Source organism: Ambystoma mexicanum, chromosome 9, assembly GCF_040938575.1.
Source record: "Ambystoma mexicanum isolate Mex_15411 chromosome 9, UKY_AmexF1_1, whole genome shotgun sequence".
NCBI classification, from domain to species: domain Eukaryota; kingdom Metazoa; phylum Chordata; class Amphibia; order Caudata; family Ambystomatidae; genus Ambystoma; species Ambystoma mexicanum.
This window is the reverse complement of record NC_090931.1, coordinates 1,385,718,737-1,386,007,094: the sequence shown is the minus strand read 5'-3', so window position 1 is coordinate 1,386,007,094 and position 288,358 is coordinate 1,385,718,737.

The window sequence follows — 288,358 nt, the reverse complement described above, 5'->3', positions numbered from 1 at the left end:
GCAGGTAAGTCCACCCAAGCATCTTCACACCTATTATGAGCCCGGCGCTTCCAGTGCCGGGACCGATGGTTTTGATGAGCCTGGTGCCACCGGCGCCAGGACAAGGTCCAAAAGGTCCCAGTGGGGACCGGCTGGTGCCTAGGATTAGGGTTAGGGGCCTGCTTCCAAGGACGTTCGGCTGGTCCTGGCTCCTTGGAAGCAGTGATCATGACAGCACCCCCCCTCAAGGCCCCTCCTAAGCGTGTCTTCTCCGGGGGTTTTGGCTTGTCGGGGTGATTCAGATGGAATTTCTTGACCAGACGAGGTGCGTGGACATATTCTGAGGGTTCCCAAGACCTTTCCTGGGGGCCGTATCCTTTCCAATCAACCAGATAATATAACTTAGATTTGGAGATTTTGGAGTCTAGGATGTTCTTTACTTCGAATTCAAGTTCTCCATCTACTAAAACCGGTTCTGGGAGTTCAGTCAATCGGGTTTCTGGTTGTACTGGTTTTAATAAGGAGACATGGAATACTGGATGTATTTTCATATGCGTAGGTAATTCCAATTTGACAGCCACCGGATTAATTATGGCAGATATGAGATAGGGTCCAAGGTATCTCGGGATGAAGGTGCGGGGTCCTTTTAGAGGCAGGTGCTTAGTGGATAACCAGACCTGATCTCCTACAGCGTAGTGAGGGGCCACTTTACGGTGTCGATCTGCTCCTTTTTAGAATTGAGCTTTAGCTCTTTGCAGATGGGCAGTGGCTTCCTTAAAAGCACGGGTGATCTCCGAGTGCAAGTGATCCACAGCAGGTGCTTCGAGTTCTTGGGGAGTATCCAGGTTAGAGGTTCTAGGATGGTGTCCGTATAATAGGAAGAAGGGAGTCTTCCCGGTTCCAGAATGAGTCGAATTATTGTAAGCGTATTCAGCGATCCAAAGAATATCCTTCCAGGGGTTTTCAGTTTGTTGGAGCATGCAACGTAGATATTGCTCTAGAGTCTGATTTGTCCTCTCGGTTTGTCCGTCAGTTTGGGGATGGTGACTAGTTGAAAGTCTTACTTCAATTTGGGCTAGACGACAGCAACTGCGCCAGAAGTGGGAGATGAATTGACTTCCCCTATCGGAGACTAAAACCGAGGGAAAACTGTGTAACCGAACAATGTTTTCTAAGAATTCTCGGGCCAATTCTGAGGCTGAAGGTAGACCCTTCAGGGGAATGAAGTGAGCCATCTTGGAGAATAGATCCACGACTACTAAAATGGTAGTATACCCCGAGCATGGAGGTAAGTCCGTGATGAAATCCATGGACAGGGTATGCCATGGACAGGGAGGAATGTCTAGTGGCTGTAATAGGCCGGCTGGTTTCTCCTTCTGACTTTTATTCTGGGCACACATACCGCAGGAGATTACAAAGTCTCTAATATCCTTTTTCCATGATGGCCACCAGAAATGTCTTTTAATCTTTTCCATGGTTTTGGTAATGCCAGGGTGACCCTCCATTAGAGAGTCGTGATAACAGGAGATTACTTGTTTTTGTATTTTCTCACAGGGCAAGTGCAATCGTCCTCGGAAATATGGTAGGTCTTGATCCACTGAGAATTCTTTTCCCTTTAATTGCCAGTCCTGCAAATCGGCCGGAGTTAGGAGTGATTTAACCGTGGTCTTGATGTCTTCAAAACATTGAGCGCTGACCAAACCCAAAATCCTTTGTTCTGGGATTATGGGTATTGGATCTGGATTGGTCAAATGTTCATCTACTCCCATCCGGGAGAGGGCATCTGCTTTTCCGTTCTTACTGTCTGGTCGATAAGTAATTATAAAGTCAAATTCAGCCAGAAACAGAGCCCAGCGAAGCTGTCTGGAAGACTGAGCTTTGGCCGTCTTTAGATATTGTAAATTGCGGTGATCAGTCATTACGGTGACTGTGTGTCTGGCTCCTAAAAGATAATGCCGCCAGGCTTTAAAGGCCGATCTGATAGCTAAAAGTTCATTGTCTGTAATTGAATAGTTGATCTCGGGAGCCGAAAACTTGCGGGACCAAAAGGCTACAGGATGTAATTGGTGTGTGACCGGATCTCTTTGTGATAAAACTGCCCCCATAGCAAGACTAGAAGCATCCGTTTCCACGATGTAGGGGAGTTCTGGGCGAGGATGTTTTAGAACAGGTGCAGAAATGAATTTAGCTTTTAAGTCCTGAAAAGCTTGTTCTGCTTCAGAAGACCACTCAAAATGTTTGTTCTTTTTTAACAGAGCGGTGATGGGCTGGACTATCCGAGAAAATTCAGGAATGAATCTGCGGTAAAAGTGAGCGAAGCCTAACATGCTTTGAACTCCTTTTACAGAGGTTGGTGATGGCCACTTGATGATTGCATCAACTTTCTTTGAATCCATATGGACTCCGTTAGGTGACAATATGAATCCCAGGAACTCGACTTCAGTTACGTTGAAAACGCATTTTTCAAGCTTAGCAAAAAGATTATGTTGACGCAATCTCTCGAGAACCTTTTTAACGTGTCTCTGATGTTCCTCTTCAGATGATGAATAGACGAGGATGTCATCAATGTAGACAACAACACACACGTCTATGAGTTCTCTAAGGACATCGTTCATAAAATATTGGAAAGCGGCAGGAGCGTTACAAAGTCCAAAAGGCATCACTTGATATTCGAATAGCCCGTACTTGGTGCGGAAGGCCGTTTTCCATTCATCGCCCTCTTTTATCCATACCAAGTGGTAGGCTCCTCTGAGATCCAACTTTGTATATATACATGCGTCTTTGACTTGGTCCAGGAGTTCAGGGATCAGAGGTAACGGGTATCTGTTTTTAACGGTGATTTGATTCAGGGCGCGGTAATCTATGCAAATCCTAAGGTCTCCTTCCTTTTTCGGAACGAAGAACAAAGCCGATGAAGCTGGAGATTTTGAAGGACGGATAAACCCGTTAGCTAGGTATTGGTCCAGATATTGTCTGAGGTGAAGATTCTCTGGCTCGGTGAGAGCATAAATCCTGCTGCAAGGAGGAGTTGTTCCGGGTATCAGATCTATTTGACAGTCGTAAGACCTATGAGGAGGCAGGGTGTTAGCTTGATCCTTCCGGAAGACGTCTTGGAATTCCTGGTATTCGGGAGGTAATTTGGGAACCTCCTCAGAAGAGATTGCCGCCAGTGAAACATCAGGCCGAGGATAACACGTGGTAAAACATTCTGGAAACTGAACCGTCTTTGCTCGCCAATCGATCTGAGGATTGTGCTTCTCTAACCAAGGGATTCCCAGAATGATCTGGAACTGAGGGGCCTTGATCACATCGAACACGATTTTCTCCCGGTGTCCATCTTGACTCACTAGCGTCACTTCTTGGGTGGCGTGCGTTACTGGTCCGGAGGCTATCTCCGTGCCATCCACAGTAGTGATGACGTCTTTTACTGCCTTAGGGACAAGGGGTAGATTCATCCTTGATACCATCTCACGGTCCACATAATTACCGATTGCTCCGCTGTCGATGTAAGCTTCAATTGCATGCAAACGATCCGGACGTTCAGGACTAATGAGGACCATGGGTATCACGAAATGCGAGGTCACGGGACAGATCTTAACGCTCGGCAAGAGGACCTCTACTCTTGTCGGGCTAGGTTGTTTCCCTGCTCAGAATTTGTGGTACAGGTATCCGCGGCTCCTACAGCCTTCTTAGCTGGTTTCACTGGACAGTCCCGAAGAAAGTGTCCTGAGTTTCCGCAATAGAGGCATATTGCAGCTGCCTTCTTCTTTCCCGCTCTTTCTGGGTTAAAGGTCCTTTCATGCCCCCTATTTGCATGGGTTCCACAGTGTCAGCTCCCCTAGTAGAGGTCTGTGGTTTAGAAAACACTTGGGTATCAAATTTGGAATGATCTACCTTCCTGTTCTGTAGTCTGTGGTCCAATTGGACAACTAAGTCAATATAGTCTGAGCATTCTTGTGGAGGATTCACAACTTGAGCTAACACATCCTTGAGCTCTCCACGCAGGCCTCTGTAGAAAAGCGTTATTCTCTTATCCTCGGGCCATTGGGTTTCCACTATAAGTCTGTTGAATGAGGCTATATAAGTCAAGAGGTCTTGATTACCCTGTCGTAATGAAAGAAGTTCATTGTCCAAGGCCTGCCCTTGTGCATGTCTTGCGAACAGTTTCTCCATGCTGGACTGGAAGGTCTGGAAATCATGTAAAACCGGATCATCCTGGGTGACTAAAGGGATCGACCAATCTGCGGCGCTGCCACTGAGATAAGAAAGCACGAAAGCCACCTTGGTCTGGTCTGTTGGGAATGCAGCTGGTCGACATAGGAAGTGTAGGCGGCACTGGTTGATGAACACTGCGAATTTCTTTGGATCACCAGAAAAGCGTTCGGGCGGAGCCAAGGGCACATTACCGGGCAGATTGATTTGCACTGGATTTAAAGATGATGCAGAAGGATAACTTCCTCCTGGAGCGGGCAAAGGTGTCTGTCCTGCCTGCGTTTGTAACAACTGCCTAGCGAGGTCCTCTGTTCGCTCCTTGGAAATTATCAGTTCTCTTCTTAGAGAGTTCGTTTCCTGACGAGCTGCATGTACTTCTGCTCTTAATTCCCCGAGCAACTGGGCTAATTGATCAGTGTCTGAGGTTTCCATTGCTCCTGGGTAGGAGTTTTGTGGTGGGCTTCGCGTTCTGTAACGCTCACCTGATTCCCACGGAGGCGCGGGTCTTGGCAGGAAGGTGTCTGTGACTCGAAAAGTGATGTGCAGGACTCGATTGGCTTCTGGGGTCGAACCTCTTCGCACTGTGTGTCGAACTCGAAGAGTAAGGTTTCTGCAGGTGAAAGAATATGGGGGTTAATGGTCTGGGTTGTTGAATGTCCCTCTCTCTCTCTCTCTCTTCCCAGCTTTTCCATAGAGCCCCCAGGTCAACTTGCTCACCTTAGATAGGTGAATGCTGGACTCTCCATCTGCGTCTGGTGCAGGGTGCCGTTGCCAGTTCCTTCACTGGTGAAACATAGGCCTCTTGAATTCAGAGGATGGTTACCGTCGTTATCTGCACGAGCGGTGAGTTTCTGGACACCTTTTAGTCTTTATAGTCTTTTGGTGCGTGGCACGTAAATATCGAATAAGACTCTGTATAATGCTTTTCCCTTTTTGTCTTGCAGGACTCTTGAGATGGAAGATGGAGTGAAGCGCCTGGAAATTCGTAAGTAAGGCAAGCGCTCTAATTGTCTTTTTCCTTGCAGCTTAGTTCGTGCTGAAGAGACGCCGGAGTATCCGCAGGTGTTCTATTGCGACGAGCGCGATGGGCGTAAGTAAATACCTGTCTAATGTCTCTTCTTTTGTCTTTCAGATGTTGGATTGCAGCGCCGGAGTCCGCGGAATGCCAGTAAGTAATTACAATGCTTTTGTCTTCACAGGCGGCGATGCAGAATGAAGAAATCCGGAATTCACGGCGTGCCGGTAAGTATGACAATACTTTTGTCTTTGCAGGTGGAGGTGCGGCGTGAAGAAACGGCCGCAGCCGATGGATCAGGTGAGTAAGCACTGCGTGTAAAGATTGCCTTGCTAACCTGTTATTTCTTGTCTTTGCAGGTGCTGCTGTTGACTGGATACAGAAATGGTAAGTATAATTCTTGCAGGTTCAGGATCGAAAGAAGAAAGGCCGGAGCAGACTCGGTGAGTGTTCTGCTGCAGATGCAGAATAACGCAAAGCACGCTTCATCTATCGGGTGTGGTTTAAATAGCCTTAGAGTGATGAGGCATCTTCTTCCACGGCCCCGCCTAGGTAAGAAAAGAGTTCCAGTTTCCAGAAGAGTTCCAGTGCTGTATCCAGGGAGTGGAGCTGCCCCACCCAGGTAAGAAAGTAGTTCCTGTTCACAGAGGGCTTCTAAGTGGCTGGTAAGTAAGCAGCATGGTCTGCTGCAGGTAAGTCCACCCAAGCATCTTCACACCTATTATGAGCCCGGCGCTTCCAGTGCCGGGACCGATGGTTTTGATGAGCCTGGTGCCACCGGCGCCAGGACAAGGTCCAAAAGGTCCCAGTGGGGACCGGCTGGTGCCTAGGATTAGGGTTAGGGGCCTGCTTCCAAGGACGTTCGGCTGGTCCTGGCTCCTTGGAAGCAGTGATCATGACAGCTCTGACAAGCGAGAATACTCCCAAGTGTTTCTTGACTCTTGGTCCTCTGGGTATCACTGCTGTCAGGGGCGTTGCTAGGGGGGGGACTAAGGGGGATATAGCCCCTGATCTTTTGGTTGTAGCCCCGGATAGAATCTCAGGAGCTACAGCCAAAAGACTAGCTAGCCCCCAGTCCCAACAGTTCCGACATCAGCTTAGCCCCGGGTCTTTTCCAGACCTAGCAACTCCCCTGACTGCTGTGACAAGGCAGATTACTACTGAGTGGTGCTTGACTCTTGGGTCTCTGGGTATCACTACTGTGATGAGGAAGATTATGCCAGAGGGCTTCTTCAGCATCAGTATCTTTGATATTGCTACTGGAATGAGGGAGATGACACCCGAGTGCTTCTTGACTCTTGGTTCTCTGGGTATCACTGCTGTGACAAGGGAGATTACTCCTGATTGATGCTTGACTCTTGGTTCTCTGGGTATCACTGCTGTGACAAGGGGGATTACTCCTGAGTGGTGCTTGACTCTTGGTTCTCTGGGTATCACTGCTGTGACACGGGAGATTACTCCAGAGTGGTGCTTGACTCTTAGTTCTCTAGGTATCACTGCTGTAAAAAGGGAGATTACTACTTAGTTCTCTGGGTATCACTACTGTGATGACGGAGATTACTCCTGAGTGCTTCTTGACACTTAGTTGTCTGGGTATCACTGCTGTGACAATGGGGATTACTCCTGAGTGGTGCTTGACTCTTTTTTCTGTGGGCATCACTGCTGTGACAAGGGAGATTACTCCTGAGTGGTGCTTGACTCTTGGTTCTCTGGGTATCACTGCAGTGACAAGGGAGATTACTACTGAGTGATGCTTGACTCTTGGTTCCATGGGTATCACAACTGTGATGAGGAAGATTACGCCAGAGGGCTTCTTCAGCATCAGTAGCTTTGATATTGCTACTGGACTGAGGGAGATGACTCACGAGTGCTCCTTGACTCTTGGTTCTCTGGGTATCACTTCTATGAAAAGGAAGATTACTTCTTAGTTCTGTGGGTATCACTACTGTAATGAGGGATATTATTCCCAAGTGCTTCTTGACACTTAGTTCTCTGGGTGTCACTACTGTAATGAGGAAGTTTACTCCTGAGTGCTTCCTGGCTCTTGTTTCTCTGGGTATCACTGCTGTGACAAGGGAGATTACTCCTGAGTGGTGCTTGACTCTTGGTTCTCTGGGTATCACTGCTGTGACAAGGGAGATTACTCCTGATTGATGCTTGACTCTTGGTTCTCTAGGTATCACTGCTGTGACAAGGGAGATTACTCCTGAGTGGTGCTTGACTCTTGGTTCTTTGGGTATCACTGTTGTGACAAGGGAGATTACTCCATAGTTCTCTGGGTAACACTACTGTAATGAGGGAGATTACCCTGAGTGCTTCTTGACACATTTCTATGGGTATCACTACTGTGATGAGGGAGATTACTCCTGAGTGCTTCTTGACACTTAGTTCTCTGGGTATCACTGCTGTGATGAGGGAGATTACTCCTGAGTGGCGCTTGACTCTTGGTTCTCTGGGTATCACTGCTCTGACAAGCGAGAATACTCCCAAGTGTTTCTTGACTCTTGGTCCTCTGGGTATCACTGCTGTCAGGGGCATTGCTTGGGGGGGGGGGGCTAAGGGGGCTATAGCCCCTGATCTTTTGGTTGTAGCCCCGGATAGAATCTCAGGAGCTACAGCCAAAAGACTAGCTAGCCCCCAGTCCCAACAGTTCCGACATCAGCTTAGCCCCGGGTCTTTTCCAGACCTAGCAACTCCCCTGACTGCTGTGACAAGGCAGATTACTACTGAGTGGTGCTTGACTCTTGGGTCTCTGGGTATCACTACTGTGATGAGGAAGATTATGCCAGAGGGCTTCTTCAGCATCAGTATCTTTGATATTGCTACTGGAATGAGGGAGATGACACCCGAGTGCTTCTTGACTCTTGGTTCTCTGGGTATCACTGCTGTGACAAGGGAGATTACTCCTGAGTGGTGCTTGACTCTTGTTTCTCTGGGTATTACTGCTGTGAAAAGGGAGATTACTCCTTAATGGTGCTTGACTCTTGGTTCTCTGGGTATCACTGCAGTGACAAGGGAGATTACTCCCAAGTGGTTTTTGACTCTTGGTTCTCTGTGTATCGCTGCTGTGACAAGGGAGATTACTCCCGAGTGCTTCTTGACTCTTAGTCTCTGGGTATCACTTCTATGACAAAGCAGATTACTCCCAAATGGTTCTTGACTCTTGGTTCTCTGGGTATCGCTTCTATGAAAAGGAAGATTATTCCTTTGTTCTCTGGGTATCACTACTGTAATGAGGGAGATTACTCCCGAGTGCTTCTTGACACTTACTTCTCTGGATATCACTACTGTGATGGGGGAGATTACTCCTGAGTGCTTCTTGACACTTAGTTCTCTGGGCATCACTGCTGTGACACGGGAGATTACTCCTGAGTGGTGCTTGACTCTTGGTTCTCTGGGTATCACTGCAGTGACAAGGGAGATTCCTACTGAGTTGTGCTTGACTCTTGGTTCTTTGGGTATCACTACTGTGATGAGGAAGATCACGCCAGAGGGCTTCTTCAGCATCAGTAGCTTTGATATTCCTACTGGAATGAGGGAGATGACTCTCGAGTGCTTCTTGTCTCTTGGTTCTCTGGGTATCACTTCTGTGAAAAGGGAGGTTACTCCTTAGTTCTCTGGGTATCACTACTGTGATGAGGGAGATTTCTCCCGAGTGCTCCTTGACTCTTGGTTCTCTGGGTATCACTTCTATGAAAAGGAAGATTACTTCTTAGTTCTCTGGGTATCACTACTGTAATGAGGGAGATTACTCCCAAGTGCTTCTTGACTCTTGGTTCTCTGCGTATCACTGCTGTGAAGAGGGAGATTACTCCTGAATGGTTCTTGACTCTTGGTTCTCTGGGTATCAGTGCTCTGAAGAGGGAGATTACACCTGAGTGGTTCTTAACTCTTGGTTCTCTGGGTATCACTGCTGTGAAGAGGGAGATTACTCCTGAGTGGTTCTTGACTCTTGGTTCTCTAGGTATCACTACTGTGATGAGGGAGATTACTCCTGAGTGCTTCTTGACACTTAGTTCTCTGGGTATCACTGCTGTGACAAGGGAGAGTACTCCTGAGTGGCGCTTGACTCTTGGTTCTCTGGGTATCACTGCTCTGACAAACGAGATTACTCCCAAGTGTTTCTTGACTTTTGGTCCTCTGGGTATCACTGCTGTGACAAGGGAGATTACTACTGAGTGGTGCTTGACTCTTGGTTCCATGGGTATCACTACTGTGATGAGGAAGATTACGCCAGAGGGCTTCTTCAGCATCAGTAGCTTTGATATTGCTACTGGAATGAGGGAGATGACTCACGAGTGCTTCTTGACTCTTGGTTCTCTGGGAATCACTTCTGTGAAAAGGGAGATTACTCGTTAGTTCTCTGGGTATCACTACTGTGATGAGGGAGATTACTCCCGAGTGATTCTTGACTCTTGGTTCTCTGCGTATCACTACTGTGACAAGGGAGATTTCTCCCGAGTGCTCCTTGACTCTTGGTTCTCTGGGTATCACTTCTATGAAAAGGAAGATTACTTCTTAGTTCTCTGGGGATCACTAGTGTAATGAGGGATATTACCCCCCAAGTGCTTCTTGACACTTAATTCTCTGGGTATCACTACTGTGATGAGGGAGATTACTCCCGAGTGGTTCTTGACTCTTGGTTCTCTGGGTATCACTACTGTGATGAGGGAGATTACTCCCGAGTGCATCTTGACTCTTGGTTCTCTGGGTATCACTAGTGTGACAAGGGAGATTACTCCTGAGTGGTACTTGACTCTTGGTTCTCTGGGTATCACTTCTATGAAAAGGAAGATTACTTCTTAGTTCTGTGGGTATCACTACTGTAATGAGGGATATTACTCCCAAGTGCTTCTTGACACTTAATTCTCTGGGTATCACTACTGTGATGAGGGAGATTACTCCTGAGTGGTACTTGACTCTTGGTTCTGTGGGTATCACTGTTGTAATGAGGCAGATTACTCCCGAGTGGTGCTTGACTCTTGGTTCTCTGGGGATTACTGCTGTGATGAGGGAGATTACTCCTGAGTGGTTCTTGACTCTTGGTTCTCTGTGTATTACTGTTGTGACAAGGGAGATTACTCCTGAGTGGTGCTTGACTCTTGGTTCTCTGGGTATTACTGCTGTGACAAGGGAGATTACTCCTGAGTGATGCTTGACTCTTGGTTCTGTGGGCATCATTACTGTGATGAAGGAGATTACTTTGAGTGGTGCTTGACTGTTGGTTCTCTGGGTATCACTGCTGTGACAAGGGAGAATACTCCTGAGAGGTGCTTGACTCTTGGTTCTCTGGGTATTACTGCTATGACAAGGGAGATTACTCCTGAGTGGTGCTTGACTCTTGGTTCTGTGGGCATCACTACTGTGATGAGGGAGATTACTTTGAGTGGTGCTTGACTCTTGGTTCTCTGGGTATCACTGCTGTGACAAGGGAGATTAGTCCATAGTTATCTGGGTATCACTACTGTAATGAGGGAGATTACTCCCGAGTGCTTCTTGACACTTACTTCTCTGGGTATCACTACTGTGATGAGGGAGATTACTCCAGAGTGCTTCTTGACACTTAGTTCTCTGGGTATCACTGCTTTGATGAGGCAGATTACTCCAGAGTGGTTCTTGACTCTTCGTTCTCTGGGTATCACTGCTGTGTAAAGCAGGATTACTCCTTAGTTCTCTGGGTATCACTACTGTAATGAGGAAGATTACTCCTGAGTGCTTCCTTGCTCTTGGTTCTCTGGGTATCACTACTGTGATGAGGGATATTACTACAGAGTGCTTCTTGACTCTTGGTTCTCTTTGTATCACTACTGTAATGAGGAAGATTACTCTTGAGTGCTTCTTGACACTTAGTTCTCTGGGTATCACTACTGTGATGAAGGAGATTACTCCTGAGTGCTTCTTGACTCTTGGTTCTCTGGGTATCACTGCCGTGACAAGGGAGATTACTCCTGACTGAGTGGTGCTTGACCCTTGGTTCTCTGGGTATCACTGCTGTCAGGGGCGTTGCTAGGAGGGGCTAAGGGGGCTATAGCCCCTGATCTTTTGGTTGTAGCCCCGGATAGAATCTCAGGAGCTACAGCCAAAAGACTAGCTAGCCCCCAGTCCCAACAGTTCCGACATCAGCTTAGCCCCGGGTCTTTTCCAGACCCAGCAAATCCCCTGACTGCTGTGACAAGGCAGATTACTACTGAGTGGTGCTTGATTCTTGGGTCTCTGGGTATCACTACTGTGATGAGGAAGATTATGCCAGAGGGCTTCTTCAGCATCAGTATCTTTGATATTGCTACTGGAATGAGGGAGATGACACCCGAGTGTTTCTTGACTCTTGGTTCTCTGGGTATCACTGCTGTGACAAGGGAGATTACTCTTGAGTGGTGCTTGACTCTTGTTTCTCTGGGTATTACTGCTGTGAAAAGGGAGATTACTCCTTAGTGGTGCTTGACTCTTGGTTCTCTGGGTATCACTGCAGTGACAAGGGAGATTACTCCCAAGTGGTTTTTGACTCTTGGTTCTCTGTGTATCGCTGCTGTGACAAGGGAGATTACTCCCGAGTGCTTCTTGACTCTTGGTCTCTGGGTATTACTTCTATGACAAGGGAGATTACTCCCAAATGGTTCTTGACTCTTGGTTCTCTGGGTATCGCTTCTATGAAAAGGAAGATTATTACTTTGTTCTCTGGGTATCACTACTGTAATGAGGGAGATTACTCCCGAGTGCTTCTTGACACTTACTTCTCTGGATATCACTACTGTGATGGGGGAGATTACTCCTGAGTGCTTCTTGACACTTAGTTCTCTGGGCATCACTGCTGTGACATGGGAGATTACTCCTGAGTGGTGCTTGACTCTTGGTTCTCTGGGTATCACTGCAGTGACAAGGGAGATTCCTACTGAGTTGTTCTTGACTCTTGGTTCTTTGGGTATCACTACTGTGATGAGGAAGATCACGCCAGAGGGCTTCTTCAGCATCAGTAGCTTTGATATTCCTACTGGAATGAGGGAGATGACTCTCGAGTGCTTCTTGTCTCTTGGTTCTCTAGGTATCACTTCTGTGAAAAGGGAGGTTACTCCTTAGTTCTCTGGGTATCACTACTGTGATGAGGGAGATTTCTCCCGAGTGCTCCTTGACTCTTGGTTCTCTGGGTATCACTTCTATGAAAAGGAAGATTACTTCTTAGTTCTCTGGGTATCACTACTGTAATGAGGGAGATTACTCCCAAGTGCTTCTTGACTCTTGGTTCTCTGCGTATCACTGCTGTGAAGAGAGAGATTACTCCTGAATGGTTCTTGGCTCTTGGTTCTCTGAGTATCATTGCTCTGAAGAGGGAGATTACACCTGAGTGGTTCTTAACTCTTGGTTCTCTGGGTATCACTGCTGTGAAGAGGGAGATTACTCCTGAGTGGCTCTTGACTCTTGGTTCTCTAGGTATCACTACTGTGATGAGAGAGATTACTCCTGAGCAGTTCTTGACTCTTGCTTCTTTGGGTATGACTGCTGTGAAGAGGAAGATTACTCCTGAGTGGGTCTTGACTCTTAGTTCTCTACGTATCACTCCTATGATGAGCGAGATTACTCCTGAGTGGTGCTTGACTCTGGTTCTCTGGGTATCACCTCTGTGATGAGGAAGATGACTTCCGAGTGGTTCTTGACTCTTGGTTCTCTGAGTATCACTGCTATGACAAGGGAGATTACTCCTTAGTGGTGCTTGATTGTTGGTTCTCTGGGTATCAATACTGTGATGAGGAAGATTACACCAGAGGGCTTCTTCAGCATCAGTAGCTTTGATATTGCTACTGGGGTGAGGGAGATGACTCCCAAGTGCTTCTTAACTCTTGGTTCTCTCGGTATCACTGCTTTGACAATGGTGAATACTCCTGGGTGCTCCTTGACTCTTGGTTCTCTGGGTATCACTTCTGTGAAAAGGGAGATTATTCCTTAGTTCTCTGGGTATCACTACTGTGATGAGGGAGATTACTCCTGAGTGCTTCTTGACTCTTGGTTCTCTGGGTATCACTAATTTGACAAGGGAGATTTCTCCCGAGTGCTTCTTGACTCTTGCTTCTCTGGGTATCACTACTGTGATGAGGGTGATTACTCCTGAGTGGTGCTTGACTCTTGGTTCTCTGGGTATAACTGCTGTGATGAGGGAGATTACTCCTGAGTGGTTCTTGACTCTTGGTTCTCTGGGTATCACTGCTGTGACGAGGGAGATTACTTAGTTCTCTGGGTATCAGTACTGTTATGAGGAAGATTACGCCAGAGGGCTTCTTCAGCATTAGTAGCTTTGATGTTGCTACTGGGATGAGGGAGATGACTCTCAAAGCACTTATCAACCTTCTTCCAAGCCCCTACCATGTCTACCGTAGTCTCTGTTACCTTTCCCTTGGAGCAACTACCATGCTAGTTCTTCCTGCGGTCTTGAACTCAGCCGCTCTGCTTGGCCGCTGCTTTTTTGTTGTCTGCTCCCCACCGCTCCTCGCTGACTCTGAGTGGTGGCTGGCCCTTGGGTCCGGCGCAGTTGCAGGACCGAACGATCCACCTCAGCAAGATCACGCCACTGACGACCTTCTTCCAACTACTGGTTGTCTTGACTCTCCATGCTTCTTTCTGAGTGCTCTGCCGACCTGGATGCAGCGTTCTCTTTGCGTAGACCAACCTCTGCAGCTTGCCTTGATACTCCCAGGTTTGAACTTCCCAGGGTTTCCAGCGTTCCTGCCTGCTTCCTCTTTTCTCTAATCCTTTCTCTCTCTTTATATTCTGAAGCTGCTTCCTCGCCAGCATAAGGCCACAGTCCATTATTTGTCTTGATGTGTCACTCTTCATGCCTCATGGTGGCTTCCTTGTCTCCGTACTCAGATGAATAATCAATATGCTTGCTTGAGTGCCCTTTTTCTTCTCAGTATTTTCATATAGTGAGTCAGGATTAGATGAAACCTCCAGACTAAGACATCTAGATCTGCTAGGAATAAGAGAAGGAGGTCACCGTAACATACTGTGGTGTTATTAGCTTTAGGTTCCCTAGATCTGTGAGAATTAAGGGTTTCATAGCCATCAGGGTTAGGGAGCTCCATTAAGGAATGGGAGTTCTTATCCCCAAGAGGGCAGTCTCTTCCTTGAGGTCCTTCTGCATTTTACCATCTCCAGGGGGGCTATTGGGTAGTGAAGAGACCCTTTGAATCTTCACAGTGGACATTTCAGTATCGGCGTGGTAGAAGTGCAAACATGATGATAAATCCAAGAAAGGTTTTGAACGAGCTCACGGTAAAATGCTAGGTTATGATTTCATCATAGAATGTTCATATATTTCTTATCAATTTGGGTTTAATAAAGGGTATGTGATTCACTGAAACATGTTATGCACTATGCTGAACTTAATGCGATGTATATAAAAGGTTAAAGGCAGTACAACAAAGTGCTTTGTGTGTGAAACAAAGCAAACACTCCCCATGCAAACAGTATATCACCGTTGGCTGACAATTGAATAATGCTATACAATTAATCTGTACTCTTTTTAATATGTGGAGTACTACCAAAATATGCATACACCAATGAAATTGAAAGCAGTTGATCAATTAGGGTACTGTAGCTTCCCAGCTCAGGAGAATGCTACAACTCACACGAGCTCACAAAATGATTCAGGGGTCTTTATTGGAATTGTGTGGTCTCTAGGGCCATCCTTCTCTCTCTCGTCTTCTCGTGACATTTCCTCCCTAACAGGGGCGTCCATAATCCCAAGGTTGGCACTATTGACCAGTAACCTCTACTGTTTTAGGCTATGGATTACTCTCTATGACACTGGCTCTCTAACCCCCTCAGCCTCTTCCTATCTGCCCATACTCTATCACTTTGCTAGTCTTGTAAGGGAATGTAGGAAAATGCCTTGCTTTTGCTCAGTGGGATTCAGGCTTGTTCACTCATGCCCACGCGTACTTTTCTTCTACTCTTATTGTCTTCCTTTAACTCCTCTCACCAGTTCTGTCCCTCCAATGTTTCACTCATTGTAGTTATCCCCTTCCCCCTTTATGTTACCTCTCCTCCCTCTTCAACTCTATTACTCCCTCTTCCACTCTACTGCTTCACCTTCCAACCAATACTCCACCCTACAACTACTACTCCTACTCAAACACCCTCCTTCACCTTGTTGTCATACCCCTCAGATACATTCTCTACACAAGCTTTTCTATAAATCACCGCACAATCATGCACACTCACGCTGTAGTACCCAAACAAGCCTCTATGCTCACCACTTTCTCCTTCCACCTGCTGGTCCCTTGGTCTGCCTCTTTCTTTTTCTCTGAACTTGCCTTCACAACCCACAGTTCCTGTTTCCTGTCCGCTGCTTAGATCTCCATGATGTGTTGCTGTTTGTCCACAGGTCTCTATCTGATCATCTGTCTAGGCCCCCCTTCCAGGGCATGTCTGTGCACACAAAGATTTTAAAAGGGCTCCTAGAGCCCTCCATTTCTTCCGTTCAGGCATCGCCATTGGAGATCGCTGGTGGTGATCAAAATTGTATGTCCAGGTTCAGGGTTGACCTTTGGATAAGTCCAGGGAACCCTTCCCTCTTTTCCCTGGTGATCTAGGAGGTCAGTTCCTCTCCGGGGGCCATCAGCGGGCAGTGCTGAACTCATGCCACATGTGGGCGTTTGGCGTGGCTGCACGATTGTCTGGCAGCAGTTGTTTGTGGTTCCCTTCTCTCTAGAGCTGTCGGCGTTGAGGTTTCATTCCTGCTGGCAGCTGTAATGAATTTTCATCTCCTTGTCGAGAGTGTTGGGCTCCTTTCAGCCTCTGCAAGGAATGGAACAGCCTGGAAAGTCTCTGCATAGGATGGCATGGTTAGCATGAAGGTTCTGCAAGGAAAGGAACAGGCTGGAAAGTCTCTGCATAGGATGGCATGGTTAGCATGAAGGTTCTGCAAGGAAGGTAACAGTCTGGAAAGTCTCTGCATAGGAGGGCATGGTTAGTACAAAGGTTCTGCAAGGAAAGGAACAGCCTGGAAAGTCTCTGCATAGGATGGCATTGTTAGCATGAAGGTTCTGCAAGGAAAGGAACAGCCTGGAAAGTCTATGCATAGGATAGCATTGTTAGCATGAAGGTTCTGCAAGGAAAGGAACAGCCTGGAAAGTCGCTGCATAGGATGGCATGGTTAGCATGACGGTTCTGCCTGAAAGGAACAGCCCGGAAAGTCTGTGCATAGGATAGCATGGTTAGCATGAAGGTTCTGCAAGGAAAGGAACAGCCTGGAAAGTCTCTGCATAGGATGGCATGGTTAGCATAAAGGTTCTGCCTGAAAGGAACAACCTGGAAAGTCTCTGCATAGGATGGCATAGTTAGCATGAAGGTTCTGCCTGCATTTGTTCTCGCACATGGGGAAGGGATAGGGGTGGGTCCATTCCCCGCCGGGATAGGACTGGAGCTGGGTTACCCCCTTTTAGACCCAGGACCACTGGCTGAGAAGGATCTGTGATGGATCCTGTGGAGTCATCAATAATTCCCCGGCGATGATCTCCTCTCATGTGGCCAGGGTATGGCAGCCGCTACCTGACCCTGGAGGTGGAAGTAAGAGGGAGGATCACATGGGAGGAGCATGCTGTTGGGGAGACATGATAACTCCATTGGATGAGGCATAGTATTTTCCCCTTCCTACTGAAGATCTTATAATACCTGAGTTTGTGATGGATTGTTGTCACCTCACAAATCCTCTTTATTGTAGAACCCAGAAACCCCTTCCTTTAAATCACTGTAGACAAAAACCCCTTCATACTTCCAACATACACAATACCCACATAACATCTCCTGTTTACACATGCCATATCATATCTGATGTTTTTCTAAGTAAGACTTCTAAACAACCTCATTCTAGAAATCCCATAATTTCTATGGACTTCAACTCCCATAAAGCCTCAGGTACTGGAGTTGATGCAGATTGAAAGAAACCAAAAACTGAATATGCAGGCTAGTTGTTTGATTGAATCACGAGTGCGCAGGACATTTAAAAATGGCATCCTCCCTCAAAATGATGGCAGAACAGGAGAGGACCGCGTCGGAGGCAGTCGAGCCAACAGGCACATTTACGTGGAAGCTCATAAATGCAATAATCACATACTGGCATGGTGCGCAGGAAGGAGAGATGCAGCGGGCACCTTTGGAGGATTATTAGAGTACCAGGAGCAGCAGAGAAGCTCCCGGGGACACGGCTGTGCAAGGAAGCAGCATTCTCTACTTCAGGCCACAGAGAAGCCGGCAGGTGAGCACAAAGTTGAAAGGAACACTGGAAGAAGGTCTGCAGTGCGAGGGTTGCCATCCCAGAGAGGATGCTTTATCGCAGAGACACGCTATGAGTCGGGGACACTGCAGAATACCGGTGATTCTGAAGAGCAGCTTTTGAAGTGAGAAGAATTCTGGATCCATTGTTTACAGGTTGAATCAGCATCAGACAACTGGAAACAATTCCTTTAGAATAAGTCGGAGAAACTGGTAAACAATAGCGATAGTGAAGTCATGGTAATTAATTCTGCCTTTCACTTTCTGACATACAGGTATGCACTTAAAAAGAATTGCTATCACTTTGAATAGTTAGCCAGAGAGAGCACGACAGCACTGTATAATTATCTGTGTTTTTCTAAGTAGACATTTCGGTATCGGTGTGGTAGGAGGGTAAACACACTGATAAATCCGAGAAAGATTGTGAAGGTGCTCACAGGACGCCGGAAGGTTTTAATTCCAATATAGAATGTTCATATATGTCTTATCGATTTGGGTTTTAGAAAGGGTATGTCATTAGTTGAAACAGGTTATGTACTATACTCAACTTAAAATTGTCTGAATTTACACCATAAATAAGATAAATAGAATAAGGTGAAGAAAATTGAAAAAACTATTTTGTGTGTGGATCACAGCAAAAGGTCCCCGTGTAAACAGTGTCAGTTACCGAAAATTGAATATTGCCATACAGTGTAATTGTACTTTTGTTAGCTCATGGAGCACCACCTAAAAATAAAACAAATGCATTATCTGAGTGCGGACGACAATCTAATTAAGCTGCAACACAAAAGTCCAGCTTTCACTGAAGCGATAGCCGCAACAACAGCAGCACAAGGAAGACATCCAGCTTTCACTGAAGCTATAGCTGCAACAACAGCAACACAAGGAAGACGTCAAACTTTCACTGAAGCTATAGCCGCAACAACAGCAACACAAGGAAGAGGTCTAGCTTTCACTGAAGCTATAGCCGCAACAACAGTAACGCAAGAAAGAAGTCAAGCTTTCACTGAAGCTATACCCCGAGCAACAGCAACACAAGGAAGAAGTCCAGCTTTCACTGAAGCTATAGCCACAACAGCAACACAAGGAAGAAGTCTAGCTTTCACTGAAGCTATAGCCACAACAACAGCAACACAAGGAAGAAGTCCAGCTTTCACTGAAGCTATACCGCCAACAACAGCAACACAAGGAAGAAGTCCAGCTTTAACCGAAGCTATAGCCACAACAGCAACACAAGGAAGAAGTCTAGCTTTCACTGAAGCTATAGCCACAACAACAGCAGAATAAGGAAGAAGTCTAGCTTTCACTAAAGCTATAGCCGCAACAACAGTAACACAAGTAAGAAGTCCAGCATTCACTGAAGCTGTATCCGCAACAACAGCAACACAAGGAAGAAGTCCAGCTTTCACAGAAGCTAAAGCCGCAACAAAAGCAATACAAGGAAGAAGTCCAGCTTTCACTGAAGCTACAGCCGCAACAATAGAAACACAAGGAAGACGTCCAGCTTTCACTGAAGTTATAGCCGCAACAACAGCAAAACAAGGAAGAAGTCTAGCTTTCACTGAAGCTATAGCCGCAACAATAGCAGCACAAGGAAGAAGTCCAGCTTTCACTGAAGCTATTGCCGCAACAACAGCAACGCAGGGAAGATGTCCAGCTTTCACTGAAGCTATAGCCATAACCACAGCAACACAAGGAAGAAGTCCAGCTTTCCCTGAAACTATAGCCGCAACAACAGCAGCACAAGGAAGAAGTCCAGCTTTCACTGAAGCTATAGCCGCAATAACAGCAGCACAAGGAAGACATCCAGCTTTCACTGAAGCTATAGCTCCAACAACAGCAACACAAGGAAGATGTCAAACTTTCACTGAAGCTATAGCCGCAACAACAGCAACACAAGGAAGAGGTTTAGCTTTCACTGAAGCTATAGCCGCAACAACAGTAACGCAAGGAAGAAGTCAAGCTTTCATTGAAGCAATAGCCGCAACAACAGCAACACAAGGAAGAAGTCTAGCTTTCACTGAAGCAATAGCTGCAACAACAGCAAAACAAGGAAGAAGTCCAGCTTTCACTGAAGCTATAGCCCCAACAACAGCAACACAAGGAAGAGTTCCAGCTTTCACTGAAGCTATTGCTGCAACAACAGCAACACAAGGAAGAAGTCCAGCTTTCATTGAAGCAATAGCAGCAACAACAGCAACACAAGGAAGAAGTCTTGCTTTCACTGAAGCTTTAGTGGCAACAACAGCAACACAAGTAAGAAGTCCAGCTTTCACTGAAGCTATAGCCGGCAACGTAAGTATGAAGTCCAGCATTCACTGAAGCTATAGCCGTAACAACAGCAGCACAAGGAAGAAGTCCAGCTTTCACTGAAGCTATAGCCGCAACAACAGCAGCACAAGGAAGACATCCAGCTTTCACTGAAGCTATAGCTCCAACAACAGCAACACAAGGAATGCGTCAAACTTTCACTGAAGCTATAGCCGCAACAACAGCAACACAAGGAAGAGGTTTAGCTTTCACTGAAGCTATAGCCGCAACAACAGTAACGCAAGGAAGAAGTCAAGGTTTCACTGAAGCAATAGCCGCAACAACAGCAACACAAGGAAGAAGTCTAGCTTTCACTGAAGCTATAGCTGCAACAACAGCAAAACAAGGAAGAAGTCCAGCTTTCAATGAAGCTATAGCCCCAACAACAGCAACACAAGGAAGAGGTCCAGCTTTCACTGAAGCTATAGCTGCAACAACAGCAACGTAATTATGAAGTCCAGCATTCACTGAAGCTACAGCCGTAACAACAGCAACACAAGGAAGAAGTCCAGCTTTCACTGAAGCTATACCTGCAACAACAGCAACACAAGGAAGAAGTCCAGCTTTCACTGAAGCTACAGCCGCAACAACAGCAACACAAGAAAGAAGTCTACCTTTCACTGAAGCTATAGCCGCAACAACAGCAACGCAAGTAAGAAGTCCAGCTTTCACTGAACAAGAAGCTGCAACAACAGCATGACAAGTAAGAAGTCCAGCTTTCACTGAAGATATGACCGCAACAACAGCAACACAAGGAAGAATTCCAGCTTTCACTGAAGCTATAGCCGCAACAACAGCAACACAAGGAAGTAGTCCAGGGTTCACTGAAGCTATAGCCGCAACAACAGCAGAACAAGGAAGAAGTCTAGCTTTCGCTGAAGAGATAGCTGCAACAACAGTAATACAAGTAAGAAGTCCAGCTTTCACTGAAGCTATAGCCGCACCAACAGCAACACAAGGAAAAAGTCTAGCTTTCACTGACGCTATAGCCACAACAACAGCAACACAAGGAAGAAGTCCAGCATTCACTGAAGCTGTAGCCACAACAACAGCAACACAAGGAAGAAGTCCAGCTTTCACTGAAGCTATAGACGCAACAAAAGCAACACAAGAAGACATCCAGCTTTCATTGAAGCTATAGCCGCAATAACAGCAACACAAGGAAGAAATCTAGCTTCCACTGAAGCTATAGCCGCAACAACAGCAACATAAGGAAGAAGTCCAGCTTTCACTGAAGCTGTAGCCACAACCACGGCAACACAAGGAAGACGTCCAGCTTTCACTGAAACTATAGCTGCAATAAAGGCAACCCAAGGAAGAAGTCCAGGTTTCACTGCAGCTATAGCCACAACAACAGCAACGCAAGGAAGGTGGCCCGTTTTCACTGAAGCTATAGCCGTAACAACAGCAACACAAGGAAGAAGTCCAGCTTTCAGTGAATCTATAGCTGCAACAACTGCAACACAAGGATTAAGTCCAGCTTTCACTGAAGCTATAGCCACAACAACAGCAACACAAGGAAGAAGTCCAGCTGTCACTGAAGCTATAGCCGCAACAACAGCAACACAAGTAAGAAGTCAAGCTTTCACTGAAGCTATAGCCACAACAACAGCAACGCAAGGAAGGTGTCCCGCTTTCACTGAAGCTATAGCCGTAACAACAGCAACACAAGGAAGAAATCCAGCTTTCAGTGAAGCTATAGCAGCAACAACAGCAACACAAGGAAGAGGTCCAGCTGTCACTGAAGCTATAGCTGAAACAACAGCAACGCAAGGAAAATGTCTAGCTGAAGCCAAAGCCGCAGCAAAAGCAACACAAGGAAAAATCGAGCTTTCACTGAAGCTATAGCCGCAACAACAGCAACACAAGGAAGAAGTCCAGCTTTAACTGAAGCTATAACCGCAACAACAGCAAAACATGGAAGAAGTTCAGCTTTCACTGAAGCTATAGCCGCAACAACAGCAACACAAGGAAGAAGTCCAGTGTTCACTGAAGCTATAGCCCCAACAACAGCAACACAAGGAAGAAATCCAGCTTTCATTGAAGGTATAGCCGCAACAACAGCAACACAAGGAAGAAGTCCAGCTTTCACTGAAGCTATAGCCACAACAACTGCAACACAAGGATTAAGTCCAGCTTTCACTGAAGCTATAGCCACAACAACAGCAACACAAGGAAGAAGTCTAGCTTTCACTGAAGCTATAGCCGCAACAACAGCAACACAAGTAAGAAGTCAAGCTTTCACTGAAGCTATAGCCACAACAACAGCAACGCAAGGAAGGTGGCCCGTTTTCACTGAAGCTATAGCCATAACAACAGCAACACAAGGAAGAAGTACAGCTTTCAGTGAAGCTATAGCCGCAACAACTGCAACACAAGGATTAAGACCAGCTTTCACTGAAGCTATAGCCACAACAACAGCAACACACGGAAGAAGTCTAGCTTTCACTGAAGCTATAGCCGCAACAACAGCAACACAAGTAAGAAGTCAAGCTTTCACTGAAGCTATCGCCACAACAACAGCAACGCATGGAACGTGTTCCGCTTTCACTGAAGCTATAGCCGTAAGAACAGCAACACAAGGAAGAAGTCCAGCTTTCAGTGAAGCTATAGCCGCAACAACAGCAACACAAAGAAGAAGTCTAGCTTTCACTGAAGAAGCTGCAACAACAGCAACACAAGTAAGAAGTCCAGCTTTCACTGAAGAAGAAGCTGCAACAACAGCATTACAAGTAAGAAGTCCAGCTATCACTGAAGCTATAACTGCAACAGCAACACAAGCAAGAAGTCTAGCTTTCACTTTCCTCTCCTTCCCCCAGAAGCTCACTGTCTCCAGAGCCCTGATCCTCTCTAGTCTGGACTGTTGTAACAGCCTCTATCTAAATCTGCCTGCCTCTACTCTCTGCCCTCTGCAACTTATCCAGAACAGGACTGCGAGACTTGTCCTTAGCTTCAAGCCCAGGGATCGTATCTCTCCAGGACTGAAATCCCTGCACTGGCTCCCAGTGGCTGCGAGGATTAAATTCAAAACCCTCTGCATTGTACACAAGGCCTTCTGGGGCCAAAATATTTTCAACACTCTCTTCCTAAATATCTTCCTTCTCGAGCTCTTCACTCATCCGCCTCCAACTCCCTCAGTGTCAGTGGCTTCTCCAAGCAGCGAGTTGGTTGCAGATTACTCTCTTCGGCTGGTGCTTCTCTCTGGAACAGCCTTGCTGCCTCCCTGAAACTCGAGGAGAACCATCTCCGGTTCCGGAAGCACCTCAAAACCTTCCTCATTGTCTCTGCTTTCTCTCCCCCTCTCTCCTGCTGATTTCCCGACTGAAACTGCTCGGGTTACCTGGCCACCCTTTCTGATCGCTGGCCCAGGCCCCGTCAATTGCCCACTTGCACTGCCTCCCTGGCAACCCCTGCACCTGTTGACCGTTGTTCTGCATCCCTACAGTCCCTCTACCAGAAGGTTTGTCTGCACTTCCTTGCACTTGCCACCATCTGGCCGTTTATTTATTTTCTTATTTATTCCACTTTTTCCCCCATGTACTGCACTTTCCCCTCTCCGTTCCCCCGCGCACTTTTTCTTTTCCCCCCTTCCCATGCACTTGCGGGATCTGAATGACACTTGGCTTAGTAGGATCGTTGTCTGTCCTCCCTCTGTTTCCCCCCCTTGCCTCGTCGTGCCTTGAAACACTTGTGTATAGGCGCGTTATAAAGGCCATATCATATCATATCAATGAAGCTATAGCCGCAACAACAGCAACACAAGGAAGAAGTCCAGCTTTCACTGAAGCTATAGCCACAACAACAGCAACACAAGGAAGAAGTCCAGCTTTCACTGAAGCTATAGCCGCAACAACAGCAACACAAGGAAGAAGTCTAGCTTTCGCTTTCCTCTCCTTCCCCCAGAAGCTCACTGTCTCCAGAGCCCTGGTCCTCTCTAGTCTGGACTATTGTAACAGCCTCTATCTAAATCTGCCTGCCTCTACTCTCTGCCCTCTGCAACTTATCCAGAACAGGACTGCGAGACTTGTCCTTGGCTTCAAGCCCAGGGATCGTATCTCTCCAGGACTGAAATCCCTGCCCTGGCTCCCAGTGGCTGCGAGGATTAAGTTCAAAACCCTCTGCATTGTACACAAGGCCTTCTGGGGCCGAAATATTTTCAACACTCTCTTCCTAAATATCTTCCTTCTCGAGCTCTTCGCTCATCCACCTCCAACTCCCTCAGTGTCAGTTGCTTCTCCAAGCAACGAGTTGGTGGCAGATTACTCTCTTCGGCTGGGGCTTCTCTCTGGAACAGCCTTCCTGCCTCCTTGAAACTCGAGGAGAACCATCTCCGGTTCCGGAAGCACCTCAAAACCTTCCTCATTGCCTCTGCTTTCCCTCCCCTTCTCCCCTGCTGATTTCCCGACTGAAACTGCCCAGGTTACCTGGCCACCCTTTCTGATCGCTGGCCCAGGCCCTGTCAATTGCCCACTTGCACTGCCTCCCTGGCAACCCCTGCACCTGGTGACCGTTTTCTGTATCCCTACAGTCCCTCTACCAGCAGTTTTGTCTGCACTTCCTTGCACTTGCCACCATCTGGCCGTTTATTTTTTTTTTTTATTTATTCCACTTTTTCCCCCATGTACTGCACTTTCCACTCTCCCTTCCCCCGCTCACTTTCCCCTTTTCCTCTTTCCCATGCACTTGCGGGATCTGAATGACACTTGGCTTTGTAGGATCGTTGTCTGTCCTACCTTTGTTTCCCCCCATTGCCTCGTCGCGCCTTGAAACACTTGTGTATAGGCGCGTTATAAAGGCCATATCATATCATATCATATCATATCACTGAAGCTATAGCCGCAACAACAGCAACACAAGGAAGAAGTCCAGCTTTCACTGAAGCTGTATCTGCAGCAACGGCAACACAAGGAAAAAGTCCCGCTTTCACTGAAGCTGTACCCGCAACCACGGCAACACAAGGAAGAAGTCTAGCTTTCACTGAAGCTATAGCCGCAACAACAGCAACAGAAGTAAGAAGTCAAGCTTTCACTGAAGCTATAGCCACAACAACAGCAACGCAAGGAAGGTGGCCCGTTTTCACTGAAGCTATAGCCATAACAACAGCACCACAAGGAAGAAGTCCAGCTTTCAGTGAAGCTATAGCCGCAACAACTGCAACACAAGGATTAAGACCAGCTTTCACTGAAGCTATAGCCACAACAACAGCAACACACGGAAGATGTCTAGCTTTCACTGAAGCTATAGCCGCAACAACAGCAACACAAGTAAGAAGTCAAGCTTTCACTGAAGCTATCACCACAACAGCAACGCAAGGAACGTGTTCCGCTTTCACTGAAGCTATAGCCGTAACAACAGCAACACAAGGAAGAAGTCCAGCTTTCACTGAAGCTATAGCTGCAACAACAGCAACACAAGGAAGAGGTCTAGCTTTCACTGAAGAAGCTGCAACAACAGCAAAACAAGTAAGAAGTCCAGCTTTCACTGAAGAAGCTGCAGCAACAGCATTACAAGTAAGATGTCCAGCTATCACTGAAGCTATAACTGCAACAGCAACACAAGCAAGAATTCTAGCTTTCACTTTCCTCTCCTTCCCCCAGAAGCTCACTGTCTCCAGAGCCCTGATCCTCTCTAGTCTGGACTGTTGTAACAGCCTCTATCTAAATCTGCCTGCCTCTACTCTCTGCCCTCTGCAACTTATCCAGAACAGGACTGCGAGACTTGTCCTTAGCTTCAAGCCCAGGGATCGTATCTCTCCAGGACTGAAATCCCTGCACTGGCTCCCAGTGGCTGCGAGGATTAAATTCAAAACCCTCTGCATTGTACACAAGGCCTTCTGGGGCCGAAATATTTTCAACACTCTCTTCCTAAATATCTTCCTTCTCGAGCTCTTTGCTCATCCGCCTCCAACTCCCTCAGTGTCAGTGGCTTCTCCAAGCAGCGAGTTGGTGGCAGATTACTCTCTTCGGCTGGTGCTTCTCTCTGGAACAGCCTTCCTGCCTCCCAGAAACTCGAGGAGAACCATCTCCTGTTCCGGAAGCACCTCAAAACCTTCCTCATTGCCTCTGCTTTCTCTCCCCCTCTCTCCTGCTGATTTCCTGACTGAAACTGCCCGGGTTACCTGGCCACCCTTTCTGATCGCTGGCCCAGGCCCCATCAATTGCCCACTTGCACTGCCTCCCTGGCTACCCCTGCACCTGGGGACCGTTGTTCTGTATCCCTACAGTCCCTCTACCAGCAGTTTTGTCTGCACTTCCTTGCACTTGTCACCATCTGGCCATTTATTTATTTCCTTATTTATTCCACTTTTTCTCCCATGTACTGCACTTTCCCCTCTCCCTTCCCCAGCGCACTTTTTCTTTTCCCCCCTTCCCATGCACTTGCGGGATCTGAATGACACTTGGCTTAGTAGGATTGTTGTCTGTCCTCCCTTTGTTTCCCCCCTTGCCTCGTCGTGCCTTGAAACACTTGTGTATAGGCGCGTTATAAAGGCCATATCATATCATATCAATGAAGCTATAGCTGCAACAACAGCAACACAAGGAAGAAGTCCAGCTTTCACTGAAGCTATAGCCACAACAACAGCAACACAAGGAAGAAGTCCAGCTTTCACTGAAGCTATAGCCGCAACAACAGCAACACAAGGAAGAAGTCTAGCTTTCGCTTTCCTCTCCTTCCCCCAGAAGCTCACTGTCTCCAGAGTCCTTGTCCTCTCTAGTCTGGACTATTGTAACAGCCTCTATCTAAATCTGCCTGCCTCTACTCTCTGCCCTCTGCAACTTATCCAGAACAGGACTGCAAGACTTGTCCTTGGCTTCAAGCCCAGGGATCGTATCTCTCCAGGACTGAAATCCCTGCCCTGGCTCCCAGTGGCTGCGAGGATTAAGTTCAAAACCCTCTGCATTGTACACAAGGCCTTCTGGGGCCAAAATATTTTCAACACTTTCTTCCTAAATATCTTCCTTCTCGAGCTCTTCGCTCATCCACCTCCAACTCCCTCAGTGTCAGTTGCTTCTCCAAGCAGCGAGTTGGTGGCAGATTACTCTCTTCGGCTGGGGCTTCTCTCTGGAACAGCCTTCCTGCCTCCTTGAAACTCGAGGAGAACCATCTCCGGTTCCGGAAGCACCTCAAAACCTTCCTCATTGCCTCTGCTTTCCCTACCCCTCTCCCCTGCTGATTTCCCGACTGAAACTGCCCAGGTTACCTGGCCACCCTTTCTGATCACTGGCCCAGGCCCCGTCAATTGCCCACTTGCACTGCCTCCCTGGCAACCCCTGCACCTGGTGACCGTTGTTCTGTATCCCTACAGTCCCTCTACCATCAGTTTTGTCTGCACTTCCTTACACTTGCCACCATCTGGCCGTTTATTTTTTTTAAAAATGTATTCCACTTTTTCCCCCATGTACTGCACTTTCCACTCTCCCTTCCCCCGCGCACTTTTCCTTTTTCCCCTTTCCCATGCACTTGCGGGATCTGAATGACACTTGGCTTTGTAGGATCGTTGTCTGTCCTCCCTTTGTTTCCCCCCATTGCCTCGTTGCGCCTTGAAACACTTGTGTATAGGCGCGTTATAAAGGCCATATCATATCATATCATATCATATCATATCATATCACTGAAGCTATAGCCGCAACAACAGCAACACAAGGAAGAAGTCCAGCTTTCACTGAAGCTGTATCTACAGCAACGGCAACACAAGGAAAAAGTCCCGCTTTCACTGAAGTTGTACCCGCAACCACGGCAACACAAGGAAGACGTCCAGCTTTCACTGAAACTAGAGCCGCAACAACAGCAAAACAAGGAAGAAGTTCAGCTTTCACTGAAGCTATAGCTGCAAAAAGAGCAACACAAGGAAGAGGTCTAGCTTTCACTGAAGAAGCTGCAACAACAGCAACACAAGTAAGAAGTCCAGCTTTCACTGAAGAAGCTGCAACAACAGCATTACAAGTAAGAAGTCCAGCTATCACTGAAGCTATAACTGCAACTGCAACACAAGCAAGAAGTATAGCTTTCACTTTCCTCTCCTTCCCCCAGAAGCTCACTGTCTCCAGAGCCCTGATCCTCTCTGGTCTGGACTGTTGTAACAGCCTCTATCTAAATCTGCCTGCCTCTACTCTCTGCCCTCTGCAACTTATCCAGAACAGGACTGCGAGACTTGTCCTTAGCTTCAAGCCCAGGGATCGTATCTCTCCAGGACTGAAATCCCTGCACTGGCTCCCAGTGGCTGCGAGGATTAAATTCAAAACCCTCTGCATTGTACACAAGGCCTTCTGGGGCCGAAATATTTTCAACACTCTCTTCCTAAATATCTTCCTTCTCGAGCTCTTCGCTCATCCGCCTCCAACTCCCTCAGTGTCAGTGGCTTCTCCAAGCAGCGAGTTGGTGGCAGATTACTCTCTTCGGCTGGTGCTTCTCTGTGGAACAGCCTTCCTGCCTCCCAGAACCTCGAGGAGAACCATCTCCTGTTCCGGAAGCACCTCAAAACCTTCCTCATTGCCTCTGCTTTCTCTCCCCCTCTCTCCTGCTGATTTCCTGACTGAAACTGCCCGGGTTACCTGGCCACCCTTTCTGATCGCTGGCCCAGGCCCCATCAATTGCCCACTTGCACTGCCTCCCTGGCAACCCCTGCACCTGGGGACCGTTGTCCTGTATCCCTACAGTCCCTCTACCAGCAGTTTTGTCTGCACTTCCTTGCACTTGCCACCATCTGGCCATTTATTTATTTCCTTATTTATTCCACTTTTTCCCCCATGTACTGCACTTTCCCGTCTCCCTTCCCCTGCGCACTTTTTCTTTTCCCCCCTTCCCATGCACTTGCGGAATCTGAATGACACTTGGCTTAGTTGGATCGTTGTCTGTCCTCCCTTTGTTTCCCCCCTTGCCTCGTCGTGCCTTGAAACACTTGTGTATAGGCGCGTTATAAAGGCCATATCATATCATATCAATGAAGCTATAGTCGCAACAACAGCAACACAAGGAAGAAGTCCAGCTTTCACTGAAGCTATAGCCACAACAACAGCAACACAAGGAAGAAGTCCAGCTTTCACTGAAGCTATAGCCGCAACAACAGCAACACAAGGAAGAAGTCTAGCTTTCGCTTTCCTCTCCTTCCCCCAGAAGCTCACTGTCTCCAGAGCCCTGGTCCTCTCTAGTCTGGACTATTGTAACAGCCTCTATCTAAATCTGCCTGCCTCTACTCTCTGCCCTCTGCAACTTATCCAGAACAGGACTGCAAGACTTGTCCTTGGCTTCAAGCCCAGGGATCGTATCTCTCCAGAACTGAAATCCCTGCCCTGGCTCCCAGTGGCTGCGAGGATTAAGTTCAAAACCCTCTGCATTGTACAAAAGGCCTTCTGGGGCCAAAATATTTTCAACACTCTCTTCCTAAATATCTTCCTTCTCAAGCTCTTCGCTCATCCACCTCCAACTCCCTCAGTGTCAGTTGCTTCTCCAAGCAGCGAGTTGGTGGCAGATTACTCTCTTCGGCTGGGGCTTCTCTCTGGAACAGCCTTCCTGCCTCCTTGAAACTCGAGGAGAACCATCTCCGGTTCCGGAAGCACCTCAAAACCTTCCTCATTGCCTCTGCTTTCCCTCCCCCTCTCCCCTGCTGATTTCCCGACTGAAACTGCCCAGGTTACCTGGCCACCCTTTCTGATCACTGGCCCAGGCCCCGTCAATTGCCCACTTGCACTGCCTCCCTGGCAACCCCTGCACCTGGTGACCGTTGTTCTGTATCCCTACAGTCCCTCTACCATCAGTTTTGTCTGCACTTCCTTGCACTTGCCACCATCTGGCCGTTTATTTTTTAAAAAAATGTATTCTACTTTTTCCCCCATGTACTGCACTTTCCACTCTCCCTTCCCCTGCGCACTTTTCCTTTTTCCCCTTTCCCATGCACTTGCGGGATCTGAATGACACTTGGCTTTGTAGGATCGTTGTCTGTCCTCCCTTTGTTTCCCCCCATTGCCTCGTTGCGCCTTGAAACACTTGTGTATAGGCGCGTTATAAAGGCCATATCATATCATATCATATCATATCATATCACTGAAGCTATAGCCGCAACAACAGCAACACAAGGAAGAAGTCCAGCTTTCACTGAAGCTGTATCTGCAGCAACGGCAACACAAGGAAAAAGTCCCGCTTTCACTGAAGCTGTACCCGCAACCACGACAACACAAGGAAGACGTCCAGCTTTCACTGAAACTAGAGCTGCAACAACAGCAACACAAGTAAGAAGTCCAGCTTTCACTGAAGCTATAGCTGCAACAACAGCAACACAAGGAAAATGTATAGCTGAAGCCATAGCCGAAGCAAAAGCAACACAAGGAAGAATAGCCGCAACAACTGCAACACAAGGATTAAGTCCAGCATTCACTGAAGCTATAGCCGCGACAACAGCAACACAAGTAAGAAGACAAGCTTTCACTGAAGCTATAGCCACAACAACAGCAACGCAAGGAAGGTGTCCCGCTTTCACTGAAGCTATAGCCGTAACAACAGCAACACAAGGAAGAAGTCCAGCTTTCAGTGAAGCTATAGCCGCAACAACAGCAACACAAGGAAGAAGTCTAGCTTTCACTGAACAAGCTGCAAAAACAGCAACACAATTAGGAAGTCCAGTTTCACTGAAGCTATAGCTGCAACAACAGCAACACAAGGAAGAATTCTAGCTTTCACTGAAGCTATAGCTGCAACAACAGCAAAACAAGGAAGAAGTCCAGCTTTCATTGAAGCTATAGCCCCAACAACAGCAACACAAGGAAGGAATCCAGCTTTCATTGAAGGTATAGCCGCAACAACAGCAACACAAGGAAGAAGTCCAGCTTTCACTGAAGCTATCGCCCCAACAACAGCAACACAAGGAAGAAATCCAGCTTTCATTGAAGGTATAGCCGCAACAACAGCAACACAAGGAAGAAGTCCAGCTTTCACTGACGCTATAGCTGCAACAACAGCAACACAAGGAAAATGTCTAGCTGAAGCTATAGCTGCAGCAAAAGCAACACGAGGAAAAATCCAGCTTTAACTAAAGCTATAGCCGCAACAACAGCAACACAAGGAAGAAGTCCAGCTTTAACTGAAGCTATAACCGCAACAACAGCAAAACATGGAAGAAGTTCAGCTTTCACTGAAGCTATAGCCGCAACAACAGCAACACAAGGAAGAAGTCCAGTGTTCACTGAAGCTATCGCCCCAACAACAGCAACACAAGGAAGAAATCCAGCTTTCACTGAAGCTATAGCCACAACAACAGCAACACAAGTAAGGTTGCCCATTTTCACTGAAGCTATAGCCGTAACAACAGCAACACAAGGAAGAAGTCCAGCTTTCAGTGAAGCTATAGCCACAACAACTGCAACACAAGGATTAAGTCCAGCTTTCACTGAAGCTATAGCCACAACAACAGCAACACAAGTAAGGTGGCCCATTTTCACTGAAGCTATAGCCACAACAACAGCAACACAAGGAAGAAGTCCAGCTTTCACTGAAGCTATAGCCGCAACAACAGCAACACAAGTAAGATGTCAAGCTTTCACTGAAGCTATAGCCACAACAACAACATCAACGCAAGGAACGTGTCCCGCTTTCACTGAAGCTATAGCCGTAACAACAGCAATACAAGGAAGAAGTCCAGCTTTCAGTGAAGCTATAGCCGCAACAACAGCAACACAAGGAAGAAGTCTAGCTTTCACTGAAGAAGCCACAACAACAGCAACACAAGTAAGAAGTCCAGCTTTCACTGAAGAAGAGGCTGCAACAACAGTATTACAAGTAAGAAGTCCAGCTTTCACTGAAGCTATAACTGCAACAACAGCAACACAAGGAAGAAGTCTAGCTTTCGCTTTCCTCTCCTTCCCCCAGAATCTCACTGTCTCCAGAGCCCTGGTCCTCTTTAGTCTGGACTATTGTGACCGTCTGGACTATTGTAATCTGCCTGTCTCTACTCTCTGCCCTCTGCAACTTATCCAGAACAGGACTGCGAGACTTTACCTTGGCTTCAAGCCCAGGGATCGTATCTCTGCAGGACTGAAATCCCTGCACTGGCTTCCAGTGGCTGCGAGGATTAAGTTCAAAACCCTCTGCATTGTACACAAGGCCTTCTGGGGCCGAAATATTTTCAACAGTCTCTTCCTAAATATGTTCCATCTCGAGCTCTTCGGTCATCCGCCTCCAACTCCCTCAGTGTCAGTTGCTTCTCCAAGCCCCGAGTTGGTGGCAGATTACTCTCTTCGGCTGGGGCTTCTCTCTGGAACAGCCTTCCTGCCTCCCTGAAACTCGAGGAGAACCATCTCCAGTTCCCGGAAGCACCTCAAAACCTTCCTCATTGCCTCTGCTTTCTCTCCCCCTCTCCCCTGCTGATTTCCAGACTGAAACTGCACAGGTTACCTCGCCACCCTTTCTGATCGCTGGCCCAGGCCCCGTCAATTGCCCACTTGCACTGCCTCCCTGGCAACCCCTGCAAATGGTGACCGTTGTTCTGTATCCCTACAGTCCCTCTACCAGCAGTTTTGTCTGCACTTCCTTGCACTTGCCACCATCTGGCCATTTATTTATGTTCTTATTTATTCCACTTTTTCCCCCATGTACTGCACTTTCCCCTCTCCCTTCCCCCACGCACTTTTCCTTTTTCTCCCTTCCCATGCACTTGTGGGATCTGAATGACACTTGGCTTAGTAGGATCGTTGTCTGTCCTCCCTTTGTTTCCCCCCTTGCCTCGTCGCGCCTTGAAACACTTGTGTATAGGCGCGTTATAAAGGCCATATCAAATCATATCACTGAGCTATAGCCGCAACAATCGCAACACAAGGAAGAAGTCCAGCTTTCACTGAAGCTGTACCCGCAACCACAGCAACACAAGGAAGACGTCCAGCTTTCACTGAAACTAGAGCCGCAACAATAGCAACACAAGGAAGAAGTCCAGCTTTCACTGAAGCTATAGCCGCAACAACAGCAACACAAGGAAGAAGTCCAGCTTTCACTGAAGCTATAGCCACAACAACAGCAACACAAGGAAGAAGTCCAGCTTTCACTGAAGCTATAGCCGCAACAACAGCAACACAAGGAAGAAGTCTAGCTTTCACTGAAGAAGCCGCAACAACAGCAACACAAGCAAGAAGTCCAGCTTTCACTGAAGCTATAGCTGCAACAACAGCAACACAAGTAAGAAGTGCAGCTTTCACTGAAGCTATAGCTGCAAAAACAGCAACACAAGGAAAATGTCTAGCTGAAGCCATAGCCGCAGCAAAAACAACACAAGGAAAAATCGAGCTTTCACTGAAGCTATAGCCGCAACAACAGCAACACAAGGAAGAAGTCCAGCTTTAACAGAAGCTATAACCGCCACAACAACAGCAACGCAAGAAAGGTGGCCCGTTTTTACTGACGCTATAGCCGTAACAACAGCAACACAAGGAAGAAGTCCAGCTTTCAGTGAAGCTATAGCCGCAACAACTGCAACACAAGGATTAAGTCCAGCTTTCACTGAAGCTATAGCCGCCACAACAACAGCAACGCAAGAAAGGTGGCCCGTTTTTACTGACGCTATAGCCGTAACAACAGCAACACAAGGAAGAAGTCCAGCTTTCAGTGAAGCTATAGCCGCAACAACTGCAACACAAGGATTAAGTCCAGCTTTCACTGAAGCTATAGCCACAACAAAAGCAACACAAGGAAGAAGTCCAGCTTTCACTGAAACTATAGCCGCAACCACAGCAACACAAGTAAAAAGTCTAGCTTTCACTGAAGCTATAGCCACAACAACAGCAACGCAAGAAGTCCAGCTTTCAGTGAAGCTATAGCCGCAACAACAGCAACACAAGGAAGAAGTCCAGCTTTCACTGAAGAAGAAGCTGAAACAACAGCAACACAAGGAAGAAGTCTAGCTTTCGCTTTCCTCTCCTTCCCGTAGAAGCTCACTGTCTCCAGAGCCCTGGTCCTCTCTAGTCTGGACTATTGTAACAGCCTCTATCTAAATCTGCCTGCCTCTACTCTCTGCCCTCTGCAACTTATCCAGAACAGGACTGCGAGACTTGTCCATGGCTTCAAGCCCAGGGATCGTATCTCTCCAGGACTGAAATCCCTGCACTGGCTCCCAGTGGCTGCGAGGATTAAGTTCAAAACCCTCTGCATTGTACACAAGGCCTTCTGGGGCCGAAATATTTTCAACACTCTCTTCCTAAATATCTTTCTTCTCGAGCTCTTCGCTCATCCGCCTCCAACTCCCTCAGTGTCTGTTGCTTCTACAAGCAACGAGTTTGTGGCAGATTACTCTCTTCGGCTGGGGCTTCTCTCTGGAATAGCCTTCCTGCCTCCCTGAAACTAGAGGAGAACCATCTCCGGTTCCGGAAGCACCTCAAAACCTTCCTCATTGCCTCTGCTTTCTCTCCCCCTCTCATCTGCTGATTTCCCGACTGAAACTGCCCAGCTTACCTGGCCACCCTTTCTGATCGCTGGCCCAGGCCCCATCAATTGCCCACTTGCACTGCCTCCCTAGCAACCCCTGCACCTGGGGACCGTTCTGTATCCCTACAGTCCCTCTACCAGCAGTTTTGTCTGCATTTCCTTGCACTTGCCACCATCTGGCCGTTTATTTATTTTCTTATTTATTCCACTTTTTCCCCCATGTACTGCACTTTCCCCTCTCCCTTTCCCCCGCGCACTTTTCCTTTTCCCTCCTTCCCATGCACTTGCGGGATCTGAATGACACTTAGCTTAGTAGGATCATTGTCTGTCCTCCCTTTGTTTCATCCCTTGCCTCGTTACGCCTTGAAACACTTGTGTATAGGCGCGTTATAAAGGCCATATCATATCATATCACTGAAGCTATAGCCGCAACAACAGCAACACAAGGAAGAAGTCCAGCTTTCATGAAGCTGTATCTGCAGCAACGGCAACAGAAGGAAAAAGTCCAGCTTTCACTGAAGCTGTACCCGCAACCACGGCAACACAAGGAAGCCGTCCAGCTTTCACTGAAACTAGAGCCGCAACAACAGCAACACAAGGAAGAAGTCCAGCTTTCACTGAAGCTATAGCCGCAACAACAGCAACACAAGGAAGAAGTCTAGCTTTCACTGAGGCTATAGCTGCAACAACAGCAACACAAGTAAGAAGTCCAGCTTTCACTGAAGCTATAGCTGCAACAACAGTAACACAAGGAAAATGTCTAGCTGAAGCCATAGCCGCAGAAAAATCAACACAAGGAAGAAGTCCAGCTTTCACTGAAGCTATAGCCGCAACAACAGCAACACAAGGAAGAAGTCCAGCTTTCACTGAAGCTATAGCCGCAACAACTGCAACACAAGGATTAAGTCCAGCTTTCACTAAAGCTATAGCCACAACAACAGCAACACAAGGAAGAAGTCCAGCATTCACTGAAGCTATAGCCGCAACAACAGCAACACAAGTAAGAAGTCAAGCTTTCACTGAAGCTATAGCCACAACAACTGCAACGCAAGGAAGGTGTCCCGCTTTCACTGAAGCTATAGCCGTAACAACAGCAACACAAGGAAGAAGTCCAGCTTTCAGTGAAGCTATAGCCGCAACAACAGCAACACAAGGAAGTAGTCTAGCTTTCACTGAAGAAGCCGCAACAACAATAGCAACTCAAGTAAGAAGTCCAGTTTCACTGAAGCTATAGCTGCAACAACAGCAACACAAGTAAGAAGTCCAGATTTCACTGAGCTATAGCTGCAACAACAGCAACACAAGGAAAATGTCCAGCTGAAGCCATAGCCGCAGCAAAAGCAACACAAGGAAAAATCCAACTTTCACTGAAGCTATAGCCGCAACAACAGCAACACGAGGAAGAAGTCCAGTTTTAACTCAAGCTATAACCGCAACAACAGCAACACATGGAAGAAGTTCAGTTTTCAATGAAGCTATAGCCGCAACAACAGCAACACAAGGAAGATGTCCAGTGTTCACTGAAGCTATAGCCCCAACAACAGCAACACAAGGAAGAAGTCCAGCTTTCACTGAAGCTATAGCTGCAACAACAGCAACACAATTAAAATGTCTAGCTGAAGCCATAGCCGCAGCAAAAGCAACACAAGGAAGAAGTCCAGCTTTCACTGAAGCTATAGCCACAACAACAGCAACACAAGGAAGAAGTCCAGCTTTCACTGAAGCTATAGCCGCAACAACAGTGACACAAGGAACAAGTCCAGCTTTCAGTGAAGCTATAGCCGCAACAACAGCAACACAACGAAGAAGTCCAGCTTTCACGGAAGCTGCAGCCGCAACCACGGCAACACAAGGAAGACGTCCAGCTTTCACTGAAAATATAACCGCAACAACAGCAACACAAGGAAGAAGTCCAGCTTTCACTGTAGCTATAGCCACAACAACAGCAACGCAAGGAAGGTGGCCCGTTTTCACTGAAGCTATAGCCGTAACAACAGCAACACAAGGAAGAAGTCCAGCTTTCAGTGAAGCTATAGCCTCAACAACTGCAACACAAGGATTAAGTCCAGCTTTCACTGAAGCTATAGCCACAACAACAGCAACACAAGGAAGAGGTCCAGCTTTCACTGAAGCTATAGCCGCAACAACAGCAACACAAGGAAGAAGTCTAGCTTTCACTGAAGAAGCCGCAACAACAGCAACACAAGCAAGAAGTCCAGCTTTCACTGAAGCTATAGCTGCAACAACAGCAACACAAGGAAGGTGTCCCGTTTTCACTGAAGCTATAGCCGTAACAACAGCAACACAAGGAAGAAGTCCAGCTTTCAGTGAAGCTATGGCCTCAACAACTGCAACACAAGGATTAAGTCCAGCTTTCACTGACGCTATAGCCACAACAACAGCAACACAAGGAAGAAGTCCAGCTTTCACTGAAGCTATAGCCGCAACAACAGCAACACAAGGAAGAAGTCTAGCTTTCACTGAAGAAGCCGCAACAACAGCAACACAAGCAAGAAGTCCAGCTTTCACTGAAGCTATAGCTGCAACAACAGAAACACAAGTAAGAAGTGCAGCTTTCACTGAAGCTATAGCTGCAAAAACAGCAACACAAGGAAAATGTCTAGCTGAAGCCATAGCCGCAGCAAAAACAACACAAGGAAAAATCGAGCTTTCACTGAAGCTATAGCCGCAACAACAGCAACACAAGGAAGAAGTCCAGCTTTAACAGAAGCTATAACCGCAACAACAGCAACACATGGAAGAAGTTCAGCTTTCACTGAAGCTATAGCCCCAACAACAGCAACACAAGGAAGAAGTCCAGCTTTCACTGAAGCTATAGCCGCCACAACAACAGCAACGCAAGGAAGGTGGCCCGTTTTTACTGACGCTATAGCCGTAACAACAGCAACACAAGGAAGAAGTCCAGCTTTCAGTGAAGCTATAGCCGCAACAACTGCAACACAAGGATTAAGTCCAGCTTTCACTGAAGCTATAGCCACAACAAAAGCAACACAAGGAAGAAGTCCAGCTTTCACTGAAACTATAGCCGCAACAACAGCAACACAAGTAAAAAGTCTAGCTTTCACTGAAGCTATAGCCACAACAACAGCAACACAAGGATTAAGTCCAGCTTTCACTGAAGCTATAGCCACAACAAAAGCAACACAAGGAAGAAGTCCAGCTTTCACTGAAACTATAGCCGCAACAACAGCAACACAAGTAAAAAGTCTAGCTTTCACTGAAGCTATAGCCGCAACAACATCAACACAAGGAAGAAGTCCAGCTTTCACTGAAGAAGAAGCTGAAACAACAGCAACACAAGGAAGAAGTCTAGCTTTCGCTTTCCTCTGCTTCCCGTAGAAGCTCACTGTCTCCAGAGCCCTGGTCCTCTCTAGTCTGGACTATTGTAACAGCCTCTATCTAAATCTGCCTGCCTCTACTCTCTGCCCTCTGCAACTTATCCAGAACAGGACTGCGAGGCTTGTCCATGGCTTCAAGCCCAGGGATCGTATCTCTCCAGGACTGAAATCCCTGCACTGGCTCCCAGTGGCTGCGAGGATTAAGTTCAAAACCCTCTGCATTGTACACAAGGTCTTCTGGGGCCGAAATATTTTCAACACTCTCTTCCTAAATATCTTTCTTCTCGAGCTCTTCGCTCATCCGCCTCCAACTCCCTCAGTGTCTGTTGCTTCTACAAGCAACGAGTTTGTGGCAGATTACTCTCTTCGGCTTGGGCTTCTCTCTGGAATAGCCTTCCTGCCTCCCTGAAACTAGAGGAGAACCATCTCCGGTTCCGGAAGCACCTCAAAACCTTCCTCATTGCCTCTGCTTTCTCTCCCCCTCTCATCTGCTGATTTCCCGACTGAAACTGCCCAGGTTACCTGGCCACCCTTTCTGATCGCTGGCCCAGGCCCCGTCAATTGCCCACTTGCACTGCCTCCCTGGCAACCCCTGCACCTGGGGACCGTTCTGTATCCCTACAGTCGCTCTACCAGCAGTTTTGTCTGCATTTCCTTGCACTTGCCACCATCTGGCCGTTTATTTATTTTCTTATTTATTCCACTTTTTCCCCCATGTACTGCACTTTCCCCTCTCCCTTTCCCCCGCGCACTTTTCCTTTTCCCTCCTTCCCATGCACTTGCGGGATCTGAATGACACTTAGCTTAGTAGGATCATTGTCTGTCCTCCCTTTGTTTCATCCCTTGCCTCGTTACGCCTTGAAACACTTGTGTATAGGCGCGTTATAAAGGCCATATCATATCATATCACTGAAGCTATAGCCGCAACAACAGCAACACAAGGAAGAAGTCCAGCTTTCATGAAGCTGTATCTGCAGCAACGGCAACAGAAGGAAAAAGTCCAGCTTTCACTGAAGCTGTACCCGCAACCACGGCAACACAAGGAAGCCGTCCAGCTTTCACTGAAACTAGAGCCGCAACAACAGCAACACAAGGAAGAAGTCCAGCTTTCACTGAAGCTATAGCTGCAACAACAGCAACATAAGTAAGAAGTCCAGCTTTCACTGAAGCTATAGCTGCAACAACAGCAACACAAGGAAAATGTCTAGCTGAAGCCATAGCCGCAGAAAAATCAACACAAGGAAGAAGTCCAGCTTTCACTGAAGCTATAGCCGCAACAACAGCAACACAAGGAAGAAGTCCAGCTTTCACTGAAGCTATAGCCGCAACAACTGCAACACAAGGATTAAGTCCAGCTTTCACTAAAGCTACAGCCACAACAACAGCAACACAAGGAAGAAGTCCAGCATTCACTGAAGCTATAGCCGCAACAACAGCAACACAAGTAAGAAGTCAAGCTTTCACTGAAGCTATAGCCACAACAACTGCAACGCAAGGAAGGTGTCCCGCTTTCACTGAAGCTATAGCCGTAACAACAGCAACACAAGGAAGAAGTCCAGCTTTCAGTGAAGCTATAGCCGCAACAACAGCAACACAAGGAAGTAGTCTAGCTTTCACTGAAGAAGCCGCAACAACAACAGCAACACAAGTAAGAAGTCCAGTTTCACTGAAGCTATAGCTGCAACAACAGCAACACAAGTAAGAAGTCCAGATTTCACTGAGCTATAGCTGCAACAACAGCAACACAAGGAAAATGTCCAGCTGAAGCTATAGCCGCAACAACAGCAACACGAGGAAGAAGTCCAGTTTTAACTCAAGCTATAACCGCAACAACAGCAACACATGGAAGAAGTTCAGTTTTCAATGAAGCTATAGCCGCAACAACAGCAACACAAGGAAGAAGTCCAGTGTTCACTGAAGCTATAGCCCCAATAACAGCAACACAAGGAAGAAGTCCAGCTTTCACTGAAGCTATAGCTGCAACAACAGCAACACAATTAAAATGTCTAGCTGAAGCCATAGCCGCAGCAAAAGCAACACAAGGAAGAAGTCCAGCTTTCACTGAAGCTATAGCCACAACAACAGCAACACAAGGAAGAAGTCCAGCTTTCACTGAAGCTATAGCCGCAACAACAGTGACACAAGGAACAAGTCCAGCTTTCAGTGAAGCTATAGCCGCAACAACAGCAACACAACGAAGAAGTCCAGCTTTCACGGAAGCTGCAGCCGCAACCACGGCAACACAAGGAAGACGTCCAGCTTTCACTGAAAATATAACCGCAACAACAGCAACACAAGGAAGAAGTCCAGCTTTCACTGTAGCTATAGCCACAACAACAGCAACGCAAGGAAGATGGCCCGTTTTCACTGAAGCTATAGCCGTAACAACAGCAACACAAGGAAGAAGTCCAGCTTTCAGTGAAGCTATAGCCTCAACAACTGCAACACAAGGATTAAGTCCAGCTTTCACTGAAGCTATAGCCACAACAACAGCAACACAAGGAAGAGGTCCAGCTTTCACTGAAGCTATAGCCGCAACAACAGCAACACAAGGAAGAAGTCTAGCTTTCAATGAAGAAGCCGCAACAACAGCAACACAAGCAAGAAGTCCAGCTTTCACTGAAGCTATAGCTGCAACAACAGCAACACAAGGAAGGTGTCCCGTTTTCACAGAAGCTATAGCCGTAACAACAGCAACACAAGGAAGAAGTCCAGCTTTCAGTGAAGCTATGGCCTCAACAACTGCAACACAAGGATTAAGTCCAGCTTTCACTGAAGCTATAGCCACAACAACAGCAACACAAGGAAGAAGTCCAGCTTTCACTGAAGCTATAGCCGCAACAACAGCAACACAAGGAAGAAGTCTAGCTTTCACTGAAGAAGCCGCAACAACAGCAACACAAGCAAGAAGTCCAGCTTTCACTGAAGCTATAGCTGCAACAACAGCAACACAAGTAAGAAGTGCAGCTTTCACTGAAGCTATAGCTGCAAAAACAGCAACACAAGGAAAATGTCTAGCTGAAGCCATAGCCGCAGCAAAAACAACACAAGGAAAAATTGAGCTTTCACTGAAGCTATAGCTGCAACAACAGCAACACAAGGAAGAAGTCCAGCTTTAACAGAAGCTATAACCGCAACAACAGCAACACATGGAAGAAGTTCAGCTTTCACTGAAGCTATAGCCCCAACAACAGCAACACAAGGAAGAAGTCCAGCTTTCACTGAAGCTATAGCCGCCACAACAACAGCAACGCAAGGAAGGTGGCCCGTTTTTACTGACGCTATAGCCGTAACAACAGCAACACAAGGAAGAAGTCCAGCTTACAGTGAAGCTATAGCCGCAACAACTGCAACACAAGGATTAAGTCCAGCTTTCACTGAAGCTATAGCCACAATAAAAGCAACACAAGGAAGAAGTCCAGCTTTCACTGAAACTATAGCCGCAACAACAGCAACACAAGTAAAAAGTCTAGCTTTCACAGAAGCTATAGCCACAACAACAGCAACGCAAGAAGTCCAGCTTTCAGTGAAGCTATAGCCGCAACAACAGCAACACAAGGAAGAAGTCCAGCTTTCACTGAAGAAGAAGCTGAAACAACAGCAACACATGGAAGAAGTCTAGCTTTCGCTTTCCTCTCCTTCCCGTAGAAGCTCACTGTCTCCAGAGCCCTGGTCCTCTCTAGTCTGGACTATTGTAACAGCCTCTATCTAAATCTGCCTGCCTCTACTCTCTGCCCTCTGCAACTTATCCAGAACAGGACTGCAAGGCTTGTCCATGGCTTCAAGCCCAGGGATCGTATCTCTCCAGGACTGAAATCCCTGCACTGGCTCCCAGTGGCTGCGAGGATTAAGTTCAAAACCCTCTGCATTGTACACAAGGCCTTCTGGGGCCGAAATATTTTCAACACTCTCTTCCTAAATATATTTCTTCTCGAGCTCTTCGCTCATCCGCCTCCAACTCCCTCAGTGTCTGTTGCTTCTACAAGCAACGAGTTTGTGGCAGATTACTCTCTTCGGCTGGGGCTTCTCTCTGGAATAGCCTTCCTGCCTCCCTGAAACTAGAGGAGAACCATCTCCGGTTCCGGAAGCACCTCAAAACCTTCCTCATTGCCTCTGCTTTCTCTCCCCCTCTCATCTGCTGATTTCCCGACTGAAACTGCCCAGGTTACCTGGCCACCCTTTCTGATCGCTGGCCCAGGCCCCGTCAATTGCCCACTTGCACTGCCTTCCTGGCAACCCCTGCACCTGGGGACCGTGCTGTATCCCTACAGTCCCTCTACCAGCAGTTTTGTCTGCATTTCCTTGCACTTGCCACCATCTGGCCGTTTATTTATTTTCTTATTTATTCCACTTTTTCCCCCATGTACTGCACTTTCCCCTCTCCCTTTCCCCTGCGCACTTTTCCTTTTCCCTCCTTCCCATGCACTTGCGGGATCTGAATGACACTTAGCTTAGTAGGATCATTGTCTGTCCTCCCTTTGTTTCATCCCTTGCCTCGTTACGCCTTGAAACACTTGTGTATAGGCGCGTTATAAAGGCCATATCATATCACTGAAGCTATAGCCGCAACAACAGCAACACAAGGAAGAAGTCCAGCTTTCATGAAGCTGTATCTGCAGCAACGGCAACAGAAGGAAAAAGTCCAGCTTTCACTGAAGCTGTACCCGCAACCACGGCAACACAAGGAAGCCGTCCAGCTTTCACTGAAACTAGAGCCGCAACAACAGCAACACAAGGAAGGAGTCCAGCTTTCACTGAAGCTATAGCCGCAGAAAAATCAACACAAGGAAGAAGTCCAGCTTTCACTGAAGCTATAGCCGCAACAACAGCAACACAAGGAAGAAGTCCAGCTTTCACTGAAGCTATAGCCGCAACAACTGCAACACAAGGATTAAGTCCAGCTTTCACTAAAGCTACAGCCACAACAACAGCAACACAAGGAAGAAGTCCAGCATTCACTGAAGCTATAGCCGCAACAACAGCAACACAAGTAAGAAGTCAAGCTTTCACTGAAGCTATAGCCACAACAACTGCAACGCAAGGAAGGTGTCCCGTTTTTACTGACGCTATAGCCGTAACAACAGCAACACAAGGAAGAAGTCCAGCTTTCAGTGAAGCTATAGCCGCAACAACAGCAACACAAGGAAGTAGTCTAGCTTTCACTGAAGAAGCCGCAACAACAAAAGCAACACAAGTAAGAAGTCCAGTTTCACTGAAGCGATAGCTGCAACAACAGCAACACAAGTAAGAAGTCCAGATTTCACTGAGCTATAGCTGCAACAACAGCAACACAAGGAAAATGTCCAGCTGAAGCCATAGCCGCAGCAAAAGCAACACAAGGAAATATCCAGCTTTCACTGAAGCTATAGCCGCAACAACAGCAACACGAGGAAGAAGTCCAGTTTTAACTCAAGCTATAACCGCAACAACAGCAACACATGGAAGAAGTTCAGTTTTCAATGAAGCTATAGCCGCAACAACAGCAACACAAGGAAGAAGTCCAGTGTTCACTGAAGCTATAGCCCCAACAACAGCAACACAAGGAAGAAGTCCAGCTTTCACTGAAGCTATAGCTGCAACAACAGCAACACAATTAAAATGTCTAGCTGAAGCCATAGCCGCAGCAAAAGCAACACAAGGAAGAAGTCCAGCTTTCACTGAAGCTATAGCCACAACAACAGCAACACAAGGAAGAAGTCCAGCTTTCACTGAAGCTATAGCCGCAACAACAGTGACACAAGGAACAAGTCCAGCTTTCAGTGAAGCTATAGCCGCAACAACAGCAACACAACGAAGAAGTCCAGCTTTCACGGAAGCTGCAGCCGCAACCACGGCAACACAAGGAAGACGTCCAGCTTTCACTGAAAATATAACCGCAACAACAGCAACACAAGGAAGAAGTCCAGCTTTCACTGTAGCTATAGCCACAACAACAGCAACGCAAGGAAGATGGCCCGTTTTCACTGAAGCTATAGCCGTAACAACAGCAACACAAGGAAGAAGTCCAGCTTTCAGTGAAGCTATAGCCTCAACAACTGCAACACAAGGAATAAGTCCAGCTTTCACTGAAGCTATAGCCACAACAACAGCAACACAAGGAAGAGGTCCAGCTTTCACTGAAGCTATAGCCGCAACAACAGCAACACAAGGAAGGTGTCCCGTTTTCACTGAAGCTATAGCCGTAACAACAGCAACACAAGGAAGAAGTCCAGCTTTCAGTGAATCGATGGCCTCAACAACTGCAACACAAGGATTAAGTCCAGCTTTCACTGAAGCTATAGCCACAACAACAGCAACACAAGGAAGAAGTCCAGCTTTCACTGAAGCTATAGCCGCAACAACAGCAACACAAGGAAGAAGTCTAGCTTTCACTGAAGAAGCCGCAACAACAGCAACACAAGCAAGAAGTCCAGCTTTCACTGAAGCTATAGCTGCAACAACAGCAACACAAGTAAGAAGTGCAGCTTTCACTGAAGCTATAGCTGCAAAAACAGCAACACAAGGAAAATGTCTAGCTGAAGCCATAGCCGCAGCAAAAACAACACAAGGAAAAATCGAGCTTTCACTGAAGCTATAGCCGCAACAACAGCAACACAAGGAAGAAGTCCAGCTTTAACAGAAGCTATAACCGCAACAACAGCAACACATGGAAGAAGTTCAGCTTTCACTGAAGCTATAGCCCCAACAACAGCAACACAAGGAAGAAGTTCAGCTTTCACTGAAGCTATAGCCGCCACAACAACAGCAACACAAGGAAGGTGGCCCGTTTTTACTGACGCTATAGCCGTAACAACAGCAACACAAGGAAGAAGTCCAGCTTTCAGTGAAGCTATAGCCGCAACAACTGCAACACAAGGATTAAGTCCAGCTTTCACTGAAGCTATAGCCACAACAAAAGCAACACAAGGAAGAAGTCCAGCTTTCACTGAAACTATAGCCGCAACAACAGCAACACAAGTAAAAAGTCTAGCTTTCACAGAAGCTATAGCCACAACAACAGCAACGCAAGAAGTCCAGCTTTCAGTGAAGCTATAGCCGCAACAACAGCAACACAAGGAAGAAGTCCAGCTTTCACTGAAGAAGAAGCTGAAACAACAGCAACACAAGGAAGAAGTCTAGCTTTCGCTTTCCTCTCCTTCCCGTAGAAGCTCACTGTCTCCAGAGCCCTGGTCCTCTCTAGTCTGGACTATTGTAACAGCCTCTATCTAAATCTGCCTGCCTCTACTCTCTGCCCTCTGCAACTTATCCAGAACAGGACTGCAAGGCTTGTCCATGGCTTCAAGCCCAGGGATCGTATCTCTCCAGGACTGAAATCCCTGCACTGGCTCCCAGTGGCTGCGAGGATTAAGTTCAAAACCCTCTGCATTGTACACAAGGCCTTCTGGGGCCGAAATATTTTCAACACTCTCTTCCTAAATATCTTTCTTCTCGAGCTCTTCGCTCATCCGCCTCCAACTCCCTCAGTGTCTGTTGCTTCTACAAGCAACGAGTTTGTGGCAGATTACTCTCTTCGGCTGGGGCTTCTCTCTGGAATAGCCTTCCTGCCACCCTGAAACTAGAGGAGAACCATCTCCGGTTCCGGAAGCACCTCAAAACCTTCCTCATTGCCTCTGCTTTCTCTCCCCCTCTCATCTGCTGATTTCCCGACTGAAACTGCCCAGGTTACCTGGCCACCCTTTCTGATCGCTGGCCCAGGCCCCGTCAATTGCCCACTTGCACTGCCTTCCTGGCAACCCCTGCACCTGGGGACCGTTCTGTATCCCTACAGTCCCTCTACCAGCAGTTTTGTCTGCATTTCCTTGCACTTGCCACCATCTGGCCGTTTATTTATTTTCTTATTTATTCCACTTTTTCCCCCATGTACTGCACTTTCCCCTCTCCCTTTCCCCTGCGCACTTTTCCTTTTCCCTCCTTCCCATGCACTTGCGGGATCTGAATGACACTTAGCTTAGTAGGATCATTGTCTGTCCTACCTTTGTTTCATCCCTTGCCTCGTTACGCCTTGAAACACTTGTGTATAGGCGCGTTATAAAGGCCATATCATATCATATCACTGAAGCTATAGCCGCAACAACAGCAACACAAGGAAGAAGTCCAGCTTTCATGAAGCTGTATCTGCAGCAACGGCAACAGAAGGAAAAAGTCCAGCTTTCACTGAAGCTGTACCCGCAACCACGGCAACACAAGGAAGCCGTCCAGCTTTCACTGAAACTAGAGCCGCAACAACAGCAACACAAGGAAGAAGTCCAGCTTTCACTGAAGCTATAGCCGCAACAACAGCAACACAAGGAAGAAGTCTAGCTTTCACTGAGGCTATAGCTGCAACAACAGCAACACAAGTAAGAAGTCCAGCTTTCACTGAAGCTATAGCTGCAACAACAGCAACACAAGGAAAATGTCTAGCTGAAGCCATATCCGCAGAAAAATCAACACAAGGAAGAAGTCCAGCTTTCACTGAAGCTATAGCCGCAACAACAGCAACACAAGGAAGAAGTCCAGCTTTCACTGAAGCTATAGCCGCAACAACTGCAACACAAGGATTAAGTCCAGCTTTAACAGAAGCTATAACCGCAACAACAGCAACACATGGAAGAAGTTCAGCTTTCACTGAAGCTATAGCCCCAACAACAGCAACACAAGGAAGAAGTCCAGCTTTCACTGAAGCTATAGCCGCCACAACAACAGCAACGCAAGGAAGGTGGCCCGTTTTTACTGACGCTATAGCCGTAACAACAGCAACACAAGGAAGAAGTCCAGCTTTCAGTGAAGCTATAGCCACAACAACTGCAACACAAGGATTAAGTCCAGCTTTCACTGAAGCTATAGCCACAACAAAAGCAACACAAGGAAGAAGTCCAGCTTTCACTGAAACTATAGCCGCAACAACAGCAACACAAGTAAAAAGTCTAGCTTTCACTGAAGCTATAGCCACAACAACAGCAAGGCAAGAAGTCCAGCTTTCAGTGAAGCTATAGCCGCAACAACAGCAACACAAGGAAGAAGTCCAGCTTTCACTGAAGAAGAAGCTGAAACAACAGCAACACAAGGAAGAAGTCTAGCTTTCGCTTTCCTCTCCTTCCCGTAGAAGCTCACTGTCTCCAGAGCCCTGGTCCTCTCTAGTCTGGACTATTGTAACAGCCTCTATCTAAATCTGCCTACCTCTACTCTCTGCCCTCTGCAACTTATCCAGAACAGGACTGCAAGGCTTGTCCATGGCTTCAAGCCCAGGGATCGTATCTCTCCAGGACTGAAATCCCTGCACTGGCTCCCAGTGGCTGCGAGGATTAAGTTCAAAACCCTCTGCATTGTACACAAGGCCTTCTGGGGCCGAAATATTTTCAACACTCTCTTCCTAAATATCTTTCTTCTCGAGCTCTTCGCTCATCCGCCTCCAACTCCCTCAGTGTCTGTTGCTTCTACAAGCAACGAGTTTGTGGCAGATTACTCTCTTCGGCTGGGGCTTCTCTCTGGAATAGCCTTCCTGCCTCCCTGAAACTAGAGGAGAACCATCTCCGGTTCCGGAAGCACCTCAAAACCTTCCTCATTGCCTCTGCTTTCTCTCCCCCTCTCATATGCTGATTTCCCGACTGAAACTGCCCAGGTTACCTGGCCACCCTTTCTGATCGCTGGCCCAGGCCCCGTCAATTGCCCACTTGCACTGCCTCCCTGGCAACCCCTGCACCTGGGGACCGTGCTGTATCCCTACAGTCCCTCTACCAGCAGTTTTGTCTGCATTTCCTTGCACTTGCCACCATCTGGCCGTTTATTTATTTTCTTATTTATTCCACTTTTTCCCCCATGTACTGCACTTTCCCCTCTCTCTTTCCCCTGCGCACTTTTTCTTTTCCCTCCTTCCCATGCACTTGCGGGATCTGAATGACACTTAGCTTAGTAGGATCATTGTCTGTCCTCCCTTTGTTTCATCCCTTGCCTCGTTACGCCTTGAAACACTTGTGTATAGGCGCGTTATAAAGGCCATATCATATCACCATATCAAGCTATAGCCGCAACAACAGCAACACAAGGAAGAAGTCCAGCTTTCATGAAGCTGTATCTGCAGCAACGGCAACAGAAGGAAAAAGTCCAGCTTTCACTGAAGCTGTACCCGCAACCACGGCAACACAAGGAAGCCGTCCAGCTTTCACTGAAACTAGAGCCGCAACAACAGCAACACAAGGAAGAAGTCCAGCTTTCACTGAAGCTATAGCCGCAACAACAGCAACACAAGGAAGAAGTCTAGCTTTCACTGAGGCTATAGCTGCAACAACAGCAACACAAGTAAGAAGTCCAGCTTTCACTGAAGCTATAGCTGCAACAACAGCAACACAAGGAAAATGTCTAGCTGAAGCCATAGCCGCAGAAAAATCAACACAAGGAAGAAGTCCAGCTTTCACTGAAGCTATAGCCGCAACAAGAGCAACACAAGGAAGAAGTCCAGCTTTCACTGAAGCTATAGCCGCAACAACTGCAACACAAGGATTAAGTCCAGCTTTCACTAAATCTACAGCCACAACAACAGCAACACAAGGAAGAAGTCCAGCATTCACTGAAGCTATAGCCGCAACAACAGCAACACAAGTAAGAAGTCAAGCTTTCACTGAAGCTATAGCCACAACAACTGCAACGCAAGGAAGGTGTCCCGCTTTCACTGAAGCTATAGCCGTAACAACAGCAACACAAGCAAGAAGTCCAGCTTTCAGTGAAGCTATAGCCGCAACAACAGCAACACAAGGAAGTAGTCTAGCTTTCACTGAAGAAGCCGCAACAACAACAGCAACACAATTAAGAAGTCCAGTTTCACTGAAGGTATAGCTGCAACAACAGCAACACAAGTAAGAAGTCCAGATTTCACTGAGCTATAGCTGCAACAACAGCAACACAAGGAAAATGTCCAGCTGAAGCCATAGCCGCAGCAAAAGCAACACAAGGAAAAATCCAGCTTTCACTGAAGCTATAGCCGCAACAACAGCAACACGAGGAAGAAGTCCAGTTTTAACTGAAGCTATAACCACAACAACAGCAACACATGGAAGAAGTTCAGTTTTCAATGAAGCTATAGCCGCAACAACAGCAACACAAGGAAGAAGTCCAGTGTTCACTGAAGCTATAGCCCCAACAACAGCAACACAAGGAAGAAATCCAGCTTTCATTGAAGGTATAGCCCCAATAACAGCAACAGAAGGAAGAAGTCCAGCTTTCACTGAAACTATAGCCACAACAACAGTAACGCAAGGCAGGTGGCCCATTTTCACTGAAGCTATAGCCGTAACAGCAACACAAGGAAGAAGTCCAGTTTTCAGTGAAGCTATAGCCACAACAACAGCAACACAAGGAAGAAGTCCAGCTTTCACTGAAGCTATAGCTGCAACAACAGCAACACAAGTAAGAAGTGAAGCTTTCACTGAAGCTATAGCCGCAACAACAGCAACACAAGGAAGAAGTCCAGTGTTCACTGAAGCTATAGCCCCAACAACAGCAACACAAGGAAGAAATCCAGCTTTCATTGAAGGTATAGCCGCAACAACAGCAACACAAGGAAGAAGTCCAGCTTTCACTGAAACTATAGCCACAACAACAGTAACGCAAGGAACGTGTCCAGCTTTCACTGAAGCTATAGCCGTAACAACAGCAACACACGGAAGAAGTCCAGCTTTCAATGAAGCTATAGCCGCAACAACAGCAACAAAAGGAAGAAGTCTAGCTTTCACTGAAGGAGCCGCAACAACAGCAACACAAGTAAGAAGTCCAGCTTTCACTGAAGAAGAAGCTGCAACAACAGTATTACAAGTAAGAAGTCCAGCTTTCACTGAAGCTATAACTGCAACAACAGCAACACAAGGAAGAAGTCTAGCTTTCGCTTTCCTCTCCTTCCCCCAGAAGCTCACTGTCTCCAGAGCCCTGGTCCTCTCTAGTCTGGACTATTGTAAATGCCTCTATCTAAATCTGCCTGCCTCTACTCTCTGCCTTCTGCAACTTATCCAGAACAGGACTGCGAGACTTGTCCTTGGCTTCAAGCCCAGGGATCGTATCTCTCCAGGACTGAAATCCCTGCACTGGCTTCCAGTGGCAACAAGGATTAAGTTCAAAACCCTCTGCATTGTACACAAGGCCTTCTGGGGCCGAAATATTTTCAACACTCTCTTCCTAAATATCTTCCTTCTCGAGCTCTTCGCTCATCAGCCTCCAACTCCCTCAGTGTCAGTTGCTTCTCCAAGCAACGCGTTGGTGGCAGATTACTCTCTTCGGCTGGGGCTTCTCTCTGGAACAGCCTTCCTGCCTCCCTGAAACTCGAGGAGAACCATCTCTGGTTCCGGAAGCACCTCAAAACCTTCCTCATTGCCTCTGCTTTCTCTCCCTCTGCTGATTTCCTGACTGAAACTGCCCGGGTTACCTGCCAACCTTTCTGATCGCTGGTCCAGGCCCCGTCAATTGCCCACTTGCACTGCCTCCCTGGCAACCCCTGCACCTGGGGACCGTTGTTCTGTATCCCTACAGTCCTTCTACCAGCAGTTTCGTCTGCACTTCCTTGCACTTGCCACCATCTGGCCGTTTATTTATTTTCTTATTTATTCCACTTTTTCCCCCATGTACTGCACTTACCCTCTCCCTTCCCCCGCACACTTTTCCTTTTCCCTCCTTCCCATGCACTTGCGGGATCTGAATGACACTTGGCTTAGTAGGATCGTTGTCTGTCCTCCCTTTGTTTCCACCCCTTGCCTCATCGCGCCTTGAAACACTTGTGTATAGGCGCGTTATAAAGGCCATATCATATCATATCATATCATATCACTGAAGCTATAGCCGCAACAACAGCAACACAAGGAAGACTTCCAGCTTTCACTGAAACTAGAGCCGCAACAACAGCAACACAAGGATTAAGTCCAGCTTTCACTAAAGCTACAGCCACAACAACAGCAACACAAGGAAGAAGTCCAGCATTCACTGAAGCTATAGCCGCAACAACAGCAACACAAGTAAGAAGTCAAGCTTTCACTGAAGCTATAGCCACAACAACTGCAACGCAAGGAAGGTGTCCTGCTTTCACTGAAGCTATAGCCGTAACAACAGCAACACAAGGAAGAAGCCCAGCTTTCAGTGAAGCTATAGCCGCAACAACAGCAACACAAGGAAGTAGTCTAGCTTTCACTGAAGAAGCCGCAACAACAGCAACACAAGTAAGAAGTCCAGTTTCACTGAAGCTATAGCTGCAACAACAGCAACACAAGTAAGAAGTCCAGATTTCACTGAGCTATAGCTGCAACAACAGCAACACAAGGAAAATGTCCAGCTGAAGCCATAGCCGCAGCAAAAGCAACACAAGGAAAAATCCAGCTTTCACTGAAGCTATAGCCGCAACAACAGCAACACAAGGAAGAAGTCCAGTTTTAACTGAAGCTATAACAGCAACAACAGCAACACATGGAAGAAGTTCAGCTTTCAATGAAGCTATAGCCGCAACAACAGCAACACAAGGAAGAAGTCCAGTGTTCACTGAAGCTATAGCCCCAACAACAGCAACACAAGGAAGAAATCCAGCTTTCATTGAAGGTATAGCCGCAACAACAGCAACACAAGGAAGAAGTCCAGCTTTCACTGAAACTATAGCCACAACAACAGTAACGCAAGGCAGGTGGCCCATTTTCACTGAAGCTATAGCCGTAACAGCAACACAAGGAAGAAGTCCAATTTTCAGTGAAGCTATAGCCACAACAACAGCAACACAAGGAAGAAGTCCAGCTTTCACTGAAGCTATAGCTGCAACAACAGCAACACAAGTAAGAAGTGAAGCTTTCACTGAAGCTATAGCCGCAACAACAGCAACACAAGGAAGAAGTCCAGTGTTCACTGAAGCTATAGCCCCAACAACAGCAACACAAGGAAGAAATCCAGCTTTCATTGAAGGTATAGCCGCAACAACAGCAACACAAGGAAGAAGTCCAGCTTTCACTGAAACTATAGCCACAACAACAGTAACGCAAGGAACGTGTCCCGCTTTCACTGAAGCTATAGCCGTAACAACAGCAACACAAGGAAGAAGTCCAGCTTTCAGTGAAGCTATAGCCGCAACAACAGCAACACAAGGAAGAAGTCTAGCTTTCACTGAAGGAGCCGCAACAACAGCAACACAAGTAAGAAGTCCAGCTTTCACTGAAGAAGAAGCTGCATCAACAGTATTACAAGTAAGAAGTCCAGCTTTCACTGAAGCTATAACTGCAACAACAGCAACACAAGGAAGAAGTCTAGCTTTCGCTTTCCTCTCCTTCCCCCAGAAGCTCACTGTCTCCAGAGCCCTGGTCCTCTCTAGTCTGGACTATTGTAAATGCCTCTATCTAAATCTGCCTGCCTCTACTCTCTGCCTTCTGCAACTTATCCAGAACAGGACTGCGAGACTTGTCCTTGGCTTCAAGCCCAGGGATCGTATCTATCCAGGACTGAAATCCCTGCACTGGCTTCCAGTGGCAACAAGGATTAAGTTCAAAACCCTCTGCATTGTACACAAGGCCTTCTGGGGCCGAAATATTTTCAACACTCTCTTCCTAAATATCTTCCTTCTCGAGCTCTTCGCTCATCAGCCTCCAACTCCCTCAGTGTCAGTTGCTTCTCCAAGCAACGCATTGGTGGCAGATTACTCTCTTCGGCTGGGGCTTCTCTCTGGAACAGCCTTCCTGCCTCCCTGAAACTCGAGGAGAACCATCTCTGGTTCCAGAAGCACCTCAAAACCTTCCTCATTGCCTCTGCTTTCTCTCCCCCTCTCCTCTGCTGATTTCCTGACTGAAACTGCCCGGGTTACCTGCCAACCTTTCTGATCGCTGGCCCAGGCCCCGTAAATTGCCCACTTGCACTGCCTCCCTGGCAACCCCTGCACCTGGGGACCGTTGTTCTGTATCCCTACACTCCTTCTACCAGCAGTTTCGTCTGCACTTCCTTGCACTTGCCACCATCTGGCCGTTTATTTATTTTCTTATTTATTCCACTTTTTACCCCATGTACTGCACTTTCCCCTCTCCCTTCCCCCGCACACTTTTCCTTTTCCCCCCTTCCCATGCACTTGCGGGATCTGAATGACACTTGGCTTAGTAGGATCGTTGTCTGTCCTCCCTTTGTTTCCACCCCTTGCCTCGTCGCGCCTTGAAACACTTGTGTATAGGCGCGTTATAAAGCCCATATCATATCATATCATATCACTGAAGCTATAGCCGCAACAACAGCAACACAAGGAAGACGTCCAGCTTTCACTGAAACTAGAGCCGCAACAACAGCAACACAAGGAAGAAGTCCAGCTTTCACTGAAGCTATGGCCGCAACAACAGCAACACAAGGAAGAAGTCTAGCTTTCACTAAAGCTATAGCTGCAACAACAGCAACACAAGTAAGAAGTCCAGCTTTCACTGAAGCTATAGCTGCAGCAACAGCAACATAAGGAAAATGTCTAGCTGAAGCCATAGCCACAGCAAAAGCAACACAAGGAAGAAGTCCAGCTTTCACTGAAGCTATAGCCGCAACAACAGCAACACAAGGAAGAAGTCCAGCTTTCACTGAAGCCATAGCCGCAACAACAGCAACACAAGTAAGAAGTCCAGCTTTCACTGAAGCTATGGCCGCAACAACAGCAACACATGGAAGAAGTCCAGCTTTCACTGAAGCTATAACTGCAACAACAGCAACACAAGGAAAATGTCTAGCTGAAGCCATAGCCGCAGAAAAAGCAACACAAGGAAGAAGTCCAGCTTTCACTGAAGCTATAGCCGCAACAACAGCAACACAAGGAAGAAGTCCAGTTTTCACTGAAGCTATAGCCGCAACAACTGCAACACAAGGATTAAGTCCAGCTTTCACTAAAGCTATAGCCACAACAACAGCAACACAAGGAAGAAGTCCAGCATTCAATGAAGCTATAGCCGCAACAACAGCAACACAAGTAAGAAGTCCAGATTTCACTGAAGCTATAGCTGCAACAACAGCAACACAAGGAAAATGTCCAGCTGAAGCCATAGCCGCAGCAAAAGCAACACAAGGAAAAATCCAGCTTTCACTGAAGCTATAGCCGCAACAACAGCAACACAAGGAAGAAGTCCAGTTTTAACTGAAGCTATAACCGCAACAACAGCAACACATGGAAGAAGTTCAGCTTTCAATGAAGCTATAGCCGCAACAACAGCAACACAAGGAAGAAGTCCAGTGTTCACTGAAGCTATAGCCCCAACAACAGCAACACAAGGAAGAAATCCAGCTTTCATTGAAGGTATAGCCGCAACAACAGCAACACAAGGAAGAAGTCCAGCTTTCACTGAAACTATAGCCACAACAACAGTAACGCAAGGAAGGTGGCCCATTTTCACTGAAGCTATAGCCGTAACAGCAACACAAGGAAGAAGTCCAGCTTTCAGTGAAGCTATAGCCACAACAACAGCAACACAAGGAAGAGGTCCAGCTTTCACTGAAGCTATAGCCGCAACAACAGCAACACAAGGAAAAAGTCCAGCTTTCACTGAAGCCATAGCCGCAACAACAGCAACACAAGTAAGAAGTCCAGCTTTCACTGATGCTATGGCCGCAACAACAGCAACACATGGAAGAAGTCCAGCTTTCACTGAAGCTATAGCTGCAACAACAGCAACACAAGGAAAATGTCTAGCTGAAGCCATAGCCGCAGAAAAAGCAACACAAGGAAGAAGTCCAGCTTTCACTGAAGCTATAGCCGCAACAACAGCAAAACAAGGAAGAAGTCCAGTTTTCACTGAAGCTATAGCCGCAACAACTGCAACACAAGGATTAAGTCCAGCTTTCACTAAAGCTATAGCCACAACAGCAACACAAGGAAGAAGTCCAGCATTCACTGAAGCTATAGCCGCAACAACAGCAACACAAGTAAGAAGTCCAGATTTCACTGAAGCTATAGCTGCAACAACAGCAACACAAGGAAAATGTCCAGCTGAAGCCATAGCCGCAGCAAAAGCAACACAAGGAAAAATCCAGCTTTCACTGAAGCTATAGCCGCAACAACAGCAACACAAGGAAGAAGTCCAGTTTTAACTGAAGGTATAACCGCAACAACAGCAACACATGGAAGAAGTTCAGCTTTCAATGAAGCTATAGCCGCAACAACAGCAACACAAGTAAGAAGTCCAGCTTTCACTGAAGCTATGGCCGCAACAACAGCAACACATGGAAGAAGTCCAGCTTTCACTGAAGCTATAGCTGCAACAACAGCAACACAAGGAAAATGTCTAGCTGAAGCCATAGCCGCAGAAAAAGCAACACAAGGAAGAAGTCCAGCTTTCACTGAAGCTATAGCCGCAACAACAGCAACACAAGGAAGAAGTCCAGTTTTCACTGAAGCTATAGCCGCAACAACAGCAACACAAGGATTAAGTCCAGCTTTCACTAAAGCTATAGCCACAACAACAGCAACACAAGGAAGAAGTCCAGCATTCACTGAAGCTATAGCCGCAACAACAGCAACACAAGGAAGAAGTCCAGATTTCACTGAAGCTATAGCTGCAACAACAGCAACACAAGGAAAATGTCCAGCTGAAGCCATAGCCGCAGCAAAAGCAACACAAGGAAAAGTCCAGCTTTCACTGAAGCTATAGCCGCAACAACAGAAACACAAGGAAGAAGTCCAGTTTTAACTGAAGCTATAACCGCAACAACAGCAACACATGGAAGAAGTTCAGCTTTCAATGAAGCTATAGCCTCAACAACAGCAACACAAGGAAGAAGTCCAGTGTTCACTGAAGCTATAGCCCCAACAACAGCAACACAAGAAAGAAATCCAGCTTTCATTGAAGGTATAGCCGCAACAACAGCAACACAAGGAAGAAGTCCAGCATTCACTGAAACTATAGCCACAACAACAGTAACGCAAGGAAGGTGGCCCATTTTCACTGAAGCTATAACCGTAACAGCAACACAAGGAAGAAGTCCAGCTTTCAGTGAAGCTATAGCCACAACAACAGCAACACAAGGAAGAAGTCCAGCTTTCACTGAAGCTATAGCTGCAACAACAGCAACACAAGTAAGAAGTGAAGCTTTCACTGAAGCTATAGCTGCAACAACAGCAACACAAGGAAGAAGTCCAGTGTTCACTGAAGCTATAGCCCCAACAACAGCAACACAAGGAAGAAATCCAGCTTTCATTGAAGGTATAGCAGCAACAACAGCAACACAAGGAAGAAGTCCAGCTTTCACTGAAACTATAGCCACAACAACAGTAACGCAAGGAACGTGTCCCGCTTTCACTGAAGCTATAGCCGTAACAACAGCAACACAAGGAAGAAGTCCAGCTTTCAGTGAAGCTATAGCCGCAACAACAGCAACACAAGGAAGAAGTCTAGCTTTCACTGAAGGAGCCGCATACAACAACAACACAAGTAAGAAGTCCAGCTTTCACTGAAGCTATGGCCGCAACAACAGCAACACATGGAAGAAGTCCAGCTTTCACTGAAGCTATAGCTGCAATAACAGCAACACAAGGAAAATGTCTAGCTGAAGCCATAGCCGCAGAAAAAGCAACACAAGGAAGAAGTCCAGCTTTCACTGAAGCTATAGCCGCAAAAACAGAAACACAAGGAAGAAGTCCAGTTTTCACTGAAGCTATAGCCGCAACAACTGCAACACAAGGATTAAGTCCTGCTTTCACTAAAGCTATAGCCACAACAACAGCAACACAAGGAAGAAGTCCAGCATTCACTGAAGCTATAGCCGCAACAACAGCAACACAAGTAAGAAGTCCAGATTTCACTGAAGCTATAGCTGCAACAACAGCAACACAAGGAAAATGTCCAGCTGAAGCCATAGCCGCAGCAAAAGCAACACAAGGAAAAGTCCAGCTTTGACTGAAGCTATAGCCGCAACAACAGCAACACAAGGAAGAAGTCCAGTTTTAACTGAAGCTATAACCGCAACAACAGCAACACATGGAAAAAGTTCAGCTTTCAATGAAGCTATAGCCGCAACAACAGCAACACAAGGAAGAAGTCCAGTGTTCACTGAAGCTATAGCCCCAACAACAGCAACACAAGGAAGAAATCCAGCTTTTATTGAAGGTATAGCCGCAACAACAGCAACACAAGGAAGAAGTCCAGCTTTCACTGAAACTATAGCCACAACAACAGTAACGCAAGGAAGGTGGCCCATTTTCACTGAAGCTATAGCCGTAACAGCAACACAAGGAAGAAGTCCAGCTTTCAGTGAAGCTATAGCCACAACAACAGCAACACAAGGAAGAAGTCCAGCTTTCACTGAAGCTATAGCTGCAACAACAGCAACACAAGTAAGAAGTGAAGCTTTCACTGAAGCTATAGCCGCAACAACAGCAACACAAGGAAGAAGTCCAGTGTTCACTGAAGCTATAGCCCCAACAACAGCAACACAAGGAAGAAATCCAGCTTTCATTGAAGGTATAGCCGCAACAACAGCAACACAAGGAAGAAGTCCAGCTTTCACTGAAACTATAGCCACAACAACAGTAACGCAAGGAACGTGTCCCGCTTTCACTGAAGCTATAGCCGTAACAACAGCAACACAAGGAAGAAGTCCAGCTTTCAGTGAAGCTATAGCCGCAACAACAGCAACACAAGGAAGAAGTCTAGCTTTCACTGAAGGAGCCGCAACAACAGCAACACAAGTAAGAAGTCCAGCTTTCACTGAAGAAGAAGCTGCAACAACAGTATTACAAGTAAGAAGTCCAGCTTTCACTGAAGCTATAACTGCAACAACAGCAACAGAAGGAAGAAGTCTAGCTTTCGCTTTCTTCTCCTTCCCCCAGAAGCTCACTGTCTCCAGAGCCCTGGTCCTCTCTAGTCTGGACTATTGTAAATGCCTCGATCTAAATCTGCCTGCCTCTACTCTCTGCCTTCTGCAACTTATCCAGAACAGGACTGCAAGACTTGTCCTTGGCTTCAAGCCCAGGGATCGTATCTCTCCAGGACTGAAATCCCTGCACTGGCTTCCAATGGCTACAAGGATTAAGTTCAAAACCCTCTGCATTGTACACAAGGCCTTCTGGGGCCGAAATATTTTCAACACTCTCTTCCTAAATATCTTCCTTCTCGAGCTCTTCGCTCATCCGCCTCCAACTCCCTCAGTGTCTGTTGCTTCTCCAAGCAACGCGTTGGTGGCAGATTACTCTCTTCGGCTGGGGCTTCTCTCTGGAACAGGCTTCCTGCCTCCCTGAAACTCGAGGAGAACCATCTCTGGTTCTGGAAGCACCTCAAAACCTTCCTCATTGCCTCTGCTTTCTCTCCCCCTCTCCTCTGCTGATTTCCCGACTGAAACTGCCCGGGTTACCTGCCACCCTTTCTGATCACTGGCCCAGGCCCCGTCAATTGCCCACTTGCACTGCCTCCCTGGCAACCCCTGCACCTGGGGACCGTTGTTCTGTATCCCTACAGTCCCTCTACCAGCAGTTTTGTCTGCACTTCCTTGCACTTGCCACCATCTGGCCGTTTATTTATTTTCTTATTTATTCCACTTTTTCCCCCATGTACTGCACTTTCCCCTCTCCCTTCCCCCGCATACTTTTCCTTTTCCCCCCTTTCCCATGCACTTGCGGGATCTGAATGACACTTGGCTTAGTAGGATCGTTGTCTGTCCTCCCTTTGTTTCCACCCCTTGCCTCGTCGCGCCTTGAAACACTTGTGTATAGGCGCGTTATAAAGGCCATATCATATCATATCATATCACTAAAGCTATAGCCGCAACAACAGCAACACATGGAAGAAGTCCAGCTTTCACTGAAGCTTTACCCGCAACCACGGCAACACAAGGAAGACTTCCAGCTTTCACTGAAACTAGAGCCGCAACAACAGCAACACAAGGAAGAAGTCCAGCTTTCACTGAAGCTATGGCCGCAACAACAGCAACACAAGGAAGAAGTTTAGCTTTCACTAAAGCTATAGCTGCAACAACAGCAACACAAGTAAGAAGTCCAGCTTTCACTGAAGCTATAGCTGCAACAACAGCAACTTAAGGAAAATGTCTAGCTGAAGCCATAGCCACAGCAAAAGCAACACAAGGAAGAAGTCCAGCTTTCACTGAAGCTATAGCCGCAACAACAGCAACACAAGGAAGAAGTCCAGCTTTCACTGAAGCTATAGCCGCAACAACAGCAAAACAAGTAAGAAGTCCAGCTTTCACTGAAGCTATGGCCGCAACAACAGCAACACATGGAAGAAGTCTAGATTTCACTGAAGCTATAGCTGCAACAACAGCAACACAAGTAAGAAGTCCAGCTTTCACTGAAGCTATAGCTGCAACAACAGCAACATAAGGAAAATGTCTAGCTGAAGCCATAGCAACAGCAAAAGCAACACAAGGAAGAAGTCCAGCTTTCACTGAAGCTATAGCCGCAACAACAGCAACACAAGCAAGAAGTCGAGCTTTCACTGAAGCTATAGCCGCAACAACAGCAACACATGGAAGAAGTCTAGCTTTCACTGAAGCTATAGCTGCAACCACAGCAACACAAGTAAGAAGTCCAGCTTTCAGTGAAGCTATAGCTGCAACAACAGCAACATAAGGAAAATGTCTAGCTGAAGCCATAGCCGCAGCAAAAGCAACACAAGTAAGAAGTCAAGCTTTCACTGAAGCCATAGCCACAACAACAGCAACGCAAGGAACGTGTCCCGCTTTCACTGAAGCTATAGCCGTAACAACAGCAACACAAGGAAGAAGTCCAGCTTTCAGTGAAGCTATAGCCGCAACAGAAACACAAGGAAGAGGTCTAGCTTTCACTGAAGAAGCCGCAACAACAGCAACACAAGTAAGAAGTCTAGCTTTCACTGAAGCTATAGCCGCAACAACAGAAACACAAGGAAAATGTCAAGCTGAAGCCATAGCCGCAACAACAGCAACACAAGGAAGAATTCAGCTTTCACTGAAGCTATAGCCACAACAACAGCAACACAAGGAAGAAGTCCAGCTTTCACTGAAGCAATAGACGCAACAACAGCGACACAAGGAACAAATCCAGCTTTCACTGAAGCTATAGCCGCAAGAACAGCAACAAAAGGAAGAGGTCCAGCTTTCACTGAAGCTATAGCCGCTACAACAGCAACACAAGGAAGATGTCCAGCTTTAACTGACGCTATAACCGCAACAACAGCATCACATGGAAGAAGTCCAGCTTTCACTGAAGCTATAGCCACAACAACAGCAACACAAGGAAGAAGTCCAGTGTACACTGAAGCTATAGCCCCAACAACAGCAACACAAGGAAGAAATCCAGCTTTCACTGAATCTATAGCCGCAACAACAGCAACACAAGGAAGTAGTCTAGCTTTCACTGAAGAAGCCGCAACAACAGCAACACAAGTAAGAAGTCCAGTTTCCCTGAAGCTATAGCTGCAACAACAGCAACACAAGTAAGAAGTCCAGATTTCACTGAAGCTATAGCTGCAACAACAGCAACACAAGGAAAATGTCCAGCTGAAGCCATAGCCGCAGCAAAAGCAACACAAGAAAAAATCCAGCTTTCACTGAAGCTATAGCCGCACAACAGCGACACAAGGAAGAAGTCCAGTTTTAACTGAAGCTATAACCGCAACAACAGCAACACATGGAAGAAGTTTAGCTTTCAATGAAGCTATAGCCGCAACAACAGCAACACAAGGAAGAATTCCAGTGTTCACTGAAGCTATAGCCCCAACAACAGCAACACAAGGAAGAAATCCAGCTTTCATTGAAGGTATAGCTGCAACAACAGCAACACAAGGAAGAAGTCTAGCTTTCACTGAAGAAGCCACAACAACAGCAACACAAGTAAGAAGTCCAGCTTTCACTGAAGAAGAAGCTGCAACAACAGTATTACAAGTAAGAAGTCCAGCTTTCACTGAAGCTATAATTGCAACAACAGCAACACAAGGAAGAAGTCTAGCTTTCGCTTTCCTCTCCTTCCCTCAGAAGCTCACTATCTCCAGAGCCCTGGTCCTCTCTAGTCTGGACTATTGTAAATGCCTCTATCTAAATCTGCCTGCCTCTACTCTCTGCCTTCTGCAACTTCTCCAGAACAGGACTGAGAGACTTGTCCGTGGCTTCAAGCCCAGGGATCGTATCTCTCCAGGACTGAAATCCCTGCACTGGCTTCCAGTGGCTACAAGGATTAAGTTCAAAACCCTCTGCATTGTACACAAGGCCTTCTGGGGCCGAAATATTTTCAACACTCTCTTCCTAAATATCTTCCTTCTCGATCTCTTCGCTCATCCGCCTCCAACTCCCTCAGTGTCAGTTGCTTCTCCAAGCAACGCGTTGGTGGCAGATTACTCTCTTCGGCTGGGCTTCTCTCTGGAACAGCCTTCCTGCCTCCCTGAAACTCGAGGAGAACCATCTCTGGTTCCGGAAGCACCTCAAAACCTTCCTCATTGCCTCTGCTTTCTCTCCCCCTCTCCTCTGCTGATTTCCCGACTGAAACTGCCCGTGTTACCTGCCACCCTTTCTGATCGCTGGCCCAGGCCCCGTCAATTGCCCACTTGCACTGCCTCCCTGGCAACCCCTGCACCTGGGGACCGTTGTTCTGTATCCCTACAGTCCCTCTACCAGCAGTTTTGTCTGCACTTCCTTGCACTTGCCACCATCTGGCCGTTTCCCTTTCCCTTCCCCCGCGCACTTTTCCTTTTCCCCCCTTCCCATGCACTTGCGGGATCTGAATGACACTTGGCTTAGTAGGATCGTTGTCTGTCCTCCCTTTGTTTCCACCCCTTGCCTCGTAGCGCCTTGAAACACTTGTGTATAGGCGCGTTATAAAGGCCATATCATATCATATCATATCACTGAAGCTATAGCCGCAACAACAGCAACACAAGGAAGAAGACCAGCTTTCACTGAAGCTTTACCCGCACCCACGGCAACACAAGGAAGCCGTCCAGCTTTCACTGAAACTAGAGCCGCAACAACAGCAACACAAGGAAGAAGTCCAGCTTTCACTGAAGCTATGGCCACAACAACAGCAACACAAGGAAGAAGTCTAGCTTTCACTAAAGCTATAGCTGCAACAACAGCAACACAAGTAAGAAGTCCAGCTTTCACTGAAGCTATAGCTGCAACAACAGCAACATAAGGAAAATGTCTAGCTGAAGCCATAGCCACAGCAAAAGCAACACAAGGAAGAAGTCCAGCTTTCACTGAAGCTGTAGCCGCAACCACAGCAACACAAGTAAGAAGTCCAGCTTTCACTGAAGCTATAGCTGCAACAACAGCAACATAAGGAAAATGTCTAGCTGAAGCCATAGCCGCAGCAAAAGCAACACAAGTAAGAAGTCAAGCTTTCACTGAAGCTATAGCCACAACAACAGCAACGCAAGGAACGTGTCCCGCTTTCACTGAAGCTATAGCCGTAACAACAGCAACACAAGGAAGACGTCCAGCTTTCAGTGAAGCTATAGCCGCAACAACAGCAACACAAGTAAGAAGTCCAGCTTTCACTGAAGCTATGGCCGCAACAACAGCAACACATGGAAGAAGTCTAGCTTTCACTGAAGCTATAGCTGCAACCACAGCAACACAAGTAAGAAGTCCAGCTTTCAGTGAAGCTATAGCTGCAACAACAGCAACATAAGGAAAATGTCTAGCTGAAGCCATAGCCGCAGCAAAAGCAACACAAGTAAGAAGTCAAGCTTTCACTGAAGCTATAGCCACAACAACAGCAACGCAAGGAACGTGTCCCGCTTTCACTGAAGCTATAGCCGTAACAACAGCAACACAAGGAAGAAGTCCAGCTTTCACTGAAGCTTTACCCGCAACCACGGCAACACAAGGAAGACGTCCAGCTTTCACTGAAACTAGAGCCGCAACAACAGCAACACAAGGAAGAAGTCCAGCTTTCACTGAAGCTATGGCCGCAACAACAGCAACACAAGTAAGATGTCAAGCTTTCACTGAAGCTATAGCCACAACAACAACATCAACGCAAGGAACGTGTCCCGCTTTCACTGAAGCTATAGCCGTAACAACAGCAATACAAGGAAGAAGTCCAGCTTTCAGTGAAGCTATAGCCGCAACAACAGCAACACAAGGAAGAAGTCTAGCTTTCACTGAAGAAGCCACAACAACAGCAACACAAGTAAGAAGTCCAGCTTTCACTGAAGAAGAGGCTGCAACAACAGTATTACAAGTAAGAAGTCCAGCTTTCACTGAAGCTATAACTGCAACAACAGCAACACAAGGAAGAAGTCTAGCTTTCGCTTTCCTCTCCTTCCCCCAGAATCTCACTGTCTCCAGAGCCCTGGTCCTCTTTAGTCTGGACTATTGTGACCGTCTGGACTATTGTAATCTGCCTGTCTCTACTCTCTGCCCTCTGCAACTTATCCAGAATAGGACTGCGAGACTTGTCCTTGGCTTCAAGCCCAGGGATCGTATCTCTGCAGGACTGAAATCCCTGCACTGGCTTCCAGTGGCTGCGAGGATTAAGTTCAAAACCCTCTGCATTGTACACAAGGCCTTCTGGGGCCGAAATATTTTCAACAGTCTCTTCCTAAATATGTTCCATCTCGAGCTCTTCGGTCATCCGCCTCCAACTCCCTCAGTGTCAGTTGCTTCTCCAAGCCCCGAGTTGGTGGCAGATTACTCTCTTCGGCTGGGGCTTCTCTCTGGAACAGCCTTCCTGCCTCCCTGAAACTCGAGGAGAACCATCTCCAGTTCCCGGAAGCACCTCAAAACCTTCCTCATTGCCTCTGCTTTCTCTCCCCCTCTCCCCTGCTGATTTCCCGACTGAAACTGCACAGGTTACCTCGCCACCCTTTCTGATCGCTGGCCCAGGCCCCGTCAATTGCCCACTTGCACTGCCTCCCTGGCAACCCCTGCAAGTGGTGACCGTTGTTCTGTATCCCTACAGTCCCTCTACCAGCAGTTTTGTCTGCACTTCCTTGCACTTGCCACCATCTGGCCGTTTATTTATGTTCTTATTTATTCCACTTTTTCCCCCATGTACTGCACTTTCCCCTCTCCCTTCCCCCACGCACTTTTCCTTTTTCTCCCTTCCCATGCACTTGTGGGATCTGAATGACACTTGGCTTAGTAGGATCTTGTCTGTCCTCCCTTTGTTTCCCCCCTTGCCTCGTCGCGCCTTGAAACACTTGTGTATAGGCGCGTTATAAAGGCCATATCAAATCATATCACTGAGCTATAGCCGCAACAATCGCAACACAAGGAAGAAGTCCAGCTTTCACTGAAGCTGTACCCGCAACCACAGCAACACAAGGAAGACGTCCAGCTTTCACTGAAACTAGAGCCGCAACAATAGCAACACAAGGAAGAAGTCCAGCTTTCACTGAAGCTATAGCCGCAACAACAGCAACACAAGGAAGAAGTCCAGCTTTCACTGAAGCTATAGCCACAACAACAGCAACACAAGGAAGAAGACCAGCTTTCACTGAAGCTTTACCCGCACCCACGGCAACACAAGGAAGCCGTCCAGCTTTCACTGAAACTAGAGCCGCAACAACAGCAACACAAGGAAGAAGTCCAGCTTTCACTGAAGCTATGGCCACAACAACAGCAACACAAGGAAGAAGTCTAGCTTTCACTAAAGCTATAGCTGCAACAACAGCAACACAAGTAAGAAGTCCAGCTTTCACTGAAGCTATAGCTGCAACAACAGCAACATAAGGAAAATGTCTAGCTGAAGCCATAGCCACAGCAAAAGCAACACAAGGAAGAAGTCCAGCTTTCACTGAAGCTGTAGCCGCAACCACAGCAACACAAGTAAGAAGTCCAGCTTTCACTGAAGCTATAGCTGCAACAACAGCAACATAAGGAAAATGTCTAGCTGAAGCCATAGCCGCAGCAAAAGCAACACAAGTAAGAAGTCAAGCTTTCACTGAAGCTATAGCCACAACAACAGCAACGCAAGGAACGTGTCCCGCTTTCACTGAAGCTATAGCCGTAACAACAGCAACACAAGGAAGACGTCCAGCTTTCAGTGAAGCTATAGCCGCAACAACAGCAACACAAGTAAGAAGTCCAGCTTTCACTGAAGCTATGGCCGCAACAACAGCAACACATGGAAGAAGTCTAGCTTTCACTGAAGCTATAGCTGCAACCACAGCAACACAAGTAAGAAGTCCAGCTTTCAGTGAAGCTATAGCTGCAACAACAGCAACATAAGGAAAATGTCTAGCTGAAGCCATAGCCGCAGCAAAAGCAACACAAGTAAGAAGTCAAGCTTTCACTGAAGCTATAGCCACAACAACAGCAACGCAAGGAACGTGTCCCGCTTTCACTGAAGCTATGGCCACAACAACAGCAACACAAGGAAGAAGTCCAGCTTTCACTGAAGCTTTACCCGCAACCACGGCAACACAAGGAAGACGTCCAGCTTTCACTGAAACTAGAGCCGCAACAACAGCAACACAAGGAAGAAGTCCAGCTTTCACTGAAGCTATGGCCGCAACAACAGCAACACAAGTAAGATGTCAAGCTTTCACTGAAGCTATAGCCACAACAACAACATCAACGCAAGGAACGTGTCCCGCTTTCACTGAAGCTATAGCCGTAACAACAGCAATACAAGGAAGAAGTCCAGCTTTCAGTGAAGCTATAGCCGCAACAACAGCAACACAAGGAAGAAGTCTAGCTTTCACTGAAGAAGCCACAACAACAGCAACACAAGTAAGAAGTCCAGCTTTCACTGAAGAAGAGGCTGCAACAACAGTATTACAAGTAAGAAGTCCAGCTTTCACTGAAGCTATAACTGCAACAACAGCAACACAAGGAAGAAGTCTAGCTTTCGCTTTCCTCTCCTTCCCCCAGAATCTCACTGTCTCCAGAGCCCTGGTCCTCTTTAGTCTGGACTATTGTGACCGTCTGGACTATTGTAATCTGCCTGTCTCTACTCTCTGCCCTCTGCAACTTATCCAGAATAGGACTGCGAGACTTGTCCTTGGCTTCAAGCCCAGGGATCGTATCTCTGCAGGACTGAAATCCCTGCACTGGCTTCCAGTGGCTGCGAGGATTAAGTTCAAAACCCTCTGCATTGTACACAAGGCCTTCTGGGGCCGAAATATTTTCAACAGTCTCTTCCTAAATATGTTCCATCTCGAGCTCTTCGGTCATCCGCCTCCAACTCCCTCAGTGTCAGTTGCTTCTCCAAGCCCCGAGTTGGTGGCAGATTACTCTCTTCGGCTGGGGCTTCTCTCTGGAACAGCCTTCCTGCCTCCCTGAAACTCGAGGAGAACCATCTCCAGTTCCCGGAAGCACCTCAAAACCTTCCTCATTGCCTCTGCTTTCTCTCCCCCTCTCCCCTGCTGATTTCCCGACTGAAACTGCACAGGTTACCTCGCCACCCTTTCTGATCGCTGGCCCAGGCCCCGTCAATTGCCCACTTGCACTGCCTCCCTGGCAACCCCTGCAAGTGGTGACCGTTGTTCTGTATCCCTACAGTCCCTCTACCAGCAGTTTTGTCTGCACTTCCTTGCACTTGCCACCATCTGGCCGTTTATTTATGTTCTTATTTATTCCACTTTTTCCCCCATGTACTGCACTTTCCCCTCTCCCTTCCGCCACGCACTTTTCCTTTTTCTCCCTTCCCATGCACTTGTGGGATCTGAATGACACTTGGCTTAGTAGGATCTTGTCTGTCCTCCCTTTGTTTCCCCCCTTGCCTCGTCGCGCCTTGAAACACTTGTGTATAGGCGCGTTATAAAGGCCATATCAAATCATATCACTGAGCTATAGCCGCAACAATCGCAACACAAGGAAGAAGTCCAGCTTTCACTGAAGCTGTACCCGCAACCACAGCAACACAAGGAAGACGTCCAGCTTTCACTGAAACTAGAGCCGCAACAATAGCAACACAAGGAAGAAGTCCAGCTTTCACTGAAGCTATAGCCGCAACAACAGCAACACAAGGAAGAAGTCCAGCTTTCACTGAAGCTATAGCCACAACAACAGCAACACAAGGAAGAAGTCCAGCTTTCACTGAAGCTATAGCCGCAACAACAGCAACACAAGGAAGAAGTCTAGCTTTCACTGAAGAAGCCGCAACAACAGCAACACAAGCAAGAAGTCCAGCTTTCACTGAAGCTATAGCTGCAACAACAGCAACACAAGTAAGAAGTGCAGCTTTCACTGAAGCTATAGCTGCAAAAACAGCAACACAAGGAAAATGTCTAGCTGAAGCCATAGCCGCAGCAAAAACAACACAAGGAAAAATCGAGCTTTCACTGAAGCTATAGCCGCAACAACAGCAACACAAGGAAGAAGTCCAGCTTTAACAGAAGCTATAACCGCAACAACAGCAACACATGGAAGAAGTTCAGCTTTCACTGAAGCTATAGCCCCAACAACAGCAACACAAGGAAGAAGTCCAGCTTTCACTGAAGCTATAGCCGCCACAACAACAGCAACGCAAGAAAGGTGGCCCGTTTTTACTGACGCTATAGCCGTAACAACAGCAACACAAGGAAGAAGTCCAGCTTTCAGTGAAGCTATAGCCGCAACAACTGCAACACAAGGATTAAGTCCAGCTTTCACTGAAGCTATAGCCACAACAAAAGCAACACAAGGAAGAAGTCCAGCTTTCACTGAAACTATAGCCGCAACCACAGCAACACAAGTAAAAAGTCTAGCTTTCACTGAAGCTATAGCCACAACAACAGCAACGCAAGAAGTCCAGCTTTCAGTGAAGCTATAGCCGCAACAACAGCAACACAAGGAAGAAGTCCAGCTTTCACTGAAGAAGAAGCTGAAACAACAGCAACACAAGGAAGAAGTCTAGCTTTCGCTTTCCTCTCCTTCCCGTAGAAGCTCACTGTCTCCAGAGCCCTGGTCCTCTCTAGTCTGGACTATTGTAACAGCCTCTATCTAAATCTGCCTGCCTCTACTCTCTGCCCTCTGCAACCTATCCAGAACAGGACTGCGAGACTTGTCCATGGCTTCAAGCCCAGGGATCGTATCTCTCCAGGACTGAAATCCCTGCACTGGCTCCCAGTGGCTGCGAGGATTAAGTTCAAAACCCTCTGCATTGTACACAAGGCCTTCTGGGGCCGAAATATTTTCAACACTCTCTTCCTAAATATCTTTCTTCTCGAGCTCTTCGCTCATCCGCCTCCAACTCCCTCAGTGTCTGTTGCTTCTACAAGCAACGAGTTTGTGGCAGATTACTCTCTTCGGCTGGGGCTTCTCTCTGGAATAGCCTTCCTGCCTCCCTGAAACTAGAGGAGAACCATCTCCGGTTCCGGAAGCACCTCAAAACCTTCCTCATTGCCTCTGCTTTCTCTCCCCCTCTCATCTGCTGATTTCCCGACTGAAACTGCCCAGGTTACCTGGCCACCCTTTCTGATCGCTGGCCCAGGCCCCGTCAATTGCCCACTTGCACTGCCTCCCTAGCAACCCCTGCACCTGGGGACCATTCTGTATCCCTACAGTCCCTCTACCAGCAGTTTTGTCTGCATTTCCTTGCACTTGCCACCATCTGGCCGTTTATTTATTTTCTTATTTATTCCACTTTTTCCCCCATGTACTGCACTTTCCCCTCTCCCTTTCCCCCGCGCACTTTTCCTTTTCCCTCCTTCCCATGCACTTGCGGGATCTGAATGACACTTAGCTTAGTAGGATCATTGTCTGTCCTCCCTTTGTTTCATCCCTTGCCTCGTTACGCCTTGAAACACTTGTGTATAGGCGCGTTATAAAGGCCATATCATATCATATCACTGAAGCTATAGCCGCAACAACAGCAACACAAGGAAGAAGTCCAGCTTTCATGAAGCTGTATCTGCAGCAACGGCAACAGAAGGAAAAAGTCCAGCTTTCACTGAAGCTGTACCCGCAACCACGGCAACACAAGGAAGCCGTCCAGCTTTCACTGAAACTAGAGCCGCAACAACAGCAACACAAGGAAGAAGTCCAGCTTTCACTGAAGCTATAGCCGCAACAACAGCAACACAAGGAAGAAGTCTAGCTTTCACTGAGGCTATAGCTGCAACAACAGCAACACAAGTAAGAAGTCCAGCTTTCACTGAAGCTATAGCTGCAACAACAGTAACACAAGGAAAATGTCTAGCTGAAGCCATAGCCGCAGAAAAATCAACACAAGGAAGAAGTCCAGCTTTCACTGAAGCTATAGCCGCAACAACTGCAACACAAGGATTAAGTCCAGCTTTCACTAAAGCTATAGCCACAACAACAGCAACACAAGGAAGAAGTCCAGCATTCACTGAAGCTATAGCCGCAACAACAGCAACACAAGTAAGAAGTCAAGCTTTCACTGAAGCTATAGCCACAACAACTGCAACGCAAGGAAGGTGTCCCGCTTTCACTGAAGCTATAGCCGTAACAACAGCAACACAAGGAAGAAGTCCAGCTTTCAGTGAAGCTATAGCCGCAACAACAGCAACACAAGGAAGTAGTCTAGCTTTCACTGAAGAAGCCGCAACAACAACAGCAACACAAGTAAGAAGTCCAGTTTCACTGAAGCTATAGCTGCAACAACAGCAACACAAGTAAGAAGTCCAGATTTCACTGAGCTATAGCTGCAACAACAGCAACACAAGGAAAATGTCCAGCTGAAGCCATAGCCGCAGCAAAAGCAACACAAGGAAAAATCCAGCTTTCACTGAAGCTATAGCCGCAACAACAGCAACACGAGGAAGAAGTCCAGTTTTAACTCAAGCTATAACCGCAACAACAGCAACACATGGAAGAAGTTCAGTTTTCAATGAAGCTATAGCCGCAACAACAGCAACACAAGGAAGAAGTCCAGCGTTCACTGAAGCTATAGCCCCAACAACAGCAACACAAGGAAGAAGTCCAGCTTTCACTGAAGCTATAGCTGCAACAACAGCAACACAATTAAAATGTCTAGCTGAAGCCATAGCCGCAGCAAAAGCAACACAAGGAAGAAGTCCAGCTTTCACTGAAGCTATAGCCACAACAACAGCAACACAAGGAAGAAGTCCAGCTTTCACTGAAGCTATAGCCGCAACAACAGTGACACAAGGAACAAGTCCAGCTTTCAGTGAAGCTATAGCCGCAACAACAGCAACACAACGAAGAAGTCCAGCTTTCACGGAAGCTGCAGCCGCAACCATGGCAACACAAGGAAGACGTCCAGCTTTCACTGAAAATATAACCGCAACAACAGCAACACAAGGAAGAAGTCCAGCTTTCACTGTAGCTATAGCCACAACAACAGCAACGCAAGGAAGGTGGCCCGTTTTCACTGAAGCTATAGCCGTAACAACAGCAACACAAGGAAGAAGTCCAGCTTTCAGTGAAGCTATAGCCTCAACAACTGCAACACAAGGATTAAGTCCAGCTTTCACTGAAGCTATAGCCACAACAACAGCAACACAAGGAAGAGGTCCAGCTTTCACTGAAGCTATAGCCGCAACAACAGCAACACAAGGAAGAAGTCTAGCTTTCACTGAAGAAGCCGCAACAACAGCAACACAAGCAAGAAGTCCAGCTTTCACTGAAGCTATAGCTGCAACAACAGCAACACAAGGAAGGTGTCCCGTTTTCACTGAAGCTATAGCCGTAACAACAGCAACACAAGGAAGAAGTCCAGCTTTCAGTGAAGCTATGGCCTCAACAACTGCAACACAAGGATTACGTCCAGCTTTCACTGAAGCTATAACCACAACAACAGCAACACAAGGAAGAAGTCCAGCTTTCACTGAAGCTATAGCCGCAACAACAGCAACACAAGGAAGAAGTCTAGCTTTCACTGAAGAAGCCGCAACAACAGCAACACAAGCAAGAAGTCCAGCTTTCACTGAAGCTATAGCTGCAACAACAGCAACACAAGTAAGAAGTGCAGCTTTCACTGAAGCTATAGCTGCAAAAACAGCAACACAAGGAAAATGTCTAGCTGAAGCCATAGCCGCAGCAAAAACAACACAAGGAAAAATCGAGCTTTCACTGAAGCTATAGCCGCAACAACAGCAACACAAGGAAGAAGTCCAGCTTTAACAGAAGCTATAACCGCAACAACAGCAACACATGGAAGAAGTTCAGCTTTCACTGAAGCTATAGCCCCAACAACAGCAACACAAGGAAGAAGTCCAGCTTTCACTGAAGCTATAGCCGCCACAACAACAGCAACGCAAGGAAGGTGGCCCGTTTTTACTGACGCTATAGCCGTAACAACAGCAACACAAGGAAGAAGTCCAGCTTTCAGTGAAGCTATAGCCGCAACAACTGCAACACAAGGATTAAGTCCAGCTTTCACTGAAGCTATAGCCACAACAAAAGCAACACAAGGAAGAAGTCCAGCTTTCAGTGAAACTATAGCCGCAACAACAGCAACACAAGTGAAAAGTCTAGCTTTCACTGAAGCTATAGCCACAACAACAGCAACGCAAGAAGTCCAGCTTTCAGTGAAGCTATAGCCGCAACAACAGCAACACAAGGAAGAAGTCCAGCTTTCACTGAAGAAGAAGCTGAAACAACAGCAACACAAGGAAGAAGTCTAGCTTTCGCTTTCCTCTCCTTCCCGTAGAAGCTCACTGTCTCCAGAGCCCTGGTCCTCTCTAGTCTGGACTATTGTAACAGCCTCTATCTAAATCTGCCTGCCTCTACTCTCTGCCCTCTGCAACTTATCCAGAACAGGACTGCAAGGCTTGTCCATGGCTTCAAGCCCAGGGATCGTATCTCTCCAGGACTGAAATCCCTGCACTGGCTCCCAGTGGCTGCGAGGATTAAGTTCAAAACCCTCTGCATTGTACACAAGGCCTTCTGGGGCCGAAATATTTTCAACACTCTCTTCCTAAATATCTTTCTTCTCGAGCTCTTCGCTCATCCGCCTCCAACTCCCTCAGTGTCTGTTGCTTCTACAAGCAACGAGTTTGTGGCAGATTACTCTCTTCGGCTGGGGCTTCTCTCTGGAATAGCCTTCCTGCCTCCCTGAAACTAGAGGAGAACCATCTCCGGTTCCGGAAGCACCTCAAAACCTTCTTCATTGCCTCTGCTTTCTCTCCCCCTCTCATCTGCTGATTTCCCGACTGAAACTGCCCAGGTTACCTGGCCACCCTTTCTGATCGCTGGCCCAGGCCCCGTCAATTGCCCACTTGCACTGCCTCCCTGGCAACCCCTGCACCTGGGGACCGTTCTGTATCCCTACAGTCCCTCTACCAGCAGTTTTGTCTGCATTTCCTTGCACTTGCCACCATCTGGCCGTTTATTTATTTTCTTATTTATTCCACTTTTTCCCCCATGTACTGCACTTTCCCCTCTCCCTTTCCCCCGCGCACTTTTCCTTTTCCCTCCTTCCCATGCACTTGCGGGATCTGAATGACACTTAGCTTAGTAGGATCATTGTCTGTCCTCCCTTTGTTTCATCCCTTGCCTCGTTACGCCTTGAAACACTTGTGTATAGGCGCGTTATAAAGGCCATATCATATCATATCACTGAAGCTATAGCCGCAACAACAGCAACACAAGGAAGAAGTCCAGCTTTCATGAAGCTGTATCTGCAGCAACGGCAACAGAAGGAAGAAGTCCAGCTTTCATGAAGCTGTATCTGCAGCAACGGCAACAGAAGGAAGAAGTCCAGCTTTCACTGAAGCTATAACTGCAACAACAGCAACACAAGGAAAATGTCTAGCTGAAGCCATAGCCGCAGAAAAAGCAACACAAGGAAGAAGTCCAGCTTTCACTGAAGCTATAGCCGCAACAACAGCAACACAAGGAAGAAGTCCAGTTTTCACTGAAGCTATAGCCGCAACAACTGCAACACAAGGATTAAGTCCAGCTTTCACTAAAGCTATAGCCACAACAACAGCAACACAAGGAAGAAGTCCAGCATTCAATGAAGCTATAGCCGCAACAACAGCAACACAAGTAAGAAGTCCAGATTTCACTGAAGCTATAGCTGCAACAACAGCAACACAAGGAAAATGTCCAGCTGAAGCCATAGCCGCAGCAAAAGCAACACAAGGAAAAATCCAGCTTTCACTGAAGCTATAGCCGCAACAACAGCAACACAAGGAAGAAGTCCAGTTTTAACTGAAGCTATAACCGCAACAACAGCAACACATGGAAGAAGTTCAGCTTTCAATGAAGCTATAGCCGCAACAACAGCAACACAAGGAAGAAGTCCAGTGTTCACTGAAGCTATAGCCCCAACAACAGCAACACAAGGAAGAAATCCAGCTTTCATTGAAGGTATAGCCGCAACAACAGAAACACAAGGAAGAAGTCCAGCTTTCACTGAAACTATAGCCACAACAACAGTAACGCAAGGAAGGTGGCCCATTTTCACTGAAGCTATAGCCGTAACAGCAACACAAGGAAGAAGTCCAGCTTTCAGTGAAGCTATAGCCACAACAACAGCAACACAAGGAAGAGGTCCAGCTTTCACTGAAGCTATAGCCGCAACAACAGCAACACAAGGAAAAAGTCCAGCTTTCACTGAAGCCATAGCCGCAACAACAGCAACACAAGTAAGAAGTCCAGCTTTCACTGAAGCTATGGCCGCAACAACAGCAACACATGGAAGAAGTCCAGCTTTCACTGAAGCTATAGCTGCAACAACAGCAACACAAGGAAAATGTCTAGCTGAAGCCATAGCCGCAGAAAAAGCAACACAAGGAAGAAGTCCAGCTTTCACTGAAGCTATAGCCGCAACAACAGCAAAACAAGGAAGAAGTCCAGTTTTCACTGAAGCTATAGCCGCAACCACTGCAACACAAGGATTAAGTCCAGCTTTCACTAAAGCTATAGCCACAACAGCAACACAAGGAAGAAGTCCAGCATTCACTGAAGCTATAGCCGCAACAACAGCAACACAAGTAAGAAGTCCAGATTTCACTGAAGCTATAGCTGCAACAACAGCAACACAAGGAAAATGTCCAGCTGAAGCCATAGCCGCAGCAAAAGCAACACAAGGAAAAATCCAGCTTTCACTGAAGCTATAGCCGCAACAACAGCAACACAAGGAAGAAGTCCAGTTTTAACTGAAGCTATAACCGCAACAACAGCAACACATGGAAGAAGTTCAGCTTTCAATGAAGCTATAGCCGCAACAACAGCAACACAAGTAAGAAGTCCAGCTTTCACTGAAGCTATGGCCGCAACAACAGCAACACATGGAAGAAGTCCAGCTTTCACTGAAGCTATAGCTGCAACAACAGCAACACAAGGAAAATGTCTAGCTGAAGCCATAGCCGCAGAAAAAGCAACACAAGGAAGAAGTCCAGCTTTCACTGAAGCTATAGCCGCAACAACAGCAACACAAGGAAGAAGTCCAGTTTTCACTGAAGCTATAGCCGCAACAACAGCAACACAAGGATTAAGTCCAGCTTTCACTAAAGCTATAGCCACAACAACAGCAACACAAGGAAGAAGTCCAGCATTCACTGAAGCTATAGCCGCAACAACAGCAACACAAGGAAGAAGTCCAGATTTCACTGAAGCTATAGCTGCAACAACAGCAACACAAGGAAAATGTCCAGCTGAAGCCATAGCCGCAGCAAAAGCAACACAAGGAAAAGTCCAGTTTTCACTGAAGCTATAGCCGCAACAACAGCAACACAAGTAAGAAGTCCAGCTTTCACTGAAGCTATGGCCGCAACAACAGCAACACATGGAAGAAGTCCAGCTTTCACTGAAGCTATAGCTGCAACAACAGCAACACAAGGAAAATGTCTAGCTGAAGCCATAGCCGCAGAAAAAGCAACACAAGGAAGAAGTCCAGCTTTCACTGAAGCTATAGCCGCAACAACAGCAACACAAGGAAGAAGTCCAGTTTTCACTGAAGCTATAGCCGCAACAACAGCAACACAAGGATTAAGTCCAGCTTTCACTAAAGCTATAGCCACAACAACAGCAACACAAGGAAGAAGTCCAGCATTCACTGAAGCTATAGCCGCAACAACAGCAACACAAGGAAGAAGTCCAGATTTCACTGAAGCTATAGCTGCAACAACAGCAACACAAGGAAAATGTCCAGCTGAAGCCATAGCCGCAGCAAAAGCAACACAAGGAAAAGTCCAGCTTTCACTGAAGCTATAGCCGCAACAACAGAAACACAAGGAAGAAGTCCAGTTTTAACTGAAGCTATAACCGCAACAACAGCAACACATGGAAGAAGTTCAGCTTTCAATGAAGCTATAGCCTCAACAACAGCAACACAAGGAAGAAGTCCAGTGTTCACTGAAGCTATAGCCCCAACAACAGCAACACAAGAAAGAAATCCAGCTTTCATTGAAGGTATAGCCGCAACAACAGCAACACAAGGAAGAAGTCCAGCATTCACTGAAACTATAGCCACAACAACAGTAACGCAAGGAAGGTGGCCCATTTTCACTGAAGCTATAACCGTAACAGCAACACAAGGAAGAAGTCCAGCTTTCAGTGAAGCTATAGCCACAACAACAGCAACACAAGGAAGAAGTCCAGCTTTCACTGAAGCTATAGCTGCAACAACAGCAACACAAGTAAGAAGTGAAGCTTTCACTGAAGCTATAGCTGCAACAACAGCAACACAAGGAAGAAGTCCAGTGTTCACTGAAGCTATAGCCCCAACAACAGCAACACAAGGAAGAAATCCAGCTTTCATTGAAGGTATAGCAGCAACAACAGCAACACAAGGAAGAAGTCCAGCTTTCACTGAAACTATAGCCACAACAACAGTAACGCAAGGAACGTGTCCCGCTTTCACTGAAGCTATAGCCGTAACAACAGCAACACAAGGAAGAAGTCCAGCTTTCAGTGAAGCTATAGCCGCAACAACAGCAACACAAGGAAGAAGTCTAGCTTTCACTGAAGGAGCCGCAACAACAGCAACACAAGTAAGAAGTCCAGCTTTCACTGAAGCTATGGCCGCAACAACAGCAACACATGGAAGAAGTCCAGCTTTCACTGAAGCTATAGCTGCAATAACAGCAACACAAGGAAAATGTCTAGCTGAAGCCATAGCCGCAGAAAAAGCAACACAAGGAAGAAGTCCAGCTTTCACTGAAGCTATAGCCGCAAAAACAGAAACACAAGGAAGAAGTCCAGTTTTCACTGAAGCTATAGCCGCAACAACTGCAACACAAGGATTAAGTCCTGCTTTCACTAAAGCTATAGCCACAACAACAGCAACACAAGGAAGAAGTCCAGCATTCACTGAAGCTATAGCCGCAACAACAGCAACACAAGTAAGAAGTCCAGATTTCACTGAAGCTATAGCTGCAACAACAGCAACACAAGGAAAATGTCCAGCTGAAGCCATAGCCGCAGCAAAAGCAACACAAGGAAAAGTCCAGCTTTGACTGAAGCTATAGCCGCAACAACAGCAACACAAGGAAGAAGTCCAGTTTTAACTGAAGCTATAACCGCAACAACAGCAACACATGGAAAAAGTTCAGCTTTCAATGAAGCTATAGCCGCAACAACAGCAACACAAGGAAGAAGTCCAGTGTTCACTGAAGCTATAGCCCCAACAACAGCAACACAAGGAAGAAATCCAGCTTTTATTGAAGGTATAGCCGCAACAACAGCAACACAAGGAAGAAGTCCAGCTTTCACTGAAACTATAGCCACAACAACAGTAACGCAAGGAAGGTGGCCCATTTTCACTGAAGCTATAGCCGTAACAGCAACACAAGGAAGAAGTCCAGCTTTCAGTGAAGCTATAGCCACAACAACAGCAACACAAGGAAGAAGTCCAGCTTTCACTGAAGCTATAGCTGCAACAACAGCAACACAAGTAAGAAGTGAAGCTTTCACTGAAGCTATAGCCGCAACAACAGCAACACAAGGAAGAAGTCCAGTGTTCACTGAAGCTATAGCCCCAACAACAGCAACACAAGGAAGAAATCCAGCTTTCATTGAAGGTATAGCCGCAACAACAGCAACACAAGGAAGAAGTCCAGCTTTCACTGAAACTATAGCCACAACAACAGTAACGCAAGGAACGTGTCCCGCTTTCACTGAAGCTATAGCCGTAACAACAGCAACACAAGGAAGAAGTCCAGCTTTCAGTGAAGCTATAGCCGCAACAACAGCAACACAAGGAAGAAGTCTAGCTTTCACTGAAGGAGCCGCAACAACAGCAACACAAGTAAGAAGTCCAGCTTTCACTGAAGAAGAAGCTGCAACAACAGTATTACAAGTAAGAAGTCCAGCTTTCACTGAAGCTATAACTGCAACAACAGCAACAGAAGTAAGAAGTCTAGCTTTCGCTTTCTTCTCCTTCCCCCAGAAGCTCACTGTCTCCAGAGCCCTGGTCCTCTCTAGTCTGGACTATTGTAAATGCCTCGATCTAAATCTGCCTGCCTCTACTCTCTGCCTTCTGCAACTTATCCAGAACAGGACTGCGAGACTTGTCCTTGGCTTCAAGCCCAGGGATCGTATCTCTCCAGGACTGAAATCCCTGCACTGGCTTCCAATGGCTACAAGGATTAAGTTCAAAACCCTCTGCATTGTACACAAGGCCTTCTGGGGCCGAAATATTTTCAACACTCTCTTCCTAAATATCTTCCTTCTCGAGCTCTTCGCTCATCCGCCTCCAACTCCCTCAGTGTCAGTTGCTTCTCCAAGCAACGCGTTGGTGGCAGATTACTCTCTTCGGCTGGGGCTTCTCTCTGGAACAGGCTTCCTGCCTCCCTGAAACTCGAGGAGAACCATCTCTGGTTCTGGAAGCACCTCAAAACCTTCCTCATTGCCTCTGCTTTCTCTCCCCCTCTCCTCTGCTGATTTCCCGACTGAAACTGCCCGGGTTACCTGCCACCCTTTCTGATCGCTGGCCCAGGCCCCGTCAATTGCCCACTTGCACTGCCTCCCTGGCAACCCCTGCACCTGGGGACCGTTGTTCTGTATCCCTACAGTCCCTCTACCAGCAGTTTTGTCTACACTTCCTTGCACTTGCCACCATCTGGCCGTTTATTTATTTTCTTATTTATTCCACTTTTTCCCCCATGTACTGCACTTTCCCCTCTCCCTTCCCCCGCATACATTTCCTTTTCCCCCCTTTCCCATGCACTTGCGGGATCTGAATGACACTTGGCTTAGTAGGATCGTTGTCTGTCCTCCCTTTGTTTCCACCCCTTGCCTCGTCGCGCCTTGAAACACTTGTGTATAGGCGCGTTATAAAGGCCATATCATATCATATCATATCACTAAAGCTATAGCCGCAACAACAGCAACACATGGAAGAAGTCCAGCTTTCACTGAAGCTTTACCCGCAACCACGGCAACACAAGGAAGACGTCCAGCTTTCACTGAAACTAGAGCCGCAACAACAGCAACACAAGGAAGAAGTCCAGCTTTCACTGAAGCTATGGCCGCAACAACAGCAACACAAGGAAGAAGTTTAGCTTTCACTAAAGCTATAGCTGCAACAACAGCAACACAAGTAAGAAGTCCAGCTTTCACTGAAGCTATAGCTGCAACAACAGCAACTTAAGGAAAATGTCTAGCTGAAGCCATAGCCACAGCAAAAGCAACACAAGGAAGAAGTCCAGCTTTCACTGAAGCTATAGCCGCAACAACAGCAACACAAGGAAGAAGTCCAGCTTTCACTGAAGCTATAGCCGCAACAACAGCAAAACAAGTAAGAAGTCCAGCTTTCACTGAAGCTATGGCCGCAACAACAGCAACACATGGAAGAAGTCTAGATTTCACTGAAGCTATAGCTGCAACAACAGCAACACAAGTAAGAAGTCCAGCTTTCACTGAAGCTATAGCTGCAACAACAGCAACATAAGGAAAATGTCTAGCTGAAGCCATAGCAACAGCAAAAGCAACACAAGGAAGAAGTCCAGCTTTCACTGAAGCTATAGCCGCAACAACAGCAACACAAGCAAGAAGTCGAGCTTTCACTGAAGCTATAGCCGCAACAACAGCAACACATGGAAGAAGTCTAGCTTTCACTGAAGCTATAGCTGCAACCACAGCAACACAAGTAAGAAGTCCAGCTTTCAGTGAAGCTATAGCTGCAACAACAGCAACATAAGGAAAATGTCTAGCTGAAGCCATAGCCGCAGCAAAAGCAACACAAGTAAGAAGTCAAGCTTTCACTGAAGCCATAGCCACAACAACAGCAACGCAAGGAACGTGTCCCGCTTTCACTGAAGCTATAGCCGTAACAACAGCAACACAAGGAAGAAGTCCAGCTTTCAGTGAAGCTATAGCCGCAACAGAAACACAAGGAAGAGGTCTAGCTTTCACTGAAGAAGCCGCAACAACAGCAACACAAGTAAGAAGTCTAGCTTTCACTGAAGCTATAGCCGCAACAACAGAAACACAAGGAAAATGTCAAGCTGAAGCCATAGCCGCAACAACAGCAACACAAGGAAGAATTCAGCTTTCACTGAAGCTATAGCCACAACAACAGCAACACAAGGAAGAAGTCCAGCTTTCACTGAAGCAATAGACGCAACAACAGCGACACAAGGAACAAATCCAGCTTTCACTGAAGCTATAGCCGCAAGAACAGCAACAAAAGGAAGAGGTCCAGCTTTCACTGAAGCTATAGCCGCTACAACAGCAACACAAGGAAGATGTCCAGCTTTAACTGACGCTATAACCGCAACAACAGCATCACATGGAAGAAGTCCAGCTTTCACTGAAGCTATAGCCACAACAAAAGCAACACAAGGAAGAAGTCCAGTGTACACTGAAGCTATAGCCCCAACAACAGCAACACAAGGAAGAAATCCAGCTTTCACTGAATCTATAGCCGCAACAACAGCAACACAAGGAAGTAGTCTAGCTTTCACTGAAGAAGCCGCAACAACAGCAACACAAGTAAGAAGTCCAGTTTCCCTGAAGCTATAGCTGCAACAACAGCAACACAAGTAAGAAGTCCAGATTTCACTGAAGCTATAGCTGCAACAACAGCAACACAAGGAAAATGTCCAGCTGAAGCCATAGCCGCAGCAAAAGCAACACAAGAAAAAATCCAGCTTTCACTGAAGCTATAGCCGCACAACAGCGACACAAGGAAGAAGTCCAGTTTTAACTGAAGCTATAACCGCAACAACAGCAACACATGGAAGAAGTTTAGCTTTCAATGAAGCTATAGCCGCAACAACAGCAACACAAGGAAGAATTCCAGTGTTCACTGAAGCTATAGCCCCAACAACAGCAACACAAGGAAGAAATCCAGCTTTCATTGAAGGTATAGCTGCAACAACAGCAACACAAGGAAGAAGTCTAGCTTTCACTGAAGAAGCCACAACAACAGCAACACAAGTAAGAAGTCCAGCTTTCACTGAAGAAGAAGCTGCAACAACAGTATTACAAGTAAGAAGTCCAGCTTTCACTGAAGCTATAATTGCAACAACAGCAACACAAGGAAGAAGTCTAGCTTTCGCTTTCCTCTCCTTCCCTCAGAAGCTCACTATCTCCAGAGCCCTGGTCCTCTCTAGTCTGGACTATTGTAAATGCCTCTATCTAAATCTGCCTGCCTCTACTCTCTGCCTTCTGCAACTTCTCCAGAACAGGACTGAGAGACTTGTCCGTGGCTTCAAGCCCAGGGATCGTATCTCTCCAGGACTGAAATCCCTGCACTGGCTTCCAGTGGCTACAAGGATTAAGTTCAAAACCCTCTGCATTGTACACAAGGCCTTCTGGGGCCGAAATATTTTCAACACTCTCTTCCTAAATATCTTCCTTCTCGATCTCTTCGCTCATCCGCCTCCAACTCCCTCAGTGTCAGTTGCTTCTCCAAGCAACGCGTTGGTGGCAGATTACTCTCTTCGGCTGGGCTTCTCTCTGGAACAGCCTTCCTGCCTCCCTGAAACTCGAGGAGAACCATCTCTGGTTCCGGAAGCACCTCAAAACCTTCCTCATTGCCTCTGCTTTCTCTCCCCCTCTCCTCTGCTGATTTCCCGACTGAAACTGCCCGTGTTACCTGCCACCCTTTCTGATCGCTGGCCCAGGCCCCGTCAATTGCCCACTTGCACTGCCTCCCTGGCAACCCCTGCACCTGGGGACCGTTGTTCTGTATCCCTACAGTCCCTCTACCAGCAGTTTTGTCTGCACTTCCTTGCACTTGCCACCATCTGGCCGTTTCCCTTTCCCTTCCCCCGCGCACTTTTCCTTTTCCCCCCTTCCCATGCACTTGCGGGATCTGAATGACACTTGGCTTAGTAGGATCGTTGTCTGTCCTCCCTTTGTTTCCACCCCTTGCCTCGTAGCGCCTTGAAACACTTGTGTATAGGCGCGTTATAAAGGCCATATCATATCATATCATATCACTGAAGCTATAGCCGCAACAACAGCAACACAAGGAAGAAGACCAGCTTTCACTGAAGCTTTACCCGCACCCACGGCAACACAAGGAAGCCGTCCAGCTTTCACTGAAACTAGAGCCGCAACAACAGCAACACAAGGAAGAAGTCCAGCTTTCACTGAAGCTATGGCCACAACAACAGCAACACAAGGAAGAAGTCTAGCTTTCACTAAAGCTATAGCTGCAACAACAGCAACACAAGTAAGAAGTCCAGCTTTCACTGAAGCTATAGCTGCAACAACAGCAACATAAGGAAAATGTCTAGCTGAAGCCATAGCCACAGCAAAAGCAACACAAGGAAGAAGTCCAGCTTTCACTGAAGCTGTAGCCGCAACCACAGCAACACAAGTAAGAAGTCCAGCTTTCACTGAAGCTATAGCTGCAACAACAGCAACATAAGGAAAATGTCTAGCTGAAGCCATAGCCGCAGCAAAAGCAACACAAGTAAGAAGTCAAGCTTTCACTGAAGCTATAGCCACAACAACAGCAACGCAAGGAACGTGTCCCGCTTTCACTGAAGCTATAGCCGTAACAACAGCAACACAAGGAAGACGTCCAGCTTTCAGTGAAGCTATAGCCGCAACAACAGCAACACAAGTAAGAAGTCCAGCTTTCACTGAAGCTATGGCCGCAACAACAGCAACACATGGAAGAAGTCTAGCTTTCACTGAAGCTATAGCTGCAACCACAGCAACACAAGTAAGAAGTCCAGCTTTCAGTGAAGCTATAGCTGCAACAACAGCAACATAAGGAAAATGTCTAGCTGAAGCCATAGCCGCAGCAAAAGCAACACAAGTAAGAAGTCAAGCTTTCACTGAAGCTATAGCCACAACAACAGCAACGCAAGGAACGTGTCCCGCTTTCACTGAAGCTATAGCCGTAACAACAGCAACACAAGGAAGAAGTCCAGCTTTCACTGAAGCTTTACCCGCAACCATGGCAACACAAGGAAGACGTCCAGCTTTCACTGAAACTAGAGCCGCAACAACAGCAACACAAGGAAGAAGTCCAGCTTTCACTGAAGCTATGGCCGCAACAACAGCAACACAAGTAAGATGTCAAGCTTTCACTGAAGCTATAGCCACAACAACAACATCAACGCAAGGAACGTGTCCCGCTTTCACTGAAGCTATAGCCGTAACAACAGCAATACAAGGAAGAAGTCCAGCTTTCAGTGAAGCTATAGCCGCAACAACAGCAACACAAGGAAGAAGTCTAGCTTTCACTGAAGAAGCCACAACAACAGCAACACAAGTAAGAAGTCCAGCTTTCACTGAAGAAGAGGCTGCAACAACAGTATTACAAGTAAGAAGTCCAGCTTTCACTGAAGCTATAACTGCAACAACAGCAACACAAGGAAGAAGTCTAGCTTTCGCTTTCCTCTCCTTCCCCCAGAATCTCACTGTCTCCAGAGCCCTGGTCCTCTTTAGCCTGGACTATTGTGACCGTCTGGACTATTGTAATCTGCCTGTCTCTACTCTCTGCCCTCTGCAACTTATCCAGAATAGGACTGCGAGACTTGTCCTTGGCTTCAAGCCCAGGGATCGTATCTCTGCAGGACTGAAATCCCTGCACTGGCTTCCAGTGGCTGCGAGGATTAAGTTCAAAACCCTCTGCATTGTACACAAGGCCTTCTGGGGCCGAAATATTTTCAACAGTCTCTTCCTAAATATGTTCCATCTCGAGCTCTTTGGTCATCCGCCTCCAACTCCCTCAGTGTCAGTTGCTTCTCCAAGCCCCGAGTTGGTGGCAGATTACTCTCTTCGGCTGGGGCTTCTCTCTGGAACAGCCTTCCTGCCTCCCTGAAACTCGAGGAGAACCATCTCCAGTTCCCGGAAGCACCTCAAAACCTTCCTCATTGCCTCTGCTTTCTCTCCCCCTCTCCCCTGCTGATTTCCCGACTGAAACTGCACAGGTTACCTCGCCACCCTTTCTGATCGCTGGCCCAGGCCCCGTCAATTGCCCACTTGCACTGCCTCCCTGGCAACCCCTGCAAGTGGTGACCGTTGTTCTGTATCCCTACAGTCCCTCTACCAGCAGTTTTGTCTGCACTTCCTTGCACTTGCCACCATCTGGCCGTTTATTTATGTTCTTATTTATTCCACTTTTTCCCCCATGTACTGCACTTTCCCCTCTCCCTTCCCCCACGCACTTTTCCTTTTTCTCCCTTCCCATGCACTTGTGGGATCTGAATGACACTTGGCTTAGTAGGATCTTGTCTGTCCTCCCTTTGTTTCCCCCCTTGCCTCGTCGCGCCTTGAAACACTTGTGTATAGGCGCGTTATAAAGGCCATATCAAATCATATCACTGAGCTATAGCCGCAACAATCGCAACACAAGGAAGAAGTCCAGCTTTCACTGAAGCTGTACCCGCAACCACAGCAACACAAGGAAGACGTCCAGCTTTCACTGAAACTAGAGCCGCAACAATAGCAACACAAGGAAGAAGTCCAGCTTTCACTGAAGCTATAGCCGCAACAACAGCAACACAAGGAAGAAGTCCAGCTTTCACTGAAGCTATAGCCACAACAACAGCAACACAAGGAAGAAGTCCAGCTTTCACTGAAGCTATAGCCGCAACAACAGCAACACAAGGAAGAAGTCTAGCTTTCACTGAAGAAGCCGCAACAACAGCAACACAAGCAAGAAGTCCAGCTTTCACTGAAGCTATAGCTGCAACAACAGCAACACAAGTAAGAAGTGCAGCTTTCACTGAAGCTATAGCCGCAAAAACAGCAACACAAGGAAAATGTCTAGCTGAAGCCATAGCCGCAGCAAAAACAACACAAGGAAAAATCGAGCTTTCACTGAAGCTATAGCCGCAACAACAGCAACACAAGGAAGAAGTCCAGCTTTAACAGAAGCTATAACCGCAACAACAGCAACACATGGAAGAAGTTCAGCTTTCACTGAAGCTATAGCCCCAACAACAGCAACACAAGGAAGAAGTCCAGCTTTCACTGAAGCTATAGCCGCCACAACAACAGCAACGCAAGAAAGGTGGCCCGTTTTTACTGACGCTATAGCCGTAACAACAGCAACACAAGGAAGAAGTCCAGCTTTCAGTGAAGCTATAGCTGCAACAACTGCAACACAAGGATTAAGTCCAGCTTTCACTGAAGCTATAGCCACAACAAAAGCAACACAAGGAAGAAGTCCAGCTTTCACTGAAACTATAGCCGCAACCACAGCAACACAAGTAAAAAGTCTAGCTTTCACTGAAGCTATAGCCACAACAACAGCAACGCAAGAAGTCCAGCTTTCAGTGAAGCTATAGCCGCAACAACAGCAACACAAGGAAGAAGTCCAGCTTTCACTGAAGAAGAAGCTGAAACAACAGCAACACAAGGAAGAAGTCTAGCTTTCGCTTTCCTCTCCTTCCCGTAGAAGCTCACTGTCTCCAGAGCCCTGGTCCTCTCTAGTCTGGACTATTGTAACAGCCTCTATCTAAATCTGCCTGCCTCTACTCTCTGCCCTCTGCAACCTATCCAGAACAGGACTGCGAGACTTGTCCATGGCTTCAAGCCCAGGGATCGTATCTCTCCAGGACTGAAATCCCTGCACTGGCTCCCAGTGGCTGCGAGGATTAAGTTCAAAACCCTCTGCATTGTACACAAGGCCTTCTGGGGCCGAAATATTTTCAACACTCTCTTCCTAAATATCTTTCTTCTCGAGCTCTTCGCTCATCCGCCTCCAACTCCCTCAGTGTCTGTTGCTTCTACAAGCAACGAGTTTGTGGCAGATTACTCTCTTCGGCTGGGGCTTCTCTCTGGAATAGCCTTCCTGCCTCCCTGAAACTAGAGGAGAACCATCTCCGGTTCCGGAAGCACCTCAAAACCTTCCTCATTGCCTCTGCTTTCTCTCCCCCTCTCATCTGCTGATTTCCCGACTGAAACTGCCCAGGTTACCTGGCCACCCTTTCTGATCGCTGGCCCAGGCCCCGTCAATTGCCCACTTGCACTGCCTCCCTAGCAACCCCTGCACCTGGGGACCATTCTGTATCCCTACAGTCCCTCTACCAGCAGTTTTGTCTGCATTTCCTTGCACTTGCCACCATCTGGCCGTTTATTTATTTTCTTATTTATTCCACTTTTTCCCCCATGTACTGCACTTTCCCCTCTCCCTTTCCCCCGCGCACTTTTCCTTTTCCCTCCTTCCCATGCACTTGCGGGATCTGAATGACACTTAGCTTAGTAGGATCATTGTCTGTCCTCCCTTTGTTTCATCCCTTGCCTCGTTACGCCTTGAAACACTTGTGTATAGGCGCGTTATAAAGGCCATATCATATCATATCACTGAAGCTATAGCCGCAACAACAGCAACACAAGGAAGAAGTCCAGCTTTCATGAAGCTGTATCTGCAGCAACGGCAACAGAAGGAAAAAGTCCAGCTTTCACTGAAGCTGTACCCGCAACCACGGCAACACAAGGAAGCCGTCCAGCTTTCACTGAAACTAGAGCCGCAACAACAGCAACACAAGGAAGAAGTCCAGCTTTCACTGAAGCTATAGCCGCAACAACAGCAACACAAGGAAGAAGTCTAGCTTTCACTGAGGCTATAGCTGCAACAACAGCAACACAAGTAAGAAGTCCAGCTTTCACTGAAGCTATAGCTGCAACAACAGTAACACAAGGAAAATGTCTAGCTGAAGCCATAGCCGCAGAAAAATCAACACAAGGAAGAAGTCCAGCTTTCACTGAAGCTATAGCCGCAACAACTGCAACACAAGGATTAAGTCCAGCTTTCACTAAAGCTATAGCCACAACAACAGCAACACAAGGAAGAAGTCCAGCATTCACTGAAGCTATAGCCGCAACAACAGCAACACAAGTAAGAAGTCAAGCTTTCACTGAAGCTATAGCCACAACAACTGCAACGCAAGGAAGGTGTCCCGCTTTCACTGAAGCTATAGCCGTAACAACAGCAACACAAGGAAGAAGTCCAGCTTTCAGTGAAGCTATAGCCACAACAACAGCAACACAAGGAAGTAGTCTAGCTTTCACTGAAGAAGCCGCAACAACAACAGCAACACAAGTAAGAAGTCCAGTTTCACTGAAGCTATAGCTGCAACAACAGCAACACAAGTAAGAAGTCCAGATTTCACTGAGCTATAGCTGCAACAACAGCAACACAAGGAAAATGTCCAGCTGAAGCCATAGCCGCAGCAAAAGCAACACAAGGAAAAATCCAGCTTTCACTGAAGCTATAGCCGCAACAACAGCAACACGAGGAAGAAGTCCAGTTTTAACTCAAGCTATAACCGCAACAACAGCAACACATGGAAGAAGTTCAGTTTTCAATGAAGCTATAGCCGCAACAACAGCAACACAAGGAAGAAGTCCAGCGTTCACTGAAGCTATAGCCCCAACAACAGCAACACAAGGAAGAAGTCCAGCTTTCACTGAAGCTATAGCTGCAACAACAGCAACACAAGTAAGAAGTCCAGCTTTCACTGAAGCTATAGCTGCAACAACAGCAACTTAAGGAAAATGTCTAGCTGAAGCCATAGCCACAGCAAAAGCAACACAAGGAAGAAGTCCAGCTTTCACTGAAGCTATAGCCGCAACAACAGCAACACAAGGAAGCCGTCCAGCTTTCACTGAAACTAGAGCCGCAACAACAGCAACACAAGGAAGAAGTCCAGCTTTCACTGAAGCTATAGCCGCAACAACAGCAACACAAGGAAGAAGTCTAGCTTTCACTGAGGCTATAGCTGCAACAACAGCAACACAAGTAAGAAGTCCAGCTTTCACTGAAGCTATAGCTGCAACAACAGTAACACAAGGAAAATGTCTAGCTGAAGCCATAGCCGCAGAAAAATCAACACAAGGAAGAAGTCCAGCTTTCACTGAAGCTATAGCCGCAACAACTGCAACACAAGGATTAAGTCCAGCTTTCACTAAAGCTATAGCCACAACAACAGCAACACAAGGAAGAAGTCCAGCATTCACTGAAGCTATAGCCGCAACAACAGCAACACAAGTAAGAAGTCAAGCTTTCACTGAAGCTATAGCCACAACAACTGCAACGCAAGGAAGGTGTCCCGCTTTCACTGAAGCTATAGCCGTAACAACAGCAACACAAGGAAGAAGTCCAGCTTTCAGTGAAGCTATAGCCACAACAACAGCAACACAAGGAAGTAGTCTAGCTTTCACTGAAGAAGCCGCAACAACAACAGCAACACAAGTAAGAAGTCCAGTTTCACTGAAGCTATAGCTGCAACAACAGCAACACAAGTAAGAAGTCCAGATTTCACTGAGCTATAGCTGCAACAACAGCAACACAAGGAAAATGTCCAGCTGAAGCCATAGCCGCAGCAAAAGCAACACAAGGAAAAATCCAGCTTTCACTGAAGCTATAGCCGCAACAACAGCAACACGAGGAAGAAGTCCAGTTTTAACTCAAGCTATAACCGCAACAACAGCAACACATGGAAGAAGTTCAGTTTTCAATGAAGCTATAGCCGCAACAACAGCAACACAAGGAAGAAGTCCAGCGTTCACTGAAGCTATAGCCCCAACAACAGCAACACAAGGAAGAAGTCCAGCTTTCACTGAAGCTATAGCTGCAACAACAGCAACACAAGTAAGAAGTCCAGCTTTCACTGAAGCTATAGCTGCAACAACAGCAACTTAAGGAAAATGTCTAGCTGAAGCCATAGCCACAGCAAAAGCAACACAAGGAAGAAGTCCAGCTTTCACTGAAGCTATAGCCGCAACAACAGCAACACAAGGAAGCCGTCCAGCTTTCACTGAAACTAGAGCCGCAACAACAGCAACACAAGGAAGAAGTCCAGCTTTCACTGAAGCTATAGCCGCAACAACAGCAACACAAGGAAGAAGTCTAGCTTTCACTGAGGCTATAGCTGCAACAACAGCAACACAAGTAAGAAGTCCAGCTTTCACTGAAGCTATAGCTGCAACAACAGTAACACAAGGAAAATGTCTAGCTGAAGCCATAGCCGCAGAAAAATCAACACAAGGAAGAAGTCCAGCTTTCACTGAAGCTATAGCCGCAACAACTGCAACACAAGGATTAAGTCCAGCTTTCACTAAAGCTATAGCCACAACAACAGCAACACAAGGAAGAAGTCCAGCATTCACTGAAGCTATAGCCGCAACAACAGCAACACAAGTAAGAAGTCAAGCTTTCACTGAAGCTATAGCCACAACAACTGCAACGCAAGGAAGGTGTCCCGCTTTCACTGAAGCTATAGCCGTAACAACAGCAACACAAGGAAGAAGTCCAGCTTTCAGTGAAGCTATAGCCACAACAACAGCAACACAAGGAAGTAGTCTAGCTTTCACTGAAGAAGCCGCAACAACAACAGCAACACAAGTAAGAAGTCCAGTTTCACTGAAGCTATAGCTGCAACAACAGCAACACAAGTAAGAAGTCCAGATTTCACTGAGCTATAGCTGCAACAACAGCAACACAAGGAAAATGTCCAGCTGAAGCCATAGCCGCAGCAAAAGCAACACAAGGAAAAATCCAGCTTTCACTGAAGCTATAGCCGCAACAACAGCAACACGAGGAAGAAGTCCAGTTTTAACTCAAGCTATAACCGCAACAACAGCAACACATGGAAGAAGTTCAGTTTTCAATGAAGCTATAGCCGCAACAACAGCAACACAAGGAAGAAGTCCAGCGTTCACTGAAGCTATAGCCCCAACAACAGCAACACAAGGAAGAAGTCCAGCTTTCACTGAAGCTATAGCTGCAACAACAGCAACACAATTAAAATGTCTAGCTGAAGCCATAGCCGCAGCAAAAGCAACACAAGGAAGAAGTCCAGCTTTCACTGAAGCTATAGCCACAACAACAGCAACACAAGGAAGAAGTCCAGCTTTCACTGAAGCTATAGCCGCAACAACAGTGACACAAGGAACAAGTCCAGCTTTCAGTGAAGCTATAGCCGCAACAACAGCAACACAACGAAGAAGTCCAGCTTTCACGGAAGCTGCAGCCGCAACCACGGCAACACAAGGAAGACGTCCAGCTTTCACTGAAAATATAACCGCAACAACAGCAACACAAGGAAGAAGTCCAGCTTTCACTGTAGCTATAGCCACAACAACAGCAACGCAAGGAAGGTGGCCCGTTTTCACTGAAGCTATAGCCGTAACAACAGCAACACAAGGAAGAAGTCCAGCTTTCAGTGAAGCTATAGCCTCAACAACTGCAACACAAGGATTAAGTCCAGCTTTCACTGAAGCTATAGCCACAACAACAGCAACACAAGGAAGAGGTCCAGCTTTCACTGAAGCTATAGCCGCAACAACAGCAACACAAGGAAGAAGTCTAGCTTTCACTGAAGAAGCCGCAACAACAGCAACACAAGCAAGAAGTCCAGCTTTCACTGAAGCTATAGCTGCAACAACAGCAACACAAGGAAGGTGTCCCGTTTTCACTGAAGCTATAGCCGTAACAACAGCAACACAAGGAAGAAGTCCAGCTTTCAGTGAAGCTATGGCCTCAACAACTGCAACACAAGGATTAAGTCCAGCTTTCACTGACGCTATAGCCGCAACAACAGCAACACAAGGAAGAAGTCTAGCTTTCACTGAAGAAGCCGCAACAACAGCAACACAAGCAAGAAGTCCAGCTTTCACTGAAGCTATAGCTGCAACAACAGCAACACAAGTAAGAAGTGCAGCTTTCACTGAAGCTATAGCTGAAAAAACAGCAACACAAGGAAAATGTCTAGCTGAAGCCATAGCCGCAGCAAAAACAACACAAGGAAAAATCGAGCTTTCACTGAAGCTATAGCCGCAACAACAGCAACACAAGGAAGAAGTCCAGCTTTAACAGAAGCTATAACCGCAACAACAGCAACACATGGAAGAAGTTCAGCTTTCACTGAAGCTATAGCCCCAACAACAGCAACACAAGGAAGAAGTCCAGCTTTCACTGAAGCTATAGCCGCCACAACAACAGCAACGCAAGGAAGGTGGCCCGTTTTTACTGACGCTATAGCCGTAACAACAGCAACACAAGGAAGAAGTCCAGCTTTCAGTGAAGCTATAGCCGCAACAACTGCCACACAAGGATTAAGTCCAGCTTTCACTGAAGCTATAGCCACAACAAAAGCAACACAAGGAAGAAGTCCAGCTTTCACTGAAACTATAGCCGCAACAACAGCAACACAAGTAAAAAGTCTAGCTTTCACTGAAGCTATAGCCACAACAACAGCAACGCAAGAAGTCCAGCTTTCAGTGAAGCTATAGCCGCAACAACAGCAACACAAGGAAGAAGTCCAGCTTTCACTGAAGAAGAAGCTGAAACAACAGCAACACAAGGAAGAAGTCTAGCTTTCGCTTTCCTCTCCTTCCCGTAGAAGCTCACTGTCTCCAGAGCCCTGGTCCTCTCTAGTCTGGACTATTGTAACAGCCTCTATCTAAATCTGCCTGCCTCTACTCTCTGCCCTCTGCAACTTATCCAGAACAGGACTGCGAGGCTTGTCTATGGCTTCAAGCCCAGGGATCGTATCTCTCCAGGACTGAAATCCCTGCACTGGCTCCCAGTGGCTGCGAGGATTAAGTTCAAAACCCTCTGCATTGTACACAAGGTCTTCTGGGGCCGAAATATTTTCAACACTCTCTTCCTAAATATCTTTCTTCTCGAGCTCTTCGCTCATCCGCCTCCAACTCCCTCAGTGTCTGTTGCTTCTACAAGCAACGAGTTTGTGGCAGATTACTCTCTTCGGCTGGGGCTTCTCTCTGGAATAGCCTTCCTGCCTCCCTGAAACTAGAGGAGAACCATCTCCGGTTCCGGAAGCACCTCAAAACCTTCCTCATTGCCTCTGCTTTCTCTCCCCCTCTCATCTGCTGATTTCCCGACTGAAACTGCCCAGGTTACCTGGCCACCCTTTCTGATCGCTGGCCCAGGCCCCGTCAATTGCCCACTTGCACTGCCTCCCTGGCAACCCCTGCACCTGGGGACCGTTCTGTATCCCTACAGTCCCTCTACCAGCAGTTTTGTCTGCATTTCCTTGCACTTGCCACCATCTGGCCGTTTATTTATTTTCTTATTTATTCCACTTTTTCCCCCATGTACTGCACTTTCCCCTCTCCCTTTCCCCCGCGCACTTTTCCTTTTCCCTCCTTCCCATGCACTTGCGGGATCTGAATGACACTTAGCTTAGTAGGATCATTGTCTGTCCTCCCTTTGTTTCATCCCTTGCCTCGTTACGCCTTGAAACACTTGTGTATAGGCGCGTTATAAAGGCCATATCATATCATATCACTGAAGCTATAGCCGCAACAACAGCAACACAAGGAAGAAGTCCAGCTTTCATGAAGCTGTATCTGCAGCAACGGCAACAGAAGGAAAAAGTCCAGCTTTCACTGAAGCTGTACCCGCAACCACGGCAACACAAGGAAGCCGTCCAGCTTTCACTGAAACTAGAGCCGCAACAACAGCAACACAAGGAAGAAGTCCAGCTTTCACTGAAGCTATAGCTGCAACAACAGCAACACAAGTAAGAAGTCCAGCTTTCACTAAAGCTATAGCTGCAACAACAGCAACACAAGGAAAATGTCTAGCTGAAGCCATAGCCGCAGAAAAATCAACACAAGGAAGAAGTCCAGCTTTCACTGAAGCTATAGCCGCAACAACAGCAACACAAGGAAGAAGTCCAGCTTTCACTGAAGCTATTGCCGCAACAACTGCAACACAAGGATTAAGTCCAGCTTTCACTAAAGCTACAGCCACAACAACAGCAACACAAGGAAGAAGTCCAGCATTCACTGAAGCTATAGCCGCAACAACAGCAACACAAGTAAGAAGTCAAGCTTTCACTGAAGCTATAGCCACAACAACTGCAACGCAAGGAAGGTGTCCCGCTTTCACTGAAGCTATAGCCGTAACAACAGCAACACAAGGAAGAAGTCCAGCTTTCAGTGAAGCTATAGCCGCAACAACAGCAACACAAGGAAGTAGTCTAGCTTTCACTGAAGAAGCCGCAACAACAACAGCAACACAAGTAAGAAGTCCAGTTTCACTGAAGCTATAGCTGCAACAACAGCAACACAAGTAAGAAGTCCAGATTTCACTGAGCTATAGCTGCAACAACAGCAACACAAGGAAAATGTCCAGCTGAAGCCATAGCCGCAGCAAAAGCAACACAAGGAAAAATCCAGCTTTCACTGAAGCTATAGCCGCAACAACAGCAACACGAGGAAGAAGTCCAGTTTTAACTCAAGCTATAACCGCAACAACAGCAACACATGGAAGAAGTTCAGTTTTCAATGAAGCTATAGCCGCAACAACAGCAACACAAGGAAGAAGTCCAGTGTTCACTGAAGCTATAGCCCCAACAACAGCAACACAAGGAAGAAGTCCAGCTTTCACTGAAGCTATAGCTGCAACAACAGCAACACAATTAAAATGTCTAGCTGAAGCCATAGCCGCAGCAAAAGCAACACAAGGAAGAAGTCCAGCTTTCACTGAAGCTATAGCCACAACAACAGCAACACAAGGAAGAAGTCCAGCTTTCACTGAAGCTATAGCCGCAACAACAGTGACACAAGGAACAAGTCCAGCTTTCAGTGAAGCTATAGCCGCAACAACAGCAACACAACGAAGAAGTCCAGCTTTCACGGAAGCTGCAGCCGCAACCATGGCAACACAAGGAAGACGTCCAGCTTTCACTGAAAATATAACCGCAACAACAGCAACACAAGGAAGAAGTCCAGCTTTCACTGTAGCTATAGCCACAACAACAGCAACGCAAGGAAGGTGGCCCGTTTTCACTGAAGCTATAGCCGTAACAACAGCAACACAAGGAAGAAGTCCAGCTTTCAGTGAAGCTATAGCCTCAACAACTGCAACACAAGGATTAAGTCCAGCTTTCACTGAAGCTATAGCCACAACAACAGCAACACAAGGAAGAGGTCCAGCTTTCACTGAAGCTATAGCCGTAACAACAGCAACACAAGGAAGAAGTCCAGCTTTCAGTGAAGCTATAGCCGCAACAACAGCAACACAAGGAAGAAGTCTAGCTTTCACTGAAGGAGCCGCAACAACAGCAACACAAGTAAGAAGTCCAGCTTTCACTGAAGCTATGGCCGCAACAACAGCAACACATGGAAGAAGTCCAGCTTTCACTGAAGCTATAGCTGCAATAACAGCAACACAAGGAAAATGTCTAGCTGAAGCCATAGCCGCAAAAAAAGCAACACAAGGAAGAAGTCCAGCTTTCACTGAAGCTATAGCCGCAAAAACAGAAACACAAGGAAGAAGTCCAGTTTTCACTGAAGCTATAGCCGCAACAACTGCAACACAAGGATTAAGTCCTGCTTTCACTAAAGCTATAGCCACAACAACAGCAACACAAGGAAGAAGTCCAGCATTCACTGAAGCTATAGCCGCAACAACAGCAACACAAGTAAGAAGTCCAGATTTCACTGAAGCTATAGCTGCAACAACAGCAACACAAGGAAAATGTCCAGCTGAAGCCATAGCCGCAGCAAAAGCAACACAAGGAAAAGTCCAGCTTTGACTGAAGCTATAGCCGCAACAACAGCAACACAAGGAAGAAGTCCAGTTTTAACTGAAGCTATAACCGCAACAACAGCAACACATGGAAAAAGTTCAGCTTTCAATGAAGCTATAGCCGCAACAACAGCAACACAAGGAAGAAGTCCAGTGTTCACTGAAGCTATAGCCCCAACAACAGCAACACAAGGAAGAAATCCAGCTTTTATTGAAGGTATAGCCGCAACAACAGCAACACAAGGAAGAAGTCCAGCTTTCACTGAAACTATAGCCACAACAACAGTAACGCAAGGAAGGTGGCCCATTTTCACTGAAGCTATAGCCGTAACAGCAACACAAGGAAGAAGTCCAGCTTTCAGTGAAGCTATAGCCACAACAACAGCAACACAAGGAAGAAGTCCAGCTTTCACTGAAGCTATAGCTGCAACAACAGCAACACAAGTAAGAAGTGAAGCTTTCACTGAAGCTATAGCCGCAACAACAGCAACACAAGGAAGAAGTCCAGTGTTCACTGAAGCTATAGCCCCAACAACAGCAACACAAGGCAGAAATCCAGCTTTCATTGAAGGTATAGCCGCAACAACAGCAACACAAGGAAGAAGTCCAGCTTTCACTGAAACTATAGCCACAACAACAGTAACGCAAGGAACGTGCCCCGCTTTCACTGAAGCTATAGCCGTAACAACAGCAACACAAGGAAGAAGTCCAGCTTTCAGTGAAGCTATAGCCGCAACAACAGCAACACAAGGAAGAAGTCTAGCTTTCACTGAAGGAGCCGCAACAACAGCAACACAAGTAAGAAGTCCAGCTTTCACTGAAGAAGAAGCTGCAACAACAGTATTACAAGTAAGAAGTCCAGCTTTCACTGAAGCTATAACTGCAACAACAGCAACAGAAGGAAGAAGTCTAGCTTTCGCTTTCTTCTCCTTCCCCCAGAAGCTCACTGTCTCCAGAGCCCTGGTCCTCTCTAGTCTGGACTATTGTAAATGCCTCGATCTAAATCTGCCTGCCTCTACTCTCTGCCTTCTGCAACTTATCCAGAACAGGACTGCGAGACTTGTCCTTGGCTTCAAGCCCAGGGATCGTATCTCTCCAGGACTGAAATCCCTGCACTGGCTTCCAATGGCTACAAGGATTAAGTTCAAAACCCTCTGCATTGTACACAAGGCCTTCTGGGGCCGAAATATTTTCAACACTCTCTTCCTAAATATCTTCCTTCTCGAGCTCTTCGCTCATCCGCCTCCAACTCCCTCAGTGTCAGTTGCTTCTCCAAGCAACGCGTTGGTGGCAGATTACTCTCTTCGGCTGGGGCTTCTCTCTGGAACAGGCTTCCTGCCTCCCTGAAACTCGAGGAGAACCATCTCTGGTTCTGGAAGCACCTCAAAACCTTCCTCATTGCCTCTGCTTTCTCTCCCCCTCTCCTCTGCTGATTTCCCGACTGAAACTGCCCGGGTTACCTGCCACCCTTTCTGATCGCTGGCCCAGGCCCCGTCAATTGCCCACTTGCACTGCCTCCCTGGCAACCCCTGCACCTGGGGACCGTTGTTCTGTATCCCTACAGTCCCTCTACCAGCAGTTTTGTCTGCACTTCCTTGCACTTGCCACCATCTGGCCGTTTATTTATTTTCTTATTTATTCCACTTTTTCCCCCATGTACTGCACTTTCCCCTCTCCCTTCCCCCGCATACTTTTCCTTTTCCCCCCTTTCCCATGCACTTGCGGGATCTGAATGACACTTGGCTTAGTAGGATCGTTGTCTGTCCTCCCTTTGTTTCCACCCCTTGCCTCGTCGCGCCTTGAAACACTTGTGTATAGGCGCGTTATAAAGGCCATATCATATCATATCATATCACTAAAGCTATAGCCGCAACAACAGCAACACATGGAAGAAGTCCAGCTTTCACTGAAGCTTTACCCGCAACCACGGCAACACAAGGAAGACGTCCAGCTTTCACTGAAACTAGAGCCGCAACAACAGCAACACAAGGAAGAAGTCCAGCTTTCACTGAAGCTATGGCCGCAACAACAGCAACACAAGGAAGAAGTTTAGCTTTCACTAAAGCTATAGCTGCAACAACAGCAACACAAGTAAGAAGTCCAGCTTTCACTGAAGCTATAGCTGCAACAACAGCAACTTAAGGAAAATGTCTAGCTGAAGCCATAGCCACAGCAAAAGCAACACAAGGAAGAAGTCCAGCTTTCACTGAAGCTATAGCCGCAACAACAGCAACACAAGGAAGAAGTCCAGCTTTCACTGAAGCTATAGCCGCAACAACAGCAAAACAAGTAAGAAGTCCAGCTTTCACTGAAGCTATGGCCGCAACAACAGCAACACATGGAAGAAGTCTAGATTTCACTGAAGCTATAGCTGCAACAACAGCAACACAAGTAAGAAGTCCAGCTTTCACTGAAGCTATAGCTGCAACAACAGCAACATAAGGAAAATGTCTAGCTGAAGCCATAGCAACAGCAAAAGCAACACAAGGAAGAAGTCCAGCTTTCACTGAAGCTATAGCCGCAACAACAGCAACACAAGCAAGAAGTCGAGCTTTCACTGAAGCTATAGCCGCAACAACAGCAACACATGGAAGAAGTCTAGCTTTCACTGAAGCTATAGCTGCAACCACAGCAACACAAGTAAGAAGTCCAGCTTTCAGTGAAGCTATAGCTGCAACAACAGCAACATAAGGAAAATGTCTAGCTGAAGTCATAGCCGCAGCAAAAGCAACACAAGTAAGAAGTCAAGCTTTCACTGAAGCCATAGCCACAACAACAGCAACGCAAGGAACGTGTCCCGCTTTCACTGAAGCTATAGCCGTAACAACAGCAACACAAGGAAGAAGTCCAGCTTTCAGTGAAGCTATAGCCGCAACAGAAACACAAGGAAGAGGTCTAGCTTTCACTGAAGAAGCCGCAACAACAGCAACACAAGTAAGAAGTCTAGCTTTCACTGAAGCTATAGCCGCAACAACAGAAACACAAGGAAAATGTCAAGCTGAAGCCATAGCCGCAACAACAGCAACACAAGGAAGAATTCAGCTTTCACTGAAGCTATAGCCACAACAACAGCAACACAAGGAAGAAGTCCAGCTTTCACTGAAGCAATAGATGCAACAACAGCGACACAAGGAACAAATCCAGCTTTCACTGAAGCTATAGCCGCAAGAACAGCAACAAAAGGAAGAGGTCCAGCTTTCACTGAAGCTATAGCCGCTACAACCGCAACACAAGGAAGATGTCCAGCTTTAACTGACGCTATAACCGCAACAACAGCATCACATGGAAGAAGTCCAGCTTTCACTGAAGCTATAGCCACAACAACAGCAACACAAGGAAGAAGTCCAGTGTACACTGAAGCTATAGCCCCAACAACAGCAACACAAGGAAGAAATCCAGCTTTCACTGAATCTATAGCCGCAACAACAGCAACACAAGGAAGTAGTCTAGCTTTCACTGAAGAAGCCGCAACAACAGCAACACAAATAAGAAGTCCAGTTTCCCTGAAGCTATAGCTGCAACAACAGCAACACAAGTAAGAAGTCCAGATTTCACTGAAGCTATAGCTGCAACAACAGCAACACAAGGAAAATGTCCAGCTGAAGCCATAGCCGCAGCAAAAGCAACACAAGAAAAAATCCAGCTTTCACTGAAGCTATAGCCGCACAACAGCGACACAAGGAAGAAGTCCAGTTTTAACTGAAGCTATAACCGCAACAACAGCAACACATGGAAGAAGTTTAGCTTTCAATGAAGCTATAGCCGCAACAACAGCAACACAAGGAAGAATTCCAGTGTTCACTGAAGCTATAGCCCCAACAACAGCAACACAAGGAAGAAATCCAGCTTTCATTGAAGGTATAGCTGCAACAACAGCAACACAAGGAAGAAGTCTAGCTTTCACTGAAGAAGCCACAACAACAGCAACACAAGTAAGAAGTCCAGCTTTCACTGAAGAAGAAGCTGCAACAACAGTATTACAAGTAAGAAGTCCAGCTTTCACTGAAGCTATAATTGCAACAACAGCAACACAAGGAAGAAGTCTAGCTTTTGCTTTCCTCTCCTTCCCTCAGAAGCTCACTATCTCCAGAGCCCTGGTCCTCTCTAGTCTGGACTATTGTAAATGCCTCTATCTAAATCTGCCTGCCTCTACTCTCTGCCTTCTGCAACTTCTCCAGAACAGGACTGAGAGACTTGTCCGTGGCTTCAAGCCCAGGGATCGTATCTCTCCAGGACTGAAATCCCTGCACTGGCTTCCAGTGGCTACAAGGATTAAGTTCAAAACCCTCTGCATTGTACACAAGGCCTTCTGGGGCCGAAATATTTTCAACACTCTCTTCCTAAATATCTTCCTTCTCGATCTCTTCGCTCATCCGCCTCCAACTCCCTCAGTGTCAGTTGCTTCTCCAAGCAACGCGTTGGTGGCAGATTACTCTCTTCGGCTGGGCTTCTCTCTGGAACAGCCTTCCTGCCTCCCTGAAACTCGAGGAGAACCATCTCTGGTTCCGGAAGCACCTCAAAACCTTCCTCATTGCCTCTGCTTTCTCTCCCCCTCTCCTCTGCTGATTTCCCGACTGAAACTGCCCGTGTTACCTGCCACCCTTTCTGATCGCTGGCCCAGGCCCCGTCAATTGCCCACTTGCACTGCCTCCCTGGCAACCCCTGCACCTGGGGACCGTTGTTCTGTATCCCTACAGTCCCTCTACCAGCAGTTTTGTCTGCACTTCCTTGCACTTGCCACCATCTGGCCGTTTCCCTTTCCCTTCCCCCGCGCACTTTTCCTTTTCCCCCCTTCCCATGCACTTGCGGGATCTGAATGACACTTGGCTTAGTAGGATCGTTGTCTGTCCTCCCTTTGTTTCCACCCCTTGCCTCGTAGCGCCTTGAAACACTTGTGTATAGGCGCGTTATAAAGGCCATATCATATCATATCATATCACTGAAGCTATAGCCGCAACAACAGCAACACAAGGAAGAAGACCAGCTTTCACTGAAGCTTTACCCGCACCCACGGCAACACAAGGAAGCCGTCCAGCTTTCACTGAAACTAGAGCCGCAACAACAGCAACACAAGGAAGAAGTCCAGCTTTCACTGAAGCTATGGCCACAACAACAGCAACACAAGGAAGAAGTCTAGCTTTCACTAAAGCTATAGCTGCAACAACAGCAACACAAGTAAGAAGTCCAGCTTTCACTGAAGCTATAGCTGCAACAACAGCAACATAAGGAAAATGTCTAGCTGAAGCCATAGCCACAGCAAAAGCAACACAAGGAAGAAGTCCAGCTTTCACTGAAGCTGTAGCCGCAACCACAGCAACACAAGTAAGAAGTCCAGCTTTCACTGAAGCTATAGCTGCAACAACAGCAACATAAGGAAAATGTCTAGCTGAAGCCATAGCCGCAGCAAAAGCAACACAAGTAAGAAGTCAAGCTTTCACTGAAGCTATAGCCACAACAACAGCAACGCAAGGAACGTGTCCCGCTTTCACTGAAGCTATAGCCGTAACAACAGCAACACAAGGAAGACGTCCAGCTTTCAGTGAAGCTATAGCCGCAACAACAGCAACACAAGTAAGAAGTCCAGCTTTCACTGAAGCTATGGCCGCAACAACAGCAACACATGGAAGAAGTCTAGCTTTCACTGAAGCTATAGCTGCAACCACAGCAACACAAGTAAGAAGTCCAGCTTTCAGTGAAGCTATAGCTGCAACAACAGCAACATAAGGAAAATGTCTAGCTGAAGCCATAGCCGCAGCAAAAGCAACACAAGTAAGAAGTCAAGCTTTCACTGAAGCTATAGCCACAACAACAGCAACGCAAGGAACGTGTCCCGCTTTCACTGAAGCTATAGCCGTAACAACAGCAACACAAGGAAGAAGTCCAGCTTTCACTGAAGCTTTACCCGCAACCACGGCAACACAAGGAAGACGTCCAGCTTTCACTGAAACTAGAGCCGCAACAACAGCAACACAAGGAAGAAGTCCAGCTTTCACTGAAGCTATGGCCGCAACAACAGCAACACAAGTAAGATGTCAAGCTTTCACTGAAGCTATAGCCACAACAACAACATCAACGCAAGGAACGTGTCCCGCTTTCACTGAAGCTATAGCCGTAACAACAGCAATACAAGGAAGAAGTCCAGCTTTCAGTGAAGCTATAGCCGCAACAACAGCAACACAAGGAAGAAGTCTAGCTTTCACTGAAGAAGCCACAACAACAGCAACACAAGTAAGAAGTCCAGCTTTCACTGAAGAAGAGGCTGCAACAACAGTATTACAAGTAAGAAGTCCAGCTTTCACTGAAGCTATAACTGCAACAACAGCAACACAAGGAAGAAGTCTAGCTTTCGCTTTCCTCTCCTTCCCCCAGAATCTCACTGTCTCCAGAGCCCTGGTCCTCTTTAGTCTGGACTATTGTGACCGTCTGGACTATTGTAATCTGCCTGTCTCTACTCTCTGCCCTCTGCAACTTATCCAGAATAGGACTGCGAGACTTGTCCTTGGCTTCAAGCCCAGGGATCTTATCTCTGCAGGACTGAAATCCCTGCACTGGCTTCCAGTGGCTGCGAGGATTAAGTTCAAAACCCTCTGCATTGTACACAAGGCCTTCTGGGGCCGAAATATTTTCAACAGTCTCTTCCTAAATATGTTCCATCTCGAGCTCTTCGGTCATCCGCCTCCAACTCCCTCAGTGTCAGTTGCTTCTCCAAGCCCCGAGTTGGTGGCAGATTACTCTCTTCGGCTGGGGCTTCTCTCTGGAACAGCCTTCCTGCCTCCCTGAAACTCGAGGAGAACCATCTCCAGTTCCCGGAAGCACCTCAAAACCTTCCTCATTGCCTCTGCTTTCTCTCCCCCTCTCCCCTGCTGATTTCCCGACTGAAACTGCACAGGTTACCTCGCCACCCTTTCTGATCGCTGGCCCAGGCCCCGTCAATTGCCCACTTGCACTGCCTCCCTGGCAACCCCTGCAAGTGGTGACCGTTGTTCTGTATCCCTACAGTCCCTCTACCAGCAGTTTTGTCTGCACTTCCTTGCACTTGCCACCATCTGGCCGTTTATTTATGTTCTTATTTATTCCACTTTTTCCCCCATGTACTGCACTTTCCCCTCTCCCTTCCCCCACGCACTTTTCCTTTTTCTCCCTTCCCATGCACTTGTGGGATCTGAATGACACTTGGCTTAGTAGGATCTTGTCTGTCCTCCCTTTGTTTCCCCCCTTGCCTCGTCGCGCCTTGAAACACTTGTGTATAGGCGCGTTATAAAGGCCATATCAAATCATATCACTGAGCTATAGCCGCAACAATCGCAACACAAGGAAGAAGTCCAGCTTTCACTGAAGCTGTACCCGCAACCACAGCAACACAAGGAAGACGTCCAGCTTTCACTGAAACTAGAGCCGCAACAATAGCAACACAAGGAAGAAGTCCAGCTTTCACTGAAGCTATAGCCGCAACAACAGCAACACAAGGAAGAAGTCCAGCTTTCACTGAAGCTATAGCCACAACAACAGCAACACAAGGAAGAAGTCCAGCTTTCACTGAAGCTATAGCCGCAACAACAGCAACACAAGGAAGAAGTCTAGCTTTCACTGAAGAAGCCGCAACAACAGCAACACAAGCAAGAAGTCCAGCTTTCACTGAAGCTATAGCTGCAACAACAGCAACACAAGTAAGAAGTGCAGCTTTCACTGAAGCTATAGCTGCAAAAACAGCAACACAAGGAAAATGTCTAGCTGAAGCCATAGCCGCAGCAAAAACAACACAAGGAAAAATTGAGCTTTCACTGAAGCTATAGCCGCAACAACAGCAACACAAGGAAGAAGTCCAGCTTTAACAGAAGCTATAACCGCAACAACAGCAACACATGGAAGAAGTTCAGCTTTCACTGAAGCTATAGCCCCAACAACAGCAACACAAGGAAGAAGTCCAGCTTTCACTGAAGCTATAGCCGCCACAACAACAGCAACGCAAGAAAGGTGGCCCGTTTTTACTGACGCTATAGCCGTAACAACAGCAACACAAGGAAGAAGTCCAGCTTTCAGTGAAGCTATAGCCGCAACAACTGCAACACAAGGATTAAGTCCAGCTTTCACTGAAGCTATAGCCACAACAAAAGCAACACAAGGAAGAAGTCCAGCTTTCACTGAAACTATAGCCGCAACCACAGCAACACAAGTAAAAAGTCTAGCTTTCACTGAAGCTATAGCCACAACAACAGCAACGCAAGAAGTCCAGCTTTCAGTGAAGCTATAGCCGCAACAACAGCAACACAAGGAAGAAGTCCAGCTTTCACTGAAGAAGAAGCTGAAACAACAGCAACACAAGGAAGAAGTCTAGCTTTCGCTTTCCTCTCCTTCCCGTAGAAGCTCACTGTCTCCAGAGCCCTGGTCCTCTCTAGTCTGGACTATTGTAACAGCCTCTATCTAAATCTGCCTGCCTCTACTCTCTGCCCTCTGCAACCTATCCAGAACAGGACTGCGAGACTTGTCCATGGCTTCAAGCCCAGGGATCGTATCTCTCCAGGACTGAAATCCCTGCACTGGCTCCCAGTGGCTGCGAGGATTAAGTTCAAAACCCTCTGCATTGTACACAAGGCCTTCTGGGGCCGAAATATTTTCAACACTCTCTTCCTAAATATCTTTCTTCTCGAGCTCTTCGCTCATCCGCCTCCAACTCCCTCAGTGTCTGTTGCTTCTACAAGCAACGAGTTTGTGGCAGATTACTCTCTTCGGCTGGGGCTTCTCTCTGGAATAGCCTTCCTGCCTCCCTGAAACTAGAGGAGAACCATCTCCGGTTCCGGAAGCACCTCAAAACCTTCCTCATTGCCTCTGCTTTCTCTCCCCCTCTCATCTGCTGATTTCCCGACTGAAACTGCCCAGGTTACCTGGCCACCCTTTCTGATCGCTGGCCCAGGCCCCGTCAATTGCCCACTTGCACTGCCTCCCTAGCAACCCCTGCACCTGGGGACCATTCTGTATCCCTACAGTCCCTCTACCAGCAGTTTTGTCTGCATTTCCTTGCACTTGCCACCATCTGGCCGTTTATTTATTTTCTTATTTATTCCACTTTTTCCCCCATGTACTGCACTTTCCCCTCTCCCTTTCCCCCGCGCACTTTTCCTTTTCCCTCCTTCCCATGCACTTGCGGGATCTGAATGACACTTAGCTTAGTAGGATCATTGTCTGTCCTCCCTTTGTTTCATCCCTTGCCTCGTTACGCCTTGAAACACTTGTGTATAGGCGCGTTATAAAGGCCATATCATATCATATCACTGAAGCTATAGCCGCAACAACAGCAACACAAGGAAGAAGTCCAGCTTTCATGAAGCTGTATCTGCAGCAACGGCAACAGAAGGAAAAAGTCCAGCTTTCACTGAAGCTGTACCCGCAACCACGGCAACACAAGGAAGCCGTCCAGCTTTCACTGAAACTAGAGCCGCAACAACAGCAACACAAGGAAGAAGTCCAGCTTTCACTGAAGCTATAGCCGCAACAACAGCAACACAAGGAAGAAGTCTAGCTTTCACTGAGGCTATAGCTGCAACAACAGCAACACAAGTAAGAAGTCCAGCTTTCACTGAAGCTATAGCTGCAACAACAGTAACACAAGGAAAATGTCTAGCTGAAGCCATAGCCGCAGAAAAATCAACACAAGGAAGAAGTCCAGCTTTCACTGAAGCTATAGCCGCAACAACTGCAACACAAGGATTAAGTCCAGCTTTCACTAAAGCTATAGCCACAACAACAGCAACACAAGGAAGAAGTCCAGCATTCACTGAAGCTATAGCCGCAACAACAGCAACACAAGTAAGAAGTCAAGCTTTCACTGAAGCTATAGCCACAACAACTGCAACGCAAGGAAGGTGTCCCGCTTTCACTGAAGCTATAGCCGTAACAACAGCAACACAAGGAAGAAGTCCAGCTTTCAGTGAAGCTATAGCCGCAACAACAGCAACACAAGGAAGTAGTCTAGCTTTCACTGAAGAAGCCGCAACAACAACAGCAACACAAGTAAGAAGTCCAGTTTCACTGAAGCTATAGCTGCAACAACAGCAACACAAGTAAGAAGTCCAGATTTCACTGAGCTATAGCTGCAACAACAGCAACACAAGGAAAATGTCCAGCTGAAGCCATAGCCGCAGCAAAAGCAACACAAGGAAAAATCCAGCTTTCACTGAAGCTATAGCCGCAACAACAGCAACACGAGGAAGAAGTCCAGTTTTAACTCAAGCTATAACCGCAACAACAGCAACACATGGAAGAAGTTCAGTTTTCAATGAAGCTATAGCCGCAACAACAGCAACACAAGGAAGAAGTCCAGCGTTCACTGAAGCTATAGCCCCAACAACAGCAACACAAGGAAGAAGTCCAGCTTTCACTGAAGCTATAGCTGCAACAACAGCAACACAATTAAAATGTCTAGCTGAAGCCATAGCCGCAGCAAAAGCAACACAAGGAAGAAGTCCAGCTTTCACTGAAGCTATAGCCACAACAACAGCAACACAAGGAAGAAGTCCAGCTTTCACTGAAGCTATAGCCGCAACAACAGTGACACAAGGAACAAGTCCAGCTTTCAGTGAAGCTATAGCCGCAACAACAGCAACACAACGAAGAAGTCCAGCTTTCACGGAAGCTGCAGCCGCAACCATGGCAACACAAGGAAGACGTCCAGCTTTCACTGAAAATATAACCGCAACAACAGCAACACAAGGAAGAAGTCCAGCTTTCACTGTAGCTATAGCCACAACAACAGCAACGCAAGGAAGGTGGCCCGTTTTCACTGAAGCTATAGCCGTAACAACAGCAACACAAGGAAGAAGTCCAGCTTTCAGTGAAGCTATAGCCTCAACAACTGCAACACAAGGATTAAGTCCAGCTTTCACTGAAGCTATAGCCACAACAACAGCAACACAAGGAAGAGGTCCAGCTTTCACTGAAGCTATAGCCGCAACAACAGCAACACAAGGAAGAAGTCTAGCTTTCACTGAAGAAGCCGCAACAACAGCAACACAAGCAAGAAGTCCAGCTTTCACTGAAGCTATAGCTGCAACAACAGCAACACAAGGAAGGTGTCCCGTTTTCACTGAAGCTATAGCCGTAACAACAGCAACACAAGGAAGAAGTCCAGCTTTCAGTGAAGCTATGGCCTCAACAACTGCAACACAAGGATTACGTCCAGCTTTCACTGAAGCTATAACCACAACAACAGCAACACAAGGAAGAAGTCCAGCTTTCACTGAAGCTATAGCCGCAACAACAGCAACACAAGGAAGAAGTCTAGCTTTCACTGAAGAAGCCGCAACAACAGCAACACAAGCAAGAAGTCCAGCTTTCACTGAAGCTATAGCTGCAACAACAGCAACACAAGTAAGAAGTGCAGCTTTCACTGAAGCTATAGCTGCAAAAACAGCAACACAAGGAAAATGTCTAGCTGAAGCCATAGCCGCAGCAAAAACAACACAAGGAAAAATCGAGCTTTCACTGAAGCTATAGCCGCAACAACAGCAACACAAGGAAGAAGTCCAGCTTTAACAGAAGCTATAACCGCAACAACAGCAACACATGGAAGAAGTTCAGCTTTCACTGAAGCTATAGCCCCAACAACAGCAACACAAGGAAGAAGTCCAGCTTTCACTGAAGCTATAGCCGCCACAACAACAGCAACGCAAGGAAGGTGGCCCGTTTTTACTGACGCTATAGCCGTAACAACAGCAACACAAGGAAGAAGTCCAGCTTTCAGTGAAGCTATAGCCGCAACAACTGCAACACAAGGATTAAGTCCAGCTTTCACTGAAGCTATAGCCACAACAAAAGCAACACAAGGAAGAAGTCCAGCTTTCACTGAAACTATAGCCGCAACAACAGCAACACAAGTGAAAAGTCTAGCTTTCACTGAAGCTATAGCCACAACAACAGCAACGCAAGAAGTCCAGCTTTCAGTGAAGCTATAGCCGCAACAACAGCAACACAAGGAAGAAGTCCAGCTTTCACTGAAGAAGAAGCTGAAACAACAGCAACACAAGGAAGAAGTCTAGCTTTCGCTTTCCTCTCCTTCCCGTAGAAGCTCACTGTCTCCAGAGCCCTGGTCCTCTCTAGTCTGGACTATTGTAACAGCCTCTATCTAAATCTGCCTGCCTCTACTCTCTGCCCTCTGCAACTTATCCAGAACAGGACTGCAAGGCTTGTCCATGGCTTCAAGCCCAGGGATCGTATCTCTCCAGGACTGAAATCCCTGCACTGGCTCCCAGTGGCTGCGAGGATTAAGTTCAAAACCCTCTGCATTGTACACAAGGCCTTCTGGGGCCGAAATATTTTCAACACTCTCTTCCTAAATATCTTTCTTCTCGAGCTCTTCGCTCATCCGCCTCCAACTCCCTCAGTGTCTGTTGCTTCTACAAGCAACGAGTTTGTGGCAGATTACTCTCTTCGGCTGGGGCTTCTCTCTGGAATAGCCTTCCTGCCTCCCTGAAACTAGAGGAGAACCATCTCCGGTTCCGGAAGCACCTCAAAACCTTCTTCATTGCCTCTGCTTTCTCTCCCCCTCTCATCTGCTGATTTCCCGACTGAAACTGCCCAGGTTACCTGGCCACCCTTTCTGATCGCTGGCCCAGGCCCCGTCAATTGCCCACTTGCACTGCCTCCCTGGCAACCCCTGCACCTGGGGACCGTTCTGTATCCCTACAGTCCCTCTACCAGCAGTTTTGTCTGCATTTCCTTGCACTTGCCACCATCTGGCCGTTTATTTATTTTCTTATTTATTCCACTTTTTCCCCCATGTACTGCACTTTCCCCTCTCCCTTTCCCCCGCGCACTTTTCCTTTTCCCTCCTTCCCATGCACTTGCGGGATCTGAATGACACTTAGCTTAGTAGGATCATTGTCTGTCCTCCCTTTGTTTCATCCCTTGCCTCGTTACGCCTTGAAACACTTGTGTATAGGCGCGTTATAAAGGCCATATCATATCATATCACTGAAGCTATAGCCGCAACAACAGCAACACAAGGAAGAAGTCCAGCTTTCATGAAGCTGTATCTGCAGCAACGGCAACAGAAGGAAAAAGTCCAGCTTTCACTGAAGCTGTACCCGCAACCACGGCAACACAAGGAAGCCGTCCAGCTTTCACTGAAACTAGAGCCGCAACAACAGCAACACAAGGAAGAAGTCCAGCTTTCACTGAAGCTATAGCCGCAACAACAGCAACACAAGGAAGAAGTCTAGCTTTCACTGAGGCTATAGCTGCAACAACAGCAACACAAGTAAGAAGTCCAGCTTTCACTGAAGCTATAGCTGCAACAACAGCAACACAAGGAAAATGTCTAGCTGAAGCCATAGCCGCAGAAAAATCAACACAAGGAAGAAGTCCAGCTTTCACTGAAGCTATAGCCGCAACAACAGCAACACAAGGAAGAAGTCCAGCTTTCACTGAAGCTATAGCCGCAACAACTGCAACACAAGGATTAAGTCCAGCTTTAACAGAAGCTATAACCGCAACAACAGCAACACATGGAAGAAGTTCAGCTTTCACTGAAGCTATAGCCCCAACAACAGCAACACAAGGAAGAAGTCCAGCTTTCACTGAAGCTATAGCCGCCACAACAACAGCAACGCAAGGAAGGTGGCCCGTTTTTACTGACGCTATAGCCGTAACAACAGCAACACAAGGAAGAAGTCCAGCTTTCAGTGAAGCTATAGCCGCAACAACTGCAACACAAGGATTAAGTCCAGCTTTCACTGAAGCTATAGCCACAACAAAAGCAACACAAGGAAGAAGTCCAGCTTTCACTGAAACTATAGCCGCAACAACAGCAACACAAGTAAAAAGTCTAGCTTTCACTGAAGCTATAGCCACAACAACAGCAACGCAAGAAGTCCAGCTTTCAGTGAAGCTATAGCCGCAACAACAGCAACACAAGGAAGAAGTCCAGCTTTCACTGAAGAAGAAGCGGAAACAACAGCAACACAAGGAAGAAATCTAGCTTTCGCTTTCTTCTCCTTCCCGTAGAAGCTCACTGTCTCCAGAGCCCTGGTCCTCTCTAGTCTGGACTATTGTAACAGCCTCTATCTAAATCTGCCTGCCTCTACTCTCTGCCCTCTGCAACTTATCCAGAACAGGACTGCAAGGCTTGTCCATGGCTTCAAGCCCAGGGATCGTATCTCTCCAGGACTGAAATCCCTGCACTGGCTCCCAGGGGCTGCGAGGATTAAGTTCAAAACCCTCTGCATTGTACACAAGGCCTTCTGGGGCCGAAATATTTTCAACACTCTCTTCCTAAATATCTTTCTTCTCGAGCTCTTCGCTCATCCGCCTCCAACTCCCTCAGTGTCTGTTGCTTCTACATGCAACGAGTTTGTGGCAGATTACTCTCTTCGGCTGGGGCTTCTCTCTGGAATAGCCTTCCTGCCTCCCTGAAACTAGAGGAGAACCATCTCCGGTTCCGGAAGCACCTCAAAACCTTCCTCATTGCCTCTGCTTTCTCTCCCCCTCTCATCTGCTGATTTCCCGACTGAAACTGCCCAAGATACCTGGCCACCCTTTCTGATCGCTGGCCCAGGCCCCGTCAATTGCCCACTTGCACTGCCTCCCTGGCAACCCCTGCACCTGGGGACCGTGCTGTATCCCTACAGTCCCTCTACCAGCAGTTTTGTCTGCATTTCCTTGCACTTGCCACCATCTGGCCGTTTATTTATTTTCTTATTTATTCCACTTTTTCCCCCATGTACTGCACTTTCCCCTCTCCCTTTCCCCTGCGCACTTTTCCTTTTCCCTCCTTCCCATGCACTTGCGGGATCTGAATAACACTTAGCTTAGTAGGATCATTGTCTGTCCTCCCTTTGTTTCATCCCTTGCCTCGTTACGCCTTGAAACACTTGTGTATAGGCGCGTTATAAAGGCCATATCATATCACTGAAGCTATAGCCGCAACAACAGCAACACAAGGAAGAAGTCCAGCTTTCATGAAGCTGTATCTGCAGCAACGGCAACAGAAGGAAAAAGTCCAGCTTTCACTGAAGCTGTACCCGCAACCACGGCAACACAAGGAAGAAGTCTAGCTTTCACTGAGGCTATAGCTGCAACAACAGCAACACAAGTAAGAAGTCCAGCTTTCACTGAAGCTATAGCTGCAACAACAGCAACACAAGGAAAATGTCGAGCTGAAGCCATAGCCGCAGAAAAATCAACACAAGGAAGAAGTCCAGCTTTCACTGAAGCTATAGCCGCAACAACAGCAACACAAGGAAGAAGTCCAGCTTTCACTGAAGCTATAGCCGCAACAACTGCAACACAAGGATTAAGTCCAGCTTTCACTAAAGCTACAGCCACAACAACAGCAACACAAGGAAGAAGTCCAGCATTCACTGAAGCTATAGCCGCAACAACAGCAACACAAGTAAGAAGTCAAGCTTTCACTGAAGCTATAGCCACAACAACTGCAACGCAAGGAAGGTGTCCCGCTTTCACTGAAGCTATAGCCGTAACAACAGCAACACAAGCAAGAAGTCCAGCTTTCAGTGAAGCTATAGCCGCAACAACAGCAACACAAGGAAGTAGTCTAGCTTTCACTGAAGAAGCCGCAACAACAACAGCAACACAAGTAAGAAGTCCAGTTTCATTGAAGCTATAGCTGCAACAACAGCAACACAAGTAAGAAGTCCAGATTTCACTGAGCTATAGCTGCAACAACAGCAACACAAGGAAAATGTCCAGCTGAAGCCATAGCCGCAGCAAAAGCAACACAAGGAAAAATCCAGCTTTCACTGAAGCTATAGCCGCAACAACAGCAACACGAGGAAGAAGTCCAGTTTTAACTCAAGCTATAACCGCAACAACAGCAACACATGGAAGAAGTTCAGTTTTCAATGAAGCTATAGCCGCAACAACAGCAACACAAGGAAGAAGTCCAGCGTTCACTGAAGCTATAGCCCCAACAACAGCAACACAAGGAAGAAGTCCAGCTTTCACTGAAGCTATAGCTGCAACAACAGCAACACAATTAAAATGTCTAGCTGAAGCCATAGCCGCAGCAAAAGCAACACAAGGAAGAAGTCCAGCTTTCACTGAAGCTATAGCCACAACAACAGCAACACAAGGAAGAAGTCCAGCTTTCACTGAAGCTATAGCCGCAACAACTGCAACACAAGGATTAAGTCCAGCTTTCACTGAAGCTATAGCCACAACAAAAGCAACACAAGGAAGAAGTCCAGCTTTCACTGAAACTATAGCCGCAACAACAGCAACACAAGTAAAAAGTCTAGCTTTCACTGAAGCTATAGCCACAACAACAGCAACGCAAGAAGTCCAGCTTTCAGTGAAGCTATAGCCGCAACAACAGCAACACAAGGAAGAAGTCCAGCTTTCACTGAAGAAGAAGCGGAAACAACAGCAACACAAGGAAGAAATCTAGCTTTCGCTTTCCTCTCCTTCCCGTAGAAGCTCACTGTCTCCAGAGCCCTGGTCCTCTCTAGTCTGGACTATTGTAACAGCCTCTATCTAAATCTGCCTGCCTCTACTCTCTGCCCTCTGCAACTTATCCAGAACAGGACTGCAAGGCTTGTCCATGGCTTCAAGCCCAGGGATCGTATCTCTCCAGGACTGAAATCCCTGCACTGGCTCCCAGGGGCTGCGAGGATTAAGTTCAAAACCCTCTGCATTGTACACAAGGCCTTCTGGGGCCGAAATATTTTCAACACTCTCTTCCTAAATATCTTTCTTCTCGAGCTCTTCGCTCATCCGCCTCCAACTCCCTCAGTGTCTGTTGCTTCTACATGCAACGAGTTTGTGGCAGATTACTCTCTTCGGCTGGGGCTTCTCTCTGGAATAGCCTTCCTGCCTCCCTGAAACTAGAGGAGAACCATCTCCGGTTCCGGAAGCACCTCAAAACCTTCCTCATTGCCTCTGCTTTCTCTCCCCCTCTCATCTGCTGATTTCCCGACTGAAACTGCCCAAGTTACCTGGCCACCCTTTCTGATCGCTGGCCCAGGCCCCGTCAATTGCCCACTTGCACTGCCTCCCTGGCAACCCCTGCACCTGGGGACCGTGCTGTATCCCTACAGTCCCTCTACCAGCAGTTTTGTCTGCATTTCCTTGCACTTGCCACCATCTGGCCGTTTATTTATTTTCTTATTTATTCCACTTTTTCCCCCATGTACTGCACTTTCCCCTCTCCCTTTCCCCTGCGCACTTTTCCTTTTCCCTCCTTCCCATGCACTTGCGGGATCTGAATAACACTTAGCTTAGTAGGATCATTGTCTGTCCTCCCTTTGTTTCATCCCTTGCCTCGTTACGCCTTGAAACACTTGTGTATAGGCGCGTTATAAAGGCCATATCATATCACTGAAGCTATAGCCGCAACAACAGCAACACAAGGAAGAAGTCCAGCTTTCATGAAGCTGTATCTGCAGCAACGGCAACAGAAGGAAAAAGTCCAGCTTTCACTGAAGCTGTACCCGCAACCACGGCAACACAAGGAAGAAGTCTAGCTTTCACTGAGGCTATAGCTGCAACAACAGCAACACAAGTAAGAAGTCCAGCTTTCACTGAAGCTATAGCTGCAACAACAGCAACACAAGGAAAATGTCGAGCTGAAGCCATAGCCGCAGAAAAATCAACACAAGGAAGAAGTCCAGCTTTCACTGAAGCTATAGCCGCAACAACAGCAACACAAGGAAGAAGTCCAGCTTTCACTGAAGCTATAGCCGCAACAACTGCAACACAAGGATTAAGTCCAGCTTTCACTAAAGCTACAGCCACAACAACAGCAACACAAGGAAGAAGTCCAGCATTCACTGAAGCTATAGCCGCAACAACAGCAACACAAGTAAGAAGTCAAGCTTTCACTGAAGCTATAGCCACAACAACTGCAACGCAAGGAAGGTGTCCTGCTTTCACTGAAGCTATAGCCGTAACAACAGCAACACAAGCAAGAAGTCCAGCTTTCAGTGAAGCTATAGCCGCAACAACAGCAACACAAGGAAGTAGTCTAGCTTTCACTGAAGAAGCCGCAACAACAACAGCAACACAAGTAAGAAGTCCAGTTTCACTGAAGCTATAGCTGCAACAACAGCAACACAAGTAAGAAGTCCAGATTTCACTGAGCTATAGCTGCAACAACAGCAACACAAGGAAAATGTCCAGCTGAAGCCATAGCCGCAGCAAAAGCAACACAAGGAAAAATCCAGCTTTCACTGAAGCTATAGCCGCAACAACAGCAACACGAGGAAGAAGTCCAGTTTTAACTGAAGCTATAACCACAACAACAGCAACACATGGAAGAAGTTCAGTTTTCAATGAAGCTATAGCCGCAACAACAGCAACACAAGGAAGAGGTCCAGTGTTCACTGAAGCTATAGCCCCAACAACAGCAACACAAGGAAGAAATCCAGCTTTCATTGAAGGTATAGCCGCAACAACAGCAACACAAGGAAGAAGTCCAGCTTTCACTGAAACTATAGCCACAACAACAGTAACGCAAGGCAGGTGGCCCATTTTCACTGAAGCTATAGCCGTAACAGCAACACAAGGAAGAAGTCCAGTTTTCAGTGAAGCTATAGCCACAACAACAGCAACACAAGGAAGAAGTCCTGCTTTCACTGAAGCTATAGCTGCAACAACAGCAACACAAGTAAGAAGTGAAGCTTTCACTGAAGCTATAGCCGCAACAACAGCAACACAAGGAAGAAGTCCAGTGCTCACTGAAGCTATAGCCCCAACAACAGCAACACAAGGAAGAAATCCAGCTTTCATTGAAGGTATAGCCGCAACAACAGCAACACAAGGAAGAAGTCCAGCTTTCACTGAAACTATAGCCACAACAACAGTAACGCAAGGAACGTGTCCAGCTTTCACTGAAGCTATAGCCGTAACAACAGCAACACACGGAAGAAGTCCAGCTTTCAGTGAAGCTATAGCCGCAACAACAGCAACAAAAGGAAGAAGTCTAGCTTTCACTGAAGGAGCCGCAACAACAGCAACACAAGTAAGAAGTCCAGCTTTCACTGAAGAAGAAGCTGCAACAACAGTATTACAAGTAAGAAGTCCAGCTTTCACTGAAGCTATAACTGCAACAACAGCAACACAAGGAAGAAGTCTAGCTTTCGCTTTCCTCTCCTTCCCCAGAAGCTCACTGTCTCCAGAGCCCTGGTCCTCTCTAGTCTGGACTATTGTAAATGCCTCTATCTAAATCTGCCTGCCTCTACTCTCTGCCTTCTGCAACTTATCCAGAACAGGACTGCGAGACTTGTCCTTGGCTTCAAGCCCAGGGATCGTATCTCTCCAGGACTGAAATCCCTGCACTGGCTTCCAGTGGCAACAAGGATTAAGTTCAAAACCCTCTGCATTGTACACAAGGCCTTCTGGGGCCGAAATATTTTCAACACTCTCTTCCTAAATATCTTCCTTCTCGAGCTCTTCGCTCATCAGCCTCCAACTCCCTCAGTGTCAGTTGCTTCTCCAAGCAAAGCGTTGGTGGCAGATTACTCTCTTCGGCTGGGGCTTCTCTCTGGAACAGCCTTCCTGCCTCCCTGAAACTCGAGGAGAACCATCTCTGGTTCCGGAAGCACCTCAAAACCTTCCTCATTGCCTCTGCTTTCTCTCCCTCTGCTGATTTCCTGACTGAAACTGCCCGGGTTACCTGCCAACCTTTCTGATCGCTGGCCCAGGCCCCGTCAATTGCCCACTTGCACTGCCTCCCTGGCAACCCCTGCACCTGGGGACCGTTGTTCTGTATCCCTACAGTCCTTCTACCAGCAGTTTCGTCTGCACTTCCTTGGACTTGCCACCATCTGGCCGTTTATTTATTTTCTTATTTATTCCACTTTTTCCCCCATGTACTGCACTTACCCTCTCCCTTCCCCCGCACACTTTTCCTTTTCCCCCCTTCCCATGCACTTGCGGGATCTGAATGACACTTGGCTTAGTAGGATCGTTGTCTGTCCTCCCTTTGTTTCCACCCCTTGCCTCGTCGCGCCTTGAAACACTTGTGTATAGGCGCGTTATAAAGGCCATATCATATCATATCATATCATATCACTGAAGCTATAGCCGCAACAACAGCAACACAAGGAAGACGTCCAGCTTTCACTGAAACTAGAGCCGCAACAACAGCAACACAAGGATTAAGTCCAGCTTTCACTAAAGCTACAGCCACAACAACAGCAACACAAGGAAGAAGTCCAGCATTCACTGAAGCTATAGCCGCAACAACAGCAACACAAGTAAGAAGTCAAGCTTTCATTGAAGCTATAGCCACAACAACTGCAACGCAAGGAAGGTGTCCTGCTTTCACTGAAGCTATAGCCGTAACAACAGCAACACAAGGAAGAAGTCCAGCTTTCAGTGAAGCTATAGCCGCAACAACAGCAACACAAGGAAGTAGTCTAGCTTTCACTGAATTAGCCGCAACAACAACAGCAACACAAGTAAGAAGTCCAGTTTCACTGAAGCTATAGCTGCAACAACAGCAACACAAGTAAGAAGTCCAGATTTCACTGAGCTATAGCTGCAACAACAGCAACACAAGGAAAATGTCCAGCTGAAGCCATAGCCGCAGCAAAAGCAACAAAAGGAAAAATCCAGCTTTCACTGAAGCTATAGCCGCAACAACAGCAACACAAGGAAGAAGTCCAGTTTTAACTGAAGCTATAACCGCAACAACAGCAACACATGGAAGAAGTTCAGCTTTCAATGAAGCTATAGCCGCAACAACAGCAACACAAGGAAGAAGTCCAGTGTTCACTGAAGCTATAGCCCCAACAACAGCAACACAAGGAAGAAATCCAGCTTTCATTGAAGGTATAGCCGCAACAACAGCAACACAAGGAAGAAGTCCAGCTTTCACTGAAACTATAGCCACAACAACAGTAACGCAAGGCAGGTGGCCCATTTTCACTGAAGCTATAGCCGTAACAGCAACACAAGGAAGAAGTCCAGTTTTCAGTGAAGCTATAGCCACAACAACAGCAACACAAGGAAGAAGTCCAGCTTTCACTGAAGCTATAGCTGCAACAACAGCAACACAAGTAAGAAGTGAAGCTTTCACTGAAGCTATAGCCGCAACAACAGCAACACAAGGAAGAAGTCCAGTGTTCACTGAAGCTATAGCCCCAACAACAGCAACACAAGGAAGAAATCCAGCTTTCATTGAAGGTATAGCCGCAACAACAGCAACACAAGGAAGAAGTCCAGCTTTCACTGAAACTATAGCCACAACAACAGTAACGCAAGGAACGTGTCCCGCTTTCACTGAAGCTATAGCCGTAACAACAGCAACACAAGGAAGAAGTCCAGCTTTCAGTGAAGCTATAGCCGCAACAACAGCAACACAAGGAAGAAGTCTAGCTTTCACTGAAGGAGCCGCAAAAACAGCAACACAAGTAAGAAGTCCAGCTTTCACTGAAGAAGAAGCTGCAACAACAGTATTACAAGTAAGAAGTCCAGCTTTCACTGAAGCTATAACTGCAACAACAGCAACACAAGGAAGAAGTCTAGCTTTCGCTTTCCTCTCCTTCCCCCAGAAGCTCACTGTCTCCAGAGCCCTGGTCCTCTCTAGTCTGGACTATTGTAAATGCCTCTATCTAAATCTGCCTGCCTCTACTCTCTGCCTTCTGCAACTTATCCAGAACAGGACTGCGAGACTTGTCCTTGGCTTTAAGCCCAGGGATCGTATCTCTCCAGGACTGAAATCCCTGCACTGGCTTCCAGTGGCAACAAGGATTAAGTTCAAAACCCTCTGCATTGTACACAAGGCCTTCTGGGGCCGAAATATTTTCAACACTCTCTTCCTAAATATCTTCCTTCTCGAGCTCTTCGCTCATCAGCCTCCAACTCCCTCAGTGTCAGTTGCTTCTCCAAGCAACGCGTTGGTGGCAGATTACTCTCTTCGGCTGGGGCTTCTCTCTGGAACAGCCTTCCTGCCTCCCTGAAACTCGAGGAGAACCATCTCTGGTTCCAGAAGCACCTCAAAACCTTCCTCATTGCCTCTGCTTTCTCTCCCCCTCTCCTCTGCTGATTTCCTGACTGAAACTGCCCGGGTTACCTGCCAACCTTTCTGATCGCTGGCCCAGGCCCCGTAAATTGCCCACTTGCACTGCCTCCCTGGCAACCCCTGCACCTGGGGACCGTTGTTCTGTATCCCTACACTCCTTCTACCAGCAGTTTCGTCTGCACTTCCTTGCACTTGCCACCATCTGGCCGTTTATTTATTTTCTTATTTATTCCACTTTTTACCCCATGTACTGCACTTTCCCCTCTCCCTTCCCCCGCACACTTTTCCTTTTCCCCCCTTCCCATGCACTTGCGGGATCTGAATGACACTTGGCTTAGTAGGATCGTTGTCTGTCCTCCCTTTGTTTCCACCCCTTGCCTCGTCGTGCCTTGAAACACTTGTGTATAGGCGCGTTATAAAGGCCATATCATATCATATCATATCACTGAAGCTATAGCCGCAACAACAGCAACACAAGGAAGACGTCCAGCTTTCACTGAAACTAGAGCCGCAACAACAGCAACACAAGGAAGAAGTCCAGCTTTCACTGAAGCTATGGCAGCAACAACAGCAACACAAGGAAGAAGTCTAGCTTTCACTAAAGCTATAGCTGCAACAACAGCAACACAAGTAAGAAGTCCAGCTTTCACTGAAGCTATAGCTGCAGCAACAGCAACATAAGGAAAATGTCTAGCTGAAGCCATAGCCACAGCAAAAGCAACACAAGGAAGAAGTCCAGCTTTCACTGAAGCTATAGCCGCAACAACAGCAACACAAGGAAGAAGTCCAGCTTTCACTGAAGCCATAGCCGCAACAACAGCAACACAAGTAAGAAGTCCAGCTTTCACTGAAGCTATGGCCGCAACAACAGCAACACATGGAAGAAGTCCAGCTTTCACTGAAGCTATAACTGCAACAACAGCAACACAAGGAAAATGTCTAGCTGAAGCCATAGCCGCAGAAAAAGCAACACAAGGAAGAAGTCCAGCTTTCACTGAAGCTATAGCCGCAACAACAGCAACACAAGGAAGAAGTACAGTTTTCACTGAAGCTATAGCCGCAACAACTGCAACACAAGGATTAAGTCCAGCTTTCACTAAAGCTATAGCCACAACAACAGCAACACAAGGAAGAAGTCCAGCATTCACTGAAGCTATAGCCGCAACAACAGCAACACAAGTAAGAAGTCCAGATTTCACTGAAGCTATAGCTGCAACAACAGCAACACAAGGAAAATGTCCAGCTGAAGCCATAGCCGCAGCAAAAGCAATACAAGGAAAAATCCAGCTTTCACTGAAGCTATAGCCGCAACAACAGCAACACAAGGAAGAAGTCCAGTTTTAACTGAAGCTATAACTGCAACAACAGCAACACATGGAAGAAGTTCAGCTTTCGATGAAGCTATAGCCGCAACAACAGCAACACAAGGAAGAAGTCCAGTGTTCACTGAAGCTATAGCCCCAACAACAGCAACACAAGGAAGAAATCCAGCTTTCATTGAAGGTATAGCCGCAACAACAGCAACACAAGGAAGAAGTCCAGCTTTCACTGAAACTATAGCCACAACAACAGTAACGCAAGGAAGGTGGCCCATTTTCACTGAAGCTATAGCCGTAACAGCAACACAAGGAAGAAGTCCAGCTTTCAGTGAAGCTATAGCCACAACAACAGCAACACAAGGAAGAGGTCCAGCTTTCACTGAAGCTATAGCCGCAACAACAGCAACACAAGGAAGAAGTCCAGCTTTCACTGAAGTCATAGCCGCAACAACAGCAACACAAGTAAGAAGTCCAGCTTTCACTGAAGCTATGGCCGCAACAACAGCAACACATGGAAGAAGTCCAGCTTTCACTGAAGCTATAGCTGCAACAACAGCAACACAAGGAAAATGTCTAGCTGAAGCCATAGCCACAGAAAAAGCAACACATGGAAGAAGTCCAGCTTTCACTGAAGCTATAGCCGCAACAACAGCAAAACAAGGAAGAAGTCCAGTTTTCACTGAAGCTATAGCCGCAACAACTGCAACACAAGGATTAAGTCCAGCTTTCACTAAAGCTATAGCCACAACAGCAACACAAGGAAGAAGTCCAGCATTCACTGAAGCTATAGCCGCAACAACAGCAACACAAGTAAGAAGTCCAGATTTCACTGAAGCTATAGCTGCAACAACAGCAACACAAGGAAAATGTCCAGCTGAAGCCATAGCCGCAGCAAAAGCAACACAAGGAAAAATCCAGCTTTCACTGAAGCTATAGCCGCAACAACAGCAACACAAGGAAGAAGTCCAGTTTTAACTGAAGCTATAACCGCAACAACAGCAACACATGGAAGAAGTTCAGCTTTCAATGAAGCTATAGCCGCAACAACAGCAACACAAGTAAGAAGTCCAGCTTTCACTGAAGCTATGGCCGCAACAACAGCAACACATGGAAGAAGTCCAGCTTTCACTGAAGCTATAGCTGCAACAACAGCAACACAAGGAAAATGTCTAGCTGAAGCCATAGCCGTAGAAAAAGCAACACAAGGAAGAAGTCCAGCTTTCACTGAAGCTATAGCCGCAACAACAGCAACACAAGGAAGAAGTCCAGTTTTCACTGAAGCTATAGCCGCAACAACTGCAACACAAGGATTAAGTCCAGCTTTCACTAAAGCTATAGCCACAACAACAGCAACACAAGGAAGAAGTCCAGCATTCACTGAAGCTATAGCCGCAACAAAAGCAACACAAGGAAGAAGTCCAGATTTCACTGAAGCTATAGCTGCAACAACAGCAACACAAGGAAAATGTCCAGCTGAAGCCATAGCCGCAGCAAAAGCAACACAAGGAAAAGTCCAGCTTTCACTGAAGCTATAGCCGCAACAACAGAAACACAAGGAAGAAGTCCAGTTTTAACTGAAGCTATAACCGCAACAACAGCAACACATGGAAGAAGTTCAGCTTTCAATGAAGCTATAGCCGCAACAACAGCAACACAAGGAAGAAGTCCAGTGTTCACTGAAGCTATAGCCCCAACAACAGCAACACAAGGAAGAAATCCAGCTTTCATTGAAGGTATAGCCGCAACAACAGCAACACAAGGAAGAAGTCCAGCATTCACTGAAACTATAGCCACAACAACAGTAACGCAAGGAAGGTGGCCCATTTTCACTGAAGCTATAGCCGTAACAGCAACACAAGGAAGAAGTCCAGCTTTCAGTGAAGCTATAGCCACAACAACAGCAACACAAGGAAGAAGTCCAGCTTTCACTGAAGCTATAGCTGCAACAACAGCAACACAAGTAAGAAGTGAAGCTTTCACTGAAGCTATAGCCGCAACAACAGCAACACAAGGAAGAAGTCCAGTGTTCACTGAAGCTATAGCCCCAACAACAGCAACACAAGGAAGAAATCCAGCTTTCATTGAAGGTATAGCAGCAACAACAGCAACACAAGGAAGAAGTCCAGCTTTCACTGAAACTATAGCCACAACAACAGTAACGCAAGGAACGTGTCCCGCTTTCACTGAAGCTATAGCCGTAACAACAGCAACACAAGGAAGAAGTCCAGCTTTCAGTGAAGCTATAGCCGCAACAACAGCAACACAAGGAAGAAGTCTAGCTTTCACTGAAGGAGCCGCAACAACAGCAACACAAGTAAGAAGTCCAGCTTTCACTGAAGCTATGGCCGCAACAACAGCAACACATGGAAGAAGTCCAGCTTTCACTGAAGATAGAGCTGCAATAACAGAAACACAAGGAAAATGTCTAGCTGAAGCCATAGCCGCAGAAAAAGCAACACAAGGAAGAAGTCCAGCTTTCACTGAAGCTATAGCCGCAAAAACAGCAACACAAGGAAGAAGTCCAGTTTTCACTGAAGCTATAGCCGCAACAACTACAACACAAGGATTAAGTCCTGCTTTCACTAAAGCTATAGCCACAACAACAGCAACACAAGGAAGAAGTCCAGCATTCACTGAAGCTATAGCCGCAACAACAGCAACACAAGTAAGAAGTCCAGATTTCACTGAAGCTATAGCTGCAACAAAAGCAACACAAGGAAAATGTCCAGCTGAAGCCATAGCCGCAGCAAAAGCAACACAAGGAAAAGTCCAGCTTTGACTGAAGCTATAGCCGCAACAACAGCAACACAAGGAAGAAGTCCAGTTTTAACTGAAGCTATAACCGCAACAACAGCAACACATGGAAAAAGTTCAGCTTTCAATGAAGCTATAGCCGCAACAACAGCAACACAAGGAAGAAGTCCAGTGTTCACTGAAGCTATAGCCCCAACAACAGCAACACAAGGAAGAAATCCAGCTTTCATTGAAGGTATAGCCGCAACAACAGCAACACAAGGAAGAAGTCCAGCTTTCACTGAAACTATAGCCACAACAACAGTAACGCAAGGAAGGTGGCCCATTTTCACTGAAGCTATAGCCGTAACAGCAACACAAGGAAGAAGTCCAGCTTTCAGTGAAGCTATAGCCACAACAACAGCAACACAAGGAAGAAGTCCAGCTTTCACTGAAGCTATAGCTGCAACAACAGCAACACAAGTAAGAAGTGAAGCTTTCACTGAAGCTATAGCCGCAACAACAGCAACACAAGGAAGAAGTCCAGTGTTCACTGAAGCTATAGCCCCAACAACAGCAACACAAGGAAGAAATCCAGCTTTCATTGAAGGTATAGCCGCAACAACAGCAACACAAGGAAGAAGTCCAGCTTTCACTGAAACTATAGCCACAACAACAGTAACGCAAGGAACGTGTCCCGCTTTCACTGAAGCTATAGCCGTAACAACAGCAACACAAGGAAGAAGTCCAGCTTTCAGTGAAGCTATAGCCGCAACAACAGCAACACATGGAAGAAGTCTAGCTTTCACTGAAGGAGCCGCAACAACAGCAACACAAGTAAGAAGTCCAGCTTTCACTGAAGAAGAAGCTGCAACAACAGTATTACAAGTAAGAAGTCCAGCTTTCACTGAAGCTATAACTGCAACAACAGCAACACAAGGAAGAAGTCTAGCTTTCGCTTTCTTCTCCTTCCCCCAGAAGCTCACTGTCTCCAGAGCCCTGGTCCTCTCTAGTCTGGACTATTGTAAATGCCTCGATCTAAATCTGCCTGCCTCTACTCTCTGCCTTCTGCAACTTATCCAGAACAGGACTGCGAGACTTGTCCTTGGCTTCAAGCCCAGGGATCGTATCTCTCCAGGACTGAAATCCCTGCACTGGCTTCCAATGGCTACAAGGATTAAGTTCAAAACCCTCTGCATTGTACACAAGGCCTTCTGGGGCCGAAATATTTTCAACACTCTCTTCCTAAATATCTTCCTTCTCGAGCTCTTCGCTCATCCGCCTCCAACTCCCTCAGTGTCAGTTGCTTCTCCAAGCAACGCGTTGGTGGCAGATTACTCTCTTCGGCTGGGGCTTCTCTCTGGAACAGCCTTCCTGCCTCCCTGAAACTCGAGGAGAACCATCTCTGGTTCCGGAAGCACCTCAAAACCTTCCTCATTGCCTCTGCTTTCTCTCCCCCTCTCCTCTGCTGATTTCCTGACTGAAACTGCCCGGGTTACCTGCCACCCATTCTGATCGCTGGCCCAGGCCCCGTCAATTGCCCACTTGCACTGCCTCCCTGGCAACCCCTGCACCTGGGGACCGTTGTTCTGCATCCCTACAGTCCCTCTACCAGCAGTTTTGTCTGCACTTCCTTGCACTTGCCACCATCTGGCCGTTTATTTATTTTCTTATTTATTCCACTTTTTCCCCCATGTACTGCACTTTCCCCTCTCCTTTCCCCCGCATACTTTTCCTTTTCCCCCCTTTCCCATGCACTTGCGGGATCTGAATGACACTTGGCTTAGTAGGATCGTTGTCTGTCCTCCCTTTGTTTCCACCCCTTGCCTCGTCGCGCCTTGAAACACTTGTGTATAGGCGCGTTATAAAGGCCATATCATATCATATCATATCACTAAAGCTATAGCCGCAACAACAGCAACACAAGGAAGAAGTCCAGCTTTCACTGAAGCTTTACCCGCAACCACGGCAACACAAGGAAGACGTCCAGCTTTCACTGAAACTAGAGCCGCAACAACAGCAACACAAGGAAGGAGTCCAGCTTTCACTGAAGCTATGGCCGCAACAACAGCAACACAAGGAAGAAGTTTAGCTTTCACTAAAGCTATAGCTGCAACAACAGCAACACAAGTAAGAAGTCCAGCTTTCACTGAAGCTATAGCTGCAACAACAGCAACTTAAGGAAAATGTCTAGCTGAAGCCATAGCCACAGCAAAAGCAACACAAGGAAGAAGTCCAGCTTTCACTGAAGCTATAGCCGCAACAACAGCAACACAAGGAAGAAGTCCAGCTTTCACTGAAGCTATAGCCGCAACAACAGCAAAACAAGTAAGAAGTCCAGCTTTCACTGAAGCTATGGCCGCAACAACAGCAACAAATGGAAGAAGTCTAGATTTCACTGAAGCTATAGCTGCAACAACAGCAACACAAGTAAGAAGTCCAGCTTTCACTGAAGCTATAGCTGCAACAACAGCAACATAAGGAAAATGTCTAGCTGAAGCCATAGCCACAGCAAAAGCAACACAAGGAAGAAGTCCAGCTTTCACTGAAGCTATAGCCGCAACAACAGCAACACAAGCAAGAAGTCGAGCTTTCACTGAAGCTATAGCCGCAACAACAGCAACACATGGAAGAAGTCTAGCTTTCACTGAAGCTATAGCTGCAACCACAGCAACACAAGTAAGAAGTCCAGCTTTCAGTGAAGCTATAGCTGCAACAACAGCAACATAAGGAAAATGTCTAGCTGAAGCCATAGCCGCAGCAAAAGCAACACAAGTAAGAAGTCAAGCTTTCACTGAAGCTATAGCCACAACAACAGCAACGCAAGGAACGTGTCCCGCTTTCACTGAAGCTATAGCCGTAACAACAGCAATACAAGGACGAAGTCCAGCTTTCAGTGAAGCTATAGCCGCAACAGAAACACAAGGAAGAGGTCTAGCTTTCACTGAAGAAGCCGCAACAACAGCAACACAAGTAAGAAGTCTAGCTTTCACTGAAGCTATAGCCGCAACAACAGAAACACAAGGAAGACGTGCAGCTTTCACTGAAGCTATAACCGCAACAACAGCAACACAAGGAAAATGTCAAGCTGAAGCCATAGCCGCAACAACAGCAACACAAGGAAGAATTCAGCTTTCACTGAAGCTATAGCCACAACAACAGCAACACAAAGAAGAAGTCCAGCTTTCACTGAAGCAATAGCCGCAACAACAGCGACACAAGGAACAAATCCAGCTTTCACTGAAGCTATAGCCGCAAGAACAGCAACAAAAGGAAGAGGTCCAGCTTTCACTGAAGCTATAGCCGCTACAACAGCAACACAAGGAAGATGTCCAGCTTTAACTGACACTATAACCGCAACAACAGCATCACATGGAAGAAGTCCAGCTTTCACTGAAGCTATAGCCACAACAACAGCAACACAAGGAAGAAGTCCAGTGTACACTGAAGCTATAGCCCCAACAACAGCAACACAAGGAAGAAATCCAGCTTTCACTGAATCTATAGCCGCAACAACAGCAACACAAGTAAGAAGTCCAGTTTCACTGAAGCTATAGCTGCAACAACAGCAACACAAGTAAGAAGTCCAGATTTCACTGAAGCTATAGCTGCAACAACAGCAACACAAGGAAAATGTCCAGCTGAAGCCATAGCCGCAGCAAAAGCAACACAAGAAAAAATCCAGCTTTCACTGAAGCTATAGCCGCACAACAGCAACACAAGGAAGAAGTCCAGTTTTAACTGAAGCTATAACCGCAACAACAGCAACACATGGAAGAAGTTTAGCTTTCAATGAAGCTATAGCCGCAACAACAGCAACACAAGGAAGAATTCCAGTGTTCACTGAAGCTATAGCCCCAACAACAGCAACACAAGGAAGAAATCCAGCTTTCATTGAAGGTATAGCTGCAACAACAGCAACACAAGGAAGAAGTCCAGCTTTCACTGAAACTATAGCCACAACAACAGTAACGCAAGGAAGGTGGCCCATTTTCACTGAAGCTATAGCCGTAACAGCAACACAAGGAAGAAGTCCAGCTTTCAGTGAAGCTATAGCCACAACAACAGCAACACAAGGAAGAAGTCCAGCTTTCACTGAAGCTATAGCTGCAACAACAGCAACACAAGTAAGAAGTGAAGCTTTCACTGAAGCTATAGCCACAACAACAGCAACGCAAGGAACGTGTCCCGCTTTCACTGAAGCTATAGCCGTAACAACAGCAACACAAGGAAGAAGTCCAGCTTTCAGTGAAGCTATAGCCGCAACAACAGCAACACAAGGAAGAAGTCTAGCTTTCACTGAAGGAGCCGCAACAACAGCAACACAAGTAAGAAGTCCAGCTTTCACTGAAGAAGAAGCTGCAACAACAGTATTACAAGTAAGAAGTCCAGCTTTCACTGAAGCTATAACTGCAACAACAGCAACACAAGGAAGAAGTCTAGCTTTCGCTTTCCTCTCCTTCCCTCAGAAGCTCACTATCTCCAGAGCCCTGGTCCGCTCTAGTCTGGACTATTGTAAATGCCTCTATCTAAATCTGCCTGCCTCTACTCTCTGCCTTCTGCAACTTATCCAGAACAGGACTGAGAGACTTGTCCGTGGCTTCAAGCCCAGGGATCGTATCTCTCCAGGACTGAAATCCCTGCACTGGCTTCCAGTGGCTACAAGGATTAAGTTCAAAACCCTCTGCATTGTACACAAGGCCTTCTGGGGCCGAAATATTTTCAACACTCTCTTCCTAAATATCTTAATTCTCGATCTCTTCGCTCATCCGCCTCCAACTCCCTCAGTGTCAGTTGCTTCTCCAAGCAACGCGTTGGTGGCAGATTACTCTCTTCGGCTGGGCTTCTCTCTGGAACAGCCTTCCTGCCTCCCTGAAACTCGAGGAGAACCATCTCTGGTTCCGGAAGCACCTCAAAACCTTCCTCATTGCCTCTGCTTTCTCTCCCCCTCTCCTCTGCTGATTTCCCGACTGAAACTGCCCGTGTTACCTGCCACCCTTTCTGATCGCTGGCCCAGGCCCCGTCAATTCCCCACTTGCACTGCCTCCATGGCAACCCCTGCACCTGGGGACCGTTGTTCTGTATCCCTACAGTCCCTCTACCAGCAGTTTTGTCTGCACTTCCTTGCCCTTGCCACCATCTGGCCGTTTATTTATTTTCTTATTTATTCCACTTTTTCCCCCATGTACTGCACTTTCCCCTTTCCCTTCCCCCGCGCACTTTTCCTTTTCCCCCCTTCCCATGCACTTGCGGGATCTGAATGACACTTGGCTTAGTAGGATCGTTGTCTGTCCTCCCTTTGTTTCCACCCCTTGCCTCGTAGCGCCTTGAAACACTTGTGTATAGGCGCGTTATAAAGGCCATATCATATCATATCATATCACTGAAGCTATAGCCGCAACAACAGCAACACAAGGAAGAAGACCAGCTTTCACTGAAGCTTTACCCGCACCCACGGCAACACAAGGAAGCCATCCAGCTTTCAATGAAACTAGAGCCGCAACAACAACAACACAAGGAAGAAGTCCAGCTTTCACTGAAGCTATGGCCACAACAACAGCAACACAAGGAAGAAGTCTAGCTTTCACTAAAGCTATAGCTGCAACAACAGCAACACAAGTAAGAAGTCCAGCTTTCACTGAAGCTATAGCTGCAACAACAGCAACATAAGGAAAATGTCTAGCTGAAGCCATAGCCACAGCAAAAGCAACACAAGGAAGAAGTCCAGCTTTCACTGAAGCTATAGCCGCAACCACAGCAACACAAGTAAGAAGTCCAGCTTTCACTGAAGCTATAGCTGCAACAACAGCAACATAAGGAAAATGTCTAGCTGAAGCCATAGCCGCAGCAAAAGCAACACAAGTAAGAAGTCAAGCTTTCACTGAAGCTATAGCCACAACAACAGCAACGCAAGGAACGTGTCCCGCTTTCACTGAAGCTATAGCCGTAACAACAGCAACACAAGGAAGACGTCCAGCTTTCAGTGAAGCTATAGCCGCAACAACAGCAACACAAGTAAGAAGTCCAGCTTTCACTGAAGCTATGGCCGCAACAACAGCAACACATGGAAGAAGTCTAGCTTTCACTGAAGCTATAGCCACAACAACAGCAACACAAGTAAGAAGTCCAGCTTTCAGTGAAGCTATAGCTGCAACAACAGCAACATAAGGAAAATGTCTAGCTGAAGCCATAGCCGCAGCAAAAGCAACACAAGTAAGAAGTCAAGCTTTCACTGAAGCTATAGCCACAACAACAGCAACGCAAGGAACGTGTCCCGCTTTCACTGAAGCTATAGCCGTAACAACAGCAACCAAGGAAGAAGTCCAGCTTTCACTGAAGCTTTACCCGCAACCACGGCAACACAAGGAAGACGTCCAGCTTTCACTGAAACTAGAGCCGCAACAACAGCAACACAAGGAAGAAGTCCAGCTTTCACTGAAGCTATGGCCGCAACAACAGCAACACAAGGAAAAAGTCTAGCTTTCACTAAAGCTATAGCTGAAACAACAGCAACACAAGTAAGAAGTCCAGCTTTCACTGAAGCTATAGCTGCAACAACAGCAACATAAGGAAAATGTCTAGCTGAAGCCATAGCGGCAACAACAGCAACACAAGGAAGAAGTCCAGCTTTCACTGAAGCTATAACGGCAACAATAGCAACACAAGGAAGAAGTCCAGCTTTCACTGAAGCTATAGCCGCAACAACAGCAACTCAAGTAAGAAGTCCAGCTTTCACTGAAGCTATAGCTGCAACAACAGCAACATAAGGAAAATGTCTAGCTGAAGCCATAGTCGCAGCAAAAGCAACACAAGTAAGAAGTCAAGCTTTCACTGAAGGTATAGCCACAACAACAGCAACGCAAGGAACGTGTCCCGCTTTCACTGAAGCTATAGCCGTGACAACAGCAATACAAGGAAGAAGTCCAGCTTTCAGTGAAGCTATAGCCGCAACAGCAACACAAGGAAGAGGTCTAGCTTTCACTGAAGAAGCCGCAACAACAGCAACACAAGTAAGAAGTCTAGCTTTCACTGAAGCTATAGCCGCAACAACAGAAACACAAGGAAGACGTGCAGCTTTCACTGAAGCTATAACCGCAACAACAGCAACACAAGGAAAATGTCAAGCTGAAGCCATAGCCGCAACAACAGCAACACAAGGAAGAATTCAGCTTTCACTAAAACTATAGCTGCAACAACAGCAACACAAGTAAGAAGTCCAGCTTTCACTGAAGCTATAGCTGCAACAACAGCAACATAAGGAAAATGTCTAGCTGAAGCCATAGCCACAGCAAAAGCAACACAAGGAAGAAGTCCAGCTTTCACTGAAGCTATAGCCGCAACAACAGCAACACAAGGAAGAAGTCCAGCTTTCACTGAAGCTATGGCTGCAACAACAGCAACACAAGGAAGAAGTCTAGCTTTCACTAAAGCTATAGCTGCAACAACAGCAACACAAGTAAGAAGTCCAGCTTTCACTGAAGCTATGGCTGCAACAACAGCAACATAAGGAAAATGTCTAGCTGAAGCCATAGCCACAGCAAAAGCAACACAAGGAAGAAGTCCAGCTTTCACTGAAGCTATAGCGGCAACAACAGCAACACAAGGAAGAAGTCCAGATTTCACTGAAGCTATAGCTGCAACAACAGCAACACAAGGAAAATGTCCAGCTGAAGCCATAGCCGCAGCAAAAGCAACACAAGGAAAAGTCCAGCTTTCACTGAAGCTATAGCCGCAACAACAGCAACACAAGGAAGAAGTCCAGTTTTAACTGAAGCTATAACCGCAACAACAGCAACACATGGAAGAAGTTCAGCTTTCAATGAAGCTATAGCCGCAACAACAGCAACACAAGGAAGAAGTCCAGTGTTCACTGAAGCTATAGCCCCAACAACAGCAACACAAGGTAGAAATCCAGCTTTCATTGAAGGTATAGCCACAACAACAGCAACACAAGGAAGAAGTCCAGCTTTCACTGAAACTATAGCCACAACAACAGTAACGCAAGGAAGGTGGCCCATTTTCACTGAAGCTATAGCCGTAACAGCAACACAAGGAAGAAGTCCAGCTTTCAGTGAAGCTATAGCCACAACAACAGCAACACAAGGAAGAAGTCCAGCTTTCACTGAAGCTATAGCTGCAACAACAGCAACACAAGTAAGAAGTGAAGCTTTCACTGAAGCTATAGCCGCAACAACAGCAACACAAGGAAGAAGTCCAGTGTTCACTGAAGCTATAGCCCCAACAACAGCAACACAAGGAAGAAATCCAGCTTTCATTGAAGGTATAGCAGCAACAACAGCAACACAAGGAAGAAGTCCAGCTTTCACTGAAACTATAGCCACAACAACAGTAACGCAAGGAACGTGTCCCGCTTTCACTGAAGCTATAGCCGTAACAACAGCAACACAAGGAAGAAGTCCAGCTTTCAGTGAAGCTATAGCCGCAACAACAGCAACACAAGGAAGAAGTCTAGCTTTCACTGAAGGAGCCGCAACAACAGCAACACAAGTAAGAAGTCCAGATTTCACTGAAGCTATGGCCGCAACAACAGCAACACATGGAAGAAGTCCAGCTTTCACTGAAGCTATAGCTGCAATAACAGCAACACAAGGAAAATGTCTAGCTGAAGCCATAGCCGCAGAAAAAGCAACACAAGGAAGAAGTCCAGCTTTCACTGAAGCTATAGCCGCAAAAACAGCAACACAAGGAAGAAGTCCAGTTTTCACTGAAGCTATAGCCGCAACAACTGCAACACAAGGATTAAGTCCAGCTTTCACTAAAGCTATAGCCACAGCAACAGCAACACAAGGAAGAAGTCCAGCATTCACTGAAGCTATAGCTGCAACAACAGCAACACAAGTAAGAAGTCCAGATTTCACTGAAGCTATAGCTGCAACAACAGCAACACAAGGAAAATGTCCAGCTGAAGCCATAGCCGCAGCAAAAGCAACACAAGGAAAAGTCCAGCTTTCACTGAAGCTATAGCCGCAACAACAGCAACACAAGGAAGAAGTCCAGTTTTAACTGAAGCTATAACCGCAACAACAGCAACACATGGAAGAAGTTCAGCTTTCAATGAAGCTATAGCCGCAACAACAGCAACACAAGGAAGAAGTCCAGTGTTCACTGAAGCTATAGCCCCAACAACAGCAAAACAAGGAAGAAATCCAGCTTTCATTGAAGGTATAGCCGCAACAACAGCAACACAAGGAAGAAGTCCAGCTTTCACTGAAACTATAGCCACAACAACAGTAATGCAAGGAAGGTGGCCCATTTTCACTGAAGCTATAGCCGTAACAGCAACACAAGGAAGAAGTCCAGCTTTCAGTGAAGCTTTAGCCACAACAACAGCAACACAAGGAAGAAGTCCAGCTTTCACTGAAGCTATAGCTGCAACAACAGCAACACAAGTAAGAAGTGAAGCTTTCACTGAAGCTATAGCCGCAACAACAGCAACACAAGGAAGAAGTCCAGTGTTCACTGAAGCTATAGCCCCAACAACAGCAACACAAGGAAGAAATCCAGCTTTCATTGAAGGTATAGCCGCAACAACAGCAACACAAGGAAGAAGTCCAGCTTTCACTGAAACCATAGCCACAACAACAGTAACGCAAGGAACGTGTCCCGCTTTCACTGAAGCTATAGCCGTAACAACAGCAACACAAGGAAGAAGTCCAGCTTTCAGTGAAGCTATAGCCGCAACAACAGCAACACAAGGAAGAAGTCTAGCTTTCACTGAAGGAGCCGAAACAACAGCAACACAAGTAAGAAGTCCAGCTTTCACTGAAGCCATAGCGGCAACAACAGCAACACAAGGAAGAAGTCCAGCTTTCACTGAAGCTATAACGGCAACAATAGCAACACAAGGAAGAAGTCCAGCTTTCACTGAAGCTATAGCCGCAACAACAGCAACTCAAGTAAGAAGTCCAGCTTTCACTGAAGCTATAGCTGCAACAACAGCAACATAAGGAAAATGTCTAGCTGAAGCCATAGCCGCAGCAAAAGCAACACAAGTAAGAAGTCAAGCTTTCACTGAAGGTATAGCCACAACAACAGCAACGCAAGGAACGTGTCCCGCTTTCACTGAAGCTATAGCCGTGACAACAGCAATACAAGGAAGAAGTCCAGCTTTCAGTGAAGCTATAGCCGCAACAGCAACACAAGGAAGAGGTCTAGCTTTCACTGAAGAAGCCGCAACAACAGCAACACAAGTAAGAAGTCTAGCTTTCACTGAAGCTATAGCCGCAACAACAGAAACACAAGGAAGACGTGCAGCTTTCACTGAAGCTATAACCGCAACAACAGCAACACAAGGAAAATGTCAAGCTGAAGCCATAGCCGCAACAACAGCAACACAAGGAAGAATTCAGCTTTCACTAAAACTATAGCTGCAACAACAGCAACACAAGTAAGAAGTCCAGCTTTCACTGAAGCTATAGCTGCAACAACAGCAACATAAGGAAAATGTCTAGCTGAAGCCATAGCCACAGCAAAAGCAACACAAGGAAGAAGTCCAGCTTTCACTGAAGCTATAGCCGCAACAACAGCAACACAAGGAAGAAGTCCAGCTTTCACTGAAGCTATGGCTGCAACAACAGCAACACAAGGAAGAAGTCTAGCTTTCACTAAAGCTATAGCTGCAACAACAGCAACACAAGTAAGAAGTCCAGCTTTCACTGAAGCTATGGCTGCAACAACAGCAACATAAGGAAAATGTCTAGCTGAAGCCATAGCCACAGCAAAAGCAACACAAGGAAGAAGTCCAGCTTTCACTGAAGCTATAGCGGCAACAACAGCAACACAAGGAAGAAGTCCAGATTTCACTGAAGCTATAGCTGCAACAACAGCAACACAAGGAAAATGTCCAGCTGAAGCCATAGCCGCAGCAAAAGCAACACAAGGAAAAGTCCAGCTTTCACTGAAGCTATAGCCGCAACAACAGCAACACAAGGAAGAAGTCCAGTTTTAACTGAAGCTATAACCGCAACAACAGCAACACATGGAAGAAGTTCAGCTTTCAATGAAGCTATAGCCGCAACAACAGCAACACAAGGAAGAAGTCCAGTGTTCACTGAAGCTATAGCCCCAACAACAGCAACACAAGGTAGAAATCCAGCTTTCATTGAAGGTATAGCCACAACAACAGCAACACAAGGAAGAAGTCCAGCTTTCACTGAAACTATAGCCACAACAACAGTAACGCAAGGAAGGTGGCCCATTTTCACTGAAGCTATAGCCGTAACAGCAACACAAGGAAGAAGTCCAGCTTTCAGTGAAGCTATAGCCACAACAACAGCAACACAAGGAAGAAGTCCAGCTTTCACTGAAGCTATAGCTGCAACAACAGCAACACAAGTAAGAAGTGAAGCTTTCACTGAAGCTATAGCCGCAACAACAGCAACACAAGGAAGAAGTCCAGTGTTCACTGAAGCTATAGCCCCAACAACAGCAACACAAGGAAGAAATCCAGCTTTCATTGAAGGTATAGCAGCAACAACAGCAACACAAGGAAGAAGTCCAGCTTTCACTGAAACTATAGCCACAACAACAGTAACGCAAGGAACGTGTCCCGCTTTCACTGAAGCTATAGCCGTAACAACAGCAACACAAGGAAGAAGTCCAGCTTTCAGTGAAGCTATAGCCGCAACAACAGCAACACAAGGAAGAAGTCTAGCTTTCACTGAAGGAGCCGCAACAACAGCAACACAAGTAAGAAGTCCAGATTTCACTGAAGCTATGGCCGCAACAACAGCAACACATGGAAGAAGTCCAGCTTTCACTGAAGCTATAGCTGCAATAACAGCAACACAAGGAAAATGTCTAGCTGAAGCCATAGCCGCAGAAAAAGCAACACAAGGAAGAAGTCCAGCTTTCACTGAAGCTATAGCCGCAAAAACAGCAACACAAGGAAGAAGTCCAGTTTTCACTGAAGCTATAGCCGCAACAACTGCAACACAAGGATTAAGTCCAGCTTTCACTAAAGCTATAGCCACAGCAACAGCAACACAAGGAAGAAGTCCAGCATTCACTGAAGCTATAGCTGCAACAACAGCAACACAAGTAAGAAGTCCAGATTTCACTGAAGCTATAGCTGCAACAACAGCAACACAAGGAAAATGTCCAGCTGAAGCCATAGCCGCAGCAAAAGCAACACAAGGAAAAGTCCAGCTTTCACTGAAGCTATAGCCGCAACAACAGCAACACAAGGAAGAAGTCCAGTTTTAACTGAAGCTATAACCGCAACAACAGCAACACATGGAAGAAGTTCAGCTTTCAATGAAGCTATAGCCGCAACAACAGCAACACAAGGAAGAAGTCCAGTGTTCACTGAAGCTATAGCCCCAACAACAGCAAAACAAGGAAGAAATCCAGCTTTCATTGAAGGTATAGCCGCAACAACAGCAACACAAGGAAGAAGTCCAGCTTTCACTGAAACTATAGCCACAACAACAGTAATGCAAGGAAGGTGGCCCATTTTCACTGAAGCTATAGCCGTAACAGCAACACAAGGAAGAAGTCCAGCTTTCAGTGAAGCTTTAGCCACAACAACAGCAACACAAGGAAGAAGTCCAGCTTTCACTGAAGCTATAGCTGCAACAACAGCAACACAAGTAAGAAGTGAAGCTTTCACTGAAGCTATAGCCGCAACAACAGCAACACAAGGAAGAAGTCCAGTGTTCACTGAAGCTATAGCCCCAACAACAGCAACACAAGGAAGAAATCCAGCTTTCATTGAAGGTATAGCCGCAACAACAGCAACACAAGGAAGAAGTCCAGCTTTCACTGAAACCATAGCCACAACAACAGTAACGCAAGGAACGTGTCCCGCTTTCACTGAAGCTATAGCCGTAACAACAGCAACACAAGGAAGAAGTCCAGCTTTCAGTGAAGCTATAGCCGCAACAACAGCAACACAAGGAAGAAGTCTAGCTTTCACTGAAGGAGCCGAAACAACAGCAACACAAGTAAGAAGTCCAGCTTTCACTGAAGAAGATGCTGCAAAAACAGTCTTACAAGTAAGAAGTCCAGCTTTCACTGAAGCTATAACTGCAACAACAGCAACACAAGGAAGAAGTCTAGCTTTCGCTTTCTTCTCCTTCCCCCAGAAGCTCACTGTCTCCAGAGCCCTGGTGCTCTCTAGTCTGGACTATTGTAAATGCCTCTATCTAAATCTGCCTGCCTCTACTCTCTGCCTTCTGCAACTTATCCAGAACAGGACTGAGAGACTTGTCCTTGGCTTCAAGCCCAGGGATCGTATCTCTCCAGGACTGAAATCCCTGCACTGGCTTCCAATGGCTACAAGGATTAAGTTCAAAACCCTCTGCATTGTACACAAGGCCTTCTGGGGCCGAAATATTTTCAACACTCTCTTCCTAAATATCTTCCTTCTCGAGCTCTTCGCTCATCCGCCTCCAACTCCCTCAGTGTCAGTTGCTTCTCCAAGCAACGCGTTGGTGGCAGATTACTCTCTTCGGCTGGGGCTTCTCTCTGGAACAGCCTTCCTGCCTCCCTGAAACTCGAGGAGAACCATCTCTGGTTCCGGAAGCACCTCAAAACCTTCCTCATTGCCTCTGCTTTCTCTCCCCCTCTCCTCTGCTGATTTCCCGACTGAAACTGCCCGGGTTACCTGCCACCCTTTCTGATCGCTGGCCCAGGCCCCGTCAATTGCCCACTTGCACTGCCTCCCTGGCAACCCCTGCACCTGGGGACCGTTGTTCTGTATCCCTACAGTCCCTCTACCAGCAGTTTTGTCTGCACTTCCTTGCACTTGCCAACATCTGGCCGTTTATTTATTTTCTTATTTATTCCACTTTTTCCCCCATGTACTGCACTTTCCCCTCTCCCTTCCCCCGCACACTTTTCCTTTTCCCCCCTTTCCCATGCACTTGCGGGATCTGAATGACACTTGGCTTAGTAGGATCGTTGTCTGTCCTCCCTTTGTTTCCACCCCTTGCCTCGTCGCGCCTTGAAACACTTGTGTATAGGCGCGTTATAAAGGCCATATCATATCATATCATATCACTAAAGCTATAGCCGCAACAACAGCAACACAAGGAAGAAGTCCAGCTTTCACTGAAGCTTTACCCGCAACCACGTCAACACAAGGAAGACGTCCAGCTTTCACTGAAACTAGAGCCGCAACAACAGCAACACAAGGAAGAAGTCCAGCTTTCACTGAAGCTATGGCCGCAACAACAGCAACACAAGGAAGAAGTTTAGCTTTCACTAAAGCTATAGCTGCAACAACAGCAACACAAGTAAGAAGTCCAGCTTTCACTGAAGCTATAGCTGCAACAACTGCAACTTAAGGAAAATGTCTAGCTGAAGCCATAGCCACAGCAAAAGCAACACAAGGAAGAAGTCCAGCTTTCACTGAAGCTATATCCGCAACAACAGCAACACAAGGAAGAAGTCCAGCTTTCACTGAAGCTATGGCCGCAACAACAGCAACACATGGAAGAAGTCTAGATTTCACTGAAGCTATAGCTGCAACAACAGCAACACAAGGAAAATGTCCAGCTGAAGCCATAGCCGCAGCAAAAGCAACACAAGGAAGAAGTCCAGCTTTCACTGAAGCTATAGCGGCAACAACAGCAACACAAGGAAGAAGTCCAGATTTCACTGAAGCTATAGCTGCAACAACAGCAACACAAGGAAAATGTCCAGCTGAAGCCATAGCCGCAGCAAAAGCAACACAAGGAAAAGTCCAGCTTTCACTGAAGCTATAGCCGCAACAACAGCAACACAAGGAAGAAGTCCAGTTTTAACTGAAGCTATAACCGCAACAACAGCAACACATGGAAGAAGTTCAGCTTTCAATGAAGCTATAGCCGCAACAACAGCAACACAAGGAAGAAGTCCAGTGTTCACTGAAGCTATAGCCCCAACAACAGCAACACAAGGTAGAAATCCAGCTTTCATTGAAGGTATAGCCACAACAACAGCAACACAAGGAAGAAGTCCAGCTTTCACTGAAACTATAGCCACAACAACAGTAACGCAAGGAAGGTGGCCCATTTTCACTGAAGCTATAGCCGTAACAGCAACACAAGGAAGAAGTCCAGCTTTCAGTGAAGCTATAGCCACAACAACAGCAACACAAGGAAGAAGTCCAGCTTTCACTGAAGCTATAGCTGCAACAACAGCAACACAAGTAAGAAGTGAAGCTTTCACTGAAGCTATAGCCGCAACAACAGCAACACAAGGAAGAAGTCCAGTGTTCACTGAAGCTATAGCCCCAACAACAGCAACACAAGGAAGAAATCCAGCTTTCATTGAAGGTATAGCAGCAACAACAGCAACACAAGGAAGAAGTCCAGCTTTCACTGAAACTATAGCCACAACAACAGTAACGCAAGGAACGTGTCCCGCTTTCACTGAAGCTATAGCCGTAACAACAGCAACACAAGGAAGAAGTCCAGCTTTCAGTGAAGCTATAGCCGCAACAACAGCAACACAAGGAAGAAGTCTAGCTTTCACTGAAGGAGCCGCAACAACAGCAACACAAGTAAGAAGTCCAGATTTCACTGAAGCTATGGCCGCAACAACAGCAACACATGGAAGAAGTCCAGCTTTCACTGAAGCTATAGCTGCAATAACAGCAACACAAGGAAAATGTCTAGCTGAAGCCATAGCCGCAGAAAAAGCAACACAAGGAAGAAGTCCAGCTTTCACTGAAGCTATAGCCGCAAAAACAGCAACACAAGGAAGAAGTCCAGTTTTCACTGAAGCTATAGCCGCAACAACTGCAACACAAGGATTAAGTCCAGCTTTCACTAAAGCTATAGCCACAGCAACAGCAACACAAGGAAGAAGTCCAGCATTCACTGAAGCTATAGCTGCAACAACAGCAACACAAGTAAGAAGTCCAGATTTCACTGAAGCTATAGCTGCAACAACAGCAACACAAGGAAAATGTCCAGCTGAAGCCATAGCCGCAGCAAAAGCAACACAAGGAAAAGTCCAGCTTTCACTGAAGCTATAGCCGCAACAACAGCAACACAAGGAAGAAGTCCAGTTTTAACTGAAGCTATAACCGCAACAACAGCAACACATGGAAGAAGTTCAGCTTTCAATGAAGCTATAGCCGCAACAACAGCAACACAAGGAAGAAGTCCAGTGTTCACTGAAGCTATAGCCCCAACAACAGCAAAACAAGGAAGAAATCCAGCTTTCATTGAAGGTATAGCCGCAACAACAGCAACACAAGGAAGAAGTCCAGCTTTCACTGAAACTATAGCCACAACAACAGTAATGCAAGGAAGGTGGCCCATTTTCACTGAAGCTATAGCCGTAACAGCAACACAAGGAAGAAGTCCAGCTTTCAGTGAAGCTTTAGCCACAACAACAGCAACACAAGGAAGAAGTCCAGCTTTCACTGAAGCTATAGCTGCAACAACAGCAACACAAGTAAGAAGTGAAGCTTTCACTGAAGCTATAGCCGCAACAACAGCAACACAAGGAAGAAGTCCAGTGTTCACTGAAGCTATAGCCCCAACAACAGCAACACAAGGAAGAAATCCAGCTTTCATTGAAGGTATAGCCGCAACAACAGCAACACAAGGAAGAAGTCCAGCTTTCACTGAAACCATAGCCACAACAACAGTAACGCAAGGAACGTGTCCCGCTTTCACTGAAGCTATAGCCGTAACAACAGCAACACAAGGAAGAAGTCCAGCTTTCAGTGAAGCTATAGCCGCAACAACAGCAACACAAGGAAGAAGTCTAGCTTTCACTGAAGGAGCCGAAACAACAGCAACACAAGTAAGAAGTCCAGCTTTCACTGAAGAAGATGCTGCAAAAACAGTCTTACAAGTAAGAAGTCCAGCTTTCACTGAAGCTATAACTGCAACAACAGCAACACAAGGAAGAAGTCTAGCTTTCGCTTTCTTCTCCTTCCCCCAGAAGCTCACTGTCTCCAGAGCCCTGGTGCTCTCTAGTCTGGACTATTGTAAATGCCTCTATCTAAATCTGCCTGCCTCTACTCTCTGCCTTCTGCAACTTATCCAGAACAGGACTGAGAGACTTGTCCTTGGCTTCAAGCCCAGGGATCGTATCTCTCCAGGACTGAAATCCCTGCACTGGCTTCCAATGGCTACAAGGATTAAGTTCAAAACCCTCTGCATTGTACACAAGGCCTTCTGGGGCCGAAATATTTTCAACACTCTCTTCCTAAATTACTTCCTTCTCGAGCTCTTCGCTCATCCGCCTCCAACTCCCTCAGTGTCAGTTGCTTCTCCAAGCAACGCGTTGGTGGCAGATTACTCTCTTCGGCTGGGGCTTCTCTCTGGAACAGCCTTCCTGCCTCCCTGAAACTCGAGGAGAACCATCTCTGGTTCCGGAAGCACCTCAAAACCTTCCTCATTGCCTCTGCTTTCTCTCCCCCTCTCCTCTGCTGATTTCCCGACTGAAACTGCCCGGGTTACCTGCCACCCTTTCTGATCGCTGGCCCAGGCCCCGTCAATTGCCCACTTGCACTGCCTCCCTGGCAACCCCTGCACCTGGGGACCGTTGTTCTGTATCCCTACAGTCCCTCTACCAGCAGTTTTGTCTGCACTTCCTTGCACTTGCCAACATCTGGCCGTTTATTTATTTTCTTATTTATTCCACTTTTTCCCCCATGTACTGCACTTTCCCCTCTCCCTTCCCCCGCACACTTTTCCTTTTCCCCCCTTTCCCATGCACTTGCGGGATCTGAATGACACTTGGCTTAGTAGGATCGTTGTCTGTCCTCCCTTTGTTTCCACCCCTTGCCTCGTCGCGCCTTGAAACACTTGTGTATAGGCGCGTTATAAAGGCCATATCATATCATATCATATCACTAAAGCTATAGCCGCAACAACAGCAACACAAGGAAGAAGTCCAGCTTTCACTGAAGCTTTACCCGCAACCACGTCAACACAAGGAAGACGTCCAGCTTTCACTGAAACTAGAGCCGCAACAACAGCAACACAAGGAAGAAGTCCAGCTTTCACTGAAGCTATGGCCGCAACAACAGCAACACAAGGAAGAAGTTTAGCTTTCACTAAAGCTATAGCTGCAACAACAGCAACACAAGTAAGAAGTCCAGCTTTCACTGAAGCTATAGCTGCAACAACAGCAACTTAAGGAAAATGTCTAGCTGAAGCCATAGCCACAGCAAAAGCAACACAAGGAAGAAGTCCAGCTTTCACTGAAGCTATATCCGCAACAACAGCAACACAAGGAAGAAGTCCAGCTTTCACTGAAGCTATGGCCGCAACAACAGCAACACATGGAAGAAGTCTAGATTTCACTGAAGCTATAGCCGCAACAACAGCAACACAAGTAAGAAGTCCAGCTTTCACTGAAGCTATGGCCGCAACAACAGCAACACATGGAAGAAGTCTAGATTTCACTGAAGCTATAGCTGCAACAACAGCAACACAAGTAAGAAGTCCAGCTTTCACTGAAGCTATAGCTGCAACAACAGCAACATACGGAAAATGTCTAGCTGAAGCCATAGCCACAGCAAAAGCAACACAAGGAAGAAGTGCAGCTTTCACTGAAGCTATAGCCGCAACAACAGCAACACAAGCAAGAAGTCGAGCTTTCACTGAAGCTATAGCCGCAACAACAGCAACACATGGAAGAAGTCTAGCTTTCACTGAAGCTATAGCTGCAACCACAGCAACACAAGTAAGAAGTCCAGCTTTCAGTGAAGCTATAGCTGCAACAACAGCAACATAAGGAAAATGTCTAGCTGAAGCCATAGCCGCAGCAAAAGCAACACAAGTAAGAAGTCAAGCTTTCACTGAAGCTATAGCCACAACAACAGCAACGCAAGGAACGTGTCCCGCTTTCATTGAAGCTATAGCCGTAACAACAGCAACACAAGGAAGAAGTCCAGCTTTCAGTGAAGCTATAGCCGCAACAGAAACACAAGGAAGAGGTCTAGCTTTCACTGAAGAAGCCGCAACAACAGCAACACAAGTAAGAAGTCTAGCTTTCACTGAAGCTATAGCCTCAACAACAGAAACACAAGGAAGACGTGCAGCTTTCACTGAAGCTATAACCGCAACAACAGCAACACAAGGAAAATGTCAAGCTGAAGCCATAGTCGCAACAACAGCAACACAAGGAAGAATTCAGCTTTCACTGAAGCTATAGCCACAACAACAGCAACACAAGGAAGAAGTCCAGCTTTCACTGAAGCTATAGCCGCAACAACAGCGACACAAGGAACAAATCCAGCTTTCACTGAAGCTATAGCCGCAAGAACAGCAACAAAAGGAAGAGGTCCAGCTTTCACTGAAGCTATAGCCGCTACAACAGCAACACAAGGAAGAAGTCCAGCTTTAACTGACGCTATAACCGCAACAACAGCATCACATGGAAAAAGTCCAGCTTTCACTGAAGCTATAGCCACAACAACAGCAACACAAGGAAGAAGTCCAGTGTACACTGAAGCTATAGCCCCAACAACAGCAACACAAGGAAGAAATCCAGCTTTCACTGAATCTATAGCCGCAACAACAGCAAAACAAGGAAGTAGTCTAGCTTTCACTGAAGAAGCCGCAACAACAGCAACACAAGTAAGAAGTCCAGTTTCACTGAAGCTATAGCTGCAACAACAGCAACACAAGTAAGAAGTCCAGATTTCACTGAAGCTATAGCTGCAACAACAGCAACACAAGGAAAATGTCCAGCTGAAGCCATAGCCGCAGCAAAAGCAACACAAGGAAAAATCCAGCTTTCACTGAAGCTATAGCCGCACAACAGCAACACAAGGAAGAAGTCCAGTTTTAACTGAAGCTATAACCGCAACAACAGCAACACGGAAGAAGTTTAGCTTTCAATGAAGCTATAGCCGCAACAACAGCAACACAAGGAAGAATTCCAGTGTTCACTGAAGCTATAGCCCCAACAACAGCAACACAAGGAAGAAATCCAGCTTTCATTGAAGGTATAGCCGCAACAACAGCAACACAAGGAAGAAGTCCAGCTTTCACTGAAACTATAGCCACAACAACAGTAACGCAAGGAAGGTGGCCCATTTTCACTGAAGCTATAGCCGTAACAGCAACACAAGGAAGAAGTCCAGCTTTCAGTGAAGCTATAGCCACAACAACAGCAACACAAGGAAGAAGTCCAGCTTTCACTGAAGCTATAGCTGCAACAACAGCAACACAAGTAAGAAGTGAAGCTTTCACTGAAGCTATAGCCACAACAACAGCAACGCAAGGAACGTGTCCCGCTTTCACTGAAGCTATAGCCGTAACAACAGCAACACAAGGAAGAAGTCCAGCTTTCAGTGAAGCTATAGCCGCAACAACAGCAACACAAGGAAGAAGTCTAGCTTTCACTGAAGGAGCCGCAACAACAGCAACACAAGTAAGAAGTCCAGCTTTCACTGAAGAAGAAGCTGCAACAACAGTATTACAAGTAAGAAGTCCAGCTTTCACTGAAGCTATAACTGCAACAACAGCAACACAAGGAAGAAGTCTAGCTTTCGCTATCCTCTCCTTCCCCCAGAAGCTCACTGTCTCCAGAGCCCTGGTCCTCTCTAGTCTGGACTATTGTAAATGCCTCTATCTAAATCTGCCTGCCTCTACTCTCTGCCTTCTGCAACTTATCCAGAACAGGACTGAGAGACTTGTCCGTGGCTTCAAGCCCAGGGATCGTATCTCTCCAGGACTGAAATCCCTGCACTGGATTCCAGTGGCTAGAAGGATTAAGTTCAAAACCCTCTGCATTGTACACAAGGCCTTCTGGGCCGAAATATTTTCAACACTCTCTTCCTAAATATCTTCCTTCTCGAGCTCTTCGCTCATCCGCCTCCAACTCCCTCAGTGTCAGTTGCTTCTCCAAGCAACGCGTTGGTGGCAGATTACTCTCTTCGGCTGGGCTTCTCTCTGGAACAGCCTTCCTGCCTCCCTGAAACTCGAGGAGAACCATCTCTGGTTCCGGAAGCACCTCAAAACCTTCCTCATTGCCTCTGCTTTCTCTCCCCCTCTCCTCTGCTGATTTCCCGACTGAAACTGGCCGGGTTACCTGCCACCCTTTCTGATCGCTGGCCCAGGCCCCGTCAATTGCCCACTTGCACTGCCTCCCTGGCAACCCCTGCACCTGGGGACCGTTGTTCTGTATCCCTACAGTCCCTCTACCAGCAGTTTTGTCTGCACTTCCTTGCACTTGCCACCATCTGGCCGTTTATTTATTTTCTTATTTATTCCACTTTTTCCCCCATGTACTGCACTTTCCCCTTTCCCTTCCCCCGCGCACTTTTCCTTTTCCCCCCTTCCCATGCACTTGCGGGATCTGAATGACACTTGGCTTAGTAGGATCGTTGTCTGTCCTCCCTTTGTTTCCACCCCTTGCCTCGTAGCGCCTTGAAACACTTGTGTATAGGCGCGTTATAAAGGCCCTATCATATCATATCATATCACTGAAGCTATAGCCGCAACAACAGCAACACAAGGAAGAAGACCAGCTTTCACTGAAGCTTTACCCGCACCCACGGCAACACAAGGAAGCCGTCCAGCTTTCACTGAAACTAGAGCCGCAACAACAGCAACACAAGGAAGAAGTCAAGCTTTCACTGAAGCTATGGCCGCAACAACAGCAACACAAGGAAGAAGTCTAGCTTTCACTAAAGCTATAGCTGCAACAACAGCAACACAAGTAAGAGGTCCAGCTTTCACTGAAGCTATAGCTGCAACAAGAGCAACATAAGGAAAATGTCTAGCTGAAGCCATAGCCACAGCAAAAGCAACACAAGGAAGAAGTCCAGCTTTCACTGAAGCTATAGCCGCAACAGCAGCAACACAAGTAAGAAGTCCAGCTTTCACTGAAGCTATAGCTGCAACAACAGCAACATAAGGAAAATGTCTAGCTGAAGCCATAGCCGCAGCAAAAGCAACACAAGTAAGAAGTCAAGCTTTCACTGAAGCTATAGCCACAACAACAGCAAAGCAAGGAACGTGTCCCGCTTTCACAGAAGCTATAGCCGTAACAACAGCAACACAAGGAAGACGTCCAGCTTTCAGTGAAGCTATAGCCGCAACAACAGCAACACAAGTAAGAAGTCCAGCTTTCACTGAAGCTATGGCCGCAACAACAGCAACACATGGAAGAAGTCTAGCTTTCACTGAAGCTATAGCTGCAACCACAGCAACACAAGTAAGAAGTCCAGCTTTCAGTGAAGCTATAGCTGCAACAACAGCAACATAAGGAAAATGTCTAGCTGAAGCCATAGCCGCAGCAAAAGCAACACAAGTAAGAAGTCAAGCTTTCTCTGAAGCTATAGCCACAACAACAGCAAGGCAAGGAACTTGTCCCGCTTTCACTGAAGCTATAGCCGTAACAACAGCAACACAAGGAAGAAGTCCAGCTTTCACTGAAGCTTTACCCGCAACCACGGCAACACAAGGAAGACGTCCAGCTTTCACTGAAACTAGAGCCGCAACAACGGCAACACAAGGTAGAAGTCCAGCTTTCACTGAAGCTATGGCCGCAACAACAGCAACACAAGGAAGAGGTCTAGCTTTCACTAAAGCTATAGCTGCAACAACAGCAACACAAGTAAGAAGTCCAGCTTTCACTGAAGCTATAGCTGCAACAACAGCAACATAAGGAAAATGTCTAGCTGAAGCCATAGTGGCAACAACAGCAACACAAGGAAGAAGTCCAGCTTTCACTGAAGCTATAACGGCAACAATAGCAACACAAGGAAGAAGTCCAGCTTTCACTGAAGCTATAGCCGTGACAACAGCAATACAAGGAAGAAGTCCAGCTTTCAGTGAAGCTATAGCCGCAACAGCAACACAAGGAAGAGGTCTAGCTTTCACTGAAGAAGCCGCAACAACAGCAACACAAGTAAGAAGTCTAGCTTTCACTGAAGCTATAGCCGCAACAACAGAAACACAAGGAAGACGTGCAGCTTTCACTGAAGCTATAACCGCAACAACAGCAACTCAAGGAAAATGTCAAGCTGAAGCCATAGCCGCAACAACAGCAACACAAGGAAGAATTCAGCTTTCACTAAAACTATAGCTGCCACAACAGCAACACAAGTAAGAAGTCCAGCTTTCACTGAAGCTATAGCTGCAACAACAGCAACATAAGGAAAATGTCTAGCTGAAGCCATAGCCACAGCAAAAGCAACACAAGGAAGAAGTCCAGCTTTCACTGAAGCTATAGCCGCAACAACAGCAACACAAGGAAGAAGTCCAGCTTTCACTGAAGCTATGGCTGCAACAACAGCAACACAAGGAAGAAGTCTAGCTTTCACTAAAGCTATAGCTGCAACAACAGCAACACAAGTAAGAAGTCCAGCTTTCACTGAAGCTATGGCTGCAACAACAGCAACATAAGGAAAATGTCTAGCTGAAGCCATAGCCACAGCAAAAGCAACACAAGGAAGAAGTCCAGCTTTCACTGAAGCTATAGCGGCAACAACAGCAACACAAGGAAGGAGTCCAGCTTTCACTGAAGCTATAGCCGCAACAACAGCAACACAAGTAAGAAGTCCAGCTTTCACTGAATCTATGGCCGCAACAACAGCAACACATGGAAGAAGTCTAGCTTTCACTGAAGCTATAGCTGCAACCACAGCAACACAAGTAAGAAGTCCAGCTTTCACTGAAGCTATAGCTGCAACAACAGCAACATAAGGAAAATGTCTAGCTGAAGCCATAGCCGCAGCAAAAGCAACACAAGTAAGAAGTCAAGCTTTCACTGAAGCTATAGCCACAACAACAGCAACGCAAGGAACGTGTCCCGCTTTCACTGAAGCTATAGCCGTAACAACAGCAACACAAGGAAGAAGTCCAGCTTTCAGTAAAGCTATAGCCGCAACAGCAACACAAGGAAGAGGTCTAGCTTTCACTGAAGAAGCCGCAACAACAGCAACACAAGTAAGAAGTCTAGCTTTCACTGAAGCTATAGCCGCAACAACAGAAACACAAGGAAGAAATCCAGCTTTCACTGAAGTTATAGCCATAACAACAGCAACACAAGGAAGAAATCCAGCTTTCACTAAAGCTATAGCCGCAACAACAGCGACACAAGGAACAAATCCAGCTTTCACTGAAGCTATAGCCGCAAGAACAGCAACAAAAGGAAGAGGTCCAGCTTTCACTGAAGCTATAGCCGCTACAACAGCAACACAAGGAAGAAGTCCAGCTTTAACTGAAGCTATAACCGCAACAACAGCATCACATGGAAGAAGTCCAGCTTTCACTGAAGCTATAGTCACAACAACAGCAACACAAGGAAGAGGTCCAGTGTACACTGAAGCTATAGCCCCAACAACAGCAACACAATGAAGAAATCCAGCTTTCACTGAAGCTATAGTCACAACAACAGCAACACAAGGAAGACGTCCAGCTTTCACAGAAGCAATAGCCCTAACAACAGCCGCACAAGGATGAAATCTAGCTTTCACTGAAGTTATAACTGCAACAACAGCAGCACAAGGAAGAAGTCCAACGTTCACTGAAGATATAGCCACAACAACAGCAACACAAGTAAGAAGTCCAGCTTTCACTGAAGATATAGCTGCAACAACAGCAACACAAGTAAGAAGTCCAGCTTTCACTGAAGATATAGCTGCAACAACAGCAACACAAGGAAGAAGTCCAGCTCAGTTGACAGCAGACGGTTGCAGTAAAGAAGGCATGGCGAGGGCTGCTATGAGATCCTCATTGAGGGAACACTCACAGGTTGAGATTCGTAAAATAATGGGGAGCTTAAGGACCTCTTGAAAATTGCAATGGGATGTCAAACAATAGGTCAGAAAATACAGAAGAAAGAATGTATCTGAAAGTGTAATGTGTGTAATTTCAGAAAACATCATGTGCTCCAAAGAATACCATCAAAATGAGAAATCAATGCTTTCATTCCTCAGACCAATAAGTAATTAGTGATCGTTGAAAGATCAAACAACTATCTAGCAGCTTGTGTTGGAATCAAAGGTGCTTGAATTTTCACTACGATTCCCATTATGTCCCAAAGCGGTTCGGACAGGTCATTCTATCCATCTACAGGGGAAGCACAGCTGTTATCCCCCAACTAGCCTCAACGCAGTCCAGATTTGCCAAAGACTACCTGTTCTGTGCTCCGTGGCCTGCGTTAAAGACACTAAAATCAATTTGAAAGTCCATGGTGACGCAACACTGTGTGAAGATTCCGATGCAAGGGCGAGGATTTTTGCCTTTTGGCAAATTCTGGACTACGTTGAGGCTAGTTGGGGGATAACAGCAGTTCTTCCCCTGTAGATGGCTAAAATTACTTGTCCGAAACGCATTGGGACATAATAGGAATCAGAGTGAAACTTCAACCATTTGTGGTTCCAACACAAGCTACTAGATAGTTGTTTCATCTTTCTATGATCACTAATTACTTATTGGTCTGAGGACTGAAAGCATTGATTTGTAATTTTGTATTGTGTATTATGTATTCTTTGGAGCACATGATACATATTATGTTTTCTGAAATTACACTAATTGTGCACATATGAGATTTTCATTGTTGTTCTTACTTTACAATACAAATTTACATTTAAAGCAAATGATGTTTGTATTTTTTCAGATACATTATTTTCTTCTGTATTTTTTTATCTTTTTTCTTACCTGTTTACTAACATTAAGAAGGGGTGCGTGTGCCCCGATTAGTGTGCATTTAGGTTACTTGTGTAAAACACGTGTCTTCTGTTTAGGAGTCCATAGATTACACATTTAATTTAGGGGGGACTCCACTGTCCAGCCACAAGAGATTTATCAAAATAAGTATGTTCCAGCAGTTTCGATAGATGCATTTATTTGGGGATATGCCCTGTGGCAGAGGCTCCACCTACCAGAATATGTTTTATAAAGGGTTTAGTCTGAATGAAGGGACTCCTTCTATCCTACTGCACATGATTGTAGGAATACATTTGGCCTCAATACGAGGTTGCCGGTCCGGTAACAACGGTACCGGTATGCTTGCTGGTACCATTGTTACCAGAACAGCAAACTCCGAATTGCCCTGGTGGAATGAAAGGCACCCGCGAGCACAGAATGCCTGTAGCACCTGCACCGTTATGAATGGTGCCGATGCTACAGGCATCCCCATTCCCATTGAGCCCTATAGGGCTGAAATGGGAATGGGGATCTACCAGCACCCTGTAAGCGGATTCGATTCAACACTACAGCTAAGTCAATGCCTAGTCTGGGATGCTGAGGGAAACCCTTATTGATATATTTGTATGTCCAGTTCGTTTACTCTGGATGACAACCCTTATATAACAAACTATGCAAAGGGATAGATCAGTAGAAGCACTCCCTAATATTATATAGTTAGAGATTGATTTGCTCAATGATGTGTAAAAATGTAAATATTCTTTTGAGGTGCGGGGGAGGAAACGTGAACCTGGCACAGGATCACAACAACTGTATAAGAAGAAACAAAAAACGAGGATCCAAAGCTAGGAACCCTCCTGTCCCCTGCACTCTATCATAAGTCCATCAAATGATGGTTCAACAATTTTTAAATGCATTTGTTATAGTTAACCAATGGTATTCTGATTAGGTTAGTAGTAAGACTGAACACTCAGTAATTTCGTAAAAACCCAAAACATGGGGGTTTTAATTAATGTCACAGTAAATTCACCATACAGACTTGGAGTGAAAAAGCGAAAATGAATGTCTACAAAGAAACATAATTAAAGTAAACAGTGATAGTCCATTTATATAATTTATGGCTGACGCGTTTCGGGATACATCCCTTCTTCTTGAGTCTATTGAATTTGGACTGTAAAACATAAATAAACAAAGAAAAATCGTTTCAATAAACATAGTATACACATGTTTAATGCTAAACACAGTGGTCCTTATTAATCCCACATCAGATTTCCATGTAGAGGTATATCTTAACTAGTACAGTTCAAGTATAACTGACCGAGGTATTCATAAACGTTACTCCACAGTAAGGGGTCCCAACTGTGGCTAGTGCACCAAGCAAAATCTATAGTTTACATCAAAAGATAATTAATGGACAAACAGTAATTGTCTATCTGTGAGAAACATCTCTGTGAAGTGTGTGCCAAAAACTAGAGTGGCGGCATACCTTAGGTGTAATCAAGGTGGAGAGTGAGTAAACCCTAAGGTTTGATGAACTCGTGGCTATCAATTCTTCCCCCCAATTGGTTGAGGAAATGCTCGTCTCAGGCGTACAAGATACCTATACATGAAACATAAATGAAGCGGTTCTGAGAGTTTTGATATTGGCTACAAATATAGTTGGTCAAGATAATATTATCAGTTCTTAAAAAGTGTCCACTAAAAACAGAGAGCTAAATGGACAACTGTCCCATATGAATAGAAATGAAATGGGGCCTAAATGTAAAATGGGCGCAAAAAATAAAGGTCATATGTCAAGCTCTCGCTTACCTTAAAAGCTGTAAGCTCGATCGGGAATTACCCGTGCGGATGCACTGGTGGCCCGGAGATATTCATATGTCCCATAGCGTCCTCGAGAACCTGAGTCGAGTTTGCTATGTTGAAAAAAATAGAGGAAGCAAAGAATTCAGAGAGTTCCCCAATGGAGAGGGGGGACCTAATGAGTCTTTGTATATAAATGATGGAGAGCCATCGGTATCGTCTAATGTTTACCTCTACAACGTGGTTTCAAATGCAACTACACAATCGCGTGTATAGAGAAAGCCGCTTCTGCTGCTAAATGTAGCTCGAGTGCGAGCGCCTCCCGATCCAAGAGATGTGATGCTCGTGCGGTCTCTGGTGGGTCTTAGCGTCTCCCTGGCAACACTATACACAAAACAGCCCATCAAGGACCCAGTATGTGTGTGGGAAAGATAAACAAAGGACTAAGTGGGTCTTACATGTGCACTAGAGCAGTAACGCTGGTGCCTATACGGGCGCTATCATGGAAAGTGCATTGCACCATAGAAAGGTGCCTGCTGCAGTATGACAAAAAAGCTTGATACCACATTAAAAGGCTCAACAATGTACTAAAAATGAGTCTCAGAAAAATCAGAGACACTTATATTTATGTTACTTGAAAACGGACCCCAGATCAACAATCCGGAATAATACAAGTTAAATTAGTATTTGGGCTGGAAACTGTGGCCACAGTGAGGAACCTCACAAATTGAAACTCAATTATACGATACCTGTACATAAATACATAAAATGTTATGCATATGCTTAGGTGTAAAGTGCACTGGTGTAACAGTGGGAACACCCCCAATGGAGCAACATGAATTCCCACTACCTGTCTCTGCATTAAAGAGAAAAGTGATAACACATTGTAGGGCAAGAGTCAATGAACAGTGGGCCGGTCAACATGTCCCGGACTGATAAGGTTTTAACAATTGCTCCACTGTGGATAGCCAATAATGACACACAATGGGCCTCATTACAACCCAGGCGTTAAGGGTTTAACGGCGCCGTCGGCGCCGTTAACCCTTGACGCCTGATTACCATTTTAACGCCTGCTTTTAGCAGGCTTTAAAATGCAAGGCGCTAACCCGCCTTGGTGCTAATTACGGCACCGTAATTTACGGTGCTGTAATTAGCACCTTCCCCACTCCCATTATGCCCTATGGGGCAAAAATGGGAATGGGGAAGGGTAAATGGGGATTTACCGCCCCACTCACCTTGGAAGGGGGCGGTAAAACCGCCATCCACCATGGTGTAAACAGAGTTTACACCATGGTGATAAAGTAGGGAACTTACCGCCTGGGTTGTAATGAGGCCCAATATGTCTAAGGAATGAATTCCATTGTCATAAAGTACAGTTAAAACAGTTAACGAGACAAAATAAAATTTAAATGAAATGTCCTCATACACAAACAGTATAAACCTGAGGCGACAGTGAAAAAAGATATTTTAGTATGCTACAGTGTATTGGCTCCATTGTTCTATAAGGGAACATGGAGTCTGGTCAAGTTCAGATAATGCACCTCAAGGAAAACTCCTCATTGAGCCCTTGTGGGTTAAGTGTGTCTAGTTGGTGTATCCAAAACTTCTCCCTGCGAGAGAGGATAGATTGGTAGTCTCCCCCTCTATGTGGCTTCTTGACGACCTCCAGGACTTGAAACTTAATATGGGCCACAGTGTGATGATGTTCCATAAAATGTCTTGCCAATGGGGATTTTGTATTCTTGCACCTGATGTTGGATTTATGCTCGGTTATTCTTTCCTTAACCGCTCTTGTGGTCTGGCCCACGTACAGTTTGCCACAAGGGCATTTGATTGTGTAGATAACTCCTATCGACATGCAGGTCGCAAAGTCTCTAAGTTTGAATTTCTTACCCGTAAGGGGATGTGATATGCTTTCACCAGACTCCATGTTCCCTTATAGAACAATGGAGCCAATACACTGTAGCATACTAAAATATCTTTTTTCCCTGTCCCCTCAGGTTTATACTGTTTGTGTATGAGGACATTTCATTTAAATTTTATTTTTTCTCGTTAACTGTTTTAACTGTACTTTATGACAATGGAATTCACTCCTTAGACATATTGTGTGTCATTATTGGCTGTCCACAGTGGAGCAATTGTTAAAACCTTATCAGTCTGGGACATGATGACCGGCCCACTGTTCATTGACTCTTGCCCTACAATGTGTTATCACTTTTCTCTTTAATGCAGAGACAGGTAGTGGGAATTCGTGTTGCTCCATTGGAGGTGTTCCCACTGTTACACCAGTGCACTTTACACCTAAGCATATGCATAACATTTTATGTATTTATGTACAGGTATCGTATAATTGAGTTTCAATTTGTGAGGTTCCTCACTGTGGCCACAGTTTCCAGCCCAAATACTCATTTAACTTGTATTATTCCGGATTGTTGATCTGGGGTCCGTTTTCAAGTAACATAAATATAAGTGTCTCTGATTTTTCTGAGACTCATTTTTAGTACATTGTTGAGCCTTTTAATGTGGTATCAAGCTTTTTTGTCATACTGCAGCAGGCACCTTTCTATGGTGCAATGCACTTTCCATGATGGCGCCCGTATAGGCACCAGTGTTACTGCTCTAGTGCACATGTAAGACCCACTTAGTCCTTTGTTTATCTTTCCCACACACATACTGGGTCCTTGATGGGCTGTTTGTGTATAGTGTTGCTAGGGAGACGCTAAGACCCACCAGAGTCCGCACGAGCATCAAATCTCTTGGATCGGGAGGCGCTCGCACTCGAGCTACATTTAGCAGCAGAAGCGGCTTTCTCTCTACACGCGATCGTGTAGTTGCATTTGAAACCACGTTTTAGAGGTAAACATTAGACGATACCGATGGCTCTCCACCATTTATATACAAAGACTCATTAGGTCCCCCCTCTCCATTGCGGAACTCTCTGAATTCTTTGCTTCCTCTATTTTTTTCAACATAGCAAACTCGACTCAGGTTCTCGAGGACGCTATGGGACATATGAATATCTCCGGGCCACCAGTGCATCCGCATGTGTAATTCCCGATCGAGCTTACAGCTTTTAAGGTAAGTGAGAGCTTGACATATGACCTTTATTTTTTGCACCCATTTTACATTTAGGCCCCATTTCATTTCTATTCATATGGGACAGTTGTCCATTTAGCTCTCTGTTTTTAGTGGACACTTTTTAGGAACTGATAATATTATCTTGACCAACTATATTTGTAGCCAATATCAAAACTCTCAATACCGCTTCATTTATGTTTCATGTATAGGCATCTTTTACGCCTGAGACGAGCATTTCCTCAACCAATTGGGGGGAAGAATTGATAGCCACGAGTTCATTAAACCTTAGGGTTTACTCACTCTCCACCTTGATTACACCTAAGGTATGCCGCCACTCTAGTTTTTGGCACACACTTCATAGAGATGTTTCTCACAGATAGACAATGACTGTTTTTCCATTAATTATCTTTTGATGTAAACTATGGATTTTGCTTGGTGCACTAGCCACAGTTGGGACGCCTTACTGTGGAGTAACGTTTATGAATACCTCAGTCAGTTATACTTGAACTGTACTAGTTAAGATATACCTCTACATGGAAATCCGATGTGGGATCAATAAGGACCACTGTGTTTAGCATTAAACATGTGTATACTATGTTTATTGAAACAATTTGTCTTTGTTTATTTATGTTTTACAGTCCAAATTCAATAGACTCAAGAAGAAGGGATGTGTCCCGAAACGCGTCAGCCATAAATTATATAAATGGACTATCACTGTTTACTTTTCTTATGTTTCTTTGTAGACATTCATTTTGGCTTTTTCACTCCAAGTCTGTATGGTGAATTTACTGTGACATTAATTAAAACCCTACATGTTTTGGGTTTTTACGAAATTACTGAGTGTTCAGTCTTACTACTAACCTAATCAGAATACCATTGGTTAACTATAACAAATGCATTTAAAAATTGTTGAACCATCATTTGATGGACTTATGATAGAGTGCAGGGGACGGGAGGGTTCCTAGCTTTGGATCCTCGTTTTTTGTTAACCCTTATATAACACCCCTCTCTTAGAATCCCCCTGACCTCACTGAGCCAAGAAGTAGGTTTGTTTTGCAAATTAAAAGGTTTATTTGAAAATTAAACAATATATATATATATATATATACATCACACTTTTGTAATAAATTAATGTATGATAGCACACTTGTGAAGATGATAGTGATCAACAATGGATAATGTTACAGTGGTAGACTCTTTTTGATGACTTAGAAGTGATATAGAGAGGATAAAGTAGCTGAGAATGCTTTTATGGCTTCAAGGACAATGCAATGATGAATGAAAATGCAGTACAGAAAATAAACTTGATATGACTTCAACAAAAGACAATGTAATCACTTTTCTTTGACAATTCACCCCCCCCCTCTATGCAAGGTAAAGAGATGGGAGGAAAGCACACAGTTCTCAGGAATGCAATCAAATATAATTCAGTTCCCCCCTAGCAAGCTTAGAGGAAAACAGGTAGGAGTTTTAAACACAGGCCAAATCATTTTAAATGTGGTGGCAATGAAGTGAAACATATACTCAAATTGCTTTTAATTCCCTATAGGAGGGTCAGGGTGAGTGAGAGATACTTAAATTAATTCAGGATCACTTTAGCAATGCTCTCTGAATGATTGTCAGGTTGTACACGAATTTCAGCAAGGAAAGCAAGGACAAATCTTTTTACACGCGGCTGAAATTAAGCAAAATGTCAAATCGGGGCAAATTTAGTCACGTGCGTCGAGCGCAATTATGGATACACTATAAGGAGTAGGAAGTTCGAAAGCTTAGAATCTTAGCTTTAAGATGACAGTTAAAACTCGCTCCTAGCACAAACGGTTCCGGAGATACGGCCGATTTAGTAAAGGTAGTTTTTCGGATTTGAAATTTTAAAGCTCAGAATGATAGTTTTGTTTTAAAGATGACAGAATGACACGATCCTAGGAGGCAGTTCTAATAGGCTAAAATAGTTTGGATTAGATTATTTTAAACTAAGAGATTGGTTTTGGCACAGTGCTAGCTTGGTACTCACACTAGATTTTGGACAGGAATGCGACTTCGTCACCGATCGGGTCAGGATTGGCTGGACTTCTGCTAGCGGTTCTTCACAGCGATCTGGTCTCTGGGTCTCCGGTTCTGTTATCGGTTCTGCTAGCGGTTCCGGATACAGTGGTCTCTGGTTCTGCAGGTCTGGATCAAGTGGATTCTTAGCAAGCAGCAAACTGCACAGCCCGGCGGTTGAATAGTCTGCAAATGATTTTTGAGGCCTGCTGAAGAGAAATCAGCTTGTGGGTTAGCCTCTCTGCTACAAGTTCTGAAGTAAAGTTCTGGATCCCTGGAGTTCTGGATTTGAAGTCTGGAGTCTCCCAGCAAAGCGTCCCGCAAGAAAGTGGAACGTGAATGTCTCTACCTGGGTTTCAATGTTCATTTTATGTGTTTTGAAAATGGGTGTGTGCCTGGGCCTAGCTAAGCCGGCCCCTCTCACTTATCATTGGCCAAGCTTTCCTCTCTCCCTTGATTGGGGGAAGGAAATGGAGTGTCAGAGTGATGCTGTAGGTTTTATGGTCAGAGGGACCTCCCCTTGTCAAATTGCACACAAATCTATTTCTGACCCAAATACATATTTATCTATGTACCATTTTTCTAATATTATAGGTCCAGTTAACATATTTTCTGTAGCACCAAACCATCCGATCCCTTTCTTTGTACAATGTCGTGTCCACTTATGACAGAATTCTCCCCTTTTCATCCTGATAACGACCTCTAAACCTTTCCAGATTTTACACACATGTGCACCAGGGATATGGGTTTCAGATGATAAAGTGTCAGATTTTTAACATGCATACATTTGGAGTAACAACCTTTTTTTCCGCTACTATCCCCAAGAACACACCACAGGGTCCTAACACCTCTTAAAATGTGCACAGAAAAATCACAAGAATGATGATGTTATTTATATCATTTTTACAAGTCTGCACTATGAATTATCCATCTTTTTAAAATCATGCTCTGGCCCCAAAGGGGTGTGGTTTTCCAAAGCACATGGTGGAATTTATGGTTTATCCACTTCCCCCAAGCTCAGCTTGCTCTCACAGGCACTGCCCCTCCCATTTTCTCCAAGGGGAAGCCATTTTACGACCCCCCCAATATAAAATGTGCCTGAGCCAGGGACAGTGCTTTGTTTAGTTTCCTGTAGACCCCAGGTGCCACTCCCCTAATTCAATCAGAGAGGTGTCATCTCCTTTTGGCAGGGGCAGCAGGATGCAGCCAGGCCTGGGAACACAGCTGCTGAATTCCCTCTCCTGTCAGGGGTAGTTGTCAGGCAGAATCCAGTTTCATTAAGCCAGGCTTCAGCTAAATGTCACTTTTGTTGCCTGTTTTTCTTCATTCAAATCAAACTCACAATGTTTGCACATGCAGCTAGAATGCTGATTCTAAGTTCAAAACTATGACATTTAACAGTTGCAACCTATGTTACACTCAAAAGTAGGTCACTCATTTATTTTAAACATTTCGATTTTAGTGGCTTTCTGTCCATTTAACTTAAGCTGCTGACATCCACAGCTCAGCCAGTTTTGTTATAAACATTGTTTTGGGCTCTTCATCTTTCCAGATTTAGTATGCACACTAGAATACATTCTGCCAAATGCCTGCTGGTGTTCATTGAGATTTTTGAATATCTTGTGATGTTTAAAATAGGTATTTTGAGCTTGCATTCAGGGAAACAAAGGTGATTTTAAAGTGCTTTTTTTTAGCCAACCGGCACTGCTGTTTTTCCTTTGGCACACATTTCACTCATGGCACTCCTGGCCCATCATGCTTGCACTGGTGGGTGGCAGGTTAGGCAACCATTTTGCTGTGCGCAAAACTGCACGGATCTCTAGGATTCTGGCGCAAATGTGGGCTTTTCCGCCCTCTTGGATTTCCTAAACCCACAGCACCAAATGTTGCAGCATAATAGTCCAAACGTGGGTCAGGACACCCAACAACCCGCGAAAGGGCAATTACCGGGTCCGGTGGGGTCAGAATACCCTGGTAATTCCCCATTCGCAGGTGCCGGACTTTCATGCCGGTATGGAGGTAGCCTTGTGCTCTTACCGGCAAGGCTACCTCCAAACTTGTAATGAGGCCCAATTAGTGGTGTTACATTTCTGGCCCTATCACTAGATTAGATCAGAATGTGGACAAACCGACAAGCTGCAGTCTATCCGCCACCCCTATTTGACGTTCCGCACTTGGGAGACTTGAATGAAAATCCCCTAAATATCTTTGGAATAGAAATGTTTAGTAGCACTTGTGAAGGTAGCTCCACGGGAATGTCCTATTACCATGACTAAAATGTCCCTCCTTGTTCTTATGGAAAAATACTGGCATGTAATGATAATCGTGCTTGTGAGTAATTCTGGGCATTCTAGTATCCTGTTCCAGTATGTGGGAATCAAGGAGAGTTGAGGCCTGGCATTAGGGAGCCCTGTAAAGTGAAGGCTCATTTTCATTCAGTTAAGATGGGGGTGCCTTCTGCTCGGGCACCTGCCAACAAAGTGGTGACCGCACAAATTTAGGAGTGTTTAGAAGGTAATGAAACTTTATGAGCAGTTGTTCGTGTTCTATTTTCTTTCCATCTTTTCTGTTTTTACTAGGGTTGTATCCCCCCCACCCCCATTTCTTATTTGATGATGAATATTTGCTTGTTTTACAGAGTACAACTATCTGGTAGGCTGCTTTTCAGTAGCAATGGCTGCATCTATACAGGGGGAACATTACGTGAGTCTTCCAAGCAGAATTTCGTCATTACCATCAACATTTATTGTTTAGCACATAGGCATTTACAGTGTATTACAGATTAGCAACTATGAAATAAGCAACAGAGAATACAGGAAAAGTCAATATTTTTGGCTTTTGAAAAGGTACTGTAAAATAATGTTCAGGCATTACCACCATATGCTCAGCTACTCACTCCGTTTGGCAGGGATTGGCCACATATGCCCAAGCACTTGCATCACCAACAGAAATTGACTTCAAATGTCAAGTTATACAAACCACATACATTCATGCCAATTAAATGCCCAGGCACTCACAGCATTGGTGTGTGAGTGTGCGTGCACACATGCTGTGTTGGTGTGTGGAAGGTTGGCGGGCAGTGCGTGTTTGTGTTTGGAACAGTGCATGCGTGTGTGTGTGGGCAGTGTGTGAGGTGGGTGTGTGTGAGGGGTTACTGTGTGGGCGAAAGTATGGGGGGATCAATGTAGTTGGGGACGTGAATGGGGCAGTAATTTGTAATGGGCAATGTTTGTGTTGTGTGGTACAATGTGTATGGGGGGAAGTGTCTTTGTGGAGGGTTGTTTTCTGCCTACTCCCATTCATTTTCCCATAGAGAAAAAGGCTAAGTTTGGTAAAGCCGAAGCACGGAAATTGCTGGGCAGATTTGGACCCAATACGAAACAACTCTGAATTTATTTAACACCCGGGACAGGCTTGCGCAAATCCACCCAGCAGTTTTTAAAATATTGAATGGGGAAGGGGATACCCCCTGCTGCCAAACAGAACTGAAAAGCTGCAATTTTTACCCCAAATTCTATTGCTAATAACTTTTTAGTTGCTGGATGGATTTGGATGAAATTTACCTAACAAAGTGTTTTTTCAAGTGCTCCCCACCATCCCCCAAACTGGAATGTTATAAAGAAAACCAATAGAGAAAAAGTGATTTTGTTTAACAGCTGTAGCGCGAAAAACTGCTGGGCAGATTTGGACCAAATAAGAAACAATCTGGGCACAACGCCTTGGCTTATTTTCCTTGGCTGGTTTTGGGTAAATCCATCAAGTAGTTTAAACAATATTCGACAGATATATGGAAATGCCCCTGCTCCTTAAAAACTTTACATTTATCTGCCTTGCTGTTTTGCAGCTGAAAGTCTTTTCAGAAATGAAATCCGCCATTTGTTTAGCTCTATCCAATTGATTCCCACAATAATGCCGGGAGAAGGCTAAAATGAACAAACTCAAAAAACACTATTGGAAGGGATGCCACCAAACTTTGGAATGAACCCCCCCATGACCTTAGAGAGTCTAACAATCTTTTCAACTTCAGAAAGACACTCAAAATTCTTCTGTTTATGTAATCAGTTGTAGGCAACACTGATTGTTTTGAAAGCCAGTGCTTATATGGCCTGGCCATAGGCACTATATATAAATGGCAATAGCAATAATATAAGCAATAGCAGTCTCATCTGGCTAGAGGTCTTGAGTAGGAAATAAGACACCATGTGAAGTTGAGGATTTAGAGGTGGTTTGGGGGACGGTTACGGGTAGAACATTTTCGATTTATCCAGGGAAGAACGTTGGAGTCTCACGCTATTACAGCAGCAATTTCACAACACATACTCAGAAAATAATGTGCATCACACGAAGCAATGAGTGATAGGGTGTAATGGGAGAGGATTAGGGAGGGGAAAATCAATTTAGTGAAGTGAGGGAAACCTGGAAAATAGTAAGTGGACACATGTTGAGTGCCTCTGAGGACATGGAAGACTTTTTAATTACAAGCATTTTTTTCTGTCATCGCAGGAATCGTAGAACCACCGCTCTATCACAGGGATTTCTGTTATTGGAAATGATTACTGTCAAATTATCACAGGAATAAGGAGTTCGAGAAAAAACATTTTAACATCTGCAGCGCCTATATCTACTGGGCAAGGTGTAATGGGTGTTTGGTAACAAAATAATGGTGTGACAGGTCCAGTAGCTATGGCTACTGGGCCCAAACGATAGCTATTGGTGCAACATGTAGAGAAGCCATGGCCAAAGCCCATGGCTAGTGACACCTCAGGAAACTTTGCAACATGTACAGAGGACATGGCTGTAGGTCATGGCTGGTGAGACCTCAAGAAACTATGCAACATGTACAGAGGACATGGCTGGAGGCCATGGATAGTGAGACCTCAAGAAACTATGCAACATGTACAGAGGACGTGTCCGTAGGACATGGCTAGTGAGACCTCAAGAAACTATGCAACATGTACAGAGGACATGGCCGTAGGTCATGGCTAGTGACACCTCAAGAAACTATGCAACATGTACAGAGGACATGGCCATAGGTCACGGCTAGTGACACCTCAAGAAACTATGCAACATGTACAGAGGACATGACGTAGGTCATGGCTAGTGAGACCTCAATAAAATATGCAACTTGTACAGAGAACGTGGCTGTAGGTCATGGCTAGGGACACCTCAAGAAACTATGCAGCATGTACAGAGGACGTGGCTGTAGGACATGGCTAGTGAGACCTCAAGAAACTATGCAACATGTACAGAGGATATGGCTGTAGGTCATGGCTAGTGGGACCTCAAGAAAATATGCAACATGTTCAGCCGTGACCCATGGCGAAGGACCTGACTAGATGGCCCAAAAGAAAACTATTGGCACAACTTGTACAGTGGCCATGGACGAAGGCCATGGCTAGTGGGCCCTGAGGAAACTATAGTATAACAAAGCCTTTGAAATTCAGTGAAACGATAGTTAAGAGGATTAAGTTGATCAGATTTAATGCAACAAAACACCTAAAATTCAGCACTTGCATTTCAAGCAAGAGCATTTTAACTATGCGCCCCCATTGCACAGTGTATGACCTCAATGATGACCTCACAAAGAACATCACTGATGGCATTACTAATGACATCATTTAAGACATCAATGACAATATCAAAAATGACATAATATATGACATAATTGATTATATAAGTTAGAATATCTTGGTACACCTATTTTGATACATATATTTTATTAATTTCACAATAATAGCAACATAACATGGAGCGATAAACTGATACAAAGGTATCATATGATTACGTGTGCAACATTAATTTTTAGTGCTTATCAACTTACCTTGAGTGCAAACCCTGAACTTCCCATCGCAGACACCTATGTCAGTGCTTCCTCTAGAGACATTTTCACTGATATTCTCTTCTCTGTCTCCTCTCCAGATATATGGACGCCCCTTCTCATCTGTAACGCTCACCTGATTCCCGTAGAGGCACCGGTCTTGACTGGGCGTATACCGTATCTTCTAAGGTGATGTGTAACACACGGCTGGCTCTTTGGGCTGGACCCCTGTGCACTGTATGTCTGACTTGAAGGGTAAGGTGTCTTAAGTAAGTGAACGCCGTGCTCTCCATCTGCTTCGGAGCAGGGTGCTGAAACCAGTTTCCTCACTGGATAAGGGAAGCAGGCCTCTTGACTTCAGAGGACTGCTGTCCGTCGTTTTCTTCACGCACGGTAAGTTTCGAGTAATTCAAATGTCTTTAAAAGTCTTTAGTAATGTTGTATCTTGTTTTGCAGGATTTCGGCGATGGCGAAGATGGAGCCCGTGTGATGAATAGAAGCGCCTTGAAGCACGTAAGTAAGCGCTTGCTGCCTGCTTCACGGCGCGCTCTAACTGTCTTTTTCCTTTGCAGGTATAAGTTCGGAGTGGCTGCAGGGTGCCGGAATACCCACTGGGTTAGATGCGAAAGGAATAATGGCTCGTGAGTATTTAAGTTCCCCAAAGTCTTTAAACGCACCTTGTTTTATCTTTCAGATGCGGGATGCAGCGCCGAAGACCTCCGGAGCGTGCGCAGAATTGGTAAGCTTTTGTCTTCAGATGCCGGAATGCAGTGTGAGGCGTTGATGACAGCCGATGGATCAGGTAAAAGGAGCGCTGTCACTGAAGACCGTAATGCTAACCTGTTCTTTCTTGTCTTTATAGGTGTTGCTGAAGACTGGATTCAGGATGGTAAGCCTTTTTCCTTAGGCCCAGGATCAGATGCAGAAGACACGATGAGCGTTCTGCTGCAGAGGATGCAGAATAACACAAAGCAAGATTCATCCATCGGGTGTGGTTTAAATAGCCTCCTGTAGTGCTTAGATGTCTCCTTCCACAGCCACGCCTAGGAAAGAAAAGAGTCCCTGCTTTCCAGAAGAGTTCCAGGGTTCTGAACCTAGGGAGTGGCTCCTGCCCCACCCAACAGGAAAAGTAGTCCCGAACAGAAGAGGATCAGAGGCTCAACTGGCAGGTAAGTAAGCAGCATGGTCTGCCGCAGGTAAGTCCACCCAAGCATTATGAGCCCGGCGCTTCCAGCGCTGGGACTGGGCACATTTATGAGCCTGGCGCCACCGGCGCCAGGACAGAGTCCAAAAGGTCCCAATTGGGACCGGCTGGCGCTCGGAACCTGGGTTATGGGTCTGCTTCCAAGGGAGTTGGGCAAGTCCTGACCTCTTGGAAGCAGAGATCATGACAGTATCCCCCCTCAAGGCCCCTCCCAAACCGGGCTTCTCCGGGGGTTTGGGTTTGTCAGGAAATGTTCGATGAAATTTTTTGATTAGGCGAGGAGCGTGGACATATTCAGCAGGTTCCCAGGATCTCTCTTGGGGGCCGTAGCCTTTCCAGTCAATTAGGTAAAATAGTTTAGATTTGGAGATCTTGGAGTCCAGAATGCTTTTGACTTCAAACTCGAGTTCTCCATCAACTAGGATAGGTTTTGGAGATTTAGTTAGTCGGGTTTGAGGTTGCACGGGTTTTAATAGAGAGACGTGGAAGACCGGATGAATCTTCATGTGCGGGGGCAAGTCCAACTTGACCGCTACTGGGTTTACTATGGTAGTGATGGAATAGGGACCAAGGTATCTTGGGTTGAATGTACGTGGCCCTTTTAGAGGTAGATATTTGGTAGATAACCAGACTTGATCCCCTACTTGATATTGAGGGGCTTCCTTCCGATGTTGATCTGCTCCTTTCTTGTATTGTTCTTTAGCCCTTTGAAGGTGAGAAACAGCTTCCTTAAAGGCTTGGGTGATTGTAGCATGCAGGTATTCTACTGCTGGTGTTTCAAGATCTTGGAGGGGATCCAACTCCGAGGTTCGAGGGTGACTGCCGTATAAAAGAAAAAACGGGGTTTTCCCAGTTCCCGAATGGACAGAGTTATTGTAGGCATATTCGGCTATCCAAAGTATGTCTTTCCAAGTTTTTTCAGTTTGTTGCAGCATGCAGCGTAAATACTGTTCCAGAGTTTTATTGGTCCTCTCGGTTTGTCCGTCGGTCTGAGGGTGGTGACTGGTCGATAGTCTCACATCAATTTGAGCCGACCGACAGCAACTTCGCCAAAAATGAGAAATAAATTGACTACCACGATCCGATATTAGAAGGAAAACCGTGCAGTCGGACGATGTTTTCCTGAAATTCACAGGCCAGAGTTGCTGCTGTTGGCAAGCCTTTGAGCGGAATGAAATGCGCCATCTTGGAGAATAAGTCCACGATTACTAGAATCGTATTGTATCCGGAGCATGGAGGTAGATCGGTGATGAAGTCCATAGAAAGCGTATGCCAAGGGCGAGGTGGGATGTCAATAGGGCGTAAGAGGCCTGCTGGTCTTTCCTTTTGACTCTTGTTTTGGGCGCATACTCCACAGGACATTATAAAGTCTCTGATATCTTTTTTCCAAGACGGCCACCAGAAGTAGCGCTTGATCTTTTCTGAAGTCTTGGTCATACCGGGATGTCCTTCCATTAAAGAATCGTGATAACAAGAGATTACTTTTTTCTGTAAATCTGTGCTGGGCAGGTATAATCGTTCTTGGAAATACAACAAGTTGTCCTTTACTGCAAAGTCCTTTCCCTTTAAAGGCCAATTCTGTATGTCTGCTGGAGTTACAAGTTGCCTGGCTTTATCCTTAACTTCCTCTATGGATTGTGTGGCGATTACACCCAGGATTCTTTGTTCGGGAATGATAGGTACAGGTTTAGGGTTGATCAAGTGTTCTTCCACTCCCATTCGAGAAAGGGCATCGGTTTTACCGTTTTTTGTACCGGGTCGATAGGTAATTATAAAGTCAAATTCGGCAAAGAATAATGCCCAACGAAGTTGTCTAGAGGATTGGGCTTTTGCAGTTTTCAAATATTGCAGGTTTCGGTGATCCGTAATCACAGTAACGGTGTGTCGTGCCCCCAGCAGATAATGCCGCCAAGCCTTAAAAGCAGACTTGATAGCCAGAAGTTCCTTGTCAGTAATCGTGTAATTGATTTCAGGAGGCGAGAATTTGCGGGACCAAAATGCCACAGGATGCAACTGATTGGTTACCGGGTCCTTTTGTGATAGAACTGCCCCCATGGCAAAGCTTGAAGCATCAGTTTCCACGAAGTAGGGGAGTTCGGGGCGAGGGTGTTTTAAGATTGGTGCAGAGATAAATTTAGTCTTCAAATCCTGGAAAGCTTGTACCGCCTCGGTAGACCATTCAAAACGTTTGTTTTTCTTTAACAAGGCAGTGATGGGCTGGACTATTCGAGAAAATTCGGGGATAAACCTACGGTAAAAGTTAGCGAAGCCTAACATGCTTTGCACACCTTTTACGGAGGATGGTGATGGCCATTTGAGAATTGCATCGACCTTCTTTGAATCCATACGTACTCCGCTAGGTGATAATATGAATCCCAAGAATTCAACTTCAGTCACGTTGAAAACACATTTTTCCAACTTAGCGAAAAGTTTGTGTTGACGCAATCTTTCGAGGACCATTTTTACGTGTTTCCGATGTTCAGATTCCGATGAAGAATAAACGAGGATGTCGTCAATGTAAACAACAACACACACATCTATGAGCTCTCTGAGGACATCGTTCATAAAATATTGAAAGGCGGCCGGGGCATTGCAAAGTCCAAAGGGCATGACCTGATATTCAAATAGCCCATATTTGGTGCGGAAGGCTGTCTTCCATTCATCGCCCTCCTTTATTCGAACCAAATGGTAGGCTCCTCTAAGGTCCAACTTTGTATATATGCATGCTTTTCTGACCTGGTCCAAGAGTTCAGGGATCAAAGGTAACGGATATCTATTCTTGACGGTGATCTGGTTCAGGGAGCGATAATCTATACAAGTTCTAAGGTCTCCTTCCTTTTTTGGAACGAAGAACAAAGCTGAAGAAGCAGGGGACTTGGAAGGACGAATAAACCCATTTGCCAGGTATTGATCCAGGTATTGACGAAGGTGAAGGTTCTCAGGCTCGGTGAGGGCATAAATTCTACTACAAGGAGGAGTAGATCCAGGTATCAGGTCTATCTGGCAGTCATAAGACCTATGAGGAGGTAGAGAGTTAGCCTGATCCTTCCGGAAAACATCTTGGTATTCTTGGTATTCGGGAGGTAACTGGGGAGTCGTCTCTGAAGAAGTAGTTGCCAGTGCAACACCAGGTGGAGGATGACAAGTAGAGACACATTCTGGAAACTGGACTGTTCTTGCTCGCCAATCGATCAGAGGATTGTGTTTCTCTAACCAAGGAATTCCTAGAATAACCTGAAACTGAGGGGCCTTGATCACATCGAACACGATCTTCTCATGGTGTCCATCTTGATTTACGAGCGTCACTTCTTGAGTGGTATGCGTTACTGGTCCGGAGGCTATCTCCGTTCCATCCACCGTAGTAATGACGTCCTTTACAGCCTTGGGACAAAGAGTTAGATTCATCCTCAAAACCATTGCATGATCCACATAATTGCCGATGGCACCGCTGTCGACGTAAGCTTCAATTGCATGTAATCGATCCGGATTATCAGGGCTAATGAGGACCATAGGTATCACGAAATGCGAGGTCACGGAACTGGTTTTCACGCTCGGCAAGAGGACCTCTATTCTTGTCGGGCGAGGTCGTTTCCCTGCTCAGAGTTTGTAACTTTGGTAACTGCAGCTCCTACTGCCTTCTTGGCAGGTTTCACCGGACAGTCTCGAAGAAAGTGCCCTGAGTTTCCGCAATAGAGGCATAATTGCAACTGTTTTCTTCTTTCCCGCTCCTTTTGTGTTAGAGGACCTTTCAGGCCCCCTATTTGCATGGGTTCCCCAGAGTCTACTCCTTTGGAAGGAGTTGGCGGTTTGGAAAATACTCGAGCATCAAACTTGGAACGATCAGCCTTCCTGTTCTGCAGTCTGTGATCTATTTGAACAACTAAATCTATATAGTCCGAACAATCTTGTGGGGGATTCACTACTTGGGCTCACACATCTTTGAGCTCTCCACGTAGACCTCTATAAAACAGCGTAATCCTTTTGTCCTCAGGCCATTGAGTTTCCACTATCAGTCTGTTGAAAGATGCAATATAAGCCAAAAGGTCTTGATTACCTTGTCGCAACGAAAGAAGCTCATTGTCCAAAGCCTGCCCCTCTGAATGTCTTGCGAAAAGTTTTTCCATACTGAGCTGAAAAGCTTGAAAATCATGGAGGACCGGATCATCTTGATTTACTAGAGGGATCGACCAGTCTGCCGCATTACCACTAAGGTACGAAAGCACGAAAGCTACTTTAGCCTGATCAGTTGGAAATGCTGCTGGCCGGCATAAGAAATGCAACCGACACTGATTGATAAATACTGCAAACCTCTTTGGGTCACCAGAAAATCGTTCGGGCGGAGCCAGAGGTACATTCCCAGGTAGGTTGATCTGCACTGGACTCATAGAGGATGTAGAAGGAAGATTTCCCCCAGATGCGGGTAACGGGGTCTGTCCGGCTTGTGACTGTAGCAATTGCCTAGCGAGATCATCTGTTCGCTCCTTGGAAATAATCAGTTCCCTTTTTAGAGCGTTGGTTTCCTGACGGGCTGCATGCACTTCTGCCCTTAGTTCCCCAAGCAACTGGGCTAGCTGGTCGGTATCCGAGGTTTCCATAGCGCCTGGACGGGAGTTTTGTGGTAGGCTTTGTGTTCTGTAACGCTCACCTGATTCCCGTAGAGGCGCCGGTCTTGACTGGGCGTATACCGTATCTTCTAAGGTGATGTGTAACACACGGCTGGCTCTTTGGGCTGGACCCCTGTGCACTGTATGTCTGACTTGAAGGGTAAGGTGTCTTAAGTAAGTGAACGCCGTGCTCTCCATCTGCTTCGGAGCAGGGTGCTGAAACCAGTTTCCTCACTGGATAAGGGAAGCAGGCCTCTTGACTTCAGAGGACTGCTGTCCGTCGTTTTCTTCACGCACGGTAAGTTTCGAGTAATTCAAATGTCTTTAAAAGTCTTTAGTAATGTTGTATCTTGTTTTGCAGGATTTCGGCGATGGCGAAGATGGAGCCCGTGTGATGAATAGAAGCGCCTTGAAGCACGTAAGTAAGCGCTTGCTGCCTGCTTCACGGCGCGCTCTAACTGTCTTTTTCCTTTGCAGGTATAAGTTCGGAGTGGCTGCAGGGTGCCGGAATACCCACTGGGTTAGATGCGAAAGGAGTAATGGCTCGTGAGTATTTAAGTTCCCCAAAGTCTTTAAACGCACCTTGTTTTATCTTTCAGATGCGGGATGCAGCGCCGAAGACCTCCGGAGCGTGCGCAGAATTGGTAAGCTTTTGTCTTCAGATGCCGGAATGCAGTGTGAGGCGTTGATGACAGCCGATGGATCAGGTAAAAGGAGCGCTGTCACTGAAGACCGTAATGCTAACCTGTTCTTTCTTGTCTTTATAGGTGTTGCTGAAGACTGGATTCAGGATGGTAAGCCTTTTTCCTTAGGCCCAGGATCAGATGCAGAAGACACGATGAGCGTTCTGCTGCAGAGGATGCAGAATAACACAAAGCAAGATTCATCCATCGGGTGTGGTTTAAATAGCCTCCTGTAGTGCTTAGGTGTCTCCTTCCACAGCCACGCCTAGGAAAGAAAAGAGTCCCTGCTTTCCAGAAGAGTTCCAGGGTTCTGAACCTAGGGAGTGGCTCCTGCCCCACCCAACAGGAAAAGTAGTCCCGAACAGAAGAGGATCAGAGGCTCAACTGGCAGGTAAGTAAGCAGCATGGTCTGCCGCAGGTAAGTCCACCCAAGCATTATGAGCCCAGCGCTTCCAGCGCTGGGACTGGGCACATTTATGAGCCTGGCGCCACCGGCGCCAGGACAGAGTCCAAAAGGTCCCAATTGGGACCGGCTGGCGCTCGGAACCTGGGTTATGGGTCTGCTTCCAAGGGAGTTGGGCAAGTCCTGACCTCTTGGAAGCAGAGATCATGACATCATCTCTACTCTCTCTCCCTCTCTCCCTCCACATGCGCCACATGCTCTAGTGCTTTAACAGTGGCACCAAGTAGGAAGTCCTCTTAGCCGGCGTCACATCCTCTCACTGCTTCGTTAATGTCCATTAGACTGGCAATATCCTGGTTCAGGGTCCACAACCCAACCTCCTCCTCTTTGACCGGATCCTGCCTTCTCCCATTAACTTCCTTCCTTCTCCTGCATCTCCGCCTTCTACTCTCTCTCCCCCCTCAAATACTGATGTACCACGCCCCTGTACACCACCGCGGAAAACCTTCAAAGGCACAGACCCCCTGCACCTGGCAACTCTTAACGTTTGCTCAGCCAACAAACACCCCGCTGACATCTGTATCCTTCTTGAAGATATTGACCTCAACATTCTCACTCTTACTGAGACATGGTTCAATGCCAGCTCAGTCACTGCTTTTGACTCCCTCCTCCCTGAAGGCTTCAACATCACCTCCAAGCCTCGACCTCACCGCACTGGCGGGGGGTTGCCTTAATATTTCCTAAGTGGGTCCCTGCTTTCATCTTACCTACCCAGCTCTACTCTTCCTTTGAAAGCCTGGTTTGCAAGTTGGTCATCTCTCCTATCTCCACCCTGACCATTGTCACCATTCACTGGCATCCAGGCACCACTACCCTGTTCCTCTCTGAATGGGCTGACTTCTGCTCTTCTTTACTCATCCACATCCAAACTCCTCCTACTGGGTGACTTCGACATCCAATTGGACTCCCCCAGACTCTGCATCCATGCTGTTCACGGACCTCTGCACCTTGCTTTCCCTCTCCATTCTCACTTCTGGGCCAATCCACTCAGCTGGATACACTCTGGATGCCCTCCTAAACTCTGACCTCTCCCCCACTAGTCCCCACCCTCTCTTGCTCTGACCATTCTCTCCTCTCCTCCCACTTGAGTCCCTTTGCCCCCCTGATCCTCCTCCCAAATGTCCCACCAATCTCATTCGCTAAAATGCACCCAATGAAACAAGTGTCTGTGACTGCCTTAGCTTCCACCTTCATCCCCCCTCAACCCCTCTCCTCTGACTCTACCTCTGACTCTGCCCTCAGCAACCTCTACTTTTCCATCACCAATACTCTTGACATTCTTGCCACAGTCATTAGGATGTGTCTGAAACCTGCCTCTAAGCTTAACACCTGGTACCACGCCAAACTTGCAGGCCCTGAAACGTAAATGCAGGGCAGCAGAACAGAAGTGGCAAACCTCAGGATCATCCTCTGACAAAGTGACCTGCCGCCTGATCCAAAGGCAATACAGACACTCCATCCATGCCAAGGAAAGAGCCCACATTCAGGCACGGGTTTCCAGTGGATCCAATAACACAGCTGTACTTCAATATCTGCAGGGAAGTAGCCAACCCCTCCTCAGTCTCCTTCTCCCCTTCTCCCTCCGAGGCCCTCTGCAATGTACTGGCCTCACACTTTGCCTCCAAAACCCAGGACATCCTTACCACCCTTGCTACTCTCCCTCACAACCAGTCCTACACCCCCCTCACCTCCACCCCGCTCCCTCGTATATCCTCCTTCTCCTTCACCACTATCACTCCTGAAGAAGTTACCAGAGTTGCCTGCTCCATGAAGGCCTCTTGTAAGCAGGTTTCCGCCTGCCCATCCAAGACCATCAAGGAAAACATTGGCTCTCTTGCCCCTGCTCTGGCTGATTTCTGCAATCACTCTTTTGTCACTGGATCTTTCCCCTCCTCTCTTAAGTACTCCCTTGTGTGCCCACTCCTGAAAAAACCTTCATCAAATGCTACCTGCCCTGCCAACTACCGCCCTATTTCCATCACCCCCTTCCTGGGGAAACTGCTGGAGAAGTTGGTTTTTCCCCAACTCAACTCACACACTTAACTTGTTGGTCGTCTCCATGACCATCAATCTGGATTCCGAGCATCCAGAGGCACAGAAACTGCTCTTCTGAACACCCGTGAAGAACTGCTTGCATCTCTGGATTCCAACTCCCCAGACGTCCTTATACTTCTCAATCTCTCCTCTGCCTTTGACACAGTCAAAAATTCCATCCTCGTACAAAGGTTCCACGATACCCTTTGTATCTCGGAACGGGCACTGGACTGGCTGACATCCTTCCTTACTGCCTGCTCTTCCCACGTCATCCTGGGCACTTTTACCTCTCCTACTTTCCTCTCCACCTGTGGTGTCCGCCTGGGTTCTATCCTCTCCCCCTGGCTCTTTACCATCTACCTTCTTCTGCTTGCATGTCTCATCTCCTCCTCCTCTTCCAACTTCCAGTGTTACGCAAATGACACATAGCTCTTTTTCAAACTCCCTCTTGCACCCTCCATCATCCCTGACTGCCTATCTGCCAACCAGTCCTGGCGCACCACCAATGATCTTTGCCTCAGCACCTGTAAAACTGAGCTCCTTCCCATCAGGACCCCTCCTTCTTCCCTTCACTCTGGCCTTCCTCTTTGGGCACTCCCCATGTGGCCTCTTCTGGAGCCAGAAACCTTGGAGTCATCTTCAACTCCTCTCTCTCCTCCCTCCCTCACACTCAGGACATTGCCAAGAAGTCCCACTATCAGCTCTTCCTTCTCAAAGGAATTGTTCCTTTTCTCACTTTCCCCCAGAGGCTCAATGTGACCCAAGCCCTGGTTCTCTCTAGGCTTGACTATTGCAATAGCCTCTTACTGAATCTACCATCTTCCACACTGCGAACCCTCCAGCTAATCCAGAATAAGGCAGCAAGACTTATCCTTGGCCTTAAGCCCAGGGACCGCATCTCTCCTGCACTAGAATGTCTTCACTGGCTCCCAGTTGCTTCACGGATTAAATTGAAATCCCTCTGCATCCTCCACATCTTTATCTTACTAAATACTCCCCCTCTAGACCACTACGCTCCTCTGGCTCTAACTCTGTGTGTCAAGGGTTTTCCTGAACAGAGGGCAGGTGCTCGTTCACTTTCCTCAGCTGGCTCCCTCCTATAGAACAGCCTCCCGCTTCCTCTGTGCCTTGAGCAGGGTCTTCTTAAATTCCGGAAGCTCCTTAAGACTCTCCTCTTTACCTTCTCCTTCCCTTTTTCTCTCCCCTGGTAAACCCACAGTTGCTGCGATTGGTGTCCTGGGCCCTTCTGCATCCTCGGGCCCTGACCTCCCGTGCCCAATCAGCCCCACTCCTGTCTATTTGCACTTGCACTTACACTCTCTGTCCTGGTGGCTCGCACTTACACCCCTCGCAGCCCCAGGCCTTGTAGCACTCAAAATTCCTAGCACTTTATCATTGGCTCACCCATGAGCACAGACTCCACAGCACTGACAACCTGCCTTCTTCCTTGCTGCACGTGCAGGTTCTGAATACTCACAAGGTATAGTAGGTTCATCCTGTTTTCCTCTTGCCCCCACTGCTCTTATATATTTTGTTTTTAATGTATTTTAACGTATTTCCCACTCCTGCCACCTCCCATGCCCTGTGGGTTCTTTGAAACTGTTTTCACTGAAACTCATTGTATAAGCGCCTAACAAGCAAAAAATGAAATAAATAAATAAAAATAAGATGTATAAACATGTAACGTTATTGAAATGGTTTGAATTGCACGTATTAGTAAGCAATTACAAAACTTAAACAGGGAAACTAACTGATTCAGGTACATCTATTTCATGTATTTCAAATGTAATTTAAGTATATGTACTAGTTAAAAAAAATAAGAATAGATAGAAGTAGAAACATGTTTAATAGTAAGCGTTATGAAAATAGTAAATGTACACATTTAAATTTACAGTTCTCATTATTGTAATAACATTACATGAACATATTTTCTAAATGACAAGTTTTATAAAAAAACGAAATCACATATAATAGAAAGTATGTGCCTGGTGCATTGTAATAATATAGAATCTTAGAATTCAAAGTTTGGTTGATATACGAAAAAAAAAAAAAAAAGAAAATTAGTTACTTATGCTACATAATTACATTTATAGAAAAGAAAGGAAGGTTAGAAAGAACATATTTAAACATAGACATGGGAATTGTATTACTAATATTTGTAGTCATTTCTTTTGAAAATAAATCATGCATTTTTATTCAAAGATAACAGTTTTTCTTCCAAAGTATCTAATTCTTATATACTACCCTTCATGGTAATAATCTCTGTATGCACTTACAATTGTGCACTCTACACTACATTTAAAGAAACTGGGGCAGAATGCCATGAACTGTGTAAGTACATTGCAAGTATTGTGTAAGTATGCAATATGTACATATATGTTATGTAATAAAACACAGTTGTCATAATTCAAAATGTTATTAATCAAACCTGTACTATCAGTGATATCATTAGTCACACAATCAGTAATGCCATCAATGATATCATCATTTTTGTAATGTGTGATGTAATTAGTGACCATGACAGTGGGCTCTAAAGAAACCTATTGGTGCAATACGTACATATGTACAGTAGACATGATCGAAGGTTATGGCAAGTGGCCATGGCCAAATGCCATGACTAGTGGGCCCCAAAGAAACATATTGATGCAACTTGTACAGTTTCCACTGCCAAATTCCAAGGCTAGAAGGCCCCAAAGAAATCTATTTGTGCAACATGTGCAGTGACCACGGCTAGAAAAGACATGGCTAGAGGGCCCCAAAGAAAACTATTGGTGCAACATGGACTGTGGTGAAGGTTGAAGGTCGTGGCTACTGACCAAGGTTGAAGGGCATGGCTAGTGGGCCCCAAAGGCACCTATTGGTGCAACATGTATAGTGGCCACAGTGAAACGCTGTGGCTAGTGGGCCCCAAAGAATACTATTGGTGTAACCTGTACAGTCACCAGGGACGACGACCATGGCCACTGGTAATGCCCAGAGGCCATGGCTAGTGGGCCCCAGATAAACTATAGTATAAATAAATCCTTGAAATTCAGTGAAACAACTTTAGTTTAGAAAGAGGTAAGGGGATCAGATTTAATGTGAAAAATACACACCTTGAAAATTCAATGAAAAAAAGCCCATGGCTAAGTGGGCTCCAATCAAAGCTATTGGTGCAACGTGGGCAGTGGCCAAGGCCAAAGGCCATGGCTACTGGACCCTAAAGAAACTATAGTACAACAAAACACTTGAAATTCAGTGAAACAACTTTAGTTAAGAAACAGAGATAACATGATCAGATTTAATGTGAAAAATACATAGCAACAAAACTTTGAAAGTCATTGAAAAACATTTAGTTTGAAAACTGTTAAAAGGAACAATACTACATTGCAACAAAACCTTTGAAATTCACTGCATACACCTTAGTTAAAGAGACGTTTAGGTGAAAATGTAATGTAACAAAGCCCTTGAAATTGGGCAGACAATTCAGGCAAAGTCACTTTTACTACTCTTCCCCTGTTGCACAGCATATGACAACAATGATAAGAGGGATTACATAACTGATGACATCACTAATGATATCACTGGTGACATCAGATATACCATCATATATGAATTGACTGATAAAAGCACTGATTACATCAATTACATTTTCTACTTGTAGGACTATTTTCTTTTATATAAAATATTTATATATATATATATATATATATATATATATATATATATATATATATATATATATATATATATATATATATATATACATATTTTATTCTGTTGTAATTTATTTAAATTGAGAGTATGGTCCATAATTTGAAGTACGTATAAAAATGGGTACAACAAAAAATAGCATTGGATGTAAAGATTCATTTAATTTGGCATGTCATCTGTTAGAATAGAATCTAAAGTCACAATTCATAAACAAAAGACATAAGTGAAAGTAATATAAATCCAATGTATGCGTAAAATCCATTTTGCACATCGAAAAATACCCTTGCTGGGAATGGGAATTACTCCCTAACAGATCCTTGTACTAAGTGCTTAAAGTGGGCCGGGGCATGGCAGTCTCCAAAAAGTGGGACTGAGCCGGGGCCCTGCCGGGGCCCCCGTCCTACCGCAACATTGGCGGGATGCATTATCCCGTCGCGGCCGCAGCCGCAACGGGAGATGCGCCTACAATGAAGTCAGGCAAGCTGACAGAAGTGGCAGCCAGCCACAGCGACGCTGTGACTGGCTGCCACTTCCGTCAATCATAGTAACTACATCTGGTGACCCCTCGCGCGAGAGGTCACCAGAGGCAGTTACTGTCCCTTTGTTTCCCCAGGTCGCCGAGGCGTCTTTAACCCTTGGCGAACCTGGGGATTCCTCGACATATTTCGAGGTTTATAAAAGATGGCTTTGAAAGTACACATTTCAAGCCATCTTTTATAAAGCATTGCCGACGGACAATTTTGTCCGTAGTCAAAGCTTTATAAAAGATGGCTTGAATTGTGTACTTTCAAAGCCATCTTTTATAAACATGAAATGTTTAAAAAAGATGGCCTGAAAACTAGGCAAACCGTAGGGTATGCACACAAATATATATAAATGTTATATATTTGCGTGCGTACCTTACTATGGTTTGTGTACTTTGCAAGCCATCTTTTATAAATGTAGAAATATGTTACATATTTCTATGTTTGGAAAAGATGGCTTGCATAGTACACAAACCATAGTAAGGTGCGCACACAAATATATAACATTTATATATATTTGTGTGTATACCCTACGATTTGTGTACTTTTTAGGCCACGCCCCTCCCACAAGCCACGCCCTCAAATGAGGGCCCCCCCCTCGATTTCTTACCCCACTTAAAGCCCTGCTTGTACTGACAAATAGGGAGTAAGATTCCCCATCTTCAAAATCTTACGTGTAGTCCTGGCTACAGGCACGTGCATGATTCATGATATAAATATGAACACTCAGTCACAGAGTGAAGTTCCTAACTATAATCAAAGTAAATAGTCCATTCAATCGCTAAACCTAACCATATTCCGCTTTACTCACGCTTCTAAGGATCCCAACTAGACACTAGCCACTTGACCTGTATACAACACTATACATGCAGAGGAGAGCCGGGTTATCATGGCGGGGATGAGATAGCAAAGGACTTCCGGAAGCATATCACATCCAGTCCTGTCGCTGCAATGCAGGTTAGCACCAGAAACTACATCAAGGGTAACCTGTGGCTCTCCAGATGTTTTGGCCTGAAACAAGCATCAGCCCAAGTCAGTTCTCTCAGTGGCGACTGGTCATGGGAGTCATAGGGCAATGCATCTGGAGAGACACAGGTCACCTTCCGCTGATTTAGACCAAGGGAAAGGGTAGATTTAGCATACCAGCACGTGCACATAACATGAATGCACATGTTGCCATGCCTGCACTATGCACATTCCCGTTTGCTTTTTTCTATAGAAATGTGCACTTGGCATGTGTATCGTGTGTTCGGGCACCTTTGCACCGATCAATCTTTTGTGGCGCTCCAGTGATGAAACCAGATTTCTGTTTGTGTTGACCTGGTTGAAAATGATTTCATGATATTACCACAGCAGGTGATCAAAGTCTAGGGGGGTCATTTTGTGATTAAAGTCTCAGGAGGTCATTTTATGATCAAAGTCTCATTTTTCCTGTGGACCAACTAAAATCGCTACAAATGTGGTGGTAAACTTTGACTGCCCTTTTTTCCAATCCGCGAGATTTTCAGCTGTTAAAAGCAGGCTGATTACATAAAAATCGATGGGCAGTGCCTCCGCCATTTCTTATTTGCAGAAAGCATCTACACTTTTCCATCAAGATAGCGGAAAACTGAAGAGTAAAGAACAATTTGCCTTTGTTTTACTTATAGTTTTGTACTAGTGGTTGAAATTAGGAAAATTGCACGGTGAGGACCGGTTTGTCTAAATGTGCAAACAGAAACGGTCCCCTCAAGGCAATGTATACCTCCTGCAACATGACCCCCACCCCTGTGGAGCACATTTGCCCGGGCTCTGTAATTTGCAGGAAGGGGACACGCTGCATTTGCACTTAGTTACAAGCAGGTCCCTTCCGTGCAAATGTCGTCATTTGCACTGACGTGCAAAAGGGAGGTGTAAACTGTAGCCAAAATCGCCTTTATGCATCCTTTGTGCTCGAAGTGGCACACACGGATTACACGCCACTGGACATTTAAACATAGCAGGCAGCCTTACAATGGATTCCATGGGAAGCCGCAGCATTTACGCCAGCATGAAAATATCATACTGGCGTAATTGCTGTCGCGTTTGTATACCAGTGCGGATGGGGAGGCAGAGACAGGGGCGCCGAGAACACGAGTGTTCCGGGGCCCAAGCACCCCCCACCCCCCAGAAACGCTATTTTGACGAAAGTCTCTATTCTTATAATTTGTTAGCACCCCCACTAAGCCCCCCCCCCCTAACCCCCTGCCCGACCAACTCCCCCCCCCCTTCCCCGAATGTCCGAATGCAAAAGTCGGCGCCCCTGGACAGAGATTTGTATTCTGTTCTGTGCCCAGTCAATCACAAAAAGTACATTAAAGTGAGGAGTAAAATGAGTAAAATGGGGAGTAACATGTATGCATGTGAACGTGAGCTCACGTGATGTGTTCGTTCATTCCGACGCCTCCAGCGATTGTATTCAATTTGTACAGTAGAAATCCTGCCTTTTGACCGTGCACGGTAAGAAAAACCAGGCTGCATGTTGAAAGTTAATGACCCAGAAGCAGCAAACAATACCAGCCCTCTTTACGCCGCCACTCTGAAACTGCTCTACGTGCGAACATTAACTCCTCATCTTTTTCGATGCTTCCCTGCTTTTGTGCTCACTTCGCAGCCTGGCGACTGCTTTGCTTTCAAGCAGCTCGTTAAGCAATTAGAAAAGGCATCGAGGGTCCTCAGATCTAACTGCGGTGCAAATTGCAGTAAACAAACATACATTAGCAACTACATATCATGTCCTCTAAGTGGGAGCGAGAGCGCTTGATATCTCCAGTGGGGGTGCTTCCATATAATGGGGAGATGAGCCTCAGAAAATTAAAGAGCACTGTTGCAGGACTGTACATCTGGAGCCAGATCCTGAAAGGCCTTGAAAGCATTCCTTTGTAAATACCTTTTTCTCTTTTCTTTCATGAGCTTTCCAGCTCTTGCATACCTATTGGGGAGTTGCGGCCCCTTAAAGAAAACATGTTTTTCTGATTGAGAAATGCACGTCTTTACTCGCTCCCAAGTCCCTCTGTTCTCCTCTTCCTTGCATCCCCTCTTAGCCATTGCACAAGGCAAGGACTGCTTTCTCTCTTCCTAGTGACACGCGCCATGAAACCCTGCTCCAAACCGCCAGGCGCACACATGGTCCTCTGAGCTCCAGGAGGCCACACAAGACCTGCCACTTTTTAAGGGTTCTGCAGATATTTTTGTCCACTTATCCCACAGTCAAGAGATCACGTTGGTGATTTACGCTGTGCTCTGCGAATGTGAGAATCAATAAATGTAATACAGAAGACTGATAGAAATAAATGGGGGGCGGAGGGGTATGGGCATATGGAACGGACTGATCCAGAGTGAACGCACCCTATCGTGACCCGTGGATAATCATTCCGCCCACAGGTAGAGCGCTCCGCCTATCAGGTGGCTGGAAGCACGGTTAGGAACTGTCAGTGTAAAACGCTTGCATTTCCAGCAATCTGAGGCTCTTCATATGGGTGTCCTGATTTCTGTTGGCATCCCTTGTTCCTCCAGTAGCCCCCCGCCTGCCAACCCACCCTCACATCACTCTCCAGCCCACACCCCATTTTCCTGCTGGAGCTCCCAGTGCTGCCGTTCCTTCCCATCAGGCCACTGTCACAGAAATAGAAAAAGGACATGGCTTCAGTCATCTTGTTGTTATTTTTTACAGCAGATTGTCTCGTGCAATATGGGCGGAGAGCATCAACCATAAAAAATAAAAAATAAAAAAATGTTTAAAAAAATCTATTTGCACCTTGGTCAAACCCGGGGTGCTAAGAACTATCACCACATGGTTCGAAAGCGAGGCCCTCGCTTTTCCCGGGCTTGCTTTGGCTCTGACTGGTGGCCCATACCCAGCTCTGATGCGGGGGTGATTGCTGTAGTGTCGCTACATCACAGTCGGGCAACCTCCGCGAATCTAAGCGCAAACATGTGGTGGGATTGTAGATTTTCTCAAGATTCCATCCACATCTGAAGTCCTGCAGTAGACATAGATAAAATACTTCACTGCAGCCTGGTAGGTTCCTACTGGGTAATGTGGAGTATTTGGTTTGTTAAGCCTGCGCACTGACCTAGAAAAAACTCAGGTAGGTCCGCAGTGAGACGTTTGACATCTTTTTATTTTTGTTATAACCGGCTTGGTCTGCAATAGACCTTGGTATTTTTTTCTATGTCTAGAATAAATTGGATGAACCTAAGCAAATGTATTTTGCGTGGTGCAAAGTGACGTCCACTGTAAACAAACACCCTGATTCACAGAGTGGTGCATTGTGTATTTTTGAGGAGCAGAGTCACTTTGTACTGCAAAAGGACTCTTGAATTAGGCCCTACATCCGGCTGTCTACTCCGCCGGGCCCAATAAGGTTAGCGAGCTCGGAACTTCTTTGAAAAATGTATACTGTGCTATCCGTCACACAGTTTACTATCATCTTTTGACTTCGACGCAATATCCTAGATGTAAACAAATTCAATCTGGTGGGCGTGCATTTTCAGCTCTTGCAACAGTAATGTAACTACATCTACCATCACATTTCTGTTGTAGAAACGCCTACAAAGAAATCTCTTGCGGCATTGAATCTCCAACACAACACAAGAGCAAGAGATTGCCCCAATTTAATTAAAGGCACATGGGACAAAGGGGGTCAATAAGGAAAAAACACAAAAAGGAAGTCCCATGCATGCAATATAATTGATCAAAAGTCAATGTGAAATATCAAACATTTATTTTGAAGAACAATTTAGATGCAGTAAAAGGACACTGGTGTGAAAATCGATACATATATACAATTAAGCACAAAAGGAAAAAACTTCGAGTCTCACACACACATCCCTACCCACACATAACCCCCATATCAATCGTACCTAACCAAAAACAACCATCCAATGCTCAATCACATACAATTCAAACAAATAATGAAACACAATGAACACAAAATGACAGTGTCTACTCCTGTCAGGTACGGCCTTGACAGCCTATTGAAAACCTACAGTTATAAAGGCCTGTGGTGAGAAGAACTCTGGACCCATCGGGAAAGGCTGTTCAAAGAAGACAGAACATCACAATTGATTAATCACAGGCCAACTCGAGTTTCAGCTTCGGGGGTTGCCATTTCCGCCTTCATCGGGGCCTTCATAGGGGGTACAAAACAAAGGTTTCCGGTAGAGAAAAGATCTGTCGAAAATAATCCAGGGTCAAATAAACAATGTATCACAAGGTGGTCAGTCATAATTTCGAAAAAATAATGTTGAAAACAAAAATGTCACATCCGTTTTTTAAAATTATATATTTATTTTGGGGTCTGGGAAATGGGTAAAAAAAAAAAAAAAAAGGGGGGTGGGGGGGTTGGGGGGGAACCCCCCCCCATTTCGAAAAAAAAGTATTGAAAAAAAAATTCGACTTTTTTTTTCTGACATTTTTTTTCTCGAAATAATTACTTTCGACATTATTGTTTTCGAAATTATCACTATAAACCGTATCACAATTAGAAGACAATTCTAAAATTAAGCAAGAGCACCTGGTGCCCATTTACTAGTGCCTGCACCTGTTTTTTGTAAAAAAGCACTGCGTGTCGTAAAGTAAAAAAAGAATGAAAAAAGAGAGAGAACCAGTGTGGAAAACACCCCCTGCAAAAACCTCCACAGCTTAATACTCATTTGCTGTGATTCCTAAGTGCTAAGAGGCACAAATTATGATGACATAGGCATTCTACAGGAATTCATAGAATACGTGTCAGGCGCATCTTGAACACTGATATATGCAATGGGAGACATGCCGCACAGACTCGTGCTCACAGCCTGGCCCTCCTTCTACATGCAGGTTCCATTTGTGATTGAAAGTGCTTGCATCCAGATCTTCTTGGTCATGGCATACACTACACACCATGCTCATTTATAATACAGCCCAGCACGTTATATACCCTTTGTCTCAATATAATACTATGCTTCTCGATGAGCCATCTCACACACATTATTAGTTTCCATCACCAATACAACCAAAAGCAAACTTACAGGCCCTCTGCCCTATCTCCACAGTGTGGCACTAAATGCAAACCGCAATGCCCATGCCCAGAATGTTACATGTCCTGCAAAGTAGGCACTTACAGTCTTCCATAAGATAGATCCCGTGCATAGTGCTGTACTGTGCTGTGTTTAAGCATACAGACACTTGTACGCGCTTCTTAACGATAGCATTTGTAGCGTAGAATATCAGACACTCAAAAAGGGAACAGCACCGTAAGCTGTGTTTGAACCTCCGTGCCGGTGCTTTTAGATTTTTACATATGAAATGTTTTGACCCACATGGCCTACAAAAAAAGCATGCAATTAAAACTAAATAATAATGTGAGCAGCAGCACACAATACCATTTCATATCCAGCCCAAGGAAGGAAGACAGGTAATTTGAAGACAAAGAGAGAGACGGTGGGATCTGGGTTCGAACGTCTTCACCAGTGCTTTGAATTTGCTTCTTATGCTCTTGAATGCAAGGCGGCCACCTGTTGTTTGTTGTCAAGTATCTGTGAATATTCAAGTGCATTGCTGCATGGCCAAGGCAGCAATCTCTTGCTGTGACAATGACACCGGCCCAGGATGCTTGGTTTAGTCCATTCGCTCCTCCCCTATGGCAACTCGCTGTGACAGGGCTCTCACCGGAACTCTCAGTGGTAGATTCCCATGGCCACCAAAGCCATTTATTTTGGATTTGTAGAGAGCACTACAGCCCACGGGCATCGGACCACTATAAGGAGATGTAAGAGGGCTTGCTTAAGGGTTACAGGAGTGCGGCCCAACAGAAAAATACTTAGTACAAATTGCTTGGTTGCATACTCAATTGTTACATTGCATAATACAGTAGATGAATGTTGCACAGATATAGATACATGGATCCATAGGGTAGAGAGCAGGGACAATTCAGACAAATAGCCTCGTCTTGATGGCCTTCCGGAAAGATGCATGAGAGTCGATCATCCTGATCTGGGCTAGGAGGGTATTCCAGAAGGTCGCAGCCATGGTTGGGAAGCTGGTGCCAGCTGCACGCACTCTGCGTGTAGGAGGAACAGTGATACGATTTGAATATGCCATTCTAGAAGGTCTAGTTGATGTCTGTTTGCCATAGTGTCATATTAAGGCAAGGTTCAAGTAAGTCATAGGTGGGTTTAAACAAATAATAGTATCAACAGCAGAATAGTGTTCTTAAAAGAAAGTTTATTTGGTGTTCATTGGCTGAGATGCCTTCTATATCTCAATCAGATTCCACAATGTGTGAATCTTGTTGACTTTTCTATCATGTTGTTTCTTAGGATATGACATGCAATGAAACCAGTTGCTTGATCCTGCTCAGAGTATGCTGATGTATTGTGCTGTGGGGGAAGGAAAATAGCAATATGAGATCATTGGTGGGGAGGATCGTACCTACAGTTCCTGACACTGCTAATGTCTAGACAAGGCATGCAACATCTGGCCCCTTCAACACTCTGGATTGAGTCCCCTAAGGGGCGAATAAACTGTAATGCACGCATTTTATGGTCATCACTGCCCCTGCCACCGCCCTCGTAGGATCCCCCAACCGCAATGAAAAGATACCTTCATGGCTGGCGAGAAGTTCCTTTTAGTAAGGCCACTAAGGGTGAGGTTCAACATTTGTCCCACTTGAGATATAAATGCAGGCTATATACAGTGTGGGTGTAGTATAGAAGAGCAGAGCTAGCCACACATTTAGTGAGAGTGATCATACTGGGGGAAATTGCATGAGAATAAAATAATGTCATCATCGCCTGGAGAAGTGTTTGTGAAAAGGACATCCGTGATATAGATTGCCATCTTTGAAAAGTGACATATTAAGTGTTTTCTATTAATAAGAAGTGTAAGAGGATTCAATCCAGCACTACAGCTAAGTCAATGCCTAGTCTGGGATACTGAATGGAAACCCTTATTGATATATCTTTATGTCCAGTTCATGAGTTCTGCATGACTACCCCTATATAACACCCCTCTCTTGGAATCCCCCTGACCCCACTGAGCCAAGAAGTAGTTCTGTTTTGCAAGTTAAAAAGTTTATTTGAGAATTTAAACAATATATATATATATATATATCACACTTTATAATAAATTAATAATTGAATATCACACTTAATCTGAGCAGTAATCAATAATGGATAGTCTGGCACTAGCACACTTCTTTATAATCAATGATGAGTGGTTATAGGATGGATAAGATAGCAACAATACTTTTATGGTTTCAAATGGATGCAAGGTGGAATGAAAATGCAGTACAGAAAATAACTTGATAGGATTTCAGCAAAAGACAATGTAATCACTTTCTTGGACAATTCACCCCCCCTTTATGCAATGTAAGGAGATGAAGATGAGAGCACACAATTCTTAGGAATGCAATCAAATAGAATTCAGTGCAATTCCCCCCCAGCAGCTTATACAACAGATAGGAGTTTTGAAACACAGGCCAAAGGCTTTAAATATGGTGACAATGAAGTGAGAAATATGCTGAAAATGCTTTTAATTCCCTTCAGGAGGTTCAGGATGAGTGGTATCTAGTTAATATGAGTTCAGGCTCACTCTAGCAATGATTCAGGGATGGTTCTTAAGAGGCAAAAGAAAATTAGCAGTTCAGGCAAAAGCAGCTATCTTTTTACAAGTAAAGAAATCGGGCCAAATCGCAAATCGCGGCAAAATTTGCGAGTGCGAGAATGGTGATTACGGTATAAGTCGGTTCTAAGCTTGTTGAAAAGCTGAGATTCTAAGCTTTCAGAGGAAAGTTAAACCAAGTTCCTAGCACAAACGGTTCCAGAGATACGGACGATTAAATAAAGGTAGTTTTTCGGATTTGAAATTTTAAAAGTTCAAAGCGACAGGTTACAGCTTGCAGCTAGAAAGTGACAGGTGACAGTTAGGAGGCAGTTCTGGTTGGATTAAAATAGATTGAATTATATTATTTTAACTAAGAGATTGGTTCTGCACAGTTCTGCTAGGTACTCACAATATATTTTGAAATAGGCCTCCCCACGGATCTGGTCAGGTTTTGGACTGGACTCCGGATCTGGTCTCGGCACTTCACAGTGATCTGGGTCAGCTCTCTGGTTCTGCTAACAGCAGTCTGGGTCACTCTGGATCTCTGGCCTCTGGTTCTGGATACTGCTCTGCTTTCTCTGGGTACAGCACTGCTTCTGGATCTTTCTGCACAGCTTTCTCTGGACCCAGCGCTGATCTGCACGGCTCCTGGATGCTGCTACCGCTGTTAGGTTTGCTGAATGCTGAGGCCTACTGAGAAGAGTTCTCAGTTTGTGGGTTTAGGCCCTTGCTTTGAGTTCTGAATCAAGTTCTTTGGAGTTTTAAAGTCTAAGTGTTGAATCTGGTATCTTCTGGATGTTGTATGGTCCGGCAGAGCGCGTTGCAGCAACTGGATTTGAATCTCCTCTCTAGCTTCCAGTGGCTTTTTTCTGTCTTTTGAAAGTGGGTGTGTGTGCAGCATCACTAGCCAGCCCCTCTTTCAACTGCCCATTGGTCAAGCTTTCCGCTCTGCTTTGATTGGGGGAAGGAAATGTGTGTCATGGTGATGCTGTAGGTTTTATGGGTCAGAGGATCCTCCCCTGGTCAGTTTGCCCACAAATCTATATTTGACCTAAAGACATATTTCATAGATACACAGTGGTTTGAAATTACATGCACCCATCACGTATCACATGAGGTATACTCTGTTCAAACTCTGATGTTTCTAAGAGCTTGCATTCAGAAACAGCAACATTTTGCGTTTTTTAACTGGTTTTGCAATATTGGTTTTTCATTAAAAATTATACACATATACACGGCCTGTCCATACATACTCCAGTAAATTCCCATGTCTCTAGCTTAAACACAGAGTCTGTAGTATACATAAATAGCAGGGTTTTGCCTGAGAACATCACACAAATTGGAGTTTGGGCTTGAATCGAAGGTACATTTTTTAAATGAAGGCTCTCAAAGTTATACATTCCTGTCATTTGATTACAAAGAGTTATCAGTGTTTCTGTAAAATATATATTTTGCTTTCAATTCAGTTCTCGGAGTGTTGGAGTCCACCTCCAAGACTTGGGTGGGTCAGTGATCACATGTGTCTTCTGGCAGGCAGGCCTTTGTTGACAGGAAACAGTCAAAATCAACATATTCTATTCAAGTGCAAGAGCCTATTGTGTGGTCTCCAGGAGGCTCCCAGCCAGTCTGCCTTTTATCAATCAAGAGGTCTTGTGAGATTCTAACTCCTGGTGTGAATCTCTGGAGGTGAGAGGTTTCCCAGCCTTTGGCCTGTTAATTAAATCAGATTGTCTTCTGGGAACAGCATGTGGTTAAGATTTTAATTAACTCCCAGCCTTTGATGTAAAGGCCTCTCCTGCAACTCCTGACATGCAGTTTCCCTGTCAGAGTTTAGACCGCTAGCGCCGCCCTCAGTCAAAAGTGGGTACTGCATGCAATTTTATTTTTGGATCAGTCTTGAATTCAAGCATTTCAAACAAGAGATATTACATGGAAGTATATTTTCCAGGTTCAACAAATGGCATTGGTGTAGTTCTGCAGTAAAATAATTGTGTGCCCATAATTAGCCATGTTGGACCTGAAGAAAACAAATTCCCACCAGTTATGGGTTGCTTTTGGCAATCAGCATTGCCCCTTTTACAATGGTTTTAGGCTCTGTGCCCTTCTATGCTCACAACATAGGCAAAAATGGATGGCATCCTATTCTTCATGCATTTCCCTGTGCATTTTCTGGGAAGTTCTGGCCATCATGATGTTTTCCATGCCAGTACTGCACAGTTTTTGTGGTAGGGCTCGGATGCATGGGTAAAAACATCCCACAGAAGTGAAGTAAAAAATGAAAATAATACTAGGAGCAGTGCTGGGACCGATATTTATTTTATTCAAGTGATGTTATTCAATAGTTCAAGCTCTATAATGCATAATGAATTTGGGTGAAATATGTGTGTCTCGGGAGGATAGCTCAGGGGCAACTCGCTCGCCTTGGAAGCAAGACGACGCAGAGCAACGCAGGTTCGATCCCCGGGTCCCGCTTAGAAACCTCCGGGTACAGCATGATGAGAAGATTGTTCATCATAACATGCAACCATGAAGATGTGGGGACTGTAGATCATATTCAAACACTATCCTGATGCAATTGCTATTCAGTTGCATCCACATCTTGCTGGGCACACTGCTACTTACTCAAACGACTGCAATGCTCACACTCAATATTTCAAAAGCACACTGTGAAAAAGGGGCAAAAACGTGTGTTAATTTACAGTGCCAACCAGTTAAAATGATAACAAGCGCATGACAATTGTATTGACAATTATTTGTAGGATATTATTATTTGTAGGATATTGGCAGTGAGCCATGGCAATATACTTGAGTATAGGCAGACTGATCCTGGGTTAGTCCTATTTCACCAGCAACATTCTTGTCGAATTAGAGCATTCACAGTTAATAGCAATGTCCCTCATCTCTGCCACAGCACAGGAGATACATTTTATTTTGTTTACTTTTGCATTTATTTCAGCGCACATAGCCCTCAGGCATCTAGGAGCTAGTTACAGAAAGTGCTTATAAAAGGAAGTGTGAGAAACCTGAAAGTGTCTCACCTGCTAGTCCCTGAGGATCTGTCATCCAGGTGGCCAGAACATGGCCATCGCTTTTGGATTCAATTCCTGGGGGTGGACCATTGTGGGAGGATCACCTGGGTGAGGGGTCTTCGGGAGTGGGATGCTGGATGGTGAGATGCGGTATCCCCTTCCCTATAACACCTTTACCCTATCCTACCAGGTAGAATATTTAGGAACTCTACCCTTCCACCTTTTACAACATGAACACTTTCACACGAACAGCCTGCTATGAAAGAAAACAGAGTAACACCCGATCAGTATACCTGACGTGTCCCAATGCAATGGTCAGACGAGATCAGGCAATTACTGACCATCACACACATCTGACCTCCATTAAACTTCCCCACACGGATAAAAGGTGGAGCATGAGAGCACACTCTGAGCGAGGCAAAGCACACTAGGAAACAGCAGTTTCAAGATGGTAGCTGAACGAGAGAAGAAAGATGGCAAAACAGAAAGGGATTGCAAGGAGGGAAGTTCCTTTGTCCTTTTCAACAAGGAACCGTTAGTTTCCTGAACCCTCGAGAATAGAAAACGAAAGACCAAGAAACCAGGCTGAAGAATCCTGCATTGTGTTGGAGATACCTGGGGCCCTGCGGCGTGAATAATGAAGGCAGGGAGAAGCACCAGCTGCTGAGGTACCGTCCGTGGCTCCAAGAACAAAGCAGCATCAGTGAAATCAACACAGCCAGTGAGTTGGGCAGACTGATACAAGACCGGTGTGTGTTGAAGCCAAGGTTGCAAGCAGCAACATAGTATGGCGAGCGCTGGAATGAACATTGTTAAAATGTGTGTGATAAAAGACGTAAGTAAAGTTGAATTGCTGATGAGTGACTTTACTTTAAAAGCAAGATACAATAACTTTGACAGAGTGGTCCGGCACCATGTGGGTGCTCAATCGAAGGTCTCTGTAAGGTATCCAGCTGAGAAGTGGCAAAAGTGAAAGTGAGAGAAAGATCATATCAAGAAGAGAACAAGTAATTGTGAATCAAAATGGTCCTGCGACGGGCCAAGCAAAATCACGCGCACACAGAAAGTTTGGCAAAGTAGATACATTTGGTCTGGCAGAGGGAGACCAAATGAAGGTTTTGCGTTAAAGTGGGTCTGAGGTGAACAGTAAATCACCCGAAGTTGTATATGCGAAATCCAAAGAGGAAAGGAGCTTTAATGTTTGTCGTGTTGGATCAGACCCTCTGAAATAAGAGACTTTGAATGGCAAAGAGACTTTGTCGCAGAATGCCGTAATGTTGAGGTTTTGAACTGCATTTTCATGCTAGAGAAACCTGAGAGTGTGATAAGCATGAGTATACCGCCTTGTCCACTGCTGAAAATGTGGGGAAGGGGAGTCAACGGCTTGAATATCCTGACATATTATTTCTTGAATATTTTTCAATTAGAAAAGGCATCGAGGGTCCTCAGATCTAACTGCGGTGCAAATTGCAGTAAACAAACATACATTAGCAACTACATATCATGTCCTCTAAGTGGGAGCGAGAGCGCTTGATATCTCCAGTGGGGGTGCTTCCACATAATGGGGAGATGAGCCTCAGAAAATTAAAGAGCACTGTTGCAGGACTGTACATCTGGAGCCAGATCCTGAAAGGCCTTGAAAGCATTCCTTTGTAAATACCTTTTTCTCTTTTCTTTCATGAGCTTTCCAGCTCTTGCATACCTATTGGGGAGTTGCGGCCCCTTAATGAAAACATGTTTTTCTGATTGAGAAATGCACGTCTTTACTCGCTCCCAAGCCCCTCTGTTCTCCTCTTCCTTGCTTCCCCTCTTCGCCATTGCACAAGGCAAGGACTGCTGATCAGCTTGCTCTCTTCCTAGTGACACGCGCCATGAAACCCTGCTCCAAACCGCCAGGCGCACACATGGTCCTCTGAGCTCCAGGAGGCCACACAAGACCTGCCACTTTTTAAGGGTTCTGCAGATATTTTTGTCCACTTATCCCACAGTCAAGAGATCACGTTGGTGATTTACGCTGTGATCTCTGCGAATGTGAGAATCAATAAATAAAATACAGAAGACTGATAGAAATAAATGGGGGGGGGTGGGCTATGGGCATATGGAACGGACTGATCCAGAGTGAACGCACCCTATCTTGACCCGTGGATAATCATTCCGCCGACAGGTAGAGCGCTCCGCCTATCAGGTGGCTGGATGCACGGCTAAGAACTGTCAGTATAAAACGCTTGCATTTCCAGCAATCTCATATGGGTGTCCTCATTTCTGTTGGCATCCCTTGTGCCTCCAGTAGCCCCCCGCCTGCCAACCCACCCTCACATCACTCTCCAGCCCACACCCCATTTTCCTGCTGGAGCTCACAGTGCTGCCGTTCCTTCCCATCAGGCCACTGTCTTTGAAATAGAAAAAGGACATGGCTTCAGTCATCTTGTTGTTGTTATTTTTTACAGCCGATTGTCTCGTGTAATATGGGCGGAGAGCATCAACCATAAAAAATAAAAAGAAAAAAGAAAACAAATAAAAAAATCTATTTGCACCTTGGTCAAACCCGGGTTGCTAAGAACGATCACCACATGGTTCGAAAGCGAGGCCCTCACTTTTCCCGGGCTTGCTTTGGCTCTGACTGGTGGCCCCTACCCAGCTCTGATTGGGGGGGGGTGGTGATTGCTGTAGTGTTGCTACATCACAGTCGGGCAACCTGCATATACTTACCAGTTACTTTGGTTTCCCGAATCTAAGCGCAAACATGTGGTGGGATTGTAGATTTTGTCAAGATTCCAACCACATCTGAAGTACTGCAGTAGACATAGATAAAATACTTCACTGCAGCCTGGTAGGTTCCTACTGGGTATTGTGGAGTATTTGGTTTGTTAAGCCTGCGCACTGACCTAGAAAAAACTCAGGTAGGTCCCCAGTGAGACCTTTGACATCTTTTTTTTTTGTTATAACCGGCTTGGTCTGCAATAGACCTTGGTATTTTTTTCTATGTCTAGAATAAATCGGATGAACCTAAGCAAATGTATTTTGCGTGGTGCAAAGTGACGTCCACTGTAAACAAACACCCTGATTCACAGAGTGGTGCATTGTGTATTTTTGAGGCGCAGAGTCACTTTGTACTGCAAAAGTACTATTGAATTAGGCCCTACATCCGGCTGTCTACTCCGCCGGGCCAATAAGGTTAGCGAGCTCAGTACTTCTTTGAAAAATGTATACTGTGCTATCCGTCACACAGTTTACTATCATCTTTTGACTTCGACGCAATATCCTAGATGTAAACAAATTCAATCTGGTGGGCGTGCATTTTCAGCTCTTGCAACAGTAATGTAACTACATCTACCATCACATTTCTGTTGTAGAAACGCCTACAAAGAAATCTCTTGCTGCATTAAATCTCCACACAACACAAGAGCAAGAGATTGCTGCAATTTAATTAAAGGCACATGGGACAAAGGGGGTCAATTAGGAAAAAACACAAAAAGGAAGTCCCATGCATGCAATATAATTGACCAAAAGTCAATGGGCCTCATTACGACCTCGGCGGAGGACCATGGTGCAATTATCACCATGGTCCTGGCAGAAATGTGAAAATACCGCCATGGGGGTTGGCGGACTTACCGCCCCATTCCGACCTTGGCGGGGCGGTAAATCCCCAATCCCCATTTTACCCTTCCCCATTCCCATTCTTGCCCCATAGGGCATAATGGGAGTGGGGAAGGCGTTAATTACGCCACCGTAAATTACGGTGGCGTAATTAACACCAAGTTCCCTTACCGCCATGGTTTTTAACGCCTGCAAAAAGCAGGCGTTAAAATCACCATGGCGGAAAGGGAACTCGTAATTGGCGGAAAGGGGTCGGCGCAGCTAACGCTGGCGTAAACCCCTTTCCGCCAGGGTCGTAATGAGGCCCAATGTGAAATATCAAACATTTATTTTGAAGAACAATTTAGATGCAGTAAAAGGACACTGGTGTGAAAATCGATACAACCAGTACCTGGCACTCCTTGCCCACCGCATCGCCGCTCTCTGCCCTAATTTCCAGTGCTATGCGGACGATACCCAGCTCATTTTCAGGCTACCCTCAGCCTCCCCCTCTCCTTCCCTCATCTCTGACTGTCTGTCTGCTATCCAAGAATGGTGCGCCGCCAATGACCTCTGCCTTAATGCCAGTAAGACTGAGATTCTACTCATCGGTACTCCCACTCCCTCCTTCCCTGCAGCTCTCTGGCCTGCCTCCCTTGGCCCCCTCCCTGCTCCTACCTGCAAGGCAAAAAACCTTGGGGTCATCTTCGACTCCACACTCTCCTTCTCTCCTCATATTTCTGACGTCGCCAAGAGGTCACACTACCAGCTGCACCTCCTCAGAGGTATTCTTCCCTTCCTCTCCTTCCCCCAGAAGCTCACTGTCTCCCGAGCCCTGGTTCTCTCGAAGCTGGATTACTGTAACAGCCTCTATCTCAATCTGCCTGCCTCCACTCTCCGCCCTCTGCAACTCATCCAGAACAGAACTGCGAGACTTGTCCTTGGCCTCAAGCCCAGGGACCGTATCTCTCCAGGACTGAAATCTCTACACTGGCTCCCAGTGGCTGCGAGGATAAAGTTCAAAACCCTCTGCATTGTCCACAAGGCCTTCTGGGGCCTGGGTCCTAAATACCTTCAACTCTCTCTTCCCAAATATCTTCCTCCCCGAGCCCTTCGCTCATCCGCCTCCAACTCCCTCATGGTCAGCCGCTTCTCGAAGCAACGAGCTGGTGGTAGATCTCTCTCCACGGCAGGGGCCTCCCTCTGGAACAGCCTTCCTGCCTCCCTGAAACTTGAGGAGAACCACCTCCGGTTCCGGAAGCACCTCAAAACCTTCCTCTTTGCTTCTGCTTTCTCTCTCCCTCTCCCTTGCTGAACAGTTAATGAATTCTTCACTAAACTGCACTGATCCTGCAACTGGACCACTCTAAACTGCCTTCGGTCTTGGGCCCAGTCACTGATCCCCTGGAACCCCTCTGCACTACGGGACTGTCTCTGTATCCCTACAGCCCCCCCCTTCCCCAGCACCTGTTCTGCACTTACCTTGCACTTGCCAATAGCTGGCCCTTTTTTATTTATTACTTTACGCCACTTACCTTTACTGCACTTCCCCCCCCTCCCCTTCCCCTTGCACTTTTCCCCCTCCCCCACCCCTGCACTTGCGCGATCTGAATGACACCTGGCCTAGTAGGATCGTTTGTTATGTCTCCCCTTGTTCCTCCCCTCCCTGCCTTGTCGCGCCTTGAAACACCTGTGTATAGGCGCGTTACAAATACCATATCATATCATATCATATCATACATATATACAATTAAGCACAAAAGGAAAACCATCTTATAAACTTCGAGTCTCACACACACATCCCTACCCACACATAACCCCCATATCAATCGTACCTAACCAAAAACAACCATCCAATGCTCAATCACATACAATTCAAACAAATAATGAAACACAATGAACACAAAATGACAGTGTCTACTCCTGTCAGGTTTGGCCTGAACAGCCTATTGAAAACCTACAGTTATAAAGGCCTGTGGTGAGAAGAACTCTGGACCCATCGGGAAAGGCTGTTCAAAGAAGACATAGTACACAGAACATCACAATTGATTAATCACAGGCCAACTCGAGTTTCAGCTTTGGGGGTTGCCATTTCCGCCTTCATTGGGGCTACAAAAGAAATGTTTCTGGTAGAGAAAAGATCTGTCGAAAATAATCCAGGGTCAAATAAACAATGTATCACAAGGTGCTCAGTCATAATGTAAAAAAAAGAATGTCAAATGACAAAAATGGCGAAAAAAAAATGGCGAAAAAAAATGGCGAATTCCGTTTTTTTAAATTATATATTTATTTTGGGGTCCGGGAGTAAAAAAAAATTGGTTAAAACAAAAAAAAAACGGGTGTTGGGGGGCACCCCTCCATTTCGAAAAAAAAAGTATTGAAAAAAAAATGTGACTTTTTTTTCGAATTTTTTTTCTCGAAATAATGACTTTCGACATTATTTTCGAAATTATCACTATAAACCGTATCACAATTATAAGCCAATTCTAAAATTAAGCAAGAGCACCTGCTGCCCATTCACTAGTGCCTGCACCTGTTTTTTGTAAAAAGGCACCCCGTGTTGTAAAGTAAAAAAAGAATGAAAAAAGAGAGAGAACCAGTGTGAAAAACACCCCCTGCAAAAATCTCCACAGCTTAATACTCATTTGCTAAGAGGCACAAATTGTGATGACATAGGCATTCTAGAGGAATTCATAGAATACGTGTCAGGTGCATCTTGCACACTCATATATGCAATGGGAGACATGCCGCACAGACTCGTGCTCACAGCCTGGCCCTCCTTCTACATGCAGGGTCCATTTGTGATTAAAAGCGCTCGCATCCAGATCTTCTTGGTCTACACGTCATGCTCATTTATAATACAGCCCAGCACCTTATATACCCTTTGTCTCAATATAATACTATGCTCCTCGATGAGCCATCTCACACACATTATTAGTTTCCATCACCAATACACCCAAAAGCAAACTTACAGGCCCTCTGCCCTATCTCCACAGTGTGGCACTAAATGCAAACCGCAATGCCCATGCCCAGAATGTTACATGTCCTGCAAAGTAGGCACTCACAGTCTTCCGTAAGATAGATCCCGTGCATAGTGCTGTACTGTGCTGTGTTTAAGCATACAGACACTTGTACGCGCTTCTTAACGATAGCATTTGTAGCGTAGAATATCAGACACTCAAAAAGGGAACAGCACCGTAAGCTGTGTTTGAACCTCCGTGCCGGTGCTTTTAGATTTTTACATATGAAATGTTTTGACCCACATGGCCTACAAAAAAAGCATGCAATTAAAACTAAATAATAATGTGAGCAGCAGCACACAATACCATTTCATATCCAGCCCAAGGAAGGAAGACAGGTAATTTGAAGACAAAGAGAGAGACGGTGGGATCTGGGTTCGAACGTCTTCACCAGTGCTTTGAATTTGCTTCTTATGCTCTTGAATGCAAGGCGGCCACCTGTTGTTTGTTGTCAAGTATCTTGAATATTCAAGTGCATTGCTGCATGGCCAAGGCAGCAATCTCTTGCTGTGGCAATGACACCGGCCCAGGATGCTTGCTTTAGTCCATTCGCTCCTCCCCTATGGCAACTCGCTGTGACAGGGCTCTCACCGGAACTCTCAGTGGTAGATTCCCATGGCCACCAAAGCCATTTATTTTGGATTTGTAGAGAGCACTACAGCCCACGGGCATCGGACCACTATAAGGAGATGTAAGAGGGCTTTCTTAAGGGTTACAGGAGTGCGGCCCAACAGAAAAATACTTAGTACAAATTGCTTGGTTGCATACTCAATTGTTACATTGCATAATACAGTAGATGAATGTTGCACAGATATAGATACATGGATCCATAGGGTAGAGAGCAGGGACAATTCAGACAAATAGCCTCGTCTTGATGGCCTTCCGGAAAGATGCATGAGAGTCGATCATCCTGATCTGGGCTAGGAGGGTATTCCAGAAGGTCGCAGCCATGGTTGGGAAGCTGGTGCCAGCTGCACGCACTCTGCGTGTAGGAGGAACAGTGATACGATTTGAATATGCCATTCTAGAAGGTCTAGTTGATGTCTGTTTGCCATAGTGTCATATTAAGGCAAGGTTCAAGTAAGTCATAGGTGGGTTTAAACAAATAATAGTATCAACAGCAGAATAGTGTTCTTAAAAGAAAGTTTATTTGGTGTTCATTGGCTGAGATGCCTTCTATATCTCAATCAGATTCCACAATGTGTGAATCTTGTTGACTTTTCTATCATGTTGTTTCTTAGGATATGACATGCAATGAAACCAGTGGCTTGATCCTGCTCAGAGTATGCTGATGTATTGTGCTGTGGGGGAAGGAAAATAGCAATATGAGATCATTGGTGGGGAGGATCGTACCTACAGTTCCTGACACTGCTAATGTCTAGACAAGGCATGCAACATCTGGCCCCTTCAACACTCTGGATTGAGTCCCCTAAGGGACGAATAAACTGTAATGCACGCATTTTATGGTCATCACTGCCCCTGCCACCGCCCTCGTAGGATCCCCCAACCGCAATGAAAAGATACCTTCATGGCTGGCGAGAAGTTCCTTTTAGTAAGGCCACTAAGGGTGAGGTTCAACATTTGTCCCACTTGAGATATAAATGCAGGCTATATACAGTGTGGGTGTAGTATAGAAGAGCAGAGCTAGCCACACATTTAGTGAGAGTGATCATACTGGGGGAAATTGCATGAGAATAAAATAATGTCATCATCGCCTGGAGAAGTGTTTGTGAAAAGGACATCCGTGATATAGATTGCCATCTTTGAAAAGTGACATATTAAGTGTTTTCTATTAATAAGAAGTGTAAGAGGATTCAATCCAGCACTACAGCTAAGTCAATGCCTAGTCTGGGATACTGAATGGAAACCCTTATTGATATATCTTTATGTCCAGTTCATGAGTTCTGCATGACTACCCCTATATAACACCCCTCTCTTGGAATCCCCCTGACCCCACTGAGCCAAGAAGTAGTTCTGTTTTGCAAGTTAAAAAGTTTATTTGAGAATTTAAACAATATATATATATATATATATATCACACTTTATAATAAATTAATAATTGAATATCACACTTAATCTGAGCAGTAATCAATAATGGATAGTCTGGCACTAGCACACTTCTTTATAATCAATGATGAGTGGTTATAGGATGGATAAGATAGCAACAATACTTTTATAGTTTCAAATGGATGCAAGGTGGAATGAAAATGCAGTACAGAAAATAACTTGATAGGATTTCAGCAAAAGACAATGTAATCACTTTCTTGGACAATTCACCCCCCCTTTATGCAATGTAAGGAGATGAAGATGAGAGCACACAATTCTTAGGAATGCAATCAAATAGAATTCAGTGCAATTCCCCCCCAGCAGCTTATACAACAGATAGGAGTTTTGAAACACAGGCCAAAGGCTTTAAATATGGTGACAATGAAGTGAGAAATATGCTGAAAATGCTTTTAATTCCCTTCAGGAGGTTCAGGATGAGTGGTATCTAGTTAATATGAGTTCAGGCTCACTCTAGCAATGATTCAGGGATGGTTCTTAAGAGGCAAAAGAAAATTAGCAGTTCAGGCAAAAGCAGCTATCTTTTTACAAGTAAAGAAATCGGGCCAAATCGCAAATCGCGGCAAAATTTGCGAGTGCGAGAATGGTGATTACGGTATAAGTCGGTTCTAAGCTTGTTGAAAAGCTGAGATTCTAAGCTTTCAGAGGAAAGTTAAACCAAGTTCCTAGCACAAACGGTTCCAAAGATACGGACGATTAAATAAAGGTAGTTTTTCGGATTTGAAATTTTAAAAGTTCAAAGCGACAGGTTACAGCTTGCAGCTAGAAAGTGACAGGTGACAGTTAGGAGGCAGTTCTGGTTGGATTAAAATAGATTGAATTATATTATTTTAACTAAGAGATTGGTTCTGCACAGTTCTGCTAGGTACTCACAATATATTTTGAAATAGGCATCCCCACGGATCTGGTCAGGTTTTGGACTGGACTCTGGTTCTGGTCTCGGCACTTCACAGTGATCTGGGTCAGCTCTCTGGTTCTGCTAACAGCAGTCTGGGTCACTCTGGATCTCTGGCCTCTGGTTCTGGATACTGCTCTGCTTTCTCTGGGTACAGCACTGCTTCTGGATCTTTCTGCACAGCTTTCTCTGGACCCAGCGCTGATCTGCACGGCTCCTGGATGCTGCTACCGCTGTTAGGTTTGCTGAATGCTGAGGCCTACTGAGAAGAGTTCTCAGTTTGTGGGTTTAGGCCCTTGCTTTGAGTTCTGAATCAAGTTCTTTGGAGTTTTAAAGTCTAAGTGTTGAATCTGGTATCTTCTGGATGTTGTATGGTCCGGCAGAGCGCGTTGCAGCAACTGGATTTGAATCTCCTCTCTAGCTTCCAGTGGCTTTTTTCTGTCTTTTGAAAGTGGGTGTGTGTGCAGCATCACTAGCCAGCCCCTCTTTCAACTGCCCATTGGTCAAGCTTTCCGCTCTGCTTTGATTGGGGGAAGGAAATGTGTGTCATGGTGATGCTGTAGGTTTTATGGGTCAGAGGATCCTCCCCTGGTCAGTTTGCCCACAAATCTATATTTGACCTAAAGACATATTTCATAGATACACAGTGGTTTGAAATTACATGCACCCATCACGTATCACATGAGGTATACTCTGTTCAAACTCTGATGTTTCTAAGAGCTTGCATTCAGAAACAGCAACATTTTGCGTTTTTTAACTGGTTTTGCAATATTGGTTTTTCATTAAAAATTATACACATATACACGGCCTGTCCATACATACTCCAGTAAATTCCCATGTCTCTAGCTTAAACACAGAGTCTGTAGTATACATAAATAGCAGGGTTTTGCCCCAGAACATCACACAAATTGGAGTTTGGGCTTGAATCGAAGGTACATTTTTTAAATGAAGGCTCTCAAAGTTATACATTCCTGTCATTTGATTACAAAGAGTTATCAGTGTTTCTGTAAAATATATATTTTGCTTTCAATTCAGTTCTCGGAGTGTTGGAGTCCACCTCCAAGACTTGGGTGGGTCAGTGATCACATGTGTCTTCTGGCAGGCAGGCCTTTGTTGACAGGAAACAGTCAAAATCAACATATTCTATTCAAGTGCAAGAGCCTATTGTGTGGTCTCCAGGAGGCTCCCAGCCAGTCTGCCTTTTATCAATCAAGAGGTCTTGTGAGATTCTAACTCCTGGTGTGAATCTCTGGAGGTGAGAGGTTTCCCAGCCTTTGGCCTGTTAATTAAATCAGATTGTCTTCTGGGAACAGCATGTGGTTAAGATTTTAATTAACTCCCAGCCTTTGATGTAAAGGCCTCTCCTGCAACTCCTGACATGCAGTTTCCCTGTCAGAGTTTAGACCGCTAGCGCCGCCCTCAGTCAAAAGTGGGTACTGCATGCAATTTTATTTTTGGATCAGTCTTGAATTCAAGCATTTCAAACAAGAGATATTACATGGAAGTATATTTTCCAGGTTCAACAAATGGCATTGGTGTAGTTCTGCAGTAAAATAATTGTGTGCCCATAATTAGCCATGTTGGACCTGAAGAAAACAAATTCCCACCAGTTATGGGTTGCTTTTGGCAATCAGCATTGCCCCTTTTACAATGGTTTTAGGCTCTGTGCCCTTCTATGCTCACAACATAGGCAAAAATGGATGGCATCCTATTCTTCATGCATTTCCCTGTGCATTTTCTGGGAAGTTCTGGCCATCATGATGTTTTCCATGCCAGTACTGCACAGTTTTTGTGGTAGGGCTCGGATGCATGGGTAAAAACATCCCACAGAAGTGAAGTAAAAAATGAAAATAATACTAGGAGCAGTGCTGGGACCGATATTTATTTTATTCAAGTGATGTTATTCAATAGTTCAAGCTCTATAATGCATAATGAATTTGGGTGAAATATGTGTGTCTCGGGAGGATAGCTCAGGGGCAACTCGCTCGCCTTGGAAGCAAGACGACGCAGAGCAACGCAGGTTCGATCCCCGGGTCCCGCTTAGAAACCTCCGGGTACAGCATGATGAGAAGATTGTTCATCATAACATGCAACCATGAAGATGTGGGGACTGTAGATCATATTCAAACACTATCCTGATGCAATTGCTATTCAGTTGCATCCACATCTTGCTGGGCACACTGCTACTTACTCAAACGACTGCAATGCTCACACTCAATATTTCAAAAGCACACTGTGAAAAAGGGGCAAAAACGTGTGTTAATTTACAGTGCCAACCAGTTAAAATGATAACAAGCGCATGACAATTGTATTGACAATTATTTGTAGGATATTATTATTTGTAGGATATTGGCAGTGAGCCATGGCAATATACTTGAGTATAGGCAGACTGATCCTGGGTTAGTCCTATTTCACCAGCAACATTCTTGTCGAATTAGAGCATTCACAGTTAATAGCAATGTCCCTCATCTCTGCCACAGCACAGGAGATACATTTTATTTTGTTTACTTTTGCATTTATTTCAGCGCACATAGCCCTCAGGCATCTAGGAGCTAGTTACAGAAAGTGCTTATAAAAGGAAGTGTGAGAAACCTGAAAGTGTCTCACCTGCTAGTCCCTGAGGATCTGTCATCCAGGTGGCCAGAACATGGCCATCGCTTTTGGATTCAATTCCTGGGGGTGGACCATTGTGGGAGGATCACCTGGGTGAGGGGTCTTCGGGAGTGGGATGCTGGATGGTGAGATGCGGTATCCCCTTCCCTATAACACCTTTACCCTATCCTACCAGGTAGAATATTTAGGAACTCTACCCTTCCACCTTTTACAACATGAACACTTTCACACAAACAGCCTGCTATGAAAGAAAACAGAGTAACACCCGATCAGTATACCTGACGTGTCCCAATGCAATGGTCAGACGAGATCAGGCAATTACTGACCATCACACACATCTGACCTCCATTAAACTTCCCCACACGGATAAAAGGTGGAGCATGAGAGCACACTCTGAGCGAGGCAAAGCACACTAGGAAACAGCAGTTTCAAGATGGTAGCTGAACGAGAGAAGAAAGATGGCAAAACAGAAAGGGATTGCAAGGAGGGAAGTTCCTTTGTCCTTTTCAACAAGGAACCGTTAGTTTCCTGAACCCTCGAGAATAGAAAACGAAAGACCAAGAAACCAGGCTGAAGAATCCTGCATTGTGTTGGAGATACCTGGGGCCCTGCGGCGTGAATAATGAAGGCAGGGAGAAGCACCAGCTGCTGAGGTACCGTCCGTGGCTCCAAGAACAAAGCAGCATCAGTGAAATCAACACAGCCAGTGAGTTGGGCAGACTGATACAAGACCGGTGTGTGTTGAAGCCAAGGTTGCAAGCAGCAACATAGTATGGCGAGCGCTGGAATGAACATTGTTAAAATGTGTGTGATAAAAGACGTAAGTAAAGTTGAATTGCTGATGAGTGACTTTACTTTAAAAGCAAGATACAATAACTTTGACAGAGTGGTCCGGCACCATGTGGGTGCTCAATCGAAGGTCTCTGTAAGGTATCCAGCTGAGAAGTGGCAAAAGTGAAAGTGAGAGAAAGATCATATCAAGAAGAGAACAAGTAATTGTGAATCAAAATGGTCCTGCGACGGGCCAAGCAAAATCACGCGCACACAGAAAGTTTGGCAAAGTAGATACATTTGGTCTGGCAGAGGGAGACCAAATGAAGGTTTTGCGTTAAAGTGGGTCTGAGGTGAACAGTAAATCACCCGAAGTTGTATATGCGAAATCCAAAGAGGAAAGGAGCTTTAATGTTTGTCGTGTTGGATCAGACCCTCTGAAATAAGAGACTTTGAATGGCAAAGAGACTTTGTCGCAGAATGCCGTAATGTTGAGGTTTTGAACTGCATCTTCATGCTAGAGAAACCTGAGAGTGTGATAAGCATGAGTATACCGCCTTGTCCACTGCTGAAAATGTGGGGAAGGGGAGTCAACGGCTTGAATATCCTGACATATTATTTCTTGAATATTTTTCTTTTGCATAACAATTTGATTCCCACACTATTTGTATTTAGAAGTAAGGATTGGTAATAGCTTTATTAGGATAGGCCCTTTTATTTTGACAAACTCAACTAGGACTGCGTTATTATTATTTGATGGTCGTAGATTGCTCCCATCTCTAGATTTAGGATTAGATAGGTGTTTTCAAACCCAATTGAATTTCAATAAACACCCTTTAACTGTGATCACTTGTGTCTGTCTTACTTTTGATACCATTCCTTCCTTACAGTAGTTACAGGCAAATTGCGTGGGCAGCACAAGGCTGAACGAGTCATAATGGGTTGTTACAGGTAAATTGCATAGCCAGCACAAAGCTGAACGAGTCATAATAGGTATGATGAATTGCATAGACAGCACAGGGCTGCACAAGTCATAATGGGTTGTTACAGATACATTGCATAGCCAGAACAAGGCTGCACGAATCATGCATGTCAGGACAGGCAACACAAGGCTGAACGAATCATAATAGACCACGAATACATGTGAAAAACACAAATAGATTCGAAATTCAAAATAAATGTGAAAAGCAGACCTAGATTCGAAATGCACTGCTCACATACACACCACACAGACATACCCTAACCCCCACATATAACTCTCTACTCCACACTGCCCCTAAGACTGCTCTTCCCCAGATACATACACATACTGCTCCCAAACACACATGCACTGACCATGCACACTGCCCCCACACAAACTGACCTCAGCCACACTTAATGCCTATCCAAAGGACCCCCACAGACACATGTCCTACCCAGCCCCCCACACGAACAATGCCCCTCTCCACAGACATGCACACACTTCTCTCTCTGTCTCTCTCTCTCACACACCAGCCATGCATACGGACCCCTCACAGACCAAACCCTCCCACACTGATTTCGCAACACACTGCTCACAAACATACAACACACTGCCCCCTAAACACACTGTACACACTGCCACCACAAATAATGCACAAAATGCTCCCCACACACACTACCTGCCCCACACACACTGTTACTACCCCAGTCACACTGCCCCCACTCATGCACTGCTCCACCACACATGCTATCACACACAAACACACACAATGGCCACATACCCACACTGATCATCCCCCATGCACACCGGCCACACGCACCCAATAGCTGCACACACTAACACTGACCCCAAATACCCTTCACACTCAAACACACACACACAAACTGCCCGCATCATGCACACTAATGCTTCACACGCCCAAACACACAAACTGCCTTTCAAACACTGATCCTCTCCACAGAGATCCCCAAACACTGCTCCTAAAAACACACAGAGTGCCACATACACACTAATTCCACACATGCACTGCCACCCACACACTGACCCCCTCACACTGCCACCCAGATAAACTGACTACCCCACACTGCCACACTATGGATTGTCCATACACATGCACACAGTAAACTGCCCCATGCAAATGCTGGCCACACACACTGCCCCTACATACACTTCACATACTACACCACATACACTACCCCTCACACTGCCTCACACACTGTCACCAAAACAAACATTGCCCACACACACATCCACACACCCAGTGCCTACATACATCCCTGCACCGCCCAAACATACATGCACCCACTGCACACTAACAGAAACACCAGATAGCACACAATGCCTTCACACACATGCTGTCCCAAACATACCAATCATACAAACCTCCCCCATATTGCCCCACCACACATACTCACCCTAGCCCCATGCATACTGTTCCCTCTGCACATTGTCCCACTGATGCACAATCTCCCTACACAGACACTGTTCACACACATGCACACTCTCTCCCTGTCACAGAAACCCTCACAAGCTACCCACTCACACTTTCCACACACTGCCCCAAACACTCATTTACACAGAGCCCTGACACTACCCCATCACACACACTGTCTTGCACATATTGCCCCTTATGCAGATTTCCCCTCACACATTGGCCATCATCACACCCACACACTGCCAATACATGTAACACTGTCCCTCCACCCACACACACATTGTCCCACACATACATTGCCCCTACAAACGAACACTGTCGCCCACACACAGCCCCTACATGCCCAGACACACACACACACACACAGGCACGCACATACACACACATTGTGCCCACGCCGAGGCACATAATACCCACCCATGCACACACTGCTGTTGTGTCCACACACACTCCCCTCATGTTCATTGTCCTCACAAACATCCCCCACATACATTACCCATACACAAACTCAGTGCCAACACACGCTAACAATGCCACCACACATTATACCCCTACAAACAAACTGCCTCTGAAACACAGCCCGTTCATGCACACTGTCCCTGCGAACATGCATATTACCCTCACATTCACAATATGCTCACCCCAGACACTGGTCCACACACACATACTGCCTGTTTCGTGTGCATGCGCACACACACCCAGCCCCACACTCAGGCACACTGCAGCGCTACAGCCAACCCCCTACAAAGACCCTGCCCCCAGACAAACATTGCTACACCCGACAAAAACACTTCCTCTAAACATTGCCCATACAAATTACTGCCCCATGTGCATCCCTTACCCATATTATTCTCCAAACACTGCCACCCACATTGCCCCCACACTGTCACCCACACATTACCCCCTCACACAAACATACACACACTGACCCCACATCCAGCCCACACTCACACATATGGCCGAAACGGGCATGCATGCACTGTTCTCTCTCTCACACACACACACACACACACTGCCCCCCGCCCCCAAACCTCCACACACAATACACACACCAACACAGCATGTGCAAACACACACATCAATGTTGTGAGTACCTGGGTATTTCATTTAATGAATTCCTGTGGTTTGTATATCTTGACATTTGAAGTCAATCTCTGGTGATGATGCAAGTGCTTGGGCATATGTAGCCAATCTCTAAGTAGTTGAGCATATAATGGTAATGCCTGAAAAATCGTATATATTACCTATTCAAAAGCCAAAAATGTTGGCTTTGCCAATGCTGGTTTCCCCCCGTTTTCTTTATCTCTCGTGTCATTGTTGCTTATCTGGCAATGCTTGGCTTCTTGCTGCATATGTATTATGTCCAGTTAAAATCCACTTACACAAAAACCATTGAAATAACATAGGCCCTCCTATGAACAAATACAACGCAGCTGATAGCCATCTGCTGGGGATCGGGTAATGGTTTTGCATTTCCGTCTAGTTTACAAAGCTTTCTGTGTTGCAACACGGAAGATTAGGTCATTGTTTTTTAGAAGGCATCCTTTTTGGCCGGTAGTGCCACACAGTAGAAACGCACATGCACTATTATAATATTTGAAACTTAAAAGATCTTAAGGGTCCAGCCTACTACTATCGCAGGCCTAATCAGCAGACTTATGCACCGTGTGGAGCATTTCAGTGGGTGAGTACCCTCAAGGCGGCACTAGGCAGGTGCTCTGATGGTTCGGCCTCGTGCAGTTGGATACAGAGATATCGCACATAGAGCTGAACACGAAGTGTGTATCATTACTCGCACATGCGCATTGTCCTGAGTGACCAGAATTATGTCTGACTCGAAAATAAGAATTGTTCCTGATACAAGAGCCTTTCTCTCAGCTAGCCATTGCTGATATATGTATTTCTATTCCCCCCATTTCCAACAGGCCTGGAGGGGGACTAACAGCTCCTCTCCGCCCTCTGCACATTGTGGCGCTAGATGGATACAGTGCTGCTCAAATGCAAGGCGTTGGCCAAGCCAAGTGCATGGCGACTTATGAGGATTTGTTCGCGCTTAACCTGCGCTTCTACATGCATTGGAGGTACAGCGCTGGTTGTAAAGTGGTTTGGACTAGGGAAGAGCGGTCGAATCTTTCCCCTTCCAATGCCTTTTTCAATTGGCCTTTCTTAAAAATGTTATTTTGTTGCTTTTGTTTACTCGTTGACAAATGGAACAAAAACATGAATACTCCACTCAGTAAGGGGTGAAGCATTATTGTGCTTGCAGCAATAATTTGCCAGAGAGCTTTGTAGCTGAGGGGGTTCTACAACCGCCCGTGTATCACCTTATAATTTGATTCCCGCCATCCTTGGATCAAAGTGCGCTGCTTGGAGCCCTTGACGTTTAACACCATGTTTAGATCTCTCTCGGCAGACAGTGAATGGTTTTAATTGCCCCCGTTTAAAAAAAAGAAAAGCGTGCTTCTTATTGAAATGTGCCCTCCTGTTTGGACCATTGTCTCTAAAGAATGGTCAGCCTATATCTCCATGCTTCAATCCATCTCTACTTGAATAAGGAAAGGCCAAGGCAACTTGCGCTTGCAGTGTTTACCCAGAGTTCTCTCCAGTGTTTTATTTGTCAATAGTGTGAAAAAACTGAACAGGCAATAGGTGTTTCGACCAAAGGGGTCTTTATCAAGTCAATGCAGTGTGACTGAGGTGGCCCACTGCTTGGAGTTGGTCATATGGCTCAGAGCGCCATTGGTTGCACAGAATAAAGGAGCACGATGATTAGTTAGAAAACTGGTCGCTGAGTGTCACGGCAAGGTCCGGACTCGATCAGCCCCAGTGATTAAAAAGAAAACCACACAATGACCAGGGCCTCCTTCCATAGGGAGACTTTCCACCCGAGATCGCAGCCTGGCGATCTATCATTACCCAAACAGGCCAGGGGCTCAGGTGAAAAGGCAGGAGCAACCGGCAGTGCTAGAGAAGGAAAGAAAGAAAAGTACAACACAAGGTCAAAGGTGTTCAAAATATGAGGAGTTACAAAACACACCGACACCCTCTCAATGCGCACCCAGTTCCTACCTGGTATCCCAATGACGCATGCAGATACACCTGTTCAGGATGTAAATACTCCTACCGGAAATGTAGTAGCACGCCGGGCAGTTGTATGCAGGAATAATCGGTGCAGAATGTGATGCTTGCACAAGACAAGCCGACCCATACGGCACAAGGGCACAATCTAGGGACAAACACCACCAAGTTCACTCCCCAAGGAAAACGTGGAACAGTACACAGTCCTTCTCGAGTCCAGCATAGTCCAGAAGATCCTCTGTTCTCAAAAGAAAAGAAAATCCATAAAGTCACCAGTTGGCAGCAGAGGCAAGAGCATATCCGATGCAGCAAGGAATCAAACACAGTGGAAGTCCCGGGGCGTCACAACAATTAAGAGCACAGCTACTCAGTCCAGGAAATGCTGAAAACTGGCCGATAAACCAAAAGAAGGCATCCACAAGAAAATCCAGGCGTCTCAGGAGACAGGGGTGAGGCAGAAGCAATCCAGAATACAAAGAACAAGTCCAAGAAGCCAAGAATGATATGCAGGATACATTAACGGAGCTCAGGCGTGGTTTATATGGAACAACCGCAAAGTGCAGAGGACTTCCAGGCAGTGTTGCAGTGAGTGAACGCGACAGCATGACATGCCGCAGCCCTCGGCCTGCCAGGAATTGTAGTTCTACATTCCGTTGTGCGCAGTGTGTGTTGCTGCACACCCTGCTGTGGTCTATGCTCCAGGCGCCATGGTGAGGACCATGGTAAGCGCCGGGCCGTAGCTGGGTCAGACATGACACAGAGTCGTCTGGAGCTTGCAGATTCTTGAGGTTTTTTTACTAAGATTGGTTGTAGTTTCAATCAAGCTTAAAGGACTACTGCATTTCTTTAAGTTAATTTATGACAATTTGTCAGGTCTTGCCATCTATTAAGCATCTGGGTATCTTAGTTCCCCTGGGTTCGGGGTCACGAATAAACACTGGAGCAGATCCACTGAGCACCAGATGAATTGACAAATAAAAAACTGGAGAGAATTCTGTGATAAACACTGCCAGCGCAAGTTACCTTGGTCTTTCCCTATTTAAGTTAACCCCTTCAGGATGAACCCGGACAATGGGTCCTTTATGACGAGGTAACAGTATCTGAGATGAATGGTGATGCAGATCTTACTAAAACATCAATAATCAGACCGACTCAAGAAGTTGGCAAAAGTCAAAGCTGTTTTAATAACAAGTCCTTAAAACAGGGAGTACAACGGACATCAATGGACGCCGCACAGACTTATCTCAACATAAGGCATAAAAAATATTACATTTATACAAAATATCCATCATGAGTGACGTCAGGATACGTTGCAAAATAAGAAAACCTGCTAGGGGTTGTGGTTGGTCAATGGGGAACATCTACATATACTTTCTATTGGATGCAAGGACGTGATCGGATCTCTAAGGTCAGGTGGGCAACTAAGCCCATCCCAAGTGCAAGTCATCTTCCATGTCATGAAAATATATAACATACTATCGGCTTACCAAACTATAGGGCACTTTGCTGCGTGGCTATAATTGGTTGGCACGCTTGTACCCTTCTGGAAGATTCCACATGCTAGCAGCACGCAACTGGGACTCCAGTTGCTGAGGGGCTTAGCCTGGTCATGCCTCTCCACCCAATTAGCCCAACATACATCATCACTCCTGCGGTCTGCCATTCAATTGAACTTGGCCTTGCAGAGGCTCACTGCGCCTGGGAAAACATGGGAGTGAAGCATGGTTTTATCTTCTGGCCTCGGTGTAGCTCGACCCAAAGTCTATATTCATCTGATCATGTGACTGGAGACCACATTTTCGAGATCTTTGCTATATTTTAATATCATTAAATGAAGAAATCGTGGCACCCTCAATGGTTTTCATTATGCTTCAAACAGGAGCTGAGCTCGCTTCTCACATTTTTGTATCTTCACGAGTACATGGCAAGGCTCTTGGCGGCTCTCACTGGTGTTGCACATGTCGCAATTTACGGTTGCCAACATATAGGCAGAATAGGGGAAGAACGCTAGAGGTACTTGGCTCCTCTTCTACAAGGGCTCCTCCGGTGGTGCCCCAGACTAAGGCACATGCAGCACACAATTACAAAACTCAGTATCGGTACACTCAACATACGCCCAGCGCAGACGATAACACGGTTCATCACCCGCCTTCCTCACTCCAATCCATCTCTAAGCTGATTCACATTATGGGAGATTTCAATGTAGGGAAGACCTGCCCTTCTGCAGACTCTCCTTCACCGTTCTGAATTACTGTGAATCATTCTCACTTACAATGTGGCACTTCACTCTCATTCATGTGGGCATCACACCATGGGAGCAGTCCTCAGACAATCAAATGCTCACTACTCTAACCTTCTAATCCCTCCCGTCTGGACACCTACTGAAAATTGGACCCATCCTGGCCCCACCCATGAAGAGAATTTGTTGATACTGTTAACCCTTGTGCACAAGTCATTTTACCTACTAATCTGCACAATGAATACTCTGAAACCCGTGTTGTCTTGGGTGCAATCATCTATAATAAAGTGAAACCATCTATAAACAAGCATTGGCGATGGCAACTGTTTGGGCCTTTGTGTAGCCATGGGAAAGGCACTTGCCCGGCCCTTCCATAGTGGTATTCACTGTCATTGATGGTAGCAGGGCCAAAATAGTGTGAGTACATGGCCATCTAATAGCAGTGCCTGGCAAATGTCTAATATATACACACCCTCCCAAACTGTTGGCTTTGCCAATGCTTGTCTTTAACAGTGAAGGACACACATAGTGCTTATAAATCGAGGGGCTGAAGGCAGACCTGGTTAAGAATTTTTTTTTTACACCAGCAACAGGTCCTCAAATTGTGTTATTAACTCTGAGAAGACTGCTTTGAAAAAACACTTTCAGGCACTTGAGGCTTGATTAAAGCGAGCTCAAAGCGGTCCCATGAGGAGGTGTTCTGGGAGGGGAGTGGCAGGAACTGGGTGGGCAAATAACCAAAACACACCTATGAACTGTGTCCCTCCTCGTATGCCATTTCTCCCTAAGTGTTCTCTAATGCAACAGCTTCGGTTCATAGGCGCCACCTAATAGCCCAAACTAAAAAGTAGTTACACAACCCAAGGGTCCCATAAAAACTGGACATAGTCTCGTCGTGCAGAGAAAAATCTACCAAAAGTAGTTTAGCTTCATTATGAAGGGAATCAAAAGTTAACAAGTGGTTTAATCTCACACCCTTAAAAAGTTATAGTGCACACACAACCAAACATACCATCAGATAGGAAATGTGGATATTCCTGCGAGCACGCACACCTCACTGCACCTGGACCTATTATACTGGAGTTTGCATGGAAAACTATTTATCAATAAAGAGAGAAATAAAAACGTAGGCTTATAATTCCAAGATAACTGCTAAAATGGTCTGCATGAAATACATGCTATTTAGTTTATGTAAGTCGCAGTGCCAAATGTGTACATTGTGCACACAATCTTACCGCACAACAGCTTTTACTGCACGGCGCACAATGATACCATTTCCCAATCCCTTTTGTTAAACTACACTTATCAGAAAGTCCTAAAATAAACCTACTCGGCCGTGCAGTAAAACGGCAGAGCCACTAGTTATGCGGACCAGTGCATATATTGGCATTAATGTCAGCAGGGGCGTTGCTAAGGGGGGGCTAAGGGGGCTATAGCCCCTGATCTTTTGGTTGTAGCCCCGGATAGAATCTCAGGAGCTACAGCCAAAAGACTGGCTAACCCCCAGTCCCAACAGTTCCGACATCAGCTTAGCCCCGGGTCTTTTCCAGACCTAGCAACTCCCCTGAATGTCAGCAGTAACTTGCCCGCAATACGGAGGCTGGCGATGCTCTGACATGTTCTGACAAGCTGTACCTCTGCATTCTCAAGAGATGCTCTGACATGTTCTGACAAGCTGTACCTCTGCATTCTCAAGAGTACTGACAATCGTTTGCTGAGCATGAGCGTTTCCATCCTGGGAACCGCAGATCTAAAAACAACCCAGCATGGTCTGCGCATTCCTCTGCATCTGGCAATGAACTGGGCAGGATAGATGGCACAGCCACAAGGGGCGATGCCGCAGGTGGAGCACAGACCACAGCTCATCCACGTGCAAAAAAAGAAACTACAACCCGAGCGACCGCCACACATGCACGGTTTGTATAATGGGCGGATTGCACGTGAAATGGCTTTTGCACGTACATGGTTTGGCCCCCCCAAGGAAAAATGGATTCATTTTCCCTACTTGCGTGAGCAATCACGCAGTTACAGAAAATGCTTTAGGAATCGGTGGCCTGTAAATTAAAAACTTCCTGACTAAGCATTGCTTCGCATATTAAACGCACCGTTAAGTCATATTTCCATACGTGGCGCGCTGCATTGTCTGGTCTAATTATTACGAACCAAATTGCAAATGATGTTGTAGCCAGCTCAGTCTACTCCCGCAAAGTATTGGCTCTTCTTTGAAAATGAACCATTTCATAGGCACCCAAGTAAGTATGTCTAGTATTGAAGTGTCACGACACAGCTAATAAACATGTTCTAATTATCGACCATCTGGAGGGAGGGGGAGGAGGAGGAGGCGGGGCACAATTAGAGAAAACCGTAGAGCCAGAGAGCATAAACGGCGCACAAAAAGTACTTGCAGTGTGTTAAAAGCTCAGGCTAGTCCTATGGTCGACAATGTGCTGGTGTTTGAAGGGCCCCTTTCACATCCCACCCCGCAACAAGTGCCAACGTTGGTTTGGAGGTTATTTGTTTCAAAATAGGAACTTTAAAAAGAAAGAAAAAAAAATCAAAAGAAAAGAAAAAGCTTGGCACAATATGTCTCATGACTGGTATCCCACCTTCATGTCGGCGTAGTGGGCTTTTTATGGCTTTAAGCACACGTAAAAAACCTGTTCAGAATGTAGTTTGCTGATTTGAAATGTAGCCTTTCAATCCTTATTTTACCGATCATAGGACGGCGTTGCCGCGAGGGTGGACTGTTATAAAGGGACCGACCGCCCTTTTGTGAAATGAGCTTGCAGCCTCACAGCCTTAAACGGCTCATGTTTCATAACCTAAAATCCAGCACATAACCTAAAATCCAGCACATAAGCTAAAATCCAGCACATAAGCTAAAATCCAGCACATAACCTAAAATCCAGCACATAAACTAAAATCCAGCACATAACCTAAAATCCAGCACATAAGCTAAAATCCAGCACATAACCTAAAATCCAGCACATAAGCTAAAATCCAGCACATAACCTAAAATCCAGCACATAAGCTAAAATCCAGCACATAACATAAAATCCAGCACATAAGCTAAAATCCAGCACATAACCTAAAATCCAGCACATAAGCTAAAATCCAGCACATAACCTAAAATCCAGCACATAAGCTAAAATCCAGCACATAACCTAAAATCCAGCACATAAACTAAAATCCAGCACATAACCTAAAATCCAGCACATAAACTAAAATCCAGCACATAACCTAAAATCCAGCACATAAGCTAAAATCCAGCACATAACCTAAAATCCAGCACATAACCTAAAATCCAGGGTGCTCAAATTACCAGATTAGGCAACGGGCCGAGAGCTCGCTTTAAGAAGGGAATGTCCAATTCTAGCACCTGGGTATGGCATTATGGTTTGCACAAATGTATTGCACCCTGGCATATTCAATAAACAACGTTAAATATACAGAAACAACATTAGGAACAAAAAACAATGACAGCCGTCTAGGATTTCGCTGCTCGCATAGCTAAACAAACCTATATGCAAGTGAGTCATGTGTGCACTTTGGCTTTGATGGAGAATGATCATCTCCAGATAGTTGGGTGAGTCCTTGAAGTGTGTGGGGTACTGGCTTGAAAAAGGCAGACCTGGTTATGACCGGGAAGGACATATTTAAACAAATGCTGTGTTCCGCAATGGTGCCACTCCCACTTAGTCACCCTGAAGACAGGCTCTGAGTTCCAGCAACCGTCCTCTAACTTGTCGCGCACGACAGAGGAGTCCTCCGGTAAACACCAATCCCAGTACAGTAACTTTTACTGTACTTCATGTTTGTGTTTCAAGCCTCTGCCTGCAGTCCAGATGGCCACGCAGTTGCCGTTCTTTTTTGATGATCGCCAATGAGCGTGTGGACATAAACACAAAAGAAAGACGTTGACAATGGGAAGGACCACCCTTACAAGGTTAAGCTTCAACTAAGCAGGTATTGTGTAAAAAAAGAATTCACTTAACTGTCTATTTTTCATTCATATTTTGCATTTACTTGCCAAAGATTGGTAGTGTTTTTCAACAAGGAAATGAAACACAGAAGGGACAGAAATAATGACTGCTGTCGAAGGTATTGCAAATTACTTTAGATATTTTAAAAAAGATTATACACACGAGATGCACAGTATCTTTCCAAATGAAAGATGGATGCTAGTTTTGGTTTGTTTCCAGAGAGCTTCCTTAGAGACAGTCATCCAAGATGGCTGCCTCCAAGGAAGAGCTCAAAGAGCTCCTAGAGTTCAGAGATGTGCAGGAATGGGTGGGATTTGCCATATGGATTACCATGGCTAAGGGCAGGGAATGGGAGGGGTTCCAAGCCCTAACAACAATGTATCCCTCCTCAAATGTCATTTCCATTGGAAAAGCATTACAGACCCTCATTCAAAGCCTATATTTGAAGCTCTTATGTTAAAGCTCTCATTTTAATGACAATAGTTTTGGTTTAAAGGCAGCACTTTCAGTGCCACCTAATAGCCTAAACTTAAATTGGCCATTTTCCGTTTACCTCTTCGGGACATCCTGATCTCTTTAGCTGCGATTGGTCTCCCACCACCTACCGCCTCTCCCTTGCCGAGGATCGAGTCATGGCCTGGTCACCAATTCGGCCCCAGAAGCACCTGACCTTGATCCTAAATGTCAATAACAGGGACAGCCAGTTGGGCCATTTGGTGGAAGCAACAATGTGGACCCTGAAACAGCCTTCATCATCTTTCAAAGTTTGAGACAAGTGTCTGAGCAAGTGGCAAAGAGATAAGGGAAACTCCTTTTGGCCCTGTTTGGCCCACCCTTTCCTCTGTGATGCTTCTCTCCCTCCAGATTCCACACCTCACAATGTGAGTATGCCCCCTGCCTATACTGCCTTGCCTTTCCTCCTTGCCTCTCTGCTGTCCAAACCTAAGCCTCCCTGAACTTATCTTTAACAAGCTGTCCTTTCTTCACTCTTCACTTCACCCCCTAGTGCAATAATACCCAGGACTTCTCTGTGTGTCATTTCTGTACATTGTGTCTATTGTTTTTCACATCTGATCGAGACCACATCTGTGCTGGATCAGCACCTACTTACTGTGCACTGCATCTTTGGGATATTAGATGAAGACCACAGTTACAATCTTATGTACATCACCATGCTGGTTATGCTAGTACATCGGATGAATGCTCTCTGTGTCTGTACCTCTAAAGTATCTTCTCTAAAGTACATACTCCTCTAAACCACTGGTACTCTGAGCACATTTTTCAAAGTCATCTGTCTCAGTGTTTGTGTTCAGTGCCCTGTACTCCCCTCATGGCCACCTGTATGCCCCACATCTTTGCCTACTATTTAGGCAAAATGACCCTCAGAGGAGGGCTGTTACCGGTTGAGTAATTCCCCCGGGGCCATAGTTAGAACCCCAAGCAAAGTGAGGCCGTTAACATAGCCCTGGGGGCATTACCCAACTGATAATGGCCCCCTCTGAGGGTCATATTGCCATTAGTACCCCGGCAAGTTGTAACCTGGGTACTAATTTCTTTTTTCCTCGCATTGAGAACGGTGCTGTGACCGTTTCCCGACTCTAGAACAAAAGCAAATAAAATGGCCGCCTAGGATCAGGGAGAAGGGACTATGTGTAGTCCTTTCTCCCTTTCTATGGTGGCCATTAAAATCAATGTAAAAAAAAGTAACAAAAAAAATGGTCACCATGGAAAGGGCGAAGGGCCTAAATATAGTCCCTTCACCATTTCCATGGCAGCCAGTTGTGGAAAGAACCAGGTAAGGCCTGGGCAAAGAGCAATGAGCTTGCGTTTTACTAATATTGAATCACCTTTCCAGCAAACTGCTCTGCTTAGGCAGCTAGAAAAACGTAAGAAACTGACCATTAAATGAAATCTTGACTTGCCTATCACCAACCAAAAACTCATGACCCATTGGCTTGGAAATCACATATCCGTGGCAAAACAAAAGGCATGGGTCCCATGCCTGCTGGGTCTAGAGACCCAAACTACTCCTCAATGATGAGGCCCAACAAGGCTGAAACATGCCTGCGGATGTTTGTGGTCTTGTGCAGAAGGGAACTGACTTAGCAGTTCCGGCTGGACTGCCCCTTTGGGGATGGGACCAAGCCTGATTTGCATATGGTCTTTCCACTTTCTGTAATGGTTTGGCAGGCAAAGAAGGATGGTCTGGAGGGTTGCCCAGAGCAATGCCAGAGATTGAGATTAATTCTAAACCTTTCAGCCATCACCTCTTTTGCTTTCAAATCATATATGATTGGCATTTTCTCACTGGCAGCCTCTTCCAGGATAAATGGGGGCATTAGATGGGCCATTTTTCATTATTTAATGGATTTTGTCATCAAGGTTTCAACAATGGTATCCTCATAGCTCTGGGGAACCATCAGGACCTCATCACTTTTGACTATTTCATTCCACACCTTCTTGATCTCACACCTTCTCCTATAGCACAAAGCACACATCTACTGGTCTCTAAACCCCAACCCTCCCTTCTGCTCCACTCCCACCCTGCATATGCCTAGAAATTGCACTGCCCTTCATCTTATTAAATACCAGCAAAAGAAACCCAAGTCATGCAACCCTTCTTTACCCTATGAACCCTCAATGGCAAGTTTGCAGACAACCACAATATCAGGGAAGAGTGGGACTTGGGCTTCTTAGGGAGAACTGAAACCTGGTTTACAGACAACTACAGCACCTGTGCGTTGTTATCCTGATGCCTGTTGGCTAAATAAATCCATGTCATCTCATGGACGACAAAGAACAGGAGGTGGATGGCTCTCATCTCACTATCCTACATCCCTACTACAAAGATCCCCTTTCCACTTCCCACATTCTTCAAATGCTTAGCATGTACATGCATACTACACCCCCAACCCTACTCTTACTTTTGAGACAATTTATTGGGACCGGGTGATTCTTCTCAATTCCCAAATGAGGGGTATGACTTCATTGCCAATGCACACTCTACTTTTAAGAAAATCATCCTGTTGGGTGACTTCAAAATCTGTTTGGACTGCCCTCATAACACCTTTGTCACCTTCTTCAGAGACCCATGTCTCTCCCTTGCCTTTATCACCTGACCTTCAGCCCCTTCTGACTTGATCACAGCCTTGAGACCTGCCTCCTCCAGCATCAATGTCACCATTTAACCTTGGTTGGACGAGCACCTCATCACCAGCAGACTGCCCAGATCAGAGAAACCCTCGGCACCTGCGCAAGCCTCAAACACTTTATTATTATGGTATTCATTGGGTGCAGACCCGGCTTCGAGAAGCAATGGAGCACTTTGCGCAGGTCTACAACAGTACAGATGCATAACAGAGTGTTTTTCAGACGTAAGAACAGAACAGATATACAGCGAGGGGTAGGACACAGAGGGGTACAAAGGAGGGGTACAGCTGTAACAGGTAGTGGTGAGGATAGAGGCAGGCGGCATCTAGCGAGTCAGGTAGCACGAGGGGCGATGTGATGGGCTAGGTGTTGAGGAGGAGAGACTCCTTGAAGAGGTGGATCTTGAGTTCTTTTCTGAACTGTAGTAGTGTGAGGGTGAGTCTGATGCTGATGGGCAGGAGCTTTTGTAGCTAAAAAGGTGTGCACCTATAGAACCCAGTTTTTATAGTCTTGGGTGTAGGCAGGGAAGGCTTGTTTTCTGGTCTTTTCCTTTTTGCAGCGGCAGATTTCAAGTCTGCACATGTCTTCACTTCTGGGGGGGGGGACCTTTTTGCCGGACCCACTGGGTTCATACAAGTGGGACTAAGGAAGCATGTACCCACTTTTCACTTTGCTGAAAACTTCAAGTGCTCCACCTTCCTGCCAGATCCCCAGAGTTGATGCTTGCCTAACTTAACAAGGAAAAAGCCCAAACCCTACACCTCCTGTCGCTTACTAGTATTAAGAAGAAGAAACCTCCTCACAAAGGCAACAACTGACCCACCTGAAGAGAAATAAATTGGGTCTTGAACCCATCTGGTGGACCTCCCGCTCACAAGCTGACAGTATAAACTTGTGAGAGATATTTATGATCTGTAAAAAATGTACTCCCATCTAAAGCAGTCCTTTGCATTTTCTTCCTGGAACAATTGAAATCTATCCAAGATCAAATTTCCACCGACCCTCGGTTCACACCCTCCAGTTGCCACTGTCATACCCTTCCTCTTCCATTACATTCTACCGGTTGTGTCCCCATCGCAGGTCTTCAAAACTGTAAGTAGTAGGAAGGATTCACCGGCCAAGGTCTTTCGGTGCCTGGCGACCACTATCAAGGGCAATATTGAAATGATAGATCCTATCCGGGCCTTGTTAATCAACAGTTCCTTCAACATGGCCTGCCCCCACAAATAACCTGCAGCACACCACTCCTGAAGAAACCTTCAGATGGTCTAACCATGCTGGCCAAATCCTGTCCCATAGACAACACTCCATTCCTGGGTAAACATTGTGGAGAAAATACCCAACAGCTGATGCACTAAGCAAACTAAACTCCCTGCTTTATCATTCAGACTACATATAGGGACATAATGAATGCTGCTCTGCATCGGGGCAACCTGCTCCATAGTCTGGGCAATGACAATCCAGCAATCCTCATCCTCCTAGACAGGTCAGTCGCCTTATAACACCTTAATAAATTGCCTGGAGGGCCTAATGAGCATCAAAGACCTATCTCTGACATGGGTCACCTCCTTCCGCAGGGATATGGAGCTGCAGGTGGCTTCTCACCCCTTCTTGCCCAGACCGTATTCTATGACATTAGAAGCGTCTGAAGGCACGGTCCCGTCACCTTGGCTCTTCAACGTGTATGTCAAACCGCTAGCTGAGCTCATCGCTCCCTCCTCTGCAGCCTTTCAATGTATCATGTATCGCTGCACTCTATTAGGCCCTTGCTCTCCGTTACCTTGGGCAAGGCCTTTTTTCCTGTACCTATGACATCTTCTTGAAACAGCGCCTCGATGCCCGTGGACAGTGGGCATCCAAAAAATAAAATAAAATAAATAAATACACTGAGACCACCTTCACCCTGAGGAACCTTCCATGCCTTGCTGCAAACATATTTGCATGTTTGTCCTGAATCAATGATTGGATTATTGACAACTGTCCACACATCCACAAGAGATGTCGCTTTCAGTGATGCTCCAACTAATGCCGTAAGCACCTCCTGTTTGAGCTTCTTCTCAAAAACCTTGGCCATACTCTTTGAGGGGACAATCGCCCTTGCACCCCAACATCCAACATGCTGCAAAAAAACTCTCACGGCCACCTTCCCATATATAAACGCATCCTTCCCTTCCTAAAAATGGCACACAAAGTGGAAGTTACGAGGGCCCTGGTTCTTTCTGCTGTGGATTACATTAACCGTCTTTAACTGGATTTCCCTAAGGCCATTCTACACTGACTGCGAGTTACCCAAAACAAGGCTGCCGGATTGGTCCTGGGGGCTGAAACCTTGGAGCCAGATTCCAGTGCATTTGCCTCCTTAAACTGGCTCCCAATTAACAAGGGAATTGCGTTCAAAGCCTTGTGTACTATTCACCGGGACCACTGTCAGCCAGAGCAGCGGACCTCTAATGGAGCATCACCAGGCACGGCCCCTCCAGACTCAGCGCTGTTCCTCTGCCTCGTGCCTACATGCCCCAGAAAAAAATAAAACTGCTTGAAGGAAAACTGCAAAGTACAATGGGCGTCTCTCTATGGAGCACATGACTGAAGATTCACATTTTAAAGCTATTTGGCGCTTTTCTCATTTTCTGGTCCGACATATATCCACAGCCTCTGGACTTTTTTTTCACTTATAATGCCACGTTCACTTCTACTGCACTTTGGGCTTTTTGCACTTAAACAGTGAATTCAGTTCTGCACTGTGCATGTCACATCTATCCCTGCTGCGCTTTCAGCCGCGTGTTTAGGCATTCCTGAATGTTCCAAAGGTTCATAACCCTACCCTCTCCCCCCCTGCACGCCACCTCTCCGCCTTTTTGGGGCGCTACAAAGCGACTGCGTTTGCCGTTCAACGCTGTGAAAAGTAACAACAAATTAATGAATCAAGGGCTATGATACAGAACTTGCTCTTGAAAACGAAACAAAAAACAGTGCCTTTGAACGCTAAACAAAGTCCCAATAGACAAAGAAGACCTGCTTGAGACTAATGGCAGGTTGCTATGCAACCATCAAATAAAAGAAAGCCAATTGCAACACCCGCATCGCGCAGGCCACCATTGCATCTGCTGAGTTGAGAACTCCCTCTAAATCCACGCATGCGCTCATTGCCTCACAAGCAGACACCATGGCCACATTTTCCGAAGACGAAAGCCAAACCATCCGGTCCAACATCTCTGGCTATATATGTATTATTCCCTAATCCAGGCTCGGATAGGAAAGTGAATGTTTCCTCCTCTCCCTCCATATTGGCTACGCAGGCCTAAATGACTAAAATAGTGCCACAGATGAAAGCATCCTCTGAGCCCGTCCCCCCTTGCTCTCTCACTGCCATAAAAGACCCCACTGCGGCCCTTCCTGCTGCACGGACCTCCCGAATGACTCCTTAGATTCTCGTGGTTTTCTTTCCCCTTCATTCCTAAGAAGATTCACACGTCTCCTCTTTTGAAGGCCCTAGCATCCTCATCAATTACCATCGATTGAAAACACGCCATTGCTTGGGGAAATTCTTCAGCAAATGGCAGTTCGAAAGCTGATGGCCTACATTAGGACCCTTAAGCTGCGTCATGATCAACAGAGCAGCTGGAGGCCATGACTCTGCCCTTTTGTTCTGAAAGAGGAACTTCAGAAGTCTTTAGGTGCCAACTGTCCTGCAATTCCCATCTGATGATAGAAGACATGTATTGCAGACAGTTACAATATACTGTGCCCAGAGAGTTCCGCGTTCAACATGGTGCACTGTTTCATATGTAAGGCGTTGCTGCGCCAACAAACCTCCCATTCTCCGATACAAACCACTGTTATCAGGACTTTTCAGTCTCCAATCAATTCAATAATGATGGTGTGTATTTTCTATAGTGCTCACGCCTATATATAGAGACTTATAAATACACAATATCACTCATCCGAAGTTGGTAATCATGTAATACCACGCACTGAGGCCATGGGTGTGTTGCGTGTACAAGTGATGCATAATAATAATAATAATAACCTCAGAAGGATAAAAGGCTGAGTTGGCCTTGTCGGGTTTCAAACCTGCGACCGGCAGATCGCAGCAGCAGGCGCGCAACCCGCTGAGCTATCTTACCGGTTGCAATTAATAATTGTGAGCCATGTTTCTGTAGTTTATCATTCAATTAATTGCACATGCGAAATGAAAGCATGTCAGGAACAGACTGCCTGATGATGTAGAATGCTAAACTGAATATTTGATTTTGATATCCGCAAGCACAGCACTAAAACCAGGGAAGTTACAGCTAATTCACAAATGTCTGAGAAATCCTATTTGAAACGAGGCAGGCTTTTTATACTCTCGGACCTAGGTGCTACATCATGTGATGCTTCTAGGAAGAAGTGCACTTTAGTGTCATAATTTGATTTTTGTGCAGTGTATTTGTACAGAAGAGTAATAGTTTGTTTTTGGGATGCCCTGCAGTCCCATCTATCATCCATGATGAGAATAAGGAGAGGCGGGTATTACACCCAAAACACTGGATTGAGGCAGTTGAGGACTTCACATGTATGCTATTCTCCGATTAAACATCCACCACTCTTGAACACTTGAACACAGTGTCGTTTAACACTGCTTTCTTCGAGTGGAAAAGTGTCTGTTGAACGCTCAAACCGTGGTTACCTCAGAGCACCAAGGCTTGTCCTAGGGTTGGCATATTTATTTAATTTGTTTATTTATTTAATTTATAAAGCCCACTAGCAGCCCAGAGGCATCGAGGCGCTGTTACATGAATGTTTCTTAGTTACATGGAGGCTGCATTGCTCCAGGTTACAGTGAGAGTATAACAGTTTTGCTGCAGGAGTAAAAAACAATGGTTTCTTGTATATACACACAGGCAAAGAGAAGTACCATTATCATTCGCAAGCACAATTATAAAAATGAACACATTATGGTATGCAAACCAACGGATAAACCTTATTTAGAATAGCAGTATGCAGTTCAAGGTGAGTAAAATGTAGTGATACACATTCAGAATGGCAGTATGCTATTCATGGGGAGTCAAACCACATTACTAGACTTTTAGAATGACGCTATGTAATTCAAGGTAAGCAGACCCTATTGGCAATAAGCAATGTTAGTTTGTTTGCTTGTTTGTTTATTTATTTAGAATGCACACCAGACCCGTAGGTAAAAGGGCGCAGCCATAAGAAGGTGCAAAACTTACAATGTTGCAAGATGTTTCACATTCTGACACATTATACATTATATTTACCAGAAAAAGAGTTACAACATGTTTTTAAAAAAAGATTGAGACAAAATAGCAGCATCTCACAGTATAGCAGCAAATGTACAGGTTCATTAGCAGCAAATGTACAGGTTCAAGCAAATTAGGTTCTCTAGTTCACTAGACTGCGAGAGAAGACTATGGCAGCCGGGGTGGGCAGCCTATAGAAGTAAGGCTAGTAGTCAGTAGATTTGAGCCAGTTGATATAATTCTTTCTGAAATGTGGATATGGTTGGTCTATTCTAAGCTCATGGGGCAATGAGTTCCATCTTTTGGCCGTCTTCATTGGAAAGCTGGTACTGCCAATTTTAGTGAGTCTAAACCTGGGTACCATAAGGCAGTTGGTATTGTTGATTCTTGTCGGTCTATTGGATGTTCTTCTAGTTAGTCTATCTATTAGGTAGCTGGGGGCCGCATTATATAGTGCTTTATGGGTCAGGGAGACCATTTTTAACAGTATTTTATTATGGGTGGGAAGCCAGTTATGAGGTCGTCTAATCGCAGTACTCTTTTATTTAAGCCTAGTGCAGCTCTTAGTGCATTATTTTGAAGAATTTGTAGCCTTTGTATAATGGCTGTGTTAGCGCCACTACAGAGGGTGTTGCAATAATCCAGCCTGGAGAGTATTAGTGCTCTCACCAGGATCATGCAACTGTCGTTAGTGAGGAATGGCTTACCAGCTCTGATAAGCTTACAAGTATAAGCAGTGGTAGAGGCCAGGGATTTTACTTGTTTGTCAAAGGACATAGTTGAGTCAAGGTAGAAACCAAGAGTTTTTACCTCCTTTGTAACTCTGATGTTGTTACCATCGATGGTGAATGAAGAGTATTCTTGGCCTAGTTTATTGATGTTAGTGTGAGTACCCAGGATTATCAACTCTGTCTTATTATCATTCAGGCATAGACCATGGGTGGCCATCCATGCCTGGGTGATGAGATAGACCCTATTCACCAACGCCAGGTCCACGCTAGCCTCTGAAAGAGGGAGAAGAATCTGTGTATCATCTACATACTTAGTGTAGGTGATATTCAGACGGTCCAGATCATCGAACAATGGTTTGGTGAATATATTGTATAGGGTAGGGGAGACACAAGAACCCTGTGCTACACCACACTGGATGGGGGTCGGGTCCGCTGCCACCGATTGGGAAAACACCCTCATTGTCCTCTCGCTCAGGAAGGATTCTATCCATCTGATAGCCTCAGTAGAAAAGTGAGCTGCTGAGTCCAGGTGTCTGCATAAGACCTTGTGATCCACCAGGTTATAATGCAGCTGAGAGATCGAGTAATAGGAAAGACGCTGCGTTTTTTCTTTCCAAGTTTCTCAGGCTCCTCCGGCTCGTAGGAGCCTGAGAAACTCGGAACGAAAAACCGCAGCGTTTTTCAACACAACCGCGTTTTGTGTTTCTGCCTGCTGTGGCTATCACTTTGGGTCTCCGGTGCTCCAAGGGGAGCACCGGAGACCCAAAGTGAAAGCCACAGCAGGCAGAAACCCAACGCGGTTGTGTTTATATGCCGCGTAGTGTTTCTGCCTACAGCTGATTTCCCATTTGGGGCTCTCAGAGAGCCCCAAATGGGAAATGCTAAATGCTGCGTTGTTAAGGCCTGAATCTGCTTTCCCATTTGGGGCTCTCGGGCTCCCCACAGGGAGCCCGAGAGCCCCAAATGGGAAAGCAGATTCAGGCAGAAACAACGCGGTTGTGTTGGAAAATGCTGCGGTTTTTCTTTCCAAGTTTCTCAGGCTCCTCCGAGCCGGAGGAGCCTGAGAAACTTGGAAAGAAAAACCGCAGCGTTTTCCAACACAATAACGTTGTATTTATGTGTGCGGTCGCTTCAAAAGTGACCGCAAACATAAATACAACGTTTTTAAAGCTGCGGTTTTATTTCTACGTTTTCCGGGCTCCTCCAGCCCGGAAAACTTAGAAAAAAAACTGCAGCTAGTGCTTATTTTTTTTTGGAAATAAATAGCACTTACCGAGATTCAGCTGCAGCTTTCCTGCTCTGGTCTCCGGTCCCCGTCCTCCGCGTACAGCACTAATGAAGGGAAAGCCACCCAGCGGTAGCTTTTGTTTACTACATTTCACAAAATGGATGCGCCCATGTACTTGCTTTTGCGAATTTTGAGCTTGAATAGCTCAAAATTTTACATAGGAAGTTTTAAAAAAGAGAATGCTAATATTTTTTTTTTATGTTGCCTATCTATTTTTTAAATACCATTTTTTACTAGACCATGTCTTTAAGGCATTTAACAGTGTAAATCAAAGTCCACGTGGGAATTTAACTGTAGCTTTGGGCAAATCCGGCTGTGGTACTTACGGCCAGGTGTGCGTTGCAGGAGGGAATGTTGGCGAACTTCAGAGCTCATTGGCAGTGCGACATGGGGGAGGAGATGACGAGCAGCACAACAAGTCAGCGTAGTGTGAGAGACCTTGGATAAGTTGTTGATCAGGGGTACTGGCGGAAGGCGTGACAGGCTCGGGACAGGTAGTGAGCCTTTGAGGTTGTGCCTTAGAGGGCGGGCCGGCTTCTCGCCTGCCGGCGAATGGGAGCAATGTAAATGGGATGGCTCCAGCCAATCCAGGGAAGCCTTGTAGAGGCTGAGTGGCAACAGAGATGCAGATGGCTTGCTAATGTAAAGCGGCCATCTTGGAGCGCCAAACCTCGTGGTGTGGCAAATGCAGTTGTCACGGATTAACATGCAAAAGCGATTTGACCATGCTCAGATGCTCATGGTGGCAAGATTGTTACAGGCAGTGAAATTACTAAGTTAAGTAGAAGTCGAATCTGGATGTTTTCAGAGGATCGCATATCTGGCTAGTTTTGTCTGCATTTCACTTTTTGGTAAAGTGGACGGAATGGCAGGCGTATCTCTGCAAGGTCATGGATAATGTTGCAACACAGCGAAAATACAATTATTACCCAATGATAAAAGGGACTGTCCAGTCAAGGTTGTATCAAAATATCGACTTTATTATTACTACAATAGACAGCTCTAGAACACTACAAAATACATCCCACCCTGTAGAGGAACACAGAGGGCAGACAGTTTCACGAAGGAAAGGGATGCACTCTGTATACTGACAGGAGGGTAGTTGGTAAAATAATTAATCTTACTGTTCAAGATTATTTGCTTTCAGGATCAAGGGGGCAAAGGATAGTAACTGTCTCTAGGGGCTTTCAGAACTACTGTGCCTGGTGCTGAAGAAGTTCTTTGTGCTCAACAGCGTCGAGGTGGTTGCAGGGTAATTCACAGCCCTAGAGACAGAGTAAGTGGCAGGAGACACCTGCGGGCAGTTTGGCAAGCGAGGCTGGATGGACGTCTGCAGGCTGTCCGGCGTGGCAGCTCAGGGCCAGGATTTGTTGTCTCTGTGCTGGTTGGTGGAACTGGAATGTTGGTCAAGGTGGCTCGGACGACACTTGTGACTGCGGCGTGACAGCAGTCAGCGGGGCAGCCAGATGCGGTTCGAGGACTCGACTGTCTTGAAAATGTCCTTAACAGATGGATGCTGGATGATGCCTGTGTGGCACTGCTCCTAGCTATATCGAAGGACTCATGTCCATTCAAGGCGGACGTCTCAAAGCTCAGGAGAGTGATTGCAGGCAACAGCCTTGTCCTTTGTCCAGAGACTCTCCAACACTTCACGACTAGGAAGCATGCTGGCTGAACATAGCAGGGCACGCTGTGTGCTTGCTGGCTATCGGTTCTGGATCTGCTGGATGGGTCCTCTGAGTTCGGTATCTCCCTCTGTTCCCTGGGAGATGTTTAGGGGAGGGACATTGCTTCCCTCTTGGAACTCCTGGCCTTCCTTCACTGGCAGAAGCTGTAAGGTAGTCTGTACCTTCAGCTTGGGTCCAAATAAGTCCTTCTTCTTACTCCTTTCAAAGTCTTGAGATGATCTGCTAAGTGAGGTGTTCAGCCCTCTTTTAAAGCCAAATGGGCCCCAGTGATGGGTGCAGGCTGAGCCTACCTTAATGAACCAATCCTGGCTCTGCAACAGGACAGACAAGGGGATGACAACATATACCTAAGTCCCACCCAACTCCCTGTCTGTTGTAGATCAAAGTGTCTCTATGGATAACTAGCCCTCTGTGACTCTTGATTAAAGTGCAGGGTTCCCTTGAAGTTTGTGCTGGGAGCAGACTTCCTGTCTCCCCCAAACCACATACTTCTCCCCTCTGAAAGGGGTCAGCTCTGCAGGGGTTGCCTACGGTAAATAGTGGACCCATACATGCATTTTACTGCCTTTCATGAAGAGGGGTTGAAACTCACGTCAAGTTGCCACTTGCATACCAAAGGGGTGTTACCCCGCCTTTCCTGTTGTCTATTCCGGCCACCAAGCCCCTTCAGGCTTGCTTTAATTATCTCTCATTAGTATGCACTGCCACCAGCCAGAGGACAAAGGAGAGCAGATCCATGGGTACTTTGATATTTAGATTAGGTTGCCCATGCTGGAGGAAGGTGTGCCTTCCTCCTCCTTAAGAGGCTTTGATGTTCCCGGGGCAGTCACATTCCAGCTGAATATGACAGGGGAAGACAGTGCCTGTAGGCTGTGTCTTCCTGGAGTACATGTGACTAAACGTTTTGAGCAGGATGCAGATGGACTGTGTGTGGAATGGCCTCACACAGTCCTCAGAGTTTGCAATCCCATCATTTATTTTCATTATTAAAAAATCAAAAAAAGACCAGGCGAGCGCACTCGCCCCGTGTGGATGGTCGAATTCCTCACACTCACTCAACATTCTTTCATCGACATCACTAGCTCAGGCATTTAGAAAGGACAAGACACCACACCATGGCAGTACTGTACCTTCCCACCTCCCTGTCATCGACTTGGGTAGGACAACGACTGTGATGTATTTGAACTGTGAACATTTCAGTCAGTGGTAAAGCACCAAACTGTGTTTCAAGTTGTCATTAAATGTTCCCAAACCTCTGGCCACCAACACAGATAAAAGGTCACATGCCACCAACTATCCAGTAGAATGTCCTCCTATTACCTGAGTATGCACTGTGCACTTTACAGACACATACATGCACACATGAACCACTCCATTTTAGAGCAATACATAATGGAAATGATAAGTCCAGGACAACATACCACAGAATGTAAAGACAACAAAGTTTAGAAGTCCCCGCTCCTAATAACCTCAAGCCCTGCACCGCAAAAATCTGATCATAACCACTGGAACCCTGCCTGATCTTAGAGAGTTTTTGGAGCCAAAATAGCAGCAATGTGTTTCAATGAAACAGTGATTGTTTGTTACTAGGTGAAAAGATCTTTGTATAAAGATTGTTTCCACCAAAAAATCAATTTAGAAGGACTGCTCCGTGACTGAACAGAGTAGTCTTTCTAAATCGAACTGTCACGCCCCTGCCGCACACGAGTGCGTTCAGGGGCTGATATACAGGCTCAGCAGGAACCGAGAGTGCAGGAAGAGAACGCGTAAGTGTGTGGGTGGGTGTGTGTGTGTTAGTGTCTGTGCTGTGTGTGTGTATGTGTTTAGGATTAGGGGAGTCTTGGGTGGGGAGGGATGGGGCAGTGGCTGAGAGAGGGAGGTTCTGGGGCAAAAACCGGGATTTGGCGGTAATAGCGTGGGAAGGTGGAGGTTGGGGGGGTGGGAGGAGCAAAGGGCGGTTCGGAGGGTGAAACCCTCCTAATTGTCAAAAAAACGGAGCCGGTTCTATGTGAAAAGACCCCATTATTAAGGTCTCATGATGAATACCGGCCAATAAAAATCGGTCTTTATCTCATGAGACCTTAATAATGAGGTCTTTTCACATAGAACCGATTGTTTTCATGGAAAGGGCGTAGCTTGTCCAATTGTCACTCTCAAACACAGAATATGGCTGTCTGTGGGTGAATTGAGCGGCAGGAAAGCATGAGCCAAGACCAGTCTATTCACAGAATTCACTGTAAGCAGCTGTGTGCAGAGTAACGTGCAGCAATGGGACACTGTGGCATCGCTGACATATACAATGCAAATGATGCTGGGTGTGGCTTTCCCACATAAAAAGCACTCAGTGCATGCATCCATGCTATGACCTCAAAGTCACTTTACCGTGGTCATTGCTATGCTTCTCTGGCACAGATGCACCCAGGCCTCATTGATTGACTGCTCTCTCAGGTTCTAAGTAGTGTCTATTCTGCAGACGTCCACTTACGTATGATCTTCAGCTGTGGAACGAGCTGTAGTGTCTGGCACTGATCTGCTATCGCTTTGGATTTTTTGCTTAGGTATGCACTACGCTACTAAGGATGTGAGTAGGCCTCCCTCAGTGTGCTCTAAGGCGCACACGTTAATGCGATACAAATGTTCTTTGCCTACTCACAGTTGGCATTCAACCACTCATGATGTCTCACCCCTTGTAAACAGTCTCTGGGCCTCATTACGACCCTTGCGGAAATGGAAAAACGATGGCGGAAATGCAATACCGCCATCGAATACCGCTCGTTGCGATTATGACCCGTCACCGTAAAGTACGATGCCATTAGCGACACCGCAGTGAACGGCAACGCTAACTGCACCAAGTACGCGCACGCGCGCCCTGCAAAACCGGAATTACCGCCATGGCGCAACGGTACGCGAATTCTGACCCTAGCGGACATGTACTTAACGCCATCAAACATGGCGGAAAGTACCATTCCGCCATGGTGAGAAATACGGCATCGTGAACCAACCGTAAATGGCCCTACTGAGTGCCTGTACTCCACTCCCTGCCCACATTGCACAACTCCTCGCAGGCGCAATGAAGCCACACCATGCAACCAGTGAAATCTACAAGTCACCCATGCATGCCAACGTAGAAAGGCATGCAGGGGCTCCAAGTGCCTCGTGAGTGGCCACCCATATTCGGCATGTCACCATTGCCGTACCGATGCAGCACAGGCATCTGAAGGTCCAAGTACAGCAAAATGAACATTAAGATTACAAGACACAATACAACAGTAGTCCCCCATCGCTTGCCACCAGTGTAAGGCAACATCCAAAGCAGTATCCTGAGGGAGATTGCACCAGCCCTGTACTCTTGCCAGTAAACAAACCAACCATCAGCATAAGCATGTACCACACAAGTTGGCAGAGTGACTGAGCAGCCAGGCTCATCTCAAGAGGGTCCGATGGGAGCTGCAGGGCACAGATGGCACGAATACAGAAGCTATTCCAATGGACATGACCCCAGTCTCCCTCCAACAAACGCACGCAAACACAGGCACCTGTGACCAGCCATATTCGGATAATCCCACCATTCCACCAATCGACCTGGCTGACAGGCTCCAGTTGGGCAAAAGCTAATCCCCCGCCCCTGAGCAGCACATCATGAAAACAGTCACAATGGCAGCCCCTATCCGTGACCTTACTGTGCTACGTAGGCAAACGCGGCCAGTACAGTACCACGCAACTCAGCTCAGAAGCCGGAACACAATGCAGAGCATCTCACAATACATAGCGCCACAAATCGGAAATTGCTACATCACCTGCAAAGAAAAACGCAACACGGCAAATATCGGAATACAATTTTAATGCACATCCAAATCACAAAGGCCATACAGCAATTAGCACATTAACACCAAAACATCAATCATCACCGAGGGCTGCATCCGCAATAATTGACCAGCTTCCACTTGTGTGACGCCCTGTTCCTTCATGGTACACAGGGCCTACATTAACGTTCCAAAAGGCAACATGGAAGCGCCTAGAACCGCAGGTCCGTCCCATGAGGTAGGCACTAGTCCAGCTGAAAGGCTGAAATGTTGCACCTAGCCACCAGTACTGCGTAAGGGCATGTGGCCCATTGGCGATCGTCCCATAAGATCGTAATGGTGCTCCACTGATTTACCCGAAGCTGCAGGTGTCGAGAGTAAAACCCATCTGGAGGAGTGGCGTACAGATGGCAGCTGCAAAAGGGCAGGAGATACCTGTCACCCAAAAGAAACACAAAATAACCGTATGGCCTTCAGGACTTCTGATGCATCACACACTTCATTCAACACACCAAATCCACACCCATATGCATGCTAGCCCACTCCAAAGGAATATATACACCCCGAAATCAGTAGCGAATCATAACGAAATTAATCGAGGTGAATACACCATTACTAACGTGTGTTACTGTGCATGCGTCCGTCAAGACAGAACCCATAACATGGGATTAGTAACGTGCATAGACACAAGTGTATGAAGGCGCGTCGAGACAGGGAGGATCCAACAAGGGCAGATAGACGTTGGTCCCACTATGGCAGCTTTGCATCACATAGCGCAGGGGAAGGGGATCGATTCATAAAACCCATGTACATGGCAGATTCAAATTAAATCAACTGTCCATGCATCCATTCATCATTCCCTCATCCCGCCATGAAAACGCATGAAGATTCACTCACATAATATTTGAAACTTCCATTGCGTCTGTGCGTAATGCAGTCTGCAAAAACCACTGTGCTCCTGGCCGGATCTGTAGTGTTGTGAAGCAACATGGATTTGGGAACGTCCTGCCTTATCGTCCACTACGCTATTGCGCATCCCATTCAATTCATATCATTCATTGCTTGCTCGTTATGGGCCCTGTCCCAAGGACATTCTACAATAGAACGTTACATTTCCAGGCAGACCTGTGGGCGTATCCTCGCCGCTAGTTCCAAACCAAAAGCGCTGTCCTTCGAATTCCTCATTTGCAACATTACGTCGAAAAGGCTTCTGTGAACGCTTGCATTCACAATTACATCTATGTAGTGCGGCTGTGTGTGATAATGCTAACTGGCTACAATCACAAATGGGACGCCACGCCCCTTGGGTGAAGTTCGTTACTGTGCTGCATGAGGGTCTGCCGTCGATCGAGTCCTACATTCCACTGATCCTTCACAAGGATGTTCGCGACTGCAAATATAGTATGTGTAACAATGGGAGCATAGCATAATATTCATTCAAAGTACATTACACTGCCATCGGGATTTGATACATGATTGCAATTGCAAGATGCCATGCGGGCAAATGCAGCGTTTCGTGCGGGACGTCCTCGCCCAAAAGGGATTGCTGCTGCCACAGGTTCAATCAATCAGCACAGGTGGAGCCCATACAGCCTGACAACACATAAATAGCACACCCAAACCCCTCCCACAACCACACCCACTCCAAAATGCTACCGGCAGGACTAGCGATGTTGGCCCTGGGGGACCAGATAGCACTGCAAGTACTACAACTACAAGAAGACGACGAACACCAACTGCTACAACAACCGGCCGCACAGAGGAGACGCAGGAGAAGGAGGGCAGGGCAGGGTCAGCAAGGCCCACAAGCACTGCCACTACCACCACGCAGGCAGCCCGCAATCCCACGCCTCCGAGCTAATCCGTTCAACCTCAGTGCTGAGCAGATCCACACCCTCTACCGTTTGGACCGGGACACCATAATCGCCATTGTGGACATGACACACGCTGACCTTGTCAGCATGATAGATAGCCCAACCGCCATCCCACCCCTACTGAAGGTGGTGTCTGTACTCCACTTCCTGGCCACAGGCACCTACCAGCACACAGTCGGACAGTTGCATGGCATTTCACAGCCACTGTTCTCACGGACACTCTTCCAAGTGCTCGATGCCCTCCTGAAGCACGCTGACGACCACATCACACTACCACGCACGGATCAGGAGATTACCAACGCAAAAGTGGGATTCCATGCACTTGGCGGCATCCCGGGTTGCATTGATGCCATCGACTGCACCCATGTTGAATTGGTTGTCCCACATGCCATGGAGGTCCAGTACCGCAACCGGAAACAATATCATTCAATCAATGTGCAAATGGTGTGTGACTCCAACAGGATCTTTACACATTGTTGTGCCCGATTTCCAGGATCTACCCATGATTCTATGGTCCTGAGGAACACAAGAATACCACGCTACATGGAGCGACACGTAGGGCACAGATCCTGGCTACTCGGTGAGTCTCATTCCATGCATGACATTGTGGCCCATTTGATGCGTCAATGACCTTGCAGGAAGGGGGGGGGGGCTACATAGCACTCTCATTCCACTAACACCCTTTATTTGCCACATACAGGTGATGCCGGGTATCCACTGAAGAGATGGCTCCTTACACCAATCCGGAACCCACAGAACCAGCATGAGGAGGAGTACAACCATGCCCACTCACGTACCCGTGTAGTTATAGAACAGGCATTCGGCCTACTGAAGGCTCGTTTCCGCTGCCTCAGCAGGTCTGGCGGGGCACTCATGTACAGCCATGAGAAGGTTTCAAAGATGGTCATGGCATGTGTCATGCTGCACAACATGTGCGTACGTAGAAATGTGCCCATGCCCCCTGACGCTGAACTGCATGCACCTGAAGATGGTCATGATGAGGGTGGGGATGTGGCGGCACCTCAAGGAGTCCATGAGGCACAGGATGCACGTGAAATCTGACAGAGCATCATAGATGCATGCTTCTAGCAACCACGCATGGTGCCTATTACATGGAAAGGGGACTTGTCGCACTGTGTGTGTGTGTAGTACAAGCACATTGTGGACTGTACGCCTATGAAGGCCTCGTACGCAAAGATCAATGTCCACACATCTCATTGTATGATTATGATGAACTGTATTGCTAATGTGCATTGATTCATTCACACTATGGACCCGCCACCCAGAATAGCCCAACACACCCCCTCCACCCTCCTACCTCTCCCCCGAACACCAGTGTCCAAATATGCATATTGTCCGTGGGTAGACGCTATTGCAAGCCCCCTCTCCGGGTATCAGGGGCACCCCTGCCCGTGGAGCGCAGGTTCCTGCCAGATCTACGTTGGGGGCTGCCCTGGACGGAACTTGCAACGGATGATGTCTCTGCCTGCTCGCGTCCATGCATGTCCCTGAGGGTTTGTGAGAGCTCAGTGAGCACACGGCGCACAGCGGAAAGTTCACCACATACGTCTTTGGACGTCGCATGCAGTTCCCCCCTCAGGCTCTCGGTGCTTTTCTCCATTTGTGCTCTCAGGATCTCGGTGCTTCTCTCCATTTCTCCCCTCAGGCTCTCACTACTTTGCTCTATCTGTGCCCTGAGTGTCTCTGTACTTCGCTCCATTTGTGCCCTAAGTGTCTCAGTGGATGTTTCCATGGCTGCCCTAGAACCCCCACAATCATCTGCATGCTCCTTGAGGAGCGTGGCCACTTGCTGCTGTTGCTCGATCAGCTGGTCGAGGGACTGTTGCCTCTGCTGGGCCATGGACATTTGCGGTGGTGTGACAGAGGGGCTGCTCAACACATGTTGCCTTGGCACAGGGCTTGTGGGGGTTGGCCAGTCGTCGTCTTGTGGGTGCCCCTGCGTGGTTTCCTCATGGTGTAGGGGATGGAACATACAGGGGGATTGGGACAGGTCATGGATGGGACCTACGTCGCCAGCACTGTTTTCTGTGTCGGAGCATGCTGGCATGACAGCTGTGTCACCTATGGTGCTGCTACCACCAGAAGCAGTGCCATCTGATACATCCTTTGGGGGGACCTGTGGTGCTGGTGTTGTGGACATGCTGGCTGCTGGGGTGCCTGTTGCAGTCCCCTCCAGTGTGCTGCCACTTGATTCCTGCTGCTGCCGTGTCTTGATCCGTGCACCTGAGGTGGAGGGTCTTTGGACGTTGGTCTTGGCCCTCTTTGCAGGTGTGCTGGTAGGGGTGTCCTGCAGCTCGTCGTTTGAATCGGACCCTGTGGTGGAGTAAAGGAGGGCGAGCGTTAGTTATGGGTCTGTGGATATTGGAATGGCAATGTATGACATGCATTGGGGTGGTACATGAGGGTGATTTGGGACTGGGCCCTGGAGGTGGTCTCATTTTTGTGTGCATTGATGATGCTTTTATTTGGCAGCCTGCAGTTGGGGGTGCATGCTGCACATGTAGGGGGTGGTTTTAGGATTTTAATTAATTTATTTATTTATTCTGACTTTTAGAGGGCGCTATCAGGCCAAAGTATGTATTGCACTATGGGCACACATGGTACTGCACATGTTCGTACTTTGTAGATTTGGCATTGTTTCATTTGGCCAACCTACCTGATTCTCCGGATGTCGGCACTCCTTTCTCCATCCCTCCGACTCCCTCTATGCTCTCCATTCCTACGGTGGAGGCACAGATTTCCTCCCAGGGGGTCAACTTGATGGGCGAATCTGATCCTCCCCCGGTAGCTGTGGCAATGTTTCTGTTAGCAGAAAGTATGCTCCGGACGCGTATCCGCAGGTCGTCCCATCGCTTTCGACATTGCTGTGGGGTGCGGGGTGCGGTCCCCACCGCACTTACGCGCTGTGCCACCAGGGCCCATATGGTCTTCTTGTTGGCAAGGGCCGTCCTGGTCATTTGACTGGAGAAGACGACGGCGGCATTCTCCTGGAGGGTCTCTGTGAGCACGGTCAGTTCCTCATGGGAGAAGTGGACCTGCCGCTTGCGATCACACGCTTTCTTAGCTACTTTTCCCATATTTATCTTTTTAACTGGAGTTGCTAACGGGTTGGGATGTGTGTCAGGGTCGGATTTTTAATGGTTGTGTTGGGATTCTCATTTTATAGTTGTGCGGCGTGCTGTTTCCCGTTCCGGCTACATGCTTTTACTTCCGTTTCCGTATATTTACGGTGGCCGTAATTTGCGGTGCCCGCTCATTACGGTGACCGCTAAGATGGGTGGCGGAATTGCACCTAGTGCGGCGTACGACGGCGGTAAGGGGCGTTTTGGGGTCATTTCCGCCATCGCAGCCTTTCGGATTCCGCCATGGCGTAATGCTCGTGCCCGATGGGTCGGAATTAGCCGCACTTTGCTCCATCGTGCAATGGCGGAAACGCTATTTACGCTATGGCGGTCAGGTCTGTTGATTTCCTCAAGGGTCGTAATGAGGCCCTCTGTGTGGTAAAATAAATGAGGAATCAGCCAGCTGTAGTTGACAACTTTATTTGTCAAGGTAATATCTTCCAAATAATTAATAACAAGGTTGCTTGAATGTCCATAAGCAAGGAAGTCTATATGATAATTGACAACAGTGTCCTGTGCTGCCCTCGGGCACTGGGGCAGTCTTTTGTCTCTACTAAAGAGGAGCGCAAGGAGCTCGACCTGCTTCGGAGCTCTGGCGCCTTCAGGATCCTTCCTTTGCGCCTTTCGTGGCTCTTCCTGAGCACGCGATCGAAATCTCACAAGATTACGCGGCCACGTAATCTCGCAAGGTCCCTACACTCTAGTCTCTCAGATAGTTTGTAGATGCTTGGAGACAGGTCGTCCTGGTGGAAATTCCAATTGACTTTTTGTTAGTTTCTGCTGGACCCAGTTTCTGATATACAGGTCTATTTTATGCCCCATGAAGTGCTATGACAAAACCTTTGTGCCGATTGCTGTCCATCTGTGCACACTGCTCCACCCTCCCTCTCTTTCTCCATACACCTGCCGTCACCACCTTGCGAGCACTGCTGATTCCCTCACAACTCACTGGCCCTGCTTTGGCTCAGTCCTCCTTTCATCTTCTGTAGCAGAAACCTGCTGCTGCCTTGGGGTGCTATCAATAGCTCCGAGTCATTGCAAAAATACTGACATTCTAAATGATAATAGCGAGTTAATGGAACACATGAACATGCACACACGCACACAATTTAGTTCAGTTGATGATGACATTTTATTTTCTCGCTTACTCTGTAAAATATATTTATTTATGAAAACGAAGATTTGAAAGGAGATGTAAAAAGTGGGCTTCTTTGCTGGTTGTATTCAAGATACTACCGAGCCAAAATACAACAGTGAACTATCTGGGAAAAGGCAACCATGTGACTCCCTTCAAAAGGATTCCTTACATAACTATCCCATTCATATAATTCTTTAAACATGTCTGTGTAGCTGTAAAAGCAAAAGAGAAATATCGAGGCTGTGTACCCCAAAAGGAAATACACCAAACACAGGCTCATAAAGATTCACAGATCTTTATTCTAAAACTGTACAGTTGACAAAGAAACAAAGTAACAGATAGCTATCTGGCCCTCAGTACATCACAGCGAATACCAGCCCTTTTGGTGTGATAAGTGAGAGGTACTGGACGTCTACATATTCACATCTTTTATACAATTCTTAATCGCAATGTCCAGCCCCTCTGCAAGTTAATCATCCTCGGTCTAGGGTTAGTGCCGAGTTCACCTCTAGCAAGTCCAACTATATGCATGTGGATTACGTCTAGTTTATAAAACAACAAGTCACAATGGCAACAGTGTATCTTAGAATTTGACATTAATCCTTAGTACATGTTTTATACAATTTAGTTCAACAAGTGCTCATATTTAGTATTTAAACAACATTGTATTCAATGTATGCCCGCAGATCGGACTTGTTGGCGTGAGTAATCCTTTGATCTTCAGGTCAAACACAGGACATGGTCTTATTGCACGACCCAAACATTTAGCCTACAGGCAGTTTAGGAATTAACCTGTGTAAAGGTCAGGACGGCTAAGATTACGAACAGGAGAACACTGTCCACCATTTTAGAATACAGAGTGACTTTGAGATGGAAATCAAAATGGTGGATGAACCTAAAATGGCGGCTAAGTCAATCTAAGGTCAGAACTTCGCAATGCGGATTTCTTTGCAGAGCGACTGGGCTTAGGCCAATATATATATATATACGATAAAGGAGGCACAATATGGTATCCCATTTAACAAACCCTCCTTTTGGCCTAAGACAAGCGCTAAACTACTTTTAGTCACTTTACGAGTAACTCCACGTCTCAATGTTCACACATCCTGAATCACTATCGGAGATATCAATTGCCATAAGATCAGATACTAAGATTTCTTTCAGCACATATTCTTTGGAACTCTTCTCTGGGGCGTGTATCTTGTGCCCTAATGCACCCATCCCTTGTGCACAACATCCTCCTAACATCAAACATATACCGGGAAGACATTGTATACAGCAGGAAAGAAACAGCTGAATACCTAAAATAATCAGCAAGACCGAAAGTAGCTTCCATCCCCTCGATCGTAGGAAGTCCCAGAACCAAGCACTGAGATCCCAATTTCCCTCGGAAACGTGCACTTCTGAACAGAGAACATGCAGGTTTTGAATCGCCCTAAAGATTGTTGGGGTGGAATCTGGCACAAAAACACAGCAAGCGGACCCCACTAATTTACATACCCCACCACATTCAGCCAGGATTACATCTAATGCCATCCGGTTCTGAAGTGCTACTAATCTTATTGCTTTTTGTTCCAACGTCCGATTATAGAGTATGTCAGTGGTCCGGTTGATGGTCTTTTCCAGTACTCTCGCTAGTCTCCTGATATCTTCTGAGTTCCGTATTTGCCCCCAAAATGGCACAAAAGATTTAGCTACATCGCCCAGAACTTGTGCTGAAGTATCACCATCCTCATCCTGTCGTGGACGAGCTTTTGAAATTTCTACAGTGCTGGCAATGAATACCCGGGTAACAGAATCCCTAAATAACAAGTTCCCTGCCAATCCCTAGGTAACCATGGAAATGCTACATTACCGAAAACAAAGTAGACAGGTTTGCCTACATACAAAGGTCTGCCCTCACTAGTCAAATTCGAAACGTTGGCGCAACCCTTAAAATCACCTATTGACTGAGTACCATTCCTCTGTATGCAAAAAGAAACTGCCAGGCCGATTCATGGAATTAATGTGCGCTGAAATTTTCGGCGCAAGCGTGCGAAAGCGTGCTAAAGGGTGCTAAAGTGTGCGAATCACAGTGCCAGTGCGTAAATCGCAGCGAAACCCGCACACAGCGATTCATGGAAGTCTGTGTGCGTGTAAATCCCAGGATGTGCGCCAAAATTCTGCGTGGTGCACGCTGGCCAACACATCTCCAAACAGTGTGCTCTATGCGCACAGCGAAATCGCACATAGTGCGGCGCACACAACAAAAGTAGGAGGAACAGGGGGCGTGACACGCGGAATGGGGAACAACGCGTGAAAATGTGGGCGTCACGGGGGAAGCACAGGAGGCAAATGCACGGAATGCCCACACGCACGTTCAAAACACGTATTCATGGAATCGAACGGGGATAACGCGTGCGCCAAAAAAGATGCGCTAATCCAGAAACATGTACACCAGTAGGAAGCAGGCGTATGTGGACCCGCGCAGCATAAAAGTGCACGCAAACAACAAACAAGCTCAGACGCCAGGATGAATATACCGTTCCTAGCAGCAGTGATCGTGGGATACCGCAGTAGGAGGAGGAGGATAGTCAGGCCCAGAATTTTCACACCCAGAACCAGCCTTTTTGGGATGCCTGATGGCCAGCTGTATGGGAGGTACAGGTTTCCACCTCACATAATACTCGACCTGGTGAGTGAGTGGGAGGATGACCTCACATCACCCACCCTGTGCTCCCAAGCACTCAGCCCCCTGGAGAAGGTCCTCAATGTACTGCACTTCTTGGCCACTGGATCATTTCAGCGGACAAGTGCTATAGTGGGGGGGGTGTCACAGGCCACGCAGTCACGCTGCCTACACCAGGTCTTGGCCATCATGACTGCACGCCCATCAGTCCGCAGGCACATATACCTGCCCAGAACACCTGCAGAAAGGCAGGCTGCCGTCCAGGATTTCTACGGGGTTGCACAATTCCCCAAAGTCCTAGGTGCCATTGATTGCACCCATGTGGCTCTACGTCCCGCCAGGGCATCAGAGCACATCTATAGAAACCGCAAGCACTGGCATTCCATCAAAGTTCAGGTAGTATGTGATGCCAAGGGAATCATCACCTCAGTATATGCCAACTATCCAGGGTCCACCCACGACAGTTTTATTTACAGAATGTCAACCCTAAACCGGGACCTAGAAGCTGGGCGGCATGGCGATACATGGCTGTCCGGTGAGTATAAATGCCACAGCACATGATATGATATGATATGATATGGTATTTGTAACGCGCCTATACACATGCATGTCAGATACTGAGTAATGTCACAACCCCACAAATGATACCTATCACCACCTCCCCAGGGGACAGTGCCTACCCTCATGATGACACCAATTCGGAACCCCACCACGCCACCCGAGGTAAGATACAACACAGCCCACATTGCAACCCGGGGCATAGTGGAGCGCACATTTGGAGTGCTCAAGTCACGCTTTCGCTCCCTTCACTGCTCTGGTGGGCAGCTGTTATACGCTCCCCCAGTAGTGTGCAGGATCATAGTGGCAGCATGTGTCATGCACAACGTTGCAACATGCCAGGGCCTGCCGGTGGACATGGTGGTGCCCCCACATCCCCAACCACATGCACGGCCGCTGCGCATGGAAGGGGAAAGGGCATGGGGTGAGGCAGTCCGTACACAGCTGGTGCTAATTACGTCACCTAAAATCACACCCCTGTGGAGTGCACACAGCCCTGGCACATACCAGCTGACAATCAATGATGATGGCATAAGGGACAGTCAACTGTCACAACCATACCAGCCTGAGAATGGTCACCTGGAAGTGTTACATTGTGTGCATCCCTACCTACACAAACACCACCAATGCTGTGTCATCAAAAGACACACTTCTATGCTGCTAAATTCATTACCCCCTTGCAAAATACAACCTGACAACAGTGCCATGTCACCCAACCCCTTCCCAGCACTGCCACCCAACACACCATGGCATGTCATGCTATGTGAGAGCAAACAAAGCAATCCCCAAAACCTGACACAAGTGTCACAAAGTACAGTGTCCCTAATGGAAACTGGCCACACACAATATGCTCCCAGTAATGTAGAACTAACAACACATATGACCAAATACTTACCAACAATACAATGCAGCTAAACAACCTCAAACATAGCAAAAACATGACAGTAATAAGTTAAAGTAGTGGTAGTCTTACAACCTGATTATGCCAGTACATCGACCCCTTCCAACTGTACAGTGTTGCTGCCACGCAAATGTGTAAGTGCACTGTTTACAACATGAACTCCATCTCCAAAGTAGACGGCCTTGTGAAGACATGAGGAATGAACCTGCAAATTAGGAGGAAGACATGGATGCACAAGCACATATCAATAGACCATGCAGTGTACAATACAACAACAATATCCACTAGGAATGTATACACAGTATTGACTACAGACTGCCCACACAGCTCATGGGAGTCCAACATCACTGTGTAATTCACTGTCACTTGGGCACACCCTTTGCAAGCCCATGGAAACGGGAAGCGGGAGGGGTGTGTGTCTCACAAACCCAAGCATCTAACACAAACTCAGGACATGCCTGCATGTGCCCAGCCGGAATACAGTGGATGCCCACGGGAGCCACACAAGGCAACATACTGTAAAAAAAAAAAGAAAAAAAAAAATGGCCATGTGGGGGCCAGAGGGGGGGGGCACCCAGGAGGTCCAAGGACAGGGTGCGCACCAACAGCCACCTGTGTGGATTTTGGGAAAAAAAACACCTCCATGGGCTCATGGCATGCACGGCTATGCCATTGTGGGAGAACTGCTGCTGTCACTCTCATCACCCTCTGCTGCTGCATCAGGAGGTGGTGGTGGTGCTATGGGAGGCAGCCCAGGCAAAGCCCTGGTATGGTCCTCCATGGCAGCAAGCATGCGGGTGTGGAAGGTCTCGTTCTGGAGGATTATAGTGCAGAGATCCCCATGCAGCACCTGACGTGATGCCCGGATCTCCTCCCGAGTTGCCTGCATCTCAGCTGAGAGCGAACGTGTGAGCCGCTCCAGCTGCTGTTCTGTCCTCAAGTTAGTGGAAGCCTCAAGGTCAACAATAGTCTCCCTGAGGTGATGGAGTTCTACACTCAGGGCTTCCCTGTGGCCCTGGGACTCTATTGATATCCATTGGCGTAGAGTCTCCAGTGCCGCCCGTCAGTCCCTGTTGGATGCCAACATGTCTTCCCTGTGTGATTGGCAAATGGAGTCTGTTGCCTGCTGTAGTTGCTCCATCTGCCTTTCAGGGGGGACAATGGAAGTGGCCACCCTCTCCGTTGCTTGAGCCATCATCTCAACTGATGCTGCCTGTTGGGTTGCCATACCGGACATGGATTGTTCCCATACGGTATTGCCTGGTGGCGTACGGCCAACGCGTCGGCAGGCACCGCAGCTGTTTGGGGCAAGGCGATCTGCGCCTTGCTGTGCCGGCACTGCCTGAGGCTGCAGGACTGCATTCCCCCTCTGATCTGCTGGCCCAGGAACAGGAACAGATGTTGTGGAGTGTGACCCTGCATCCGTAACCGCCAAGGGCGGATTTACCAATACTGACATCCCCATAGAGGGTTCTATCCCTGGTGCAGGTGGGTTGGACAGAACAGAATCCCTGCCAGAAACACTTACCTGCGACGGCACATAGGTCTCATCATCCGAATCAGCAACTGAATAGAGGTCTGGGGAGGTGCACCCAGAGACACCTGTGGACAGAATGGTCTGCAGCAAGATTGGGTTCTCACCCACCACCACACCACGTCCCCCACTGGTGCCCGGTTGTGCCTGAGATTCCTCCTGGGTCTGCACCATATCCTCAACCTCAACAGCATCAAGTGCGTCCTCCCCTGCAAAAACATGAAAGACAAAAAATGGAAACAGGCATTAGCACCATAGCACACAAATAGGCCTGACAAGCTACAGAACCAGTATATGATTTACACATGTCCCACATGACTATAACCCTCCCATGCATGCACTGTCACTGAGTTGGAAGGGGAGGCAAAAGGCAGACACTGATGACACCAAGATGGAAGAGCAACACATTTGCTGCATGCTGGGTAGCACTGTCATCACACATTGGCCTGTGAGTGGCATGTCCAATACACATACATGACACATGCCATCACACAGATGGAATGTACCATAGCCATGGTACATTCCACAAGTACATCCATATGTCAGTGAATGAGTACTGTCAGCCATCCATGTGAGATGGACATGATGAGATGAAAAATGCTACATAGTGTGACAAAATACGCATGCGCCACACACTGCAACACATCCAGTGTACAAAAATACAGTGATTGCAGGCTGATGTACACATCAATGGTTGTGCACTTCAACATGACAGGAAACAACTATCATGTTCCACATTCAAACAGGCCCCAAAGATTTATGTGATCAGGCCAATACTCAATCAGCCTGAATGGTCAAATCATTCACCTAACAAGGTAACACATGTGGGCCAATGTGGGGTTCATCAATGACAGAAGCATGTCACAAATGTGACAATAGGGCTGAGGAATGCGTAGCAAAAGTGGGAGAATTGAAACAATCAGCCTGAACGAACATTGAAAAATACAAACAATGTTGTTGCAAGATGCCACTTCAAGGGCAACTGCCGTAATGTTGCACTAAATTACTACTGTGGGCAGAAGGGATACTGTCACACCCAAATCCAAGGCCGCTGAATGTTTTGGATGAAGCACATGGGTGACCCATACCACTCAGGCACACACACCCTCACCTGGCACTCAATCAGAACCCGTCACCCAAACAACATACACATGCATTACACACACATGCATGGGCACTCACCGGACAATGCATCATAATCAGGTACTTCTCCCACACCTTGGATCTGTTCCTCTGTGACGAAGGCCCCAGCAACAGACTCATGTTCAGTGAGTTTGTTGTCCTCTTGTGGAGACCCACCGCCAGTCACCAGAGTAGCGGCATGATTTGAGGCCAGATTGTTCTTTGCTCTGCGTTTCAGGTCATTCCACCGCTTGTAGCAATCATCAGCTGTGCGCCTCACAAATCCAAGGGCATGGATCGGCGATGATCTGCCAGTGTGCCTTACGTTGACCAGTTGTGGTCTTGGACCCTGCAGTCACCAGCATTTCGTGGCTATGTGCCGACAGACAGGACACAAGTGCATCAAGTTCCGCGTCATTAAAGCAAGGCTTCCTTGACGTGCCGGAGTGTGTAGCCGTGTCTGGGGTCTCAGCCTGTCGTGCCAGAGCACCCTTCTTCCTCTTCTTTAAAGGTGGGGCAGCAGATGACATAGCTGCCCCAGATCCATGTGGCTTGGTGACAACAACTTGCACCGCCACATGTGGCCTAGACTTGCTGACCTGGAAGTCAGCCTGGGAGTCATCCTGTGCCAGGTCAGGTGCCACAATGGGCTGGTCCAACAGGGGCTTAGCTGAGATGGTGTCAGCCACGTTTCCCTCAACCATGGGGGGGGCATGGGTGTCCCTGATTGTTCCTCCACACATGGGGGTATAGGGGCACCCTGCAAATCCTGGCCACGTCCCCTACCGCGCCCACCACGCCCACCTTTTGAAGGTCGGCCACCTTTGCCTCCCTTACCGCTTTGTCGCCTTCCAACCATGGCACTGATGTTGTTGTGCGTATGGGAGTTGCAGTAAACTATTGTCCTGGGCAGTTGGGGGTCAAAGGGGTAGGATACTAGATGGAATTCGTACCCTAGTGCTCTAACAAGGCTGTCTGTGACCCCTGGGGGAAGATGACAGGTCACGCAACGCACAGGCAGCCCAAAATCAAAAATGAACGTGCACGCAACCCCTCGTAGACCACGTGCATGAAAAAATGAACCCGCACTACGCTGTGGCACCCAGAAACCCAAAAATAAATGTATGCGTAATACACACAGCCTACAATGACCTCTGAAGGGGAACGCGACACACGGGGCAAGCACAGTTACTAAGTACGTGCGGAACTCACCGCCTGCTTGGAAAAAGAACATGAAAAAAACGCGCAACACCCCCGCCAAAGGAAGAATTGTACGCTGTCTGAGGAGACAGGATAAAAGGAGAAATGAACTCTGTTTGAGGAAACAGGCCCAACAAAAAATCAGAAAAGAGCTGTCAGAGGTAACAGGGAGTACGAACTAGAAACGCTGTGAAGTAATCGCATGTGAACCGACAAGAAGTACAGATTTCACCCACTCGCTCTCCACAAAAAGAACATACAAGAAAATGGTGTCCTACATGTAGCTTTTAAACCGGCCCACATGTACACGTCAGATACGCGTGTACGTGGGCCCTTTCCTCCAATTACACGCGATGACACTCGGACATGCAGTTTTTCCACGTGTGCTCTGTCATCACGTGCTATGAGGGAAACGGCCGAGCGCATAATGTAACTTACGCGCTTACGCGGTAAGGGCCTTTGGTCCAATGAAATCGCGTGCGTGTGCTGATGCGCTTATGCGCTAAGGCCCTTTCCTCGAATTACACGTTGACGTGCAATTTTTCCACGTGCCAAATCACTCCGTAGCAAGCTGGCCACGCGAAAACACACGGAAGACCACGCTCCTGCCCAGAAGGCCGAATTACTGCCCCCCAGAGCCCCAAGCACACTCCCACCTGCCATATGCTGCTGCTTGACTGCCTGCTGCCCACGTGCCCTGCCATTTGCTGCCTGCACGTCAGCCAGGGATGTAGTTGATGTGACCACCCCTGCTGGAACCGAAGACTCCCGACTGGGATTCCATCGCTCCACAGCCCAGCCCCGGACCCAGTTGCCCTCCCACTCCTGCCTCTGGGGTTGCCATGTCCACCACAACACCATCTGGCAGCACTGGCAACCCCCAGCCAGAGAGGCAGAGGGCCACCAGCTTCACTGCCACCGGAGTTGGTGTCCTGGTGGAGCAAGTCCTGGGGCAGTATGATGCCCTCTTTGGAAGTTTGCACTGCGACAATGAAGGACGGACCAGGATCTGGATGGACATCGTGACTGCCATCAATGCGGAGGGGGTGGCAGTCCGTGACTTACATCATGTCAAGAAGGGCTGGGAGGACTTCAGGTCCAGGACCCTCAACAAGGCCCGGTGCCTCGCTAAGGCAGCAGATGCCAGGGGGTGCCGGGGCCAGCTGTCGAACCATCAAATGAGGGTTATATATGCCCACATATGCCCAGCGCTCTACGTCCAGATCCTTGAGAGGCAGACCCGTCTGGAGTCGAGCGGTAAGTGTACATGCATGTTGACAGTGCGCTGTGCGTGTCGTGGTGTGCCAGTAGTGTGCAGGTTGCACATGTGTTTGTGTAGGGCCATGTAGGGATGTGTATGAACATGGGCATGAGGCTGCCACATGTGTGTCCTGTCAGTTGTGAGACACATTGATGGTGTATGTGTTGGTATGCATGCTGGGCAAATGCAGTTGTGGGAGCACACATGTTTGAATTTCTGTGTATGTACATTGGCATGGTTGTGGCATGGATGGTGGTTCATAATGCATGTATCTGACCTGTGTACATGTACATGTATGTGTATCTGACAAGTGTGCAACTGTGATGCAACATGGATGCACGTGACATTGATATGTAGAAGGATGAATGGCAGATGTGACATGTATGGCGATCTCATCACTGCAACAGTTGGAGGAGATGTAGACATACATGTAAGTGTGGTGGCGTGTGTGCATGTCTAGTGCACTCCTTGTGTTTCATGTGATGTCAGGCTCACCTTTGGCTGTTCATGCTGTTGTATGTGTATGGATGGTGCTGCCTGGTGCAATATTGCTGTTGAAATGTTCATGTGTGTGAGTTAAAATGACATGTGTGTCGTGGAGTGTGATGCCGTGTCTGTAGTTAAACAATGCCACTCATGTGCAACTGTCATGTGTGTATCAGTCCATTGTACAGTGCCCTGATGCCTGTGTTTTATCTCTCCCAGTCTGCAGCGTCAACTGAAGAAGAGGGTGGAGAGGGTGCTGTGGAGCACAGCGGCAGGGATCATCCCGCCAGCCGGAGACGCAAGGCCCGGCTCCCCTCCCAGGTTGTCATCTTGTTGGGGAGTGAGGAGTCCGGTGCTGCGTCCCAGGCCGCAGCTGCTGAGGGAAGGTCCAAGAGGCGGAGGTCAGAGTTGGATTCCTCAGCAGCAGAAGGGGCTGCTGAGACCCCACAGGGTCCGACAGAGGAATATGGCACGGAGTCATCCAGGTTGGTGGGGGGTTTGGTGGAGGAGGAGGCCGTGCAAGGGACAGACACGGGGTCGGGAGGTGGGGATTCCACTGGTGCTACTGGTGCAGTACAGGGGCAGGGACAGGAGGCAGCACAGGCCACCACGGAGGTGCCTGTGTGTAATCCTGTCCCTGATCCTGTGACTGCATCATCCCGCACCAGCAGAATGCCTACGTCCAGACCCGTTTTCAGGGAGGGGATCCGCTTACAACAACTGGCCTTCCTCTCCCTGCGGACGTGGCTATCCGGGACTGGGTTGAGCCTGTCCTGGGTGGGGTGGTGTTGCGTCAACGGGCCATGCGAGGTGACCTGCAGTCTTTTCATGAGGAGACTGCACGTCATCTCGAATGGCTCGTTGACCGTGTTGACCTACTGGGACAGCCCACCAGGGCCGGATTCCTCCGTTTGCTGGACCTTGTTCTGACCCCCTCCTCAACTGAACCCCCTATGCGCCAGTCGTGCTCCATGACATCTTCCCACCCATGTATCACCTGGGTACCCTGTGGAGCTGCCTCTGACCCTGCGGCCAGGCTGGTGGAGGACACATCCCTGCCACAGTTGGGAGTCGGACGTCCAGCAGGGGTGGCCACATCAACAACTGCACCCAAGCCAGAGGAGGATGTGCAGGCAGCAAGAGCCAGGGCACAGGCAGAGGCACAGCAGCAGCAGCAACAAGGTGGGAGCCATGATGGCTCGGGGCCTTCGTCATCGGAGGGGCAGGCATCGGCCAGAGGGCAGGAGGACCCAGGACTGGAAGTGTCTTCTGTGTGGCAGCGGTTAGGCCATGCTATAGACGCGGAGCGGTAGCAGGCAGAAGAGGCACGGCTTACGATGATCAGGGCAGAGAACTCCATGCGGAGGGCCCTGAGGCGGGCCGAGTGCCTTGAGGCAATTCGCAGGGAGTTGGAGGAGAACATGTCGTCGTCCCTGCAAACCCTCGGGGCCATGGAAGAGGACCGCCTCCAGGACATTGAGCAGGAGTTCGATGATGCCCTGGCCCGGGACATCCAAAAGTGAGCCGTCAGACTAGCCCGCTGCCATTGTAAATAGTTTTTAGAGTTAGGTTTCCTTTTCGTTTTCCTTTTATTTGTGGTCAATGGACAATGCCACACACATTTGTATATAGTTATATTTTTAGGTAGTTTCTTAGGTAGGTTTCATTTGTTTAGTTGGGCTCATGGACCCTTTACATCGTTGGACAATGGATTGATTTATTTTTGGGATTTTTGCACATGGATCAATGGATTTTTATTTTGGACAATGGATTGTATATAGTTACATCATGGATTCATTTTGATTTGTTTTTCATTATGAACATGGAGTAATGTTATTTTTTTCAGGACAATGTATTGTAAATAGTTGGACTATGGATTGATTTCACATTTTTATTTATCATTATGAACATGAAATAATGGATATCTTTTTTTTAACCTTTTTTTGGATTTGCGTTGGTGGAGGGAGAGTTTGGACTGTTTTTCTTTTAATTGTTTTTGGATTGCTTATCATTTTCATTCACTCATCTTTTTCACATGCTTTTCATTTCATGTTTGATATTTTGGTATGCTTTCATTTCATTTATTTATTTATGTACATAATACATTTTCATATTTTAGTTCCATGTGTGGGATTTGCTCATTGGGTTGATGCATGTGAAATTGTGGGTTTACACAAGCAATGCCAACCAGTGTATGTGTGTGATGGACATGTGTTGATGTACATAGTTGAGTTTTGGTTTGTGTCTTGAGATAGGCATGTCAGTGTGGGGTGGATTGGGAAATCATTGCGTCTCAAGAATGGGGTGGCGTGATGTGGTATTTTTTGGTGTAGAAGTTGGCCATGACTGTGCATCTTTATTTCATGTAGTGGGGACATGAGTGGGAAATGAGTGGGGGCCTGATGGCAGATGCCGCTGACTGCTGGGGGGTGGGGGTGCAAAGGGACATGAGTGGGACATGAGTGGGGGCCTGCTGGCAGGTGCCCCTGATTGCTGGGGGGTGGGGTGGGGGTGCAGGGGGACATGAGTGGGGGCCTGCTGGCAGGTGCCCCTGACTGCTGGGGTTGGGGGTGCAGGGGGACATGAGTGGGGGCCTGCTGCCAGGTGCTCCTGACTTTTGGGGGTGGGGTGCAGGGGACATGAGTGGGACATGAGTGGGGGCCTGCTGGCAGGTGCCCCTGACTGCTGGGGGTGGGGGTGCAGGGGGACATGAGTGGGACATGAGTGGGGGCCTGATGGCAGGTGCCCCTGACTGCTGGGGGGTGGGGGTGCAAAGGGACATGGGTGGGACATGAGTGGGGGCCTGCTGGCAGGTGCCCCTGACTGCTGGGGGGTGGGGGTGCAAAGGGACATGAGTGGGACATGAGTGGGGGCCTGCTGGCAGGTACCCCTGACTGCTGGGGGGTGGGGGTCCAGGGGGACATGAGTGGGACATGAGTGGGGGCCTGCTGGCAGGTGCCCCTGACTGCTGGGGGGTGGGGGAGCAGGGGGACATGAGTGGGACATGATTGGGGGCCTGCTGGCAGGTGCCCCTGACTGCTGGGGGGTGGGGGTTCAGGGGGACATGAGTGGGGGCCTGCTGGCAGGTGCCCCTGACTGCTGGGGGGTGGGGGTGCAAAGGGACATGAGTGGGTGATCAGTAGTGCAAGCTGACATGTGGCTTGGCTGGGGGGCATGCCCATGGTAGATGGGCTGCCTGCGAGACATGACCAGGGGTGCAGGGTAGTCCCCTGTGGTGTGGGCTGCCTGCAGGGGCCGTGGGTGGTGTAGAGGGAACACATGGGAGGACCCACACTGCCAATTCACATGTAGGACTCCCCGCGCACCCCCAAAATTCAGTACACCACTCTTACAGCAAAATCGCATGTGAAACTTCCCGTGCACCCCAGGGATACACGTACCCCACTCGCACAGGGCCAATCGCGTGTGTAACTTCCCGCGCACCCCCGAAATACACGTACCTTGCTCAAATCACGTCTGAAACTTCCCGCGCACCCCAGGAATACACGTACCCCACTCACACAGGGACAATCGCGTGTGAAACTTCCTGCGCACCCCCGAAATACACGTACCCTGCTCAAGTCCCGTGTGAAACTTCCCGCGCACCCCAGGAATACACGTACCCCACTCGCACAGGCCCAATCGCGTGTGAAACTTCCCGCGCACCCCCAAAATACATGTACCCTGCTCAAATCGCGTGTGAGACTTACCGCGCACCCAAGTTATCCACCTACCCCACACGCACAAGGCCAATCGCGTGTGAAACTTCTCGTGCACCCCCAAAATACACGTACCCTGCTCAAATCACATGTGAGACTTCCCACGCACCCCAGTTATCCACGTACCCCACTCGCACAGGGCCAATCTCGTGTGAAACTTCCCGCGCACCCCTGAAATACACATACCCTGCTGAAATCGCGTGTGAGACTTCCCATGCACCCCAGTTATCCACGTACCCCACTCGCACAGGGCCAATCGCGTGTGAAACGTTCCGCGCACCCCCGAAATACACGTACCCTGCTCAAATCGCATGTGAGACTTTCCGCGCACCCCAGTTATCCACGTACCCCACTCGCACAGGGCCTATCGCGTGTGAAACGTCACGCGAACCCCAGTAATACCCGTTCCCCGCTTGGCATTTGCTGTTTGGCAGCCCTCTAAACTGGTCCAGGGTTAGCGCAGCCCTTTGCCCTGGATTGGGGATTTTGATGGCTTTTCCTTGCGCTAGGGGCGTTCTTGGGGGCGTAACTGGTGCTGCTGCAGGGTCGCTGCGCCTCTCTGCGCCACGGCTGGTTTGTGAGGCTAAAATCCATGAATACGCTGTGCGCGGAAATGGATTTTAGCGCACGCGGCTGGCGCAGACATTCGCACGCGCACACTGTGCGCCAGCCGCGTGTACCACTTGTGCGCGAAATTCTATGAAGTACCCCCTGAATCGGGGCTATGGTTAACAGTATAAGAAGGTGGCGTGGCATCCCTATTGCCTATAGGAGCCATCTTGAAAGAGATCAAGGACTGAAAAGGACGGGACAGTCTGTCAGAAGGCCTAAAAGAAGCAACATTTGGCTTGCTCCTATTCGCAAAGAGTGAGCATCCCAGGGGCGTCAGAACACGTTTTTCAAATTCGTTCAAGTTAGCCCCATCGAAGTTCCAGTTCCATCGGCCAAAGAATAGTGCTCTAAGAGAAGCATAGCAAGCAGTTGTCAAAGGTAAAGGATGAATATACCAACCCAGCCCCTTATCCCCATGTTGCGGTAAATGTGAGTAAACCCAACAGTTGGACCTATTAAGAATGGTGTGTGTAGCTTTCATGATGAGTAATAAAGTGTTGTTGTGATAGCTCTGTCTGTGCTGAGAGTCTCTAGGAGATGAAGTATACAGATGTATAAAAGGAGTAAAAACAGTGGGTACATTTTCAGTGGGTAACACATTTCAAACGGATATACCTCTTCCAAATACCTGAATCCTGAGGCAATGACTATTGTAAAACCAATCAACATCATCACTAAACAGCAATAAGTTTTCAGGGCCCACGCATTTGAATGTTCATTTCCGTAGCTGGTCACACAGTCTCTTATCTGTTCCGTACGAGCGGGAGCGGTTGCAGGCATTGTTCTTCAAATGATTTACACCAATGTTTTTTTTGCTGGCGACCTCCAGGCAGAGCGTCTTCTTAGTCCTTTCACAAACCCTAGCCAACAGAATCCCCTTATACACACAAATGATCGGGCAAAATGGCAAGCCCTTTGATGATTTTTCTTCAATAGCACAGTCGAACCGTGCAGTAGGTCTATTTCCTCGGACGCAGATCGTACGTTGCGATTCCTGGCACTGAATGATCTGTGAACAACGTGTCGTCACTTCCCGATGGAAGCGACAAATCCGAAACGGGATCTGATGCAAGATCCGGAGCAAATTTAAAAGACGAAGTTGTTGGCGAGTGTGGAGGCAAAATGGCGGTTTCCCCAGGCCCCACGGGCTCAGGGAGAGTCTCTGACGCACTCTCAGTGCCGTTTACTGCTTTGTGGTCGTTGGTTGCAGTACTGGTGAGGGGTTCTGTATCTTCTGTAGCATATGGCATAGGGTGTGGAATTTTCTTGATATGCGACACGTGGATCCAATTCTTCTTTCCTGCTACCCACACTGCCGTCTGTGTGACCAGGAGGACCTGATGTGGGCCCCACCAACGAGGTGCGAGGCAAGAGGATCGCTCAAATGCTTTCGTAAGGACCCAGTCTCCCGGCCATATGCTGTGGCCGGGGCCCTCGTATTTCACAGGTAAAGCCTCTCGCACCTGGTCATAAATCAAATACAGATTTTTTGTTAACTGGCCACAGTAGTCAGAAAGAAGTACATTTTCGACCTCGCGCAAAGGGCCTAGGGACATTCCAAATGTTAGCTTGCCTACCCATTACCACCTCAAAGGGAGAGAGCCCAGTCTTAGTTTGAGGGGTCGTCCTCATGGACAATAATACGATCGGTAAGGCATCCGGCCATTTTAATTTGGTGCTGGCACACGTCTTAGTGAGCTTGTTTTTGATGATGCTGTTGTGTCTTTCTACTAGTACAGTACTGTGCGTGTTTGACCGAATGGAACCATTTATCGATCTGTAGTCCTGCGCATACCTGCAGTATTATAGCAGCGATAAAGTGTGGACCATTGTCCGACCAGATGACTCTTGGCAAACCAATTTTTGGAAAATATTCCTTCAGCATGGTCTTTGCTGTAGTCATGGCTGTGGCATGTTTGACGGGAAAAGCTTCAACCTATTTGCTAAAGGCACAAATGACAACTAATACGTACTTAAAATTATAACAACGCTCCATTTCAATAAAGTCAAAATGAATCACCTCAAAGGGGACAGAGGTGGACCGAAACTACCCCTAGGAGTTGATGTGCCCTTCCCTACTTTGTGCTGCAAACAAATCATACATCCCTGAACGAGTCGTTCAGCTACTTTAGGGATTTTGTTATTTACCCACACATTTTGCAACATTTTGGTGACCTTACGAGCACAAATATGGGTGGGACCATGAGCCATAACAACCATCATCATAACATACGCATCAGGCAATAGCCATTTCCCTTCAACCTTGTCCACCCAGCACCCATCATCATCCAGTTTTCCCACACCTTCAACCCATTTCTTAGATTCTTCTAATGTGGCATTGGCTTGAATGTTCTTTACGGAGTTGGTACCCTCATCCAAAGTACAGGCATTTGTGGCTTCCCTTGAAGTATAGATTTCTGAAGAGAGATCAGAGGCAGTCTGTTTGACTATCTGGTCAGCAAAAGCATTACCTTTTCCTACATTGTCTATGATCTTCTGATGCGCTGCACATTTCATGATAGCTAGCTGAATAGGGAGTGCAAGCGCTGAGAGTAACCGTACTATCAAGGAGCCATGCTGAATTTTAGTACCATGTGAAGTCAAGAAACCTCTTTCTGCCCAAAGTCTGCCGAAGTTGTGAATCACCCCAAAGGCATACTGACTGTCAGTATATATATTTACTGTAAGCCCTTCGGAAAGTTCACAAGCTCGGGTCAATGCTATAATCTCTGCAGCCTGCCCAGAGTTATACGTGATTCTTTTGGTCTCCACGACCGTGCTCAATGTGGTGACTGCATAAGCAGCTGTGGATGTACCATCTGGAAGTTTGAAACAGGAGCCGTCACAAAACAGCTCCCCTAGCGGATTCTTCAAAGGAGTGTCCTTTAGGTCAATTCTGCCTTTAGTCTCTTGTTCTGTGGTCTAAAGGCAGTCATGTGACTCTTCGTCACTGCAAGCAGTACCTTGAGGGAAAGGTAGAAGTTCAGCCAGATTAAGAACCCAACACCTCCTAATTTGTATGTGCGGTGCAAACAAGATCAATTCACCTCTCGTTAATCGTGCGGAGGGGAGGTGTTGCGTTTGTGTTCTGTTTAATAGAACAACTACAGAGTGAGGTACCATCAGGGTTAGAGCATGGCCTAGGACCATTCCCTCACTCTGTTTTATGGATGCAGCAGCAGCAGCGACAGCTCTCAAACATCTTGGCAAAGCATATACAACAGGATCAAGTGCAGAAGAAAAGTAGCCGCAAGGCCTATTCTTCCCTCCATCTTCCTGCGTTAATACAGCTAAAGCACATCCATCACATTCATTCACATACAACATGAAGGCCTTTTCATAGTTTGGTGTGCCCAGAACTGGTGCAGAGCACAATGCAGTCTTGAGCAGATCAAATGCTTGCTGGTGTTCCAAGTTCCATGGCAATTGCGAAGAAATGCCCTTCTTCATCAAAGCCAACATTGGTTTAATCACTAAGGAGAAATTTGGGATCGACTGCCTACAGTAAGAAGCCATTCCTATCAAGGCTCTAACTTCTTTCTGCGTATTTGGGACAGACATGCTAGAAATGATTTTTATCCGTTCAGGCGTCAACCTTATTCCCTCCTTTGACAGGAGATAGTCTAAATAGGCGACCTCCTGTCGACAATATTGAAGTTTTTGAAGCGAAGCTTTGTGTCCATGTTGTGCTAGGTGGATAAGCAACAACACAGTGCCCTCCTTACAAGCGCTTTCTGAGTCAGCAGCTAAAAGCAGGTTGTCGACATATTGAAGCAGTGTACAAGTAGAGGGCACCTCAAGGGTATCGAGCTGCTCTTTCAATGCCCTGCTATAGATACTAGGACTTTCTGTGTAACCTTGAGGTGCACGGGTGAATGTGAACGAGCGTCCCCCTAAGGTGAACGTGAACAAATATCTACTGTCCTTATGTATAGGGATACTAAAGAAAGCGTTCTTTAGATCTACAACACTAAAGTAAGTAGCTGAAGCCGGGATCATGGTCAATATTGTTGTCACATCAGGCACAATGGGGAATTGTGGAGCAACAATTTTATTAATGGCACGCCAATCAATAATGAAATGGAAGGGAATTGCATTATCGCCTTTTTTGTACACGGGCAAAATCGGACTATTGCACAAACTACCTGCAATTTCCTCAATCACCCCTCGATGCACAAAATCAGAGACGATGCATTTCAAAGCTTGCTCACCATCAACCGAGATCTTATACTGCGGAATACGTGGCAACTTTACTCCATGTTTCAAAATAATCTTAACGGGCTCAATTTGCAAAACACCAACATCATTGTCGTCAATTGCCCACAAACACTCCGGAACATCACTAAATTCCAGCGGCAAAGGTCTAGTCAAGAATTGAGAGACAGAAAGTTGCTGTGGTGGAATCGTCAAACGCATTCCGTCAGAAGAACAATGAATTACCGCATTTAATTCCTTCAACAGATTCCACCCCAAAAAATTCTCTCCACAATTCGTGGTCAAAAGGAATGGACAGTGGTCCATAAATGGACCCAAAGAAATAGGTACCGGCGAAGAAACCGGACAGACGACTGGTGTGCCAGAAAACCCTACAGAAACATTGGTTTGCCCTGACAGCGGAATGTTTGGAACCCGTGAATGGTCAATGGAACACTTCTGTGCCCCTGTATCTATCAAGAATAACTGTTTCCTATTACCCACTAACATTTCAACATAGGGACCTTTCTGATTAACAAGGATAGGCGTTGGTTCCAAACCCTGCTTCAGGCAATCCTAGCGAAACAGAATGTCGTCGAAAGGAAGTTCTTCAGAGAGGTAAGCAGCAGCGTGGCTGTCCTCTTTCCTCTCCAATCGACCCTTCCAGGTCCAACTGGGGTCTTTCCTCTCTGACATCTTTTTCTCTACCTGTGGTGTCCCCCAGGGATCTAACCTCTCTCCTTGGCTGTTTAACCAGTATCTGGCACTCCTCGCCCACCGCATCGCTGCTCTCTGCCCCTACTTTCAGCGCTATGCGTATGATACCCAGCTCATTTTCAGGCTACCCTCGGCCTCCTCTTCTCCTTCCCTCATCTCTGACTGTCTTTCTGCTATCCAGGAATGGTGTGCCGCCAACGACCTCTGCCTTAATGTCAGTAAGACTGAGATTCTACTCATCGGAACACCCACTCCCTCCTTCCCTGCAGCTCTCTGGCTGGCCTCTCTTGGCCCTCTTCCTGCTCCTACCTGCAAGGCAAAAAACCTCGGGGTCATCTTCGACTCCACACTCTCCTTCTCTCCTCACATATCCGACGTCTCTAAGAAGTCACACTACCAGCTCCACCTCCTCCGAAGTATCCTTCCTTTCCTCTCCTTCCCCCAGAAGCTCACTGTCTCTAGAGCCCTGGTTCTCTCTAAGCTAGACTACTGTAACAGCCTCTACCTAAATCTGCCCGCCTCTACTCTCCACCCTTTGCATCCAGAACAGGACTGCGAGACTTGTCCTTGGCCTCAAGCCCAGGGACCGTATCTCTCCAGGACTGAAATTTCTACACTGGCTCCCAGTGACTGCGAGGATCAAGTTAAAAACCCTCTGCATTGTCCACAAGGCCTTCTGGGGCCTTGGGCCAAAATACCTTCAACTCTCTCTTCCTAAATATCTTCCTTCTCGAGCTCTTCACTCATCCGCCTCCAACTCCCTCAGGGTCAGCCGCTTCTCCAAACAACGAGTTGGGGGCTGATCTCTCTCCGCTGCAGTGGCCTCCTTCTGGAACAGCCTTCCTGCCTCCCTGAAACTCGAGGAGAACCATCTCCGGTTCCGGAAGCACCTCAAAACCTTCCTCTTTTCCTCCACCTTCTCTCCCCCTCTCCCCTGCTAAACATACTGAAACTGCACTGAATCTGCAACTGGGCCACTCACCGCTCTCGGTCCTTGGCCCAGCCACTCTCCCCTGCACTGCCTCCCTGGCAACCCCCTGCACCGCGGGACTGTGTCTGTATCCTTACAGCCCCCCTTCCCAGCACTTTTCTGCACTTATCTCGCACCGCGGGACAGTGTCTGTATCCCTACAGCCCCCCTTCCCAGCACTTTTCTGCACTTATCTCGCACCGCGGGACAGTGTCTGTATCCCTACAGCCCCCCTTCCCATCACTTTTCTACACTTATCTCGCACTTGCCACTAGCTGGCCCTTGTTATTTTTCCTGTATGCTCTTAATCCTGTACTGCACTCTCCCCTTTCCACCTCCCCTTTGCATTTTTCCCCTCCCCTCTACCCTGGCACTTGCGCGATCTGAATGACACCTGGCTTAGTAGGATCGTTGTCTGTCTCCCCTTGTTCCCCCCCGCCTCGTCGCGCCTTGAAACACTTGTGTATAGGCACGTTACAAATGCCATATCATATCATATCATATCATATCATATCATATCAAGGATGATCAAAATGTTTCTATTATCCGCACTTGGTGCCTGATTGTCCTGCGAAAAAAGGTTGCTGCAAATCTTGTGAAAACTGACCTCTACCAGGACGCCCTGTCCCTGGGCGGCCTCTGGATCGTCTACCCATATTCCTGAATGTGTAATTCGACCTCTGCTGGTGGATCGGGCATTTTGCATGCCAATGACCCTCTTGTCTGCAATAAGCACACTGGTTTATGTTTACAGGACCCAATGGCACTTTTCCCTGTAGATGTCATGATCTCTGCTTCCAAAAGGTCAGGACTTACCCAACTCCCTTGGAAGCAGAACCATAATCCAGGTTCCGAGTGCCAACCAGTCCCAATTGGGACCTTTTGGACCCTGTCCTGGCGCCAGTGGCACCAGGCTCATAAATATGCCCAGTCCCAGCGCTGGAAGCGCCGGGCTCATAATGCTTGGGTGGACTTACCTGCAGCAGACCATGCTGCTTACTTGCCTGCCAGTTGAGCCTCTGATCCTCTTCTGTTTGGAACTACTTTTCCTGTTGGGTGGGGCAGGAGCCACTCCCTAGGCTTAGAACACTGGAACTCTTCTGGAAAGCAGGAACTCTTTTTCTTCTAGGCGAGGCTGTGGAAGGAGACACCTAAGTACTACAGGAGGCTATTTAAACCACACCCGATGGATGAATCTTGCTTTGCGTTATTCTGCATCCTCTGCAGCAGAACGCTCATTGTGTCTTCTGCATCTGATCCTGGGCCTAAGGGAAAAGACTTACCATCCTGAATCCAGTCTTCAGCAACACCTATAAAGACAAGAAAGAACAGGTTAGCATTACGGTCTTCAGTGACAGCTCTTCACTTACCTGGTCCATCGGCTGTCACCAACGCCTCGCGCTGCATTCCGGCATCTGAAAGACAAAGGCTTACCTACTCTTCGTGCGCTCCGGAGGTCTTCACACTGCATTCCGGCATCTGAAAGACAAAAGCTTACCAACTCTTCGCACGCTCCGGAGGCCTTCGGCGCTGCATCCCGCATCTGAAAGACAAAACAAGGTGCGTTTAAAGACATTGGGGAACTTTAATACTCACGTGCCATTATTCCTTTCCACATCTAACCCAGTGGGTATTCCGGCACCCTGCAGCCGCTCCGAACTTGTGCCTGCAAAATAAAAAGACAGTTAGAGCATATCGTGAAGCAGGCAACAAGCGCTTACTTACGTGCTTCCAGGCACTTCTATTCATCACACCGGCTCCATTTTCAACTCACTTCAGCCCGTCATCCGCCATCGCCGGAACCCTGCAAAACAAGAGACATCATTACTAAAGACTTTAAAGACATTAGAATTACTCGAAACTTACCGTTCGTGCAGTAAACGACGGACAGCAGTCCTCTGAAGTCAAGAGGCCTGCTCCCCTTATCCAGTGAAGAAACTGGTTACAGCACCCTGCCCCGAGGCAGATGGAGAGCACAGCGTTCACTTACCTAAGGTGAGAGCGTTAACCTTTGGGGTTCTACAGGAGGAGAGAAAGGGAAGAAGAGAGAGACATTCAATAACCCAGTTCCTTAATCCCATATTTTCTATCTGCAGACATCTTACCCTTCGAGTCAGACATACAGTGCACAGAGGTCCAGCCCAAAGAGCCAGCCGTGTGTTACACATCACCTTTGAAGATACGGTATACGCCCAGTCAAGACCGGCGCCTCTACGGGAATCAGGTGAGCGTTACAGTAGAACATACTGACCCCTAAATTGCGAATTACCCCCTCTAGGGCCTCTAACACTTTGTTGCAATAATACCTTTGTCTTTAAGTCACCTTTTCTCTTTTCAACTCTTTCCTTTTTGTTATTGACACGATTCTCATAGTACTGAGCCTATGCAGTACTTCTGACTGAGACTTTGCTTGCCAAGCGCTCTCAGAGGACATGTTTTGTGACTGGATGTCAGGCAGCAATCCATGCACAAATTTGTCCACGAATAGTCGTTTCACAGACTCTGTGCTTAAGTCTTGCCCACTGTAATCTGAAAATACTTGTTCAAACCGGTTAAAGAACTCAGTAGCACCCTCAGATTTTCCTTGAACACAGGCCGTAAACTTGTCCCAAATAATCCTTCTGTCAGGAATTATGGTTTTTAACTTTGTAACTATTCTATCTGGCAAAGTCAGTATTACCTGTGGTGGTCTCTCGCCAGCTGGCCTTTCTCTATAGAGTCTAGCCATATTATCCCATGAATCTCCTAACCCTGCTACATCATCTATAGTCCTAATCTGTTTCCATAAATCAACAGGCAGGAAGGAGTACGGGGAACAACAAATCAATATCACTTAAGGTGAATACTGAAGACTGTAAGACAGACTCTATTTCTTTGTAGAACCCCGTCGGATTCTTCCTAATATCTGGAATAGATTGTTTGATAGTGTTCACTTCCTGTCTTGAGAACGGGACAAGAACGAACTGCGACACATAGTGTGCAGGAATATCTTGAGCAGGTGTACCTTCTGCAACATTAGCAGGAATCTCTACCTTTGGGACAAATGTCGGAGGAACCTCTCTCATAGGCAACTGAGAAACAGGCAACTCCGAACGCTTACTAAGCAACAGAGCTAAATCGAGCGCTAAAGCAGCTGAGGAAGTTTCAAACGAAAATGCCCTCTTATAAATACTCAATAACTCTGCGGGACAACAAACCTTCCTTTTTACACATTCATCCTGCAGGTATTCTAACATTACCTGTATCACATTCCTCTGCATTTCTGGCGTATACTGACTATACGTGTCATATACTTCAATGGGAGTTATAGATGTGTCTGAGATCCACCTAATCGTCTCTTTCGTACAAATTTGTGTTTCCTCATTTATCGATTTACAAGGGAAAAACCGTTTCTGTACAAACATAACATCCAAACTATCATCATCTACATCTTCATTCTTTAACCCTTCCAACTCCCTTCTATACTCAAGAACCCTCTCAACATGCTCCTGCACTTTCTCCGCAGTATCTCTAGAAAACGCTAAAGTATTCAAATCCCTTAACCCTTGTGGGAGATCTATATCACTTAGCCTGTTCCACATGACACACAAATGAATTCCTAATCCTTAAATAGAAAACGTTTTTCTCAGGAAAATTGTCTAGATTACAAAGTGTGGCAAAAATATCAGCACGCTCACCCTTCTCCATGCAACGCTTAGCTCACACAGTTAGTTCACGGTTTTTCTCTGAAGATATAGTATTACGAGTTACAACCCTCGATCCCGCTCCCCGATCTACTACAAGCGGTGTAGATCCAATTGGAAGAGGAAGACTAGGCAAATTTAAAACATCCGGATACAGAGGTATTATCACTGGTGCGGCAGGCAAGCCCACTCTGCCTACTAAGACGCATTGGATTAGGAGTTCAAATCAAGTACAAATTGTCTACTATAAGTCATTTGAACTGTAAATGTTAATGTTTGGGTGTCTGGACTATGAAAAATAGTTACTATGAACACCATGTATTGTAAAAATCAGTTTACTTTAGGTTTTATAGGTTGATTATAAACTGTTACAAATTGTACGTTGAATTAGTATTTGTCTAAATCAACCCCATTTGGGGCACACAATTCATGGATGATGAAATCATCCCTTTATAAAATGTTATTTTTTGAAATTACACAAGAGAATTTGGTTGTGTTTTCAACTACAAGGGTGTGCAAGGGACGGGAGTGTTCCACAAAGGTTGTGGACACCTGCTGTTCTCACATAATTTGGTACAACCCAGTGTCAGGGTTGATATTCTCCCCTGCACCCCGCTAAGTATCTTAATACTTCCACCTCATTTAAACTAAAAGATGTGCACTAGGCAAACTTGTTTAGGCAAGCCCACCAGACCCGTAACAGCAGGCAAAGGTGGAGGAACAGGTGGAGGAGCAATGACAAGAGGAGGAACAAAAACCGGAGGAGGAGGAACATTAAGAGGAACAATAGGAGGAGCAGGAGGAGCAACGAGAGGAGGAATAACAACAGGAAGAGGAACATACGGAGGTGGCGCAGTGGCACCAGGCCTTAGTTCATTTAGAAGTTAATCGATAAGTTCATCAGATATATGAAAGTCTTTAGAAGGATACATTTTCTGGACACCAAGTGAAAAAGCCCTATCCATATTCCTAACTGACTCAGACTGTTTATTGTGGTCATATAACAACGCTTTTTCAGCGTTCGTCATATGACGGCGTGCATGCTTTTCTCTACTTTTAAGCTGCTGCATAGTTTCTTTCTTCCAATTCTGTAATACATTGCATGCTGTAGGTCTAGCCTTTTTCTTCAATAATATGGATTCTAAGTATTCAATACGAGGAATTTCAAAACTACCATTGATTGGCCACTGAAGTTCGGAAGCATGTCTAGTTTGTCTGTGCCAAATATCATTAAATACTATACTACCAATGCCGTGCTTACAGTACGTAGTACACGCCGGTGACCCATCCATTGGTGCCGGTCGGCCAAATTCCAAAGATTGTCTGTCACTGTGGAATAACGCCCTGAAGCAGGCAGACAATATCCCAGGCAAATTAGAATACTGGTGTTACCTGGTCAATAATTGTACTCGCGAGTGCAATACGCCAAAACAAATGATCAGGATACTTAAGAATCGGGTCACGAATCACCTGATCAAATCCTAAGGAGGTCCAATCGGATTACACATTTTCTGACTAAGATCCCTCGTGGTTGGTGATTTCGGCAAATCTGCCCGCCTCGATATATGGACCCTCGTCAAGATGCCGACTCGGAACGCATGCTCACGGTCCAGGGATTGGATCGTGCAGCACTGCTGAGATGTCGCGTCTCATCCAAGAAAGGGGCCCTCTTTTACACCGTCCGATCCCGGTCTGATAGCTGCGTCAACCTTCAACGAGCTGGCTACAATCTTAAGGGTCCCTATTCGGGCGCCATCTTTAAAAGCAAAAGAAAAATATCAAAGCTGAGTGCCCCAAAAGGAAATACACCAAACACAGGCTTATAAAGATTCACAGATCTTTATTCTAAAACTGTACAGTTGACAAAGAAACAAAGTAACAGATAGCTATTTGGCCCTCAGTACATCAGAGCGAATACCAGCCCTTTCGGTGTGAGAAGTGAAAGGTACTGGACGTCTACATATTCACATCTTTTATACAATTCTTAATCGCAATGTCCCGCCCCTCTGCAAGTTAATCATCCTCGGTCTAGAGTTCGTGCCGAGTTCACCTCTAGTTAGTCCAACTATATGCATGTGGATTACGTCTAGTTTATAAAACAACAAGTCACAATGGCAACAGTGTATCTTAGAATTTGACATTAAGCCTTAGTACATGTTTTATACAATGTAGTTCAACAAGTGCTCATATTTAGTATTTAAACAACATTGTATTGAATGTATGCCCGCGGATCGGACTTGTTGGCGTGAGTAATCCTTTGGTCTTCAGGTCAAACATAGGACATGGTCTTATTGCACGACCCAAACATTTAGCCTACAGGCAGTTTAGGCATTAACTTGTGTAAAGGTCAGGACGGCTAAGGTTACGAACAGGAGAACACTGTCCATCATTTTAGAATGCAGAGTGACTTTGAGATGGAAATCAAAATGGTGGATGAACCTAAAATGGCAGCTGAGTCGATCTAAGGTCAGAACTTCGCAACGCGGATTTCTTCGCAGAGCGACTGGGCTTAGGCCAATATATATATACGATAAAGGAGGCACAATATGGTATCCCGTTTAACATAGCGGCTTCCCGTCTCAACTCCTTCTCTTCTATAATTCTAGCTCAATTGGGCACTTGGACCACAATACAGTGGCAGTGACACAACCTTATTATTCTCACATCCAGGCTGCCTTTAGCACATGCATGTTTGTCAAATATAAAAATCTGTGTTTTATTCTTAATCTCCCAAAATGCTCTTTATTTTATGTTTAGCAGCCAAGATCTCTCATTGGTGCTATTTGTCTCCTTCCATTTCCAAATAGGGGTATTTTAAAAGAGCACAATAAGAGTGCCCCTCTTAAAATGATAACCTTCTATCAGAAATTAATTGAAATGTTTTTTTTTATTATTATTGGTTTTGATGATCTGAGTTGCTGAATAAAACAAGTGTATTCATATTAAGACTGACATACATACTGGAAGGGATATTTAGAAATGAACGCTAGATAATGGTAAACAGTGCCAGTTTAAAGTCTAAGTGCAACTAAATAATTTCCATTTGTCAATAGCTTATTTTGCAGAGAATGAACACCATGTTCTCTCTAAAAATGCCCCAACGTCTTAGAAAGGGTTATGCTCAGATTAAAAAGACTAATATCAAATACCTGTTTCTTCTGTGAGCATCGTGGCACTGGTCAATTATGCTTGCTGGCCACTGGTGATGGCGAATGCATCTGATGTACATGCTTGACTGATTGATCGGTAGTGCTGCTGATGCTGCACATTTGTGAGAGGGAGCACACATAATAATAATTAATGAAAAATAGATCAGACCAAATGCATTTGTGGGACCTGCAGGCTGTGCCACTGGTCCCTTGCAACACCTCTCAGACCCCAGTAGCTCCTGCAGAGCCTAGTAGCGTCCCATTCTCCTCCCACCTTGCGGACATTGTGTACTCAATGTGATGGCAAATTCCTGCAGGACACGCAATTACAGAGAATGTTCCCAAATATCAGGCCAGTCCCTAACCAGGACGAAGCCTCTATCAGACCACTGCCTTCTTCAAGATGTCACTGTTTGGCGTGTGAATGTGCTGCTATAACCAACGGCTGGGGTGTCTCTAGCAAATGTGGACCTGACAATGTGACTCACGCCCACCCAGACAGAGAGAGAGAGAGAGGGAGAGAGAGAGAAAGGCTGAGACCATAATGAAAGAGAGAGAGAGACTGAAAGAGTGAGAAAGGGAGCACACATAGAGAGAGCTATATCGTCCTATGGTACGCAGGTTACAGCGCGTACAGTATTTATGTGTCAATGTGTACATATACAGCGCCCTATATAGGGGCATTAGATGCTGTACATGGCACATGGGGGCAGCAGCATCCCATATGCTTTTATACCTCACCACAGGAGACTGTGTGAGGTATAAAATGGCATGTTTGTGGCATCTGCCTGCGCCTAAACTCGTAGCTTTGCCAATGCATGTTGGTGTTCTTGACAGCCCTTTCCTGAGTTCAGCGCTCTCCTTTTTGTTATGCCGGACCATTTACCCCTGCTTTTGTGGTCCAATGCCTTGCCTTGTTGTGATGAAGAGCTTTTGTTCAATTGGAAAAAAAGAAATTCTCAACATTATTGGTGAAAGCATTCGTAGTTTGTATCGATTTTTAAACTTATCAGTTGAAGGGAGCAATCAATCTAATGGTAAATTAATAAGTTTATACTCCTGGCGTCTTTCTTTTCTTGTTTGCTTTGTTGTATCTTACTGTTTACTTTGCTTTATTACTCGTGATCCCCTTCTCAAACTCACCTGCCCTTTGAATGACTCAAATACAACAGATAAAGCCTCGGGTTAGTCCAAATGTGTTTTACAACTGCAAGAGAAAGCGGCATGCTCGGCTTGCTGCTGCCTGTGTTTGATGGTCGGGCGAAGGCGCATTTATGGCGGTGCGGGTAGCGTAACGGTGCGTGCATTTCACCAAGAAGTGCGCGAATTTAGCTTAAAGAGCAGCCCGCTCCGTCGTCGTGATGCAGCTCGGGTTGCGATCATTGAAGCTCCTCGCGATGCTAAAGGCTGGTCCTCGCGAGCGCATAATGGGTCATGAAGCCATAATTGACACCGAGCCCAGCAGTTCCGGAATTGAAAGTGTCAATCATCTCCCTGTCGCAGGTGCGCCGCTGCGACGCGCTTATGAAAGTGCCGCATAGCATCAAAACTGACACATCCATTACATGGCCACCTCAGTTGAGCAACGGCTTCCAGCTGGAGCTGTGCATGCTTGGTACTTGGGAACCAGTCACTGTTCATCCTGGCCTGTAATTGTTTGGCCTCACATTTGTTTTTTCCAGAATGGCACCTCGTGCACTATATGAGACATACACACAAACAAGGGGGGTTCTGGGAGTGACTCTCTAGGCCTACATCCCGGGTTAGAGTCTCAACCAGAGTCTTTAGCTCACCATCCTTTCACAGAAGAGAAACGTCCACTACATATCAGTCTTTGTCCTGCCCAAGGGCAGCCCAGCCCCATAATGCCAGGCAATTCTCTTCTGAACAAGAGTACCAACAGCAAACCCCGACATGTGTTTCGGCCCTGTTGGCCCTCGTCAGAGAGGTGGAGCTTAGCCTCTCTAAGAATAGTGAGCAAGGGTTCCACGTCTGGATTACCCTAGTAACATAGGGTGAAAACCCAAAGCTACTTAATATGCACAAACAAGGTGGGTGGGGGGGTCCTGGGAGTGTCTCTCTACCGGCCTATATCCCGGGTTAGAGACTCAACCAAAGTCTTTAGCTCACCATCCTTTCACAGAAGAGAAACGTCCACTACATATAAGTCTTTGTCCTGGCCAAGGGCAGCCCAGCACCATAATGCCAGGCAATTCTCTTCTGAACTAGAGTACCAACAGCAAACCCCGACATGTGTTTCGGCCTACTGATGAGGCCCAACCAGACCAAAACCTGTGTCTGGATTTGCTGTTGTTACTCTTGTTCAGAGGAGAATTGCCTAGCATTTTGGTGCTGGCCTGCCCCAGGGCAAGACAAAGACCGATATGCTTTGGATATTTCTCCTCTGTGAAAGATAGTGAGCTAAAGAATCTGAGTAAGGCTCTCGTAACCATCCCTAATGTCTGGCAGAGGTACTCCTGGACCCTCCCCCCTGTGTCCTGTATGACACATTCAACATTTCTGCATTGTGAAGTGAAAACCCCTATCACTTGGCCTCTTACGTTTGTGAGTGCCGTGATGGTTGTTGACATTTCTTTCAAATGGGCAAGTTTCTTCGGTTGTCTGGTGTTGGCTATTATTTACTTATTTGTTTGTGCAGTCATTGTTAGTATGACATCATAGCAGTGAAAGTAAATCAATCCACACTGCCATGTAGTGGGGCCACATAGGAATGTCTTCATTTTCATTCTCATTTCGGGGTCCACAGCACACCACTCAGACCAGCCAGGTGTATTTTTAAAATTAATCTCCCCTGTTTACCCTAGTATTCATTTATGTGCACATTTTCAGAACTCCTTGTGTCAATTCGACTGACGACAACTGTATTTTACTTTTAGCTAATATGTGGCGCTTAGGTGCCACCTATAAGCCAAAACTATTGTATTGGAGAAGTAATAGGAGGAAGATGGGATTTGGGGAGGGGCACATAGCATGTCGGGGGTTGTTTGGTTTCTCACTTATCCCTCGATTGCCAAGGCCATGCTAATCATTATGGCCATGCTTACCCACTACTTGCACCTACCTGACCAAACCCACCTGCCCTGCCTGGTATCTATTTGAGCTAGTACTTTCACACAGTAACATCAAACTGTGTGCTATTCTGGGCCCTCCAGTGATATTCCTAAGCAGTCTTCATAGAGTGTATGGCTTAATTGCAGCTGTAAATGTGCTTCTCATGTAATAAAAATCGCTCAATCAATTGTGCCCTCAGCCACTTGATTTATGAGCATTATGTGTGTCCTTGTATTTTGTTGCTTCCACAGAAGTCGTTTTAAAATGAGCATTGGCAAACCTGCCATTATGACTTTCGAGTTGTTATGATTGCCATTTGCCAGGCCTTGACATTATATGCACAGTTACTCACACCATCTTGCAGCTGTTGCCATCTTATGCCCAAGTACTACCATTACGCCAGAGCCTGGCAAATGCCTATTCCATGTCTACAGAAAAGCCCAATCTGTTGGCTCTGCCAAGGCTCGTTTGAAGCAGCATGCATGCACAGCCAGGTGTCGTTCTGAAAGACGTGGCTGCATGAAGCTGTTTTCAGACATGCAGAAAGGGAGCGCAAGGAGACATTATTTCCTTCATCATGATGAGGGTTCCATTTGCTGAAAATCCCCTGAGTGGCCTCAGCATTTGTATTCAGTTCAGCATACATAGCATGTACTGCACACGTCATATATGCCCCCAAGTCACTGGCTGAATGCAAAGATGACCTTGTTTGTGCAGGAATATACGCATGCATATTTAACCATCAGGTCTCTATCGGCATGTATTTCCATTTTACAATTTAATTCAATGAGTTACAGCAATTGATGGAAGATGACTGTTGGACACGGTGTCTCACACCTAGGTATCTCTAAGAAAAACATTGCATTATTCCATATCGTGCTCTATTATCTTTAACATCCAGGTAGCCCTAAGAAAAACATTGCATTGTTCCATATCGTGCTCTATTATCTTTCACACCTAGGTATCTCTAAGAAAAACATTGCATTATTCCATATCATGCTCTATTATCTTTCACACCTAGGTATCTCTAAGAAAAACATTGCATTATTCCATATCATGCTCTATTATCTTTCACACCTAGGTATCTCTAAGAAAAACATTGCATTATTCCATATCATGCTCCATTATCTTTCACATCTAGATATCTCTAAGAAAAACATTGCATTGTTTCATATTGTGCTCTGTTATCTTTCACACCTAGGTATCTCTAAGAAAAACATTGCATTGTGACATATCATGCTCTATTATCTTTCACACCTAGGTATCTCTAAGAAAAACATTGCATTATTCCATATCATGCTCTATTATCTTTCACACCTAGGTATCTCTAAGCAAAACATTGCATTGTTCCATATTGTGCTCTATTATCTTTCACACCTAGGTATCTCTACGGAAAACAGTGCATCATTCCATATTGTGCTCCATTATCTTTCTCATCTGGGTATACCTAAAAAAGCGCATTTCTTGATATTTGTACAGATTGCGGTCTCCAGACTGGTTCCCCAAAGGGCAACCGGCAAAAGACTGCATCACTTTGACTGACGCACCGTATGTCATGCATTGGAGAAGCGGTCCGGGGACCACAATGAAGATGGAGCCGCGGATGATAAATATAAATACAGGGACCAGGGAACAGCAGGAGGGGAAGGGCGTGGGGAAGTGGATGCGCGTATGCAAAGCTGGAATGGGGCTGTAGGGATGCCCCTCCCCCCCCCGCCCTCAGAAATGGGAAAAAGGGAGAGTGGGGGAGGTGAAAGAGCGACCTTTAATGGTTAACATCATCTACATGTTTGTACTCTTAGATCTAGATCTAGAAGTTAGTTGGGTAATCCAGATGTGGGTATCTTGTTCTCTTTGCCTAGACCTAGAGTGAAGCTGCACCTCATCCACGCCGTAGTAATGAAGCTCAGCAAGGCACACACACATGTCTGGGGTTGCTTTTGGTGCTCTTGTTCATGTGAGAATAACCTGACATGTATGTGCTCAGTAGTCCAAGATGTTGTGCAAATGGATATTTCTCCACTGGTATGGCACAGAGAGCTAAAATGCGCCTCTATTGAGTTGGCACCAGCCCGCACAGTAGAACAGCTTATTTGGTCCTGATGATTTTGGGATTCTCACTTTGTCAGCAGATACTTTGATGAATCTAGGGAATTTGTCCCCTTTCCCCAAGGGCGAGCCACCCCCTTTGGGACTAGGGACACAAGCCTGCTCAGCTGAACAGCCCCTACAAGACAGAGCAAGTGGGATCCCGCTGGGGTATATCCTCCATTTTGAAGGCAACAAATCCCTAAACAGGGATATGTTTTCCTTTCTTGTCTCAAGAGTGAAATCTGTTTGTTGGTTATATGGGAGTTATGCTGTGTGATAACGTGCAACTTCCTTCACATATGGCTCGTTTGGTTTCTGAACTTTTTAGGCACCATCCACTCATGAAGATAAAGACCCAATCAGCATTTGAACAGTGGACGAGAGTAGCACGCTGAGCTAAAGAGGAAGAGAGCCCTCCTCCTGGGAGGTCTGATAGGAAGAAGGAAGCCCATGCCGGGTGTCAAAGACCGGAGAATGCTCAACAACCCTGAGGAGACACAGATTTTAGACTGGGCCAAGAAAGTCTCGAGCAGTGGAGAACACCTTAGTGGCACAATGAGGACCCAACACCGACACCGAATCCCCACAGGAAGACAGCCGGAAGGGAGCAACAGCTACATCAGATGCAGAACACTGGGAAGAAGCTGAAAGGGAGAAGCCACTTCAACCCACTGTAACTCTGGAGCAGCACTGCACGGAGATGGATGGTACAAGACAGAATCAGAGAAACCAGACACCAAGGCAGGGTGAGAGAAACCAGACCCCAAGGAGGGGTGAGAGAAACCAGACCCCAAGGAGGGGTGAGAGAAACCAGACCCCAAGGAGGGGTGAGAGAAACCAGACCCCAAGGAGGGGTGAGAGAAACCAGACCCAAAGGTGGGTGAGAGAAACCAGACCCAAAGGTGGGTGAGAGAAACCAGATCCCAAGGCAGGGTGAGAGAAACCACACCCCAAGGCAGGGGAGAGAAACCAGACCCAAAGGAGGGGTGAGAGAAACCAGACCCAGCAGCGTGGTGAGAGAAACCAGACCCCAAGGCAGGGTGAGAGAAACCAGACCGCAAGGAGGGGTGGGAGAAACTAGACCCCAAGGCAGGGTGAGAGAAACCAGACCCAAAGGTGGGTGAGAGAAACCAGACCCCAAGGCAGGGTGAGAGAAACCAGACCCCAGGGAGGGGTGAGAGAAACCAGACCCCAAGGCAGGGTGAGAGAAACCAGGCCCCAAGGCAGGGTGAGAGAAACCAGACCCCAGGGAGGGGTGAGAGAAACCAGACCCAAAGGTGGGTGAGAGAAACCAGGTCCCAAGGCAGGGTGAGAGAAACCAACCAGACCCCAAGGCAGGGGAGAGAAACCAGACCTAAAGGAGGGGTGAGAGAAACCAGAACCAGCAGCATGGTGAGAGAAACCAGACCCGAAGGCGGGGTGAGGGAAACCAGACCCCAAGGCAGGGTGAGAGAAACCAGACCGCAAGGAGGGGTGAGAGAAACTAGACCCCAAGGCAGGGTGAGAGAAACCAGGCCCCAAGGCAGGGTGAGAGAAACCAGACCCCAAGGAGGGGTGAGAGAAACCAGACCCCAAGGAGGGGTGAGAGAAACCAGACCCAAAGGTGGGTGAGAGAAACCAGATCCCAAGGCAGGGTGAGAGAAACCAGACCCAAGGCAGGGGAGAGAAACCAGACCCCAAGGAGGGGTGAGAGAAACCAGACCCAGTGGCGTGGTGAGAGAAACCAGACCCGAAGGCGGGGTGAGGGAAACCAGACCCTAAGGTAGGGTGAGAGAAACCAGACCGCAAGGAGGGGTGAGAGAAACTAGACCCCAAGGCAGGGTGAGAGAAACCAGACCCCAAGGCATGGCGAGAGAAACCAGACACCAAGGTGGAGTGAGAGAATCCAGACCCCAAGGCAGTGTGAGAGAAACCAGATGCCAAGGCAGGGGAGAGAAACCAGACCCAAAGGAGGGGTGAGAGAAACCAGACCCAGCAGCGTGGTGAGAGAAACCAGACCCGAAGGCGGGGTGAGGGAAACCAGACCCCAAGGCATGGTGAGAGAAACCAGACCGCAAGGAGGGGTGAGAGAAACCAGACCCCAAGGCAGGGTGAGAGAAACCAGACCCCAAGGCATGGCGAGAGAAACCAGACACCAAGGTGGGGTGAGAGAAACCAGACCCCAAGGCAGGGTGAGAGAAACCAGACCCCAAGGCAGGGTGAGAGAAACCAGACCCCAAGGCAGGGTGAGAGAAACCAGACCCCAAGGAGGGGTGAGAGAAACCAGACCCCAAGGCAGGGTGAGAGAAACCAGACCCCAAGGCAGGGGAGAGAAACCAGACCCCAAGAAGGGGTGAGAGAAACCAGACCCAGCGGCGTGGTGAGAGAAACCAGACCCGAAGGCGGGGTGAGGGAAACCAGACCCCAAGGCAGGGTGAGAGAAACCAGACTGCAAGGAGGGGTGAGAGAAACTAGACCCCAAGGAGGGGTGAGAGAAACCAGACCCAGCGGCGTGGTGAGAGAAACCAGACCCGAAGGCGGGGTGAGGGAAACCAGACCCCAAGACAGGGTGAGAGAAACCAGACTGCAAGGAGGGGTGAGAGAAACTAGACCCCAAGGCAGGGTGAGAGAAACCAGACCCCAAGGCATGGCGAGAGAAACCAGACACCAAGGTGGGGTGAGAGAATCCAGACCCCAAGGCATGGCGAGAGAAACCAGACACCAAGGTGGAGTGAGAGAATCCAGACCCCAAGGCATGGCGAGAGAAACCAGACACCCAGGCAGGGTATGAGACATGAGGAATGTGGGTTGTTCTACAGTAATGGAACAAACCGTGGCACAAAAGACGGTAGTGGTTTCGGCCAAAAATACAGTTTGGCCGTTACGGTGAAATAACCCAAATGAAATACATTACGCACTCCCACCCACTCTCTTGCCCCTTACTCACCTTGTAGTGGCACATGTGCGGCCGACTCGCTGTGTCTCGGCAACGGCTGTTCCCATTCACGTGAATTTTGATTTTCCTTTGCTTTACACAAAATTCAACCAAATCTCTCATTCAGTAATTTCTTTTCAGTCATTTTGGATGAACCCAGGCATGATACCCCAGGAGGTTTGTGGGGGGTGGGGGGGTGAACACCAGCAGGTAACTAAATGGAGAAAGTTCCATGAGATTCCTTAGTGGGGAGCCTAAGCAGAGTACCTGGCATGGAGTTGAGAACCAGGGGGTTCCCAAGGGTGGAAGTAGACCGGAGACAAAAACCTGGGTAACCCAGGGAGAAAGAGACTAACCAAAGCTGAGACGCAAACTGAGGAGGGGAAACTTAAAGAGACATTTGGTGTCCTGCCTTGAACTGTGCATCGGTCTAAGGAGACCCTTTTTCTGTTAAAGAGAATTGAAGGTGTGGTCAGAAACCATCCACCATTCTGTTTTTTCTGAAAAGGCCCTTACTGTAATTTTGTTAAAGTTATTATTTGTTTATAGCGGTAGGGCCATCAATCAGGCTAGAATAGGTTTCTGGACGACACAGCTTGCTTCTTCTGTACGACATCCTGACAAGCGCTCTTTTATACGCCTTTCTTTTGTTTCAGACTAGAACCGAGCAACTTAGGGATAGAGGAACGTGTCGGTCTCCTGATTCTGCCTGTTCATTGTTTGAGAATAGCCAGCAGTCCTGCTGTTCATAATACACTTAACCAGAGTGTGATGGGAGCTTTCAATTCGCTTCCTGTTCTGTACTTGTTCTCTGTGTGCAGGGACGCTTTCTCTGATGGTGCCCATATTGTACGTTTACTGTATGCCAGGGACATTTGAACCTCTGCATGTGCTGTGTTTTCTGCATGTGAATAACGTTTGCAGCATGCCTGTCAATGATTGACGTGCCTGTTTGAACCATTAGTGTGGCTCACATTCACAAAACACAATTCACAACTTTACACAACTGAGTAGTATCAGCGGGCTTTCTTGAGTACAGTTTGTTGTAAATGGCACATTGTAAAGCACATTGCATTTATTAATTTTATTTATTGGTCATTTATATGGCGCTTATACAACAAGACAGTGTTTCAAAGCACCACAAGGCAAAGGGAAGGGAACAAGGGAGCAAAGAACCCATGGGAGTGAAATGAAATAAATATGAAAACAGACAACGGTCCTACTAGGCCTTGTGACATTCAGAACGTGCAAGTGCAGAGAAAAGAGAGGGTAGTGGGGGCGAGGGAGTAAGTGCGAATGACCCCAGAGGGGTGGCGGTGTGCCAGGGTGCCAGTTGGGGAGGCAACAGGTATTTGCATGGGCGGGGGCATCCCAAGCCAAAGGGAGGTCTGACACCCATCTGGTAAGATTAGGCTGAGACAAACCACCCAACTGGCAGGTGTAGGCTCAGAGGGTCGTGAGGGTGGCTTGGAAGCTGGTGGCGATTGGGCGAATGGCCAGGGCCCTATTTGACTCTTGAGGGACTGGACCACCAATCTCAGTGGCTGAGGGGATGGTTAGCATGGGAGGGAGGGAGAGAAGGAGGAAGAGAAGAGAAAGGTCTTGAGTTGTTTGCAGAACTTGAGGTTACCTGGTTCAAGCCGGAGATGTAGAGGGAGACTGTTCCAGAGGAGGGAGCCAGCTGAAGAGAGGGATCTGCCCCCAGCACTCTGCTTGGAGAAGCATTTGACCAGCTAAAAATTGGAGTAAGAAGATTAAAGGGATCTGGAGGGAGACATTTAGTATGCGTTGCAGGTAGTGTGGTCCCAGGTCCTGGACAGCCTTATGGATGATGCAAAAGGTCTTGAATTTGATCCTTGCCACAACCGGAAGCCAGTGAAGAGATTTTAGGGCTGCAGAGATACGGTCCCTGGGCTTGAGGCCAAAGATAGGTCTTGCAGCCCTATTCTAGATTAGTTGAAGAGTGCAGAGGGAAGAAAGAGGTAGGTTGAGAAAGAGGTTGTTGCAATATTTCAGACTGGTTAGGACCACAGCTCAAGTGACATTGAGCTTCTGGGGGAAGGTGAAGAAAGGGAGAGTACCTCTAAGGAGGGCAAGTTGAAAGTGGGCCTTCTTGGAAAGGTCTAAGATGTGAGGAGTAAAGGAGAGAGAAGAGAGCCCATAGAAGGCAGCCAGAGTGCAGGAGGGACATGGGGAATAGGAGTCCTGATAGGAAGAATCTCAGTTTTACTAGAATTAAGACAGAGATCATTAGAGGTGCACCAAGACTGGATAGAAGTCAGGCAGTGTGGGATGATAGAGGAGGAGGAAGAGGGGCAGGAGGGGAGCTTGAAGAAGAGCTGTGTGGAAATGAGGAGAGAAGCTGGAGATCAGGTGAGCAAGAGGTGCAAGGTAGATATTGAAAGCCAGGGTGAGAGGATAGAGCCCTGGAGAACACCACATGTAAAGAGAGTGGTGGTGGAGAAGGAGCCCAGTAGAACCTGGGAGGGGCGGTCAGTGTGGAAGGAGGCCAACCAGTCTGGTGCCCGGTTTGAAATACCAAGAGTATCTTGGAGCTGCTTTATGGGGAAAGAATGGTTGTCCATGTCAATGGCAGAAGAGAGGTCAAGGAGAATGAGAATAGCAGGAGAGCTGGAATTAAGATTTGCAAGCAGTTCTTCACGGGTGTTCAGGAGAGCAATTTCCGTGCCTCTGGATGCTCGGAATCCAGAATGATGGTCATGTAAACAACCAATGAGCTGATTGTGCTAGTTCAGTTGGGGGAAGACCAACTTCTCCAGGAGTTTCCCAAAGAAGGGTGTAGTAGAGATAGGGCTGTAGATGGACGGGTACGAGGGGTCAGAAGAAAACATTTTTTAGGAGGTGGTGCACAAGGGAGTGCTTGAGAGAAGAAGGGAAAGAGTCAGATGCTAAGGAGTGGCTGCAGAAGTCAGCAAGCACTGTAGTGAGCGAGGGGGCGGATGTTGTCCTTAATGGTTCGGAAGAATAGGGAGACACCTGATGGGATGAGCCCTTCATAGATCGTACTACTGTAGAGGTCTCATCCGTTGTTCTAGGTGAGAAGGAGGAGAGAGTGGGTGGGGTGGAAGAGAGGCCAAGGGAGGCAGGGGGACAGGGTGGAAGAAGGGGAGGAAGAGAGAGCGGTCAGAATGTCCTGAGTTCTATAGGTACAATGGGTGCCAGTGCAATACAGAGGGCCTGAGAGGGAAGAGTTGAGTTAGACACGGCAGATGGATTGGCTAGTTCCTTGCAGATTTTGAAGAGTTCAGCTGTGTTATTAGAGGCTCCAGAGATACGGGCCTGGATGTGGGCCCTCTTCTTGGAATGGATAGAGAGACAGTGTTGCCTTTGGAGCAGGCGACAGGCCAGTTTAACAGAGGATGAGCCCAAAGTATGCCAATCCCGTTAAGCAGCTCTGCACTTTCTTTTCAGAGCAGATATCTCGGAGTCATACAAGCTGTTACGCTTAAATGTGGGTTTAAGGCGGATGCTCATAACAGCAGCAAGAATGTCAAGATTGTTAGTGATGTTAAGATGAAGATTGGCAAGGACAGAGTTAGTGGGAGAGTGAAGGAGCAGGAAAGGATGGGGATGAAGGTGAAGGCAAACCTAGCAACTGACACTTGTTTCATTGGTCGGATGACCACGAAGGAAGCTGGCAGTGCTGGTGGAGGCTCCGTCAGGGGGGCGTGAAATCCGAGGTGACAAGAGAAGAGAGAGTGGTCAGACCAGGAAAGAAGGGTAGTGAGAGGACTGGAGAGCGGGATATCATTGGGGATTTTATTTACTTATTTATTGCATTTATAAAGCGCACAAACAGCCCAGAGGCATCGTGGCGCTGTCACATGGAAAGCGACTTAGTAACAGGGGGATTACATACTGAGATACATAATGTGTTACATGGCGGACGATTTAGTTACAGAAGGCTTACATAATGTAATTGCATCTTGCAACATTGGAACGTTAACATGATTGCATATTGAGACATTGCATAGTAACAGTGCAGGCTTTTCATGAACAGGTTTAAGTAAATAGCCATGTTTTGATAGCTTTGCGAAAAGCGAGGTGTGAGGGTTCTGTTCTAAGGGAGAGCAGCATGAAGGCATCAAGTGTGTGTCCGGCAGAGTGGGTAGGGCCTGAGAGGAGAATAGTGAGGCAGAGAGAGGTACAGATATCAAGGAAGAGTGAGGAGGCAGGAACAGTGGAATCAAGGTGGATGTTGAAGTCTCCAAAGAGGAGGAGTTTAGAGGTGGAGGACAGAAGGAAGGAGGTGAAGTCAGCCCATTCAGAGAGGACGTTAGACAAAGGACCAGGGGGCCTATAGATAGTGCCAATGGTTAGATAGAGAGTTGGAGAGTCACCATGCTTCTAGACAAGACTTTCAAAGGAGGAGTTGGGCTGGGTTGGTATGAGAGAGCTGGGGACCCACTCAGGGAAGATCAGGGCTACTCCACCACCAGATCAGTTGGGTATTCAAGAAGGAGACAGATGTCAGAAGAATGTTCGACAGTGGATCGAGCATATAAAGTGGCTAAGTATAGCCAGTCACCACCTTTGAAGGTTTTCTGAGGAGGGGTACTGGGAGGTGGTACACCCATCAGAGGTGGTGAAGAGAGTACAGAAAGAAAGACAGGAGGAGTAGCAGGAGAAGGTAGGAAGTTGATGAGGACCGGCAGGCTCCAGTAAAAGAGAATAAGATTGGGTTGATGACCCTGGCCCATGACAGTGCCATTGTGGTAGACATTAATGATGCCCCTAGAGGATGAAAGTACGACAAGAGTACTTCCTATCTAGTGCCACCATTAATGGATGAAGAGGAAAAAGGAGAGAGGATAGAGATCAAGTGGGCAGTCCAAAGGTCTGGAGAGGGGACAGTGAAGAGAATATCAGTAATAGTCTGTATGGAAGTAGCAGTGACGTAGGTGTCAGCAATAGGTAGGCCAGGAGAACATTATTAAACTTTTTTCTTCCAGACTTCATGATATAGGTAGGATAGGTGATAGAATAGCAGTTAGAATAGATAGGAGAGATAGAGACTGCCATGTGAATAGTGGAGGAGGGAGAGAGATAGGCAGGGGGACTGCACAGTGCACACATTCAACAAGTGGATTAGCAGCCAGGCAGGTATAGTTGAAGGAGGTGTGCAATAGAAGACAAACAAGTCACAGATTTAAAAAGCACACCCACGTTCGTTAATTAGGCAATGCACAACATGCAGTACAAAATGGTGGATGTGCAGGTTAAAACACACCTAGATTTGTCTAACAGGCAAGGCATAAAATACAGCATAAGATAGTATCAGGCAAGTCAAAAAAAATGATGCATTAACACTGCAGTACCAACCTTCATGCCTGGATGCTTCACTGTCTGTTTTCTCCAACCTTTACTGCTCCATCATTCTGGAAACATAATGCTGCTTTCTTCAGTGATATTATTGGCATTGGTCCAGCTTCATTCTCCACCGAGGTCAGTAACTTTGCACTTGCGTTCCATTGTTTTAGGCATTTGTCATTCTCTGCCTGTACTGTGTTCACTGGAACTGTTAAGAGCTTGTGTGCTTTGCTCCCTACTACACCTTCCTTCCATCCTTCAGCTGTGTACACTTGGCTGTACACAAGAATCTGTGGTCGTTCCTAACATCCTGGTTCTCCTCCTATTTCCTTAGGCCCCTTCTTAGGACATGATCATTCCTTCAATGTTATTGTTTTTGTGGGCCATCAGTTATGTATTGTACAGCCTGATCCCATCATATCAAGCGTTTTGATGTAGCTATCTTTGTATGGGAATGCTGTTTTGGACATCTACCTCAATGTTGCCATTCTCCCTTACAATCTTCTTCGGATAGTACACATGGACAGGAACTCTTGCTCTTGTTGCTGGTAATTGAGTTGCCACAAAAGTTCTGGGGGAACTCATGGCATAGGGGATAAGAAAGCAGACATAGCAGCTCTCCCCGTGGTTTGTTTGCCTACTTCAGTCATGTGCTTGTACCACATGTTATTGGATACTCAAGCAGTATCAGTAAGATAAAGGTCAACCCCTCCCATCTCTACATCACCAGTGCATCTACCTCTCCTTTCTGATTGTGCAGTGCTATTAGTACCTTACTAATTTTTTTAATATTATATTTTATTGGTTTTGTAACATACAAACTTTGGTCCTCACCGGGCCAAGACACAAAACAAACTAAAACAATAGTACCGTACAATGGAATACTCAAACAAGCAAATCATACAAAGTCGCATTAAAGTTGTTGTGCTAGTGTGAAGGATCCCCTACTGCCCTGCACATTCTATGTTCAGGAGTGTCATATCAAGTCTGGTTGCAGAGTTCACACCTCGTCTTCCCATCAGTGCCATATCCTGTCTGCCTTTTCGGGACATCCTCTGGCTTTATACACTCTCCTTTCTATGGCAATGCAAATCTGTACATCAGTGATCCACTGCCTAATTTGCGGCGTCTCTGCAGCACCCCATAGTTGTGCTATATTCCTTTTAGCAATTGCAGTTGTTGTCATGAAGCAGAGCTTTTCGTACCTTGACAAGTCTATTTCACTGTCTGCTCCAAGGAGTAGCAATTTCGGGTCACTGGGGATCGTCTTGTGTAGCACCCTAGTAAGGATGTCACAGCATTGCCGCCAATAATCGCGGATGTTTGGGCATTCCCACAGCGTGTGAAAGAAAGTTCCTTCTTCTCTTTGGCAGCGTAGGCAGTTGGGTTCCGCTATCTTACCCCAGCGGTATAAGGCTACCCTCAGGTAATAGATTCTATGTAATATTTTTAGCTGTACCAATCGCAGTCTGGTCGATATGGCCACCTCCCGGGGGAACATTAATATCTGAACCCAGTCTTCCGGTAATATCTCCCCAACTTTGGCTTCCTATTTTGTCTTGAGCCGCATCAGCTCCGTTGTAGCGAAGGAGGTGATGACGTTGTACATTACTGCGGTGACTTTAGCCTGAATGCAGTCTGTTATTATATTGCGTTCTATTGGCGTGGTATCTGGCATGTCAGCTAGTGTAGGGAGATGCTGCTGAAGTGCGTGTCGGAGCTGTGTGTAATGGTACCTTTCTGTCTCTGGGAGGTTAAAGGATATAGCCAGTTCTTCATAGGATCTGATGGCGCCATTTGTTACAATGTCGCCTACCTTCTCTATACCACACCCCGTCCATACTGGCCATCTCGGTAATTTGGTTACCTCTTAGAGGTTTCCATTATTCCATAATGGTTGGATTGGCGTGACTCTGTCTCCCCATCCCATGAAGGTATGTGATTCTGGCCAAATACGGGGCATCTGTGCCGCTATGTTTCGGGGGGTCGCTCTGGGCATTGCCTTGTACAGTTCCAGGGGGGGCGATGCCCGTACATGTGGCAGTGTTGGGTCTGCATCGTTTACTACCGACATCTGACTGACCCAGTAGTATGTCTGTAGCCTTGGCAGGCCAATTCCACCCTCCCATATTGACCTTTGTAGTGTTCGTAGGACAATTCTCGGGCGTCCACCCCCCCCATAAGAGCTTTCTGAGTATATTGTCTATGTTCCAGAATTCTTTCACAGGTATGTGTAGGGGGGGCGTTTTGGAGCACATACAGGTAGCGGGGGAGTGTCAGCATTTTGAACAGTGCGGCTCGGCCTAACAGGGTCAAGGGCAGGGTCATCCAGTGCTGCACATCCCCTGTGAATCGCTCCGTAATGGGTTGTAAATTGTTCAGTATGTAATCATCCAGATTCCTCTTGATCTTAATTCCTAGATATTGGAAGTGATCAGGGGCTATTCTGTATGGGCAGGGCTCGGGAACCCCACTACCTAGAGCATTTAGTGCAAATAACGTGGATTTGGACCAGTTTACTTTCAGGCCGCTAAAAGCACCATATTTCTGGAGCAACTGTGTCACCACTGGGCACGTCGTCTTGAGATCCCTCAAATATAGCAATAGGTCGTCTGCATATAATGAGACTCTGTCTTCCCATTCTGAACGCCCGGGATGCCACTCCATGTGGGTGCCTCTCTCAGCAACTGGGCCAGTGGTTCCATGGACAGCGCAAAGAGTAGAGCTGATAGTGCGCAGCCTTGTCGGGTCCCTTTTCCCAATGCAAAGCAGCGTGAAGTCCAGCCGTTCACTCGGACTTCAGCCATTGGTGCCTCATATAGGAGTTGGACCCAAGAGAGAAACTGTTCCTGAAACCCCATTTTTCCAATGGCCAAGTGTATTCTCCTTATGTTCATTCTCTTGGATCTGCCTGGCATAAAGCCACATTGGTCCGGGTGGACTAGGGATGTTATGACTTGCTGTAGGCGTATCGCTAGGAGTTTGGCCAGAATCTTGGTTTCACCGTTAATGAGGGAGATGGGCCTATATGAACTGCATTGATCCGGGGGCTTATTCACTTTGGGTATAACAATTATTGTAGCTTTCCTCAGGTCCGCCAGGAGGCATCCCGTTGTTCGGGCCTGTTGGAACATGTTGAGTAGGTGGGGAGCTATGTTGTTACAGCCTATCTTCTTCCAGGTTTCTATAGGAAAGCCGTTCGGTCCAGGGGTCTTCCCAGACTGGAGCTGCATCATGGCCATTGCAATTTCTTCTTCCGTGATGTCTCCTTCTAGACCAGCAATCTGGGTCTCATTGAGAGTCGGGAGGGTGATACCATCTAATATAGAGGTACCAGGGGGAGTTGTAGGTGCCTTATATAGTGTCTCGTAAAACTTTGTGAATTCCTCAGCTATGTCATGGTCCGTGAGGCAGGGTTCCAAGTTTTGGGACACAATTGCTCTCACATGGCTGTGCCCTTCGTCTCTCCGTTCAAGCCAGGCTAGGACCTTCCCCGCTTTGTCCCCAGTATCATATATTCTGGCTCGCATAGCACTATGTGCCTGCTTGGCATTGTCCAATGCAATGTTTTGCAGTTTCTTTTGGGCTAGCATCAGTGCTCTGTTAGTATCTGGACAGTCGTTGATAAGATGTGTTTCTTCTGCTTGTTTTACGTTTGTTTCTGCCTCTCTCAGTGATTCCGAATGTATTTTCTTTTGGGCCGTCGTCCAGGAGATGATTTCTCCTCGTAGGACTGGTTTGTATACTTCCCAGAGTATAGAGGGACTTTCTACTGATCCTTCATTGGTCTCAAAGTACTCTCTAGTGACCTTTTGTATGCGTTCAATCAGCTCAGGGGAACCTAGGTAGTAGTTATTCAATCTCCACACCGGTGGAGGAGCTGGTTTGCACGTCATGAGTGATATGAGTAGAGGGGAGTGATCTGAGATGCCCCGTGGAAGGTATTCGGCTTGCGTTACTGTGTGTGTTAATGTCGCGGGCATGAAGAAATAATCCAAGCGTGATAGCGATGCGTGTACTCCAGGGAAGGAGTACCCCTTTTCTTCCGGGTGCAGGTCGCGCCACACATCCTTAATACCAAACGCTTCCGCAAATGTAGCCAGGTTGGTTCGACGGTTAGGGTCTCTGTTACGTAGATGTGTACGGTCTTGTACATTGTTCATGACGTCATTGAAATCTCCTCCTAGAACCAAAATATCCGAGGTGTCGCTGGTTAGCAAGGGCGTTACATCGTCCATAAGTCTGGATTGGAGAGCCGGTGGAGCATAGATCGCCATAAGTGATATCGTTTTGTTCCAGAGCGTGCCCGTGGCATATGTGATTCTGCCCCCAGTGTCCTGTATTGTTTTGGTGAGGGTGAGCGGTAGTCTTTTGTGGATTAATATCAATACTCCTCTGGCTCCCATCGTGAAACCAGCTTGTATGGTTGTGCGATAGTTCAAGCGCTTAAATAGTGCATAGGATGTACCCGCCAGATGGGTCTCTGTTAGGAAGACTATATCCGGACTGTGCCTGTTCAGGAACTGTCTCACCAGCCTCCTTTTCAGGCTGTTTCCTAGGCCATTTACGTTCCAGGTGAGTAGTTTTAAAGTTTTGTTCTTATTGTCTTGTAGATTTGCGTTCATGTGTATGGTTCCAGCTGGCAATGGAGACTCCTATAGTGGGGGCGTTGGACGCCTGTGACTCGCAGCAGGGAACAGTAATTGCTAGTTGATTAATCACTGTTTTATGTAATACGTAGTGCTTCATTGAGTATTTCCAACTTGTAAACTTTTGCCAAACTCCCCCCTCCCCATACTTCATCCCCAACCGAAGCATCTGTCGCCCCTTAACAGTTCAAACTTTACTCAGACAGTATATCTAGGCAGTCTAGAGGTCTGCCTATCGTTGTATGTTCGTTTCTTGCTAAAAGGGGGGGGCGGGACGGTTCCAGTCGCCAGCCATTACTTACTTTCTGCCATGTGAATCTCGTTTTTAGCTGGTTTCATTTCTCTTCCGTGTTTCGTGGTTTCACTTGCCTTTTCTGTTGCCGTTTCCGTCATGCGTTTTCCTTTTGTGGCGCATCTTCCTGCCGCTGTGGTGGATTGTTGTCCGGTGGTCTTTCAGGATGTGGTCCATTACTGTTGTTTCCAACCTTCTTCTTTCCGTTCCAATCGCCTTCAATGTGCCTTTCTGCCCAATTCCATGCTTCTCTGGGATCCGTAAAGTGTACTGTTGTGCCCTTGTAGTATATCTTGAGTTGAGCAGGGAAAATCAGACCATATTTGATTCCAAGCGATTGGAGGCGTTTTTTAAGTGGGTCAAAGGATTGGCGCGCTTTTTGGACTTCTCTAGTGAAGTCAGGGAAGAAGGAGATTTTCGAGCCGTTATAGGTGATGGACCCTTTCGTTCTTGCCATTTGTAGCATGGCATCCCTGTCTCTATAGTTCAGAAGTCTTGCTATGACCGCACGCAGTGGCGCACCAGGAGTGACCCTGCCCGTTGGGATGTGGTGGGCTCTTTCGATAGAAAAGAATTTGGAGAAGGATTCAGTATCATATATGTCCAATAGCCATCTTTCAAGGAACAGTTCCATGCATTCTGCTTCCGCTTTTTCGGGAAGGCCTAGGATGCGGACATTATTGCGCCTTGATCGACCTTCACTTTCGTCCACTCTTCCCTCTAGGGATTTCATTCATTGTAGCATGCCAGTTATCTGGCGGTTGACACCTTGTAGATTGTCCTCAGTCACCGATATGCGTGCTTCCGCCTCTCCAGTGCGTGCGGTCAGCTTCTGCAAGTCATGTCTCAGCAGGGATGCCTCAGGTCCAATGGCGTCCATTTTCTTTTCCATTGATGTCCTGGAGCTGGCAATGGCACCCATCACATCCCTGAGGGAGAAGTCCTCCTCCATGATGTCAGGTTCGGTCGATGCTGACCTCTCTGGTGATCTAGACAGCGGAGTGGTTGCATACTGTTCTATCCTGCTTTGGGTGGAGGTTTTTCTAGGCTTGTCCTTCCCCATATTGCGAAGCAGGCCTTGTGTTTTCTTGGGCTCTTGATCAATAGGTGATAAGCAGCAGTTATTCGAATTTGGTAGGCCACCACTCTTCGCCCTGTTCACCCAGCGCTCACTGCCTTCATCCGCGCAGGGGCAAGAACTCGAGCAGTGGAGGTTTGTTAGGCTGCACTTCTCAGGTCGCTATGGGTTGGGAGAAACTGTTGCCGGGGGCCTGTGTCTGCATTTATGCGCCAGTATTTCAGAGCCTGCACTGGGAAAGCAAACAGATCTCAGTTCAGCTCCTGGGTCGCGGAGCACTCGCACAGCAGTCTCTCGGGGTGTTGCTCTAACCCAGACGGGGGCCCGCTTGCACCGAGATGGGATCACGGGAACTCCTCTCCCACAGCTTGTTCCAGGCAGGCAGATAGATTTCAGGGCCCACTCCCACCTCTCCTTACTGGGTCTCGTGGATTCCTCCTCCCGGTGCACACCGCAGGCCGGCAGAGCAGCAGGTAAGCAGCAGGCTGGCGGGCGCTCAACGATGTACGGAGCGCCTGCTCAGGAGGCCGGGGTGGGGCAGGAATTCCGGCGCGGATCCCCACACGTAGCTGGCCCCCCTCTCCGGCAATATGTTGGTCCGCGTAGGAGGGGGGAGGCAGTCCCCTCCCTCTGAAGCAGCGACCGTCTCTGCGCAGCCACTCTTCCACGGGTACCAGGATTTGCAGTGTCGCTGGGTTCGCGCTCAGCAGCGCCCGGCAGCCATTTTGGAAACTTCCCAAACGTCGTCACTCCAACTTTTACCAGCTTATTTCTCTGAAACTGGCAGCCGATTTCACACTTGGACCACCGGACATGAGAAACGTTATGTTCCGATACCCGAAAACACCTTTTACTTCACATGGGCAGTCCTTTTTCTAGCAGGATATTGCAGGATACGGCTGACGGCCTCAGGAGCACCGAGAGCTCACGTCTTCATGCCGCGTCCGTTGGCCACGCCTCCCAGTACCTTATTAATTAAAGCCTGCGAACGTGATGTTGGGTCATTGCAAGGAAAAAACAATTGCTCCTAAACTGTCCTTATTCTCAGATCACAAAGTACTTCAAGCACAGAAGGGTTTACTTATTCAGTTGTGGGTATGTTTGGGACAAATAGGCCAGGAAAACACAGAAAAATACACAAGGATGGCGTCTTCTAGTGCTGTTGGATTTCCTAACAAATTGGACAAAGTGGCCTTGGAAGGTCGCGTGAGGTGGATCATAGGGAAGCATCGGACAATGCAATATCAACAGTCGCAACTTTCATGATGAATGCTGTCAGTGTGTGGAAAGAAAATAATAAACAGACAGTGTGCCCTCACTCTGCATCTAACAATGCTCTAGTGGGAGGAGCCAGGGGAAGTCTCAAGCACCGTCCTGTCACTACCTCATGTGGGGTTAAATGGTGGTCGGACCCTGGTTTATTGCACAATGTGAATAAGGCTAAAGGTAGACAATGCAGCCAACTTTTGTTGAGCGTCTTTTTTATTTTCGCAGTGGGTTACTTCAGCAGCCCGTTGAGGCACTCGCACATTTTGTGTGCTTGCGGGTGATAGGCACAAGAGAATTTATGTTGTATTCCTAGCAAGGTTGTGATATGGTGGAACATCTCATTGGCGAAGTGAGGACCATTGTCAGACCGCAGGACCTCACACATGCGCCATCGTGGGAACATTTCACAAACCAGGAATTTTTCCACTCTAATGGCATCAGGATGGGAACAGGGACTTGCTTCGATGCATTGGGAAAATGGGGACACAACCACTATCATGTAGTGGTAGCCCTGGCATACTTGGAGTATGTGTGCATAGTCGGCATGAATGTGTTGGAATGGACTCATTGGCTGAGGTATGGCACCTCTCACTGTATGAACTGCTGTAAATTGTTTACAAACAAAGCAATTAGTCATACATTCTGCCACGTGTTCTACCAAATTAGGAAAGAACAAGTCCTCTCTGATATGAGCAGCAAGCACATCCTTCCCCATATGGGTAGGGTGGTTTAACTGTGTCAGTGCAGTGTGTAATAACGATAATGGCATTACCTCCTTCCTTGTGTTGTTTTGTCTCCATAAGGCATCTGTCAGAGATACTGTACATTCCCTCATTAACCACAATTCCCTTTCTTCCCTTGGTGCAGATCCCTGCAATTCCATAATTTGTGCCACTGGTAATGTGATATACCCTTCTTTAAACACATTCATTCGTACATAGTTGCATACTGGGAATGATGCACCCATTTCCAAAAAGACACAAAATAAGCGGTGTGTTTTACTTACGCATCTGCTGCCTCATTGCCCCTAGCGACAGGAACCCCCCTCATGCGGCCTGGCACTTCGTCACTGCCATGCGCAGTGGGAGGTGAAGTGCCTCTATCAGTCTGCCCAATAGGAGTGCGTGCTGCACCGGTGACCTATCAGCATGCTCAGCTAATATGTCAGCCAAGCATGCACTGTGGATATCCCATATGCTGAATCTGAATATACTGTCACTTTCTAGTTTCTGCTATGTTCCAGTGCCAATATAAAAGCTACTAACTCTGCAGCCAGCGCCAATAAATGTGGCAGTAAACATGCGCTCACCACTACCTCGCTTGTCCCGTCTACTTTTAAGCTCACAACTGCTGTCCCCATATGTCTTTACCCTGCTGTCTGGTCAATTGTGGACGATCCGTCAATATAAAGTGCATCCCCCCCAAGTGCGTTATCCTGTACCTTTGGGAAGTCATCGTGGTTTCTATGTTTGCAGTGCAGCTGTGCACATAGTCGTCATTCTCTTTGGGATCAGTGACGAAAGTCTCTGGGCTGACAAGTCTGCATATCACTATCTTAAGCGCTGGCATTTGACAGAAGCACCTCATACTCTGAAGCTCTCTTTGTTGTCAATGTACTTTTGGGCCTTTCCAGTATTGCAAAGAGAGCATACTCCACAAAATGAGTGGTGCTGCATCCCATGGTAATACTCGCTGACTTGTCTACTGCGAATGTGGCAGCAGTCAGTGCCTGTTCGCAAGTGTAGTGTCCTCTCATCACTGGGTCTAATTTCCCACTGTAGTATGCTAATGGTTTGTGCCCCATGCTCAACTTCTGTGTCAGTACTGCAGTCCTCACTACTCCATTGGAGTGCAAGAATAAGAAAAATGAATCTTGATAATCTGGGATCCCTAACCCAGGAGCTGTGCATATTGCTTGCTTCAGCTCCTCAGATGCCTCAGTAATTTCTTCTGTCCACTGTAAGGTGCCCTCCCCTCTCTGTGCTTCCTTCAGTGCACTTAACAATACCCATGCTCTGCAGTAATTGCATTGTCCTAGGAACTGTTGCATTTGTCTTATGGTTGTGGGTTTTGGAGTATTTTGTATTGCCTCTGCTCTTTCTGTTGTCACTTTTCTTCCATCTTGTGATATCAGTTGTCCAATTTACAACACCTCCTTCTGGCAATATTGTAATTTGGCCTCCTCTACCTTGTATCCTTTTTCTGCGAGCACAGTCAACATGTGTGCCTCTGTGTGCCTCTGTTTTACTGCAAATCAATATGTCATGTCAGTACTCTACAAGATTGCCCTCTAACTGTACATTTCCGATGTCCATTTGAAGGACCTTGTTGAATATTGAAGGTGATTCGCAGTACCCTTGAGGAAGTCTAACGTGTTTCCACTTCTTATTTCTATATGGGAACGAAGTAAGGTCTTGGGAGTCAGGGTGTAGTGGTATAGAGAATAAAGCATTCTTCAAAACTATAACTGTGAAGTGGGCAGCTTCCATAGGAATGCAACACAAAACCGTTGCTGGGTTCGGAATTCAAGAAAATTCTGGCTCGACAATATGGTTCAGAGGGTGCAAGTCCTGTATAAAATACCATGACCCCCCTGTTGCCTTTTTCACAGGATACATTGCTGTGTTGTATAGTGATTCTGATGGTATTAAGATGCCTCGCTTCACTAGTGCTGCTATTGTCTCATAAATACCCTCATCTGCCTCCCTTCGACAGGGGATATTGCCTAGCTCTTGGTAAAATTTCTCCTGGCTTCAGTTTTATCTTTACTGCTCCTATCCATTTCAGAAGCCCCACATCATAGGGACATGTGGTCCATAAAATGCTGCGGGCCTTTGCCAAGTCTTCTTCGAGAAATGTCAGCGGTGCTTGTAGCATCATCACCATCCTCTGTGGTACCTCCCTGTAGTGTATCTTCACCTAGTATGTAATGCTAATGTCAAACACCACCTTGTGATCTGAGCAGTTGTCTTTGAACAGTTCTTCATCTGTCACAGTAGTTAGCCTATAACCTTTTGCCACCGTGATTACTGACCTCCATGCTTGTCCGGTGTCATCTGTCCCATGTACTTTTATTTGGTCATCTCCCACTATTACCGACTCTAATTCTAGGGGTTGTACCGTCCCCTCCTTTTCATCTAGTGGTAACTCTGGTCTGAACATGTACTCATTTTTAAGGTGCCATAGTTTTCCCTGTATTCCTGGAAGCCATGCTATTATTACTTCAGCTCCACACCGAAACAGCTCTTTATCTGGGGGTACACCCCTCTGTACCGTGCATCCACAATAAGCTTGAATTATTTCCCTCACATTTAGAAGGTGGATCCTGGGTGTGAAATACACTATTCCTTTGTAAGTGAAGGAGATGGTCATGTGAAGTTTGCTCATGATGACCCTTCCCATTATGTTCACAAGTGTCTGTTGGAAATACAGTAAGGGTAGAGCTAGGTCATGCTCCCCTATAGAAAGTGTAAGATTGTCTGTAAAAGGAACCAATTCCTTCGCCCCAGAAAATCCCTAAGCATTCGTGGCATTGCCTGACATTCTATACCTCCCTCCCAGGTGCAGAATCTAGTTGCCCCTGTGTCTACAAGAAAGGAGGACGTCTTGACACCTATCGTCACCCATATGTGTGGTTCCTCCGCCGGGTTGGATGTAATCGATTGAATGGAACACATCAGTTCTGTCTGTGGGCTGTCCTATTGAGGCTATAATGACATTCCATTCCTTGAAAATGGGTTACCCCCCACTGCAGTAGTCCCCCCTAGTTTCCGTATGGAAGTCATTCCCATGTATTCTGTGCATGCTAATGTCTCGTCGTTTTGTGGTGCCGTGTATGGCAGCTGCATGTTATTTTGCACCTGTGGTATGTGCAGTGTCTGCGAATACTATTGCGCGAGCACCTGCATTTGTGGTGTCTGTGTCATGGGCTGGTTTGCCTGCGAGTATGCATTTGGTTTTCTGTCGTTGTCATTGCGTCTGGTCCTGGGCATAGTACACAGTCTGCTCCGCCTGGTATGTTGGCTGATATTGCATTTCTCCATTCTGCTGCATCCCCCCTCTGCTCCTGCACACTCTAGAGATGTGCCCTACCTGTCCGCACTCCCAGCACTGGGGTGGGTCTCTCATCTGCCTCGGGTACACCACAGAGAACCCTTCTGGGCCTTGTTGTACTGGTTGCCCGTATCTGCGATACCCTCCTGAAAACCCCTTGTGTTTTGTTTGCATTTGACGCCCATACCTGCATCCTCTAGGTGGCCCCCCTCTTACTCGGAACCCCTGATGTGCATCCCTGCCCTATGACCCCTCTTTCCACAGGTGGTGGTGCGTACTTTGTCTGTGGTGCGCGTTGTCCTCCTGTACTTGTTAACAGTGCCCCTTCCATGGTGTATTTTCACAGTTTCTTCTGCACTAACTCCCCCTCATCTTCCTTTATTTCCTCTCGCTTTTCCTCATATTTTCTTGCATTAGCCTGCAATAGTGTACTATCGTGAGTTGAATTTCTGACCATGGTTTTGCTTCCATCCCCACCAACTTCTTGAGTTGTTTTGCACCTACTCTGGCAACCCTTGACATAGTATATGGTAGAATAACCCCACTGTCTTGTTCCATGCTTCTCCCATTTCAAGTTTCCATAACTCTTGAATAGCCTGAATATATTGTAGGGGATCTTCATCTTCCCCCATTTTGCATGCCATTATTGTACTAATATCTGACGTGTCTACGTGTCTAGGTACTGCACACGTAGAGCTTGCCATATAGCTGCTCGGCAGTTGTTAAATGGTGAACCATCATGCGCCATGTTCTGGGTGGTTACTCCTAGGTATTCTGTCCCTTTCCATATGTCATCAGCAGCCTCTCTGAGGATCGCTGCTATTAAACCTTTCATGTCCCCTACCTCTAATGTCTGTCCTGCTGTTATTCTTTCCATTTTGTATATACATTTCCCAGCCCGTGCAGTCAATGAGGGTAGCTTACACCTCAGGATGTCTTTTTCTGTTTGTTGCCATGGTATGTACTGAGGTCGTCCCCCTCCCATCTCCAGTAAGGCGAACTGTGTCAGCCCAATCTCCCCCTCCAGTCTCCCAGTGTCTCTGGTGGTGGTGAACGCCCTTGATAATTCTCCCCTCCTGCACGCTTGAAGGTCTCTGTGTGTACGGGGTAGCACTGTTGATGCTGTGCGATATAGACCTATAACAAGGTGCCATTTCATCTTTGTCGCCCGTAATCTACTCCCATCCTTTCCTAATCCCCCTATCACATCTCGGTTCATGGCCTTCCCTAAGCTTTCTCAGGCAGGCTGTCCTATTACTACATCCTCACTTTTGCCTCACAGTCAATCGTTCGACTCTGCGTTTCTGCCGTCACTGTCAATATTGTCTTGGAAGCTTACCCTTCTCAACACGGTGCCTCCCCGCTGCCCTTCCTCCATGTCAATCATGCATCTGCAGTCCCCCCTCATGGAGGATCTGGTATTGCTTTTGCCGTCACTCCCTTACGAGCCATTCTATTTCTAACTTTCTTTTCTCCCTTTTTTTCTGTACTTGCCTTTCCTTTTCTTTGTCTTCCCTTTTCGTTGCTATCTCCTCAAGCTTTCTTTCTCCTCATCTGTCGCTGCTCCCGCTCTAGTTCTTCTGCCTTTTGCTTTTCTCTTTGCACTCTCTTGTGCTCCACCCTTTCCTGTTTTTCTTGTCTCTTCACTTCTTCCATTATCTCTGCCCATTCTCGTGCCTCACTAGTCTCCTTACCATCCGTTACTTCCTTATTCACCCCTCCTCGTTCTCCTGCTGTCTTCCAGTCTAATTTAAGTAATATTTGTCCTCCCAAACATTTGTTCGATACTATATTCTCTAGCCCTCCCCTTCTTCCCTCTGCTCCTGAGTCACTGTCCTTTACCCTTTTTTGGGCCTCACTGCATCCCTCTTTTCCACCTTTGACACTTGTTGTTCCCCCTCCTGCTTGTCTGACCCCTTTCTGCCCCTCCTCCTTGCTGTGTGCTGGAGGTGTGAATATTGGATTTGTATACTCCGCCACTGCTCTCAATTCCCGTATTGGGTATACTCCCTGGACCCTTGGTGCGACCCCTCAGTTCTCATGTTCAGGAGGAAGAGAGGAAGTGGGGGCCGTGGCCTTCGACCAGGGTCTCCTGTTGGCTCAGCATCCATTTCGATTGAAAGAGGTGGGAGCAAAGCCCCAAATGGGACTATGGATAAACAGTGTCAACCTGTTTTAGAAGAAGCTGGTAATCATTCTGTGTTGGATGTGGGATCCATTGAAAGTCAGGAGGCCTGACCACCGGTATTGCCGGTGGCAATCGACTCTATTGATGGAGCTTCTCAGCCTCATCTGCATCCATTAAGTCCCACTAGTTGTAGACAAAAAACCCATAACCCAAGAGATTTTTGCATCAGTAAATCGAAAATGCCTGAAATCACTGATACAAATTTGAGAGGGTTTTGACTGGATAAAAGGAATCTTGTCATCACAGATGTGGAGAAACCAGTGAGCAATGAGCCGAGAGAAGCCCTAAGGAACAAGGTTCTGGCATGGCTATGTCAGAAAGTAGGGCACAGGTGCATAAGAACATGTGACCTGAAGGTTCTGCGTAGGGTACGGTGGATGCATGGAGCTCAACTGTAAATAAAGACTGATTAGTCGTAGGCTGTGGAACAAGTAACCCCCCCCCCCATTTTTTGAGCATGTATGGAAATCTGTCATGTCAAAGGTTACTTCTACTCTTAAAATAGTGGTCGACTATGCTGTGAATTTTTATTTTTTGGGTTGTTTAGATTTGATGTTTTTTTCCAGTGTTGTTGCTCCCATGGAATGTGTTTTTACAGTTGGTTTTGCTTTTTATCCAGTTCAATGTGACCATATTGGTTAGGTACATGTGGTAATTGTTCCTCTTTTACCTTTTCTGTTATTTGTTTATTGTTTTGTGCATTTGTTGACTTGTTTGTTGCTATGTTTGTATCATCACCCGTTTTCATGGCCTAATGCACTATATAAATTGATACATACATACATAAATAAATGCATAACTAAATCAAGTCAGGGTAGAGTTATAAGGAACGGGTGCCCTACCTCAGGAATCCAACTTTTGGATGAGATTAGATCATCTCACTGAGACCTGTTTAATAGGAAGCAATTCATGATCAGTTAATAGTTTACGACACACTTCCACTCTTTCCTTTTGTGGGGGTGGGATTCAGGTAATTGCAAAAGTCAGGGAATAGGGACCAACTATCGGTTATGCATCCTCTAGGTGTCATCATTCGGCTCCCCTCATACACCTGTCTTGCGGGTGTATTGAAATGAGGAAAACTGGTTGACACCCATCGATAAGGTAGTGTCTTCAGGGCCACTTTTCTACACCTATCTCTCTGCCACACTGAGGTGAGGCCAGCTATCTGCCAGGCAACGTCTTCAGAGACAGTATTCTACATCTGTATCTATACCATAGTGAAGTAGGACCAGCTATCTGCCGCCTGTCCACTGGGTATTGTCATCAGAAACAGTCTTTTGCATCTGCCCCGCTGGCACAGTGAAGTGTTGGCAAATAACAGATACCCATCAGCTTGGCATCCTCATAATAGCCGCTCTCATGCATCTTTGTTGCCGGTAAGTGACCTACAACACTTTCAAGTCTGACCCCCAACCCATCATCCTGGGCCTGAGAATATTTAGAGGTGCGTAAGTGGCTTTCATCAGCAGAGGCTGAAAGAGTGAAGTACACCTGGTGAAATACACCTGGTATAAGGCGACAGTCACGGGTGGCAAGCTCTCTGCGACAGAAGTTGTATTAGGCGTGCAGCTCAAAATGTGGGTGTGCTCCTTCCAAGCAGTTGTGCAAAATAAAATGTGTGTGTGTGTTTGGGCATGATTGTGTGTGCCCCCCTCTCTGGGGGAGTGCAGCAAAGAATATGTGAGTTTGCCCTCTATTCTGCAGGAGTATAAGAACATGTATGTGAATGTATGTCCATGCCCACCTCCCTATGGGGAATGCAGGAAACATCGCGCGCGTGTGTGTGTTGAATATTTCTCCTCTGTGAAGGGTGGCGTGAGCAAAAACGTGGTTGTAGACCCTCCTGAGTGGCAGAAATTCCAATCCAATCACTTTATTTCGGCAGAAATGCCATAAAAGATTGGCAACACCGAATACTATAGTACAGACAGATATAAAGCAAATAAAAGGCAATTACATCTCCAAAATAACCACTTTCAGCAACCAACTCCCCCAAACAAAATACAAAATAATAAAAAGTATTAAACATTACTTGACAATAATCTTCTTTTTTTTAAAGCAGAAGTTAAGAAAACAGAAACAGCGATTACAGATGAGTGAGAAGGGCAACATGTTTGTGTATTGGGGGCCAACTGAATAGATGGTGCTTTTTGGTGAATCCATGATGGATTAAGCCACTGCCGCCTCTTCACAAGATGAAATGAGCAGAAGAAAAAAAGATGCACTTCATCTTCAATTACATCCAATCAGAGCGGGCATCCTGTTGATGTACTACCCTTACTCCATTTGGCAGTAAGAAAGGCCAGTGGATGCCCAAACAGAACTTTGCATTCCAACCTTTAAGGAAGGGGGTCAGCTGATAACCTAAGTATGCTTCCACACTCCACTCCATTTTTAACTGCAGAAGGACTGCTAAATGTTTTGCACTACCAGACTGCTGTCGATCATCTTACTCCAAGCCCAGTCAGTGAAACATTTCTTGACATAACCTTTATATCCGGCACCAAACCGTATGGGAATTACCCATAGGTTCGCAAGCCCAATACTGGTTAACATATTTCTGACATGTCTGAACCATGGGAGTTACCTTCCACCCAGTGTGAGTAAAAACCTCCAATAAACCTTCCCAATATAACACAATGGCTTCATTATAAAACAGGTTCAAGCATGATAACATATTTAATTTCTAGTATACCGAACTCACACGGTATACCGTCATTTCATCGACAGGCTTTTCATCGCGGGGGTTTTTGCTGCGATTCTTTTTTCGAAAAAAAAACCGATTTTTTTTTGGGGTTAAAAATTAAATACATTTGTTGTGTGTCTAGGGGAATATTAAAATAAATAAACGGATGGGGGGTTTTGGGGGTAACCCACCCAAAAAAACAAACAAAAAAACAATGTTTTTTTTTTCAAAAAAAAATCTGCGGCAAAAAACCCTGCGATGAAAAGTCTGTCGATGAAATCACATAGAACCACTCACACACCACCGGGGTAGATGGTGCACTTGATGGAAAGCCGAGGGCAGTTTTCAAAAATCTGTTCTCGGCAGTCTGGATAGAGGTGAAGTCATCATAACCCTATCGTTCGGCTCCATTCGGCTCCATATGTTACTGAAGGTATTGTTTGGCACTGATAGATCATAAGGGGAATTGAGAGTGGCTCTCCATCAAGACGATTCACGAGACTCGAGATTAACCCGCATTGGCGTAGGTGCCAAACTCACACACCACCGGGGTAGATGGTGCAATTGATGGAAAGCCGAGGGCAGTTTTCAAAAATCTGTTCTCGGCAGTCTGGATAGAGGTGAAGTCATCATAACCCTATCGTTCGGCTCCATTCGGCTCCATATGTTACTGAAGGTATTGTTTGGCACTGATAGATCATAAGGGGAATTGAGAGTGGCTCTCCATCAAGACGATTCACGAGACTCGAGATTAACCCGCATTGGCGTAGGTGCCAAACTCACACACCACCGGGGTAGATGGTGCAATTGATGGAAAGCCGAGGGCAGTTTTCAAAAATCTGTTCTCGGCAGTCTGGATAGAGGTGAAGTCATCATAACCCTATCGTTCGGCTCCATTCGGCTCCATATGTTACTGAAGGTATTGTTTGGCACTGATAGATCATAAGGGGAATTGAGAGTGGCTCTCCATCAAGACGATTCACGAGACTCGAGATTAACCCGCATTGGCGTAGGTGCCAAACTCACACACCACCGGGGTAGATGGTGCAATTGATGGAAAGCCGAGGGCAGTTTTCAAAAATCTATCTCGGAAGTCTGTATAGAGGTGCAGTCATCATAACCCCATCATTCGGCTCCATATGTTACTGCAGGTATTGCTTGGGACTGATAGATCGTAAGGGGATTGAGAGTGGCTCTCCATCAAGACGATTCACGAGACTCGAGATTAACCCGCATTGGCGTAGGTGATTCAATGAGCTTTCTTCAACCTGACTAATCCATTTTAGTTTGTTAGAAAAGATCAGCCCCAACTAACAGAAGGACTCTACTGACTGTAACAATTCAGTTCAGATGAAAGCTCACCCCATGTGGGCCTTGCGCCCAACCTGATGACACTGCATTGTTTTTGTTTTGGAATAATCAATGCACAGACCTTTTGCAGAACACAGTTTATCCGAAATATCCAATTGATTCTGCAATTCCATCAGGGGTGTCGACAACAAAACTGTGTCATCTGCAAACAAAAGGAGGCTCCATTTATAGCTTCCTAATCTCGGGGAGTCCATGGCTGCCACATGCAGTGCAGGAAGCAAGCTATTAATATATAATAATATTAGCAATGGGGCCAAAACACATCCCAGTCTGAGCCCAACACCTATGGAAACTGGCTCTGTGCTCTCTCCATGTGCCCCCCATCAAATCCGTGGATTCAGTGACTTAACGGCTTTAACCATGGTTGGGGGAATACCAACTTCCTCCAAAACTGACCAAAAAAGGTCCCCCAGAACAGTGTCAAACTAAGTTTGGAGATCCACAAATGCCAGATACGATGTTTGGGAACTTCAGGTGACATATTTCCGACAGATGGGGTCTAGCCTCATCACCTGCTCCAAAAGATGGAGAATCACCCTCAAATGCATTTTGCCCAAGGAGTCTACCAAGGAAATTGGCCTATAGTTGGAAGATTGATCTCTATAACCTTTTTTTTTTAACCAATTTTATTTTTCATTCGGAGACTTAAACAGTTAAACTTACAACAAATGAGTTACCAACATATATATATAGCGACATGTACTCTTATTGTGACTTTGTTTCCTTCCACTTGCACAATCATCCCCGAGATTTTACCCTTTTACTACAGATTATTTTCTCCCTCCCCCATCCACCCCTTTTCATTTAGCCCCAGAGTCTTTTATTCCTTCCTCAGATACTTTCCTGTTTAGGAGTCCTGGTCCCTGTTGTATTCCTGGCTGTCAGCGGACATGAATGTTTTTGAGGTCCCGTGGTTTGTAAAAGTGAGCTTCTCTATTTTCCACATATTCCTGGAAGGGGGCCCAGGTTGACAGGAATTTCAAGTACTTTCCTTCCTTTAAGGCACTTACTTTTTCCTTTGCCATGCCCCCCCCCAGAGCTTGACCCACCACCATGGCGTCGTTGGGCCCTGTTTGGTCTTCCACCGTTGTGCCAGCATCATACTTGCCGCCATCAATAAGTGCGTAATTAGGGCGACAGTGTGACCTGATGCCACGTAAGATCCTTCTACTACCACTCCAAATAAGATTATTATTGGCATCAACTACAGCTCCCTACAGGTTATGTCCTTGATATATCCTAAGATTTCTTTCCAGTAAATTATTGCTTTAGGACATGTCCAGCACATGTGGTACATATCCCCTCTCTCCCCACATTGTCTCCAGCATTCCGGGGGGTACTCAGAGTTAATTTTATGTAGTCGGTATGGGGGTATGTACCATCTGTAGCAAAGTTTATACGCTGCTTCCTTGATCGCCGTGAATCTTGAGGCTTTGTGCGCTCTTGACCATATCTGGCTCCATTCCTCTTCCGTAATTGCTTCCCCCATGTCTTTTCCCCAGCTCTCCTTGT